Source organism: Tachyglossus aculeatus, chromosome 9, assembly GCF_015852505.1.
Source record: "Tachyglossus aculeatus isolate mTacAcu1 chromosome 9, mTacAcu1.pri, whole genome shotgun sequence".
NCBI classification, from domain to species: Eukaryota; Metazoa; Chordata; class Mammalia; order Monotremata; family Tachyglossidae; genus Tachyglossus; species Tachyglossus aculeatus.
The window spans coordinates 51,669,347-51,898,730 of NC_052074.1; the positions used below are offsets into that span (position 1 = coordinate 51,669,347).

Here is a 229,384-nt window from a genome sequence, read left to right on the forward strand (position 1 = left end):
CACTAAAATCCTCCTTTCTTCTCCACCCAAACTATCACATTAATCCAGATATTTATCCTATCCTGCCTTGATTACTTCATCAGGCTCTTTGATGACCTGCTTCCCATCTCCCCCAACTTTGGCCCGTATTTTGCTCTATTGCCTAGATTATTTTTCTACAAAACCATTCAGTCCATGTTTCTCTACTCGGCAAGAAACTCCAGTGGTTGCCCATCCACCTCCTCTAACAGAAACTCCTGACCATTAGCTAACAATGCTTGGCACATAAGTGCTTAACAAATACCACCATTATTGTTATTATCATTATTTAAAGCTCTCTCCTACTTTCCCTCTCTGATTTCCTATCACAACCCAGCCCACACACTTCACTCCTCAAATGCCAGCTTAGTAACTGTACCTTGATTTTGCTGCCAACCCTTGCCCACATCCTGTTTCTGTCCTGGTACTCCCTCTCCCTTCAAATCTGACAGACAATTACTCTCTCCATCTTCAAAGCCTCATTAAAACCACATCTCCTGCAAGAGCCCTTCCCCAACTAAGCTCTCATATTCATTCGGTTGCCCAATCCTATTGGTTCTTATTCCACAACATTTCCAAAACCTACCTGTCCTCCCCATCCAAACGACCATCACGCTGGTCTAGACACTGGTCATTTCCCAGCTTGACTACTGGCATCGGCACCTCCTCTAGTCCCCCTTGCCTCCAGCCTCTCCAGACTCCAGTCCACATTTAACTCTGCTGTCCAGATCATCTTGCTTTTATTTGAGGAGTTTACGTAGCACCTTTCTTCTCCTTGTATGAATATTTAAATTCAGAGTGTTCCAAGCTGCTTTCTCAGTGTGATGTATGGCATTTTCTATTATGCATGCTCTTCCAGTCCAATAGCATTTTCAAGTGGTTTGGAGCACTGAACTGAACATGTGCTTTGGAAGCTGATTTAACAATCCTGTAAAGCAGAGCTGCTCTTCCTTTAATAAAACATCTTATGAAAATTGTTCTGTACTCCACTTATGCCACCAGCATTCTCCAACAGTGTGAAGATTTTATTTGGCCTCACAGCCCAAAGAGAATTGCTTCCAAACATAAGCTTTCCTCCTCTAGGCTTCACACTAATGGACTTTCACCCTCTGCATTTACCTAAAGCACATCACGGGGGCAGTTTGTTTTATAAACAGTATATCCTGAGTATTCCCTCTGAGCAGAGAGCACTGTATAAAGAGCTGAGGTGAATTATAAAAGAAATTCAATAGAGCAAGGGAGTCCTTGCTCTTGAGGGGTATACAACATTAAACAGAATCTTACCTTGAATGTAACTTCTGGTCTCTGAGGACCTTCGCTCAAGTTCTTAAGGGCAAGGAAGGGGTCTATCTCTTACGTTGGTTGTAATGCTCAGCTCCATCATGAATACATGATGATATCTACGGGTATTTGCATCCAATATAATAAAATCGGCCATCAGACTGCGGTCCCAGCAAGAATGAAAGGAAGAAGGCAGAGTGGTATCCTGCCCTGCATAGGCTGGCATCCTGAAATGAAGATTTTAGGTACAGGTTCAACATGAAGTAAGGCTTTGCTGTAGTTCCACACCAGCCCTCTCTTAGTTCCCACCTGATGAGATTCTCCTTGCTTGCTGTTTCTGTCCCTTTTCTCACTGAAGACTCTGTTGGTTGGATGGACGGGTGGTTAGAGGGACAGTGTTGGAAAACTTAGGACCTGAAGGAGAACGCTGACATAGAGAAGAGGGCTAGAGGGAAAGAGTAGGGAGAGGAGGAGACAGGGGAGATGGAGAGCAATGAGGAATGTGGGAATGGGCCAGAGAGGACACCACAAGAATGTTATGGTGCTCTTGATCAGAAGGATAGCAGTAAGCTATTCTAGCCTTGTTGTCCACTTCTGGCCAGACAAGTCTGCTGCTTTTTTTTTAGGGTATTTGTTCAGCACTTATTTTCTGCCAGGCACGGTACAAAGCGCTGGGTTACATACAAGGTGGTCAGGTTGAACACAGTCCCCATCCCACTTGGGGCTCACAATCTTAATAGTCAATCAATCAATCAATCAATCGTATTTATTGAGCGCTTACTGTGTGCAGAGCACTGTACTAAGCGCTTGGGAAGTACAAATTGGCAACATATAGAGACAGTCCCTACCCAACAGTGGGCTCACAGTCTAAAAGGGACTTTTACAGATCAGATAACTGAGGCACAGAGAAGTTAAATTATTTGCCCAAGGTCACACAGCAGACAAGTGGCAGAGCCAGTATTAGTGCCCAGATCATTTTAATTCCCAGGCCCATGCTCTATCTGCTAGGCCACGCCCTGTCATCATCATGATATTTTTATGTGCCTGCTATGTGTCTAGCCCTGGGGTAGATACAATAATCACATCAGGCTCAATCCATGTTCCTTGTCCCACATGGAGCTCATCATCTAAGGAGGGGGGACAATAGGAACTGAATTCTCATTATATAGATGAGAAACTGAGGCACAGAACAGTTAAGTGAGTTCACTCAGGTTCTTGCTCCCAGCCTGCGCTTTAAGGGTTGGCCACTTTCCCACTGTTGTACTCTCCCAAGCACATGGTACAGCTCTACACATGGTAAGTACTCCATAAATGCTATTTATGGATTGAAAATTAAGATGAATAACTTGTCTGTTGTGCATGCAGGAAGATGAGAATGTCCTTTTTAAAGCAAAAAATATATAGCATATGAAAATGAGTTCCAATTTCCTTCCAAATATCCAGAGTTCAAATTTTCCCTAACTTGACTATCCTTCCAAAAGCAACTGCCTCATTGGTGTTTTCCATAATTTACCCTCCCAACCCCAACTCAAATTTTATTTCTAAATATTTACGGTTTAACAAGATTGCACAAGAAATGAGAGATTGTCTGGAGGTCTCCTTATAATAATATTTAATGTTTATGCTGTCGTTTTGAGTATCTTACAGTGCTTTTTCCCTTTGCTGTGAGATAAGCAGAAAACATTTTATATTCCAGTTTACAGATGGAGTCATGGAAGACCACAGACTGTTATAATGAAAAGTCAATGGAATAGCTCATATTAGATTTAGTGTTCTGAACTCTCAGTCCTGGACTGTGAGGGAAGAGAGTTCAGATAGGGAATTTATCATGCTTAAGGCTCTGTGTTCTCCAGCGACTCATAGGACCTTTTTCAATGTTGCTATGCACAATGAATCCAATGAGCACTCAGTCAATGTTAATTTATCTTAGTGCCACCAGTGATGATTCTAAGGAGTGGAGACTCAAAGGAAGGGAGGTTCACGAATAAAGCATTTCAGACATGCTGTTGGATAAAGCATTATCCAAGTGATATATCCCATGTGGGGAGGTAGAGGTGGCCTTGTCGAAAGAATAAAGGACAGGGCGGGGTCAAGAGATCTGGGTTCTAATCTCGACTTTGTCACTTGTCTACTATGCAATATTAGGCAAATTGCTCAACTTCTGTGTGCCTCAGCTTCCTCATCTGTGCAATGGGAGTAAAATACTTATTCTCCCTCCCTCTTAGGCTGGAGCGCCAATGTAGGGTAGGGACTATATTCAATCTGTATATCTTGTATTCATCCCAGTGCTTAGTACCGTGTTTGGCACATAATAAACATTTACTAATTACCACCAGTAATTATCATAACAAAGAGTCAAGTACAGCTGCTTCAAGGAAAATTCCCATTTCTTGCAGACTCATAATTAGGTAGTCTCACCGCCTCCCTTTCCCTAACCCCAAATGATATACCTTTGCCCAACTCAAAGATATGCCCACAATTTATATTAATGTCTGTCTCCACCTCCTCTAGACACTAAACTCATTGTGGGCAGGGAATGTGTCTGTTTATTCTTGTATTGTACTCTCCCAAGCGCTTACTACAGTGCTGTGCACACAGTAAGTGCTCAATAAATACGACTGAGAGGGGGGATGAATGGCTGGAAGCTTTTGTCTGTAAACTGGTGGTTAACTCCCTACAGAGTTTCTATCTTCCTCTTTGGTTCACTGCCCGTCAAGTCAAACAAATAACCATTATGTAATGTATGAAATTGGCTTGTTAAATAAACAATGATTTTAGTTGGCTTGGCTCAGAAATAAACCTAATAAACTGACACAGGAATTGATACTGAACCAAGATAACTACCTAACAGAATTCCACAGAAAGTAGTTGCTGAATCCGGGTTTCTGAAAAGAGTTCCTGCCAGGTAACTTCATATATCTTGGCAGAAAAAGGGAAGCTTACCACGTGGCAGGAAATGTCCTACAGTTCTCCAAATGCGTGGGATAGCCAAGCCAAACCTCAAGCATGGGGTGTCCCAGGAGGATACCATTCCCGGCTCCTTAAGGTTACGTGTACTTCAGAATGGCTCTTTACCGGTTTGGTGCTTGAAGCAAACAAGGTGCTAGAAGCCAACGAGGTCCTTGGAAACCAAAGTGGTGCTTGAGACAAAAAATGAGTTTGATGTGAAGAACCAATTCATGTGTATAAAGAAATGGCTTCTACTGTCCAAATGCCCCTCCTCGTCTACTCTTTAGCATTTAGGCAAAATTTACCAGTAATGAATTCAGAGTCAGATCAGCCCTGGTGAGCCCAGTGCTAAATGTCATTGCCTTACCCAATCAAAGGAAATGAAGCAACTGGGTAAGGACCTCCACCATTTGGTAGGTCTGCCTCAGCCAAGCTCATGCCCCATGATAAATTTCCGGCTCTGCCACTTGTCTGCTGTGTGACCTTAGGCAAATCACTTAACTTCTCTGTGCCTCAGCTACCTTATCTGTTAAATGGGGATCGAGACTGTGAGCCCCACGTTGGACAGGGACTATGTCCAACCCGATTTGCTTGTATCCATTCCGGGGCTTAGTACAGTGCCTGGCATATAGTAAGCGCTTAACAAATAGCATTATTATTATTACTTCCATAAAAAGGTCCTTTTTCCCGTGCATGAAATATTCAAGAACTGAAGGAGGAAACTGCAGGATGTCTTGTAAAATGCTGGTATTTGCCTAATACTTGACATAATATCAGTAAACCCAATATCACTTCCTCTTTTCTTCCCAATAATAGAATGGCTGCTTTGTGGTCAGTGAAGGGTAGTCAATTTAACTTAACTGCATTGATCATCCTTTCTTTGAACTTTGCCACAGTCTGATTATTTCAAATGACCCCTTACCAGCCCGAATCAGCTGAGGTGAGATCTGTATCTGAGTCTCTACCTAGGGAACTGCTGCGCTTTGTGAGGGGGGTAGAGGCACAGTGTCTAATCCGGAGATTAGACACTGGGTTAAAGTGAAACCTTGACACCGGAAGGGTACAGTTTCTAAGAAAAGAGGAAAACCCGGTCAAATTGCTAACGTGCTTTGCACTCTGCCCTCTGACTGCTTGTGAATAACTAGCCCAATATTAGTGCCCCTGCTCCTTTAAGCTTTTCGGTGTGTGCACACGGCAACTCAGTCCTGTTAGCAATGTCCCTGCTGCATTTATTGTTCAGAAATTTTCATGGACAGCAGCGGCGTAATGAACGAAATGGCTTTGGAAAGACGCTTCCGGCTTTAGAGGGGTCTATGGTTTTTGCTTTTTTTTGAAGTCAAACCAGTAAGATCCCGGAACGGTTTGCTTAGAAAAAACCCTGGCATCTCTTCTCTAAGCAGCATGCCTTGGGAGTCAGAGGATGTGGGTTCTAATCCCCACTCTGCCACTTATCAGCTGTGTGACCTTGGGCAAGTCACTTAACTTTTCTGTGCCTGAGTTATCTCATCAGTAAAATGGAGATTAAGACTGTGAGCCCCACGAGGGACGTGCTAATCTTGTATCTACCCCAGTGCTTAGAACGGTGCTTGGCACGTAGTAAGCGCTTAGCAAATGCCATCATCATTATTATTATTATATTGGAAGTTATACAACCAGGTTATATCCTAACATCTGGCCTGGTGTCCCTAATGGCTTATTCAAGCAGTAGTCATGGCTTGTTCAAGCAATAGTCTTGAGTATCATAAAAAGCTTCAGGGAAGATGGGGATCAATCAAATGAAGGTATTTATTGAATACTTACTCTGTGTGGTGCACTGTATGCTTGGGAGAGTTCAGTACAGAGTACAGAGTCAGACATGTTTTCTGCCCACCAGGAGGTCTGGGCTTATGGCCTGAAATAGCTGGACTGACCCTGCTTTGCAGCAGGGAATGAATAGCTAATAACAGTTAATAACTGCCTAGTTAGTAGTTAACTGTCCAGTCTAGTTAATAACAATAAATGAGGTATTTGGTAAGCACTTAACATGTGTCAAGCATTGTGCTATGTACTAGGGGAGATACCAAATAATCAGATCGGACACCATCCCTGTGCCCCACGGGTCTCTCAGTCTACAAGGGAAAGAGAACAGGTAATGAATCCCCATCTTACAGATGAGGAAACTGAAGCCCAGAGAAGTTAAGTGATTGGCTCAAGGTCACACAGCACTCAAGTGGTGAAGTCAGGATTAGAACTAATAATAATAATGGCATTTATTAAGCGCTTACTATGTGCAAAGCACTGTTCTTATTATTATTATTAGAATTCAGGCCCTTTGACTCCCAAGCCCATCCTTTTTTCCATGAGCCCAAGCTAGTTCTACCTTAAAACTCGAGGCTTCCAACTGAGACACTGCTGTCTGAGTCAAAGCAAACCCTCTTTTACCTTGACTTAGCCCTTCACATTGAGAGGCAGAGGGGAACTGTGGAAAAGTTTCAAGGGCTTGACAATTGAGACTATTCCTTAGAAAACCACCTCAAGCTATGCTTCTGTACAAACACTCTTGACAAAACCCCGGGGATGGTAGACAAGACATACTGAAAAAAAATCCATTTTGGCTGACAACATTTTAAATGTAGTTTACTGACAAAGTTGGCCACCTGTGTACTGAAAAACCCATGGCAATCCACCACTAATAGCCAGCTGAGTAAACGAGGCTCACTGTTAACCATTTAAGCAGTAATACAATTTAATTTAAAAAAAAATAGTGGCAGCAAATATGCACCAGCGATGTACCCTTGAGACACAGCATAAATCATCAGATACATATAAGGATAATTGTTGAAAAATGAGTCAGTGTTCAATTTTTGACAATCAAATTATCAATAAAACAAATCATCACCTCTCCTAACCTTGGCTGTAATTCATTACAGTACTAACATTTACAATACTAGCACCTATGGATGTAATTCTTTAGTGTAGCATGGTATACACAAAGAAGATATGAATTGAAGAGAGCCGCTGCCCATAGGGGATTTATAATTTAGGGGAGATAGGAAAGAAGGAGACAAATACAGAAACAATTAACAAAGTGATAACAGGCAGTGCTTCTGAGGAGTGTGAGGTCTCGAACCTCTGTGCAGCCCAAAGCAGCTGAGGACAACTTGGCACTGATCAGCACTTAGTACAGTGCTCTGCACACAGTAAGTGCTCAATAAATATGATTTAATGAATGATTGGCTGCTTCACCTACGCTCTGCTGCAGCTGGGCTTGGGAGCTAAAATGGCTGGTGGTCTTCTTGGGAGATGGGGACAAGGTTTTGTGGAAAAAATACCAGCCAGGGAGTTAGAGAGTTTGGGTTCTAATTCCAGCTCTGCCAATAATACTTAACACACAGCAAGTGCTTACTAAATACCACTTAATAGAAAAAAAAAAAAAAAGGCCTCTAGTGACAGGAGACAGGACCTGTTGGTTCTTCACAAACTTTTCAATAAAACTGAGGTTGTTGATAGGTTGATTTTGTTTTTTTGGCACGGACAACAACGGATTTAGAATGATTAGACTTTGGGCATTTATTGGACTCCGGGCATTTTATCCATATTGCATCTGAAATACACCACTTTCTCTAGGAAAGCAGCAACATTGTTGGGGGTGATCAGAAACATCTGCACGTGTCAGAAATCCCTAACCAACATCTGTCTTGTCTTTCACTATGAAGAGCATTGTCATCTTCACTACTGTTCTATACTTAGCCCAGTAGCATGAGCAGTGTGTCGTACTAAAAACAGCAGGCTCGGTTCCTATCCTAAAGGAATTCACAACCTAAATTTTTGGAGGTTGCAGAAGAATCACATACACACACAAAACCCCCCTGAGCTCTGAAGGATTATTGGGAACATGTATGATAACAGTAGTAACTAAAGCAACGGTGGAAACAATTTGGGCCAGCCTCAGCCCAAAGCCCACAAGGTTCCAATTTGCCTGAAAAAAAGGCCTCTGAAAATGCTGGTGCAGGGAAGCTTAATGGGAATTGGGCAGATCTAGAATCTGGGAGTCAAGAGATAGATTCTAGTGCCAGCTCTGCCACAGGCCTGCCTCTGAACCAATTTGGGGCTTTTTGTTTGTTTTTTAATGGTATTTGTTAAGCTGTTAGTGGGTCCTGGGGTACAAACAAGCGAATCAGGTTGGACACACATATGTCCCACGTGGCCTCATAGTCTTAATCCCCATCTTAAAGATGAGGTAATTGAGGCCCAGAGAAGTTAAGTGATTTGCCTAAGGTCACACAGCAGACACGTGGCAGAGCAGGCATTAGAACCCAGGTGCTCTTTCTCATAGGCCATAATGCTGCACGATGGATGCTAGGGCACTATATAAACAAGCATTAAGGTGTGCCAGTGGACACCTCAACTACCGGGTTCCCTCTTGCTCCCAGGATCAGGCCTAGTGAGTTTTGATTAGTCAGCTAAAATACCTAATAGACGTCTTGGTACATTTAGAAATCAGCTCATTTCCCTTCCGGTTCTCATCAGTCCATTAAACCACCTCCCAAATAGTGGCTAAAGAGTTCACCCTCATCTCTTATTCAGAACCTCAAGGCAAAGGTATTACTGAGGAACCTCATAATGGTACTGTACTTCAAAATAACAAAATGGAGGTGAGCGAGAGGAGGCAAGAAAACAGCAAGGGACAGGAGCCACGGACATCAAAGTCTGACTTTTGAAACTCAAAAAACGCAGTGCAAAATGATCTATGAACTGTGTGCAATTTGCTAGGTTGTACGATGCTCGTTACACATAGAGTGGGATGGAACATTATTATTTTTAACATGTTTTCCAAACAAACTTAACAGTGATCCTGCATTATAAACGTATTTACACTTATTCCAAATAATAGATATGACTTACATTCCTCTACTTCTTTCTTTGGTTTGGCGTTCAAAGTCGTGCAAAAGTTCCTACTACAAGAAAGAATGTACTCAACAGGACAACAGAATAGTTAATGGGTTCGTAGTGGTAAACAATGACCTTAAATCTAAACATCAAAATAGGTTCGAGCAAGATTTTCACTAAAAACAGTGGCTTCCAATTATAATTACTCTGATTTACAGGTCTCTTATCCCTGATAAAAGTATATTTTCATTTCCTAGTTATTTATGGATAATGCTGGATCTGAAGCAAAGATTCCAACAGTTTTTATGTTAAATATGAGGGTTTAACACTCAGAGCCCCTTTTCCTATAATTCCTATTGCTAAGGTACTACCTATCAAAGAGTCAAATACAAGTGTATGGTAATCTTTAATTCAGGGGAACAATTCCTTCATTTTAACAAGTAAACATTTCAAAAGTCTGTATTTCTATAAACAGAATCCAGTTTCCATACTGAATGTGGTTTCATCCTTTTGCCAAAACAATTTCAGTGCTATGTTTTCTCATTAATTTTTTTTTTCAGAAAATGATATACAGAACAGTGATATGGATACAGTGACTTGGTCAATGGGGGAAGCCCCATATTGTTCCATCCATGTGCAAGGAAATGACTTCACGCTGCTTTCTGGTGGTGTTTAATCAGAAAAAAGGATCAGTCAGTAGGCTCTGCCTTAGTGGCTCTGGTTCAACTTCAGCAACTGAGCTCCACAGGGCTAGCAGTTGTTCATTCATCGGACCATACCTCTCACCCAATCACACTTCCTCCAGGAAGTCTTGCCTGATTAATTTCTTAACGAACTCACTCACCTGAATATCCACTTTCCTATCCAATCCCACTAGATTGCACATTTTTTACAAATGGTAGGTTGGTTCTCTTCCTATTTAGACTGTGAGCCCCATGTGAGACAGGGTCTGTTTTCAACCTGATTGTCTTGGATCTTTCCCAGTGCTTAACAGCTACTTTTAAAAAAAACAAAAAAACAACAGGGCCATTAACACTAGTCTTTTCTCCCAAGCACTTAGTACAGTACTCTGCACCCAGAAGGTGCTCAATAAATACTATTGATTGTTAATACCAAAAGTTAGGACAAGTGCCATATATTCTCTTACTGAGAGGTTTTGGATGTTTTGCAGAACCTCATGTACAACAGCGGGAGCCACATTGAGGAGGATAGTAAAATATTTTGGCCAATATTCCTTGTCTGTGATGAGAGTGGAGTCATCTTCCCTCGTCAGAAGTACTGGGAAGGCCTGTGTAGTACCCTGTAGTATCTGTACAGAAGTGTAGAAGGTTTTGGTTTCATGGTGATCCACACATCCCTGGATCTCTTCTGCTTTGGCACCCTATAAATGTCGCACATGTTCCCTAATATCGTTTGCAAATCATGTGGCAGATTTTTGAACGCCTCCCTTTTGTCTGAGATCTCAGAGGCTGCAAGATGCTCTGGGGCGATCAATGCTTTGCAGCAAGAAGGCCTTTTGTTTCTGAATCATTTGCATCGAACCAGTCTTGGTGCCTTCCTTTGGCTGGACCCAATGTATTGACAGCTGCCTGGAATACAGCATCACGGAGAGAAGCCCCGTCATTGTGTTTGCTAGTAATTGTGGTTTGATTTTCTTTTTCCAACTGGGCTGCTCTGATGTTGCTGCTGAATATTAATAAGATGATCTGGTTGAATACTAATAACAACTAGATCATCTCCCCTATAAGTAATAATAGTGAAACAATCTGAGGCTGCTGCTGCATGCAACAACGTCTGTTCTGAGAAGGAATGAGACACATAGGAGGCCTTTTCAGACTGAGCCCCCTCCTTCCTCTCCCCCTCCCCATCCCCCGACCCTACCTCCTTTCCCTCCCCACACCACCTGTATATACGTTTGTACAGATTTATTATTCTATTTTACTTGTACATATTTACTATTCTTTTTATTTTGTTAACACGTTTTGTTTTGTTGTCTGTCTCCCCCTTCTAGACTGTGAGCCCGCTGTTGGGTAGGTACCGTCTCTCTATGTTGCCAACTTGTACTTCCCAAGTGCTTAGTACAGTGCTCTGCACACAATAAGCGCTCAATAAATACGATTGAATGAATGAGTGAATGAATGAATATTCCGGAATTTATGGGATTAAAAAATGGTATTTGTTAAGTGCTATGTGCCACACACTGTACTAAAGGCTGGGATAGATATAAACTAATCAGTTGGACACAGTCCATGTCCCATGTGGGCTCACAGTATTAATCCCCGCTCCTCCACTGGCTTTTTTTTTGGCTTTTACATATGAGGTAACTGAAGCACAGAGAAGTTAAATGAATTGCCCAAGACCACACACCAGACTGGGATTGCCACATTACTGGAGCTCAAGATTTCACTTTAAAATTGTTTACAATGATAATGAGCCCTATCTAGGCAAAACTGGATACAAAGCTGGCAACATAAGCCATAACAATCACAAACGCCCTTGTGGTTTTTTTTTTTTTTTACCTAATTAAAGAACATACAGTGAAAAGGCAGCTTTAAAGCAGATAAACTTAAATAATCACTTATTAATAGATGAAGTTTCTCAACTTCTGGAAATTCTCTAAAAAGTATTTATTATCTGTCTTCAACTTGATTTTATAAAAATGAATTTTATATTTTTTTTAAGATCACTCTGTATTTTGTAGAAGTTACAAGGTTTACTTACCACCACCTTCTATGAAATAAAATTCTTTCTCATAGGAAAAAGAGTAAAGATTCTTTTCAGGTTTGGGAAAAAAACATCAATTTCATTTTCTTTGCTTGATCTACAGGAAGAATTGCTTCAGAAAACTGTATTAAAGTGTGAGGATTCAGTTACACACTATCTTCTGTTGCAGCCAGAGGGGATGGGAAAAACACTTTTGAAAACATCAGTCAGAATCTCAAATTAGCTGATATCCACCCCCAATCTCCCACCTTTTTTCCGCTAATAAAATAAAACAGTCTAGTACCCAAGTGAGTTACTCCGAAGATAAGTCAGTCACATTGTTGGGATATATGTTCATATATTTAACAGAATTGTAATAAAGTGAGTAAATAAGGATGTAAAATAAATAAGCAGAAAAGCCTGGGGTTTCTTTAAGGTTTATGTTCATCATGACTAGGGCAGTCCCCAGCTGAGCATCAAGAACTTGTGCCTAAACAATGATGAAGATACTCTGTTTATCACTTCAGATTACTAGATGGAATATAGTGGTTTCCATCCACTTCGGAAACAAAATGAGTATAAACAAGTCACTCTTTTCACGAGGTAAATGGATTGATGGTTGGATTTCCAGGGCAAAAAAACAAAACAAGGAAATAACTCTCAAAAGCATTCCCAGGATAGCAAAATCATACAGCCTGGAATGGAAACTTTCCACAGGGAACGTAACGAACAATTAGTAGACCAGGAATATAGTCAAGTTGTTTGTAGAAGCACCCTTTGGGACCTATTAAAATTAAAAGACAAAACCGATTCACTGTTGGGGTACTCAACAGAAGGGTAAATACTGTCCGGTAATTCTATTACTTTATTCATCTGGAACCTGGTCAGTCTTGAATTAGTGAGGATAATATAGTTATTAAAAACACACTAGAGAACTCAGCGGGTGAGCCAAGTTAAAGAAGGAATTGTCAACAACGTTTTCTTCCGTATGTGGGCAGGATTTAGTGGTCTATAATAATATAATAACCCTTCAGCCAGCACACATGAATCAAAAATGTATAAATCATTTTTTTAGAAAGTTACTTGTAGGAATGATCGCTGGTGTTAACTATCACTCAATTTGCAAAATTAGTACAAATCCATGTTCCCAGGGCCTCTGAGAAATTAGTCATGGCTTAAAGACATAGAGACAGACTTGGAAATGGCAGGTTGCTGGGACGAATAACTCATGACAGACCCAGGAAATTGGGTTTGCCATGAAAATGGAGGGATGGGGATTGAATCAATCAATCAATCGTATTTATTGAGCGCTTACTATGTGCAGAGCACTGTACTAAGCGCTTGGGAAGTACAAATTGGCAACATATAGAGACAGTCCCTACCCAACAGTGGGCTCACAGTCTAAAAGGGGGAGAAAGAGAACAAAACCAAACATACTAACAAAGTAAAATAAATAGAATAGATATGTACAAGTAAAATAAATAAATAAATAAATAGAGTAATAAATATGTACAAACATATATACATATATACAGGTGCTGTGGGGAAGGGAAGGAGGTAAGATGGGGGGGATGGAGAGGGGGACGAGGGGGAGTAATTGAAGAGTAATCACTGCCTGCCTTCAGTTGCCTCTTACTTTCACATTTAAACATTAAGCTTAATTGGTTCTGATGCTGGAAATCAGGAGCAAAGCTACAGGGACAGAGCCCAGTCTTTAGACTTTAGACTAGCCGATGGGTGGAGAGACATGTGTTCCCGGCCTCTGCTGAGGGACCTCAGTCTTATGGGCCTCTGTAGGTAACAGGAACTCAAAGCAGCATGGTGTAATGGATAGAGGATGGCCCTGGGAGTCGGAATGCCATGAGTTCTAATCCCAGCTCCGCCACTTGTCTGCTGTGTGACCTTGAGCAAGTCACTTAACCTCTCTGGGCCCCAGTCACCTCATCTATTAAACGGGGACTAAGATTGTGAGCCCCACGTGGGACAGGGACGATGTCCAACCTGATAAGCTTGGCTCTACCCCAGCACTTAAAGCAATGCTTGACACATAGTGAGCGCTTAACAGATACCATCATTATTATGACAAACCCTAGGGATGGGAGAACAGTAGAGACGACTCAGCTCTCCCACGCCTCCCTTATCTCACTGATCTCTCAATCCAATCCCCAGACTTCACTCCTCTAACAGCAACCTACTATCTGTACCCCAATCTCATCAATCCCACCACCAATCCAATGTCCAAACCTTCCCTCTGGTCTGCATATCCAACAGGCCACCAATCTCCCAACCTTCAAAGCCCCACTAAAATCCCTTCTCCTCCAGGAAGGCTTTCCCTGACTGAGCACTCATTTTCCCTGTTAGGACTGCCTATGCACTTGGATCTATACACCTTAGGCACTTTGATACTCAGACCGCTCCCAGAATCACAGCACTTATGCACATATCCTTATACTCTACCACTTGAAGCAGTTTGGCCTAGTGGATAGAGAATGGGCCTAAGAGTCAGAAGGTCATGAGTTCTAATCCCGGATCTGCCACTTATCTGCTGGGTGATCTGGGGCAAGTCGCCAACTTTTCTGGGCCTCAGTTACCTCATCTATGAAACAGGGGTTAAGACTGTGAGTCCCATGTGCGACAGGGACTGTATCCAACCTGATTAGCTTGTATCCACCACCGAGCTTAGATAGTGCTTGACACAGTAAGCACTTAAATACCATAATTGTTACAATTATTATTTTAATGTCTGCATAACCCACTATACTGTAAGTTCCTTGTGGGCAGGAATCATGTCTACCACTGTATTGTATTACCTCAAGTGCTTAGTACAGTGCTCTGCACACAGTAAGCACTCAAATATTATTAATTGAAGCAGGGTGTGTGTTTAGGAAGGGGAGTGTGAGGCATTCACAGATTCAAGTGCATAGATGATGCAGAAAGGAGAAAGAGTAAGGGAACTGACGGTTGAGTGGGAGAAGGCCTCTTGGAGGAGATGTGATTTTAATAGGGCTGTGAAGGTCGGAAGAGTGGTGGTCTCTTGTATATGAAGGGGCAGGGAGTTCTAGCTTCAGGGAGGATCAGCTAATCAATCAATCATATTTACTGAGCCCTTACTGTGCATAGAGTACTAAATACTTGGTAGAATACAATATAACAGAGTTGGTAGATATATCTCCTGCTGTAGGTCTACAGCAGGAGGACAAGGGCAAGGCGTCGATGGTGAGACCCCTCCTACTTCACCTTGCAACTCTCCGACTACAATCCAGACCGGGCACTTTGCTCCTCTAGTAATAACCTCACTGTGCCTTGATGTCATCTATCTTGCTGCCAATCCCTTGCCCACGTCCTGCCTCTGGAACGTCTTCCCTCCTCAGAGACAGACAACTACTCTCCCCACTTTCAAAGCCTTAGTGAAGGCACATCTCCTCCAAGAGGCCTTCCCTGGCTAAGCCCTCCATTCCTCTTCTCCCACTCCTTTCTGCGTCACCCTTTCTCCCTCTGTTCTTTCCCCCACCCCCAGCCCCACAGCACTTACCTGTAATTTACTTATTTATGTCACTGTCTCCCCCATTCTAAACTGTAAACTCATTGTGGGCAGGGAATGTGTCTTTATTGCTGTATTGTAGTTTTAGTTTCCCAAGTGCTTAGTACAGTGCTTTGTACACAATAAGTGCTCAATAAATATGACAATATATGAGATTGAGGTACGGTGAGCAGGTTGGTGTCGGAATAATGAAACCTGTGGGCTGGGTTATAGTAGGAAATCATTGAGTCAGGTTAGGAGGGGGCAAGCTAACAGTGCTTTAAAGTCAATGGTAAGCAGTTTTTGTTGGATGTGGATGGGCACCGCTGGAGGTTTTTGAAGAATGGGGAGATATAGACAATGGTTTTTCAGAAAAATGACCTTGGCAGCAGAGTGAAGTGTGGAATAGAAAAGGGAGAGATAGGTGACTGGGAGATCACGGAGGAGGATGATGCAGTAGTCAAGGTGAGATATGACAAATGCTTAAGTCAGAGTAGTAGCAGTTTGGATGGAGGAAAGGGCAGATTTTAGTGACAGGAATTGGTGACAGATTGAATATATGGGCTGAATAACAGACAAATAGAGGATGATGCCAAGGTTACAGGCTTGAGAGGGAGGATAGTGGTGTTGTCTAGTGATGGGAAAGACAGAGATTAAGGACAAAGGTTTTAGTGTTGTGTATGTGATAGCAAACATATTTTATTTCAGATTATATTATCCCTTGTCTTATTTTTCAATGTGTTCCATGACATTATGTCCATTGTATCTTTCCTTCCAACAGCATGATTGCATAGCAGAAAAGGTATTGTAACATACGTTTCGGTGGGTTTATGTCCTTATTAGGAATATCTGACTGTTGCTTGCTCCTACTTTTGTGACATCATTCCATAATCTTCAATTTAGAAGTATTTCTAAAGAATGTTTTTTTTTATTTATTTTTTGGTTAAGGGGTAGTGCGTTAGTCAGCATGCAGTTCAAGTACTCAGCCTCAAAAAAAATTCAGCTACCCAGAATACAGGGAAAAGTGCATGCACATTCTAGCACACACACGACACACACATCTCTCTTCATAGCTCATGTTGCTATAGTAACTAATGCTTAGATCTGTTTTAGTTTCATTGAACTAGGGCCTTTGGAAATTGAGGTGAGGAGGACAGAAACAAGGAGAGAGAAGAGGGACCAATTTGATCTACACTCTCACATTTAAAAGGGGCAGGGAAGGAGGATTGTTTACAGGTGATGTCTACTGTTGGACTATATTAATGTTTGCTCTTTTCCTTATCTGGGCCTAAATTAAGGCACAGGAGGACTGTAATTTTTGTGTGTGGGCAGGGAAGAGGGGAGCGAAGAGACAAGCAGGGCCAGAGAAGTGCTGTCGTTTCATAGGGGCCCTGGCCAAAGGCTACTCGTATTATGAAACCATCTCAGCATGTGGGTGAATAGAGCAGGGAATCCGTTCCACTCTCCTCACCCACAAAGAGGAAAGACGGAGAGATGGGTTGCTAAGCAACATCAACTGAAGATTGGAGCGCTTTGAAATTAACATAGCTGACCTCCCTCGTCATCTCTGGGGCCCTCCTATTCAAAATCATTTTATAAGCTAGTAGGATGAAAGAAAACTCACATGGTATAAGTATAATAATCAGAAACATAAAAAAAGCATCTAGCATTTTCAAGTGAAAGGGTGAGCATCACTCAATGAAGAAAAAAGCAGTTGGAAAAATGTAAGGCAGTGAAGCATACACAAGAAATTCGTTTTCGATGATTTGGGATGAAATAGCTCAATACATTAACTCTTGAAGATGGCTGGTAAACAGCCATGCAAATTAGCACAGTCCCAAAGGATCAGAGCTTGATAAAGACGATGAGACCACAAATAAATTACGCTGCAGTCCATAAGGAATTTTAATAGAAATCAGGCCCCAGTACTGATGTCCTTGAGGCTACTGATTCTCAATGCCAGCAGCTACAGCCCCAATGCAGCATTGGAAAGTGTGAGAAAGGCTGGTGAAAATAGTGCAGGCTGGTTATTTGGGGCGGTTTCTGAACCAATCCTAAAAGGTTAGTTTATCTGGCACAAAAGCCTTAACCTCAGGTCATTTAAAAAAATGGGTTTTTCTCTGTTACACATTTTGTGGTTCTGTTACATTGGGTTGCTCATCTTTCTTTGAAAATACATAGCATATTTCTTCCAACTACTGGAAACTTTTCCAAGAATTATGTTGTATACATGCATAAGCATTTGCGTGTGTGTGTGTGTGTGTCTGTATATGCATAGTGCTTCAAGCTATGGAGAGAGTTAAAACAGCACTGACGCTTCCAGTTCCAAAAACGCTTAAGTAAAACAGTAAAAAAAAAAAAAAAAAGCCACAAAGATTTTTGAATTTTCCAAAAGGAATGCAATTAAATCAATTTAAATATAACCCATTTTAAAATAAGGATGTCACTCATCAACTAGACCTTATGTCTTTAAATATTTCATAAGGCCTTATATAATTTAAACACTAAAAATAAAACCAGATAGCCCCAGGAAGTGATCGAAATAGCAATTAACTTCTTAAAACAAACTTTTTTTTTAAGGCTTTTCCATTGCCCAAATCATTTGTTTTTGGAATGATAAATATCACTTGCTATTTGAAGTTAGAATGGTATAAAGACTGCCCTGGAATCTAAGGTTATACCACTTAGAAGAGGACATTTAGAACCTACTCATTACTCAGCTTTCCTCATTTATGGGATGAAATTGCTTTTTTGGGCATCTTGCCAGTACCATTTAGGCAGTATGTAAGGCAGATGCTGTAGTGAAGAACTTGTCAAGGAAACATCTGTTTCATAGACTGTAGGCTAGAACAAGGAGAGTATGTTATTCTGCCTAGGTCCATGATGTACATACTATCCTTTTTATCCCCAAGAATTAATTTATTTCCACCAGCACTCCATGAAGCAGATGTCATACACAAGTTCCTTGAAATGCTCAGGTTAATCATTATCTCCCCTTCTCCCTCATGCCTGACCATGTTTCTTCAAGATCCTCAGTATGTTTTATAATACCTTTCTTTAGACTCACTGTTTTCAGGCACTCATCTTTTTTCCCCCCCCATTAAAAATATGCTGGTCAGTCAACAGGTCAGAGTCCACCTGCAAAGGTATAACAAGAGGAGTTCTTCAGGGATGAGACTTGAGCCTAACATTTTCATGATCCAGAACAGAAAACAAACTTATTAACATTTGTGGCTGGCACTAAGAGAGTGGGGTGGAGAGAGAGTGGAGGAGGAACAATACTTGCACAGGGAATGGGTCTACCAACTCTGCTCGATAAATATCAAATGAATACTTGGAGGGTAGGATTAAAATATAAAAATAACTGGCAAGGTAAAGAAATTCTCAGAATCAAAATAAAATGAAGTTCAATAGGGATAATCAGGAATACATGGTGGGGGAGGAGAGAAACCAGTCAACCCCATCTTTTACTTGTACTGCATGCAAACACAGCCACCTTCGATGATCTAAAATAGCTCTAACAGTTTGATCACACCACTTCACTTCCCTGAAAAGCTGACCTGTTCTTATTACAGTAGTAAGGTGAACCAACAACTAGTTGGATCCAGACCAGACTCATTGGGTTCAATGTGTTAGAACCAGGCTAGTAGGTCCTTAAAAATGGACCCCCTTGACTGATAGCAGTTATCCATTATTACTTAAGAATCTGGAAATACTATTACACTGTACTGACGAATGGATCCATGGCTTTAAGAGTTAGTGAAAACGAATGGAGGAGGTAGTGGAGTTTGCATTACCAGCGTTGGAAAACAGTCGGTTTCCACTCCCTTGCCCACACGCAAAAATCAGTAACTACAAAATAAGTTAGAGGAATGTGTGCTAAGACAAAATGGAAACAAAATCTTGTACAAATATCTTCATTAAAACATCTCACAAGCTATTTACAATGTCATCTAGATTTATGAGAAGCAGCGTGGCTCAGTGGAAAGAGCACGGGCTTCGGAGTCGGGGGTCATGGGTTCAAATCCCGGCTCCGCCAATTGTCAGCTGTGTGACTTTGGGCAAGTCACTTAACTTCTCTGGGCCTCAGTTACCTCATCTGTAAAATGGGAATTAAGACTGTGAGCCCCACGTGTGACAACCTGATCACCTTGTAACCTCCCCAGCGTTAGAACAGTGCTTTGCACATAGTAAGCGCTTAATAAATGCCATTATTATTATATATAAAATATGATGGAATATTTTCAGTAAACCCATTTGAAAAACAGAGATATTATACTCTAGCAGTACATCAATCAATGGTATTTATTGAGTGCTTACTGGGTGCAGAGCAATGTACTAAGCGCTTGGGAGAGTACAATATAACAAAGTTGGTAGACATGGTCCCTGCCCACAATGAGCTTACACTCTAGAGCTTACAGTCTAATATATACCATTGTGTAATTTACTAGGTTTTTATTACAAAATATTTTCCTTTATACGGTATGACTATTTCTTAAAGGTGCAACAGTTTAGAATTTTTGTAACAATTTCAAAGTTGTCTCTAAGTACAGAGATTCCCTAAAACAAGCCACTTTGCTTTAAGCTTTCCTTCTAATTCTTAACACCAAATATATGCCAGTATTTTTCTTCAACTACAACAGCAGCCCCTGCTGGAAGATATCAATTTTGAAAATGGCTTTTCTCTTACAGAATATGTTCATACTGACTCTAATAGAGGAAAGCATCTTTAGAGCTCAATGCCCTTTTCGTCTCTTGAACACAGAAAACCCAAATATAAAAAGTTCAAGTTCTTAAAGATGCACGGGCTTTATCAAGTATATCCTTTCGGATTTTTGGATAACTTGGATGTGCTTCCAGAATCTGTCAAATAGAAAAAAAAAATAGCAGTTGAAAATACGTAACAATTAGAGCTAAATGAATACTTTGGGTACTTAGGAGTTATTCAATTTTTTAAAAAAGGCAATCAAGTTCATTCTCGTATTAAAGATTTACCTTGTGACATATATCAATTGCATCAACATATCTTTTCCCTTTCAAGTAGTTAAATGCCAGCTTGTACCCTGTAAAAAAATGGTGATAGTGATATAAAGCACAATTATAATAGACACATTATTCACAGATCTTTTCCACTGTAATCATTCCCCCTTCCTTGGTCTATTTCAATCTTCTAAGAAGCAGCTCCATAACAAATGTTGGCTATGGCATATGATTAATCAGCATGCTTTAAATTGGCAATACTAAGTTAATTTGTTAATTCTGACTTTTCACACTAGTGCAGGCTTTGATCTAAAGCTTTAGAAATACTAAGAGTCATGCAATAGTTAGCTTTTAGGCACATTCACAGGTCAGAACAACGAGATTGGGTGCAATCCAGAGCAACATTTTTCTTACCTGAAAAAAATATATTGCAGCAACACTAGTTCTTAAACAACATATTTAACTAAGGAACAGCAGTGTGCTTTTGTATTAATACTGTCCAACACCACCAATGGAAAAAGAAGTCAGAACACAATCAACTGTATTTTCCTTTTAAATTCACTAAGGTAGGAGAAAACCACTATCATTAAATGAGTTACAACCTAAAAACAGCCATTTCTACACTTGTTTTGATAGATTTTCTCCAATCCTGTAATTCAGTCATGGTTTACTACTATTCATTCTTTTTTCAGATGATTTCTCACCTTTCGGCAAGACGTCAACCTCTGCTGTAGGTTGGGCTTTGATGATGACTACTTGGCTGTTCTTTCAATTTTACACGCATTATGATATTAAGCCAATTTTAAATACCTGTCTTCTTTATATTTAAGACTGTTTTAGTGTGAAAATGATGCAAGGATTATCCAAAACAAAGCACAGTAAAAATAGGGCATCCAAAATTGTGAAATGCCAATGGTAGACACTCACATTTTGCAAGTAATATACTTTTAACTCCCTATTGCTCGTGAAAGTTGGTCCTATTTCTATTGCTATTGTATTTCTTTACTCAGATATTTCTCTGAACCTTCACGGTAGTTTTTCTCTTCTCCCGGCTTTAGCAGGGTGTATTTACTGAGCCCTTATTACTGAACCCCTAGAATGTGCAGATCACTGTACTACACACTTGGAAAGTACACCAGAAAAGACTTGCTCCCTCCACTGAGGCACATTACAATCTACTGGGGGAGGCTAGCAGTCATAAATTATTTGTATATGGGGGAGCAGGATGAACAAATCAAACAGGGTTATAACATTTAGTAGCATTAATATGCCAGGATGAAATATCTGAATAATTGAATAGTAATTGGACACTCTCAGACACAAGTGCTGAGGCTGGATGCAAGTATATGTAAATGTTAAAGCATAGTTGTTGGGTTGACAACTTGGGGTGTTTGGAACTGATTTTGCAAGGCTTTTTGGACAAAGTGGGATTTTGGAGGGTTTAGAAGATTGGAGAGGGGCGGGTTGGTGGATCTGAGGTCAGAGGGAGTCAGGAGAGCATTAAGGGGCAAGGTAACAGCACAAGCAGAAGTATCTGTGGTGGAGAGTCAAGAATGAATTATCATTAATATTATCAGCAGATACATTTGAGCAGCAGAGGTCTGAGTAGAGGAGCAGGGAGAAATGTCAACTGGGCAAAGACCAAAGAGACACTCACAAGAGATGTCGATTGGATGAGGACCCAAGAGAGGTGCGCAGAACCACAATGCGAGCCCCAGGAAAGTCCACTACCAAGTGAACTCTGGTTGGCCACAAGAGCTCCAGCACTTGCGTATCCTGGTGGGGTGTGAGTGCAATGGCTCAAGAACAGATGACCCCAAAATGGATGCAGGGAGAACAAGAATGGAAAGGGTAAAGGGGGAGAGTTACGTTTATTAAAGGGAGGAGTTGGGATGTACCTTGTAGGGACAGAAGGGGTTATTAAGTTATAAAAGGCAATGCCCTCATTGAGATGAAGGTCTTTCTGCTTCAGCACTGCTGGGATGGTGGTCCCTGGCAAGAGGGGCCAGAGGGATGTGTAATAAAGAGGGCCACTGTGAAAAACAGTCCTGGTTGGAGTCTCCTTGAAGACAATCTATCCACCATGGGGCAGGAACAGAAATCTTGCATGACAGAATAGCAAGTTGTTGACCAGCAGGGGAATAGAGCCAACTGGAAGATGGAGAGCCTCGAAGCTATTGGTAAGGAGTTTCTGCTTGCTAATGTAAGTCACTTAACTATCCTTTACATTTTGAATTATTTTAGACATTAAAATTGCCATAAGTTGTGACCCAGGACTTGAAGGAAGTTTATACTGGACCTCTTCAGTAGGCAAGAAAGAAATCCAAATATAAAAATGCAGCACTTATGCCATACTTTAGTCTACTGACTTTCATAATCAGTCTATGGCAGATAAATGATGTCAAGAAGGACTGGGGAAATTCTTATCCATCAAGAAAAAAATAATACTACTGTTCCAAGGAAAGCTTCAAGTTTAACAAGTTGATTGATGATATATGTGTATGTATGTGTGTGTGTGTGTGTGTGTGTGTATATAATGTGTATGCATACATATACACACATAAATAAAAATCCATATATATATATATATATATATATACATATATAATGTAGAAATTTACAAAGAGACATAAAAAAACAAAAACAAAAACAAAAACAATGAAAAAAAACCCCACAAAAACTTTAGGGCTAGTATTAGGCCAAAAATCTGAATGGAATGACACTGACTTAAATCAGAGCTGCAAGGATTTCTATTATGAATGTGGAGAAAACTACACTGCAAAATCTACAAGAGGTTGGTCCTCTTAAATGGAATAATTTTGTTTGTATTTTAAGTGAAGTCACATGAATTACAAACCCCCCCCCCAACACACACACAAAAAAAACCTTTAGAAATAGTGAATGATGAAGGTTCCAAAGTTGAACCTGGTGGAAATTATCCCTCTGAAGCCAGAAATATATAAGAGTTTTGTCAAATATTTTTCTCTTGGCAGGAAGGCTCTCTATTTAGGCAGCTGTTCAGAGCCTCTTGTGGATTTTACTCTGGAGACACCTGGCAAATAACATGTTCCTTCTCTGATGTAATAATTACCTATAAATACAATCCAATGTTAAATTTTCACAGAACATAATGCCCATCGGTTAAACCTACCAACGGCTGGATTTGTTTGATTGCCATATTTCCATGCCATCTCATAATTTACTGCAGCATCCTTATAAGCTTGCTCCTTTTCCATTATGTATCCCATATATTCATAGGCTTTGCAGCAAGACTGATGAAAAATAAAAAATGGCTGAATATAGACAGAGCTGAAAATACTCAATTTTATCCAGAAAGTTTAGCCAAGTAACAAGCAAATAGGACAAAGAAGCAACAAGACATGATGTTAATAACACTGCAGAATTAGCATTTTCACAGGAATCAATGGTATTCATTGAGCATTTATTGTGTGCAGGGCACTGTACTAAGCGCTTGGGAAAGTACAAAACAACAGAGTTGGTAGATGAGGCCTTTTCCCACATGGAGCTTACAGTCTAGGGGAAAATATCACAAAACCCTAGGATACTTTTACTCAGCATAAGCAACTACGCAAAAAGACAGTTTTTCCTGATATTAAGTTAGGCACTTTGGGAAGAGTGTGATAATAATAATAATAATAGTATTTGTTAAGCACTTACTATGTGCCAAGCACTGTTCTAAGTGCTGAAAGCAAGGCATTAAATAACACCTAGTGTGAGGAGTCTTACCTCTTCAGACCAAGGGCCTAATTTGTTACAAAACTCCAAAGCAATCACTCAAAAAATTGGTTTCAGATAATAATAATAATAATAATAATAATAATAATAATAATTATGGCATTTGCTGTTAAGCGCTTACTGTGTGCCAGGCGCCGTACTAAGCGCTGGGATGGATACAAGCAAATTGGGTTGGATACAGTCCCTGCCCCACGTGGTGCTCAGAGTCTCAATCTCCATTTTACAGGTGAGGTAACTGAAGCACAGAGAAGTAAAGAGACTTACTCAAGGCAACACAGCAGGCAAGTGGCAAAGCCGGGATTAGAATCCAAGACCTTCTGACTCCCAAGCCCATGCTTTATTTATTATGCCAGCTACACTTCACACACAATACCCAGAATACACAGAACTACCATAGCTTATCTACCTTATTCTTCTCATCTCTCGACCATTCATTTTCAGTCTCCTTCACAGCCTCCTCCTCTGCCTCCCACCCCCTAACTGTGGGTGTCCCTCAAGGTTCAGTTCTGGGTCTCCTTCTGTTCTCCCTTGGAGAACTCATCTGCTCCCATGGCTTCTTCTACCACCTCTAGGCGGATGATACCTTAATCTGCATCATCTCCAGCCCTTATCTCTCTCCCTTTCTGCAGTGTCACATTTCTTCTTGCCTTCAAGTCATGGATCTCCTCCTGTCACCTCAAGCTTTACACGTTCAAAACAGAACTCCTTATATTTCCACTCAAACCCTGTCCTCTGCCTCACTTTCCCATCACTGTAGACAGCACCACTATCCTTCCTGTCTCACAAGCTCGTAACCTTGGTATTATCCTTGACTCCTCTCTCCCATTCAACCCACATATTCAATCCATCATTCAATCCTGTCTGTTCCACCTTTGCAACATCACTAAAATACACCCTTCCCTCTCCATCCAGACTGTAACCATGCTAATACACTCATCCTATTCCGCCTGGATCAGCCTCCTGGCTCACCTCCCAGGCTCCTGTCTCTCCCCACTTCAGTCCATATTTCACTCTGCTGTTTGAATCATTTGTCTGCAAAAAAGTTCAGGGCATGTTACCCTGCTCCTCAAAATACTCCAGCAGTTGCCCATCCTCCTCCACATCAAATACTCCTCACTTTAAAATGCTTTAAAGCACTCGACCACCTTGCCCCCTCCTACCTCACCTCACTACTTCTACAACCCAGCTCACCCACTTCACTCCTCCAGTGCTAACCTTCTCTCTGTGCCTCAATCTCGCCAACGACCTCTCACTCACGTTCTGTCTCTGGCCTGGAAAAACCTCCCTCCTCAAATCCGACAGACAATTATTTTCTCCCCTTCAAAGTCTTACTGAAGGCACATCTCCAAGAGGCCTTCCCAGACTAAGCCCCCTCTTTCCTCTTCTCCCATTCCCTTCTGCGTCACCCAGACTTGCTCCCTTTGTTCTTCCCCTTCTCCAAGCCCCTCAGCACTTATATCCTATCCAGAACTTATTTCTACTAATGTCTGTCTCCCCCTCTAGACTGTAAGCTCATTGTGGGCAGGGAATGCGTCTGTTTATTGTTGTATTGTACTCTCCCAAGTGCGTAGTAGTGTTCTGCACACATTAAGTGCTCAATAAATTTGCCTGAATGAATACCTTCAGTTTCATGCCTAAGTGGAAATTTCCCAATTTCCAGTAAGTGTGACCAAAACCTATGAAATCCCACCAATATACCCCAATGTTCCAAGTTCCTGACAATGTCCACTGTTGGGTAGGGACTGTCTCTATATGTTGCCAACTTGTACTCCCCAAGCGCTTAGTACAGTGCTCTGCACACAGTAAGCGCTCAATAAATACGATTGATTGATTGATTGACACTCCTTAGCTAGGTTCTCCTTTTTTGTAGTCAGGGAGAGGAATGGTAGGCCATTATTTCTACTTTTCCAGAACTTCATTAAACTTAACTTAGAGTCCACTTTCCCAAATTTTAAAATGATAGTGAGATATTCCATCATCATGGTAAAGTGGGTTATTGAAATGTGACTGTAAAAAGGGACTAGTCCTATGACAGTAAACAAACTACTTAATAAAATTCTGACCCAAGTCGAGGAATAAAAAACCTGTAGACAAACGGTGTTCAAAGTATTGCCGAAGTGCCTGAAATTATGCTCCAAAGCTTCCTTCAAGATTTTCTGCCTGCGCTCTCGCAGCTGCTCTATTTTACCTTAATTAAATACTGATGTCTATTCAGCTCGGCTAAAACAAGCTCTTTTTAATAACTAAGAAAGATGCATTTAAAATGAGGAATTCCAATAAATAAGCCAAATTAAAACCCGGAAATACTACATGTAAAACGTTTCACACGGCATGTTTTACTACATGGGAATAGTAAGCAGCTGCAGTAATTTTAGTGTTCTTTCCCTTAAGTAGAGCTGCAATTGATATTTTTCAGCAATTTTCATTAACTCTGAGATAGGTTGGATAATGAGATGCAGACACTTGACATTCCACAAACATCTTCAGTAACTACTTTATCCCCACAGCTGAAACTAGAAAATGCATAAATTAGTTCCTAAATGAAAATACTACACTGCACCTGTAGTTGCATTTCTTTTTTACTCTCAAAGGTAAATGACTAAATCTCTAATTTTCCAGCAGCACGGTCTAGTGGATAGAATACGGGCTGAGGAGTCAGAAGGACCTGGGATCTAATCCTAGCTCTGCCACTTGTCTGTTCTGTGACCTTAGGCAAGTCACTTAACTTCCCTCTGATTGTTACCTCAGCTGTAAAATGGGGATTAAGACTGTGAGCCCCGTGTGGGATAATAATAATGATAATGGTATTTGTTAAACGCTTACTATGTGCAAAGCACTGTTCTAAGCGCTGGGGAGGTTACAAGGTGATCAGGTTGCCCCATGGGGGGCTCACAGTTTTCATCCCCATTTTACAGATGAGGTAACTGAGGCACAGAGAAGTTAAGTGACTTGCCCAAAGTCACACAGCTGACAGTTGGAGGAGCCAGGATTTGAACCCATGACCTTTGACTCCAAAGCCCGTGCTCTTTTATCCAACCTGATCAGCCGGTATCTGCCCCAGCTTGGCACATTGTAAGCACTAACAAATAGCATCATTATTTATTATTATTATTATTCCTGTTTGTGAGAAGGACCTTTAGAAACAAAACAAGGACATGTAACCGAAAGAAAACTCAACCAAAACCTTGAAAGGAATCATAAATTTTTCCAGGCAACTCTAACGTACAACTTCTTATGAAAGGGTCTGTCATGGACCCCCAACTGTTTTTCAACATTTTTTCCAGCTCTAGGCAGGTTCTGAGGTGCCGAGGAACAATGTAAACAGTACTGTTCTGGGATATCCACCAATGAAGTGCATTAGAGCAGAGGCTATAAGTATATCCATAAATTTATGCACATATCCATACATTATTTATTTATAGTACTGTCTGTCTCCCCCTCTAGACTGTAAGCTCACTGTGGGCAGGGCATATGTCTAACAATTCTGTTGCACTGGTACTGTCCCAAGTGTTTAGTACAATGCTCTGTACACAGTAAGCGCTCAATGAATTAATTCCACTGACTAACTTTAGTAGACAAGAGAAATGATCACTTACCCTATTATGACGTAGACACCTTTTTAATAGTTCACCTGCCATGTCATATTTTGCAGATTGAATATAAATGTCAGCAAGAAGCAACCAACTCTTTTCAAATTCCTCCGCATCGATAGGATTCCAGTTCATTTTTGAAATGCGCTTCAACTGGTTTCTGGCTCTTGGAGTCTGCTTCAAGATCATGAATGCTGTGGCCATTCCCAAAAGTGCGGGGATGTGATCCTTCTGAAATGAACATTTCATATGTAGATTCAGGATTAGAAAATTTGATTTTCTAAGCAGGAAAGGGAGAACCTCAGACAAAACATAGCAAAAAAGCCTCCCGTGCTACAGAATACTAGAGTGAACAAACAAGAAGTTCATTCAATTGTATTTATTAAACGCTTACTGTGTGCAGAAGACTGTACTTTCTGGCTCCATCACTAACGTTTGAGTGTTGCAATCTGTTAATATTAAATATCATTGTAAATGCCCTCATATACATAACCCTGCGCTAGGAACTATTCAAAGCAACTAAAATACCAGACATTCTAAGAGTTACGGTTGTAACAAACAGATTATAATAACACTAGGCATGTGGTTATAAGCTTTCTGAGTCCCCCAAACCTGTTCAACTTTCCCTTTACAAAGCTGTCCTTCCTCTGGGGGCCATCTTCAGAATATCACGCACCCCAGGGCAAGAATCATAAGTGCTGCCAATCTCGCCATGTGACACACGACCCAACATTTTCAAGACAGTGGCCAACACGGACTTAGAGCTGCTTCTGGGCAGGGGGCCTGGGGTCACCCACAGTGGCCCAAAGGGGAGCCCAGGGTTAAATGGGAAGAGGATTAGGTGTGATGCAGGTAGCAGAAGCACAGATCGAGTCACAGAGGGTCTGGGTGGGAGGATGTAAAGCTGGAATAGCTGGCTACCTTAAGAACTGGAGGGAGTTTGTGTGCAGAAAGAGAAGGGGCTAGTAGGCTGCAGGTGATAAGTAAGCATAGCACCCAAAGTGGCTACTTTCCAGGGACGAGGCCAGTGGATTCCACTCTGCAGTTTGTCCAGCACAAGATGTCATCCTCTACGTCCCCCAGACTCCTGGATCCTCTATGCCATCCTCCAACCCTCCTTCCCTTGAGGAGGGAGAACTGAGCCCAGATCCCTGGCCAACCACCCACCCACTCACGCATCATTCCCCAGAGGGGAGAGCCAAGACCAGATCCTTCAGGTCCGGTCCCTGAATTAAGTGGCTCCCTGAGGCTTAAAAAACAATCCCCAAACCTTGTTAGATTATTTCTTGCAGAAGGAGTAAATGTTGTAAAGGACTGTTGAGGTGTTGACAGAGTAGAGTGGGAAGCAGGGACCTTGCATATGCGTGGCAGCCATCTCTATTAGGTCTCCATGTAAGGGTGCCACCTTTGAAGTGCCAAGGGGTGCCATCTTGGGAGGGGAAACTACTGCTAGTACCAAAGTTCAACACTGTTGGGCTGAAAAACATTATTAGATGGAACAGATGTTTCCCTTCACCATGAGTTTACCATCTCCTGTGTGGCTCCTAACTGACCCAGGACTACAGCCTCAGGCTTACCCTGCCAACACTCTACCTTAAGGCAAACCATAGGAAAGTCCAACAGGCTAACAGGCTAAAGTGGAGTTGGGGAAGAACACAGGCTTCTTCATTCATGGTCAGGAGGATGGGAGGAAGGAGGCAGTTGTGCCAAATACCGATTTGGTTTACACAGACAAATCTCCACTAACCGTGGGGGTGGGGGCACAAGAGTGCTTCACTTTTGGGTTATCCAAATTGATTTAGGCCGACGAAATGATTTTCAGAACCCCCATTTTTCTCAAAAGACCCAGATGAGTCTATTATAGTAGAACTAAATTATGGGCTAGGAGCCTGAAGTGAGGAATGTTACTTGTTAAGGAGTCAACTCAGCTACTGGAGAGAATCTGGCTCATTAAATAAGATCCAATCAGAGAACGAGTCCTACTGCCATTTTTGGGTGAGAAAATAATTTCAGGATTACGGTAGTACATACATCCAAAATAAACCAAGAAAATCAAATGTTCAAGCTTATTTAGCCAGCTCTTACTGACTTTTGTGTGCTAGAGCTGTCCACTAGATGGGAAGGGAGACAGAGCTGAAGCAGCAGTGATTATTGGGAACTCTGGATGGCAATGGGGGATAAAGGCCATGTGCTGGTCTAGTTAATGCACCTATATGGAAGAGGGAAGTTGGAGTAGTATATTGTGGTGCTTCCTGGGAAAGCCTAGGCAGCAACGGTAGCCAAGAACAAAGCGAGGTAGTGGCAGGTGGGAGACTTGATGTGTCACTGACATGTCTGAGAGATGGCTGGAAATCTGAGGTGGAGGACTAAAATTTACTTTCCAAATGAACAGGAAATAGATTGGGGTGGTGGCAGTGGTCTTAGTGGTGGCAGGTTCATTTTCTAAAACTTGTATTCAGATCAATGTCAACGCGATATTAACACTGTCTCTTTAAAGATGTGGTACAGCTTTATATATTTTTCACAAATGACCAAACAATTTTGGCTGACTTCAAAAATATTTCTAGTTTGCTTTATAAAGAAAATCTTCAAAAGCACAAGTTAATGAAATGAAAGAAAGCCACTAACCTCAGAGGTTGCTATTTCAGTAAAGGTGTTTAAGGCTCGCTCAACATTAGACTTTTGTTTGGTTGCCATTAGACAATAATTTTCCATTATGCGAAGCTGGACGTGTCCTTGAATGGTCTGAGGTTTCAATTCCTTAAGGAGTTTTTCTGCTGTTCTCACTGCTAACTGCACTGATTCCTGCTTTTCTGAAGAATTACTAGATGCAACCCCCCCAACAAAAACCACAAATTTAATTCCTTTTATTAAATATGGTTGAATAATAATAACGATGATAGTATACCACAAATTTAATTCCTTTTATTAAATATGGTTGAATAATAATAATAATAATGATGGTATTTGTTAAGTGCTTACTATGTGCAAAGCACTGTTCTAAGCACTGGGGAGGTTACAAGGTGATCAGGTTGTCCCACGGGGGGCTCACAGTTTTAATCCCCATTTGACAGATGAGGGAACTGAGGCACAGAGAAGTTAAGTGACTTGCCCAAAGTCACACATCAGACAGTTGGTGGAGCCGGAATTTGAACCCATGACCTCTGACTCCTTAGCCCGTGCTCTTTCCACTGAGCCACGCTGCTTCTATGAGGTTGATGTGGGGCCCCCAAATGCTACCTGGTTTTTATATTACAATAATCATTTGAAAGAGTACTTTTTAAATATGCAAATCTTTATTTCTATATAAAGCTATATTAAAGATGATCAGACTTGCTCTTAAATCAGTTTTTTTAAACTAAAACCAACCCTGAAGCCATGTGAGATCTGATATGCTTAAATTAACAGTTCAATTTAAACTTCTCCCATTCTGTGGAAATGTTACATTAATTTCACATCTTGAGCTGTTAGATGATATCTTCAGTCAGAAGACAGGTAAAGGTAAAAATTTTAGTAAAAGGATTTTAAATGACCAGTGACATGAAGTCAATCAGTTGTATTGAGCGTCTACTGAGTACAAAGTACTGCACTAACAGCAGTTACAAAGCACTTGGGGGAAAGAACTGCAGCAGTAAGGCATGTTACTTGTTACCTTCAAATACAAAAGAAGAAACTAAAATTTGCAAATACAACAGGACAAAAGAACAAAGGTATACTATAAACAGGTGTGGCAATCACCATCCCTAAACTGAAGTAGCACTGTAAACTTCAGATACACTAAACAAGCATTGATCATGAGAAAGTCTGGAAACATCAAGGAGAACAATATTTCAAATACCCACAATCAATTATCAGTGTACTGAATGCTTATCTATGCAGAGCACTCTAGTAGCCATAGGAAGAGAAGAACACAGTAGAGTTGATAGGTGACTCTTTAGCAATATTTACAAAAGCAAACCTCAAGTTTTAAAACTCAGGTAGGATAAAACAAATGCTAAGTGAGGACAATGAATGCCCCTTTTACAAAATAAACAGCCATGATATGGTTCATGATTGCTAAGCACTATCAAACAAAGGCATGGTAGGTTTCGTCTAAAAAAACCCTCAAAAAATTAAGCACTCCAGAGATTATTTTGGAGATAACCAAAAGGAAGCACATTATATTACGAGAATCAAAAAATGTCTTTATTTCCGTAAGGCTAAACAGGGCTAAACTATTTTGACATAACAGAGAAACTACATTTCCATTATATGGCTATTTCAGTGATTATCCTAAATGGTTCTGACCTCTAAAATATTTAAGACCAACAGTTAGTTTATTCAGCTTAATGTGTACAAGGAAATCGAAAGAGTTCTTTGAAATTAGAACAGCCTAGTAGTTGTTTCCTGGTATACTGAGAACATCAGTTCAGATGTTCTGTTTTACTGTAAATCGACATCTTTCCTAACCAAAGTTTCTTTGAATTATGAAAAATGATCTTTTCCCAGAAATTTCCTCCAGTGGGTTTGAACGGTAGTATGTGCAGCTCTCATATTAGATTTTATGATCTTGGCTCAAATTGGGCTTCCGTTTTATTACAAGACCAAAGGACTGGACATGTTTAGTACACTCAATTCTGCTGGAACATGTTTCTGCTATGTATTCCGGATGCTACTTTCCTGCCGAGTTTTGAACATTTTTCCAATAATGCACATTTGTCTGAATACAGCACAATTTGGTGGGAGAAGAAACAGTTGCACACACTCAAAATGAGGATTATAACACAAGTTTTCCTTAGCATGGGACTGTGCCAGAATGCAATCCATTGTTATCAGAGAACTGGGTAGATTAGCAAAAAGGTGGAATAGATAACTAATTGGTCAATTTTCTCCCAAATGCTGGCTAAATTAATGTCCAAAAGGTTGTCAGTGGTAAAACGACCACTAACAATATTGAATTAAAAACGTGGTACAAGTTTTCATGGCAGGGACCATGTCTTCTCACTCTATTGTACTGTACTCTCCCAAGTGCTCAGTTCAGTGCTCTGCACAAAGCAAGTGCTCAAATACCGCTGACTTGATTAATTCAATCTTTGGTGACAGTGAGTCGCTTTCCATCTTATTTCAATGCTGTTATTTTAAGCTTATTCAATTTCCTGGAAGAGATCATAAAAGTTTTTCTATTCTGCGATCATTTGTATAAATTGTATTCCCATTCATACACAGAATGAGCTTGGCTTAGCTGAAAGAGCACGGGCTTGGGAGTCAGAAGTCATGGTTCTAATCCCACCTCTGCCACTTGTCAGCTGTGTGACTTTGGGCAAGTCACTTAAGTTCTCTGTGCCTCAGTTACCTCATCCGTAAAATGGGAATTTAAACTGTGAGCCCCATGTGGGACAACCTGATTACCTTGAATCTCCCCCAGAGCTTAGAACAATGCTTGCCACATAGTAAGCACTTAACAAATATCATTATTATTATTATTTATTATTAAGCACTTAGTACAGTGCTCTGCACACAGTAAGCACTCAATATGACTGAATCAATTATTACAGTTATTAATGCCATGCACTAATAGTTTATTGACAAGAAAATACTTTCTAGGCTGCTGTTAATTGTGTAAGTTTTACAGAGTCAGGTCATCCGGATACTACAGTTTGCCCTGTCCTTTCTCTAGACTGAAGGCCAGTTTTCTAAATCAGGAAATACTTTCACCAGTGATCTAAAATTCAAATCAATCTTTGCTGGTGTTTCAGACAGACAACAAAGTCCAACTAGTCTAACACTCTGCTCTCTCTAAAGCTATACCTTCCCCTGAAAAAGGACATGATGATTCTATAATTACTCACCCCAGGTCCCCATCCAGATTTTCAAAGACCTCACCCCCAATCGTTTCATTGTCCGGGTTCAAACAGATTTCTATCATGTTATAAATGGCATTTTGGCCCCAGTCACTGTCTTTCCTGGCTTTATTAAAATGGCGAAGAGCATCATTAGGTTCTCCAGTATACCTTTTGGATTTAAAAACAATTTCAAAAAAGTTAGTGAATTGAATGAACTTTAAAATTAACTTCTGTATCATGATTCTGGGATGATCATAAATATCTGATAACATACCCATATTACCACACAAAAAATGGAACTGTAATAAAAAAGTTTCTAAAACACACGCTTTACCCAATTAAACTTACCAAAGATACAGTCCTTTACAGTAGTGAAATCCTGGCTCCAGTTTTGCTCTAGAAGAGTGTTTCTCAGCCATTGCAAGAAATCTTGGAACTTCTTCAAGTTTTCCAGCTCTTCTTAACAGATCAATTAAGCGAGAGAGTATTGTATAATTATCTAAGAACATAAGGGACTATTCAGGAGTTGAACAGAATTAGATCTTATGTACTAACAGGTTTAATAGTCCAGTTTAACCTCACACAACCTATTTGGAATTCACAGTGGGAAGAAGTTTGATTTGGCTAGTGAGCACTCTTTGCTTCTCTTAAGATAACCCCAGGGGCTAGATAGCATGACTGAAGTTTCACTCCCTTCTTTCAGGGATCAGCCCCTCCTTTTTCAGTAATTAACTCTACCTTGCCACTTGCAAATTGCTTTTTAAAGAGTCAAATACCTGGGGAGGCTAATAATAAAAATGTCTCCCTCTATTGGGTCTCTATCTTAACGGAATATTCCATGAACAAGGCTGAATCTCCTTCCTCAATCTCTGGCTCTCAAAAGTAAACAAAACACAGCTCTTCTTGAAGTGGGGGCAAAGCCAGGGGTTCAGAGCTGTGAACAAGGAAGAAGGGGTTTGAGAGAAGAGGGGGATTATTGGAGGCAAAGGATTAAGACTGCTCTGGTACCTCATACAGTCAGCCCTTTAATTGAGTGGTGGGGATAGGGGGGAGATGGAGGAAGCAGCAGCTGCTTGATAATTAGTTACTCCCCCAATGGGAGAACAAGTTTTGGACAAGTCAAGGGATTTAAAAAATTCTAGACAAGATAAGAAAATATCTACTCAGACTGTATTTCTGATACAAAATATATTTGGAAGTAATCAGCTGCACTTTAAAAAGACAAACTTTTCGGGTATCTAGACTGAACAGCCTCTCCTTTAACTTGAATGAACCTACTTTAAATTCAGGCTCGGAAATTTCAGCTCAGCGGCTGACACCTAATATTAACGCAGGGACAAACCCCATAGGGTTGGAGGCTAGTTCGGATCTCTTGGAAATGCTCAAAGCAATTGCCAAGTTGGAGCACCTGGCCTCTGAAGTGCCTGCCAGAGCCAAGCACCTCACCCCAGCTTTGGCTTGAGAATCTGTCATGTGACCTCAGAAATCACATGACTAGGTGCAAGTATACCTCTCACATATAATAATTACTGTTTTAGGATGTTTTATTCAGGGTCATGGCATGACAGTTTCAGGATGCTTTATTCAGGGTCATGGCTTACCATTTGGATTCTTTTCCTTTTTGAAAAAAAAAAAAAATGGTATTTGTTAAACACTTACTGTGTGCCAGGCACCTTACTAAGTTCCAGGATGGGTACGAGTTAATCAGGTTGGATACAGTCCCTGTCCTACATCGGGCTCACAGACTTAATCCACACTTTACAGATTAGGTAACAGGCATAGAGAGGTTTAAGTGACTTCCCCAAGGTCACACAGCAAACAAGTGATGGAGCTGGGAATTGAACACAGATCCTTCTGACTCCCAGGCAGTACTTAACTGACTCTAGGAAAACCCATCCAACCTCCACTGAAATGGGGAGGTTCAGCTCTTGCCATCTTTCTCTCTGATAAAGGGAAGGATGAGGGTGCATTATTACCAAGACAGAGGTTAGGGAGACACACTGGAGTTAACACAGGCTGTTTGGGTCTTGGGTTCAGTACAAATTGATTTGGGGCTCTATTTCAACAGGAGAGATGAGAAAATCCATCACCGCGGCATCTCAAACTCTCCTTACATTATTGAAGATTTTTGGAGGGGTTTTATCTGTCTTCCCTACTTCTTCATCTTTCCCTAGGAAGCTACGGTAACTGGAAGCAACTCTGGTTCTCTGGACCGGAAGTTTTGAATGGAGAGGGAAAAGGACACAGGTGCTACACTGGGGCTAAGATTAATGGCACACATCTACCTTCTGCTGTTACCCTGGAAGTATCTGCTATGCCACCTCCTACCTCAAGGCCTGCTCTTTTTGCAAATCCCGCTAAGGATTTGGGAACAGCACTGAAGGAGTGGCCAAGCAATCAGACTGTCAATGGCAGTCCTCAGAGCTTTCCCTTTTTCAGCGTTATCTGAAATAAATTATACTTGAAGTCCAATTTTTCCCTGGGAAGTGATGCATTCCGGGGTGGATTATTTAATTGATAATTCAAAGACATAATAATATTTGTTAAGCACGTACTAACTGCCAACCACTGTACTAAGCCCTGGGGTAGACACACATCCTGTCCCACATGGGACTCGCAGTCCTAAGTAGGAATTAAACTTCCACCTTACAGATGAGGAAACTGAGGAACAGAGAGCCAAGAGACTTGCCCAAGCTCATGCAGCAGGCAAGTGCTGCTGTCGGGGATAGAACTCAGGTTCTCTAAGAACCCATTGGGATTGAAGAGACACACAATGGTGGCTTTCTGGCCTGTTAGTTCTTTGCAGCCTGTCCCTCCCAGACGTCATTCTTCCACCAGACCCCTAAGTTCTGTCCCTCTTTCACCCCCATGTTCACAATGAAAACTTGGTTCCTTGGTTACCAGTGAACACAACATACCTGGTTGGCGTTCCAAAAGCTGCTGAAAATGAAACACTGCTTGTTCGTAGTCTTGTTTCCTGAACATGAGATCAGCCATCATCTATAGGGGAAATAATTATTGTCCAGTTGTTAAAAAGCATTTCCTTCATGGATTCAATATGGTGTAAACCCACCGCAAATATGAAGTAAGAGTCAAGTCCTATAAATAGAAACCACTTTACCATCTTGAAACATACAGTGCAAAGTTGATTGTAAGCTCGTTACGGGCAGGGAGTGTTTGCTAATTCTCTCGTATGAGACTCTTCTACACACTTAGTACAGTGCTCTGCACATAGGACGTGCTCAATAAATACCACTGATTTGTTGATTTGAGCTCCCTTTCAAAGAATTGATGCTCTGAGCTGAGAGCAGAATAGTAGGATGTGGAGTGAGATGATAAAACGACTCAATGTAAAATTGTATGCTACCTAGAAAAATTGGCTTAGAGGTAAAAGCAGGAACCAGTGTCTGAAACAGAATTCTAAACAGCAAGTTGTATCATTCATTCATTCATTCAATTGTATTTATTGAGCACTTACTATGTGCAGAGCACTGTACTAAGCACTTGGGAAGTATCATTTCAGAGCCATCACAAAGAGTGACCGCCTGCTCAATTTAGCCCCTTCCCCAAAATGATGGTGGAGTTTGAAAGACTTCCAAGAGTTTAGAAGGCCAAGAAAGGTTTTGAATGTAGTTGGAATTTAAACATAATATGGTCATGGGTTTTAAAAAGTTCCTTCCACACCAATTGGGAAATTAACCCTTGATCTGCTCATTGGCATTTTGAAAAGTTCATATATACAGAGTTATTCTACCTGATCTACTTCAAAGTTTACAACAAAAAGCAATATTTTTGTAAAAATATTCAGTAAAAGATTCACTAACCATTGTAGCAGCTTCATTATCTTGGTCATTTTTTAGCAGCAATGCACACTGTCGTTGGCAAGCATCAGGATCATCTTGTGCTAAATATAAACGTGCAAGTTCCAGCATTACCTGAAAGAGAAATATGAATAAAATAACATTCATAAGATGAAATATGTAAATTTCCTCTATATTATCATCCGTTTATTTTAAGAATTGCCAAAAACATGGTGAAAATGAATTACAAACCAGGTATATAATATGGAAGAGGTAAACTGAGGAAAACAATATGAGGTGCATTTCCAGGGATCAAAACTAATGTTTGATTCAGGAAAGCAATTATCAGGGTTTCAATATGAGTTTCTCTATATTCAACTAAGATTTTGTGGAAAAAAGGGAGGTAGTTTTCTGTTTATATCTGCTTATAACTGCCTTTATTTTATCCTGAAAGTCTTTGGTTAACTATGATTTGAAACATTAAAATAAACACTTCTAAAATTTAGTAAAGTATCATGTCTCTTTTTCAGTTCTTGTAGTCAACTTCATTTGTTTCAACCCAGTTCCATATTGCTGAACCAAGAAAGGATACCCATAGCCATACTTCTAGATTTTGGAATACTTGCATGGGTGCCCAGAAAGATTAACTTCTGATTAAGATACTAACAGAACAGAGGAAACATGCTTAAAATCAAGGACTAGAAACACAACTGCAATAAACTTCTGAATATTTCCACTCAGATCTATTTTCTGAGATTGAGCTTCGTGCCTTTTAATCAAAAAATTTGAGTTTCGCTGCCAATATTTTTAATACGAGGACAGCTCTACAAATTCATCTTTTAAGAATATTTGCTTTTCTTTCTCAAGGATGTACTTTGGCTGGATTTCATCTAAATTGATAAACAAGATGGTAGGAATTTAACATTTGCAGTCATTACGATGATATTTAGAATGAGGTTATTCCTAAAATAACTGACCTTGTTATCTGTATCCCAATAAACAAGAGCCTCTTTGTAAAACTTAATTGCTTTCTCATAGTCTCGTTGAGCAGCAGAATGCTTTGCAAGCTCTGCACAAATTTCAGAAGCTAACTGTTTCTGGGTGGGCACTGCATCTGGCTGCTCCATCTGAACCCGCTTCAATACCCTGGCTTGTAAGTCCCGAGCCTGGGAAAAATAGTGACAAGTATGAGGGTGTTGAAAAGTCAAAAGGCAAGGCAAATAATACCCAGAAATATTTTTTGAGATATAAATGATAAAATAGATCATTTAAAACCATCAGCTGATATTTTACAATAATACTGTATAAAGAGTCTTACAAGTTACTTCAGTCCTAATGTCAACATATTTGAAATTATTTAGTTTTATGTTTTAAAAAGGGCAGGAGGTTTAGAAGTATTACATGACAGGAGAAGAAACAATGTAGAATTTACGCTTCACTTTACAATATTCCTTAGAGCATCAGTCCTAGCCCTGCCTGGGTAACTATAAAAGTTGTACTCTTCCACCACCCATAATGAATTCCATTTCCTTATGATGTCATTTAAGTCCTTCCTTTCAAATTCACAACAACTAAACTAGAAAAACATAAGTTCGATCTTTTAAAAATGCGACTAGTGGGTAATGATTTCTCTTTTCAGAGTCCCATCTGACAGATCAGGGCCCTCAATGACAAGATGGGATTTGAATTACTTTTCTTTGCGCATAATCTTATGTTTGTTTATACTGATGCTCACTGGCACCTACTCTGATCTGTGGTTTCAATGATATAGTTCCCTTTGAACTTCTCCTATTCCTCTGGTTGCTTCACATATCCACCTGCAGTACTTTTATATACTACATCAATCGTATTTATTGAAGGCTTACTATGTGCAGAGCACTGTACTAAGCGCTTGCACTGTACTAAGCGCTTAAGCATTAAACATCCACTTTCCTTCTTCCAATCTGTAAATTATTTCGGTGCCCGGCCCTCGACTAGATTTGAAATTCCCAGTGGGTTGTTAATGCTTCTACTCTCTTGCACTCTCCCAGGTGTTTAGCACAGTGTTTCTACACACATTTCTCCCTCCTACTTGTCTGCCCCCATACAGGGCAGAAACTGTATCTGCTCTAATTTGTATCTGCCCCAGCACTTAGAACCATCCTTGACACTCAGTAAGTGATTAAATACCATTTAAAAAAATTAGTTAATACTATTTATTGATTGAAGTATGTTTACTTTTCTGTAAACAGCAAAGCAGGTACTGGCAAGCCTGCACAACTACTACATTATTTTTCATTTACCTTCTGTAATGAAGTGATGGCTTCATCTGCCTTTTCCATTTTGCTATAAATTTTGGCTAGCAGAACTTGATAACGTCCATCCTCCATTAGGGCTGATAGGTCATTTACTATACAATAGTTAAAAATATGGTGAGCAAAATAAATGATTACTTTAAAGTAAAAATTTTGAAGACACCAGAAAAATACATACCAAAAGATTTCTTAAAAGTTAACTTTGACAATACTGAGGGAGGATGTACAATCTCCCTCTCTTAAAAACAAATGGGCATCGGTGTGGCCTAATCGAAAATGCAATGGCGTGGGAGTCAAAGGACCTGGATTCTAATTCCGGCTTGACAACTTGCCTACTGTGTGCCCTGGGCAAGTCACTTAGCTCCTCTTGTGCCTCAGTTACCTCATCTATAGAAGTGGGGATTAATACCTGTTCTCCCTCTTACTTAGGCTGTGAGCCCCATGTGGGACAGGGACTTTGTTCTAACTGATTATCCTGTATCTAACCCAGGGCTTAGCACATATTAAGAAATTAACAAATACCACTAAAAAATTTCCAGACAGCCAAATACAGAAAATAATTTAGTCCTGTCTGGAGTTACGGAGATGAATACATGATTTTAGAAGATTTCTTTCTAATTTCAAGAATACAAAAATTATTCATAACATCTTTTCTATAAAATGGGTCTTAAGACTTATCCATTAAGAATGTTAAGGAAATACTGTTCACACCTAAGCGAAACAAATCATGCAAAAAAATTCCATTTGCATTTCAAGCTTTAATATGCTTAATAATCTCATTTTATATTAGGACTGGAATAAACTAATTCTTTGGAATGCATGAACAGTTTCATGCATTCACATCAATAATCATGATGCCAGAAAAAGGGAAATTAAATGATGCTATGGACTTGACTAGCAGTGAAGTAGTCAAGAAGGGAAGACTTATGACTATCAAATATAGTAAGCCCAATATTCTCTGCAGTTCTATGACATAATAAAGATCTAGACCTCAGGACGTGGACACTTTTTCTGGGTAAACCAGACACTTGGTCTTGGTTAGAATTTGGATTTTTTTTTTCTTGAGGATTTTTTGAATGGCTGAAGTTAGGAGTTCTCTGTTTGGGGCTTCCCCTTGGTATATGAGTATACAACAGGACTGAAATGCTTAATAGGAAAATACAGCCTATAAGTAGGACTCAGATTTTCTGCAGCAAAAGCAGCAGTTCACACAGTCAGATGCCAAGGATGTTAATTTTTGCACTTATTGATGAAAACTACGTCCTCCAAAACCAGAACCTTAGTTTTTCAAATCAAATTCTGTTAGTGCATGTATGTGGTTTTTATGGGTTACTACATGAAAATCTTTGATTTGAGTGAAAATAATATATAAAAATATAAACTATGCAAATATTTATTTACCTGGCTTTTTAAAAACAAATCAAGAAAAGAATGTATACCAGGCTCATGATCCAAAGCATGCTGAAGAACTTTCTCTGCTTTTTCATACTGCCTCAGTTTCAGCAGGAGCTCAGCAAGGTCATGGCAAAGGAAACTCTGCTGACCATTTTCCAGGGCAGCTTCATAATAACCGATAGCCTAAAAACAGAGGACAACTTATGGAAGAAGCTACTTTTTATTCAACATAATGTACAAGCAAAAAGCAAATATAACTACTGATAATACAGCTGAACACTTCTTGGAGCCTATATCACCAATTCAGAATTGTGAATTAGTTTATACAAATATTCTGTTTTAAGTCTACAGAAGTTCAAACAAATATTTCCTCAAATAAAAATGTACTCTAATGTAAAGGCAACTGGATTGTGACATAAGACTGTTAAGTATTTTCCTGAGCTTTAATACTAAAGGTGTAAGTCTACAGTGCAAAAGCCAAAACTAAAGAAAAAGAATATATGCAAGACAATCCTCTCAGAATGTATCTGCACCACCCTGCACACAGGGAATGGAAAAGTTGTGAGAATAAATGAGTATTTCTTTTGAGACAGCTGCATAACCTTAGGAGCCCATTTCCATTTGTGAATGTGGAGGCAGAATTTTGCCAGCATCAAGAATGCTTGAGTGATCCACAGGGCTCAGTAAATCTCATCCAGTAGGTTTATTCTATGTTATTTACCTTCGAGTAGCTGTGAGTTTTGATTAAGGCTTTTCCAATTTTACTGGCCAGAGTCCCATCTTTTGGGTTTTTTTTCAGGGCCTGTTCATATACCTCTATGGCTTCTTCAGGCTAAGATTGTTACAACAAAGACAGGCAGTGAGTTTGTGATTTCAGTGGGTAACCAAAATAACTAAAATTTTATTATTGAGACCTCTGAGTTTTGACTGTTTATAAAGGTAATCTGGCAAAAAGCAAAATTTTAGAGCAACTTTTCTGAATGTGACATCTTTCCCAGAGTCCCACCTGACCCCCAATCACCAGGTCTTAAATTTATCACATATGAAAAAGTCAAGTCATTCTGAATCCCCTCAGGGAAGTGTGGGGAATGGGTAACATTAGATAGGGAAATCACAGGACAATTTGCAAAGAACTTAAGAGTAAGTCTTCTTAGTGACAGACAAAAAGTCATACTCAAAGCTTTAATTAGCTTTAGAGATTGTGACTCTAAAAGTAATTTCTGAGGAAGCTCCATTTCATGCTTCTGACATCTTTTCAATTTAAGATTTTCAACTGTGAGAATTTTGAAACTCTGGTCTTCATTAGTGTACTTGTCACCCACTTTTTTTCAACATTACATTCAGTGTGATAACACATCTGAACAATTATCAGGCCAGCACTGAATACCTGGAGCAAAGCCACCAAAAAGGGGGAGCCGGGAGGTATGGCAGCCTCTGGCCTGGTTGAGAATTGGTGTTTGTGTGTTTCTAAATTCACATTGCCACCGCTGAGGTTTACATAGCAATTCCACATCCTTCAATTTTCTAAAGCTGGGGAAGCTGGGGAGGCAGCAGGGAATAGGATGAACTCTTAATCAGCCTCCATAAATAGTGACCACCACAGCCGGCTCTGGGCCCAAAGACCCAATACATAGTCTTGGGTGGTGGATGCTGTTACTACTTTTCAGAGGTGGGAAGGATGTCCCTAGATGGCAAGCCTGATGTGGGCAGGGAAAAATGCCTACCAACTCTGCTTATATTGTATTCCCTTAGTACAGTGCTCTGCACACAGAATGAGCTCAATAATCACCACTGATTAACTGGGAACCCATGACTACCAAATAGATGTTGTCACTGGGGAACTGAACTTGGCAGTGACTGTAATACTGCTCTGGAAGCCCAGCTCACATCCAGCCCCCTTCACCTAGACTCTCTGGGTGAACATGAGAAGCAGTGTGGCCTAGTGGATAGAGCACAGGCCTGGAAGTTAGAAGAACTTGGGTTCGAATTCTGGCTCCGCCACTTGTCTGCTGTGTGACTTTGGGCCAGTCACTTAACTTCTCTGGGCCTCAGTTACCTGATCTGTAAAATATAGGGATTAAGAGCCCATGTGGGACTTGGACTGCGTTCAACCTGATTTGCTTGTATCTACCCCAAACTTTAGTATAGTGCCTGGCACATAGCAAATCTTTAACGAATATCAAAAAAAAAAAAAATGCAGCAACAACTTTTGGTTACCAATGCCTGGTAATTACTCTGCGGGTAATTATAACTTCCCAAATGAATTTTAATTTTATTGCTCATACAACTGCCGCAACATAGTTATGACTACAACATGCTTAGGTTATTTGAAATTCAATACTGCTGAATATTCTTACCTCTTGAATGTTCATGTATGCATCACCAAGAAGAAGAAAGGTATGGGAGCTAGGCAATTTGTCCACCAGGTCTCTGGAAACAAAGACAAATCGTGGCTGAGCTACTAATTTGTTAAGTAAGATCCCCCCAAAATCAAACCCCTTTAACCCCAAATATAAAAGGCAATTGACTGGATATCAAGTTTCCAATTGATATGGTGGAAAAAACCCCCAAATGTGCCCTTTAAGCAGTGATACTGGAAATTTTCCATTAAAAAAAGAATATGGTTGGTTGGTTGGAATGATAACCAACCATTTATCAATGCCACATTAAATTGCAATGGGAATTGAAATCTATCACTGGGCCAAGGTTCTAGGTTGTTTCGAAATGTAGGTAACAATGGATGGAAGCCTAAAAAGTTTAATAATATGTGAATTTCAAATGTATCTATTCATTCAGGGTCATGTGGAGCCAGCCACGGTCCCCAGAGTTTGGAGGATGCAATTTATTTGAAATAATGGGTAATTTGACACAAGGTCACTTTCCTTCTGTTAAGTTAAATTTAAAAATCCATTCCACTAATGAGGTTACAAGTGTACCTGCTGAGCTATCCCAAAATTTAAGGGACTTCCATTTTGAAGACTAATATTTTAGGCTGAAATATTTACATTCTAAAGTTTTATTATAGCTTTAAGATTGAAATGGAATGCAATGAATTTACTTACACTTACTCCTTTACATATTACTATTTATATAGATATTATACTTTAATACCGATACAATTATCTACTGAATGGGGTGTGGAGCTAGGGAAGCAGAAGTACAGTAGAGGAAAAAGAAAAGAAAGGAAATTGCAAAAATAGGAGTGGGGTTAGGGATTTTAAAGTACATTGTAGTTACTCCAGAGAAAAGGCAGGACTAAGAGAAAGGTAAAGTAACAAATGGGGAAACAAAGGGACACAGTGTAAGGGTGGGGAGAGTGGAGAGCTAAAGTGATCTGAGAATTGAGGTAAGGATAAACTGAAATGGGTCAAGAAGGAGTGATCATAAAATTGATGAGTGAACTGACTCATCATGGAATTAAATGAGGCAGGGCTAAATGGGGAAAAGGGGAGTATAAGGACACACAGGTGGAGAATAGGCAAGTAAAAGTTGGAATGGGCAGCAGTTAAAGGGAAGTAGGAGTGTGGTTGAATGAGTAGCCAAGGAGCCTTAAGAAACTGGGAGTGGTGGCTGCAGTATGGAGGAGGGAAGGTGAAGTGCGGAACTGAGGGAAGGAAAGAAATAGTGAAGTGAAACGAGGCCTAAGTAGCACAAAAGGTCTTGTATGAATTGTAGCTAGGGGAATGGATGTGATGATATGGTTGCTGCTTTTCACAATCTCTTTAATATAACTCCTCCAGTTAAGTATTGCCCTATCAGTTTAAACTCATTCACAGAAGCCCTTGGGAAGGGCAGCTGAGAGTTTGGGGTGAACCATAGGAAATGGTATAAATTCCAGGAGAAACACAGGGAAGGAGAAATACCTGGAATTTATCTGCTAGAAGCATTTACTTAGGTGGCTTACCAAGGGTGGCTTATTGTGACTGGGTTTATCCTATGCAGGTCTGAAAAACTAACCTGTAACAGCTAGCATAGAGCTTCTTTTCTTTTCTGTGCTGAAGATAAATGTGTGCCATCTTCTCTTTGGCTTCTACAAAATAAGGCTGATCTGGTGAAACATTTCGGAGCATGGTTAAGGCCTGTTCAATTTCCCCTTGAGCAAGTGCTAGGTCTGCGTTAGCAATTGTAACACGGAGTTCCTCGGGTGTACCCGAAAATTCATTGATGGCATCTTGCAAAACTTTGGCCGCTTCGTGCTGTGAAAATGAAATAAAATTATTTTCTCTAATAAAAATGTTTCCTAATATTTAAGCAAATGCCTTAAAGATTTAATTACCGAAAATACCTAGTTTACTATGTAAATAATACTTTACCAGTGCCTCGCAAGCATAAAAGTTACGATGAAAGTTTCTTGAAAGGGATGGCCAATTTTTTTTTCAGAATGATGCAAAAATTCTGAGAGTAGGTCAGATATACAGAACTCTCTCTTTTCAATATTTATTTTCATACAAGCACGAGTTCTCCTCCACACTGCGGAGAAGACACCAACCTGGCATTTTCCACCCTGAAAAGCACACCCTCGGCATCTCCCCCTTGACCAACCGGCAGCCCAACCAAGCCAAGCTGCTTCCCCAGAGGCTGGCACCAGCTCTCCTCCATGCCACTAAGGAGACTCCATACCTCATCCTGTCTTCCACCACCCCGGTGGAAAAGAGAAAACCACCCCACGCATAAAGGTTCCACAAAAACCTGGGAAGAGTGCTGGCTGCTGGGGTGGTTTGTGTGGCTACGGGGTTGTTTTCAACTCTGAGCCCCGAGGAAACAAATTCCACTTCTCTAGTCACAGCACTCTACTGATTTCGTTTTAATTTTGCACATTTGTCTGTGTTGTGCTTTACTGTTTCAGCATTCCTGATGTGTCATCTCCAGTTCCTTTTCCCCACTTATACTCTTAGACTGTGAGCACCCTGAGAGATGGGGTCTACATCATTCCCAACTGGGCATTCTCTCCCAGCACTTAGAACGGTACTCTGCATCCAGAAAGTGCTTATAAATTCTATTTACTACTACAACACTCACCACCTACCTCCGCTGGGTCCCACTGAAACTGCAAGTTCTGCCCTTACCACACAACCTTCTTTTTTCTGGGATCAATCCATACGAGTGGAATCTCCTAGCTTCTCATACAAATCGTTTTGAATATGCCTGCATCACATCTGTCATTTTCAAACACTTTAAAATACAAGTGGCAGTAAAATAACCATCTTGCACATATCAACTTCCTAGCTATATTAACCTTAGTACTAAATCCAGAACGCTTATCCTTACTACCTCCTAAGTATCTTTCTTACTGAAACAGTCAACCACTTCCCTGCTCTTTCAACATACCTGTTCTCCATTTAGGCGATGGACATCTACCAATTCAAGAAAGATTGACAAACGATTACTTGCATCAATTTCAGGCGATCTGTATTTAGATTTTGAGGACATTCCAATTCTTCTCATCCCAGGTAAACTCATTGCTATATGTAAAGTTTTAATAGCTTCTGATATTTCTCCCATTTTCTTTTGGGATTGAGCTTTTATTAAATGATATAAAGGGTGTTCCCGTATCTGAAAGAGTAATTTTTATACTGAATTGGAGAAAGTGAAAATATCAGCAAAAATTACATTCAAGGATAAAGAGTTCATTAGAAATGACTAGATTCAAAAGCCATTGCTTGCTCAAGAAGTTCCTTATCTTCCTTTTTTTCTGATTATGTTATTTATTAAGCACTAGTAGGGACGGGGGTCCAAATCTATGAGGGAGAGACAGCAGGTATCTTGTCTCTCTTTTACAGATGAAGAAATGGAGACAGGGAGACTGTGACTTGCTCAGGTCACACAGCTGGCCCAAGGGTTTCCTAGCTCACATCCTGCCTCTGGCCAGAAAGACCTCCCTCCTCTAATCTGACAGAAAATTACTCTCTCCCGCTTTCAAAGCCTTACTGAAGGCACATCTCCTCTAAGAGGGCTTCCCAGACTAAGCCCCACTCTTCCTCATCTCCCACTCCCTTCTGCATCTCCCTGACTTGCTCACTTTGCTCTTCCCCCACTCAGTCCCTCTGCACTTATGTACGTATCTATCATTTCATTTATTTGCATTGATGTCTGTATCCCCACCTCTAGAGTGTAAGCTCGTTGTGGGCAGTGAATGTCACTGTTTAATATACTGCTCTGCACACATTAAGCACTCAATACATCTGACTGAATAAATGAGCAAATTAATTTGAGGTCCCATGCTTTTTCCACTGTCACGCTTCTTCCTACCCTGCCTTGGCAGTTTTTTCAAGATCATTTTCAGACCTCATTACTTCCACAGATGGACAACATTTGAGAAAAGGCTGCTAAAGAAACCCAGGACTATTTAAACATCATCTATCATCATTTCAGAACTTGGGAATGCTAACTCCGCTGCAAAAAGCACAGACTTTAAAAGCTCAGAATACCTCAAGTTGTATCCTCATTGTAAAGGAGGACTAGGTGAATATCACATATATTATATAAGATTTGGGATAATTTCATTACACCCCAGTCCTTCATTTCTAAAAATCATACCATTGGTTGTCCCAATACATCAGCCTCCAACAATCATAGAATGAGATATTATGGTCAGGCTTTCAAGATGGTAATGAAGTAAGTTCCCATTGTGAGCTTTTGGGGAAATTTGACAGTTGAGACACATGCTCAATTAATATCTGGTAGATTATGGTTCCCCTATCCCCAGACAGGAAACAGTACAAATTTTCAAACTCTGCACATTAGTATGTTTTAATCTTGACTTATCAAAAGCCTTGGATACACTGTTCTACCTCAGGTAACATTCTTTTTCTGCCTGAAATTGCAGCACACATTTCTCACTTTCACTCTAATTTTATCCCTTGATCCTGTGTTCAATACATATAGAAAGTGGGATTCAGTTTATACATCAGAGTCAGCAAGAGGCCCTGCAAGAGCAGAGACAAAAAGGCATTCATAAGAGAAACAAGAAGAAAATTAGGGAGGGAAAGGAGTCTAGTCTGAAGACTCCCATACAGAAGGTAAGGAAAAAAGAAGGGCAAATTTAAAAATTCCTAAGTCCTGACATAATACGGACCTAGTTTTATTTATTTAATAAACATTTTAACAATTTATCAGAACTAGTCTAAAGCTTATCAGGTTTAAGTGATAGGTCTTATACTCACCTCAAAATTATAGCTCAGGCAGAGTTCTAGGGATTGAGAACACAATTTAAAATTATTTTGAGACAAATGAAGCTGAGCCATCAGGAGATGTGCATCTGCATGAGAAGGACTATGTTCCAGGCAGTGTTTCAAGTTACTACTAGCTGCTGCAGTGTCACCTAATTCAAACAAAATTACAAAATAAAAAAAAATACAAAATTCATTTCACATATTCTTTTCAATTACTCAATGAATATGCTCTTTCACTTCAGCTTTCAATTATTTTTCTCCTCAAGGTAAGGGGCAACCTGCTACATTATTTAAAACACGGGGAGTAACAATATATGTTTCAGAGCATAATAGTTTCTATGTTGATTAATTCATATTAGGATAAAGTGTACTAACAATATAAAGAAAAAAAAAGAATCGGTTAAAAGAACCCAAGATCTCAGTTTAATCATTTAAAAGAAACCAAAATTGCATTGTATTGTGCTCTCCCAAGTGCTTAGTACAGTGCTCTGCACACAGTAAGTGCTCAATACGATTGATTTATAAAAAACTAAGAGTTGTTCTCTTCATATCACCAAATGGGTTTAATCATGATTTGAAGAAGTAAAATTGATCCGACTTGGTACTTTTAAACAAACTCCCAAGAATGCATGAACTACACATTTTTAACTTGGTTGTTCCACATCTCAGTATAATCTGTATATGGAACTCAAATGATGTCTGACATGCATGTGCCCATTTATTCTTTTCTGGTTTTCATCTTTTCTAAGTGGGCTAATCACCAGAAACAAGAGTAAGACTACTCAACACACACCATGAAGACCAAATATTCTGTAGACATTACTTTTGGCCTCAACTGATATGGATTTGAAGTTTTGACCTGAGGGTGAAAGCCTCCCTGATGGATTCCAACTCATGTAATTGTTAACAGGATACGTTAAATTCTGTTAAAACCCATTTGATTAGCATAGTGTGATACGCCAAAAGACCGTTTCGATTTAGCATTGTATCTCCAAAAGTGGCAACAGAGATACTTAATGGCTGACCTCCTTAATATATCTAACACGGATGGGCACTGTATAATAGTTCTATGTCTTCCTTCACACTCTTCACTCACGGGGTTCAAGTAATTTATAATCTACAGATATAAAAACCTCTGCTAGTCAGCTCTGCCATAAAAAACTCAGGCTTGTTAAAACTTGTATTATAGCTTCCATGCTGGGCATAACACTGTGTACCTAGTCAAATCTGCTCACCACATCATGCTACACTCAGACAGAAACACAATGTCAGAAGAACATTCCCTAATTCCACTACAGCATTCAGCTGAAAATGTGACATGACAACACATCTTCTGGGACAGGAGTACTTATTTGGCATTAAAATGATCATAAATATAAACTGATGTGAAGAAAACAATCTTGTAATTTGAACATTTTATCCATGCCTCTCTAATATTTTCTTCTGCTTAAGATACACTGGATTACTTAATTTTTTTTTAATAAACCTATATTGAAAGGCTTCAGCTTTATAGATAGAAATTACCTGAAAAGTATTTCACTTTTGCCATTAGGAAGACAGCTTGCAGAAGACCTGGTACAATTTTTACCACAGCCTCCAGGACTGAGGCACAGTGACTGATTAGAGGAGAAGGTGGTTGGCCAGCACTTGCAGGCTAGGAGTATAAACAGATTAGTTGATCGACTTCTCAGAAAAAAAAGCTAAGAGTCAGGGAGGTTTAAGTGACTATTCTCCCCTATTCTGTCCTGAATCTCCAATTCCATGGGATATATGGGACCTGAAGAAGCTCCTCCTCCAGACTGTAAGCTCCTTGTGGGCAAAGAACAAGTCTATTACCTTTACTGCTTTGTATAAAACAATCATATTTATTGAGCACTTACTGTATGCAGAGCACTGTACTAAACGCTTGGGAGACTATATGTTCCCTGCCCACAGTGAGCTAGAGGGGGATACAGGCATTAAAATAAATAAATTATGATGCACACATAAGTGCTGTGGGCGAGGAAAGGGAGAATAAGGGGTGCAAACTTTACTCTCCCTAACACACAGTACAGTGCTCCATATGCAGTAAATGCTCAATAAATACAACTGATTGACGGATTTGAGGGTCTGCAAAATCTGTGTGCCCATCAGTGGATAATTTCAAGTGCAAATTATACAGTATTTAAGAGTGAAAAGTCAGAAAATCTATTAGGGCACTATAAATTTATCAATTCATTGTATTGCTATACACCAGCTGGCATGTTTAATTGGTTCCATGAAAACTGAATGGTAAGCAAAAGAGCATTAAATGAAGTGCAGCTTCCAATAGGAAATTGGGGCAGTCCTCTGATGATCATGATTGGTTCCATAAAACTATGTCTGTACTCTATACATATGATGGAATCAATTTTATCATATCCTAAATGAGGAATTGATTTCTGAACCTTTATTGACAAAAATACGCAAACTTGTGAACTTAAACAATTATAGGTCAAAAATAAAAATTATGTTAATGCAGCATGGCTTAGTGGAAAGAATACAGGCCTGGGAGTCAGAGGACTTGGGTTCTAATTCTGGCTTCACCAATTACTTTCTGTGTGAACTTGGGCAAGTCACCTAACCACTCTGTCCCTCAGTTTCCTCAACTGTAAAATGGGGATTAAACCCTACTCCCTCCTACAGAAACTGTGAACCCAGTGTGGACAGGGACTGTATCCAAACTGATTTGCTTGCTTCTACCCCAGTGCTTAGAACAATTCTTGACACAAAATAAGTGATTAACAAATACCAATAAAAATACCATAAAAAAAGAACATCAGCAATGTTCCATCATAGGGTGGCTGACCAACAGAAGTAAAGCGCTTAGTACAGTGCTCTGCACATAGCGCTCAATAAATACAATTGATTGATAAAATGAATATGTCGAACCACATTGGTAGATTTCTTTCCCACTCCCCTTAAATTTCTCTCAAAACTGTATCCCCATTTTCCTATGACTACCATATATTACTAAAAAGACCTGAAGCATAAATTAGTACAAATTAAATATTTTAAAAATTCAATTACTTAAGTGCTACTTAATTTTCCACATGTTATTCAGCAAAAAGTCACCTTCTGCTAACATACTTAGGGACTTGTCATCACTTATGCTCAATAAATCTGCCATTATCTAATGCTAAATTGAAATGAGCTTTGATCACTAAGTCAGTGAAAATTCTTCAATGGTTGAGAAGGAAAGGAAGAAATTTTAACTTTGCAGTCTCATCTATGAAACACTGGCATAAAGCTATTTTAAAAGACTGCTAATAGAACAGCATTAAAATAGAGAGGTTCGTACATGAAATACATGTATTTCAAAATACCAATTCTTATCCATAAGAAACCATTAAGCTTTCAGACATGAGGCAACTTGTTAGAAATGACTGAAAAGATGAATTTAAAAGCAAATTTCCAGACCTGAAATGAAGTGATATTATTTACCTGAGTTGGGCAGAAGTGCAAATATTCCCTGATTACTTCTAATAAGAAATCAGGATTTAATTTTTCAAAGTACTGCACACTAAGTGGTACCCCTTGCAAGTTAGAGAAATGAGTGTCCAGGACATCATTTAATAAGCTGATAACTTCTTCTTGTCTTTTGTGTTTCTTCATGGCTAGAACTGCATGCAAATAGGACAGAACCTAGAAAATAAAGTTTTTGACAAAGATTCTATTTGAAATGCAAATTTTTTAAATCACTAGTAGTAAATTTACTTTTTATTAAGAATTTAGATATATTCTAAATTATAAGGATGTGTGAAGGGAAGCAGCATAGCCTAGTGGAAAGTGCATGAGCCTGGCAGACAGAGGATTTGGGTTCTAATCCTGGCCCATTCCCTTGTGTGATCTGTGACAGATAAATTACTTAACTTCTCTGCGCCGTAATTACCTTATCTGTAAAATGGGAATTAAATCTTTCTCCTTCCTACTTAGACAGTTAGCTCCATGTAGAGGGAAAAAAAAAAGTATAGTAAACCCCATTCACTTGGATTCCAAAAGCCAGTTTGCTATAATTTGGACAGGATTATTTTGGCTTGTAAAAGAAGACTTTCCATATTCCACATTTGCTGACAGCCTCTCAGCTAACGTTTTATTTTTCAAATTTTAATCTCCTCATTTCAAAGTTTTTGTCCCCATTGCAGGAGCCCTACAACTGTTTCTCCCAGTAATGAGGAAGATAGTTGGAGATTCATGTCATCTTTCTCTAGGATCCTCTATTTCCTCAGAGATCTTGACAAAAGCCATTCTTAGCCCTTGTCTTGTCTTGGGAATCCACCCCCTTGAGGCCCCAAATCGCTGCACTTGTCAATTTTTATATCTCAACTGCCTGTCTCTGAAGCAAACAAATGATAAACTCCTAGCACAGACCTCTTTGCTGATAACAATAATCAAACACATTCTTGGTTCAGAGTGGGGACATAACACGATTTTTTCCAGCCCCCATTACCACTTTCTTTCACTTCTTTGCACCTTGGATTTGGCCAGTGTTTATAAGAGAGCAACAGTGGTTTAGTCAGCCAAACTGACTCTCCAGAAGCAGCAGGTTATAAGTCCTCCTTGAGGTACTAGGTAAGACACTGAAACTGGAGATTTAAGTGTATATAAAGCTTTAGAGGACAGAATGCATTTGCAACTAATAAAGTTGCATTTAAAAATAATCTACAGCTTGGATTTTGCCAATTTGGACTGGATTTATTCCCCCTCGGAATGAATTAATGAGATTTTATTGTGCCAGACTTGCCTATATAAAAAAATCCATAATTATAAAGCATAAAGACTGAAATTAAAATACGTATTTTAGCAGCGGACAAAGATACCTCACTGAACTCAAATGCATCCTACCTCACATTTTCCAATAGATGGTTGAATTTCATTAAGGAATTCCAACTGTTGATCAGCATCCTGTAACTGTCCTTCTAATAGCTGGCATCGGATGATTCCTACAAAAGAGGAAATGCTCTCACAACCTCAGTTTAGGAAAGGCTAAAAAATGGAGTTTTTTCTAAACAGCCCTCATGAATTAGAGGGTTGATCAATTATCTAGTTGATTTTTTTAGACAGCTCAAGGGGAAAAATTTGGGCTAGAAAACTGACTCTGGGAGTATGTCGACTATTCAATCCTTTGCTTAGCTTGGGCTGCACAGGTGAGTCATTTAAAAAGTTTCCTTTTGTATTAAACATAATGAACCCATCCAAGGAAAAAATAAAAATGAGGCAATACATTGAAAATTGTTAAAACTAATCTTCTCTCGGCAAATGGAATAATGGGAAAAAGAGTGAGATGCAGCATTTATATTCTAACTTATAAAACATCATTCCCCTTTCATTATTATGCCAGGGAAAATTTTCCCTTAAAGTTTTCACGTAAATGTAATGATCCAAATATTAATTAAGTTCAAATAAAGATTTACGTTTCCAAGGCAGACACCAATGGGGTTTGGACACCTATCTGAAATATTTAAAAATGTTAAGAAGGAGAAAAGATGCAGTTGTAATAAAAGATTCTTAAAGACTTTTATCTTTAAAACTGTTCAGCAACTGAGACTTATTTCTTCACTTTCAAAAAGAGAACAATACCATAAATTAAAGAGCCAACTATTCAGGTGATAGGTTGAAAAACAAAAGCAAAAAACATAAAAGTCATAATGACATACCAATTAGAGCAGAAACACTTGTCTCATCAAGTGTCATAGCAGTTTCATACCATTTCAGGGCTTCTTTCACTTTTCCTTGTAAAATCATTTGATATCCCAATTCTGTAGCAATTTCTGAATTCTGGGGAGCTAAATCAAATGCTCTTTCTATTAATGTTTGAGTCTGTTGAAGGATCACTTGATTACGACCACACTAAAAGGAAAATCAGAGCTAAGGCTAAAACACAAGTAACTTGACTTATAGATGAGTGCTCGTCTACAAAACCTGCAAATATAAAGCATATTTCAATACGTTTTAAACAGTATTTCACAAGGAATTATTAATCTGGCAGCATTTCCCCAATTAAAATGGGTTGTGGAAAAAAACAAGAGCAAGGGAAGAATGGAATTATTCATCATTTTCCGTATTCCAAGTTAACTTAAAATATTATCCTAAAGTCAACCACTGCAAAGTCACCGATTCCCTCAGCAGCCACCTACACCTAAATTTTCAAGGGTCTGGCCTATGGGGATCCGTATTCTCAAATGAGAATCTATTCCCTACTGAGAAAGGAACTAATCTTAGGAAATAAAAAAGCACAAACACTTTTCCTATGCCAAAGGATTCTCAGCAAGCTTTGGCTCCACACTGCCCTGGTATCTAAAGGCAGCACAAGGTGAATTTTGCTTCAGAATGTAAGCAGTGCCAAATGCTTACCGTTCTGCTGAAGGCTAAGGCTATCTTGTAATAAAGTTGAGCGTTCCTCGGCTCCACTGCATTCAAGGCACCAAGTAAATCTCCCAGCTTGCCTGTAGCCTAGAATATAGATTTTTTAAAAAGCAAAATATCAAAAGATTATTGATTTTATGTGGGGTGCTAATACTGGATGTACATGGAGTTAACTTTAATATTTAGCTAAGCAGCTACAGTAAGAGTACTTCCCAATTTAATCTTATCATTTCTGTACATTACATTTGGAATATAAACATTCACATGCTACTACTTCTGAAAGACTCTTACCCTTCAGAGAGTACTCAAAGTAGCTGATATATTTTGCATCACATTAAAAACTGCCACATAATGAAACAGCAATGATTTACAATTTAAGAATATTAAGAAACAAGAGGCAACCTACCTCTTGTATATTCCCCTCCCTACACAAGTGGTGAAGAGCCAGCATTCTTAGGGCTTCCACATTTTGATTATTTTTCTGTATTATCCTGTAGAATAACAGTTCATTTAATGTAAATCTAGGCATTAATATTAATTAGTAGGACTTATTGAGAACTTACTGTGTGGAGCTCTTCCTTTAAGTACTTGGGAGATAGTACTTTAAAGACCTTGAGCTTACAATCTAATGTGTGAGATAAGTAGACAATTTGGCAAACACCAACTGGTGAAAGAGGATTAGATACAAATGACCAAAAAAAAGCCCACCAGTAAACAAAAAAATGAAAACTATTCAAATCAGTGTAAGGGAACTGATGAGATGGCATGACCAGGAAGATGGGCCATTAATCACGTAATGTCTTTTGAGGAAATGGCATTTTAGGAGTGTTTTGAAGGTGGGAAAAGGATAGCATTCCTGGAAGAAAGAAACATTCCACGCCTATTAAATACAGGAATTACTAGCATAATTTAGTTAAAAGGTCATCTTGGGAAGTACAAAGAACTTTAGATGGGATGTAGCTTAAGTGACCTACTGGGAAACAGCATGGACCTGGAGTCAAAGGACAGGGGTTCCACTACCATTCAATTCATTTAATCGTATTTATTGAGCGCTTACTGAGTGCAGAGCACTGTACTAAGCGCTTGTACTACCAGCTTATCACTGAGCTACATATGAAGAAGTCAGCTAGTGAAGAGCTATTGAAGGGCACTGTGGATAGCTTTTATTTTAGTTAAAAAGAAATGGGTAGCCAATGGAGGCAAGTGCTGGGAAATTTTATAAAAAGGAAAATACTTTTGGCTGCATGTAAAATAAGTGGCTGTGTCAGTAAACCAGCCAGAAAGGAATGAAGGTTTGAACAAGGGTGATGGTATGGGTAAAGAGGAAAGGATGGATCCAAAGGAAGAACCTGCAGGATTTACAAACCAACTAAATGTTGGAGAAAAATCACAGAGAATAATCAAAGCTATCACTAAGTTGACAATGGTGGAAGAGAAAAAGGTTTTGGTAGAAGGTGAGGAGTTCAATTAAGTAACTCCTTTTTACTTTGGTCTGGTGAAGTTCCCTGGCTTTGTGCTACTGCCAAATAAACCAAATAAATCAAATTGGAGAAATTGATAATGCCTGATGGTCTTTATCATGCAACTCTAGAGCTTAAAGAACTAATTTTTCTACAGCCATTCTATGACAACACTGTACAAAAATCTTTATCATGAGCCTATTAATATATAGTGTAATAATTGAGTAATTCCTATCGGTGAGGGAAAAAACAAAGCTTTTAATGCAGATTATAGTTTACAAAAATAAATTTATATTTAGAAAAATTATAACTACTTGCTTCAGTTTTCTCTCAATTAAATCATACGAGCAAAAGACATACATACCCTTTTCTTCTCCCCTAAAACTGCAAACCATCTAAACAAGGCAAGATATTCAGATTCTTTTTTTACTCCACCTGTGTGCTGTCTCAATTGTCTGTTCCCAATCTTGCAAGGCTAATTGTAGCTTCATTTTCTTTTCAAAAGCAGGAAGAAAGTTAGGGAAGTTTACTATTATCTGGTTCACAGTTTCCAGAGCTCCTGAATAATTCTGGCGCATCTCAAAATACTGTGCCTGTCAGAGAAAAATGCCACATGAAATAATGATACTACTAACTCTCAGAGGTACTGTTACATAGAATAAGTGAGCATTTTAAAATGGCATTTATTTTAAAATATCATTAAAGAAATCTCTACTATAAAGTGCAAAGAAGTCGTGCTTAGAAGCTGAAGCAAAATAAAAATTTTCCTACTAATTTATAACTATAATCTCTAGGCTGTGTTGGCAGTGGTTTCTAGATTTGGGAAAGATCTTTTTCTATTTGATTTCATTTTAAAATGTCTTTTGCTTTAAAGTGCCATGTGCAGTACTTTAATATTTTAAACTGAGAGGCAGTTAACACAAGTTAGATCGACTTCTGCGGCCTACTTAGGCACATTTTCCTGCAGTCAACTAACCATTTATGCTGAACTAGTAATTAACTCCTAAATCCCTGAAGTCATTTAAAAAGTAGCCCTCCATACCCAAAAATAATGCTATTTATTAACACTATGAGAACTGCTCTAGAATTTGGTTAATAATGAATTACTAAATATCTAAAAGAAGTCCCCACAAACTAGCAAAATGCAAAACACTGAGGTTGTGTGAGTAACTAATTTCTAAATCTTTTGGATCCTTTGGACTAAGCCCAGAGGCAACTAAGCAGATCAGCAAAATGAGTTTTCAAATTCAACTGTGGGAGAGACTGGGTGAAGCGAAACTGTAAGCTCCTTGAAGGCAGGGAAGCAGCATGGCCTAGGTGATACAGCACGGTCTATGCAGTCAGAAAGATCTAGGTTCTAATCCATTCTGCCACTTCTCTGCTGTGTGACGTTGGTATGTCACTTCACTATGCCTCAATTTCTCATCTGCAAAAAGCAGGTAGAGGCTGTAAACCCTATGTGGGATATGGACTGCATCCAACCTGATTAGACATTATCTAGCCCAGCGCTTAGCACAGTGCCTGGCAAATAGTAAGCACTTAAATACAGAGCAGATTAGAATTTAGGTCCCCTGACTCCCATGCCTGGGTTCTTTCTTCTAGGCTGCTTCTCTGTAAATAAACATACTGTAGGTGGTCAATTGATTTCACAGGAAGTTATCTAAAGCTTTAACACACATAAAAAAAATCAGCAACAAGGGAAAAATAAAAGTCTTGAAGAGAAGCGGCATGGCTAGAGAAGCTGCACTTTCTTTTCTGCCTCTGTGAGAGTGATTTTTTACTGATTTTTGTTCATTATATTTGACAGAAACATCTACTTAGAAGTGATGAAACAATGCAGCAACTGGAAAAAAATATGCTGACAAACATAAAAATTACATGATAATTAGTCTTCCTGAGTAGAGATGCCTTTACTAATAAATCCACAATAATTCAATTCCATTTCTCATTAACGAACTTACCTTACCCAACTGAGCAAAGATATCATTTACATCTTGCATACCTTCCTCAAAATACTTCAGAGATTTTTTGGCATAAGCTTCTTTTCCACAAGTTAGATCAAGCCATGCTCTCAAAACCAGTCCCTGCAAATGTAATATTTATAAATCAGGCTTGTGTTTTAGTAAAAACTAATAAATTCCAGTAAGATAGTTAGGAAATGTGTACTTCACAACTATTTAGGAAATATTCACTTGAGCAGCTGAAAAAGAATAACATCCATGAGCCTACAGTTCAAAGGCCAATCCAACATAAAGAAGCTAAAAAGTCCATTAGGTGCTAAAGGTGATAAACTGTTTTCTATTGATCTTTCGGCATGACATAATAGAAAGAACACGGTTTAGGAATCAGATAATCTTGAGTTCTAATCCCTGCTCCACCATCTGCCTTCTACAGGCAAGATGCTTTAACTTTTTTTCTCTCTCAGTTTCCTCATCTGTAAAATGGAGACTACTTGTTTTCCCTTCCCTTTAGATTGTGAGCCTCATAAGGGACAGGGATCCCAGCTCTGAATACAGTTATTGGCACATTTCACTGCTTAACAAATACCACAACTATTATTTCCAGCATACTAAAATCACATGATCATAGTCACGAGTTCATGGTGATGAATAAATAACTGGGCAGGAGAGTTTAGAAGGTACAAGACAAACTGCCTCTCCTAGCTTTATTCATTTTAGTTTAATAGATAATCTGGCACCTATTTCCCTGGCTACACAGGTGATTATAATGACGGTACTGTCTGGATATTTAGTAATTTGCTTCAAAATTGCCTTTTTTCACCCCTATTTCCCCTGGCTACACAGGAGATAATAACGATGGTATTTACTAGGCACTTTCTAGGTGACCAAGTGTTGTGCTAAATGCTGTGACAATCAATCAATGGAATTTGAGCACTTACTGAGTGCCACTGTACTAAGCACTTGGGAGAGTATAATACAACAGAGTTGGAAGAAACAGTTCCTGTCTACAGGGAGCTTACAGTCTAAGGATAGATAAGAGACACAGATTAAATGCAGTCCCCCTCCAAACATGAAGGTCACAGTTTAAGAGGGAGGGAAAGCCACTATTTTATCCCCATTTTATAGAATCACATGCACGGCCCTATCAACTGGAGAAGGCAGAAGGAATAAGACAGAGAAAAGAGGACTGGACAGACTAAATTGTGGTAATATTGGTCGTAGGCTTCATGAATCTAGCTACACCACAAATATATTTCTGAGAAGAGAAATGTCCTTGAGGATAATATCAGTCAATGAGCTTTAGAAAGAAATCAGGAATTAAAACAGGGGGACATGAACTGCAGTTACTGAAAATCCCTACCCTGCTCCAGGAAATCCAATGCCCTTCCACGGAGTTCAACTGGGTTGAGGGTTTAAGATGGGGGCTGGGGAGAGGGGAGAAAGAAGGGGCCAGGGACCAGTAATGGCATTTTTAAAGCCACAAGAGTAAAAGACACTTTTCAGTCAATAAGTAACCAATTCAACTACACTATTTTTAAAGAATTTCTTACAAAGAAAAAGCATGAGTTTGACCACTAAGAGTGGATGGATTCGACAGAGGCCAGTAATTCAGTTAATTGAAAACATTTAATTAGTAAATACTTGATTAAAAAGTGTTTTTTCTGTTCAATATGGGTGTAACTATAATTTAAATTTCTGCTCTTGGAAGTAATTATTTAGGTATGGTAGACTAGAGGTAGAAAAATATACGTAGATTGACAGAATTAAATGGTTATTTATGTTGACTGAGTGTTTTTCATTTATTAATAAAGGCAATTTTAAAGTAAATGACTAAATATGCAGACAATCCACAATGGAGTGAAATTTAAGTAAAAGCAAATTAAAAGTATTATTAGAACACATTACACCCAAATAGCATGTTAGAGAGTGTAGATTTTACAGTTAACATTTGCAAACCACAAAAGGGCTTATTTCAAATAACTGCATGGCCCATTCAGAAAATTAGCTACCTCTCTGCAACCATTTGAAATTTTGATCATTCTGTCAACATATTCACGCGCTTTATCGTGACGACCAAGATGCCACAAAAGTAGGCCTGCATAGTACAGAGCTTTCTGTCCCGCTGCTCTTCGAATTTCCTTCATTTTAACATCAAGGTCCAGGATAGCATCTCGATCTATAAAAAGAAGAATGGTAACAATGTCAAAATTTTTCCACAAAGACACTACTGCACCCTTCTCCTCTTCCCTCTCCTTCTCTCCCCTCAGAGATGATTCTGACTCCCATTTAGGTTCCAATGGCATTTGTGTGTACATTTCAGTCCCGAAAATATTTTCAGAAGTAATCAGGGCTGAAAAAAGTCCAAAAGTACATTTCATAAAAGTAGATTTGAGCCCAGTTAATTTTACTCCACTCCTTCCCAGGTGTATTAACTTCTTTCGCCCTTCTTTTTATCATTTTTAACAGTAATAAAAATAATAATTTCAGCATTTATTAACTGCTTACTATGTGCCAGACATGATTCTAAGCGCTGGTGTAGACACACTTAAATCAAGTTGGACACAGTCCCTGTCCCACAGGGACTCAGTCTTAACCCCCATTTTATAGCACAGTGAAGCACAGAGAAATTAAGTGATTTGCCAAAGGTCACAGCAGATGTGCATCAGAGCCAGGATTAGATCTCAGGTTCGTGCTCTTACCCACTTGGTCACACTACTTCTCGTAGTTTTTAATACACTAAGAATACCCAAGCATTGGCTCAAAGCAAACACAGTATTTCCTCTATGGAGAAATTCTAACAAAAGCCAAAAATGAAATAAAAGGTCTTTTAAATCTCTTTTTAGGGCCCTGGCTTCATTTTCATTAGGTTCAACCTGCTTTATTTTTAGCTTTAGGCCAATACTTATTTTCATGGATGATTCAAAACACACAGACAATGTAGGGTTTGCAGTCTGAGCCGGAGATATGATAGGTGGCTGCCCACACCATACACACAGGTGAGTTTAAGGCAGTGTGTAGCCATAAATACCATGTATAAGCATACATACCCCATTTTTGTGGTACTGTTTGCATTTTATTGTATGGTTTAATATAGCGTATTTTATTAAGAGGAAATTCAGATCTGAATTAGTCGACAAAAGAAACAGACAAAATATATTAGTACTTGCATCTAGGTTTCTATTCCTCGAGACCTAATATTACTCTTCTACCTCCTACCCCAAGATGATGGTGGAAGGGACATCACTGACAGGACTAAGGGACAAAGAGCAGAAACCCAGAGTTGGAGCTGTGAATCAATGACCTCTCTTCTCCAGAAAGAGCTGGGGAGGCAGAGAGTGGTACTTGGCAACAACTGCTTTGGGCAAATGAAGTTCTTTCCTTCCCTATCTTAATGCATAGTAAAAACTCATTTTTTCCTCAGAATATCTAGAACTGAACCTATTTCAATAGTCAAAAAGTAGAGAGAGAGGAAGTTTGGTCACCTGGGATTTTTGAACAAGTGTACTTTTGTCCACTATTCCCCAACTGGGGTTGCCAACAATCCTTAAATTCATGTAGCTGTGCCTGCTATCATTAAAAGGGCTGGTACAGTGACCCCACCATCCATAAATTCACAATTAGTCCATAAAAATGAGCTAAAATTGGTTGTGTCCACAAAGACCATAGAAATATTCTGATGTGTGGAAATAATGCAGTGATGGGCTCCAATATGGCCCCCCCAGGCATTTTGAGTAGCAGCTTTAGCTGTAACCACACCCAGACCAGTTTTCTTTTCAATTAACCAATGTTATTTACTGAGTGCTTACTATTTGCAGTGCACTATACTGAGCATGTGAGAAGAGTACAATAATAATAATGGCATTTGTTAAGCACTTACTATGTACCAGGCACAGTACTAAGAACTGGGGAAGATGTAAGACAACCGGGTTAGACACAATAGAGGAGGTTGACAATATCCCTGCCCTCAAGGATCTTACAATCTAACAAATCTTCAAATTCTGGCAGCCTTCTATCCATAAAGATTGCTCGAGATAATTATGGGATATACATAAAAGTCATATGCACATCTGTATATATGTATCATCTGTATATAGGTATATATGTTTGATTTATTACTCTATTTATTTATTTATTTTACTTGTACCTATCTATTCTATTTATTTTATTTTGTTAATATGTTTGGTTTTGTTCTCTGTCTCCCCCTTATAGACTGTGAGCCCACTGTTGGCTAGGGACTGTCTCTACATGTTGCCAAATTGTACTTCCCAAGCACTTAGTACAGTGCTCTGCACACAGTAAGCGCTCAATAAATACGACTGATTGATTGAACACTCCCCTCTAGACTGCAAGCTTGCTGTGGGCAGGGAACACGTCTGTAAACTCTGTTACATGAACTCTCCCAAGTGCTTAGTACAGTGCTCTGCACACAGTAAGCACTTAATAAAGACACCTGATTGAACATGTACCCAACCCTATATTTGCAGACCCGATGGTGACTGTGTACGTATAAACTCATATGCCTCTTATGGCTGTTCTTCCACTTTTTACTACTGCAATTAAATTCATGGGATAGGCTTAATCAATCAATCGTATTTATTGAGCGCTTACTGTGTGCACAGCACTGGACTATGCGCTTGGGAAGTACAAGTTGGCAACAATGTTTTTGACGCACTATTATAAATACAAAGTTTTAAAAAATCAAAGGTGGAGTGATAATAACTGTGTCAGGGGCAGGTTAGGGATGGTGGGGGCCAGAAGGGAAGTCTCAAAAGCATCCCAGAAATTCTAATGGCCAGCATCCAGTCTGTTAAATATGGCAGAGCTAATAATAATAATAATAATGATGGCATTTATTAAGCGCTTACTATGTGCAAAGCACTGTTCTAAGCGCTGGAGATCATGTCGTTAGCCCAGTACCTGGATCAGCGCTCCTTTTATGGGCGTACAGAAGTGCAATCAAGGAACACAGTGATATATCCTGTTTGTTTTTAATATCCTCCAATTCCCGGATGGCTTCTTGAATTCCACCTGAAAAAAAAAAGTAAGCAGTATACTGGAGTCTCTCCATTTCCACGACAGAATTTTAAACTAGAAAAAAAACCTATTTAGTCCATTAGCACATACCTTCCATCAACACGCCGAAAGCATGGTAAAACATGAAGACTGGGTCACTGCCATGCCTCTTAAGGCCCTCATTGGCAACAGTTTGCACATGATGGAAATATCTCTCTTGACAGTAATAGTACATTAAAGTCTGAAAGAAAATTGTTTTGGTGAATGTAAAAGGCAAAAATTTCCCAGCTTTCTGACACGCATATGGAAATACATATTCTTTGATGAAAGAGTCTCAAGCAAGGTAAAATATGGGTCTATTTTTCCACATTCAAGTGATATCTACATATACTACAGAATATTTACTTTTAAGTATTCACTTATAATGTCCCTATTTGCAAACAGTAATACTTCACCAGCTTAGACCATTGGGGAAAGCAGCGTTAACAGGTATGAATTCAATCCATAGATTATACAAAATTCCCATTTTAGACGATCTCCACCTCCTTTGAGGTCAAATCTTTTGTTTCCAAGTAGCAAAAACTAATAGATTTCAATTTTAGTTTTTCAACCTTTGCTTCCCTTCTTATTCTAACAGAGAAATTTCCAGAAGACATATAACAGGAGGGGGAAGAATAAACAAGAAGCCTTGAAATCCACAGACAAGATCGTCAGCTCCTAAACAAATTCATATTGACTGAAGATTACTGGTCAAGAAATAAAGGGCAAATTGCAAGTAAAAAAAGTACCACATGTGGCTCACAAGCCGTAAGTCCGGCCACCCCTGTTTCATTATTTAAAATAGAATAAATTATTGACTTTAATTCTCTTCTTAAGACCTCTACACTCATATAATTCATGGGGCTGAATAAGGGAAAGTGGGCACACTAGAACATAACTGCAGTCTGAGTGTTTACAATTACTTTACCCCATATACCCCTAAAAAGTTAAATTTACATACTCTTCAGATTAGAGTTCCAGTGAGTGCAAAATGATTTTGAATGTATACATTTTTAATATCTATAAATGTGTACCCCAGATTACACACTCCCCACAATAAGGATAACTCAGAGATACGTCCAACACTAATTGCTGAACCATTCCAGAAACTACAAGCTCTACCTCTGAAGTTACAACCACCCATGGCCAGTAAATTAATTCACTGCTAGCCACAAGCTACCTAAAGCCACTGCTGCTGGCACAGCCAGAATGAGGAAGCTTTCCCTTACTTCTTTCACTGCAATCCTACCCCCAGCAACAACCACCTTCCCCTCTTGGCTTATTGCCCCACCTCCCTTTCCCTCTTCCCAGTTTTATTTTCGAGAAGTGGGAAGGAAGATGGAGTTAAACAACGGAGCCATATAGTCATCGCTATGAGTGAAGTTACCCGAAAGAACTCAACACAGGAGCTCATTGGAGAGATGCAAAGAGGAGGCTGATTTTGAGGCAAGGGAAAGCCCGAGGAACAGGTATAATGGATGGAGGGGGAGATTTACATTTTAATTTGTGGCTGGTTCTGGAAAGGATGCGTTTATGTTACATTGTACTCTCCCAAGAGCTTCGTATAGTGCTCTGCACACCGTAAGAGCTCGATAAATACAACAAATAGGAACCTAGAGCACTGATGTAAACCTATGGAAAAACAGGTTCTATGATGTAACCATACAGTCGGCCGTATTTTAAAAGAAAAGAAACACTAGCTGATTATCGGTTACTACTGCCTATGTCTGTCTCCTTGGTGACATTTTTCAAAAACAAAAGCAAGGCTTAAAACCCTGTGCCTAGTGTAGAGTGTTTGCTGTCATGACAACTATTTTAAGCAATCAATAAGTGTTTACTTTTCTGCTTTGCCACTGTTTCTGCAGAAAGCAAAGAAGGCACTATGGTAGAATGGAATTGATCCAATCCAAGCATTCTTCTTTAATAGCTGCTCTCTGCCTCCTTTTCTCCCCGAGCAAACCACATTTCTTTCTCCCTCTGATCAACGCAGCGGGCCAAACCTTCGGGGCCTCCTCTGTGATTCGTTCCCCTTGGTCCTCTGCCATAATAATTATTAGAGTACTTGTTAAGTGCTTACAATGTGCCAAACACTGTTCTATAAGAGTTAATCAGGTTGGACACAGTCTCGGTCCCACATGGGACTCACACTCTTAACCCCCATTTTGCAGATGAGAAAACTGAGGTCCAGAGTAGGGAAGTGACTTACCCAAGGTCACACAGCAGACCAGTGGCAGATCTAGGATTAGAACCCAGGTCCTTTGGACTCCCAGGCTCTAACCACTTAATCCATGTTGATCTCCGGTCTGGGCACCCGGATGCCTGGCTCCCTCGCTCTAATTACCTATTTCTTTGCCCCCCATGGAGGGGGAGGTTCGGATGCTGCCCGGATGTCTGAATGGCATGGAATAGTGAATAGAACACAGGCCTGAGAGTCAGAAGGTCATGGGTTCTAATCCCGACTCTGCCACTTGTCTGCTGTGTGACCCTGGAAAAGTCACGTCACTTCTCTGGGCCTCAGTTCCCTCATCTGTAAAATGGGGATCGAGACTGCGAGCCCCGCGTGGGACAGGGAACGTGCCCAACCGGATTTGCTTGAATCCACCCCAGTGCTTAGTACAGTGCTTCGCACATAGTAAACACTCAACAAATAGCCTGACTTAGTGGCAAGTGCACGGGCCTAGGAGTCGGAGGACATGGGTTCTAATCCTGGCTCCATCACTAGTCTGCTGTGGGACCTTGGGCAAGTCACTTCGCTTCCCTGTGCCCCAGGTACTTCATCTGTAAAATGGGGATTAAGACTGTGAGCCCCACGGGGGATAACCTGATTACCTTGTAGCTCCCCCAGTGCTTAGAACAGTGTTTGGCACGTAGTAAGCGCTTAACAAATGCCATCATTATTATTAGAGAAGCAGCGTGGCTTAGTGGAAAGAGCCCGGGCTTGGGAGTCAGAGGTCGTGGGTTCTAATCCCAGCTCCACCGCTTGTCAGATCTTTTAGACTGTGAGCCCACTGTTGGGTAGGGACTGTCTCTATATGTTGCCAATTTGTACTTCCCAAGCGCTTAGTACAGTGCTCTGCACACAGTAAGCGCTCAATACGATTGATGATGATGATGATGTGTGACCTTGGGCAAGTCACATAACTTCACTTCTCTGTGCCTCAGTTACCTCATCTGTAAATGGGGATGAAGCCTGTGAGCCTTACGTGGGACAACCTGATTACCTTGTAGCTCCCCCAACGCTTAGAACAGTGCTTGGCACATATAATACCCTAATAATAATAATCATTATTACTACTACAACTACTTTTACAGCCAGTCCTTCCTGTCTGGCCTTGCGTGGCTTATTGGAAAGAGCACGGGCTTTGGAGTCAGAGGTCATGGGTTCAAATCCCGACTCCGCTAATTGTCAGCTGTGTGACTTTGGGCAAGTCACTTCCCTTCTCTGGGCCTCAGTTCCCTCCTCTGTAAAATGGGGATTAAGACTGTGAGCCCCACGTGGGACAACCTGATCACCTCGTAACCCAGCGCTTAGAACAGTGCATTGTTCCGCAGCTGGTTATCTTTTGTCCCCCTCCGGCTAATTTAGGGTGCCTTGTTCTCGCTTGGCATAGCTCTCACTTCTGCACCTAGGAAGAGCTCAGCAAGTGCCATCGTCTCCCCTGCCACCTATCTGTGCTCACTCCCGCAATGCCGGGGCACCTGGGATCATTCATTCATATTTATTGGGCGCCTACTGCGTGCGGAGCACTGTACTAAGCGCTTCGGAAAGGCACGTCAGCGACAGATGGAGACGGTCCCTACCCAGCAACAGGCTGGCAGGCCCTCTCTGCCGTCCTTCTCTTACCCGAGGCTGCCGCGCCCCGCTGTCAATCGGACGTACTGAGCGCTCCCGGTGTGCAGAGCACTGTGCTAAGCGCTCGGGAATGAACAGAGACATTCCCGGCTCTCAGCGGGCCCGTGCAGCGCCTACCTTTAGCCCCGGAGGGTCCATGGCTCTGCCCGCAACTTGGTCCGGTCCGGTCCGATCCAGTCCGGCACCTCCCGCCTACCCATCGCCCCGCCTCCCGAGAGCCGCCATTGGTCCGCCGGGTACAATGGGCGGGGCACCGGGGCTCGACTCCCGTTCTGATTGGCTCCTACGGAAGGGGGCGGGGCCCGGAGGAAAGAGGGGGCGTGGCCCCCTAGAAGAGGCCTTCCCAGACTGAGACCCCCCTTAAATTCATTCATTCATTCAATCGTATTTATTGAGCGCTTACTGTGTGCTTATTTACTTATTGAACGCTTACTGTATAGATGTATGTACATATTTATTAATTTTACTTGTACATATCTATTCTATTTATTTTATTTTGTTAGTATGTTTGGTTTTGTCTCCCCCTTTCAGACTGTGAGCCCACTGTTGGGTAGGGACTGTCTCTATATGTTGCCAATTTGTACTTCCCAAGCGCTCAGTACGGTGCTCCGCACACAGTAAGCGCTCAATAAATACGATTGATGATGATCGCCTGGAATGCCCTTCCTCTGCCCCTCCGCCAAGCTAGCTCTCTTCCTCCCTTCAAGGCCCTGCTGAGAGCTCACCTCCTCCAGGAGGCCTTCCCAGACTGAGCCCCTTCCTTCCTCTCCCCCTCGTCCCCCTCTCCATCCCCCCCATCTTACCTCCTTCCCTTCCCCACAGCACCTGGATATATGTATATATGTTCGTACATATTTATTACTCTATTTTACTTGTACATATCTATAACATTTATTTTATTTTGTTACTATGTTTGGTTTTGTTCTCTGTCTCCCCCTTTTAGACTGTGAGCCCACTGTTGGGTAGGGACTGTCTCTATATGTTGCCAATTTGTACTTCCCAAGCGCTTAGTACAGTGCTCTGCACTTAGTAATTGCTCAATAAATACGATTGATGATAATGATGATGCAGAGCACTGTACTAAGCGCTTCGGAAGGGCACGTCGGCCACAGGTAGAGACGGTCCCGGGCCCGGCTGCCCCGCCCGGCCCCTCTTTGCCGTCCTTCTCTTACCCGAGAGTGCTGCCCTACCCGCCCCCCCCCGCGTCAATCGAACGTACTGAGCGCTTCCGGAGTGCAGAGCACTGTGCTAAGCGCTCGGGAGAGGACAATAATAAACAGAGACATTCCTGGCGCTCAGCGGGCCCGTGCAACGCCTACCTTTAGCCCCGGAGGGCCCATGGCTCTGCCCGCGCTGCGGTCCGGTCCGTTCTAATCCAGTCCGGCACCGCCCGCCGCCCTCCAGGCCCCGCCCCCCGAGAGCCGCCATTGGTCCATCGGAGGGACAGTGGGCGGGGCTCCGGGGCCAGACTCCCGTTCTGATTGGCTCCTGCTGAAAGGGGCGGGGCCTGCCGGAGGGAGGGGCGGGGCTTGGAGGAAAGAGGGGCCCGCCTCTTCCATTCATTCATTCAATCGTATTAATTGAGCGCTTACAGCACGCAGAGCACTGTACTAAACGCTTCGGAAGGGCAAGTCGGCGGCAGATAGAGACGGTCCCTACCCACCAACGGGCTCCCAGGCCCCTCTCTGCCGTCCTCTTACCCGAGACTGCCGCGCCCCGCTGTCAAATCGGACGTACTGAGCGCTTCCGGTGTGCACAGCACTGTGCTAAGCGCTCGGGAATAAACAGAGACATTCCCGGCGCTCAGCGGGCCCGTGCAATGCTTACCTTTAGCCCCGGAGGGTCCATGGCTCCGTCCGCGCCGCGGTCCGGTCCGATCCGATCATGATCCGGTCCGGCACCGCCTGCCGCCCTCCAGGGCCCGCCTGCCTACCCAGCGCCCCGCCCACCGAGGGCCGCCATTGGTCCACCGGAGGGCCAATGGGCGGGGCGCCGGGGCTAGACTCCCGTTCCGATTGGTTCCTGCGGAAGGGGGCGGGGCCTCCTGGAGGAGACCTTCCTGAGCCCCTCCCTCTAAAATTCATTCATTTATTCAATCGTATTTATTGAGCGCTTATTGCGTGCAGAACACTGTACTAAGCGCTTCGGAAGGGCACGTCGGCGACAGATACAGACGGTCCCTACTCACCAACAGGCTGGCAGGCCCGGCTGCCCCGCCCGGCCCCTCTCTGCCGTCCTCTTACCCGAAAGCACCACCCAACCCGCACCCCCCCATCAATCGGACGTACTGAGCGCTTCCGGTGTGCAGAGCACTGTGCTAAGCGTTCGGGAGAGGACAACAAGAAACAGAGACATTCCTGGCGCTCAGCGGGCCCGTGCAACGCCTACCTTTAGCTCCGGTGGGTCCATAGCTCTGCCCGCGCCGCGGTCCGCTCCGATCCGCTCTAATCCAGTCCGGCACCTCCCGCCGCCCTCCAGGGCCCGCCTGCCCAGCGCCCCGCCCACCGAGAGCCGCCATTGGTCCGACGGAGGGCCAATGGGAGGGGGGCTCCTGGGCTAGACTCCCGTTCTGATTGGTTCCTACGGAAGGGGCGGGGCTTGGAGGAAAGAGGGGCGTGGCCTCCTCCAGGAGGCCTTCATTCATTCATTCATTCATTCTTTCATTCATTCATTCATTCGTGTTGATTGAGCGCTGTGTGCAGAGCACTGTACTAAGCGCTTGGGAAGTACAAGTTGGCAACACATAGAGGCGGTCCCTACCCAACAGCGGGCTCACAGTCTAGAAGGGGGAGACAGACAACAAACCAAAGCATATTAACAAAATAAAATAAATAGAATACTATGTACAAATAAAATAAATAAATAAATAAATAATTCCCAGACTGAGCCCCCCCTTTCATTCATTCATTCACTCAATCGTATTTATTGAGCGCTTACTATGTGCAGAGCACTGTATGTAGTGCTCTATAGTATATAGAGACTCTATATAGAATGTCAAACAAATGTCAAGACTCTATATACACAAGATGTAGAGTCTTGTGTAGAGAATGTCAAACTTCAGGCCTGAGAACCTTTGAAAGAGCTAATAATGGTTTCACCCTCCCCGTTGCCGGTTGTGTTCCCTCTGGTTCACGGAGTACAGTGAGGCAGACTCTTAGCACAATGCATTGCACCCACTGGGTGCTCTAATCCTACTGCTCTGGCTCAGTGGAAAAAGCACGAGCTTTGGAGTCAGAGGTCATGGGTTCAAATCCCGGCTCTGCCAATTGTCAGCTGAGTGACTTTGGGCAATTCACTTAACTTCTCTGTGCCTCAGTTCCCTCATCTGTAAAATGGGGATTAAGACTGTGAGGCTCCTGCGGGACAACCTGATCACGATGTAACCTTCCCAGCGCTTTGAACAGTGCTTTGCACATAGTAAGTGCTTAATAAATGCCATTATTATTATTATTATTATGAGTGGGCAGGAGTGCAGCATATTGCAAAGGGCATTCAAAGGCTTTTTTACATGCAAGACCCATTTATGGCTAAAGTGGACTATGGCTATATAGAGCTATAACACAGCATTTGGTTGTCTTGGTAACCGTTGCACTCTTGGCCACCTATACTAAATTGTGAGTCCTGTGATGAATGGGGACCATACCTAATTTCCACCTGTGAATTCCCTCCAAGCCCTTAGTAAGCATTTAATTACTATTATTATTATTCCCTAATTACTACTATTACTATCCAGCTCCTATTTTCCCCTGGTATTTCCTCTGGTCCTGTTCACCTCATGGAATTTCTAGGAATTTCTTCATTCAGAAACTCCAGCCCTGATGGCACAGCCCCAGCAGAAATGTTCATATTTGCAGATCTGGAATAGAACTGGAATAGAACCCAATTCTTAATTCCCAGGGCTGTGCTCTTTCCATTGGACATTGCTCTTCCAAAGGTCCCAGGACAAATTCAATATGACCATACTTGGTGCAAGAATGAGATTTGTGTGGGGAAATTATATATTATAAACTACTTATTGATTCGTATTATTCTAGACTGTAAACTCATGGGCCGGGAATGTGTCTGCTAATTCTGTTGTTTTGTACTCCGAAACGCTTAGTTCGGTGCCCTGCACGTAGTAAGTGCTCAGTAAATACCATGGATCGATTGATTGCTCAAGAGCTGCAATATGTACTGAACTACTCGTGTTCTCTCCTAAATATTTTTCACTTTTTACTTTCTGGTCACGGTCTACTGATAAGTCAGGTTTGGGTGAAGTAGGCAATTTTTAACTTCTCTTTTCCCCTTCCTCTTTGTTGGTGAGCATTGAATTCATAAATGGAGTTGCTCCGATATTTGGGGGTGTTGAATGGGGGGCTGCCTTTTCAGCAACCAATTTCCTGGACTGCCTACTTGTGTAGGACTTGAGTGCTGGTATGAGGTATTCCACTGACAATAGGACTTGGGTTTTTCATTAGTGGTGATGGTTTTGTACCTATCCATTCATATCCTAGTTGTTTAAAGAAGTTCCAGGCACATGTACAGGTCTAGGGGCCCCTCTGCAGTTGGTTAATGGGCACACACACACACATTCTCTCCCTCTCTCCCTCTCTTCCTCTCCCCCTTCCTCTCCCTTTCTCCCTCCCTCTCCTCACCCCCTCAGCCCCCAAAGCATTTTTAATAATGTCAACTCCTTTTCCTTTGGCAACTCCTCTCATCCTACTTTCATCTTTTAGAAGGGCAAGAATGTGGAGAGACCGAGGAGGGAGGTGTGCAATAACCATTAAGGTAGTCTTGTAAGTAAATTCTGTTTTTTTCCAGTTCACATTTCATTTTTGGTCAGCATTCTCCTCAGGAGGTGTACTTGGCAGCTTCTCCTGGATTGCTGGCTTTTTGAAAAAATGGATTAAAATGAGTAACCTGTGTATAAGGTGTAAATGCCATGAGCATTCTGCTTAACGTGAGTTTGAATCAGGTTCAGTTAGTATTTCAAGTAACCCAGCTAGAGTCGTAGAGGTTAACAGTGATGGGAGGAAATAGAAATGGAAAAAAAGTTTTTTCAATCAAGTTTTGGTCAATGGACTGGTAACTTGAATGTGATATTTGAAGTAATGGATCTAATGAGGTATTTTTAGTGCTGTTTAAACTCCTAATATTAAATCAGTTTTAAGTAAGAGAGAGACTGACCAAATACAATAAAAAAGTAATCTTTATTATTTTGGTGCATTGTAATGTTTGTTAGCATCATTTAGGGTAATAGTAGCATTTTCCTGCATGCAGTTCACCAATACAGTTTAAGTAGTTTTAAGAAAAGGAGTCTACAGCTTGCTTGGGTAAGAAACCAAAATGGCCTGATGTGGTTGATTATAGAATTTTATTACTCTGTTTCTGTGAAAAAATATTGTGGACCCCATATTATATTTATAATAGTTCTAGTGCAGCCTGACTCCAAACTAATGTCAACATAAAATGGAAATACTAAGGATAGAACAAAACATGACAGCTTTGAAATTGTTGATACAGATAATCAAAAAAAACTTCCACCCCTTTCCAATTGCAAAGTAGAATTTAGAAGCGACTTGTGAACTTCCTTTAAAAATCATTAAGCCACTTAACAGTTATAATAAAAAAGCAGAAATCTACAACTACCCATTCTGTTTTTCATTTCTTGTTTAGTGAAGTTCTCCCATGAATAAGTGCTATGGGCAGAAAGGAACCAAAATGACTATGACATCAACCTGAAGATAATTTTCATTTCTTGTTTTATGTACATAATGCTGAAAAATAAAATAATGATTTTTTTTTTACAGTATTTATATTTGCTTATAAAATTTCTAAACACATTTTTTTAACAGGTTAAGCAGTTAGTAACATGTCTGTACAGTCTGGCTATACACCATATTCACACTTAAAATTTTAAAATACGAACAGAAACAGCTTTTAAGTTGCCGCAAACTATTGCCTAATGACTTAAAGGAGTGAGATTTGTTGGACAATTTCCTTGACTTTACCACTGAAAGATGGTTTCCCGTCTTTATGAATTCTGGACAGTAGAAGAAACAGGATACAGCAGCTTAGGCAATATAAACATGCATGGATAGCATCCAGACTATCTATAAATGGTACGGAGTACATTATATTACCTGTTGAAAGCTTGCACTCTACAATTCTCGTGGTACATATTTGATGCAATAAATACTGTGCTCAGGTCATTATTTGTTTGCCCAAACATGCACCACAGGGAACAATTACTATTTACACAACAAGAGGGTATTTCATTAACACATACAATGTCCACCTTGCTGAGAGTTGAAGATGGCTAAACCAAGTGCAGGATTAAGCAGAATAAGTTTTGTATAGGGTTTCTGTTTTGTCATTTCATCTTCCGGGGCAGATCAATTATTCATTTTTAAACATTTTTGACAGTAAACGTTAGACAAAAACAAAACATTTGTGACTCCAGATCTTGAAATGAAGTTTGCACCTGCTGAGTTTTAATGACCTGTGTAAAAACAATCTGCTTTTTTCTGTTCTTAGGGGGAGCTTTACAGGTATAAAAAGATTTATCTGGATTTGACAAAATAAGATAAGCACCTCCAATTTATTACCCAATCCCCATCCCAGAACACTGAAATAGTTTAAAAACCCATTGCTTTCCTGTGACTTAATTTTTTTTTCATGCATGGTCTTTTACTGCAACATGCCTTCATGCAAACCCTTTCTTTTGTATATTATTGGAGAGTCTTATGGTGCAACTCTCAGGTGTCATACCTGTAAAGTAGTATACTTAGCCCCCTTCCCCAACACAAAACCCATTTACAAAAATAGTCACATATAATAGTCACATAATAAACAACATATGAATTAAAAAAAAATGAATCCAACAGATTTGTAAAAATGTGATAAATGTGGCAGTTGAAATGCAAATAGTGGATACAATTAGTGTACTAAAGTGTTTCATGTTCAACACCCCAAAATTATAGGTTTGCACCCCATTTCGACTGGTCCCACCGTCTGAGTAGCCATTTTGTCTTTCCTCTTCAGCAGTGTCAGCTGGTAGTGAAAACAGTAACCTCCTGTCAAGGTTGTCTCCCCTTTTATACGGAGTTACGGTTTGCTGACGAGGGGTCACTGTCTCCTTATAGGCACTGACCTTTTGTATATGTTTGTAAAAACAGTCAGTTTGGCATAGACCTCCCAGAGGAGCCCCGTTGTCAAAAAAATCCATCACCTTCACAGGCTGTAAACAATTTGTCACCCAGTAATTTTTATTGGCTCTCACTTTATTTTCTCTTTGCCTTATCATCTTTGTCTTCTTTTTCATGCTTCTCCAGGACTGGCTTGGTTACCCGGTCGTAGGAAGGCGGACACACTGCTGTTGACATGGTCAGGTCTGTTTTTTCTGTAATTGAGTTTTCATTTAGCCTGTCGATAAGACCGTCCTCTCTCACCCGCAGGCTAGCCCCGCCTTTGCTCTTATTTTTGTTGTGGGTAAAGGAAACTTGTGATATGGTTCGCTTTAAAAGGTGACGCCTGTAAGCCCTCTGGATGATCACTGCAGATACTTCCTCTTGTTTGCGTTTCAGGGTAGTTGTAATTGGCTCATAGGATTGTTTAGAAGGATTGGATTGCATAAAGCGGTCTTCCATCTGTATGCGGAGGGCATCCATTTCTCCACTCTCCCCCAAAACGCGCTTGGTGAAAGCAAATAAGATGTCGAGGCAGTGAATTCTGTCCCCGCTGACCATGGGCAGGTCCATGGCGATGAGTTGGAGCCTGTTTGGTTGTGGTAAATTAAGTGGGGGTTCCAGGGCAGCTGCAAACTGAGATAACTTTTGAAATTCCATGAATTGGGTTGCATCTGGGTCAAACTTCTCCCACACCTCATAGAACATCTCAAAGTCATCCTCACTCAGGGGATCGGCGCTCTCTTCGGTGGCCACGCTGAAGTTCTCCAGGATGACGGCGATGTACATGTTCACCACCACCAGAAACGATATGATGATGTAACTGACAAAAAAGCAGATCCCAACAGAGGGGTTGCCACAATCTCCTTTAACTTGACTTCCAGGGTTTGCTTTATTTGGGTCACAGTCTGGGGGTCCGCTGTTCAGGATTGGCGCGAGCAAACCGTCCCATCCGGCGGAGGTGGTGATTTGGAACAGGCAGATCATGCTGTTGCCGAAGGTTTCAAAGTTGAACATGTCGTCGATACCAACTTCCCTCTTGACGTAGGCGAAGTTGGACATGCCAAAGATCGCGTAGATGAACATGACCAGGAAGAGCAGGAGGCCGATGTTGAACAAGGCAGGCAGTGACATCATCAGGGCAAAGAGAAGCGTGCGGATCCCCTTGGCTCCTTTAATGAGCCGCAGGATCCGGCCGATCCTGGCCAGACGGATCACTCGGAACAGGGTCGGGGACACAAAGTATTTTTCTATCAGCTCGGCTAAAAACATGCCTGTGGAAACAAAAATCGGTTGACTGAGTGAAGAAAATAATGAGTTACTTTTTAACTGTTCTCAAGTGTTTCGGGTAAAACGCCCCCAAATTGTAGATTTATTCTTTCCATGTCCCAAAAAATGGATTCAGTCAGTCTTGGTTAAGTTTATCATTTTAAGTCCATTTATGCCAATCCAAGTTTTTTTTTTGTGGTATTAAGCACCTACTATGAGAGAGACATTGGGGCAGATACAAGAGAATCAGATCGGAAACAGTCCATGTCCACCTGGGGCTTACAGTCTTAATCCCCATTTTACAGATGAGGTAATGGAGACACACAACAGACAAGTGGCAGAGCTGGGATTAGAACCCAGGTCCCGTGACTCCCAACTCCCTGCTCTTTCCAGTAGGCCAAGCTGCTTCTCAGTTTTGCCTAATTTTCATGAATGAATGGACCTCAGAATAAACAAAGCTTGGGTTTATGGTCTAATAAGGATAGCTCAACTATCAGTTGAGCTCGTGACAGCTATTTTGCACCCATGGTTCTGATATTAACATTTAAAATTAATCCAGGTGCACTGTTCAGGAATCTCCATAATAATAATAATGATGGCATTTGTTAAGTGCTTACTATGTGCAGAGGACTGTTCTAAGCGCTGGGGGGAATACCAGGTGATCAAGTTGTCCCATGTGGGGCTCACAGTCTTAATCCCCATTTTACAGATGAGGTAACTGAGGCTCAGAGAAGTTAAGTGACTTGCTCAAGGTCACAGCAGACATGTGGCGGAGTCGGGATTCAAACCCATGACCTCTGACTCCAAAGCCCATGCTGTTTCCACTGAGCCACGCTGCTTCCCTATGCCCGCAATCTAGTGGGGAAGACTGACAATAAAATCACATACAGGAGGAAGTAATGGAGTATAAAGATATAAAAATCAGGGCAACAGGGCCTTTTGAGTACTGAAATGTAGAGGCACTAAAATGGCAACTGGGAGATTAGAAATAAATTGGGAAGGATGGGGAGACCAGGGATCTGTTGGATGTGAAGAGGGAGAATGTTCCAGTCAGGAGGAGAGTGTGAGCAAGGTCAGCAGCAGGACAGATGAGAAGGCACTTTGTTCCTCTCAAAGCAACCTACTCAGTGTGCAAATTGGGGTATAGTGCAAAAAGACAGAGAATAGGTAAGAGGGAGAGAGCTGATGGAGTGCCTTATAGCTAATGGTCAGGAGTTTCTGCTTGATGCACAGAGGAAGGGACAACCATTGGAGATTTTTTAAAAGTGGGGTTATGTGTGCAGAATGACCTTGGAAGAAAATGAAATTAGTTACAGAGTGAAGCATGGGTTGGAGAGGGGAAGAGACTGGAAGCAGGGAACTCATGAGGAGGCTGATACAGTAGTCAAGTCAGAATATGACAAGTGCCTTAACCTGTGTGGTGGCTGTTTAGTTGGAAAAGAAGCAGATCCTGGAAATAGGGGAAGAACCAATGGGATAGTCTAAGCAGATTGCAAACAAAAAAGTATTAAAGATACAAAATCTCTATAGACAACATTTGAGTGCGTTCTGTATTAGCCCACTGTACTAGGTACATATCAAGTGAGGATGAAAGAAGGTTTTTCCCCTTAACAACCATGAAACACAGGTTTGAAACAAAAGGAATCCAGGTTTTACATTAAAAAGCTAGCACTCATACTCCTGAGCTAATTCTGCTTTTTAAGTGCTCTGGCAGGAATTTTCAACTAATATAAATTCCTCTTCTGTAGTTTAAGCCCATTTTCTCTTGTTGGCCTTGGAGAAGAGTGAAATAATTATTCCCTTTATATTAGTCCTCTGTGTAACATGAAGAACATTATTTGTAGTCCATCTAGTTCTTAGTACCAGGCTTTCTGTCTCCAGACACATAGCCATTTTATATTTTCTTAGATTAGGGGAAATAAAAATCCTATTAGGTCTTAGTAGTTGACAGTGTAATGCCTGAGGTCAAATAGAGGGCTTATGCAATTTTTCTCTATTTTTTGCCATTTATTAGCTTTCGCTCTTCGTAGATTGACATTAATATAATCTAAATATTTCTTACCTACAATGGAGAGAATGACAACCACAAAGTCAAAGATATTCCAGCCAATGGTGAAATAATAATAGCGGAGGGAGATCAACTTCAGCACACATTCTCCCGTGAACATAACTATGAATACCAGGTTAATCCGGGACAGAGTTTCAGTCATGTCTTTACTCTGATCATCTGTTTCCACCATCATGGTTACCATGTTGAGGCAGATGAGGATCATAATGCTGATATCAAAAACTTGTTTGGTTACAAAGTCGAAGACCATTCCTTGGAATTTGTTCTGAAAGGAAACATGTTTGTTAGTGACCGTATCCAGTGGGGGAGCCGGCAAAGTTTGCAGCTGAAGTGAAAGGTCTATTTTTTCTGCCTCCCATCCCTGTTCCATTTGAGGCTTCTTTGGGGATGGAGGAAAGGAGTGCTGAATGTTGGGCTGTCCCAACTCTCTCACCCTGGAGCTGCCTCAGAGATTGGACAGGGGGGAAATAAAAGGCGGGAGGGCAAAGAAAGACGCAAATGCTTTGCCCTCATACTCGGGAAAAGAATTAGCCCATGAGCACTCTAAATGGCATAGTGTGAGCTTCAGTGCTAACTGTGCTCTCGGATCCATTGCTGCAGTTGTCACCGGAGTGATTTAAAGTTATCACATACCAGTTGTTTTTTCCAATGAGTTGTGATTCATTCATTCAATTGTATTTATTGAGCGCTTACTGTGTGCAGAGCACTGTACCGAGCGCTTGGAAAGTTCAAGTCGGCAACATATAGAGACAGTCCCTGGGGCCGCCACTGGGCACTTATTATTAGTCATATTTATTGAGCGCTTACTGTATGCAAAGCACTGTACTAAGCGCTTGGGAGATTACAATATAACGCATTTCCTGCTCACAATGAGATGACAGTCTAGAGCTCACTTTCCAGAGTTCAGGCATGGGCCTGTACTATTCCATCTGCTTAGGTGGAGTGTGTTGTTCCTATGCACCCTCCTCTGCCATATTTCCCTCTCTCCCTCTCTCCTGTCTCTGACCACATCAATTTGACTCATACCTATACCAGGTTTTGCATGTATTTATTTATATAAGCTGGTGGCAGGGAACATAGCGAATTCTGTTGTACTCTCCCAAGTGTTTAGTTCAGTGCTGTACACATAGGAATAAATATCTTTGATTGATCAAAAGATTGATAACTCACTATTACCACTGGCCCTGACTTTGGGGCAGGCAGGCAGTGACCCATCTATGCTTATTTCATATCAGGTGTATAACACTCATACATTTGTCTGAATCTCTCAGGCCACTCTTTTTGTCCCTCTTTCCTGGCCCTGGTCCCTAATCCTGTCTCTTCAAATCACTACATACCCCTGTCCCCATGACTTTGTTGGGGTGTGGGGAATCCAAGGACTAATTTGTACTCAACCAGGACTCCCACTATTGCTGATAGCTCTGATCACTTCCCCATTTGCAAATTTGGTGTATAAGTAGTCGGGTGACCAGACGATCATATGTTTTGAGAAGCAGCATGGCATAGCGCCTAGAGCACGGGCCTGGGAATCAGAAGGTCATGGGTTCTAATTCCAGCTCTGCCACCTGCCTGCTATCTGACCTTGGGCAAGTCACTTCACTTTTCTGGGCCTCAGTTCCCTCATCTGTAAAATGGGGATTGAGACTGTGAGCCCAACATGGGACAGGGACTGTGTCCGGTTTGCTTGTATCCACCCAGCGCTTAATACAGTGATAGCACGTAGTAAGCGCTTAAATACCAGAATTATTATTATTATTACTTAGATGTAAGGCTGCACTAAAGTGAGTGTCTAGTCTCTCTAGGAGCAAACTGGACTTCAACATGTTGAATGAATCCAGGTATCATTTTGTAATGTACTTCTACTTAACTGTGTATCTCTGTACTGTAGAAATTATTTTGTCACATTATTTTTTTGTGCAGTGTTTACTATGTGTCAAGTACCATCTACGCACTGGGGTAGATACAAGTTACACCATCCCTGTCCCACATGGGACCCACAGTGTAAGTAGGAAGGAGGACAGGTATTTAATTCCCATTCTGCAGTTAAATGAGGATTCTTGATAATTGGGGGGGGGGGGAATCCTCTTTTAGGATTCAATAATTCAGACAGAACATCTCAAGACAATATAGGGCCATCTCCCAAGGTGGGATAAAGCGCTTAGTACAGTGCCCTGCACACAGTAAGCGCTCAATACATACAATTGAATGAATGAATAAAGGCTGCAAATATGTTTTGAAGAAGTGGCTTGAAATACAGTGGTGTCTTGCAAGGAAGTAGGCCCCTGGGTTTCAACATCAATAGGGACCCAACTCGGTGGCTTAAACATAAATATTATGAATTTATTTCGAGAGCAATAAAATTACTATGGACAATTGTTATCAATTCTAACAATAATTATAGCATTGGAAGAAAGTAACAATTGATACTAGGAATTCTTCTACTCTCTGTATGGAAATTTCAAGACCCAGATTAGTGTGGGGTTCCAAATATTATATGATGCAGAGAAAAAACTGCAGAAAATATTTAATGCGTAAAAGTAAATAGCTAGTCACTCTCGTTGCAATTTCAAGCAGATTTTTCTTTTAGTTCCAGTATTTTTCATATTCCATGTTCACTTAGACAAATTAAATGCCAAAGCAGTTCCTACCCCTGGTCGAGGAATGGGCTTTTGTGGTTTCTTGGATCCCAGTTTTTTCATTGCATTGTAGTATTTCTTCTGTTCTTCTGTCATAAAGATGTCTTGACCTCCAAAGTATAGGAATGAAAGAGACTGGTGAAAACTGTGCCTTTATGCCTATTATAAATAGTTACACATTTTAACAGTTGGGAAGAAAGCACAATGTTTGTCTCAACCCTGAGGATTAAATATAGGGACATAATTCTTCCCTCTGGGACTAGGAAATTACCTGATTATTTTCATCAGTCTGTATCTAGAGAGATTCAATGGTCAGATGGTTGAAAGCCAAGGCAGTATTTTTACTTTTATGGAGCATTCGGCAGACTGTAAGCTCCTTGTGAGCAAGGATCACATCTACGAATTCTATTATATTTTGTACTTTCCCAAGCGCTTAGTACAGTGTCTGCACAGAGTGCTCAATAAATACCACTGATTGACTACACAGCACTAAGATATGATACCTGCCACTCTTGTCAGCTGAGCTAGAAGCATTGGCTGTGGGACCTGCATTATCCTACCCTTTCTCACTACAGCATAAGCCCTTAGGACTTTGATCTGTGACGTCTGGTACATAGTTGAATGTGGGCAGTCTGGGGAGACAGAAAGATACGTGTTTGCTGATGATGCCAAGCTCAGGGAAGCTTGGAAACTAATGTTGGCATCATCTCATTGTGGGTCACCGTGTTTTGCAGCTCCCTTCTTTTGGGAGCGATAATTGGGAAAGACCCCTTCTATTGTGAATAATTGTTCTGTTGCTGTCCTTTCAGGTCAGCGATAGCAGGTCAAGGGACCCTAGAGGTTAGAAAAGTTTCCCTTGCCATCAGCTGAAGCCCCACTCGTTGTTCCTGATGGCAGTCAGGAATCAAGTACAAGACTGGCTCCAAATGTGTAGATTATGGTTGTGGGGCACTGATGTATACTCAAGATAGGACTGGAGTCAAAAAAGACACTACGGTAGGCCACTGCTGCATTGTAACGGTTGAAGAATTTGTAGTCGCTGTGGGCAGGGAACATGTCTGCCAACTGTCTTGTATCGTACTCTCCCAAGGGATTAGAACAACAGTGCTCTCAGTGCTCAGTAAATACCATTGGTTGATAAAGTAAGACAACTGGAGAAGTGATGGGGAGGAATCCTCAGAAAAACCACTGCATGGTCACTCTCAAGTTCTTTTCAGCAATTTGATATTTCACCGTATCCCGATGGCAGTTACGTACCTATCCATCTGTAATTAATGTCGGTCTCACCCTTGAGTCTGTAGGCTCTTTGTGGGCAGGGAACGTGTCTTCCTGCTCTATTGTATTATACTCTCCCAAGCCCTTAATATAGTGCTCCACACACAGTACATGCTCAGTCAGTACCATAGTTTGAGTTCCTCCCTCTTTTTTCCCCACATGCCACCTCCCTTTGTAGCTCTAGACAAGTAGAGTGCCACTAAGCAACACTGGACCTGTATACTGGGAATTATATGTTCTCCTCTGGTATTGAAAAACGAGTAAAGACTCCGACAGTGTTCTCATGTTTGTTTCCTTGACCCTCTCCAAGAATGATGCCTAGGAGCAGCCCAATGTCATTTTAGTTGCTTTTTTTCTTCTTTGTAACTTTACATATACATGTTGGTTCCCATTGGGAACCAGCCATCAGGAACAACCCAGTCAGAAGTGCATTTTTTGTCTCAATGTGTGATAAAATGCAGAGAATACTTATCTTTTTTTTCTGCTGGTTGAAATTATCTATGATGACACCAATGAATAGGTTCAGGGTGAAGAATGACCCAAAGATGATAAAGATGACAAAGTATAGGTACATGTACAGGTTATCTTCATAGTTAGGCTGGAGTTCCACCTACAAATTAGGGGAAAAGTTTCATAAATGCAACAGCAGAATTTTATATCGCACTCTTCATTGAATGTCTTATCAAGGGATGAGGTGTGCCCGGTAGGACCTGAGAGTTTTTGTTTTTGCTGATAAAACAACTTTTAGTACACCTCAATTATTTGTAGTGTATTAATGTTCCAAGGATAGAGTAACATGCTTTTGTGAGAAGATTCAATACTTGCTCTAACTTTCTAGGATCTATGAGAAATAGCATCTGTGCTGATTTTCAGTAATTAACGTATTGTCTAACAGCTACCTTCCCAATTGGTGCCGTCTTGTCTTACGCTGTCGAGTCATTTCTGACCCAAAACAATTCCATGGACACATCTCTCCCAAAACACCCCACCTTATATCTGCAGCTGTTTTGGTAGTGGATCCAATACTCCTTCGTAATGTTTTTTTAGTAATAAGCTGCTAACTTTTGCCAATTTATTATAAATTACACATTTTAAATTTTCAGGTGGCATGAATTGAAACTGGCTAAGTGTTTGGGAGAAATTTCCTGGAAACAATCTAATATATAAACAGTATTTACAGCTTATTTTTAATTTTCCTACTTCTGCTCCTTTATACTCCTTTATTAATACTGTTCTCCTTTAGTACTCTACTAGCATTTAAAGACCAATATTATTTATTACCTTTACATGCCCTTATTTGTATTTTTTACCTTAGGTATTAGTTTTAGTACTTTCTTCTCAATGGTATCACAAAAAAGAAACTTTGAATCTCAGGTTATACTTACATTTCTTGAATCAACTGCTGCATACATAATATCCATCCATCCTTTAAATGTGGCCTATAAACAGGATACATATATATGTTTATTGTCCATGTAAAAACAGTGTGTATCTATAAGGCATAGTATGGTAGTTAACAAACGTCTTAATGGCACAGAGTCAAAAGTTTTGATATTCAAATATCAAAACACTGGTGTGAGATGAAGGTTCTTTTTGAGATCAAGATAATCTAGGATTAGAATTTTTAATGCAGTTTATGAATCAAGTGCTACATGGTAATCAAGATGGGTTTTCTATGAAAAATAATCGTAAATAAGTACAATGCAACAAAATTGTGACTTCATTGCTTTTAAAGCAAGCTATTTGCTAATCCCCACCTAAATGGTGGCAATTAAAGAGTACCCTAAATTTTTTACTCTTGGTGGGATTATTTCTCCTGACTGCTGTTCCTTTCACATTTCTAGTTCGGTTCCTGATTCCCCACATTGCACTCGGGTTCAATCTTTCCAGATTGTTTTCATAATATCTTAGTAGCTTTTATTTTTGGTAGTTTTTTCTCAGTCTGATAACCAATCAGTGGTATTTTGGCAATTAAGAGTATCCTAAATTTTTTACTTTTGGTAGGATTATTTCTCCTGACTGCTGTTCCTTTCACATTTCTAGTTCGGTTCCTGACTCCCCACATTGCACTTGGGTTCAATCTTTCCAGATTGTTTTCGTAATATCTTAATAGCTTTTATTTTTGGTAGTGTTTTTCTCAGTCTGATAACCAATCAGTTGTATTTCTCGAGTGCTTACTATTTGCAGAGCACTGTACTAAGAGCTCTACAATATAACAGATTTGTTAGAAACGTTCCCTGCCTAGATTATTCACTCTGTTCTATTTGCTCCTCTTCCAAGAGTCTAGAATCGTGTCTACCAACTATTACTGTAGGGCTGTACACACAGTAAGCACTCAATAAATGCCATCAGTTGAGCAAATTATAGTCTAAATAAAGAAAAAATGTACATGGAAGCAATAACTAATGACGAGACTTCTGATACATAGTTGAATAAGTACCCAAATTAGGTCAGAAATTTCAAAAGGAAAGAAACAAGTGTTTTCACGAAATTTGAATATAACAGAATGGAAGAATTAGGGAACAATCTTACCAGAACTTAACTATTCTGGTATAAGATCCAAAAATTGGAGCTACCAGATTTGGTATAAAAAACCACTTTACATGTAGATATGATATCCTCCAGATCATTGAAGATAGGGATCATCACTTTCTACTATTTTATTGTACTCGCTCAAGTGGTTAGAATGGGGTTCTGCATACACAGTAGACACTCAGTAAATACTATTATTGACTGGTGGTATCAGCTGGAGCAGGATGTTATTACACTCCCTGGCTTCTGTCTCAGCCTTACTATACTTGGGATCTTTTTGTATTTTGCAACTTTACAATAGTAATATAGTTAAATAACAATGAGTGATGTGGCATAAAGCATTCCACTAGGGCATAATAATACAGGAATATGTTAGCTGATAAATGTTCGGGTGGTATCTTTGAACCATCTAGCCCATAATCCATTAATTACCATTGAGTTAATGGTCATTAAAATACACTTTTCCCATAACAAGAGATAATTCAAGAACCCTGCATTATAGGAGAATTTCCTGTGTTCCAAATGAATCAGCCAGTCCTTCACTGGGGCTTCCTCAGACTAGAAAGGATATGCCTGAGTAGGGACCGGAAGATAAACTGTAATAAAAACATGGCTGGAAAAAAAAGAACCTTGAAGGCTTTATACTAATTTGTACTCTTTGTATTCGCTTGGTCTCAGTGTGCCAATAGTTCAGCATATTTTTGAAAAATCCTCAAAGGTGCATTTCTTCCCAAATGACAAACTTTGACCACAGTCATGGAAATCTTGAGCTTCCCCCATCCCTATGACCACTCTTTCCTGTGACTTTCTAAGTCTAGATTTAGTTTGTAACCTAAACAAATCTGGGCCAAAGTGTGGGTCTCAACTGTACATTTGTATCTACCAACATTTTGTTCAGTGCTCAACAAATAGTAAGCACTTGAAGCAAAGCCACCATACTCAATTTATCCCTCATGCCGTCTTGCTTCTCATAGAGATGAGAAAATGTCCCCTGCATCTAAATCAGGGTCATACTGGAGAAGGAAAATTGATTGCTATACCATTGGTTGATATACCTTATACCATTCACTCTGTGAGTCCTTTGTAGGACAGGGACTCTGTCTGACCTAATTAGGTCTTGGGAAAGTCACTTCACTTTTCTGGGCCTCAGTTACCTCTTCTATAATATGGGGCTTAAGACTGTGAGCCCTGTGTGGGATAGGGATATGTCCGACCTGATTACCTTATATCAACCCCAGCGCTTACTGCCGTGCTTGGCACACAGTAGATGCTTAACAAATACCACAATTATTATTATTACTGTTAATTAGTTTATCTCTATCCCAGTACTTAGAATAAGGCTTATCACATGGTAAGTATTTTCACATAGTAAGCACTTGCCCCACAAGACCCAAACATAATTTGGGGAAGTGGAATGGGGAGGAGAGGAATGGGTAAAAGGACAGCATGACAGTTTCTGATACTGTGAGGACTTGATACTTTCTGAAAGCTGTGACATTCTTTAGTATTGGTAACTGGCCAGAGTTGCCTTCTGCGACAAATACTTAGGCTTACAGGTATCATTACCTTACTCTGATAAGGTACTCCTATATTTTTCTCCTATTAAACCCCTCCCTCATCTTTTTTTCCTCTCAGCCTATTCCTCCTACCACACCACAGAATGTACAAACATAAACCCAGATTTTATTAAAGTGAAAGACGAGGGAAGAGGTTGAAGGTGAGGAGAAGTCGGAAGGCAGAGGCAGTAAGAGGACTGCTCTGCTCTCTCTCTTCAGGTGCCATTTATACGACAACCAGCACATTGGCCTAGTCTACCAAGCAAGGCAACAGGTCCTGATTCCACACTGGCTGGTCACTCTGTACTGAACTAAGGGAATTGGCCTTCCTCTGCTCTGCTTTAATGTCCCAAACAAGTGGTGCCAGTGGGTTGGCTGCACCACCGAAATATGGTGGGAGTGGCAGTAGCCTAGACAGTTGGACCACGTGGAGGATGAGATGGGAGATTGGGCTGTAGGGCTTTTGGGGGTTTGTAGTAGCCCCAGAACTTGACTTGTGAAGGATCTTTGCAGGCCTGGGAATGGCTTGGTTTTCAACTCGGGTAGAGAGATCTCTGTCAGGACGCTGCACCCCTAACCAAAGAATGTGACTCCAAGGGCAACAACGGAATTTCTAGGGAACCAAGTGGACATGAGTTTATTTGTTGTCAGAAACTCTAGGAAGGAGTTAGGAGGGGTACATTTTTGTGCTTAGTCCCAGAGGGATGAATCAAGCAAAAGATATTTCAATAGTAATCCAACAAATTCAATTTATAAAAATGTGGAAAGCTATCTCAGATGTTCCATGAGCAATTACTCATAATATAGGATTATTATTATTACAACACACACCCATCGATCTGTATTCACACAGGGGAGGAAAGAAGTTAGGAATAAGGGGGCATCATAAAAGGAAAAGTGGAGGAAACTTGGACAGGGAGGGTGGGAATGAAAGATGAGCAGAAAGACTAAAAGATGGTAAGGGGGACAAGGAGAGTGGGGAAGCCCCAGAAAAAGACAAAGGAAATCAGGAAACATCCAAATCTCATGAATAAGGTATGGTTCCTATCTTAGTCCTCAATAGTACTTTGAGATTTTATAGAACTGGCATAGGGTCTTCATACAGTCACATAATAGAATACTCTGTTTATATACAGTATTTAGAGAGCAAAATAAAAAAAATTAGTTTTACGCTTTCCATTAGGAGGCATGTTTCTTATAAGTCTGTATTCTGTTCTTATATTCCTAATATATATGTCTAAGCCTTTTAAAACTGTCCTTTTCTGAAATCAGTTGCCCTAGCTAATATTTAGGCCTACTAACAAAGCAAGGAAGTGGTTACTTTGGAACTATTTTTTTTTTCTAATTCAAGCTAGTTCTATATCAGTCCAGTTTGGAGACCATTTTTTGGTTGTTGGTTTTTTTTCCTCCACCTTTTCTAATGTAATAATGCCTGCAGCCCCACAAAACACAGACCTCAAAATGTTTGTAGCGGAACACAATCTAGAAATTTAGGGCTTAAATCTTGAATTTTTATCAATCATTGCAATGTTTTGGAAAATATTAATCCAAAAGTTAGTTTCTAGGGTGTATTCATGTGCTAAAATAGTCTCCTTTATTTTAATTTCACAGAAAGCATAAATTTTTAAAAGATATCCTCTCACCAATCATACTTTCAGAGGAAGTGAAATTTAGCAGCAGTTTATTAAAGGGTGGTAGCAGCTCAATTATGAAAAATTATCTTTACCTGATCAATCATTTTGGGCCTGGCAGAAAAAAACATACACATTTCCTTCAGCAAAATAAACATTCAAATGACTTATAAAAATAAAAAAAGAGTTAGCAATCCACAAATCAAAGTTCTCACATGGGGAGAAAGGGAAACAGGAAAAGAAAGTACAGGCTGAGATAGAAAAGGTCTCCCTTCCTGAGACTGCAGTAATCTCTGCCCACCATGCCTGTGACCCAATTTGTACTAGTGTAATTATATCAGAAAAAAAAAATGAAGTGTGACTTGTGACTGACAAAATCTGCGTATAGTCTCACCATTTGTATTTATATAAACACTGTAAAACTATTCACTCATGCATCCCACCCATCTAAATATACTTGGGCACACACACACACACACACACACACACACACATATATATTCACAAAGAGAGATCACTTACTACTTGAAGTAAAGAAAGATACCCAAATCCTACATTATCAAAGTTTACTTTCACATTTTTCCATCGGGCAGTCTCATTTCTTGCCACAAGATCATCGCAGTCAGAATGATTATTGACTTGAGTGATGTCAAACATCTCACCAGTTGTAGTGTTAACACAGTGGTAAAACTTGCCAGCAAACAGATTTACTCCCATGATGCTGAAAATTAGCCAGAATATAAGACAAACGAGAAGCACGTTCATGATGGATGGAATTGCTCCTAAAAGGGCATTCACAACCACCTAGTACACAAATGAAAGGAAAGAAACAATGTCAGAATACTCATTAGTGATAGAAAAAGGCTACCAATAATTCTAACGATCTTGATTTAGTCTTTCTAACTTTCTCTCTCAAGGCTATTTTAACACAAAATGAATGTTAAAAACAAGGTTTACCCTCTCCTTTGAACTTACAACAAAGCAAGCACATTTAGTGAAACAAATACAAGGAAACAAACCAATCCAAAAAAAGGAAAAACTAAAGTTCTAAATGGAAAGCAAAACCAGAAAAAACCTGCTGGCCGTAAGATGAAGTCAGAACATTGTTCTTCTCTAGAAAAAAGAGAAATGGGAAATCGTAATACAGAAACTTAAACATTAAAGAAGGGAAGCAAAAAAAATTGACAACAGGTAGATTAGAACAACATAGTCTTTCCAAATAAAACCAAAAGTACATATGCCTTAATCTCATAGCTAGATACTTGTTTAGAAATGTTTTGAGGAGATTTAAATACCTAGCATAATTTTCACCTTAATTATTCATGCATCACTATATGGCTAATAATTTTTTGCATAAAAAGCAAGACAATTTTGCATCATGTGTTTAATAGGATCATCACATAGTTTATTTCAAGCTCCAGTCATGTCATTTGTTTCATTTACTGAGTTTAATTCAATAAACTTATTTTAAATGAAACATAAAAAATAATGTATATTGTGGAAAGGATGATAGGCAAATACATATAATGCTCTCTTTATGTATATCTATAAAATATTAGGCAAAGAGCTGGGGCTCCATGAAGCCTATGAACCATGAATTTTGTTTCTGATTCTGGAAGTAATTTAACTAAATTCTTGTTTTCCGTAATGTGGATAAGAGAAGATCCTATTGACAGTGAGATCCCAGCACTAGGAAAGGAAAGATTTCAGGTGTAGGTGTTAACGATGGGACTGTTTGTCTTAGACTCTGCAGCCACTCTGGTATCTGGACACGGTTACCTTTACTGTCATCTTTGAACACAAAACGCAATATAGATTCTGTGTTAAAATGTAGTTTTTCTCCAGAAAATAATGTTTGGAAGATTTTTTTCAAAAATCTAAGGTTTCATATGTTATGCCTTGTGGATCACACAGTAGGTCAAATCCTGCTCTGAGCTTATTAGACTCAGTCTCCACTAAACCTGCACTAAATAGCTGAGAGAAGAATCATTCTGATAACCTGACAAAGAACGATTAAAAACCAGTATGTAGTTCTGGACTTGCATGCAATATATACAAAGTTAAGGGTATAATCTTTAGTTTATTTTTGTGTCTCAATTATAGGAGCCAGTCTCTTCAATATTAACTTTCAGCTGTTGACTGCCCTTTGAACTTCAGTCACGACAATATTTCTCACATTATCTGGATAGTATTCTTTTTAAGTAACAGTTTCTCATTTAGTACCCTTCCAAGGGATCTCTTGAAATCTGCTAAAACTTCTGTGCCGGTATCAGTCTTGCTCCAATGGGAGAATGGACTTCTAGACACGGTAAAACTATCAAAACTTGGGCAGTGAAAGCAGTCAAGGGTGAAATTTGATCTCTTTCTTCAAGAACCCCAAGTTTAACAATTCATTTTTGGCATTTGGCTAGAATATACGTCCTCATCCACGGTGCACCTACACATTTTTAATTTCCCTATGGATTACTTTTTTGATGTGAACAAATTCAAAATAAATTTAGGCGCTTCCTGCAGATTTGTGACAGGTAACAAGTCTGCTGACTTTGTTGTACTGTCCTCTCCCAAGCATTTTGTTCACTGCTCAGCACACAGTAAGTGCTCAATACCATTGATTTGCATTAGCTTTCCAATGTGCAATTATTTTGCATCACAGAAGTTCAGCACTGATTGAATATGAACTGAAATTCTCTTTTAGGGATGCCTAATGCAAATGTTCCCTCTCAACAGTATCCTGGATCATTTAATTGCTACTGGAAAAAACAACAACTTAAAATTGCCCTTCATCTTTTGGCATCCTTGGTTTTTGATGTTAATTTTAAATTAAACTGACTTCTATTTGAGAGCATACATTTTGGTAGACATGTCCCCTGCTCACAACGAGCATGCGGTCTAGAGTCTTACAGTCTTAAATGTCACAAAGCAGAAGCTTTTCATCTATGTATTTTGTAGAAGAGATTTTCCCATTGTTGTGCTGAAAAATATTCGAGTGAGACATTGGCTCCAATGAGAAAGCCCTAATGTTTTAGGCAGACTGCACTATGAGCCCTGGTTAAGCTTATTCTAGCAAGGCCATTTTCAGACCTTATCCTACATTTTGTGGGATTTTTTTTTTTATCTTTTCTAGTGTCTTGTAAAAGTTAGGAAGCACTTAATAGGAAGAATAGTGGGCAGTTAAAATATCCATCATTTGACCTATATGAACATAATTCATTTGTCCCACCAAGGCAAGCATAGAACATAAGGAATTCATATACATTTTAACTTTAACACTCTGTATCACTCAACCTACTGCCAAATCCTGCTGCTGCTTCCTGCACAGTCTCTCAGATCCACCCGTTCCTCTCCATTTAAGCTGCCATCATTTTGGTGAAAAGTCTGGTCATATTGCAGCATTTCTATTGCATCAGCCTTCTTGCTGGTGGTCTTGTTTCCTGCCCCCAACCTTTCTCTCTTCCAAACTATATTTCACATGGATCATCTTTATATGAAGCATTTTTCAGGCCATTTCTGAAAATGGGTGGGTGTGTGTGGGGGGGGTGGGGGGATTTTTATACTGTATACAGTTTTCATGTGAACATTATATCTGCAAGCCACATTAAAATGACAGTAAAGCAGGACTATTAATTGGAGATCCTCTTTGGGATCCTTATGAGTTGAACCTAAATTAATGTATGTGAATAATTTTAGTCTGTGTGTGCCCTGCCGCCCCCCCACCTCCCACTGCTGGCTGTCATCACTCTCTGGTATAACTACGTGAGGTCTCCCAGGCAAAAAAAACATAGGGGTTGAGCTTGTTGGAAATTTCCATTTCCAGCCGGAAACTTTATGAGGCCAAGTCAGCCTTTAGGGGGATAGCACATGGAGTTCAAATGAGTGGTTTTGAGGTCATACACTAGAACCAAGCCTAGAACCTGCTTAGGGAACCAAGATGGGAGCCCAGCCTTCCAGTGGACAGTCAGCATGTCAGGATTTTCCAGGCCCCACATCCCACTGCCACCTCTGGCACAAAGCCAATTACCCTCTGGCAGCAGCTGTAAGACACACAGTCTGTTCCCATCTTTGGGGCAAGAAGGGCACATCCTCTTGGATGTGAAGGGGAGAAAGACTAGCCTCTCTTCCCTTTGTTCATCTTTTCATTCAGGCACATGCATGGCAAAGGGGATGAGGGCGAAACAAGACTCCCTCTCCGTGGCTGCATGGCTTCCAAATCCCTTCTGGGAGAGGGGTGGCTTCTGCTGCCCCTTGGAAGAACCTCCAAAGCTGCTTGTCCCTCCCCCAAATGCTTTGACCACATTCCATTTCAGGGGTGCACAGGTTTTTGCAGACCTGGCTCCGAGGGAGGATAGACTGAATCCCCAAAATCATACAGTAAGAAATCTCTCTGGGCTTCATGAGATTGGAATAGATTTCATATTTCATCCATTATGTCACACATTCGATTTTGTTGACCAGTCTAATATTTAGCTGTCATTTAGTGAAATTCCACAGACTAATTTAGTCTTTTATTCTTTTGCAATAAAAATCAATCAGTGGTACTTATTGAGTGTTTACTGTGTGCAGAACACTGTACTAAGCACTTGGGTGGATACAACAGTTGGTAGATTTGTTCTCTGCCCACAACAAGCCTACAATCAGGGGGAGTAGCTTTAATTTTATATTAACTGGACGTTTATTCTATATTTATTTTTTATTTCCAGAAAGCTCTAAGTTTTTCCTAATTTTAGAAATTTAAGGAACAACAAAACAACCAAATGGTTCTTTTTCTTTTAAAACTTTATTTTAAAAGCCACTCTCTGCATGACAAGTTCCTCAATTACACATACACAAAGATCCAAACCCTAAGTAAAGATTTTTGAAAGTTTTCAAGGAGCAGCATCTCTACCATAGAAACTGTAGTCCTCTAGAGTGTAAGCCCATTGTGGGCAGGGAATGTGTCTGTATTATTGTACTCCACCAAGCACTTAGTACAGTGCTCTGCACACAGTAAGTGCTCAATAAATACAATTGATTGATACAGGCCGCTGGGGAAATTTCCCAAGGCCTTGCATTTTAGGGGCTCCCTCTCCTCCTGGTGAGGACTCCCCAAAGTTGTTGTTGCACAGGGCGCTGTGGGGGTTAAGTTATCCTGGACTTTGTACACAGTAAATGCTCAGTAAATACCAGTGATTGACTCTTTAGTCCATAGGGACCTCTTGGATTCGCAAGTTAAGATAGCGGTTGTGACTACTAAAATATTTATTTTACATTCTAAAAACTCAGAGTTAATCAAGAGTGTTTTATATTTAGGCAGTCTATTTCTCTTTTAAAATCTAGGCTATTAGGACACCATTTCAGGTTTGCAGGCCTTTCCCTTTCCATGCGGTGACTGGTAGAGTAGGAAGATGGAGATGTCTACACATATCTGCCAACATTCTGGGCTGCCCATATTACAAATCCTTGAATTCTTGAATTCATTCCTTGAATGAATGATCACTTATAAAGACTATTTTCTGTCTCCTCTTTTGTAATGTGGAAATTAAGCGGTGTATAACATGCTTTTTGTCTATGGGACAAAAACTAAATATTCCAAGTGTGCTCAAGGGGGGATGCAGTAGCATAAATATTTAAGGGGTGTAAGGGCATCTTAGGAGTGAGTGAAAGATGGAATAGCTAGTTTAGGCAGAATAGTCCCAAAGCTGGAAAACTTGGGATGAGTCAGAATAGTCCCAAAACTGGAAAACTTGGGATTTTTTTTTTTTTCAAGGTGTCCAAGGCATTCTACAAAGACTATGCCCTCTAAACTGGGACTCATGGAAATCTCATGCATCTCCCTAGTAAGAAAAGACTAACTGGATGCCAAAAGCTTTCAGGATGCATATTGCTTTATTTAAAAAGCAGGGCCTCCGTTTGTTCTCTAACTTTTAATTTATAGTTTTCCTCCTTCTCAGATGTCCCAAAAGGAATATATTTTTTTTTCTTATTTAATGCGTTTGCTTTCTCAACATACAGTCTGCATATGCTCACAATGACCTGTCTATATTGTCTTACCTGCTTGGTGAATTTTACAAACAGACTTCCAGAAAAGACACATACTTAACAAAGAATGAAAACAATTACAGATTCATTACTGGTTCCAGTGAAATCTGGAACAATGCACATGGGTGTCACAAACTAGCAAGGCCCCAAATCCATTGCTTATACTAAGTATTCAATCTTCAATACTTCAAATCCACCATCTTAATTCGGTGTAGGCAAATTTGAATTTTAAAATCTCCAAATGAACTGTGTAAATACATCCCCACCCTTAAAGGTTATCAGAACATATTTTTAAAAATATGGCAAAATAGGTTTTGATTAGATTATCCATTAAAAAGACTATCCATTGGGCCTGAGAAAAGTCAAGCCCACAGGGTAGGGTTTTGAGAAAAGTGGGAATTAGAATGGAAATGCTATAGTGTTGCTACCATGACACTATAATTATAACACTTCCCACTCCCAGCCTCCCCCCTCCAACCCCACTAGACATTAACAGTGAAAGGATTAAAGGTAGCAAAAGGGGAAATACAGTACCCATAATAAAGGGCTGAGGGGAGGAACCAGCGCTCCACCCTATCCAAGTTGGAGAAAGATTATCCTATATAAAATAGAAATATATAGTTTGTTATTAGGAATCTGGTATGACAGAACATTTGGTGTTATTTGTATATGATGCTCTCAGTTTTCCCTATTAATATAGTCCAGATTATTTTTGAAAATCAAGGCATTTATTTTTAACAGATTTCCTGGATTAGGAAATTAAATAAACACAAATTGTTCACTTTTACATGTTGAAAAGTTTGGACTGGAAATTTGAAATACAGTAAATGTTTAAAGCTGTCAGCCAGAAATGTGCATAAAACATGCAAAACTCAAAGGGCAGTGTGAATGATCACTTATAAAGACTATTTTCTGTCTCCTCTTTTGTAATGTGGAAATTAAGCAGTGTATAACATGCTTTATTCAGTAATGTAATGTACAAACACATGCTTTGATATGACCAAACTATCTCAGCGATAGAGTATGACTGAATTCTTACATTTGGTGTACAATTTCACAGTTAGTGCAGTTGTTTGCTTTTAAGGACAGATGTACAAATGGAATTGAACATCCTCAACTCTCAATTTTCTAGGAAGATATGTTTTAATCTAGATTGTGATTGTGATGTAAACTGCCAATTATTTGCCAGTTTAAAGTGAAAATCTATTATCTTACTTCCTATCTGTATTTATTGGTAGTTTGGGATATCACTACTTAAAACATCGAAACACTGGATACGAAAAGGCAGGCTCTTTTTTTTTTTACATTTAATGGCAATGAATGTATATTGTGGCATTATGCTATAAAAGTAAAAATGCAAATTGTAGAAGATTGCAATGCCCGTACAATCAAATTGTAATGCCTGTTGGTATTTTATTTTCAATGTATTAAAATACATTTGCTTTTCCAATTCAAAAGAAGGATCTAAATGTGGGTATATGTTGGGTAACAAGCTTTAGCTGTGATTAACTTGAGTCATTTTACAGTACGTAAAAAATATCAAGAAAAAATATTTTTTAAGCTTGATAATTTGGTTTACTTCATTAAAAAGTCAACTAACAAAATGAGTTTATGGAAGCACAAATTCTGAACTGGTGTTTAGGGAAATCATTTTCAGATTGTTGCTATAAAGAATCAAGTGAAAATTAGAAAGTCACATTTTAATTAAAATAGACTTCCTGTTTAATTCATTATTGACAAAGTGATAAAAGTGATTAAACTAATATGTTCGGAAAAACTCCTGAGTGGCTAAGAGCATAGGGTCCCTAAATAAGGCCAGGGTATATGTGATATTGTATTGGTATGTAAGCTGAGGTGATATGGTCTCTTGCATATCTCTTGGTGAATATGCAATCAGGAAGAGTATAGCATTTTTGCAAAGATTTGCCATTCCTTTTGGCATGCATAGTTTCTTTCCGTTGCATGCACTATTTAGGGTTCTTTCATTTTGTCTTACCCTCATCCCTTCAAATCGTGATAAGGCTCGTAGTGGTCTCAGGGCTCTCAGAGTTCTTAGAGATTTAATGGCACCAAGTTCTGAATAGCCCAAGGCGTTTGCTGTTAAACTAACCAAGGACACCTACACAAGAAAAGAAAAGCGACACTTCTCATCATTCAAGTGGAATCATGAGTGAATATCTTCAGGAATCTTCAAAGTTTAGGAAAGGCATTTCAGGGAAACAAAATCTATCTCCATTCTTGAAAATATAATTTCCCATACCTTTCAGATAAAATAATTGTATGTTAGTCATGAGAAGCAATAAGCCGTTATGAAAACAATTTTCCTAACAATAAAAAATACATTATAAAAATAAAGATCCTATATAGAACTAATAATCAACTGTAAAGATAACCATGGATATTTTCATCTACTGCTGTTTAAAAACAAACTCTGAATGAACTCTGTTGAAATCAGAATAACCTAAAAGTTGGGCAGATGGCCCTCAACTTTAGAAATTTTATGATCTGCTAATGCTACATTTGGGCCAGGATATTGCTGAATTAATAGCATCTTCCAAGGGTTTATTTCCATTATCATCAAGCATATACAATGTTAATGTCTCTTTACCCTCGTACTCTGTGGGAGCCACTGTAATAAGCTCTGGGGAAGAGTCAAGCTAAATCAGGTTGGACACAGTCCATGCCCCACAGTCTTAATCCTCATTTTACAAATGTGGTAAGAGTCACAGAGAAGTTAAGTGATTTGCCCAATGTCCCACAGCAAACAACTGGCGGAGCAGGGATTAGAATCCAGGCCCCATGAGGGACATGGACTGTGTCCAACCAGATTAGCTTGTCCCTCCAACTGCATTTAGTATTAGTATCTGGCACGGAGTAAGTGCTTAACAAATACCATTAAACCCCCCTCACTTCAAAACCTATGTATTATACTAGGCTAGACTAGTCAACTTCTTCCAAAAGTTATCCTTGATCAGATAATTCCCATCTTATTTAGCATGCCCTCCACCTCCTCCTGTAACAGCAATTCTCCAATCCTTATAATCAAAAGTTTTTAAATGACCAACAAATATACTGTTGATGACTGACGATTAATGACTTTGCAGATACTTACATCAACAATCAGGAAGTCTAACCAACACCAAGCATTTGTAAAATAGGCCTGATAGCCATATGCCACCCATTTAAGAAGCATCTCCAGAATAAAGATGTAAGTGAAAACTTTATCAGCATATTCAAGCATAGTTTTGATGGTTTTTCGTTGCTCAATATATATATCTTCAAAAGCCTGTAAATTAAATGACTTGATTATTGTCCAAGAAATCTTAATGTATGACTTCCAACCTATTAGTAGTTAGCATTAGATTGTGCAGCGTGGCTCAATGGAAAGAGCCCGGGCTTGGGAGCCAGAGGTCGTGGGTTCTAATCCCGGCTCTGCCACTTAGCTGTGTGACTTTGGGCAAGTCACTTAACTTCTCTGGGCTTCAGTTACTTCATCTGTAAAATGGAGATTTAGACTGTGATCCCCACTAGGGATAACCTTATCACCTTGTATCCCCCACCCAGCACTTAGAACTGTGCTTTGCACATAGTAAGCGCTTAACAAATGCCATCATCATCATCATCATATGAGAAAGCAGCATGGCCTAGGCGAAAAGAGCACGGGCCTGGGAATCAGAAGGACCTGGTTCTGATTCTGCCCACTCGTCTTCTGTGTGAACCTAGGCAAGTCACTTAACTTCTCCGGGCCCCTGTTTTTTCTTTATTTTGTTTTTTATTTTCTTTAATGGTATTTGTTTATGATTACATAACATGATTATGTAATGTATGTTTATGATTACATAAACATACATTACATATGTGTCAGGCACTTTAAGCACTGGGATGGATACAAGACAATCTGGTAGAATGGTCTTAATTCCCATTTTACAGATGAGGTAACAGGCACAGGGAAGTTAAGTGACTGGCCCAAGGTCCCACAGCAGACAAGTGGTGGAACTAAGATTAGAACTCTGATCCTCCTTAATTCCAGGCTCATGCTCTACCATTAAACCAGGCAATGTTTTCAATGTTTTCAGTTACCTCATTAGTAAAATGGGGATAAAGATGGTGAGCCTCATTTGAAAATGGACTTTGTCCAACCTGATTAGCTCGTATCTACCCCAGCACTTAGTACAGAGCCTGGCACAGAGGAAGTGCTTAAATAACAAGGTGACATAGCAGGCAGTTGGCAGAGCTGGGGTCAGATCCAAGGTCCTCTGCTATTTGGGCCCATGCTCTTTCCATTAGGCCATTTTGCTTTTACTTATAGTGTTCCTGAATCTTGCTCTCATCCCTTCTGTAAGATAACTAAAACAAAATGCACTGCGATCTCATCGAACCAATTCACTACCATGCTCAATACTGTTTCCTAATTTTCAAGTTCTGGGGCTGCCAACCTTCCAGAAAAACTCAAAGGTGAGAACGAGTTTGATGGACCAGTTCGTGGTTTGGCCACTTAATTGGTCATCAGCACAATCCCCATAATAAAATGGAGAAGAAATTTGAATAGGTTCTATTTGATCTTTATTTTTTAATCTACGGCTGATGAAGTTGCAATTACTACTAATTTAAGGCTTGGGATGACCTGGGAATGTCAGTGATCCTGGAGGAGGAGCTATGGTATTGAGGTCTTTGGTCTCCATACAGAGCAGGTCCTCCTCTTCCATGAGCGTCCACTCTGCTAAAGCTTAGCCTGCAAGGTCTTCCACTGCGGGTGCTGAAGGATGGGGCTTGTGCCCCACTTAGTATGAATATGTATTGCTTTTGTGGGGCATTGCAGGGAGAAACAGGCAAGTGGGAGATCCCAGTCAGCAGCAAACAGCTGCCACAGACTCTGGCTCGCTCTCAAATTTGTCTTGCTTCAACCCTAAAGCAGTGTTTTGAATTATATTTTGGACCTTCATATGCCATGCTACTTTGCAGCCTGGCTTAGTGGAGAGAGCACAGGCTTGGGAGTCAGAGATGGTGGGTTCTGATCCTGGCTCCGCCACTTGTCAGTTGTGTGATTTGGGGCAAGTCACTTAATTTCTGTGTGCGTCAGTTACCTCATCTGTAAAATAGCAATTAAAACTGTGAGCCCCACGTGGGACAACCTCATAACCTTGTATCTATTCCAGCGTTTCGAATAGTGCTTGGCACATAGTAAGTGCTAAACAAGTACCGTCATTATTATTATTATCAATTGTTATTTGTGTATGCATTCAATTATTAAAAAAACTATTTACATCTTGAAGAATGGTATTTGGGTTTTTCTAATTAGCTTTCACAACCCCCACAGAGATTTTTATTAAATTTGTACATGCAAGGTAGTTGTGTGTAATGAAATGGTGATTCTTTTGATGTTACACTTATTCAATAGGTGTGTCCCTAATTCCAGCATGTTGAAGAGAATCAACATATTTTCAAATAGAATATGAAGAACTAGGACCAGAGAAAATACTTTTATGAAGCAGTTATTGACTAAAATATTAGGTTTTTTTCTTAAGAACTGTAACTGTGGCTAAATGCTTCACTCACCAGAGCACCACTACTGAGGAGAATCATGAAGACAATGAAGGTCTCAAACCAGTTATGTTCAACTATTTTGAAGCATGTTTTCCTCAAATTCCACCATTGCTTTCCTTTTCCTGATTCCACACTGACTTGACAGCATTTGAATCTTCTTACACAGCCTATAAGTCAAATGTCAGGTAAGTAAAAATTGTTTTATTTCAAGACACTAAGACATCATGGGCAGGGACTATGTCTACCAACTCTGTTATATTGTCCTCTTCCAAGTGCTTAAAACTAGTGCTGTACACACAGGAAGTGCTCAATAAATATGATTTTGATTTACATTTGCAAGCAGATAAAACCTCAAAAGCTATGCTGGGGTGGCCCTCGTGGGATTAGTACACTTGTACTATCCCACTATACCCCAGTTATCACCCTGTATTTTTGGTTTTCCACTTTGATAAATATTCATAATTTTTTTACAGTACTTTTAAATTAATTTGAAATCATTCAAACCTCTGCCATTTTTGCAATATGTTGTATAAATAGCATAAAATGAACATAAATTAATTTGTACTACTGAACACCTACTGTGTGCAGAGCACCACACCAAGTGCTTAGAACTTCATTTCCTTTGAATTTTCACAGACTAGAAAGCTTTTAATCATTTACCTTCAGTAAAACAGGCCTCGGGTTCGTCAGCATCTTCAGGTTCAGCCACAGGTTGTTCTTCTTCAGGGAGACCAATATCTATAGTGCTGCCTTCTGATGAGCTACTGTCATTAAGCTTCTGTATACATGCAAAAAATATTCCAGAAAAACACTAAAGCACTGCATTTTTGATAGTTACAAAATGTTTCTGTTAGGAAGAATAAGAACATGTTTAGCTCTGTTTTGCTGCAGCATAAAAATAAATAAGAGCGTCTGTGTGCCAGCCATACAGCAATGGAAGGAGAGCTACTTTTGACCACTTCTGGTTTGTATTCAAGCAGAGATCTGTGCCTATATGTAGTCTTGACATGTGGCTTGAAATACTCATGCTCTTTGTAGGCAGAGACCAGGGTCATTTGAACAAACTACATTAGCCAAAAAAACATTTTGGGCCCCCAATAAATGTAGTGGTCTAAACTCATTCTGTTCAGTCTGCAGTCTAGTAGTAATTTGCTAATCTAATTTGCTAATTCCTGTGATAGAGGCAGGAATTTCCTGGGCCAAACTCTATGTTCATTTCTATCCTATGTGAGAGAGGCAGCAACAAGGAAGCAGATGGCTGTTATTCCACACCCCCTCACTTCTATAGTTGCTGTTGCTTCACATACAACTGTCCCCATTGCATTGCTCTGTTTTAGGGGATCCAAAGTTATCCAGCTTTCTTCTGTGGCAGTTGCCATCATTTCTACCTCTTCTTCCTCTTTTCTTCCCCCCTCCCTCAACTAAGCATGCGGGGTCAATGGAGGTAGACAGAACTATCAGGTTTATTGTATTTTAAAAGCTGCTCTGACTCTGAATATGCAGGGACTTAGCAGAAATTGTCTTTTCTAATTACATGAATGTACATTGACTTGAACATATAAATATGCACCTTAGGAACAAAGAGAGAAACTAATCTTGTTTAAGGCAAAGAAAGTGTCTGTTACATTGTTGTAGTCTTCCCAAGTGCTTAGTACAGTGCTCTGCACACACTAAGCCCTCAATAAATACAACTGACTGATTGAAAGGACTGAGTCATTCTCTCTTCATTGACCTTTACGTGTGTGTGTGTGTGTGTGTGTGTGTGTGTCAGCCTTTGTCTTAGTCTCTGTGCTCTTCCATCCCTACTGATAATAGTGGTATTGGTTGAGTGCTTTTTTTTTAAAAAAAAAAGGTATTTCATTCAATCGTATTTATTGAGCCCTTACTGTGTGCAGAGCACTGTACTAAGCACTTGGGAAGTACAAGTCGATTTGTTAAGTACTTACTTTTATGTACCACGCACTCTACTAAGCACTGGGTTAGATACAAGCAAATCAAGTTGGACACAGTCCCTGTCGCACCTGAGGCTCACAGGTTTAATCCCCCTTTTACAGATAACTGAGGCACAGAGGAGTTTAAGGGACTTGCCCAAGGTCACACAGCAGACAAGTGGTGGAGCTGGGATTAGAACCTATGCTCTATCCACTAGGCCATGCTGCTTCTCTATAGGAGAGTGCTTACTATGTGCCAAGCACTCTACTAAGCACCGGGAAATGTACAAGATAATCAGATCAGACACAGTCCTGTCCCGCATGTGGCTCATAGTCTAAGTATAATCCTGTCCCTTCCCCTTTATGTACCCACCTATACCTGGGAAACCCTTCCCGGCTTTCAGAATTTTAAGTGCTTTTGCCAAATTCTGCTGATTCCTGATCTCTCTCCTGCTTAAACTGTGAGCCCATTTGAGCTAGGGCCTTTTGTTTGACTGATTAACTTCTACCTCCCCCAGAACTTAAAATGGGGCTTAACGCATAGTAAGCATTTAGCAAATACCATAATTATTATTACATGATCTAAAAATGCAAGAATGAGACAGAGGTAGAAAACAGAATAAGAAAGGTTAGCGTGACTCTTTGGCTGGTTCACAGAGTATGGCAACGATAGTGAATTAAGCCCCGTACTAAGTTGAAAGTCTTTAAAGCTCGTGTAAAAATGTGACAACACATTTTGGGTTGAGTGCTTTTTTTAAAAAAAATTGTATTTGTTAAGTACTTACTATGTACCAAACACTGGGGTAGATACAAACAAATCAGGTTGGACACAGTGCATGTCGCACCTGAGGCTCTCAGGCTTAATCCCCATTTTACAGATGAGATAACTGAGACACAGGGAAGTTGAAGTGACTTGAACTTCACTCAATGTCAAATGCTAAGGCAAGATTACCAACAACACAGTATTAGGAAACAATCAACTCTCAAACAACACAGCTTTCTGGGTTCTAGTCTTGGCTGTGCAAGGAATGGAATAGCTGCTGGGATTAGCTATTGGTGATGGACTTTTATATTCAAAAACTACACAGGGCATTTGGAATCCTGAAAAATGCTAGCTAGAGTGTTCAGCAGACCATGTTGGCCACCAAAGCAACACCTTGGAACCACATCACAGTAGTAGCACTATGTTGTAGGCAGTGGGGTTGTTGTGGTTTTTTTTTTTAAAAAACCCCTTTGTGTGCCCTTAGCAATGTACCTTTCCTCATTCATATGATAGTAAATATATTTTTGGTGAAAGTATAACACCACATTTCTGCAGATCTCTATAAAGTCTTACCTCTTTGCTTTCTTCCAGATCCGATTCACTACTGAAATCTTCGGTGTTTAAATTTTCGAAGTCAGATTCACCAACAGCAATTGGAACCGTCACAGTGAGACTGGGGTTGTTTATAAATGACATATAATCACTTTCATCAATTATGTACTTTTCCACACTGCTTCCTATTCCACTGGTAGTTCCGTTCCCATTTCTGAGGTACTCGTATTCTTTTCCTATTTCTCCCGTGTGATTGGCCATGCAGCCGTCTCTTTTGTTTAGATCATCAAGTGGTTTGATCTCATCTAAAGCCTTTTGTTTTTTAACAAAAGCTTTTTGGAAAAATTCTCGTATCATTTTTTTGGCAATATCTATTCCATAATGCATTCTTCCCATAGCGATCTGGAGATTATTCATTTCATTATCATCATCAGAAGCAGCAAGGTTGTCTGCACTAAATGAGCTCAGCAGCAAAGCCAGGAATAGATTCAGTACCTTTAATAGATTATAGAGAAATAGTTCACAAATTCATCTTAACATAAAGGAAAAACATAATTGGGTCTCCAAGTTAAATATTATGCCAGGTTTATATAAAACAGTTCCCCCCTTTCCTTTACCTCCTCCCCATATGTTACCATTTGTCTATCCAGAGTTGCAGTGTTAAAAAGGCGGCAGGTGGGAACTCCCTGACAGGCCTATGCCTTTGAACTTAACTAGAAATTGTTCCTTAATAGGAGCTTTTTGTTGGGTCAACTCCCCCAAGTAGTCTAGAGACAAACAGATGGAAAGAAAGCTGGAAATCTGGGAAAAATAAAAAGTCAAGCCTATTTTCACTGTAAGACTGCAATCTTTGCGATGCTTCGTTCCCATGCCAAAAAGTCTGTTTTTTTGTAGCCTCAGACCCTCCCTTCTAAAGTTTAAGGTGCCAAAATCAAGTAGGGTTAAAAAAAAAAATCAGTCATTCATATGTTGTTTAAATGCACACAAGCTGCTCATTATTATTATATGATTACTGTTATCGAGCAGCTTGTGTGCACTGCAGAACCATAGAAAAGATATTAATTTTTCATTTAATTATGCTTATTATTATTACTGGTTCTACATCCAACCAAATAAAGGTAGAAAGAATGGGATGGACTTAATCCTCTTATTTCAACAATGAAGTGAAAGGTCTAATCAGGTAAGGTTAGATTTTTCATCAGAATAGTGTGTGTTAGCAATAAGTATTAAAAACAATTCTCAAATCTTGTTGCACCAAACCTTGAGTTCAAGTGAGATATTTTTGCTGCATACATACCACTAAGTTTCCAATCACCATGACCATCATGAAGACAGTAAGGCACATGGCTTGACCTGCAACTTCCATACAGTCCCACATGGTCTCTATCCACTCTCCACACAGAACACGGAACACAATCAGGAAAGAGTGGAAGAAGTCATACATGTGCCAGCGTGGAAGCACACAGTTTTCGTTGATCTTGCAGACACATTCTTTGTAGTTCTTCCCAAAGAGTTGCATCCCGACCACGGCGAAGATGAAGACAATGATGGCCAAAACCACGGTCAAGTTTCCCAGAGCCCCCACTGAGTTGCCAATGATCTTTATCAGCATGTTCAATGTGGGCCAAGATTTTGCCAATTTAAAAACTCGAAGCTGGAAAAAGATTTGGAATTAGTATAAATGCCGATGTTAGGGAAACACTTTACTCCTAAATTTACAGTAGGGCAATCACATGGTATTTTCATAATGTTAGAAGTGACTAATGCTTTCTGTCTTTCAAGGATAAATGTTCTCTTTCAGAGGGCTTTCACTGGTATGTTTAGACTGGGTTGCATGTGCTTTTCCGCCCCAAAAGCAATTTTTAGGAATTCTTCTTTTTTCTGTTTTTTCAGGATTCAGCCCGTGACAAGCCACTTTTTTTTTTTTGGTCAAACACTGTTCTAAGTTCTGGGATAGATACAGGTGCATTAGGATGGACTCAGTCCCTGTCCTGAATTAGGCTCACAGTCTAAGTAGGAGAAACACAACTCTTATAAAATACTTACCAGTCGGAAAGATCGGAGAACTGATAATCCTTCTACATTAGCAAGACCGAGTTCGACTAAACTAAGGGTCACAATAAAGCTATCGAAGATATTCCATCCTTCTTGAAAATAATAATAAGGATCTTTGGCAATTATCTTTAGAAACATTTCTGCTGCAAAGATGCCAGTAAATACCTGAAGGGAAAAAAGGAAAAGGGTGCCTTCTATCACCAAGAAATGTTAAAGATTGAAAACTCCATAACTGTGCCCTTGGATTGTGGCAGCCAAATTACTTATTTTCCTGACAAAAACAAATATATCCACTCAATCATATTTATTGAGCACTTACTGTGTGCAGAGCACTGTACTAAGTGCTTGGAAAGTACAATTCAGCAATAGAGACAATCCTTGCCCACACCGGGCTTATCTCTATCTTTAAATACCTCTGTTTTCCATAAACGAATAATTATATACTGTATTGGTTTTTATTGTGTGGGCAATCCCATTAATATTAATTGGCATCATTCATCAGAATGAGGAAAAATCAGTTTCCTGTGAAAGTACAAAATTATAGTTTTGTACAAGATATAGCGTAAGGAAGAATTATGTTTCCCTCCCCCAAACACCACAAATGAAAATGCACAAATTCTTTTAGTTGATTGCCTTAATGTTTTTTTAAACAAATGAGTTATCCAAAACCAAACAGTCCTAATGGACAGACAAACATCTTAATAATTTATCTTTTTGAATAGGAGAGGAAAGAAAGTGGTAAAGTTGCCAAACAGGGAGTTGCTAATTATCCACAGTAAGCTAAGTGTACAAATGGTTATTAATATTTTATGGCATTAATATAAAAGAATAAAGCAACACGCATATCCAACCCCTGGAAGCAGAAAAATTAGAGGCATTTTAAGAGCTAAAGAATTCCTATTTGTCCTTGAGGAAGCAGGAGGCAATTTTGACTAGCTATTCAGCAATGGGACAGTGTTTTCTGAAAAGCTTGTTTATGAAAGAAGTGGAAAGGAATGTGTTTCTAAACTGGGACCCCCCGATGCCGATTTGTGCATCCATCCCTATGAAGTCGAAAGGATAAAAGATATAACTATATTGGCATTGGATGGATTTGCCAAGAAGTCATTCAATGCCATATGCATATTTTGACACTAATCCCAATGCCTGAGCTTGCTGTTTTAATTTTTTATTTTTTCTAAGAGAATGATGGTTCTTTCCGGAAAATTCTTAAGGAAGCAGGGTTCTATGGACACTGCACACAGCAAAACGTTTTACTGTTGACACTGTAAGTCTGCTGGGGGCCATGATTAAGCTTTGCAATATTCACATAGGCTTCCTAATTTTTTTTTGTTCTAATCTGCCTAAAAAAAAAAAAAATGGTCCAGAAAGCCCGGTTATCGATTCTGTGGTAATACTATTCCTTAAAACAATTTGGAGGCAGAAAACATTTACCTTTCAACATACTTACCAAATTTCCTACTGAAAGGACTTCATTGAAATGGGTTGTCATAGGGTAGTGTTCCATGGCCATGAATAGGGTGTTTAAGACAATGCAAATGGTGATTGCAAGATCGACAAATGGATCCATAACAAATATATTGACAATATTCTTGATTTTTATCCAATATGGTGAGCAGTCCCAGATTAAGAAAATGTTGGAAAATTTATACCAGCATGGAGGGCATTTCTGCCTGGATTCTTCAAGTTCTGCAGATGAAAATCAAAACAGTTATACTTAGGCTCCCCTAGTTTATTCCTAATCACTAATTTACACAAGTGAGCTATATTTTCTATTGATTCTTAATTTGAACAAGTTAACAGTTTAGTAGGTGCACACTCCCTAAAACTTTGGGAGCTCAAAGCCTGCTTTCTTCCTTCTCCCTGTCCACCCCTGCATTGATGCCCACCACTCATCTGAACCCTGCCCCAGCAGGAATGGAGGGAAGGTGAAGGAATGAATGCTTTAGTAAAATTTACTGGACTTGGGAGGGGAAGTGAAGGAGGGGGAAGAGAGAGAGATAACAAGAGGCTGCTTTGGTTAATTTTACCAAACAGCTTTCGTTTCCACATTGATATGTCTTCTTTGAGTGGTTTAATTGATGTATGTTCATCTTTGTGAGTAGACACTGTGTCCAACTTAGATCTTCTTCGGATGTTTCTGAGAATGTAGCACCTACTTCTCTAAGTGCCTTTGAGGTACTCAAATGTTTGTGGTGATGATGAGCTAATAGGTCTTGTCTTCTCGTGTCTAAAGTAAAAATGTTAATAATTATGGTATTTTTTAAGCATTTACTAGGTGCCAGGCCCTGTACTAAGTGCTGGGGTGAATAACAATTAAATGGAGTTGGATACAATCCCTGTCCCACATGGAGCTCACAGCTTCTTACATATGGGGTGGGGGATGAGGGAATGAATCTTCCCCTCATCCAAACACACAGAAAATGAATAACTGTGTATAAGCAGAAGCTGAGGCTCTTAGGTATTCAGACTACAGTGGGTTTAGGGACAAGTGAGTATAGTGAAGTTCTTTGGAATACTCCTTGCAAATAGAAGAAGAGAGGGATTTCCTTAGAGTGCAGGGCTTAAGGATGTCTAGAATCCTACTCAGATGAGAGGCAGAGTCGTGGTCCAGAATGGGTGGGAGATTTAAGATCAGAAATGCCTCTTCCCACCTTAGCCCCTACTCTGCAGAATGACGACTAATTTGGGGCTCTGCCAACCCCTTGAAAGAGGCACCTGCCTACAACTAAAGGATAAAGTGCCGCAGGTGTTTCTCTGATTCACCTAGACACCTGAGAGAATAGAGGGGAGAAAGTGGAGTGGAGGGAAGCTTTGTTAACAGAACTGAACCCCAGTATTTCTATAAAACACCTTACAAACTGATAGCTTGTACAAAATATTTTTATATGTGTAATCAAAATAAATGAGCCTTTTTCCTGAGTTTTACCATTCCACAGAGATCCATTTCAAACAGGTGCTTGCTCCATCTCAAAGAAATATGATAACTTAATTTTGGAACCCCAGGGATTGATAGGAACTGGCCGATTTGAGTTCTGAAATTTTGATTTTTTGAGCTTCTTCGTGGCTTTGTAGCAATGAAGTGACTATATTAGATAGGTTACAAGTGATATTTTACTATTGAAGGAGATGTCCTAAGATCATAAATAATTTCATCTTGGTCAGAGTAATGATTGATCCAATCCATTAGTATTCCCCTGACAGTGACAAGCAAGAGTGCAGCCCAGTGAAAAGAGCATAGGCCCGAGAGTCAGAGGACATGAGTTCTAGTCCTGAGCTCTGCCACTTTTCTGCTGTGTGATCATGGGCAAAATGATCTGTGCTTTGGTTATTTCATCTATAAAATCAGGATTCAACACTTGTCCTTGCTCTCCCTTGGACTGTGAGCTCCACATGGGACAAGGATGGTGTCCAACCTGATTATCATGTATCTATCCCAGTGCCTAGAACTGTTCTTGGCATACAGGAAGCACCAAATACCCAGTGCTTAAACAGTGCTTGGCACATAGTAAGCACCTAACATTATTATTATTTTTGCCACAATTATTGCTATTAATTGCATGGTTAGGATTGAAACATCTAGCATCCATAACTTTGATACACTTTTTCTGATTAGTACTTCTAGCATAAACAAGAACAAGTTTTCCCATACAAAAAAAAAATGTGTATCATAAAAAAGGGCATTTAAAGCATAAACCACAAGTTTTGTGCTAATGCTGTAGTCAGAAAGGAAACTAATTACAAACCTTCCAAGGTATTTGTTAGAATACTGGCCACACTCATTGCTCTCTGCCGTTGGGTAGGATCCTCCAGAAAATCCATGGAAACATGTATAGAACTTGACCGCCTCTTTTTCACTTCAGTTTCAGTAGTTGTGCCCTGAAAAGAAAATACTAATGTAGTAAATTATCATCTTGGGCAATGTGATAATCCAATACCCTAAAGTTGAGTTAGTTGAATTTTAAAAAATACATGCACCATGCAAGTTGATGATGCCAGACCTTTTTCCACTTATCATAGTATTAACTTGAGCAACGCAAGCTACTTCCAAACTGTTTTTCTTTTAGTATTACAATTAGAGAATTTTTTTCCCATCATACAAAATTTCATTTTAAATAGAGTAGTGTACGTATAATCCTGGAAATGTGATTGTTTTAGTGAACCCACAGTGGGTAATTATTATTACAAATAATTTTCTGCAAATAGAAAATAGTATCAGAGAAATAAAAGATTATGTAAAAATATTTCCTCATGCTATCTGTTGGGTGTATCCAAATTTGAGGATACTAAAGCCTCTTGACACGGGCAAATGATCGCTAACAACTTAGCTAGCCTTCGTTTTTCAGAACAGAATGCTGGGTATCAGAGTACATGTAGAAAAAGAGGGCTATGTTTTCAACAGTTTGGAAGGCAATAATTTCAGCAACTAGAAAACAGTACTGGACAAATAAAAGATTATGTAAAAATATTTCCTCGTGCAGCCTGTTTGGGGCATCCAAATTTGAGCATTCTAAAGCTTCTTGACATAGGCAAATGATCACTAACACTCTTAGCTAGCCTTCTGTTTTCAGAACAGGATGCCGGGTATAAGAGTACGTTTTCAACAATTTGGAAAGCAATAATATAAGTCTAACTTAGTCATGCTTCAACATGCTGATATATTTCCAAGTAAGTGGGTACTTCGGAAAGCCAAAACTATTTTAGAAATAATCCATCTGTATATTTGTAAGCCAACAGAACAAACATATTTGTACAGACGCTTTTTCATATTGTCTGAACAAATGTGTTATTCGAGTCCCCAGGCCCTCTTCATTTCGTTTGCTTTTCTTTCTCAAGAGACCTATATCAGCATTTTCAGTAAAGAGAAATGAATTTATGCACTAAAAAACTGGTATCAATGTAGCTTTCTACTTAAGCACAGTGTTCTCTAAAATATCTAAGACCACAACTAGGTCATATTCACAGAATTCAAAGGGTAGGGTTGATTATATACCCTTTGCACTAACGCTGAAACAATCTGAAAAGCAGACAGCGCTTTCTTTTAACTAATAACAATAATAATAATTATGGTATTTAAGTGCTTGCTATGTGCCAAACACTATTCTAAGCACTGGGATAGACACAAGGTAATCAGGTTGTCCCACGAGGGGCTCACAGTTTTAATCCCCATTTTACAGATGAGGTAACTGAGCCACAGAGAAGTTAAGCGGCTTGCCCAAGCTCACAAAGCAGACAAGTGGCAGAGTTGGGATTAGAACCCATGTCTCCTGATTCCCAAGCCCGTGCACTTTCCACTAAGCCACACTACTTCCTAAGTTTCAGCAGGTACAAATGGGTATGCAACACACACTTATTCAGGGAAATCACTTAATGGTGGTGCCTCATTCGTCCTGAGAACAGTTTCCAGGAAACACATTCAGTTGCAGTTTAAGGGATAAATTCGGGTTTTCAATCTCTGTTAATACATTAAAGGTCACAAGATGCAAGTGCATTCACAGCTTGACCAACCAGGGATCATTCCGAAGGGGTTCGTTCCATTGTGTAGAAACACTGGCCGGTGCGGGAAAAATGGGCCAGCCATGCCTAAACTATTTGAAACTTCCTTACATTGTCATCAGTAGCTGGCTTATCTATTATCACCTCTGGCAGAAGCTGTCCAATGGGCGACGTAGGGACGGAAGGTCCACCAACCAAGGACACCACCCCATTGCAGTCCACGGTGCTGTGCATCTTCCCGTTCACTGGAAACACGGCCAGCATTCGGGATGACCTGCTGGCCTGACTGATGTTACTGTTGCGCCGTTCTCTGCGGGGCACGAAGAGGGAGTCCCTCCGGCTCTCGTTGTCCTCAAAGGTGCTGTGCTCGTCATCGGCAAAATCATTCTCTGAGCCTATATCCTTCGCCCGCCCCCTAAAGCTGAAGAGACTCGTTCTGCTGTTACGTCGTGGAGAGAACAGGGAGCCGCGAATGCTCAGCAAAGACTAGAAAATTGACACAAGAAGCAAATGTTAGATCAAACTTCCCTCCGGAGAAAAATCACATTTAGAACACCCAGTCAGGATTGGAGGAGAGTGTGATTCGCATTCCACGTTGCTTGACTGGATGTCTCTTCCACCCCAAATTGTGACAGGGCAGGCTTTGGGTTGGGGGCTCAGAAAGAGATGACACAGGTGGGATTATCTAGGTCCTGCAAGGGTGATAATGCCCTTTCTTTCCCATCTCTCTATTTGTGGCTGTTTTCCTCTTTTCTCTTTCTGACTTTCTTATAGCCCTTTTCTCCCCTTTGTATTTACTTGCAATTATTTCTTTATTGGCTGATTGTCATTTGACTTTTTTTTTCCTACCTGTACTATTTTAACATTGTATGATGGTGAGGGATTTGTCAGTTAGGCAATAGTTTTAACAGTCACACTAGCACCTTCAAATTCCAATCAACAGAATTATCTCTGAACTCCAGAGGTCATCTATGCACATATAGTACACCTGATTAACTAGAACAGTAAATGCAAATATTTGAATGTATCCACACCTCTCTTTTTATTCAATTTGCTTATTTTTGTACCTAAGCTAAAATAAAGCTGAATGATTGAAATGAAGCAACCCATCTTCTTTCTTTTTCACTCTGCTGTGTGCCTGTGTCCTTATGCCTTTTGCTATGCTATACTCATGTTTGCATTTCCTATTCCCTAGAGAAAATTACCATTATTAGTACTTATATTGTACTCTAAGTGCTTAGAATAGTGCTCCATAAATACAACTGATAGATGATCTGTGAGTCTAGGACATAAGTAATCCAGAAAAGTAGTGTACCTGATGAGGGGAAGAATATCTCTTTTCATAAGTCAACCGGTTCCCTTCAATGGAGAAACGGAAGCCTTTTCTCCGGATGCTGTCTTCGGATTCAGATTTCTGAAATTCATCCTCGTCTTTCTCTTCTCCGCCAGACTGCTCTTTCTGTTTTCTCTTTTTTCTCCTGTTCCTTCTCTCTTTGGCGCTCTTTGAGCTCAACTTGGAGGCTTCAGAAGAGCTCTCCGAGAGTGCCCCCACTGCACTGGGTTCTCGGGATTGCTCCGATGCTGCAGCTGCTGTTGCCTACCATGTTGAAGTGAAGAACACGTTACCATTTCACAGCAGAACGCTTTCATTTTTAAAACTAATCCTTAAGCAGTTTTCATTTGGTACCCATGTAAGGTGGAGGATGCTCTGTAAATCTAAGAGGGGGAAAAAGTGTTTCTTCCCACTTCTTGCCTATTTCCAGATTAATTTACATGCCTACATTTTTAGTTCTTAAGCCAAAACATGTTCAAAGAATCGGATAGTAGTCATCAGCAAAGAACACAAATGTAGGTCTAAGTGATTGGTGATATGGCTTAAAGTGACTCAGCGAGCTGAGGGATTCATTAATCCGTGTCAAAATCCGCAAAAGAAATCTGAAACAGAGAGATTAATTAAAAGCGTTATACCAGAACAGTGGGAGACCTGTATGCAGAAAAATGTCTTACTAGCAAATAGCCTACATTTAGGTAATGAAGGCTGGATGGAAACAATCACAAGTCTAATCCGGCTCTGCTACTTGCCTGCTGTGGGACCTTGGGCAACTCGCTTTTCTCTTCTGTAAAATGGGAATTAAATCCTACTCCCTTCTACTTAGTCCCTGACCTCTAAGGTACTCGTAATCTGTGTCCACCTCGATTATCTTGAATCTACCAAAAGCATTTAGTACAGTTCTTGGCATATAGTAAGTGCTTAAGTATTATTATACTATTATGATGATTATTAACAATAATAATGATAATAATAATTATTAATTATTAAGAGGAAGTTGCAGGACAGTCCACTAACAACCAATTAATGAACCTTCAAGGAATTATTGTAGGTGTCTGCTGCCTTGCATCTAGGCTACCCATGTTCTGTTTTGACCTAGTTTGGCTCGCCAATAAAAGATAGCATCATTTGCATTCTTCTAATTAAAGAAGTAAATTTACGTCATCTAAATATAGTGCAATGATACAATTTCCACTTTCTTCTGGGGTTTTCAATATATTTACAAATCTTTATTCACCTTCCCAATATTCCGGTGAGAAAGGTTCATGGCAAGTAGTTGTGAATCACATTAATGCGGCAAAGGTGTTGGCTGATCAGTTCATCACCGATCAATCAACATTGGTCCATTGCTGGGAGGAGGAGTGCCAGTGAGTAGGGTAAAGCCAAGCAGTCACAGAACTGGTATTCTCTCATACGTTCTGCTGTTACTAATCCCCCTCTACTAGCTCCAGTCACCTCAAACCCCCATCCTCTCCTTCCACTGTTGAAGTTCCACCTGGTACTTGACAGGATCTTTAGATTAGAGTCTAACCTTTATTTTTATTTTGCAAGTAAGCAACTAGAACAATGAAACCAAGCAAGCAGTAGCAGCTACACCAGATTCCCAGAACCTCCTATCTCTCTGAGGTATAACCTTTTCCCATGTCGGATAACTGGAAAACACTGAAGGAAGGAATATTTGCTATGTGAAATTGACCTGAGCGGATTCCTGTTGCTTTTTTATCTGCTCCAGCATCTGTTGAAATTCAGCCTCCTTCTGCTCGGCTTCTTCCAGTGTAGCTTGATTTTGTTCCTCGTAAGCCATGGCGACCACAGCCAGGATCAGGTTTATCAGATAAAAAGAGCCGAGGAAAATCACCAGGACAAAAAATATCATGTATGTTTTGCCAGCAGCACGGAGTGTCTGGAAATAGGAATAGTGAAGATTTAATACTTTCATAAAAACGGAAAACCTATATCATCATCACCATAAATTATTTATCCCCCACCCTTGCAGAGTACAAGATGCTAAATGAAGACAATCCAGAAGCAACATGTTCCATCACTTCATTTCTCTTTTGCAGACCTGATGGAGCTAAGTGTTCTTTTGGTGGCTTAATTTGTAATATTTACAACAACTGAGAAGTAGTATGTCCTAGTAGATGGAGCACAGGCCTGGAAGTCAGAAAGACCTGGGTTCTAATTTTGGCTCCGCCATTTGTCTGCTGTGTGGCCTTGGGCAAATCTCTTAACTTCTCTGTGCCTCATCTGCAAAATGGGGATTAAGACTGTGAGCCCTAAGTGGGATACAATCCCTCTAGACTGTAAACTCCTTATGGGCAGGGAACGGGTCTGCTCATTCTGTTCTATTGTACTCTCCCAAGTGCTTAGTACAGTGCTCTGTACATAGTAAGCGCTCAATAGATACAACTGGATTGATATAAACCGTGTCCAACCTGATTAGCTTGTATCTACCCCAGCGCTTAGAATACTATAAAAAAAAATTGATCCTGAATATATTTAGTATTTCATTTTTCTAGGTCCTCACCAGTTGATAAAGGTTTTCCCAGAAGTCCTGCGTCATCAGCCGAAAGAGGGACAAGAAGGCCCAGCTGAAAGTGTCAAAGCTTGTGTAGCCATAGTTAGGGTTCCTACCGGCTTTCACACACACATATCCTTCTGGGCACTGGCTGCAGATGGAGAAGCAAAGAGGCATTACTGGGTTTTCTGCTATCACTCCATGCTGGTAATAGAGTGATACTAATCAGTTTAGTGTTCCTAGTTTAGATGTTTCCATCCTTATAGGTTTCAGTGGAAAATTTATTCTATAAGATATGATCATTTTCCCTTTCCTGCATCATTCCTACAGCACTTAGTATGTGCTTCGCATGTAGTAACTGCTTAATAAGTATCTTTGAATGATTACTATAGTCGAGAAGAGCACAGAAATGTGCTGATGCCATGTCCGAAATGTCTGAGGACACAGCACAACACCCTCAGGAGCGGCAAGGGAATTGGCATCCTTTCCCTGTTCTCCGCCCGTAACCCCAGCAATAAAAGGTTGGTCCACTTCAACAAACAGTGACAACCCAAGATATCATCTCCTCATCAAAGAGGAGTATAAAATCATATTTTGTTCCTGCTTTTATTGATGAAAAATTTTGAAACTACTCAGAATATGTGCTCTGAATCTGGGTTTGAATTTACACCTGAAATACATCCAATGACTTGAAAAATGATTATGGATTTTTTTGCAGGGATGTTGTTATGTTGGGCAGGGACATTTTGGAAAAAACTGCCTCTGGATCCAGTACTTTCAGCCAACAGCAGGAGAGATCATCACTCCCAGGACAACAGTTGCTTGTGGTCCTTCCTGCCACAGATCACCCCAATGTAGCATTCAGAGGCGGTCTGAAGAGAGGGGTTGCAGCAAAGGTTTTCATGACAAAATCTAGTATCTGGGTCCCCAGGGAAGTTTTGTCCAGCAGAATGACGTAGCATATCATGCTTGGTGCTGTTTGTAAGGAGCAGGGAAACATTCTTCCCCTCTCCCTTCCAACTTAACCTCCTATAGGAGTCCTTCCGCAAAGTTAAGACCCTCCATTTGTCCCCGATATGGAAGGGGAGAATTAGTCTCCCAAGCATTTCTTGTTCCCTTGAATTCAAACTCTGTAACATCCAAATTGTAGAAAATTGTGTTCATTTTACTAGTTTTACTCCAATATTTTCCTTAAATATTAGCACAGTATTTTTTTCATCTTTATTACGCATCACCTCCATTGTGTATCACCACACAACCACTCTTAGTTTCCTGATTTCTACCCAAAATGAGCAACGTGTTTGAGTGAAGGGAAGAAAAGTGAAATATCGGTCAGGATTAACAATGCTGTTTCTTGACCATTCAGCAATAAGTGCTGTTTTAGCACTGTGATAGATTTCCTTTTAGAAATAACTGCAGAGAATGCAAAGTCAAACTTAGATGTCCACTGTAACAAATTGCTAGAGTGAAGAGGGCATGAAGACATAGTGTCATTCCAAGATCTGCAATGCTTCAGCATCAGGGAGACAGGACGATTAGTTCGGGAAGGTGCTCCAGCTTTTAAAGCTCCTGAGAGAATGCGAGATGTCTTCCCGGTAAATTCCACTGCCACCATGAATATCTCCAGCTCCCTTTCTGACCCACATCAGCTCTGGGATAGCAAAGCCCTCAACTAGCTACTGTTGTCACTTCTTAAATGGCAGCCAATATTACTTGTAAAAGCTGTCTTGGATCTGCGAAAGGTTAAGTGATGGATTGCCACTGGCAGGTGCTTTCTTTGGTTTCTATTACCCCATTGCCACAAAGAAGATTATTACAAGAAGCATTAGACAACCTTGACTTACCCTGCATCTGAACTATTACCACAAAGAAGAGCATCGAGAAATCCCTCCAGGAAGTAATGGTATCCTGTTTAGAAAAACATTAGAAGAAAACGATGAAATCCTACATTGCTCTCAACTTGTTCCAGTGAAAATAGGAGGGACAGATTCATTCTCAAAGCCTCAGTGACGATCAACATTAACGATGAACAAATTCGAAATACTGCAGTAAAAGGATTGAGGGAATTTAAAAATAGGTTCTTAAATGAATGTAGGCTGCCCATGTCTGCATGGGCCAAAATAAAAACAGCAAGTTGAAACATTTATGCAGAATCCACAATTTTCTTTGTCTTAAGGGCCCAACTGATCTCTGCTGTTTCCCTGGGATGCTGGACTCTGAATTATTCCCAGAGACATATTTCACTCCATGGATATTTCACTGGCTGACTACCAAGAGGTGTGGAGTGTCATCCCAGCAATATACCTGAGCCTTATGGCCTTACACAGATTCAGTCCTCTTAATATGCATGGATGATGTTCTTGGGAAAACCGGCATTAGGTGAAACTAGCACTGTAGTATTTATTCTGTGCACGCAGGCATAACAGACTGTTTGATAACCAGAATACTGAGCCCAAATAAGGTTATGTTGTTAGAGCAACCCTTAATTCCTAACTGTAAGCTAATAATAATAATAATAATGATGATGATGGTATTTGTTAAGCTCTCACTATGTGCAAAGCACTGTTCTAAGTGTTGGGGGAGATACAAGGTGATCAGGTTGTCCCACGTGGGAACAACTGGAAACCCCAGTTACCAGGAGCACATTCACTACACCCAAGTTTATGCCCCTTTTTTGAACTGATGCCTAAACTCACAGACTTGGCCATCCTACCTGCCCTTTTACCTCTATCCTGAATGAATTTCCATGCATCACCCTTGCACTTAGATTTACACCCTTTATTTATCCCACCCACAACCACACAGCCCTTTGGTACATATCCATAATTTATTTATTTATATTAAATAAATAATATTTATTTAGACAGTCTTATTCTTAGTCTTAGACTTAGTCTTATTCCCCATTTTACAGATGAGGGAACTGAGGCACAGAGAAGTTAAGTGACTTGCCCAAAGTCACACAGCTGACAATTGGCAGAGCTGGGATTTGAACCCATGACCTCTGACTCCAAAGCCTGTACTCTTCCCACTGAGCCACGCTGCTTCTCAAAGTGCATAAGCTAAGCGAAGTGCATACTGAACATACGTTATGAGAAAACTGAATATAACATAACATCAAAGAACGTCAGAACTCATGGGTGCTGGAAATGTATTTAATCTTTTCTGGCAGGTCCTAAACCCCATCTGGGTGACAGAAGATTGTTTTATTTTACTTTACTTTAATTTTGTTTTATAGCTATATACCCATCATACAGATAAACTGAGTGTGGCAGGCATGTCTCAAATATTGATTCCGCTGGTACACCACAACTGTGATAATTCCAAGTTGGCTCCCAATGTTAGATTTGCACCACAGAAATTTTGTCCCAAATCTTCCACCAGAAAATACTTTCAAAATATATAAATCTGCCCTTTTGCAGACATGGACACTGTTTCTCGAGCTTGAACCTAAAAAGTACAAAAAATAATTATACTTACATCCAGTTGTCCTGTAATGTGAGAGTTGCGTTCTTGCAAAACCTCGAATTACAAAATACTCCCACTCCGGCACTCACCTTTTCTGATGCTGCATATATGCACACGAGTAGCATCTTCTAGTTATGCAGTACGCCGAGCCCAAACAGGCTGGCACATTCAGGACAAGGTCCCTAATTCCCTACCAGGCTGCTAACCAAAGCACAAACTCTGAGAGAACCGAGGGAATTATTTGCAAAAGGCAATATATTATCTGATTTCCCAATACCTCCTGCGAAATAAAAAAAGCAACTCTATCAAGGTTTGAGAGAAGAACAAATGTCCAGGAAAGGGGTAGCCCCGGCCATTCCCCTTCATCAGCGAAATAATTTTATCAGCAATAATAATAATGATGATGATATTTGTTACGCACTTATAATGTATTAAAGAGTGTATTAAGCACTGGAATAGTTACAAGATAATCAAGATAATCAGTCCCTGTGTCCTACAAGAGACTCTCATGGTTTAGGGGATACAGCGTGAGCCAGGGAGCCAGAAGGATCTGGGTTCTAATCCCAGCTCCTTCACATGTTTGCTGTGTGGCCTTGGGCAAGTAACTTAACTTCTCTGGGCTGCAGTTACCTCGTCTGTAAAATGGGGATTAAGACTGTGAGCCCCATGTAGGACAGGGATTGTGTCCAACCTGATTAACTTATATCTACCCCAGTACTTAGAAGAGTGTTTGTTACCTAATAAGTGCTTACCAAGTACCGTAATTATGAATTATTATCAACAGCTCTGTATAGATGGCAAGGAACATGAAACTGTAACTCCTATGATATTTATTCTAGTCTATATTCTTTTGGATAGTTTTTCAATTTTTCATTGGTTCACTTTCCTTGAGTGCTTTTCCAACCCTATCCCTGTTATTCTTAGCTTGGAGTCCTATGAAGGCCAAGATCTGCATCTACTTCTCATCTGTGTATGCTTTATCCCTGTGCTTAGTACAGCATTTTGCACATAGTAGTTGCTTACTAAATATTATCATTACTACTAGTGCATAAAATTAAAATAATTAGACTATTCCTCGGAGTAAAGAGTTCAAGAATGCATAATGGCTATGTCTGATTTGGAAAGCTTTATATTCTTCTGCACTGAGAGGGACTGTAATCCCGTTTTATCCTGTAATTTTCTGCATGCAAATCCACTATTCTATAAGATCCATTGTTTTTAATGGAAAAGCACACATACCTACAAAGTATCTTTTTTATTCCCATTTATACCTGATATTAAGGTTTTTTGGGTTTCAGTTCATTTAGCAAAAACTACCGTCATGATGAAATTTATCTTTCTAGCATTATCTCTCTTTATTATGTTGTTCTTCATGAGAGTAAGATGACATTGACTTGTCTGGTTTGGGAAAGTAAATTCAACTGTATGGGGATTACATAGATTAGTTTTGTAAAGACAGATAGGACCTGCATGTTCTATTTTATTACATTTCTTCTTTCCAGAGTCTAACATTTCTCCTGCTAATGTATCTGAGCTTTCACACCCTTCACAACACTGGAAAATTAAGCTAATTACATTTGTGACTATGATAGCTGCAAAAATATGCAATAGTAACAGTCCTTTCCACCTTCTGAACACTTAAAAAACTGTTGGCTGTTTAATAATAATAATGTTGGTATTTATTAGGCGCTTACTATGTGCCAAGCACTGTTTTAAGCATTGGGGTAGGTACAAGATAATCAGGATGTCCCACGTGGGGTTCACAGTCTTAATCCCCATTTTACAGATGAGGTAACTGAGGCACAGAGAAGTTAAGTGACTTGCCCAAGGTCACACAGCTGACAAATGACAGAGCTGGGATTAGAACCCATGACCTCTGACTCCCAAGCCCGTGCTCTTTCCATTAAGCCATGCTGCTTCTCTAGATTTGGAGAACTGGCTGCTGTTAGTATCTCTTCACTTCGGTTGCAAACTGAAATCTTTGCTTCAAAGTGGGTTATACTAATAACAATAACTTTGGTATTTGTTAAGTGCTTACTACCGACCAAGCACTGTACTAAGCACTGGGTTAGAGACAAAATATCGGGTCAGACATAGTCCCTTGTCCATCACTAATTTCGCTGTGTAAGATTGAGAACAGGTATTTAATCCCCACTTTACAAATGGGGAAACTGAGGTACAGAGAAGTTAAGTGACTTGCCCAAGGTCACCCAACAGGCAAATGGCAGAACTGGGATTAGAACGAAGTCCTCTGACTCCCAGGACAGTGCTCTTTTCCTTAGGCCACTCTTATGACATTTTTGATTACTTCACACTAAATTATGGCCTTTTCTCAGCATTCCACCCAATTAAGCTAATTGCTTCTGTTTAACCATATGACTTGTTTTTGTCTAGCCTATTTGTGATTGTTCCACTTCAATTCTCCATGCAGCAGATTTCGTCTAAAAGTTTTATAATGGAGACGGCTAAAACAAAAATGATGCACAATGCTATTGTCGAAGCACCATGGCCTAGTGGAAAGAACATGGGCCTGAGAGTAAGGGATCTGTGTTCTAATCCTGGTTCTGCCACTTGTCTGCTGTGTGGCCTTGGCCAAGTCACTTAACTTATCTGTGCCTCAGTCCCCTCATCTCCAAATGTGGATGTACTACCTGTTCTCCCTCCTACTTAGACTATGAACTGCAAGTGGGACCTGATCTTGCTCGGCACATAGTAAGCGGTCAAGAACCGTAATTATTACTGTGGGATGATAAACTCAATATCAGTAGCCCAGTTACGTTGAAAGAATCCACCAAACCCCAACTTTCGCATGCTAAAGAAAAACATTTTGGATGCCTCCACAGTTTAAACAATGGGATCTTATTGACTATAGTACAGCAGATGGCCTTCAGGATGTACAGATCACATGCAACCCAAACGTGGAGCAGACTGGCGAACCTACCAGCATCTGATACACTTCAAGCTCACAGGATATACAATTATTACATCAAAAAGTGATCTCTCACTCCCAAGACAGTTGTTCATTAAGCCCTGGAGAAAGATGCATCTGCAGGGAGCTCAGCAGTAACATCACAACAGTCCTGTTGAAACAGGAATCCCAAACTACAATCCCTAATATCAACAATTGGGCATTTCTCCGTGATAGAGAAATGTGATTTATCATGCAGCTCTCTAGACGTCACCAAGAGCAGTTTAACGTAAATGACTTGAACATAAAAAGTCTACATGCAGCAAAAACAGACTTCACTGATTGCATCTTGTGCAATCCCAAGTCTCAGAAATCAGGGAATGTGTCTACCACCTCTGTTGTGTTGTACTCTTCCATGTGCTTAGTACAGTACTCTGCACACATTAAGTGCTCAATAAATACCACTGATTGATTGATTGTCCATATACTGGCTCGAAGATGTCACAAGTGTCATAGATGCAAGTGCTAAGCTATGCTTCTGCGACACTCTTCCATCACAAAAGAGAGTGAGCGTCTCACAAGGGCATGGAGAAGGTAATTCATTTGACTGCTTTAGAGGCTTAAACCCTAGAAGATGTGCAGTTGATTTGCCAAATTAGACACAACAGGCTAGCAAACTCAAAAACATATATATATGGCCTGCATCATGAAACTCATACAAACAACCAAAAAACTATAATGGCAACACAGACTTAAACACTGCTTCAGAATTCTCTATTTGGGTAGCAAACGAATGATGCAGTGTGTTAGTCAAGGAAGTAGTAGAAAACCAGAAAACCCAATCAAGACCAACACATCCCTTGCGAAAATTGACCAATCAGTAGTATTTTTTGAGGTTTCACTCCAAGCAAAACACTGTTCAATGCATTTAGGAGAATACAGTAGAACTTCCCTCAAGGATCTTTCAATCTGGTGGAGGAGCCAGACACTAAAATAAATTACTGGTAGGGGAAGCAACTGAACCCAAAAATGTATGTGTAAGTGCTGTGATTAATTGTTCCAAGTGTATACAACCCATGAACATAGATGGTGTATCGGCATTCTACCATAATTGAAAATATCAGAATACTCTGACTATTCTGGATAAATTGACTAAACCTCTCTATTCCGTTACCAAATTATGAAATGTTCACCTATCAATTAAAAGCTCAGTCTGGCCACACAACGGGAAGATTTTTGTGTGTGTGTGCACAATCTGGTCAGGACTGTGAGACTGCCTTGGTGTTTTCAGTCCCTCCTCGCCCCCCCCCCCCAAAACACACACACAAGTATAGGTGAATTTCACCATCAATGGTATCCTTTTTGAGTACACATGTAACTTTATAAAAGTTCCGCCATCAGATATGTGATGCTGAATGAGTGATAAGAACAAAACGTAAAAATGTTTCACTATAGATATGGCCCATTTGCTATGATGATCCCAAAGCCCTTAATCAAGCAGCTATAAATCCTTCTTTCTCCAAGTTTTTTCACTATTTGTTTTCTTGGAATCCATGTATTAACACTTCCAATCCAAACAGCTAGACTTTTACTTTGAGTTAGTTTACCACCATCTGCTTTAGCATATGGTTCATTTATTTGAAAGCTGGCCTGTGCATTCTCAACAGTGCATACAAATAGGAAAATCCATATACACATATTGCTATTGGCTGGAACTCATGTTTTCATCATAATGACTTCCCAGAGAACAGGTTCCAGAATATCAATAACAATTCCTTTAGCTCTTTTCTTCTCAAAGAATCAAATAGCATTCAAATTTTTAATGTAGCACCGGGTGACATTTACCTACAAAATCCTGTACAGATCTCACTGGCTTCTCTCCCCTCCCACCCCAAAACTTGACTATGAGAAGATGCCAGCTACGTTTATATTTTGTGTATTTTTCTATTCCTTTCAAATAGTTCAACCTCAGCAACACTCTCCACTCACTTGCATTAGACACCTGTGCTGGGTGAGCCATCTTTTCAATCATATTCATTGAGCACTTACTGTGTGCAGAGCATTGTACTAAGCAGTTTGAGGAGTACAATACAACAGAGTTGGTAGACATGTTCGCTGCCCACAAGGACCTTCCTAAACATTACTCATCATCCCAGATGATATTTCAAAACCAAGACTCAACAGTAGTTCACATCTCTACATCTTAGACACATTCCTCACTTTTCTTAAAAGTGATTCTGAATTCAAGGATGAAGTCCTGAATCGTCTTTCCTGTCCAAGGATTATTATTAGAATGTAGAAAAGACAAAATAAGTTTAAATTCTATTCCCAGCCTCAAAAAGCTTGTCAATTAAGAAAATGGAAAAGGTCTTTAGCTTGCCAGTTTGGTTTTGTTGCTTTGACCTTGGAACTTAAGGAAAAACCTTGAGCAAATTCAACTACAGTACTCTCCTGAATAAAACAAAAGAAATGATACTTGATTCCAGTAACTTCTTTAGTCCATTTGAAACTTCTCTTTTGGCAGGAGCTGTACTGACTTTATACTTTCTGTGACCTTCTTTCACATTCCTAAATTTCAAACTGAAGGATGAATTGCTTTTTCCATCAGATTTCTCATGATGTCTGCCAAACACATGATCCTAGGAGGGGACATGGATCCAGAGACTCCAGAACAGAAATCCAAGGTTACTGCTGAAGTTATTGTCCTTCCACATTCCTTCAGTCTCTAAATCCTGTCAGTGCTTCCTTTTGTCTTATGGTATTTGTTAAGCACTTACTATGTGCCATGCACTGCTCTAAGCGATGGGGTAGATACAAGCTAATCGGATTGGACACAGTCCCTGTCCCACATGGGGCTCCCAGTCTTAATCCCCATTTTACAGATGAGGTAACTGAGGCACGAAGTGAAGTGACTTGTCCAAGGTCACACAGCAGATAAGTGGCAGAGCCGGGACTAGAACCCAGGTCCTTCTAACTCCCAGGCCTGTGGTCTATCCACTAGGCCATACCACTTAGTAATATTTGCAATAGCTAATATTTCACAAAAGTAGAACCCCTTCTCTTGCTCCCACCACCCTGCTTCCTGGTGCAGTTACTTTAACAGCCTCCTTATTAATCCAAAGCGTCTATCACTCATAACACACCAATCCCCTCTTCAAAAACCTCAAACAGCAACCCATTTCTTCCCACACAGAAGAAAGGCTTGAAGGCTTTCTACCAGCTATCTCCCTTTCTCCACACAACTCTCTTCTGCTTCCTCCCAGTTCACTCATTCATTCAATGGTATTTACTGAGCACTTACTGTGCAAAAACACTGTACTAAGCACTTGGGAGAGTACATCAACAGACACATCTCCTGCCCACAGTGACCACCCAGTTCACATTCTTTGCTCTTCCTTAATCAACTCAACTGTACCTTCTTTGCAGATCTCCTGCTTCCAACCCATTTCTCATGGCTTTCCCTCTAGAAAAGACTTTTACCCCTTAAATCCATAAAACCCTGACTCTTCCCACCTTCAAACCTCCTAGGATCACTTCTTTCAAGAAACATTCCTTGACATTCCTATCATTTGGGGTCACAAATCCTCCTCAGATTAATCCTTGCCAATTTGTACTTCCCAAGTGCTTAATACAGTGCTCTGCACACTGTAAGCGCTCAATAAATATGATTGAATGAATGAATGAATGAATCCTTGCCATGCACTTGAGATCCTTTGGGTCCAGATTCTAAAACTCTTAATTCCATCCAAGGGCATCGTAATCTATACTACGCACCACAGGGTTTCCATGACTTCACTATGAAACACTAGGAGGCAAGGTGGTGGTAAAATATTCCGGTAACAGTATAAAATAATTTGAAATGATCTTAGAAGCCAGTCAACTGAACTGCCAATGCATCTCTCGTGGCTCAGTGGAAAGAACGTGGACTTTAGGGTCAGAGGTCATGGGTTCAAATCCCGGCTCCACCAGTTGTCAGCTGTGTGACTTTGGACAAGTCACTTCACTTCTCCGTGCCTCAGTTACCACATCTGTAAAATGGGGATTAAGACCGTGAGCCCCCCGTGGGACAACCTGATCACCTTGTGACCTCCCCAGTGCTTAGAACAGTGCTTTGCACATAGTAAGCGCTTAATAAATGCCATTATTATTATTATCTCTCCCTAGCACATCTCGGGCTGTCTTTGACTTTGAGACCCAGCTGGATGGAACCCGAGGATCCATCTGACTGTAGGATATTAGTGCATACAAATTCCTCCTCTAATTCAGCAAATTGTGAGATTTGTACTGCACCCCAAATCTTCAAAGTTATGCTGACCTGGGGATTAGTTCCAAACCACTAGGTTCCACAGAAGGGTGATTAGGTGATTTTATAAAAAATCCCCCCTGCCGAGTAGAGAAAACATCCTGTCTGGAGACTTTATGGATAGTGGATTCTGCCTGCTGTTAGTCCCCTCTCTCTTCCTTCCCTCCCCCCATCCCCTCACCCTGTTTAAATCCATCACCAGGGGAAATTAGTCACAAAGGGAGGAGCACTTGCTAACTGGAGTGCTTGATGACTCTTTAGTAATGCACTGAATGGTGCCTATTGACTTAGAGTAAAACCCACCCTTCATCTCCGGGTTCACTGTGGCTAACTGTGTAGAGGAGAATAAAGTCCAAAAGACTAAGTTTTGCTAGTAGCAGTAGCATCTTGGAATTCCAAATAACTTCACTGATACTGTGATACCACAATTATTGATGGAGACCAAAAAAAACCCCCTACCTTTTCACTAATTATTCATGCCATAGACTTGGATTACAAAGCCCAGGCTTTGGCCTGACAAAATTGGAACAAACTTTTCTCCACTAGAGCTGAAATTCCTTTCTACGTTGCTTTCTCCATTTCACATCTTGACCCATGAGGAAGATAATGATAGAAATTCCAGCATTATATGCCTAAATGGATTGCGGGGAGATATTAATGGCTAAACAGACAGCAAGGAGGCCCAGCATTAATGGCTGTAAAGACAGCAGGGAATTCCAAAGTCCAGTTTCACAAATACATACAATGCCTTCCAAAAGAGAGTTCTGGGATTTCAGAGGGCAGATCCATTGGTGTCCTTAGGGAGAAACTGAGAAAAAGATCCCCATTCTGCAATGCCCAGAGCAACCCTGAGAGGAGAGAGTTTATTTAAACCAGAAGGAAAAAATATGATGATCACTGTAAAGTTACGTCCATGCCTATGTAAATTCATATTTCCTGTATGCCACACCTGAGCTGCTTCTTGTAGGACTACTTTGGTCAAAGTTTTGTCTTATTTACCAGGATCCCTGTACTTAACTTTCCAGCCTGAAAATGGAATGCTGACCAAAGCAACTTAGTAAGGAGCAGGCATCATCTGAATGTCCCTAATAATGGTATTTGTTCAATAATGGTATTTGTTTAAGCGCTTACAAAATACCATGCACTGTACTAAGCACTGTGGTAAATATGTGGTACATAGGGTAGGACAGGTAGTCCTTGTCCTCCATGGGCTTACTTTCTAAGAAGGCCGATGATCAGGTATTGAATCTCCATTTGCAGATGAGGAAGCTGAGGCACAGAGACACGGCATAGCCTAGTGGAAAGAGTATGGGCTTGGGATTCAGAGGTCCTGTGTTCTAATCCCAATCCTGCCACTTGAATGCTCTGTAACTCTGGGCACGTCGCTTCACTTTTCTGTGCCTCAGTTCCCTCATCTGCAAAAATGGGGATTCAATACCTGTTTTCCCTCCTACTTAGATTGTAAGCCCCGCCTACCCCAGTACTTAATGAATACAATTATCATTATTATTAATAAATGACTTGCCCAAGGTTGCACAGCAGGCCAGTGGCAGAGCCGGGATTAAAACCCAGGTACTTGACTCCCAGGCCATTGGTCATTCTACTAGACCACACTGCTTCTTATTAGGCCCTAACCAATCAATTTCATTTATTGAGGACCTTCTGGGTGCAGAGCACTGTACAAAGAGCTTATTACAATAGAACTCGTATTCTAACCCTCAAGGAACTTTCAGTCTCATATAACTTGGCCATGGGAGGCAACGTAGAGGGAAGCATACATTTTTCAGAATAAAATATATAAATAAATCTAAAAACTTTTATAATTAATAATTCAGTTTTCCTATTTGTATTTTTTTTTCATTTGCAATTTGCACCCAACAAATTGTATAATTCTATTACTACAGTGTAAAGAATTTAGCAGAAGCAGCAGGGCATAGGGGATAGAGCACGGGCCTGGGAATCAGGTCAAGAGTTCTAATCCCGGCTCCACCACTTGTCCACTGTGTAGTCTTGGATAAGTCACTTCACTTCTCTGTGCATCTCAGTTACCTCTTCTGTAAAATGGGGATTAAGACTGACATGCGGGACAGGGACTGTGTCCAAACCAATTTACTTGTATCCACCCCAGCACTTAGTACAGTGTCTGCCACATAGTAAGAACTTAATAAAAACCACAATTATTATTATTATTATTATTATTATTATTATTATTATTATGTGGGACATGGGTTTTGTCCAATCTGATTAGCTTGTATCTACCCTAGAGCTTAGTATACCATCTGGTACATAGTAAGCACTTCACAAATACCATAAAAAATGTGGTGATCTTGGTGAGGGTGAGCCTTTGTACAAGTTTCAGAATAAAATAGTTTATGGGTAATTTAGTTTAAAAACTGAAGTAAAAAGCAATGGAGGGAATTGTTTGGTCATGAATTATTGTCTTCAGGCTCCTACAGCATCATCAACCTTTGCTGAAAGGCCAGTTATTGTGCTGTGTCAGTTATCATACAACGGGCGTGCTTCTAAAATAAATGACAATTTTATCATCGTGCCCAGTTTCATAACTTAAAAAATAAAGTGTAACAATAAGCCTAGTGCTCATGGGTGGCAAAACATTAAATCTGCCCACGTACATGTTAAAAATAAGATGTCTCTCTATCTGCTCCAGGCCAGGAAAGCCTTTGAAGTGTCATGCGCTTGTGTTTGTTTGGGTGGACATACACACACAACCAACACTGAAGAGCCTATGGCATCATAACCCTAGAATGGAGTTGGTTCGAGGGGCCCCTGAGGTGATAATCCCAAGGGTATGTGCCAGGCCTGGTGTGGACTGGGGTCAGTTCAAAGCTACTCTGGAGGGAGGAATGGGATAATGAGCCATAATGATACACATTTCAAATATCTGATCATTTTGTGGAAAAGAAATTAAAGCAGCTCATTTAACCTATTCGTTATTAGGGTAATTTTATTAAAAGTCGGCCTTTTCTCCGACTGACTAGAGATCACCTCACCAAAACTGATCTTGTAATCTGTATTGGGCCCATAATTTACGGGCCATTATTGAGAAGTATTTCTAAAAATCTAAATGACGAAGCCCCAAATTGAACAGGTGCTCAAAATTTTTTTTTAAGGGATCAGTTCATTTTTCCCCAAGAAAATTCATTTCATGAGGTCCCCAATACTTTGCATATGCTTAAATGGCTAAGCAAATTCAGTCAGTTTCAAAAAATAAAAATAGGCACAATTAGAGCAGTAATTCTTACTTTCATCTTGGATGTAGGAATTCCAGTCAAATTCACGGATAGTTTCGTTTACTAGTATTCCATTGTACTCCCAGGTGCGGTTAGTCTCTATAGTGTGCTCCTCCAAGGAAGCGTTAGATGGAGGCCACTGAACACATTTATTCCTCAGGTTACCCATGAATAGCTGAAGTCCTATTAGAGCAAATACACTCAGACAAAACACAGTCAGGATCATTACATCGGAAAGCTTCTTCACTGACTGGATCAGGGCCCCCACGATGGTCTTCAGGCCTGTAAACAGAGAAGAATATCAATATGAAAACGAGAAGCCTTATGTCTTTCACATGACGCAGGTTTCATGCAGAAGCCCAAATACGTGGTTGGAACGCCGGTGGAAATAACACTTCATGGGGAGATTAGGCGCTCGTGAGGATGAATTGCTCATATTTTATAGTCACTTGAAACGATGGATGGGAATAAGCAGGCCTTATTCTATTTTCATTGAACAAGAAATCATGGGATTCTTGTTCCACATGAACCCCAAAGAAAGTAATCTCCCTGTAGTTTTATGTGCCCCAAACCTTGACAATAACAGTTTTATAACATATCTCATTGACAGAAAACATCAAATATCTAGTCAGGCGATGTAAAAGCTTCTGCTATAAAACTGGAGATGGTTTGGAGAACAACAACATTTTAAGATAATAAATCCCCCATGCAAGGCCCATGCTATTTTTATTATCTTATTCCTTTATCTTTGCTAGCAAATTCAAGTTATCAATGGATTATAGTTTTCAATCAATCGCAAGAGTCTTCCATAAATATGAAGATAGAGCATGTTGGCATAGTTCACAGTAATACCCAAACCTTTTGAGAACTCATCATTTTTTTGTTGCTGAATGTGGAGGAGAAAGCTTGACATCATAAGATGCAAACCACCCAGTCTAAATATTGCAATGTCTCATGCAAGAATCTGTTAAACTCCAAGGCTGATTAATATAAAGAAAAAAGCTTATGTCCAAAAGCAAAGAATCATATTTCAATGAAATATTGTCTTATGATCCCTGCCTTTTAGAAACATTGAGTGTAAGCAACGAGGCTTATGTTGAAAAGATGTGAATTCAACGATGGAACTAATTCAGCCTCAGTGTTTAACCTAGCTCTCACCTGGAATGACCGAAATAGTTTTCAACGCTCGGAGAACTCTGAACGTTCTCAATGCTGAGACATTGCCCAGGTCCACAAACTCTGTCACATATCTGTAATAGGGGAGTTCACACACAAACACAATGACAGCACACAAGAAACAGTTGGAGAGACAGGGGGAGCCTACTGCTTTACACTAATCACTTCTCCTTACCTGGAATTACAGAAATAGTTTTCAAAGCTCTCAAGACTCTGAAAGTTCGAAGAGCTGAAACATTGCCTAGGTTTACAAATTCTGTTACATACCTGTAGAATTAAATCAGAGTTATTCAGAATTTGGACAGAACTCATAACACTTACCTGGGCCTTTCATCAAGACCTCTACATTTAGGTCATGCAATTAAAAAAAAGTCAAGATATATATATATATATATATATATATATATATATATATATATATATATATATATATATATAACATGCACTAATATTTGTCCTTCTTTCATCAAAACATACATTTCACTTAAACCGCATAGATTTCATCATTAAGGTATATGTCATGTACATAATAGCCATTTAGAATCTCCAACAGTTTGCTATTAAAGCTGCCTAGAATTAGGTCTGGGATATGTACATATACAAGTGGGGAAACAGAATAGCTATTGCTTTAGTTTTAATTAGTCCATTTCATTTCCAGTATTCCAGGTTCTAATGTGTATTTAAAAATAGTTTTAATAGAAGATTGGAAATAAATCTGGAAACATTCAAATTCTTCAATATACCCATGGAATTAATCAGAATTATTTAGAATTTGAGCAAATTATGTCACATACCTAAGACCAGTAAAACTGCCATACTGGTTCAGAAAAATGATTCAAACAGCCCAATATGCTGCTTCCATCTGTGGGTCGAAAGGCTCTTGGAAGAAAGTGTGATGGTTTCCCTTTGAGTTCCAGCCTCAAGGTTAGGACACTTTCTAAAAGCCCCAACTTTTCTCTCTAATAATCTGTCACAAATCCATTGTAGTTGAATTTATCTAAACATTTAATTAGCCCTCTATTGCCCCTAATTTTTCCCTCTCTTAACTTACTGGATCGAACATCCATAAATTTGTCAAAGTGCTTCTCAAACTTAGTGGTATGCAATCCTCAAAATAGAGCAAAGCCTTGTAAATGCAACAGTATAGTTTGGAACTATCCCCCCAAACATGCATGTATAAGCGCTCACACATGCATGCACACGTGTGTGCGTGCACACACACACACACAAACACACAATATTAAGATAGAAGTGGCTGTCATGCATTAATAATTTTGGTCACACACACAGACTGCATCTCACTGTCAGTAGCATCACTCTGGAAAAGAAAGCAGTTATGCCATATGTATTACATACACCGTTTTTTTCTTCCCGTACAACTTCCCAAGGCAACAAATTCACTTTTTACTACTATCTGTGTGTAAAAAGTGATTTATTTTTCATCTCCAACTTACTTCAAGCTTCAACTGGTACTCCCTAATTCTGGAACTGTGGAAACGAGTCTTTTTCCAAGATCCAATGTGAAAATGGGAAAACTGGGATCCAAGAGGGGCTTGACTCTTCTCTCTTTGGCCGTTAGAAAGCTAATTGATTGTCACTATAATCTTCCTCACATAACTTCATTTTTAATGCTATCAGCTCATTTTAAAATGAACAGATCACTGAGTTCATTTGGGAAAACAAAATCATGAATGTTTTGTATAGCTTTGTAGAACAAATTAAAAAGGAAATTAGTGCGGGAGTAGGACGTGGAATCAGGTCTAATTACAGTAACTCAATGGTAGAAAAGAGAGGTGAGCCAACTTGACCGGGAGTTCAAACCTGAGGTAACTGGAAAGTTATCAAAAATAAAAAATTGCCAGTGCACTTAGTGTTGTGACTCTCTCCTTTGCCTACTCTTTCTCCAGAAAGAGGAATCCCTCATCTATCTTCTCATTTTCTTTAACCAGAGGCCTGCTGCTGTGAAATTGCTGTGATTCTTATGTCCTAGTGGCACCCCTACTGTCTTTAAAGCCTCCCAGTCATCAATCAATCAATTGTATTTATTGAGTGCTTACTTTGTGCAGAGCACTGTACTAAGTTCTTGGGAGAGTACAATATAATGGAGGTTACAGACATTTTCCCTGCCTACAGTGAGCTTACAGTTTAGAGGAGGAGACAGATATTAATATAAATTAATAAATTATGGATATGTACATAAGTGCTGTGAGGCTGAGGGAAGAGTGCATAAAGAATGCAAGTCCAAATGCAGGGGCGATGCAGAAGGGAGTTGGAAAAGAGGAAATGAGGGCTTAGTCGGGAAAGGCCTCTTTGGGGAGATGTGGTTTTAATAAGGATTTGGAGGTGGGGACAGTGATCACCTGTCAGAGGGAGGGTATTCCAGGCCAGAAGCATGATGTCGACAAAGGGTCTGCAGTGAGATATATGAGAGAGGTACAGTGAGCAGGTTGGCATTAGAATTTGCCATTAATATTCTACAGAGAAATGGGGACACAACATAATCTTGCATTAGCTTCAGACAGCAAGGATCTAAAATGCCCTTTGGTCCCAACAGTGTGCAGGCTGGGTTGTAATAGGAAATCAGAGAGGTAAAATAGGAAGGGGCAAGGGGATTGAGTGCTTTAAAGCCTATGGCAAGGAGTTTCTGTTTGATGTAGAGTTTGACGGGCAATGATTGGAGGTTCTTGAGGAGTGAGGAAACATGGACTGAACAGTTTTGTAGAAAAATGATCTGGGCAGCAGAGTAAAGTATGGACTGGATTGGGGAGAGACAGGAGGCAAGGAGGTCAGTGAAGAGGCTGATGCAGTAATCAAAGCAGGATAGGATAAGTGCTTGGATAAATGGGGTAGCAGTGTGGATGAATAGGAAAAGCAGGTTTTAGCGATTGTTGTGAAGGTTAAACCAACAGGATTTGGCGACAGGTTGGATATGTGGGTTGAATGAGAGAAATGAGTTGAGGACAATGCCAAGGTTCAGGGCTTGTGAGACCATTTTCAGGCTACCTCCATGGATTCCCACTCTTTCAGAACCCTTCTTTCTTGGCATTGTGGAGCTTGTGCAGAGAGTTCAGGTGTGGCCCTGGGGGCAGCTCCCCTGCTACCTAAAAAGCCACAATAGCAAGTGAGTGTGTATGTTTGTCGAGGCTGGAAGTTGGCACTTCAGTAATGAAATAAGCACTGGTCCCATGTCTGAAGACTAAAAGAAATAAACGCAGCCCTAATAAAAATGTTTCAGTGGGACTAAAGGAATACAATAGGCTCTTCTTTCTTTTTCTCTTCTTTCATTTTTGTTGGATTCTGATTGGGATGATATCAAAGGAACTCTTCAGTAGGGAGATATTTGTATTCTCTTATGTGGGAACATGGGCTGGAAGAGCGAGCATGATAATCAAATAACAATAATAGTAATTGTGGTATTTGTTAGTTGCTTACCAGGTGCCCAGGACTTTGCTAAAAGCTGTTGTAGACACAGGATAATTTGATTGGACACAGCCTTATTGCTAAGAGGGCTCATAATGGCACAAAAGGTCAGAATACCTGAGTTCCAGCATCAACCTAACCACTAGATTGCTTTTTGAATTTGAGCAAGTCACTTATCTGTGCCTCAGGTTGCCCATTTGTAAAATGGGAGTGATGTTACTTCATTCTCTTTACCCCTTGGGGTAACTGAAGACAAAATTACCTAAATGAAGTAAAAATGCTTGGAAAAGTGAGTAAGAGGGTGTGGTAGTAAGGGGCTGGTTTTAAGGATTTGTTTAGTCAGGAAAGTAGCTTTACTCAGGAATTTATGGACAGGCAAAAAGTGATATTAGCAAAATGCTTTATGGGAAAGTGTATGTTTAAAATTATTAAATATTTAGTAATAAATTCTGGTTTACCAGTGGGTAGGACTGCATGTTTTTAAGTTAACCTAAAATAGACTAAGGCTAAAATGTAAGTTTACATAAGTTTACACTCTGATTTTTTTTTAATGACATTAAGAGAAAACATGGAATGTCCTTCCGAAGTATTACATGTCCTTATTACAGGGTTAAAAACAATACTTACGCAAATGTGATGACAGTGAAATCCAACCAGTTCCATGGATCTCGGAGGAAAGTAAAATCATCTATACAGAAGCCCCTAGCAAAAATTTTTATAAGTGATTCAAAAGTATATATTCCAGTAAAAGTGTACCTAAAGGAAAGTATTTAAAAGGAGAGTCAAGAACTATTTTTTTTTCATGGTGAAAATCACTTTTTCATCAAAGATACAGTAAAACAAATGAACTACAAGTAAAGGAAGACATGGATGAAAGTGGATGGAAATGTTCAATTATAAGAAAATGTGGTGAGGGCTACTTTTTTTTGATGGCATTTATTAAGCGCTTACTATATGCAAAGCACTGTTCTAGGCGCTGGGGAGGTTACAAGGTGATCATGTGTCCCACGTGGGGCTCACAGTCTTAATCTCCATTTTATAGATGAGGTAATTGAGGCACAGAGAAGTTAAGTGACTTGCCCAAAGTCACACAGCTGACAATTGGTGGAGCCGAGGTTTGAACCCATGACCTCTGACTCCAAAGCCTCTTCCTCTTTTCCTGACTCCTCTTTTCCACTGAGCCATGCTGCTTACTGCATATTGACTACAAACTACTTTCCAAAACATTGGTAATAAAAGATAGAGGCACTTGGGAACTGTTCAAGGCACTCAATTGGTAGTTTGGCCAGTCAATAATATTTTGGAAGCATAAGAAGCTTTCCCAACCTTCAGTCATAATGATACCTCTTAAAAGAACTGAAGAACCCCAACAAATTAGTAGGGGAAATGTCCTCCTTTCTTAATGAGCCCACTCCCAGCCAAATAAGGTCAGAAAATAGAGAGAGAGCATGAATCCCGCATTACAATTGAAACTGCTTTTCTTGCTGACTCTAGAGAATTAGCAGGCCATGGCTTTATTTAGAAGAAATGGAAGTGGCTTCAGAGCCCTATTTTGCCATTAACATTCTACAGAAAAATGGTGACACAGCATAATCTTGCATTAGCTTGAGACAGCAAAGATCTAAAATGCCCTTTGGTCCCAACAGAACAGATTTCCTTAGCACTTCATCCAACTTCCTTTAAAAATCCTAAACAACAGGATCCACAAAAACATTTCACTTATAAAGATACAACTTAAAATCAGAGTTTTTTCCACTTACTCTACATTCTTTGTCCAGTCTGGAGGGTTACTCATTGTCATAAATACGCAGTTCGTCAAAATAGTGCACATGATAAGCATGCTGAATAATGTAGATTGTAGTTAAGAAATATAAAAAAAGAAAACCTGAATATCATTTCCCATAGCTAAGAAATTAAAGTCCCCATTTTGGCATTTGTGGAGAGTTCAAAATGCAGCATTAAGCTGGATAACATTCCAACTGAACTAAATGCCCTAAACTTTAACAGAATACTGAGAAGCAATGGTATAACAGCCAAAATAATACTGCCTTAAGTTTATAGAGCATTTTTTATTTCCCCAAAGGTTTTTTTCATAGCAATTATTTCATCTTATCCTCACAACATCCCTATGAGGTAGGGATGAAAGAATACAAAATTTCTGAAGCATTAGTTCTCTCATTTGAATGAATGAGCATAAATGACCATGGTCAAATACATGATGCTACATTTTTGAAGGCTCAACATGAACTATAGGGTTGTACCTAAAATTCAATTATCACTTATCAAAAATTTTACATCAAATGAACACATGGTGGCACTAAGAAACAGAAAATACCAAAAGGATCCTTTCCAAGTGACCATAAATCCTGAAAAACATAATTTACATCACTTTAAAAATCCCTTATTATTTAAGCACATATTTTTGAAATAGCAATAAGCAAAAAAATTGCAAGAAAATATCTTATCACAACTGTAAAAATAAAGCTTCACATAGCTTAGCGACTTGAAAATCTGACGCCATAATAGTTTTAGACTTCAAAATGTGTTTTTTTAAAGTTATATATGGAAGTTTTGCAGTTTAATTGAAAGAAAGGAGCATTGAATACTGACATGGCTGCCTTGTAAGTGGTTATAAATGTAAGAGACTCTAGAATATAGGTTTTCCCTCAGGAATACAAAGGCAGAGATCCCATCATCTCCAATGTGAATGTCATAACCTAATCCCTAAACACTAGTTTAGAAATATATTTAGTGTTGCTGAATAGCTTCTTCATTACTTTTTGGGCACTGCCACATTTCAAGGCACTGCTACATTTCAAAGCCACAGTTCAGTGGCTTCTAATATGAATTTTAGCCATAAATGGGGATACCTGCTACTCACGCTATCTATATAAGCAGTGCCAAGGCCTTCTTTGTTGTTTTGCATTGCATATGAGGTAAACATACTTCAACTAAAATAAAAAATGTGAAGTTACTTAGACCCAGGAGATGTTTACATTTAACCTTACAAGAGGGTGCTTTCTATTCTAAAAGGCTATAGAAAGTAGAAAACCTAATTGAAGAAATATACATTTTGCACAAAGGTAGTGCAGACAGCTTATCCTTGTGAGCCAGAATATATAGTTATAATAATAATGGTATTTGTTTACTATGTGCCAAGCACTGTTGTAAGCACTGGGTAGATACAGGGTGCCATATGGGGCTCCCAGTCTCAATCCCCATTTTGCAGATGAGGAAACTAAGGAACAGATAAGTTAAGTGGCTTCCCAAGCTCACACAGCAGACAAGCGGTGGAACCAGGATTAGAACCCACATCCTCTGTCTCCCAAGCCCTCTGACTCCCTCTCTTGCCACTAAGCCATGCTGCTTCAACAGTAGCTTCTGATCCACATTCTGTATTGGGTTTATATCTTCATATAATACGATTTTAGGTGCTCAGTATCTAAGAATATTCTGAGGTTCATCTGAATATATTTTTACAGAGTTTATCTATCACAAAAAGTTAAGAATCTACTACCATATGGGAAAAATAGATACAAAATGAAACCGATGAAGTGAAAAGATATGAACTCTTCCCAACTTATTTCCACATTGAAAGTAAAAAGATAAACATAATTCAATTATCTGAAAATAGCTAACGTTAGAAACAACCACTTGAAAAAGGATATGAATGTACCAAAATCTTAATAGCTAATCTCCTAAAAGGATTGAAGGGAGCTAAAAGGTACAGGGCAGAGGTGGCACTGAATCGGAAGATTGTCTTTCCTCTGTTCAATACTATAAAAGTCTGCAAGAAAGGAACACAACATAAAAAAAGAAAAACAGTTTAAATCTCTGACAAACACCTATTTCTTCAGCACTAAACATGTCCCCTTTTAATGGCATACCATACCACATTTCTCCATGGGCTCAAGAAAGACATGGCATCCCTCTCCTAGGGATTTGAACAAAGACTCTGCTACCATTTCCAGTAGCTACCGGATGTCACTGACCACTCAAGCATTTCAATAAAAAAGTGAACATTTCACTTTTGCACATTTTAAACTGGAAAAAGAGTTATACAAGTATATTTAATTTAAAAAGATGATTTAAACATAGATAGTAAAGCAATTGTCTTAAGGATTATAAATGGTTTCAATAATCCTGTGCTATTCCTATATTAATTCTATCAATATATCCTTTATACATTATTTTCTTATATGAATGGTAGATGCCATTGATGCCTGTCTACTTGTTTTGTTGTCTGTCTCCCCCTTCTAGACTGTGAGTCTATTGTTGGGAAGGGATTGTCTCTATCTGTTGCTGAACTATACTTTCCAAGCACTTAATATAGCGCTCTGCACAAAGCAAGCGCTCAGTAAATACGATTGAATGAATTCCACAAATGTGTTTGTAATATGCTGCACTCTTTTGCTCTATAATTTCTTAGGAGAGGGACTCCTCACTTAAAATAATGATATTAATGATACATATTGATTTAAGCACTTTTGTATAGTATAGCAAAATCTATTCTGGAGAATCAACATATATGTATGATCCCATTGAGCCCAGTTCAGCCTCCTATATTAGGAAAAACTCTGTTATGATTATACAGTATATCTTTAAGGTTTAGGAAAGTTTAAGAACCAAAGAAATTAGTACAGGGCAATGCACCCCAGTGACTGCTTAAAAACACCATTACTATCTGAGATCCAGCATAGATAGGAACAAATCAGGTATTTTGTTGCTTTATAATATCCCTACACTGATTTCTCAGAGAAGATACACAATATGGCACCTAAAGTGAACTGAATTCAGCCAGTAGATCAGTGGATGAAGAAAGAGCCCTAGCCAGATTGGACCATTAAAAGGATTTAGCAATTTGACACAGGTAGTGAATGTTGCAAAGGGCAGAAAACATTCTCTCAAGTAGTTTTACTTGTTCCTGTGAGCAAGTGGGCAATAATACTTACTCCAAGCAATATACCTTAGCTCTAAGGGAAAACTAAAAACAACTTAGTAAGTTAATCTCTTTTTGCAAGATACAATATGTAGTCTAAGTTTACAAAAGATAATGGGTCATAAATTTGTAGAACTGAATTTAAGAAATTTGCATTGGTGTATGACTTCCTACCTGTCACTAAGCTTGGAGTACTCACCTCCAAGAGGATTGGCAGGAGACAGAGTCAAAATAATTTAGAGTATCTTTGTAAAAGCAAAGGTTTAGGGGAGAATCCCTACTTGGCACTATTTATCTACCAAACCACTCTTTTGGCTATGAGATGGCCACCAGCAGAGCTATTTTTTTGTGGGGTAAACTAGTGGTTGTAGTGTTATTTATTGAGTGCCCACAGGTGCAGTGTACTGAACTAGATGAGCCAGAAAATATTTACAAAATATTTACAAACTAGCAAAGGAGAACAGGCAAAAGTCAAGCTTTCAGGTAAAACTAAGCCTGGAGGATAAGTGAGTTGGAGTATGGTAGAAAACATGAGAAATAATGACAATATTAAGGATGAAGAAAAGAGGAAAAATCAAGTCACATTAAGAAGGTCAACTCAAGTGATAAGGTTTCCCTTCTCCTGGAAACATCCAATCTTGGTTTCACTGACACCGTCCTTCCTGGTTCTCCTCCTATCTCTCTGGCCACTCAATCTTAGTCTCTTTAGTGGGCTCCTCCTTTGCCCCCCACCTCCTAAATATGGGTGTCCCTCAAGGTTCAGTTCTGAGTCCCCTCTATTCTCCATCTACACCCACTCCCTTAGAGAACTCGTTTGCTCACATGGCTTCAACTACCACCGCAGTGCAGATGATTCCCAAATCTACATCTCTAGCCCTGATCTCTCCCCCTCTCTTCAGTCTCACATTTCCTTCTGCCTTCAAAACAACTCTACTTGGATGTCCTGACATCACCTCAAACCTTGTATGCCCAAAACAGAACTTCTTAAAATCCTCTTCTTCCCCTGACATTCTCATCACTGTAGACAGCACCATGTACCTTCCTAGCTCACAACCCCATTATCCTTGTCTCCTCTTTCTCAATCTACATATTCCATCTATCACTAAATCCTGCTGGTTCAACCTTCACAACATTGCTAAAACCTGCCCTTTCCCCTCCAGCAATTGCTAGCAAGTTAATTCAAGCACTTATATCAGCCTCCTGTCTCTCCCCACTCCAGTCCATACTTCACACTGCTGTCTGCAAAAATGTTCAGTTTGTTTCCCCATCCCTCAAGAACATCCAAGTGGTTGCCCATCCACCTCCATATCAAACAAAATCTCCTTACCGTTGGCTTTAAAGCACTCAATGACCTTTAAAGCACTCAGTCAATCTGCCTCATCTCGCTGCTCTCCTACTGCAACCCAGCCCACATACTTCACTCCTCTAATCCCAGCCTATTAACTGTATCTCAATCTCATCTATCTCACCACTGACATCTCACCCACATCATGCCCCTGGCCTGAAATGCCCTTCCTTTTCATATCAGACAGACAATTTCTTTCCCCACCTTCAAAGTCTCATTGAAGGCCCATCTCTTCCAAGAGGCCTTCCCTGACTAAGCCCTCATTTCCTCTTCTCCCACTTTCTTCTGCATCAACCTGATTTGTTCCTTTACTCATCTCTCCCTCAGCCCCACAGCACTTATATACATATCTGTGATCTATTTACATTAAAGTCCGTCTCCCTCTCTATACTGCTTGCCGTAGACAAGGAATGTGTCTGTGATATTGTTGCACTGTACTCTCCCAATTACTTAGTACAATGCTCTGCACACAGTACTTGCTCAATAAATACAATTGATTAATTGGGAGAAGGTGGCTGAAAAGGCACTGACAGTTTAAGATGTTAAAATTTTAGCACTGAAATTTGGAAACGAATGAGTTCATATTATTTTTACCACATGCTATAGAATATTTATTTTCAGTAAGATGACGTTAGGATAGTACAGTACCCTTTTAAGACCAGCAGCAGACCTGAAGGGCTGGCCAGAGATAGAAGAAGAGCTGAGAGCAAGGAGCTACTGCAGGAGCAGCTATTCTGTAAATAGTTTATAAACCAGTTGTTACCTAAAATGTTCATTGCCTGACTTTATTAATACCACATATTCTCCAAATGCTAATAGTAGCTGTGATTTCAGAATCAGCAATATTAGTCTCAATGACATTTCCTGAGTTTAAACCCTTTAGAGGAATCAGGCTGTACTGACCCAGCCTTCTACGTTGCTCTAATGAAGTGCACACTGTTCAGTTTAGAACCCAAGTAACCAAAACTCCATTGCTCATTACAAAATGCAAATACATTCTTTTTAAAACAATGGTTCCAACTTTAACAACTTTTCCCAAAAGAAAGAGTTGGAGTTTAAGACTGCTTCTTCAACTTCAAATAATCCCATTTTGAATGATAGACATTAGATCAGGGAACAATTTTTTAAAAAGCCAGAAAACTTACCTAGAGACCCAAAGATAAGAAATATAAATTCTGAGTTCTTCTACCAACATTAAATAGTCCACATAGGCAATAACAATATTATTTCCAGTAATATTAAAAGCTCATAAAACTGCTAATGATGAAAGGTACCACCTAGACTAGTTAGGTAAGCTCATAGTATTACAATACATACTCTCTACATTTAATACATTGATTTTCATGGAAATTAAAGAGCTTTAAAGTTCACTTTGTACTTGGTATGATTTAAATGGGAAATGACGAATCTTTCTATGACATCAAATTTGAGCTGAAACAGTATGCGTTCTCCAGCAGTGGTTCACTTAAACTAAGTTTGGTTTGTTTTACTCTGTCCAAAGCAATTTATTTCCTTGTAACTATTGATATACATTGGTTAATGCAATTTTTCAAATAATAAACTGTACACCACTGAAGCAGTGTTTTGGGAAACAGCAACTGTTCCACCTATCAAAAATGACTTCATAAATGAATCATAAATTCACAATACTATTAGTCCAAGTCTCCCAGGCTCTGAATGAAATGCACAAAAGTACCTCAAGAAATATTCTCACAAATGAATCCTGGCTTGCCAGGTGCTATTTTCTAGTCACTGTTAGATAATTAAATTTAATTATAAAATGTGGTAAATATATGTACTTAATTGAAACTGCAGAATTGTGAAACTACTCAACTCTTGGAGAGAACAGTAAAATTAGCAAAGTATTCAAGCAGAGAAATTAAAATACAAGGAAAATGCATATTGATAATTTTTATGTCTTTCACTTAATGTATCTATTCAAACCAGGAGGAAAAATAAAAGGCAAACCTGAGCTATTGAACTACCTGTTCAGACCATCGTTTGGCCAATAAGTAAATTACAATCATGGAGTAGCTTGGGTATTTCAGAAGGTAAAGCTAGTAGGGTGAATCTGTCCTAATTTGCCAAATGACGTCCTCAGGGTACCCTAAGGAGTAAAGTGAAATTCCCAGATATAATCCCTAGCACAATCTAGTTAACTTTCCTATGCATTTTAAACATGTGGGAATTGCAGTGGAAATATCTTACTTGTCATATTTACATCCCTCCTCCTAGACCGTAAACTCCTCGAGGGCAGAGATGGTGCCTCAGTAGACACTCAATAATTGTTATTCATGATGATCTTATTTTGATATCTTACACTCATAGCACTCAAACACACTTCGAAAAATCTGGCAAATTCACCAAGACTCAGTTGACACATAGTGCGTCGACACATTTTGAGGAACGTCTATCTGCCACCACAGCCCTTTGCTTGACACACCAAATTTAAACTAAAGTCCTAAAGAAGCTGACTCAGGGGGAGAAGGAAACAAAGGGGGAGAATAAGAACCAGGCACCTTTTCAGCAAATCCTCTAGAGAGTTAACGTGCGATTAACTCCTTCAGAAGGCAAGCCAGCTCTGGTTGGGAAAGCCACGAGAGCAAAACAACCGAGAGGGGGAAAAAGTGCAGGGAATGACGGACTTTTGGGTGCAACTGACACTTTCGGGGGCAATCCAAACATGGTTTTGCCTCGGTCTTGGACTCCAGGAGCTGGCCTGGATTCCAGGCCGACTTGGAGGCCAATTCCAGGAAGCTGGGAAGTGGTGTCAGGAGCCTGCTCTCTCCTCGGACTGGTGGCCTGAGAAATCAGTCAGTGCATTTCCCCAGCAGGTCGACATTCAAAACCCCAATGGCATTTCCAGGAGTAGCAGCCAGTACTAATGGGACAGGATGGGTCAGGAAGGAGTCTGTGGAATCCTACTAGGTAGAGATGAGGGTCAAAGGGAGAGAGACAGGTATTGATGAAGCGTACGCTGTAGAATGCTCTCAACCTCTCCTCTCTCATGTACATTTTAAGTACTAGGCTTTTAAATATTTATCCAAAAATTATCTTTTAAAAATTTATGAAAAAGACAAGACCTTGAGAACCAAAACCCCTAATTTTCCACTGACTCAGTGATTCAGAAGAAGTGATTTCATAAGTCATGGTGTTTTCCAAGAAAATACCACTGTGCTGTAGAGGCTTGATGGGACTATGCTTTGTTTTGTCCTGTGCGATAAAGGCATGTAATGGGGGCCCACCTGCCTCTAACAAATTTTCTAGAAAATTATGGCACACCTTTAATAAGCCCGCTTAATGAAGAGAGAAGATAGTCACTTTTAGCTGGCTTTCAATAGAGCTGTCCTTAAAAACTCAATTCTGGAAATTTACTCTTGAATTTGGTACATTATAGTAATTACAATCAAGGCTTGTTTTAAAAAATTGAAAAGACAGACACGGGGAAGTGCTTGTATGCAAGGAATTTCATTCAATTCTGAGGATTAAAGTATTATCAATTTCATAGCCTCACCAAATAGTGATAAAATGAATAATTTCATAAATCATAAGTTGAATTAACTTTTATATTTTCTCCCTATTTAAAACCTACAGTAGGACCAACCAATATTTTGCTTTTCAGTGTATTTATATTATCCTCTAGCACAAAGGAAATAATTACAAATTTTCCCTTTGGGATTTGATGCTATTAAAAAAAAATGAGGCCTCAGAGTATATTCAATGGAAATAATTGAAGTGTATTCAATTAACCATTTCACAGATTTTCAAAGAATTCAAGTTCCTTTCAGCACTCTCTACATGAAGGCCCCAAAGTGCACGACCACCTTTCTTTTATGGGTCTCTACCAAAAGCTCTCAGAGGAGGCTTGAGATCATTTTGGCGTGAGGAACCAAACAGCTCAAAACAGCTCAAATGGTAAAATTCTAAAGATCTCCTAGTAGATGCAGTTTGAGTGGAGGTCCAGTTTTCCAAGTTACACAGTTCGCCAAAGGTGGAAGGACACAACTGATACTGAACACTCACTTTTTTATTGACGTAGTATGGGTCCAGATCTTCCAACGGGGTCGCCACCATTCCTGGAGGAATGTCTCCATAGATAAATGGGAGGGATTTCCCTGCTTCCAAGTCACTGTTGGGTTTGGGACCATTGTCATTTGTCTTGTCGGGTTTGGGATTCTTGGCTTTCTCTTCTGCGATGCGGTTTTCAATAGTTGCGAGAGATTCTCTGGTGAAGTAGCTGAAGCTGTCAGGTCCTGGGGGTACAAGCACTGACGGCTCCATCTTGTCATCCTGCACATTTTAATTACCATTTATTTGGCATAGGAAAGTGCTGAGAAAAATGAGAGAACACAAACATCTTAGAAGACTGGAAAAAAATACCATCAGTGTCAAGAAATGACTTTTGGATGGGTATTAGGGTAACTTCATTATGCTAAAAGATGGCATTGAAGCAATATTTAAAATATCAATTTTCTATTTGATGTTAAAATTGCCTAGTGAAATGCAATTTGGGTCAAAGTTTAAGTTTCTGATTTTATTTCCCACTGTCATAGACGAAAGAAACTGCCTATAAAAGGAGATGCTCTAATTATACCTCTAAAGTGTCCAAAGATGATTAAAGCTGCAAGTTACTGTAGCTTTTCCTTAGTATTCACTCTCTGATCAGCTTCTGACACTTCTAAGCCACACAGTAAGTGGGGATTGGAGAAGATGAAAAGGGGGAGGGAAGGAAGGGAGGGAAGGAAGGGAGGGAAGAAAGGGAGGGGAGGGAAGGGAGGGAAGGGAGGGAAGGGAGGGAAGGGAAGGAAGGGAAGGAAGGGAAGGAAGGGAAGGAAGGGAAGGAAAGGAAGGAAAGGAGCTGCCTCGAGAAGAGACAAAGACTGGCAAAAGGATTCCCAAAGAGAAAAAAAGAAGATAAAGAAAGGAAACAGCTGGGTGCAGAATAAATACATAACTTTGGTATTTGTTAAGCACTTACTACGTGCCAGGCACTGTACTAAATGATAAGACAAATACAAGATAATTGGTTGGAAACAGTCCCTGTTCCACATGGCACCCACAGTTGAAGAATGAGGGAGAGCAAGTGTTTAATCCCCATTTTACAGACGAGGAAATGGAGGCACAGAGGTAAGACAGCAAGTAAATTGGAGAGCTGGGATTACAAACGAGGCCCATGCTTTTTCCACCAGACCACACTTTGGAGGAGAACAATTCCCACAAGCAAATGAGAGTGCTAAGTCCAGAAGCTCTGCATGAACAATGATTGTTTTTGTTTTCTCCAGATGGATAAAGCTGTTCGGCTGTTACTGTATTACTTAAGAATGTCAAAGACACCCACGGGAAGAGAACTGGGTTCCACGCTGCAGAATTAGATCAGCAGGAATGGCAGCTACGGAATCCCAAGAGTACGATCTAGAGGACATTTCATGTTTCTCGGGGACTAGTAAAAACAGGTACCCCCTGGCCTCAACTACTACCTGGTTATAAATTAGGCAACTTGGAAGCTGCAATAAACTTTCCAAAATGAATTTATGTAATTGGGTAAGTTGTGCTGGTTGACAAATTTTTATTAGGATACAATGTAGTAAAGCTGTTCATGCTTGAAGATGGCTTTGTCACTGGGGTGAGCTTTGAATCCTTAAGTAGTTCCTCTTGAATGGTACAGTAGACCTCTGTAAACTGTAAGTTTCTTGAGGGCAGGGATAACATCTACCGACTCTGTTGGATTGAATTTACCAACATAATAATAATAATAATAATAACGATAGCATTTATTAAGCACTTACTATGTGCAAAACACTGTTCTAAGAGCTGGGGAGGTTATGAGATGATCAGGTTGTCCCACTGGGGGCTCACAGTCTTAATCCCCACTTTACAAATGAGGTAAATGAGGCACAGATAAGTTAAGTGACTTGGCCAAAGTCACACAGCTGGCACTTGGTGGAGCAGGGATTTGAACCCATGACCTCTGACTCCAAAGCCCATGCTCTTTCCACTGAGTCACGCTGCTTCTCTACATGTTCTCACATGTTCAGAAGGCTGCTCTGTACAAACTAAGCATTCAACACTTAGTAGAGTGCCTGGCACATAGTAAGTGCTTAATAAATACCAACCAAAAAAAAGTAAGCGCTCAATAATTAGCACTGATTGATTGGAACTGCTGTTTCTACTTCACTAAGAGATCAGTCTGTGGTGTCCTTTATCCAAAAGACTTTAGTTCAGGCTTTTCGTAGCAATGATGACGGTTTACGTGGAGTCTTCCATTTCAGTAACCCAATATCCTTGTACCTAGTGGTCCATGTTGTGAAATGCCTGACATGGGAGGTGGTTCCTGTGAGACCTTCTTACAGGGGGCCCTCATCCATTTCATAACCCACTGTTGAATGTGTTAATTAAGATGGCTTCAGGTCTTTTTCACTTCCTTTGTGCAATCAGGGGAAAAGTATGAACAAAAGCGCTGTATTGGGACGTTATGCAAGGCACTGTACATTGCCCTGACAGAGTTGTTGATTGAATGTACTGAGAATTTAGAATGCCTCTTGGCTCGGTAGATGTCAACCAACGTTTCCAGTAGTTGAATACCTCCATCTATAATCTCAGGAACCCAGGCTAGTTCCAGTCATCCCCCACAGAGGACCCAGTGGCTTTCAAACCTTGCCCAGGAAGCATCAGGGATGCTGGAGCGCATTAACTATGCCTGTAAACACTCTGACACTGATCTTTGTGAGGCTGATGAAATCAGTATGGGATCAAAGGCTCATTCAACCACACACACAAAAATGAACCGTTTTGTCAGGATTGTCGTTCGGAGATCCTGGAGCTCTTTCTGTTTTTTGTCTGTCGCACTGTCTTCTCAAAGCTTCAAATCAATGGTCCACATTAACTTCTTAAAGTGTGTAGCGCACTATACTAAGCCCTTGGGCGAGTACAGCCGAGTTGGTATACGTGATCCCTAACCAGAAGGAGCACATGGAGATGCACCTTTCTTGAAGCAGTGTAGCATGATAGGCTGCCATAATTTTCTCCCAGTTTTCATTTGCGAAGACATGTTACCTACTGCTTTACTGCACTTGAAAATGCTTCCTCCTATCATCGTGCTTCCAGCTGTTTCATTTTGGCTCCCCATGAAGTAGTTGTTTGGGTATACCACTGTCATCTTCTCGCCTCATAAGTCCCAACCAGGGACGTTGCAGTAAGATGAGTACAAGCGATTACACTGACTTCATTCCAGGGCTCTGTTATCTGTAATTCTGTCTTGCACCAAAGTAAGGCCTGGAAGTGATGCTGATGGTCCCTCTCAAGAGGTCTGATGTGATGTTTGTGCTGGATTTAAGTCCCTCTGCCACATGGAAATCTGGACAGCACTACAGAGTCTGGGCTGAAGACTGATGCCACATCACTCCGTCGTTGTCATCTGCAGCAGCAGCGTTTACTGAGCATCTGTGAGCCAAGTATTGTGCTAAGTGCTTGTAAATATACAACAGAAGGAAGAGATACTGATTTAGCCCTCAAAGAATGGGACAGCTTCAGATGGTAAGCATTCAGAAAGGCAATTGCTTCAGGGCACAGCGTCAGGGAGGTGGCCTTGGGGAGCAGAGGCTGTGGTTAAAAGTTAGACAGCCCTCAGCCCTTCAGAAGGTGTTCCTGGGCCAGTTGGAGCCTGGGAGAGGAATGCAAGGACTCTAGACCAAAGTGAAAAGGTAAGGGATTCCCCTGGAGAAATGCTCTGGGTTTGGACATTCCCAAAGATTTCTGTAGACAGTGAGAGGGGTAGCAAATGTTTCCTGCATAAGGGAGGCCAAGCTTCTGAAGCTGGGTCATCTAGGACCTGTCAATCCAGTGGGAAAGGCATGTGGAACATAAAAGCATTAAATAGGTCTAACTAAGCTTCTTGTTTTGATTTTCTAACTCTGTGTCCATTGTTGCTGTGCAAGATAACAGAATTCTGCAAGGACATTTTGACCCGTGCTGCTACTGAAGATTTTTGGTTGCGTGGAAGCTGGTTGCGCACAGGGAATACGTCTGCTCATTGTTATATTGTACTCTCCCAAGTGCTTAGTACAGTGCTCTGCACAGAGTAAGCACTCAGTAAATACAATTGAGTGAATGAGGGTTTGCCTGTGAAGACTGATGCCTTACTTGAGCCCGTAGATTTGAACTGGTAGCCAAGTGATTTACAATCAGCTGCATATCTTATTGGGTGTGCCCCTTTAGGAGGCAGTCATTCATATATAAGCTGCACATTATAAGACTCTAGGCTGTAAGTTCATAATGACCAGGAAATATATCTACCAACTCTGTTGTATTAGGCTCTCCCAAATGGTCAGTACAGTATTCTGCACACAGTAAGCATTCAATAAATACCATTAATGATGAAGATTCACAAGTACTAACTCCTGAATGGCCATCTCTAGGATCTTTGATGATGCTCATTGCCTGTTAAGCAGCAAAAGTTTCCCAGAGGTTTGGTATCATATTTAAATTCCAGCCACTAGATTCCGTGTTGTATCCTCCACAAAGTTGCACTGAATCAGTTGAACTCATCTCTGCTTTCCTCCATTGTTGGTGGGCTGGACTGAGCTCTTCTTCCCCTATCGACGATGAGGCCTGGATCACACTGGGCACTCCCAGCTATAACTTGCCCAGCCATGCTGTCACTGTCATGGAGAAGTCTCAGAATCCTGGCAAACTTCAGAGAAGACATATTTACTAAGCAATTGCTAGGACCTCAAGGCACTCAGTGATTTTGCAATGTCTAAGGAAAGCATGTATAGGCCTTGATGTTTCTCCTTGCACTTCTCCTGTTTCTGACATGTCTTGAAGATCACGTTTGCCTATAGCTAAATTTTGATTCTGGGTGCATTTGGTCGACAGTCTTTGGTGACTGGTTCAGAATGATTCTGACTGGGATCTTGACAGTTGCATCTATCACTGTGTAAACTTTCACCTTTCTTCTGGAAGATGAAAATGATGGTAACATCTCTGAGATTCTGTGGCATCTTCTCTGCATCCCACATGCTGAGGAAAAGCTTGTGTAAGGGTTTAAGCCATGTGTCTCCACCATCCTTTTACATTTCAACAGTTGTGCCAACAGGCCTGGTTCTTTGCCATTTTTTTTTTATGATACATTATGGGCTTACTATGTGCCAGACACTTTACTAAGCACTGGAGTAGATATAGGATTATCACTTTGGGCACAGTTCCTGTCCCACATAGGGTTCAGAGTCTTAATCCATGTTTTGCAGATGAGGTAGCTGAGGCACAGAGAAGTTAAGTGACTTGCCACAGGTCACACAGCAGACAAGTGGAGGAGCCAGGATTAGAACCAAGATCTTCTGACTCCCAGGCTCCAATGCTTTTTCCATTAGTCCACGCTGCTTCTTTCCTGTCTCATACTCAGTGGAGACTTTCACAGAGATTGAGAGTAGAACTGGGTTAACACAAATGTCATGGGTTTTCCGTTTGCCAGGTCTTCATATTTGACAGGGGTAGATGTGTTCCAGATGACACTGACGGACAGCTACCATGTCCTCAGGATTTCCTGCTGGACCGGGATGAACGAGAGACATCTTCATTCTTTGGGAGACTGAGTTGGAGTGCACAGGTCCAGAGAGTTTTCTTGGCCTTTCTTGAGAAAAATTCTGAAAGCAGAGTCTGAAGAACTTAACATAATCAAGGATTGCCTAGATGCAGGGAGAATTTGGCTTATCTAAATAAAACTTTCTGAATTTTTCTCATTTTTGTATTCGTATAAGCCACTGGGTAAGAAAACTATCCTTCAACCAATCAATCAATAGTATTTACTGAGTGTTTATTCTGTGCATCACACTATACTAAGCACTTGAGAGCTGTGGAAAGGGAACTGGGAAACAGATGTAACACACTCTATTCTCTGACTGGGACGTGCTTTGTTTTCTCAAGAGAACATTAAATATGTAAAAATATTAAAGTCTTTAAATCTCCCTTTTTAATATGCAAAAAGATTAAAGTCTGTAAATCTCCCTTTTTTAAGACACTACTGTATCACCTTTTGGGAATATGTTATTTATTGTTATTGTTATTCAGATACTGTGGGCTGTGGCTTAGTGGAAAGAGCCCCAGCTTGGGAGTCAGAGGTCATGGGTTCTAATCCGGCTCCGCCACTTGTCAACTGTGTGACTTTAGGCAAGTCACTTAACATATCTGTGCCTCAGTTTCCTCATCTGTAAAATTGGGATTAAGACTGTGAGCCCTACGTGGGACAACCTTATTACCTTGTATCTACTCCAGCACTTAGAACAGTGCCTGGCACATAATAAGTGCTTAACAAATACCATTATTATTATTATTATTACTGTCCTCTTGTCCTCGAGAGTGAAGGTAGGTACCAGAAGTACCTGCCCTCCTTTCATGTTAGCCAGGCTTTGGAAAATGTCTGTCCCAGAGAAAGGAGAGCTCTCCCTCTGATGTTCTCAAAGTGGCAGCCAAATGTTTCAGGAGTTGCCGCATACCTCCTTATTCATTTCTGCAAAATTGCAAAAATGGGAAACTTGTTTAGATGCCAAACTACATCCATAAGGAGCAAACTGGCCTTTACATAAAATCTTTCCCTATTACATTTTAAATGTTAGGTGAAGTGTTACCTCAGAGCTAAGCAGGATATGCAAAATATTTTATCTGAGGGGATCCAGACATCCCTTTAAATGAGTCTGATCTATTATTAATTACAAAAATGAAAGGGACTCTAATGCAAGTTCCTTATGGAATATATTATTAGCTATGATACAGATAAGGGAATTCAAATCAGGACAATCTGTAGCTAAATTAGCTAAATTAGCATTAGCTAAATAAAAGGTCCCTAAAATATTTCAATGCCACATTCTTTCAGCTAATGATGTTTTAATAAAGAATGGTGAACTTCCCTATTTCCACATTCTCTGTAAGAGAAACTTATTTTATTAACTAGAAATTTATAAGTGAAGGTTTCAAATGACAAGACGAAATATAGAAAATAGTCCTCTTATGAAGGAACTCTGATTCCACTAGAAAACTAGATTCTGTGCTTTTAAATGTGTCCTGTAGAATTTACGTAAGTGAACAGGAAGGCTTCCTATTTAAATAAATTTTGCTTACTTCACCCTTATGATGGCAAGATTTCAAGTAGCAATGATTAGGTCTTTGGGGGAATTACAGGGTGCTAGTTAGAACACATTTTAAAAGAAATAAAGGGCAGGATACACAAGAGAAATTCAAAGCCTGAAGAAGGAATTAAGGTACATGGCTTAGTGGAAAGAGCACAGGCTTGGGAGTCAGAGGATGTGGGTTCTAATCCCGGTTCCTCCACTTGTCTGCTGTCTGACCTTGGGCAAGCCACTTAACTTCTCTGTGCCTCAGCTACCTCATCTATAACATGGGGATTAAGACTTGAGCCCCAAGTGGGACAACCTGATTTCCTTGTATCTACCCCAGCGCTTAGAACAGTGCTTAACACATAGTAAGCACTTAAATACCATTCTTATCATCATCATTATTATTAGGAAAGTATTTAGACCCAGCCGGAAAGAGGACCAAAGATGAAAGCAAAATTTACAGGAGAGAGGGAGCAATGAGAAGTAGTAAGTGTAGGGGTGTGAGGGGGGCTGTCTTGATAATCATCAGGATGAAGGGAAAAGAAAGAGACAGAGAGAGATACAGAGAGAGATAGAGAAATAGCAGATTCTGGGTAATGAAGAGCAAAGCAGATAAATGAAAGACAAAGTAGGAAAAAGCAGCCAAATAAGAAACAGAGAAGTGAGAGGACCACAAAATGAAAAGAATGAAAGTAATGAAAGCGAGGAAGGTGCCTCACACAGGGCTGACCATTCACAAATTTTAGACCTGTGTCCCACCTGCTTAAAGATGGCTGGTTGGACTCTCAAAACCCCCATTTGAGGCCAAGTGGTGGCAAAAGGAGGTGAAAGGCATTGGCAGGGAATTCAGCAACCAAGAGTAGCACGGGGTGGCACCAACAAGCAAAGGGAAGCAGCGGTAATACAATAAACCAGTTCCATGCTCACGTCTACTGCTTCCACTGCCAATTCCACAACAACTGCAGTCTGAGCGATGAAACTGGTAGCAGAGGCATGTCTGTTGTGGTGACAGAATCACTGAAACCTGTACTCGTTGTTGCCTTTCTCCGCTGCTTTTTGCCTGACTTCAGGACATTTTACCTGTGCATAGTTTAAAGTGAGTTGTCTTTGGGTCTGAGTGAGTTATTCAGTGCACTGGTGCATTTCTTTCTCTGTCTCTAGTCTTTTCTTGCATTTTGGACCTTGTCCTATAGCATTCCTACTTCCTGACCCACTCTGAATTCTGGAAAATACAGTCCTCTTAAGTTTTAGGGTGAAAAGAAATAGCCAAAGTAGAGAGGAATGAGTGCATTTAGAAGGAGGGGAAAAGGGCAGCTGGGAAAAGACTAGAGAAGGGTAAAGAAAGTAAAAAGGAAAGACATGCTCTCAGAGAAAGAACAGTACTTCATAAATCATTGCAACACATATAACATCAACATCTTAACCATTCCAGTTTCCTCAAACCGCCAAGAAGATAAAGTGGTATGGCAAGAATGGGCTATTTGTTTCATATCATTTCTGAGTCCCTTCACTTAAAATGCTTAAAATGCTTAAAATGCTTATGCTTAAAATGCTTTGAATTCACTTCTTAAATAATTGAAGAGATAAAATACTGGTAATTCATCTTTTGACTCTGGATCAATCCTGGGTATGGGATTGGGTGGGAGATTTCAAATTTTGCGTATTGCCTTTTGAGTGGCATTGGTGCCTTCTGTAGTCCAAAGACGATTTGCGATTTTTGCTGCTGAATCTCTACACAAAATGGATCTGTCTCTGTTTAGCTGGTAGGCCGATCACATCCTAAGGAAAAAGGAAAAAAAATCCAAGCATCAGTGAGTGACATCATCAAGGTTCAGGATATAGAAGGAGTCACAGCAAGCAACCAAAAGTCTCAATCCGTGACACAAAGTGGTATGCAGTCCTGTCCTGCTGAATAAAGTTCCTAAATACATTTCTCTCCTCGGGAAAGCTGTTAACACCAAGAAACATTTGTTGAAACCAAAATGTTTCTAAAATGAGAAAAATAAATAGCCACATATGGTAAGGGTTTCTTAGTACTGTACCCAACACACCTTCATCTAAGGTAATGGAGAAGACTGGAGTTTTCACTCTTTGGCTTTATTAGATTTACCTAATCCAAACTCAAGCTAACTCAGTTATATTGCCGAGATTAGACCAAAGGATTTGAAACCTGTTGATAAAGTTGTTCCCTCCAAATGAATATCTTGGGGATATGGACCTTCTGAGTTTTAAGAGGCGGGTATCTCAGAAATTGCCCCTTAACCAAACAGCCAATTACCCATCATATTTTACATCAACAAGCAGGAAGGAGGTTTTCCAGGAGGAAGTATGATGTACCTGACAGTGTGTACAATGCCCCAGAACACACTCCAGTTTACGGACACGGCTGCCTTCCTGAGCAATTCTATCAACAATTACCTAAATGCAGAAAGTCACTGAAAGCTGGCTGGCTAGAGCTGTGTTCTGAAACAGATCCTGAAGCATATTTGTAGCTGTGCCAATATACTTTCTGCTTAATATATAAAATGCCAAAATGGGTGAGTGGTCCTCACCTTTAATACTACTACTACTACTACTACTACTACTAATAATAATAAATAATAATGGTATTTGTTAAGCACTTACTATGTGCAAAGCACTGTTCTAAGCACTGTAGCACTGTTCCAAGTGCTGAGCTGACACTGCTTTCATGGTGCATTATTATTATTATTATTATTATTATTAATTGTACTTATTGAGCGCTTACTGTGTGCCAAGCACTGTACTAAGTGCTTGGGAGAGTACAGTATAACATCACACACATTCTCTGCCCAAAACGAGCTCACATGAAAGCATGGAGTGTGGGAAGCAGCATGGCTCAGTGGAAAGGGCATGGGCTTTGGAGGCAGAGGTCATGGGTCCAAATCCCGGCTCTGCCAATTGTCAGCTGTGTGACTTTGGGTAAGTCACTTAACTTCTCTGGGCCTCAGTTACCTCATCTCTAAAATGTGGATTAAGACTGTGAGCCCCCCCCATGGGACAACCTGATCACCTTGTAACCTCCCCAGCGCTTAGAACAGTGCTTTGCACATGGTAAGCGCATAATAAACACCATTATTATTATGGAGATCTTTTTGAAAGAAAACCCTATTTTTATGAGCCATCTGAAAAGATTGGTTGGACTCAACCAACTGTACACACTTCTTTTTTTCTATAAACAACTATTTATCAGTATAGTACATAAAATTACCCAGATAGATATGGTTTACTGACAGTAGAGGAAGTGAAGAATGGAATTTCAGACCACACCAACATGTGGGGGTGATGTCAGGTCTTTTAAGAAGCAGTGAGAGGGGTTAAACACATGAAAGCAGTGTACATGTGTTGTCAGCAAAGGCATTGTGCAGCCTGTACAATGATGGCATTTGTTAAGGGCTTACTATGTGCAAAGCACCGTGCTAAGCGCTAGGGAGGATACAAGGTGATCAGGTTGTCCCACGTGTGGCTCACCGTCTTAATCCCCACTTTACAGATGAGGTAACTGAGGCACAGAGAAGTGACTTGCCCAAGGTCACACAGCTGACATTTGGTGGAGCCGGGATTTGAACCCATGACCTCTGATTCCCAAGCCCATGCTCTTTCCATTGAGCCACACTGCTTCTCTGGTGTTACTAGTTACTAGTACAAGTGTTACTACTTCGGGAAGCTTTGATTGGGACTGGACTCTCGATGATCTGAGCGGCCACGCCACGAGACCCCTGCAGATCCTCTTACTGTCAAGGCTTGCAGACTGTGACTTTGTCTTTCATGTTGCTTTGTATTTATATCACTTCATATTTAGGAATAGGAATATGCTACCTCCTGTTCATAATAGGAAAGTTTTCCACTTCTTATTTTTCTTTTGCAAATGCCTGAAGGCAGTCCTCTAGACTGTAAATTTCTTATGGGCAGGGAATGTGTCTACCAACTCTGTTGTTTTGTACTCTCCCAACAGCTTAGTAAAGAACTCTGCACACAGTAAGCATTGAATAAAGATCACTGATTGAGTTATTGGAGAGTCAGGGACCAAACAGCCTAGTGGCAAGAGCACGGGCTTGGCACATGGGTTCTAATTCCAGCTCCACTACTTGTCTTCTGTGGGACCCTGGGCAAGTCACTTCACTTCTCTGTGCCTCAATTGCCTCATCTGTAAAATGGAGATTAAGACTGTGAGCCTACGACGGATAACCTGATTGCTTTGTATCTACCTCAGTGCTCAGACCAGTGCTTGGCACATAGTAAGCACTTAAATACCATAATTCTTCTTCTTATAATTAACTATCTCTCACCTGTGTACTCTCCCCCAGAAGTTAGTACAGAGCTCTGCAGATTAAGTGCTTAATAAATGTTATTACAAAAAAAGAGAATGGGAAACATATACCCTGTTTAGTAGACTAGAAAACACATTTTATAAACACTGGCACACAGTAAGCACTTAAATACCATTACTATTATTTTTTTTTTCTAAAGGATATCAGCACCTAAGATAGTCCAATCATGCTACCTCTAAGGTGGCAGGTAAGACTCTTTGACTGCTGTCTTGGAGAGCAGAGGTGTTTGTTTAGTAGACTAGAAAACACATTTTATAAACACTGGCACACAGTAAGCACTTAAATACCATTACTATTATTTTTTTCTAAAGGATATCTGCCCCTAAGATAGTCCAATCATGCTACTTCTAAGGTGGCAGGTGAGACTCTTTGCTGTCTTGGAGGGCAGAGGTGTTTGCAGAGTGAAGGCAGAAGGAAAGAGGTTAATAAGCAGGTTATGCAAACAGACAGAAAAGACTCTGATCTCAGTGCTGTTTGAGCAGATGTACCAAGACACAGCCAAGTTGTGAAAGGGAAAACACGGGAAAACATTTTTTTCCCTTCAAAATCGATCACTCACTAGGGAAGGGGATACGAGGACTCTGGTCCATTCTTCCCCATGCCTCTACCCAGACCCTGGTGTTGGAATATTTACAAGCATGTTGGTCACCTGACATGTTATCAGACAGCATAATCCTAGCAAAGAGCCTGGAATACAGTAATCCCCCAATATAAGGCCCTTCTTTTAGGGCTCTTTCATCATAGCACTACTAAACTTTAATGACCATGTTACCGACCAGTCTCTCTGACCTCTAGATGACAAGAGAAGGTGGCAAAGTTTATTTTGGCTCCAGCTCTTCCCTTCCCTTTGTATTATCACTGGACACTAGACACACTTTCACTGAACTGAGTGCTATCTGGCATAGGGCAGTATTGATGGTAGTATTGAATAACTGTAATATCAAAGTCTGGGAAGGTCAGTCAATCATATTTACTGAGCACCTTCTGTCTGCAGAGCACTGTACTAAAAGCTTGGGAGAGCACAATAAAACAATAAACAGACACATTCCCTACCCTCAACAAGCTTACCGTCGAAAGGGATGGTTTGGGATGGAGAAGAATAGGCAAGGAGACTAAAAAATGTTTTAGGAATTTTTCTTGGTGCTAAATTCCATCCAGATAGTACACGAGAACAGTACATGAGTCCGTTTGGGTAGGGGCAACCCCTAGTCATTTGCAGCTGGCATGTGCCATGCATGGTTTCAAATCTTTGCAAAAGCTTAAGAGCTATACCACATATAGTCCAAAATCAGGCTAGAGAAAGTTCAGAAGAGAGCAACTAAAATGACTGAAAGGTCAGGAGCCAGGCAGATAAGATTAGGACTCTGAAATCTGGAATGAAAACTGGAAAGGACTTCATGGATGGATGTTTAGGGTGAAAGCAAAACCAGAACTAGAGGGACACCAGAAAGGCTTGAGACCAACACCGGAAAACAATTCATTACTACAGAAAGTTAAGCAGGTAAAAAATATCAATAAATCCAAGAAGGGCTTCGGTAGCTTCATTGATGACGACAAAGCTCACTATGGGCAGGGAATGTGTCTACCAACTCTGCCATATTGTACTCCCCTGACTGTTTAGTACAGTTCCCTGTACACGGTAAGTGCTCAATAAATATGATTGATTGATTGATGAGAAGGTACATCCAGGATCTGGAGGATGAACATCAAAGAGGGCAGCCATCATGCTGTTCCTCTAAGGACCCTCTGCCTTTATCAGAGACAGAATATGGGAATACTGATGATGATGATAATAATTAGTATTGGTTATGCATTTACTATATGCCAAGTGCTGTTCTAAGCTCTGGGGTAGATATGCTATAATCAGGTCAGATGCTGTCCCTGGCCCACATTGGACTCGCCATCTAAGTATGAGGGGGAACAGACATTAGAGCCCCATTTTACATATGAGGAAACGTAGAAACAGAAAAGTGACTTGTTCAAGGTCACACAGCAGGCAAGGGGCAGAACTGGGATCAGGACCAAGGTCCTCTGACTTCTAAGGCCATGCTCTTAAAACTAGGTAACACAACTTCTCCAGGGTTAGATGGTTCTTTGGTATGTGTGACTTAGGTAAGGCCATTCTTTGGTTCCAGTTGCTGCTTAATCGAAGCAAAAGGTAATGCCCATTCTTTTTAGCTCTCTTCTTCACTCAATGCTAACATACTCACTGATTGATGTCAGAAACACTTTCAGAAATGCAACTTTCTGTAAATATTTCACAAATGAAAAGACATCAATTTGTCCTGAAATCATTCACATCTGGGAAATCTCTTGTGGTTCTCTTACCAAACTTTCAAAACCCACTTCAGATTTTACTTGTGACCATACTTATCTTCTGATTAATTAAGTCACCTCAAGAGTCTTCAAGGCTTTTCCAGAAGTCCTCTGGGCTTCCCACTGTTGCCTTTTTATTCAAACAAAAAGGCTAGGAGGGATTGTAATAAGACTTGATCCTTAAGACCACGACTACGTAAGTAGCACTCAACTCTCATCCTGTTTCTCATCTTTCCTGTGCTTCTGGATGAAACCCAGCTCATTAAAATTAAATTTATTTAAGGCCATAATGATTTTGGAAGTCAATGAGAAAAGGATTTTGAAAGTGTTCTGCTGTATTGGCAGAGAGCAGCACAATCATTGAGTGCTGCGATAAGCCAGTTATATATCATCTGTACCATACTAATGTTAGGGGGCTGAAGAAGTGATAGATGGCTTGGTGTTACTCTAGGGGATGGATGGAGGAGTGGATAAAGGACAGACTGAGTTGTGCCCTAAAGAATCCAAATTATTTCATATTTTTATCAATGGGTTTGGATGATGGATTTGACCAAGTGAGGACGATGATGGATTTGAAAAGTTTAGTATCAGTCAGTGATATTTATTGAGCACTTACTGCATTCAGAGCATGGGTGACAAGTTGGTTAGGATTGGTAACCCCTTCGAAAACTGACACTAAATTCAGTCATCTCAATGAAATCAGAGGAATGACCTTTTAAGAGCGAGATGCTGCTCAACAGGTACGGAAATGACCACATGGTGATCAGAAGCCAAGTACTCATGTATACAAATGGATGAAAGATTGTTTATCTGCACGTCCTGGGTTTTCACAGTCAGAAAAGTCTGGAGGGAATCATATCTGTGGTCCTATTAAAAAGCGAACATCCAAGTTAGATCCTAGTTTATACTCTTCAAGGTTCGGATTTCCAACTGACTATGCCTCTCCTTGTCTCAGGACTCCAGCTCTATCACCTGCTGCTCAGGCCAGTGTAACACCAGGCTACAGTTAATAATAATAATAATGATGGCATTTATTAAGCGCTTACTATGTGCGAAGCACTGTTCTAAGCGCTGGGGAGGTTACAAGGTGATCAGGTTGTTCCACATGGGGCTCACAGTCGTAATCCCCATTTTACAGATGAGGGAACTGAGGCATAGAGAAGTTAAGTGACTTGCCCAAAGTCACACAGCTGACAATCGGCAGAGCCGGTATTACCAGTTTCCTCTCAGGCCTCACCAAAATCCATATCCCCCAACCACCACTGTAATTGGGTTCAGGTTAATCCCCAACCACTAGTAATAATAATACTAATAATAATGATAACTGTGGTATTTGTTAATCACTTACCATGTGCCAGGCATTGTACTAAGCAGTGGGGCAGATACAAGGTAACTGAGTTGGACACAGTCCCTGTCCCACACAGAGCTCCCAGTCTCAAACACATTTTACAGATGCAGTAGCTTGAGGCACAGAGAAGTTAAGTGATTTGCCCAAGGTCACACAGCAGACAAGCGGCAGAGCAGGAATTAGAACCCAGGTCCTTCTGATTCCCAGGCCCATGCTCTCTCCAATAAGCCACGCCAGATTCCAGTTTCTCTGGCTAGTTTCTGGCATCACTTTTCCAGTTTAGAAGATCCTCTTTCTCATTCCCCCATTGTCTCTCATTTTTCCCTGGCTCTTCCCCTCCACCTCTGCCCCAGCTCACTGCAGTCATTGAGTCACTCTAGACTATATGCTCCTAGTGGGCAGGGAGCAGCTTTACCAACTCCGTTATATTGTAGTCTCCTAAGCACTTAGTACAGTGCTCTGCACAAAAATAAGTGTTCAGTAAATACAAATGATCAATTGAGTTCCAATTCTTCTCTTCCTGCCAGGCTTTAGTTCTTCCCCCTGCCTGGTCTTGTGTTCCGTTCCCGCTCCCACCCAACACACATCCACCTCCCAACCCTAGGGACTGGTTAGTCTTCGCTGGAAGCCCAGAAGCTGTACCAGCCTGAATGGAAAAGATGGACTATCCAGAGACCATGGATGTACTTCTTGTGCCAGCCTCAGGCCTTTACTGCAATAGCGTGACTAATTTTTCTTCTTCATTTTAAAAGGATTAGTGAGAAACAAGAGAAAAGTGCCCTTCTCCAGGGATTCCTGAGTGTGGGAGCCTCTGTGAGGGGCAGCTGGCTGGGGGAGCAAGGCGCCTACATCAATCAGTCATTCATTCAATCCTATTTACTGATCGCAGAGCACTGGACTAAGAGCTTGGGAAGTACAATTCGGCGGCAGATAGAGACAGTCCCTACCCAACAACTGGCTCACAGTCTAGAAGCAGCATGGCTCAGTGGAAAAAGCCCGGGCTTGGGAGTCGGAGGTTATGGGTTCGAATCCCAGCTCCGCCAGTTGTCAGCTGTGTGACCCTGGCAAGTCATTTCACTTCTCTGGGCCTCAGTTCCCTCATCTGTAGAATGGGGATTGGGACTGTGAGCCCCACGTGGGACAACCTGGTCACCTTGTAGCCTCCCCAGCACTTAGAACAGTGTTTTGCACACAGTAAGCACTTAACAAATACCATTATTATTATTATCCACACTTAGCATGTATGTACCCATCTGCAGCACACACACACACACACACACACACTCGTGCACATTATCAATTCTATATTCAAATATTCTGATATTTCATCATGACAGTCACACTACTAGCTGTTTTATCCTTGTTCTTCCTTATGATCTCACTCCTGATTAAAAAATGTCACTAAAGCTCTCATTTATTGGACAATTAAGTGCAAAAAAACCCCCCACCAAAAATCCTATTGGATATTAGAATAGGCAGAATAGGGCATGTACATTTGTTGTGAAATAATTTTACAAAGTTGGTGAAGAGCAGGAAAAGGCAGTACTTTTGCTCATTATTTTGACTATCAAAGTGCCAAACTGGATAGTTTTAGACATTTTTATAGGCCTTGTTGTCAAGCAAGTGTTAATAAGGACAATCTGGTTGCCTTTAAGCTATATTCTTCATCAGAATGGCAAACACAAGTCTTACCTTAAAAATGTAATCTAATCCATTGACAGAACTTAATTTATCTAACATAACATTCATTAAGAAGGAATATGATCTCCAGGGAGTGAGTTGTTTTGGATGCCACCTGAGTCAACAACCAGAACATAACCCTAAGGCACATTTCTCACAACAGCAGGCAACCCGCCAGCATGACACTGAATGCAGAGATAGAGCACTGCTGTTTGTGTAGCGTCCTATGTGGCTGCTGCTGCCAGGCTTCTGGTTCCCAGTACAGATGGGGCACAGGGCATCACGTCTGCTCAGCTCTGCCTCTTTGCCCTCTCAGGAAAACAATAAGCCTGCTCATTCTGGGCCATGCCAGGCTGCCTGATGGATGGTGGACCAGGAGGAAGCAGGAAACTGCAATCTGGACAACTGCCCTGGGCCATTTGCAATTCGGGCATTGTGGGAGTTTCGGAAAACATTATTTAAAATGCTACACTTTTTAAACGGTAAAATTTGATGTATTCTGTAATCTAGAAATGCAATCCACAACATCTGTGCCTTGACTGACCACTTCTGATCTTGGAAAGTCTCAAACAATCACTAGGCAACGAATGAATCAATCAATCCATCAATGGCATTTATTGAGCGCTTACTATGTGCGGAGCATTGTACTAAGCACTTAAGGGAGTGCCTCAGAATTAGCTGACATGTTTCCTTCCCATAACGAGTTTACAGTCTAGAGGGGGAGGCAGACATTAATGTAAATAAATAATTTATAAGATATTGTTTAAAAAGCCAGAGTTAGGGACTCATATGTCTCACCCCACAGCACTTATGTACGTATCTGTAATTGATTTATACTAATGCCTGTCTCCTCCTCTAGCCTGTTAGATAGGCACTGAACTAAGCACTGGGGTAGATATAAACTAATCATGTTGGACACAATCCATCCCACAGGGGGCTCACAGTCTTAACCCCCATTTTATAGATGGGATAACTGAGGCATAGATAAGTGAAGTGACTTCCTCAAGGTCACAGGAGACAAGTGGCAGGGCTGGGATTATAATCCAGATCCTCTGAGTCCCAGGCCCATGCTCTTTTTACAAAGTCATGCCGCTTCTCAGTTCAGCCCACTACTTGAACAGCTCCAATCGTTGCCCATCCACCCCTGTATCATATAAAATCTCCTTACCATTGACCTTAAGGCACTCAATCAGCTCACTCCCTCCTCACTGATTTCCCACTGCAATCCAATCCACACTCTCCTCTTTTAATGCCAACCCTATTCTCCATGTACTTCAACCTTTTCTATCCTGTGGTTGACTCTACTACTTCCCTATCTGTAGTTATATTAATGTTCATTCAATCATATTTATTGAGCACCTACTGTGTGTAGAGCACTGTATTAAGCGCTTGGGAGAATACAATAAAACAAGAAATAGGCACATTCCCTGCCCACAACGAGCCTGCAGTCTAGAGGGAGTTTACACTCAGTCTACCTCGCCCTTTAAACTGTAAATTCCTCGTGGGCAGGGATCACATCTACCACCTCTAGTATATTGAACTCTCCTAAATACATAGTACAGTGTTCTGCACACAGAGAGCATTCCCTAAATGCCACTGATTATTTAATCAACTTCCACAGTCTCTGAAAAGAAAGGAAGACATACGAAAGCTTACTGTGATGTCCCAAAATGCCGGCTTTCAACAAAGGTCAATCTACCAGTTTATCTAAACTAGTCACAGCTGACAAAAATCACTCTTCTAGCTATTCTACAATCTACATGGAAAGTCTAGCTTCCACTTCAATTTTCTTCTCTGAGGAAACGAAAAAAAATATTTTCAATCTTTAATCTTTTATATATGTATCCTACAGGTTTGCAAGGGATGATTTGATTGCCCGAACAAGAATAAAAAGTTCCCCAACAGGCAGAGCCAATAACTGTCTAAAGTTTGGCAAGGGGCCAAGCCTATAGGTTCTTTCACAATCACTTGCAGTAAATCCTGACCTGGGACACAGTCAGTTTTAATCTGCTGTTTCTCAACAGGTGGAAAGGTGTGGTTTAAGAGTGAGTCCTTTCTTGCTTAGAGAAGCAGCATGACCTAGTGGGAAGAACACAGGCTTGGAAATCAGAGGAGCTGAGTTCTAATCCTGACTCTGCCGCTTGTTGTGTGACCTTGAGCAAATCACTTTTCTGGGCTTCAGTGTCCTCATCTGTTAAATGAGACTTCAACACCTCTTCTCCCTCCTACTTATAATTTGAACCCCATGAGGGAGAGGGGCTGTGTCTGACCTGATAATCTCGATTCTACTCTGGCACTTAGTACACTGTCTAATGATTGCTATCATTATTATTATTATTATTACTGAGGGTATTTGGGAACTCGGGGACTATTTCTGGCTTGCCTCAAGAACCACTATGCCACCACAACATCTGATTCTTCACAGTACTATAAAATAACCAAGGGTCTATTTCCTATGAAGGAGTAGCCTTCAGGCACTGTAACATTCCCCCTTTATATCAGGAATCTTGATCTGTAATGAGCTGATAAACACGAAGACAGAACTTGAACAAGTGCTTTAAAGCAATCAATTTCCCCTAAACGCAGTAACCTCCTTTACAGGATGTTTAGTACAGCATCATATTTTACTAGAAAACAGAGGCACACTCTATGAAGTATCCAACACGCCCTGCGGTTTATCTGTTTTCTCTCAAGCCTTTATGTTGAATAGGCAAGAACTGCTGAACTACTGAGCCTCTGGTGTACTCGTTCCACAATGCACAGTTTTGCTGCAGTGCACCCAATGCAGCAAAAGGATGCAGGCAAAAAAAAACGGAATTCAAATCCCTTCTTTTGAGAGATTCATTTCTCTCTCTAAGCTGAGGCAGAGAGAGATACTTCCTTTCCCGTGGAAGATGTCCTTATCTATCCACTATCTATTCCCTGAAGCTGGGGTTCAAAGAAATGGGTTTGCTTCAGGAAACTGGGTACTGATTCTGGAAGCCATAGATATGTAGTTTTCAGTTTCCGGATAAACAGAGGGAGGGGGTTCCCCAGAGGCATTAAACATACTAATGAATTTGTTAAATAGGTTGCTGACTGAATCCAAGGCAGGAAACGTGCTTGTTTTGAGAAGTGAAATCGTCGGGTCAAAAGTGACACAGGTCATGGGATCAGATGAAGGTCTGTGAACAAAAGGAAGAACTCAGCTTTACATTCACAGGTTTTACTTACTGGGCATTAGGAACTGCTAATTCCTGCTCTCGGTGTGGGCTAGTCAATTCCCTTTTGACCACTGTTCTGGTTGTTTCTGCGACTGTTCCCAACAGTACCAGTCATCAGGGAAAAGAGGCAACAGCCATTTCCAGTACTGGATTAAACTACAAGTCACCCGTTCATTCAGTAACAACACACATTTAGCATTTACCAAAATTCAATTTTCCCTCATTGCCCCTTGCATTCACCCCAAGGAAGATAAGGCAGCGTATGAGAAGCATTGCCCTAATATTTCAGGCCAAAGCACAAAAAGAAATGGACACATTCACGGCCATTTGCTCGGAGCAATCAGACAGAGCATGAATAGTGCTCCCAATTAAGTGATTCTTAGACCATTTTCCCATCATTTCAATTCCTAGTCTAACCTCACATTGAGAGATTAGGCTAAATGTAGGACTGGTATTTTATTGTAGCACCAAACTTCATATTTTAGTTTCTATTCAAACACTCGTAGAGAGGATGAATCCCCAAACCTTGTTTTGTAACTCCACTGCTGAAACCCTGGCTGATTTTAGGCAGGTCACATATTGTTACTATTTTCAGCTCCCTCAAAACCTAAGGTGGGAATAATACAATCTTGCCCTCTCCTGATCTTCTTCTTGAAAATGTTGTGAGCGTGAATTTGATATTTTAGGTGTTCCTTTACATTTTACAATATGTGGGTAAGGTAAATATAAAACATGGCTCTTTTACACTCTGTAGTACTGAAAATGGGCAAACATAAAATAACAATGGCATTTGTTAAGTGCTTACTACATGCCAATCACTGTTCTAAGCGCTGGGGGGGATACAAGGATATCAGGTTGTCCCACATGGGGCTCACAGTTTTAATCCCCATTTTACAGATGAGGTAACTGAGGCACAGAGAAGTTAAGTGACTTGCCCAAAGTCACACAGCTGACAAGTAGTGTAACCGGGATCAGAACCCACAACCTCTGACTCTCAAGCCCGTGCTCTTGCCACTAAGCCACTCTGAAGTATGTGACTTTGGTAAATACACTCGCCATGTCCCCTAATACCTATGAAATCAAGCAGAGGAAACAGAAATGAGATGAGAAGTATTTCACATTTCTTTTAGGCCTGCTGCTTGACATTCATTAGGCCCACCTAGATTCAGTTTAGGACCTGGTCCCATGGGCCAGTGGTGATTTTCATAGCTGTATTATTAGTGTAAAATAATTTTAGAATTGATTTTAAAACATCTTTAGGGTTATATGTGGCTTAACAGGGAACAACAAAAGCATGAGTTGAGGAAAGGATGGGTGGAGACAAAAAGACAGGAAAAAATAAAGCAATTTTTAGAGGCCAGAAAGTGGGCACAAGTTATAAACGTCTACCAGAAAATTCAAGTCAAGATGCTTGGCATGAGACAAAAACACCAAGGAGCTGAAAGAAACCCTGGGTCTTTTCCTCCAACCATCGTTTGGCCATCTTGGCTCTGCCACTTGTCTGCTGTGTGACCTTGGGCAAGTCACTTCTCTGTGCCTCAGTTACCTCATCTGTAAAATGGGGATTGAGACTGTGGGCCCCACGTGGGCCAGGGACTGTGTCCTACTTGATTTGCTTGTACCCACTTAAGTGCTTATTACAGTGCTTGGCACGTGGTAAGTGTTTAATAAATACAATAATTATTATTACATTCTCTAATTCCCTCACATCGTGGTTTTTAGAAACCCAAACTGAATACACTAGTCTAATAAGATCCTTTTCAGAGCCAATGTCATTTACGGCTATAAGTTTTGCTATTCCAGGCCCTGGGGTAACTGGGCAACGCTACTGGTTCAAGTGGGGGTGATGGTACAAGCTTGGTTAGGCTGAGGAAGGACAGGTGGAAAAGGAGGTAGAGAAAAGAAAAAGAGAGGAATAGAGATAGAGATGGAGCTAGGAGGCATAGGCAGAAGCAGAGAGGTAGAGAGAAGCCGAGTGACATCACACAATGGAGATACACACAGCCATCTTACCACTCAGGTGGATCTTTGTTTATTGATCTGTTTACTTTTGTTTTCACCATTTGTACCTACGTTCTTTCTCTTTTTCTATTGACTATTTGGTGACTTATCTCTGCTTCTTTCCCTCCTTAAATTGTAAGTTCCTCATGTGCAGGGGGTATCCTCAACTTGTGTGTGAGGATTCCCCAGGTTCCAGTACAGTGTTGTGTATTCAGATATCCAACAAAGACTGCTGATACTGCTGCTGTTACAGACAGGCAAGGTGAGTACACACACACACACACACACGAGAGATTTGCCTAGGATGGGAGACAAACTACAAGACACACACAAGGATAGGGAGAGACAAATGGGAAAAATGAACAGGGGAGATGCCTGGACGCCCATGTAGGCAAGGGAACTGCATTAATCAATGGTATTTATTGAGCACTTACTGAGAGCAGAGTACTGTACTAAGCACTTGTGAGAGTACAACAGAGTTGGAAGACACAGGCTCTACCCACAGGGAGCTTGCAGTCTAGAGGGGGACTCCTTTAATTTTCTTTTAATGCCTCACAGTCATTGTGGCCAAAAGCAGGATAGCTGCCTCTCTTACTAGTGTTCAGGTGGCAGGGAACCATCAAGAGCAGGGCATCTTGTCCCCATTATCCTTGCGTGCCATACCTAGGAATAAATATCCCAGGCCTGTATCAGCTAAGCTTTGTACACTGCTGACTCAGTTTCAGCTGTGTTTCACTGGGAGAGGTTTTACTGCTGAGATTGCAGTCAGCCAAGACGCCTTTTTCTAGCTGTGTGTGAGTACGCTCTTCGATCTGAGTCGGGGGTTGCTTTTAAATTACCCTGTAGAAATTTATTCTGGTTTTGAAATAGCACATCCCTGATTTCACGAGGATCTCTTTGAACACCACTCCTGCCTTCTGAGGTGTGGGCAACCCTCGTCAAGCCCTGCAGACTTAATGAACATGCTCTATTTCTGTCATGCAGGTCACTGGCAGAGCCAGGTTGGGATTCTGATGGGCCTGAGGTTGTGATAGCCTAGCTGGCCTTCTCCAGGCCAAATTGTGTTGCTTCACCTCCTCTCCGGGCACCCTTCCCACTCCCACTCCCTTCTCTGCTGGGCTATTTATGTGCTCTGCACATAGCAAATGCTCAGTAAGTGCCACTCATTAATAGAGAGGTAAGAGCTGGGGAGGGTGAAGGAGAGGAGCTTATGGAATGGTTTCAGGGACCTTAGCTGAGAAAGAGAGGCTACGGCAATTTCTCTTCAGCCCATTAAAAATTTCCCCTACACTAACCTCTAACGGGACATGACTGGGTAATAGCCTTTAAGATAACGCTGAGCCAATGTAGCTAACTTTTGGGTTTGGCCTTGCATCTAGTGTTGCATCCAGCGATGGTCTAGTATTATTGAACCAATGCTTATTCCATCAAGACTGCCGAACCACCAATGCAGATTGACCGGTTTGTACCATTACAAGCCCCTTTGGAGTATTTGTTTTATTTAGAGAGGATGGGGGTGATATATTTGTTTGCTTTAAATAAAGGGCCTTTTAAAATGTTAGTTTTCTCCTTTCCTATAGATACCATTTTCATCTGGGACTAATAGCACTCCCTCCGCCACAAAGAAGGGCTCCAGCAAAGCTAAGTACTCTTTATGTGAAACTCTCAAAAGTCGTTGAAATGGACTGGCTTAGACCAGATGATCTTCCTAGTTTGCTGACCAGATGATCTTCCTAGTTTGCTGATGAACATGGTACATGGGAAAGGAGCATATCCTTTGTGAAGTCTCACTGTATTACAGCTGTTTCACCATGGACAATGATAAATATCTCACTATCAGCAGAGTTATCTAAACACCCAATGGACAACTCTCTCTCTAATATATAACATTATATAATATATACACACATATATAACTCTACATTTTAAGGAAATTAAATTGGTCTGAATTATTCACATCACACAGTCATATTAGTTACAAACTTGGGCTTTCTGAGGACTTCAAGTTGTTTGCTAGATTAATTTTCAAATCATTCTAGGTGTTTATATGAGTGGAGCACACTAATCTATAATTTTTAGACTCTCTTGTTTTCTGATGTTTAAACAATGAGCACTGTATTTGTCCTTTACCAGTCTTTGGGGACTTCCCTTATCCACTATATTATTCAAAAATAACAATCATCAGCAGGAATATCCACCATTTAACTCTCTTATGATCTGAATTAGCCAGCATTTAATGTCCTCTTGAACCCAATCAACAAAGGATCGCCACTTTGTTGACCACATCATCTTTTTTATCTAAGAACACCAATTTTTAAGGTTGTGTAAATTGATATCCTCATATGGTTTGGATGAAATAATTTTCTCCTCCACTGCAGTCGTCAGTGAAAAGGATATGAGTACAAAAATCAGGGCTGGTTTCTGTGGTTTAATTATCACGGTGAATGAAATCTGATCAGCCCTAATCATTAGTTCTTACAGTCAATATTAGATGGATTAAAATGACTACATGGGAAATAATGCCTTTTTTTTAGTAAGAGTTAGAAGAGCTAAGGAGATAAAATAAAGTAGGTCCAACAAAAAAGCATTGCTGATATGAATGTTGTGTTTTTCCCCAATTTCAAATATCATTAATTCATTAATTAAATTCAATCATATTTATTGAGCACTTACTGTGTGCAGAGCACTGTACTAAATGCTTGGGAAATACAATCAAACACTATTTACTGAGAACCTACTGTACAAGGAACACTGTACTGATCAATCAGATCGAGTACAATAGAAGGAAAAGAGTCAATCCCTATTTCTAAGGAACCTACAGTCTAATGGAGGAGACAAACACAAAATAGGAGGAAAGAGAGAATTGAACTATGCAACTGAGTTGGTGCTTAAATAGTAGGGTAAATAAGTCAATATATACAAAATTACTACAGGGTGGGCTGTAATCTGAAGGAGCTGGTGAAATAGGATGAAATAGAAGAAGAGACTTGATGGTGGTATTGTTAGCTGAGATATGAGAAGTTGGAGGATTTGGGAAGGAAGATGATGAGATCGGATTTGGAAATACTGAGCTTGAGGTGCCAGCAGGACATCCCTGTGGAGATGTCCCGTAAGCAAGAGGAAATGTGGTGAGACAGAGAAGGTAGGAGGTTGAGTCATCCACATAGATATGGTACACAAGTGTGGGAGTAAAAAGTGAGAAGTAGAAGGATGTCAGAACAGAGTCTTGAGGAACATCTACAGTTAGGAGTTGGAAGGCCCAGAAAAGGAGACTAAGAGAGCGGCCAGACAGGAAGATGAAAATCTAGGATAAAAATGGGTTAGTATAATCCAGGGTTTCCCATAGTCATGAGTGTCAATTGAGGCTGAGGGGGCAAGAAAGATTAGGATAGAGAAGAGCCCATCCAATTAGCCAAGATGCCACTGGATGTCCTTAGTGTAGTAAAGGGGGCAGAAATGAGATTGAAATGGGTCAAGAAGGGAATTAGAGAAGATGAAATGAAGGCATTGGATATTTACAAGCTGTTTAAAGAGTCTAGGCAGGAACAAACGGTGTCAAGAAGATGTGGATGCTATTGCAACTGGAGGGTGCAATGGAATGCAGACAAGGTTTAATTAATCAATCAGTGGCATCTATTGAGCACTTACTGTTGCACAGTACTGAACTAAACATTTAGGAGAGTACAGTACAGTTGGAAGACTGCCCCAAGGAGTTTACAATCTAGTCAAATGGGAGGAACCATCAGAGGGTGAATGGTTGAAGATGACAGTTAAGGAGGGAAGAAAGATTGGAGCAATTATTTTTATTAGGTGTGAAGGGATGGGAACAGAGGCCCAGGTAGAGTGGGTAGGTCTTGAAATCAGGTGGGAGTCTTGCCCTTGAGAAAGAGCTGGGAAAAACATGAGTGAATGTAGGGATAGAAGGGAGTTTGGGAGGCAAACGTCATGTTTCCAAATTTATCTACAAAGCTGTTCATTCTTTCATCCAATCGTATTTATTAAGCACTTACTGTGTGCAGAGCACTGTACTAAGTGCTTGATAATAATGTTGCTATTTGTTAAGCACTTACTATGTGCTGAGCACTGTTCTAAGTGCTGGGGTAGATACCGAGTAATCAGGTTGTCCCACGTAGGGCTCACAGTCTCAATCTCCATTTTACAGATGAGGTAACTGAGGCACTGAGAAGTTAAGTGACTTGCCCAAAGTCACAAAGCTGACAAGTGGCGGAGGTAGGATTAGAACCCACGACCTCTGACTCCTAAACCCGGGCTCTTTCCACTAAACCACACTGTTTATCAGTTGCCAAGGTCACTGGGGGAAAGAGATGGGGGAGGTGAGAAAACTGGGGAAGGGAGTGGTTCAGGAGAGATTTAAAGGTCTGGAGTAACTAGTGTCTCCCAAAGATTCCCACATTGAAAATAACAACGAAAGTCTTAAAAAATTTGGAATTTTCCAATGAGCTCTAAGTTGGACAGTATCAGTACTGGCTTAACTGCAATAACAACAAAGGTATTAAAATATTTGGAATTTTCCTATGAGCTCTAAGTTGGGCAGTATCAGTACTGGGTTAACTGCAGGCTGCCGCACTATCAATTGGCCTTCCCCCAACCTCTGGGCTTTTGGAAAAGCTTTAGATCTACCTGGAGAAAGGACATACCGTTCCAAGAGCCCGTTATTGCTCCGAAGTAGCTGTTGGAAAATTGCTGCATGGAGACTTCTGTTCTTTGAAATGTTCCTTAGTAATTATACAAGCATCATCTTATGTTTCATTACAGGAATCAGGTGAATATTTTAGAAACATGTGAATATATACATATATATGTATATCTATTTATATACATACATGCACAAAAAATAAAATGAGGGTTGGTATAACTGCTGAAATTAGAATTTAAGGAATAGAACAAGAGTTCACTGCAGTTCAGACTCATTATACCATATTTGCAGGCTGTCAAATTGGACAGCAGTATATTTTTCATGCTAGTGGGTAGTCTGGAAGATTCCTTTAGTTAGTAGAGCACTGAAGTACTCCCCAATCAGCAGCATTCCAGATCAGGAGGCAGTTGCTATAGATGGGGTTCAGTTGAGTTTATTTCCTAGTAGAGACCCAAGCTTTAGGAAGCTGCAGACTTCATTAACTGGCTTTCCCCCTACCCAGATGACATTAAGCTTCTAAAATGACAAGCTCCCTGTGACTGCCAAACAATTTACACACACACACACACACACGACCGCCCCCCCCCCCCCCCAATACCCAGGTCCTCCCTTTGTCACGCTCACTATACTGACCAGAAGCACCCAGATATTTTCAACTTCCCACGGGGCAGCTGAGGTCTGTTCTTTTCTCAAAAATTTCCCAGGCTAGATATTCCATTGATGTCCATTCCAATTTTTAAATCATTTGAGTCAGGAAGTTTTCCCTTTGGCCCAACCAAAACCTCTCCTGCTCTAATTTAAGCTCTTCTACTCATGGCTGGTCCTCTGTGGACTAGGAGAACCACCATCCAACATCCTTCCAATATATTGGAACATAGTTATCAAATTGCCTTGAACTGTCTCTTCTGTGGGCTATCTAGTCATTCATTCATTCGATCGTATTTATTAAGCACTTACTGTGTGCAGAGTACTATACTAAGCACTTGGAAAATACAATTCAGCACTAAAGATAGACAATCCCTGCCCACACCGGGCAATTCCTAAAGCCTTCCTTCTACACCCATATTCTGACCCTTTAATCATTTTTATTACTTTTCTAAAGAGAATGAAAGAAGCACAAAAGGGGAAAATATCAACAATGATGACTTTCCTGACTTTACAGGTGTCTGTTAAAACGATCCTTAATAATAATAAGGATCCTTAATAATAATAAGGATTAATTAATAATAATAATAATAATAATAATAATAATATGTCCTTGTAAATGTACTGACAGAAGAAATCTTCCTTTTTATGAGGTCCTGATTACTATTACTAATAATAATAATGGAATTTATTAAGCATTTCCTATGTGCAAAACACTGTTCTAAGCACTGGGGAGGTTACAAGGTGAACAGTTTGTCCCATGGGGGGCTCACAGACTTAATCCCCATTTTACAGACGAGGTAACTGAGGCACAGAGAAGTTAAGTTCATTCATTCAATCGTATTTATTGAGCGCTTTCTGTGTGCAGAGCACTGTACTAAGCTCTTGGGAAGTACAAGTTGGCAACATATAAGTGACTTTCCCAAAGTCACACAGCTGACAATTGGAGGATCCAGGGTTTGAACCCATGATCTCTGACTCCAAAACCCATGTCTTTCCACCAAGCCACGCTGCTTCTAAACCCTATTTGTGTTGATGACCTACGTAATAGGGCATAAGATGAGTCATTTCATCAAATTGGAGGTGAAGCTACAGCCACCTGTTTTCTGAAATAGACTCTGATTAGTCTAATGATGCTTATGGGATAGCTAGATGAAGCATTTGGCTGGAAACAAAACCTCCTTAGCAAACTAAAAAAAGGACAGACACTCTTTGGAAAAAATGGCGGTGGATTTATCAGTAAATCACTTAAAGTAAACTTTCATGGTATCTCCCTGTCAGATGTGTTATTTAAGCACACAGCATGGCAGACACAGTGTGGCTCAGTGGAAAGAGCCCAGGCTTGGGGGTCAGAGGTCATGGGTTCTAATTATGGCTCTGCCACTTGTCAGCTGTGTGACTTTGGGCAACTCACTTCACTTCTCTGTGCCTCATCTGTAAAAAGGGGATTAAGACTGTGAGCCCCACGTGGGACAACCTGATCACTTTTATCCACCCCAGCGCTTAGAACAGTGCTTTGCACATAGAAAGTGCTTAACAAATGCCATTATTATTATTTTTATTATTAAGACTATTATTTGTTTCTTATAATCTTCCTCTACAGTTTTGTTTTTCCTTGCACAAAATAAGGAGCCTCTAAGCTCTTAGAATAGTGGTCCCACAAGATAATTGTCCAGTCCATCACATTCATTTTGGTTTAACAAGAATGTCTCTCTGAAAATACTATGGTAGCCCAGCATCTGTCTTTAAAGGAGAACTCTTTCAACTTTTATGAATCAAGAAAGCCTTTAGACAAGCCAAAACCCAAAACCCTCACCAAATACATATTATTTCTATATGTTTCACCACCGACTGCAGTAGGATTAATCAGTAGCTTATATTTGATGAAGATATCAGGACTATACAACAACGTCACCTATGGATAATTTTAAGATTTATGCTGTACTTTTCTGTTGATAAATACTTCCCAGAATTTTATGACCTACATACAGTCATTGAAGAATCAAAATATACACAGACTAAATATACCAGCTACCAACAGTGTGATATAACTGCCACCCTTTGCCATTTTGCGATTCACCTGAAATGGTAATAATAATAATAATAATAATAATAATAATGGCATTTATTAAGTGCTTACTATGTGCAAAGCACTGTTCTAAGTGCTGGGGAGGTTACGAGGTGATCAGGTTGTCCCACAGGGGGCTCACAGTCTTAATCCCCATTTTACAGATGAGGTAACAGGCACAGAGAAGTTAAGTGACTTGCCCAAAGTCACACAGCTGACAATTGGCGGAGCTGGGATTTGAACCCCTGAGCTCTGACTCCAAAGCCTGGGCTCTTTCCACTGAGCCACGCTGCTTCAAGAATAGATTTCCAGCCCCCAAAGCTGGCAATAATAAGGAACATGAGTAGCCTGTGGATAGCAAGTTAGTAAATAGTTTTCTTAATAATAATGATGATGGTATTTGTTAAGCGCTTACTATGTGCAAAGCACTGTTCTAAGCGCAGGGTGGGGGGGGTTACATGGTGATCAGGTTGTCCCACGTGGGACTCACAGTCTTCAATATTTAAGTCTTAATATTTAAGTAGATAGCCACTGGGGAATGTAAACAGAGGTTGTCTTGCCCTTGTTCCCTTTTCACATACACACAGAGACATGGCCACAACTTTCATTAATTCTGAAATTGAATATGACCCTAGAAGCCTCAATGTTAACAATGTGTCATTAGTAATGATTACTGGATCTTTAACCATTGAATTGTTTTCACAGTATATCAGAGATCCAATGCCTTAATTCTCTGAAGGAAATCTTGAAGACCTGCTGGTAGTTGGCACTAAAGAGATACCATTCCAATATAAGTTTTCCCACATCCAGAAAACACTATCCTAATCAGTGGTAGCCGCAACTATGCTGAGAATTTCTATTCTTCTTTCCTTGAAAATTTTAAGCTCTATTCTTCCCAGCAAATTAGTAATGGAGAGCCTGCTCATGAGCTCCTGTTCAACCATTAGACCCGCTTCCTTCATAAACCTAAAATGATTTTGCTCTGCTAGTCCCAAGAAGGTCACTGGCTCAAAGTATAGATTCGGGGTTTTTTTGCCGTTCTGTATTGGTTCAATGTTTTCGTTACACCTGTGTTTCATAGTCTAGCAAATGGCACGTTTGTAAGGGTAACAACAGATGAGTGCAATTTTAAAACTGTTTCAAACAGCATTATGTTTAACAGGATGTTTAACCATGAATAACTGGGTTTGCCAAATTCAGAGCTGGAATGATTTTTTTCCCCATATTTCTTTTCCCCAGAATAAGCATATTAGGAGTTTTCCACTGTTACCCTGAATTGAACCCTGATGGATTTCTGGGACACTTAGGTCTCTCTGCTGTTGCTTGACCTTTAGGGAACCTTCTATGCCATTCTTTCATTAGTACTTATTTAGTACCTCCTATATACAAAGCACCATACTGAGCTCTATATCTCCAGTGAGATCTCTATCTCCAATGAGAGGTCTAACTCCCATGAGAGCTCTATTTCTAAAGAGAGCTCTATTTCCAAAGAGAGCTCATGTGTGCTAAATCAGCATTATCGAATAACCAACAAGAAAGCAGACAAGGGGAGAGAGATGAAACTCAAAATCTGCTTTACTATAGTTTTGGTAAAATAATGAATGGGGAAAATTGTTCAAACAGATTAAATGAGTATTCTGGGGCAGTTAGGCATTTAAATTTTACATTAGCTTTATTTTCATGGATAGTGCACATTTAGATACACATATAAAATATGTATGTATATATATATATGCACACTTACATTCATTTAATCACATTGAGCGCTTACTGTGTGCAGAGCACTGTACTAAGTGCTTGGAAAGTACAGTCATAAGAACCATCCTCAGTCTAATAATAACAATTATGGTATTTATTGTTTACTATGTGCCAAGCTCTGTTCTGGGGTAACTACAAGTTCTGGGGTAGATACAAGTTAATAAGACTGGACACAATCTCTGCCCCACGTGGGTCTCACAATGTGTTATATAACCTATCCAGCCTATTGTAGGAAATGAATTAGACCGGTGGGTGTGGAATATAAGTAACAAAATGAATGAATATAATGCAAAGACCTTGGTAAAAATATCAAGTTAATAAAAGGCATTAGACTGTAAGCTCATTGTGGGCAGGGAATGTGTCTATTTATTGTTGTAGTGTATCTCCCAAGCTCTTCAGTACAGTGCTCTGCATACAGTAGGTGATAAAAGAATACATTTGACTGCTTGACTGACTGACACTTCAGTGACATCAGTCTACTTCATGAATGAGAATGGTGTGTTAGTGATCAGTGCTAAGTCTAGAGACGCAAAAAACAACATTTTTTTTCCTTTGGCAAGAACAATGAGAGAGGTTTTGACCATGAAAGGCTGATAAATAAAATAATAAATTACAAATTTAGTGGGGTTGAAGTTGGAAAATATAAAGCCCTTCATGTTAGGATGGCTGATGACATGTACTTTATGATGAAATGAATCAACTGACGTAGGTAATCACAACTGTTATTTCTGAAAAGTTATATGTGAATACTACAGTATTAGAGAGGGGTGAGTTAAAAAGTGCTTTTGTGACAATTAAGTGGATGTTTAGTTAAATATTTTCCCTAAGTTTGATGTAGCATTAAGAAATCCAGAAATATCTGTGAATCTTTAATCACTGTCAAGGCTATAAACTGTAACAGATTTATAAGCAAATTAGCTTGATGTCCAACAAACTGGGTAGCTTCTTGAAATCAAATTATTAGATTGGAAAATTAAGCGACTATAGGAGATGCAATATAGATTCATTTTCTTATAAAGTACATTTTTATTAGCCTTGGTAAATCTATTCCAATAACCATAAACAAGTTGGAAACCTTTCCAGATCACCAAAATAAGACACGCCTGAATAATATTGTTGACCAGTCAGAAGAAAGTGAAATGAAGCAGATTGCTGATGGACTACCTTAAAGTCAGTGGTGAAGAGTTTCCAATACACTCCATTTTATTCAATCAGCCATACTTCTTTATGTTGTGCAAATTAATTCTCCCTTTTGAATTACATAGACTGTAAGCTCATTATGGACAGGGAATGTGCTGCTAATTCTGCTGCACTGTACTCTCCCAAGAGCTATACGTAGGAAGCGGTCAATAAGTACAATTGATTTAAATTACATGTTATAAATGACTTTTTTACATTAATGTCTGTCTCCCCCTCTAGATTATAAACTCACTGTGGGCAGGGAATGTACCTCCTAAATCTGTTGTGTAGTACTCCCCCAAGCACTTAGTACAGTGCTGTGCAAATAGTAAGTGCAATATCATTGACTGATTGAATTTATATTCCACAAGAGTATGATAGACTCTGGCAGTATGATTTGACATTTATTAAAGAAGGGATGAGAAGGGACAGGAAGAGGCAAAAAATAGTTTATGATGTAAGACAGAAAAAGAGGACCTGGAAAGCTGGAATTTCCAAATACATTTACCACCTAGTTATCTCTTACAAGCTACTACATGTATCTCTGCCAAAGCCACTAACTCTGTACACTATAGTTAAAAGTAACCATTTACTGGCTGCACGGAAACACGTCTAAAAAAGATGAGAAAGCACTTTTGAGAATCCTATGATGTAACTGACTTTTGAAAGACACACTCTTCAAATAGTTAATAGTGCTTTGGCTGTTCATTATTCTTCATTAGCTTCAACTTCACCTCTGCTTTCTCCAGAGCACATGTTATGTGATTGCTCTTTGGTGCCAAAATATCCAGTTTCTGCTCATTGATCTGCCTTAATTTTACTAATATTATTATGATGTTTATATAGCATTTCCTAATTACGAAAGCACCTCACAGTTATTTTAATCATCACAATATACCGTGTGAGGGGAGAAAAATAAATACCATTATTCTCTTTCACTGAGGCCCAGGGCAGTTCAGTATCTTCTCTGTCATTCATTCATTCAATCGTATTTATTGAGCACTTACTGTGTGCAGAGCACTGTACTAAGTGCTTGGGAAGTACAAGTTGGCACATAAGCAGTCACAACAGAACCAGTCAAGGAACACAGAAATGTTGACTCTGAATTTGTTCCATTTGAGTATTATCCTCCCATTATTAGTTTCTCTTTTCCTCCTTCTTGTCTGTTTTAGAATAAAGCCTTTTTTTTAAAAAAAAAAAGAGTAATGTAATAACTGGAGTTCCATGGTTCAATCTTCTTCTAGTTGTGTTGCTCAGAAAATGTCCTTCTGTGCTAGTCTATTAATAATCTGTCAGGTTTTTCATTGAAGAAATATCTAGCTAGAAGTTGTTGCCCTACCCTTTTCTTTTATTATACTATGACTTAGTAATGATGATCTTCCATGTATTCTTTCCTAGTCTTTTGCACTCCGTTAGCACTTAAATACTATGACTACTACTAGTAACAATATCCAAACATTTATAGTCTCTTGTTCAGAAAATTGAACACAGCACCTTGTAGCTTCCCTGATCCAAAGAGTCCCCAGGGGATTAAAAACAACTCACTGCAATTTTTTATTCATACTACACTATTTGAATATCTTTTTTTCCTCTCTAAAAACTGGTTGCTCATCTCCATTTCCCATTTCCCCTTTTAGATTATAGACTCCTTGATGGGATCTTGTCTACTAATTCTATTGCACTCTCCTAAGGACTTAGTATAGTACTCTGCACAGGATAAATACCCAGTAAATACCACTGATTGACCATATGCAAATATTGAGAATGGGCATAAGTTCTCTTGGTAATAGAAATGGCTGGTGGGTTTGCACAATTTGGGATTTAGGGAATTAAATGGGAAAGGATTTTAGAAGGCCTGAAAATGGCAAGAGTTGTGGTCTGACAACTTCATTACAGGGGAATAATAGGAGTGAGGCTAGAGAATAACGAGCAAGTTACATGTAGAAGGTTAGCTTGGGAAGAACTAGCAGAGCTGGAGAGTAGCAGATGAAGAGAGGAGATGTGTCAGTTGGGGAGAACTGGTCCTGGGAAGCACCACCATGTTTTCTCTAAAATGAAATATTCCCTGATATCAGGCTCCCTGAAGACTCTCCATCTTTATTAGCAGTTTAGAGTCTAAAGAGAGAGGCTTATGTCTTTTTCATGGTGTAGTAGAATTCTATGGAATGTGTGATTTCACTGTCATGACATCCCAATAGGGGAATCTTTTAAGTAACTTTTTAAAAGAAAATTGGATTCCACCAGAGAGATTAAGCAGGAATAGAGATAGAAAGTTGAATGTCTCGACTGTCACAGTTGTTTGATGATAATAATAATAATAATAGTAGTATGGCATTTGTTAAGCATTTACTATATGTCAAGCACTGTTCCAAAGTGTTGGGGTAGATACAAGCTAATCAGGTTGGACCCAATCCCTGTCCCACGTAGGGCTCACAGTCTTCATCCCCATTTTACAGATGAGAAAACTGAGGCACAGAGAAGTGACTCACCCAAGGTCATGCAGCAGACAAGTGGAAGAGTTGGAGTTAGAACCCAGGTCCTTCTTACTCTCAAGCCCATGCTCTATCCACTGGACCTCGCTGCTTCTCCCTCAAAAGGGCTGTAGAAAATGATTTTACACTCTGCTCCTTCATTATGTGAACAGACTAGGTCACCACCTGCCTGGGAGAGTTTAAGAATGTACAACTTGGACTAATACAGGCAGAAAGAATAAGTGGCTTCTAGACTGTGAGCCCATTGTGGGCAGGGATTGTCTCTATTTGTTGCTGAACTGTACTTTCCAAGCTCTTAGTACAGTGCTCAATAAACACGACTGAAAGGGTGAATGAAGTGACTTAAAATTAGTAATGCAACTGAAGTCCCTATTTCTGACCTTTCCTCTCTGTTCATGTTCATCGTCAAGACTTTCTTCCTGAAATAGTAAGCAGCTACTTATCTCAGTCAGATTTCACAGCAATGAAATATGACCACTTTTGGTACATTTACTTTTTCTTAACAGGTTTTCTGGGTTTCAGTGCCTGCTCCCTAGCAAATTCAGTTCTCATTAAGGCAGTCCACACTGATGAAAAGAAATGTTCCTATCCCTGGCTCAGATATCAAACTGTTGATCTGATATACTATGTCTTATTTTTTTAATCCTCATTATTCAACCCCTTAGCCTGATAATCCTACCTTACAAAAATTTTAATCAGCAAAATGAAATATTCAAATATCGGGGTAATCTCTTGAGACATGCTTTCAGTCTTTTGAACTGCGTTTGTATTGACATAAAATCACCTGGGCATAACAGTCACTGCCAGGTGCAAAATCACAAATGGGTATCATAAAACACTCTTATGCATGTAGGGGCAAGCCTAATTAAAAAGTCATTTTCACTGAGGAAATATATAGTATAGTATATATAACAATGTGAACGTGAATCTTGTGGCACATCAACATGAGCAGATTTTAGAGGTAATTACATTCATTTAGTCGGAGTTAAAAGAGCGATTTCTCTTTTTCTTCTCTCCTCATCTTTTGGCTTTTCACCCTTACCGGGAAAGGAGACCCTTTTCTAAAGGCTCTCCTTGGTCTTTGTGACACCTAAAGCAAATACAAAATCAATGCTAAAAATACACACAGTCATTAAAAATGACCTGGTTGGACTACAGAAAGCATTTAGAAGCAGAAAGAGCTGATTCTAAAGCAAACACCATTAGAAGTAAGGGAAAGATGGTGTCCAGGGATGTCAGAATGCATTCGAGTACATTTAGAATGGGTTCGAGTTTCACTGTTTTTAAAATGCACTCAAATTACCAAACTTTGAAAGGTTGCATGACATAGCTCCTTTGTAGCTTAGTCATGCCATCTTTGGGCCAGAAGAGAACTGAAAATCATCCCGATCTATTCCTGAATGCAGCCAGATAAGGTTTTCTCTCTCTGCCCTTCCTGAGTCTCGCCAGAGGTTATAGCTGGCGCTGCCAACCTAGCGATGCCCATGTTCTCCCTCCCCTCCCCATGACACGTTTACATTTCTGGTATGATGAAAGAGACCACAGTAATAAAAACTTTGAAGCACTTAAAACGTGATTGAGTGCCTTCAAAACGATGGTAAGGAGTTCCTGTTTGATGAAGGTGGACGTTCAACAACTGGAGGTTTCTGAGGAGTGGGAAAATATTGACTCACCCTATTTTTAGGAAAATAATGGACTAAATGTTGTTTTTCTTATAGTAGTTAAGGGCTTATTATAAGTGGTGGAGTCTATACAAGCTCCTCTCAGGGTCACAGCTGGAGAGTTTCCAGCACTCTACCAGTCTCGACTACAGAAGGAAGAGCCAGGCAGAGGCACGTCCACTCCATTTCTAGCTTGGGCAGTGTCTAGCAAGTGGAATGCCATCTGCTACAAGTCAAAACTCACCTGTGCTGGGCAGCAGAGGCATGCAGAGAATCAAGGGCAGAGACTCAGGTTTACTGTGCGGAAGGAGACCATGGTAAACCACTTCTGTATTTTTACCAAGAAAACTCTATGGATACACTACCAGAACGACTGCAGTTGGAGATGGGGCGTTCTGGGAGAGATGTGGCCATGGTGTCGCTATGGGTCGAAGACGACTTGATAGCACAAGACAAGATACAAGCTAAGCAGTATGCCTCAGTGGAAAGAGCCCGGGCTTGGGAGTCAGAGGTCATGGGTTCAAATCCCGACTCCACCACTTGTCAGCTGTGTGAGTTTGGGCAAGTCACTTCACTTCTCTGTGCCTCAGTTACCTCATCTGGAAAATGGGGATTAAGACTGTGAGCCCCAAGTGGGACAACCTGATCACCTTACATCCTCCCCAGTACTTAGAACAGTGCTTTGCACATAGCAAGCGCTTAACAAATGCCATCATCATCAGACATTGTTCATGACCCACAGAGGGCTCACAGTCTTAAACTCCATTTTACAGATGAAGTAACCAAGGGACGGAGAAGTTCAGTGACTTGTCCAATGTCACACAGCAGGTAAGTGGTGGAGCTGAAATTAGAATTCAGGTCCTCCAACTCCCAGGCCTGTGCTCTATCCATTAAGCCAAAGGGCTTCCCTTGTTGGGGTAGATACAAAATAATCAGGTGAAAAGAAATGGAAGTAACACAGGAAATAAGGAGAGGGGTAACTGATGAGGCAGGACAGAGTCACAGTCAGAGGAAAATAATAAGCACTTAGTAATAATAATAATAATAATGGTATTCGTTAAGTGCTTACTATGTGCCAAGCACTGTCCTAAGCTCTGGGGGGAGGAGGAATACAAGGAAATCAGGTTGTCCCACGTGGGGCTCACAGTCTTAATCCCCATTCTATGGATGACAGAACTGAGGCATAGAGAAGTTAAGCGACTTGCCCAAAGTCACACAGCTGACAAGTGGTGGAGACAGAATTGGAACCCATGCCATCTGATTCCCAAGCCCGGGCTCTTTCCACTGAGCCGTGCTGCTTCTCTAACTGCACATAGCAAGCACTCAATAATCATTGAAATAAATATCCTAGAATATGTGGCAATGGTACTATTGACTGGTTACTGTGTAAAGAACATTCATTCAATCAATCACATTTATTGAGCACTTACTGCGTGCAGAACACTGTACTAAGCGCTTGGGAAGTACAAGTTGGTTACGTATAAAGACGGTCTCTACCCAACAACGGGTACTAAGTGCTTAGGAAAGCACAGTGCACCCAAATTCCTCCTCTTCCGGGCCTCCAGACAACCTGCTGCAACTCTACAACAAGACCAGACTCTTTCACCATCTCCTGAGCCATCAAAGGGCCTGAATTCGGCTTTCACAGAGAAGTGAGATACAAAAGTCTAGAGCTACAGAATGACTGGCCCTTGATTTGGGAATAATACAACCAAGGACCCAAGTTGAGAACAGAAAATTTAATTCATGGGGTGATGGGAGGGGAGCATGACAAAGGATGACAAAAAAAGTTGAGGTGAAATGAAGCCTGTAGTAATCTGATCTGAGGTGGATGGATGAACTGTATTGAGAAAGACGTGAGAGAAATCCACCCTTATGAATGGTATTGAAAAAGGTATGAGAGAAATCCACCCTTAACCAAGAAGAGCATAATAATATTCCAAAGCTTATTAAAAAACACTTTTATGAGAGAGAGAGGGAAAAGAAAATCCTTAAGGAAGGAGGAAAAAAAAATGGAGAATGCTTGTGAAATTCTGTCAACTTCTAAAAAAAATAAAAAGAACAATTTCTGAGTCAAATGTTAAGAAAATGATTTCCACAGCTTAAGCTATGGTCAAAAAAGAAATAATGATCATGTAAGGTCATGAGTAATAGTAATAATTGCAGCATTTGTTAAGCACATTACTATGTTCTGAGTGCTGTATTATGCACTAGGAGAGTTACCAAACAATCAGGTTGGACCCAGTCCCTGTTTCCCATGTGGTGGAAAGTGTTTTGAAATACAATATTCCCTCAAAATTATCATCAGAAATGGCTTATAATAAGAGCCCATGGTATGCAGAGGACTTGTAATGTGTTCAGGGAACATGCAACAGAAACCTAGAGAAGCAGTGTGGTTCATTGGAAAGAGCACGGGCTTTGGAGTCAGAGGTCATGGGTTCAAATCCCTGCTCTGCCAATTGTCAGCTGTGTGAACTTGAGCAAGTCACAACTTCTCTGTGCCTCAGTTACCTCATATGTAAAATGGGGATTAAGACTGTGAGCCCCATGGGACAACCTGATCACCTTGGAACCTCCCCAGCAATTAGAACAGTGCTTTGCACATAGTAAGTGCTTAATAAATGCTTAATAAAAAAACCCTTTCCATCTGAACAGTTAACAGATTAATACAATCACTCATCCTATCCCACCTGGATTCCTGCATCAGCCTTCTTGCTGATCTCCCAGCCTCCTGTTCCTCCCGACTCCAGTCCATACTTCCTTCTGCTGCCCAAATCATTTTTCTTCAGAAATGCTCAGGACATGTTTATGCACTCCTCGAGAAACGTCTAGTACTGCCCATCCACCTCTGCACCAAACGAAAACTCTTCACCATTGGTTTTAATGCACTCAATCACCTTGCCCCCTCCTACCTCACTACTCTCTCACTCCAACCCAGCCCGCAGCACACTTTGCTTCTCTAATGGTAACCTTCTCACTGTACCTCGATCTCATCTATCTCACCGTCGGCCCCTCATCCACATCCTGCCTCTGGCCTGGAACACCCTCCCTCCTCAAATCTGACGTACAATTATTCTGCCCCCCCCCCACCGCCCCCCGCCCCCCGCCATCATAACCTTATTGAAGGCACATCTCCTCCAAAACGCCTTCCCTGACTAAGCTTCCCTTTCCTCTTCTCCCACTCCCTTCTGCGTTGCCCGCTTTGTTCACAGCTCCTCCAGGCCCCATGGTACTTATGTACATATCTGTAATTTATTTATATTAATGCTTGTTTCTCCATCCAGACTGTAAACTCATTGTGGGCAGGGGATGTGTCTGTTTATTGTTGCACTGCACTCTCCCAAATGCATAGTACAGTGCTCTGCACACAGTCAGTGCTCAATACGATTGATTGAATGAATGAAATAAAAAATAAAATAAAAATCTTACCCTCAAGGAGTTTATAATCTAAGAGGGAGAAACAATTCCTAGGGATGACCATATATCATGGCTTCAGAACACTCCTAATAATGATGTCTACAGCACATCCATCCTGGTATGCTAGTGGTGAACCAGGATCTCAACCTGAACTTTCAAGTGGCTCAAGTCTCACTTCTACCCGTGTTCCATTAAGCTGAGCCTTTGGGACCTAACCTGGCACCTCAGGAAAATCAGAATGTCTTCATTTTTATAGTTTGGCCTAACTTACAATATGGCAGTTCCCAATTAGTACACCATATTTAAAACACCAGAACCTAGGGAGAAGAGATAGAGGGTTGTTTTCCTCTCCCATTTTCAAGGTAATGGTGGGTTGAGTGTTTCTGAACCGACTCTGCAGTGTTCTAGGAGTGGCATTCCAAAACACTCAATTTAGAAGTTGACACACTGATTTTTTAAGGGTATTTGTTAAGCGCTTATCATGCGTCAAACCATTGTTATTATTAAGTACCACTATTTTTAGCAGGAGAGCTAAGAAACTAAAATGAATTACAGTTAGGGAAAATGGCAGAGTGTAAGAATATGTACATAAGTACTTGGGGGCTGAGAAAGGGTGAATATCAAGTGTTTGAGGGGTACAGATTCAAATGCATAGGAAATCCAGAGGGAGAACAAGTAGGGTAAATGAGGGCTTAGTCAGGGAAGGACTCTGGAGGAGGTGCCATTTTAGAAGGCTTTGAAAATGGAGAGAGCAGTGGTTTGTCAAGGGAGCATATTCCAGGAGAGAGGGAAGACATGGGCAAGGAGTCAGAGGTGAGATAGATGAGATCGAGGTAGAGTGGGTACCTATACCATCGACGATGATGATAAGTAGGCTGGCGTTAGAGGAGTGAAATGTGTGTGTTGGGTTGTAGGGGGAGAACAGCGAGGAAAGGTAGTGAGGTAACGTAGCAGGGAGAGAGAGTTGATTGAGTGCCTTAAAACCGATGGTAAGGAGTTTCTGTTTGATGAAGATGGATATTCAACAACTGGAGGTTTTTGAGGAGTGGGGAAATATTGACTGATCTTTTTTGTAGGAAAATAATCCAGGCAGCAGAATAAAGTATGGACTGGAGAGGAGAGAGACAGATGGTAGGGAGGTCAATGGAGAAGCTGATGCAGTAGTCAAGATGGGATACGCTTAGCGCTCAGATCAGCGTGGTAGCAGTTTGGATGGAGCGGAAGAGCGGATTCTAGCAATATTGTAAAAGCAGAGGCCACGGCATTTGGTGACAGATTGAACATTTAGGTTGAATGAGAGAGATGGTTGAGGGAAATGCCAAGGTTATGGGCTTAGGAGACAGGAATGATGGTGGTGTGGTCCACACTGATAGGAAATACAGGGGGAGGAAAGGGTTTGGGTCAGAAGATGAGCAGGTAAAGCCTAGTGGGTAATGCCTTGAATTTAGAATCAGACGTCTTGGGTTCAGAACTGGCTCTGCCAGTGGCTTGCTAAGGGGCCTTCAGTAAGTCCATGGGGTTCAGTGCTTAGCTTTTTCCCAGTTGTAAATTGAGGAGAACAATAATTAGATTCAGCCGGTTTCCCTGGGGACAAATGGGCTGGACATTATGACTGTGCAAAAAAGATACCTTTTTTTCCTTAATATCCCTGAATCCCACACCAGAACAAAATGGTTTCAATAATCCCGTATGTTTCTCCAAGGAGTCTCTAGCTGGGGAAAGAGGTCTGACTCAGGATCTTGCTCATTAATGCTAACCTCTCTTGCTGGCAAAGGTTAAAATCTTCCTCCCTTTGTTATTTTCTCTCCGTTTTCCAGTTCCCAAAGGGCTCTCTTGCTAAGAGAGTTGTCTGGACATTGCCTTTGTCACTGGCCCCAATTCCCTGGCTCCTCAGTGCAATAATAAGGAGTTTCCTGTCTTCATGCTATGAAAATATCCTGCTCCACCTTCACCTCTTGCTGCGTCCCACTGGTCTCTACTGGGGTTTCCTTCTGTAGTGTGGCAGGGAAGTGTGCATAATTAATTAGGCCACCTCTTGTAGTGTTTCTCCCCCCCTCCCCCCACCCGAGGGGACAGAATCTTCATTCAGGTCCCCAACTTCAAAGAAATGTGAAGATGAGAGTGAGAACAGATGTGAAAGTGCTCTGAGATCTTAGGGATAAAGGTGAATCCAAAACATTACATCGGCAGCAAATTGGATATGTGGTTTTTAATTGTTTCCAGCTGCTGTAGCCCTGGGAGTATTTAAAAAACAACAACTACCATTTGAATAAAAATAATGTGAAAACAAAAATGACCCACAAATGGATCGCAGTGAGTTATCTGAAACTAATTCCATCCCTGGCTGCACGTGACATAACAAGCCATTTGGACTCTGCTCTCGTGGTTTATGATGTCACCAGACTCTCTCATCTAAATTGTTTTCCCGTAAATCTCTGTAGCTAGCCATTCCTCTCTACACAAGATGTTCCTAAAATAGACACTGTCAGAAATTCTCTTCTATTCTTTAAGGAGCTTGGCTGAGGAAGACCCAAATGCCCCATATATTGCAAACAGAGGAGCTACAATGTCATCAATGTTTCTACAAACTCAAGAGCAACGGGGAGATTTTAAACATGTTTTCATCTTTCACTCTGCCACTAGCACAAAAATAACTGTGAAAACAGTGTTGGATGCTTATAAATGTGAACCTCACGAAATTAGGGTTGCATCACCATGGTATGCCTAGGTATTGCAGCAAAGATAAGCTGACTCTGCTCTGAAATGCAGAAACTGCTTAAGCACAAAGGGACAAAACAAAACTACAGAAGGAGTTTTAGTCAGTTTTAAACCAGGAATTTTCCTACTCTGGATCCCTTGTGATTTTAAAGTACCTATTTGACAAATATTTTCTGTTGCTACATCAGTATCTCAGAAAGCTCTGTATGAACTGAAAATCCACAGACTAGGGAGCAAACGTTTTACAGGAAACGTGTCAACAGCGTTACCATTCCAAGTTTATCTCTGCACCACGGAAAGGAGCAAAAAATTCACCACCACACACACACACACACACACACACACACACACACACACACAGTTTTGTCTTTACAACTTTTAAACTGATATGACAATAATACACTACCTCTCTAGTTGAAACCATTTTCTCAGAGGAGGAAACCTCCTTTTTGCTGAGAGAGAAAATAAAAACCAATACCTGGAAAAATTAAACCGGAATGGAATCTATTAAGCACATACCTCAGACAGGTAGAAGAGAAGGAATCCATATTCGAAACTATGTTGAAATAGCTTGCTGTTCACCTGGCAAAATTTCTTCTGCTGTTTGGAAAAGCAAGACGGTTCAGCTTAGGAACCGGGTAGCATCTGCAGTCTCATTGCTGCCTGTGACCTCTGTCAAATTAAAAGTAAGTCAGTATCTCCCATTTGGTACTTCACGAGAGACGGTGCTTAATACGCTCTCTCTCAGACACACATACTAGCTTAGCTCAGAATACGCTGACCCCAAATTACCCTGATTCCTTCTTCCCCAAACCCTTCCTCAACCTCAGCATGAGACATTTTTAGCCTCTAAAGCAGAACATAGGCCGGAGGATGGTAAAGTGAAGCAGAGCGCCCCTGCAATGCTAGATTCCAGCAGCCCCCACTGCTTCCTTCCTATGCATTAAAAATTGGACTCCAATTTATGCTCCAAATTTAAGCCTCAACACCACTTCGACTAACTAGCTATAAGGATTATAAATCGACACAAAAGGAGAAAAAAAAAAGACCTTGTACATAACAGAAAGAAAACAAAACACAAGAACTGGCAAACATCCAAGATGTAGCAGGCCAATGAAACCCATCTTGTATCAAAATGCTGAGCTGCAAAACATAATTGGGATCTGCTTGAGGAAGATAAAAGCAAGCTAATTAGAATTCACAAATGAAATGGATTTCTGCATGTGGAAATACCATTTCTCAGAGAATCTTTTTAAAAGGCAGCTGGCACAAATGAACTAAAGACTGTGCTGAAATGATTAGTTGCCTTACCTGGTAGAAAGGGGATTTACTCATCTGCAATAAGAAAGATCAGCACCTCCAAATGATTAGATGGCCTCAACTGGGGTAGTTCAGAGTTCTTGTTGCAAAAGATCACCAAATATTTAAAACTGCTGCATTCTTATTGGGAGAAAAAAAAATAACCCAGGGACCTCTGCAGTAGCCCTTCTGCTTCATCCTCGGCTTCCTGTTCTAAAGCTCAATCTACGGCACCTAATACAAATCAGACACAGCTCGTTTAAAAAAAAATAAAAAAAAATCAAAACCACGGGAGCAGTTCCTTATTTGTCGGCTCCATCTCCTGGCCAAACAGCAAATACCGCGTAACAAACCATTTTCTAAATCACGCTCCTAAAAGCAACTCTTTCATCTTCTCTCCACCCACCTCTTATTTACCTTTCTGTCTCCCTTTTCTTCCTAAATGTGTGTGTGTCTGTCTAACTTCATTCTCTTAAAATCAAAAGTCTTCCTTCAAATGTTTGACAGGGTCTAGACCAATGAAAAATACCAAATAATGAGGAAGGAAAAAAAAAAAAACCTGTGTTGATCTATCGAGTCTCTTTGAATCCCATCAGATAAAGTCATAGTTCATAATGGTCTGACAATTCTCTATCTCCACTGTATTATAATATGTTCTGAATTTCCATATAAGTAGTCAAAGCAACGGTTCTTTATCCAGAGGGCTCACACCTTTTTACCCCAGGTGGAGGTGATCTCACATCTAGTTATAACAAATCTCATCAAGCTTACATTGTGGTGTTCACCAGAATAATGTGAGGACCCCAAAGACCTCGGCAGTATGTTTACTGAGAAAATTGAGAAATCAAAAACACGAAGAAAACTTGCTATTTAAACCCCCAGACTGCAACAGTTTCATAATTTAAAGCTTTTGAATTGGTGCATAATTTGGCATAATTTATGAATTCTAACGATAGTGATAACTGCGGTATTTGTTAAGTGCTTACTATCTGCTTACTAAGCATCGGGGTTGATTAAAGATAATCACAGGAAGTGCTCAATAAATACAATTGAATGAATAATCAGATCAGACACAGTCCCTGCCCCATATGGAGCTTGCAGTATAAAGGGGAGGAAGAACAGGTATTTTATCCCCATTTTACAGATGAGGAAAATGAGGAAAAGCAAGGTTAAGTGACTTTCCCAAGGTCACACAGGAGGCAAGTATCAGAGCAGGGATTAGAAGCCAAGCCTCTTGACTCCCAATCCTGTACTTTCTCCTCAGGCCACCCTCATCATTAAGAACTTTAGAAAATCAGATCAGTGCAATAGAAAATTGTTCTGATGCCATTGTGACATAGAATTTACCTGACACCAATATATCAAAGGATGATGATTTTTAATCTGTGGCAAAGAAGGATAAAATCAATTTGAGAAGGATATTATAGACAGTGAAAACTAGTATTATATAGAAATAATTTAATTTGCTAATGTCTCTTTCCCAGTAAATAACTTTTTATAGTAAAATAAATCTGAAAAAGGTTTTGTTTTTACACTTCAAAGGGGTTATTATAGACAGTGAAAAACAGTACTATATAGAAATTATTTAATGTGCTATTTTATGGGATTTGCTAAATGCTATGTGCCAAGCACTTGGGTAGATATGAGTAAATCAGGTTGGATACAGTCTCTGTCCCACATAGGGCTCACAGTCTTAATCCCCATTTTACAGATGAGGTAACTGAAGCACAATTCAAGGTTAAGTGATTTGCCTAAAGTCACCTGGCAGACGAATGGTGGAGCTGAGATTAGAACCCTGTCTTTCCCATCACTGTAGATGTCACCACCGTTCTTCCTGGCTCACAAGCCCATAACCTTGGCATTATCCTTGACTCCTCTTGATCATTCAACCTACATATTTAATCCATCACTAAATGTTGTAGGTACCACCTTCACAACATCCCTAAAATCCACCCTTCCCTCTCCATCCAAACTGCTACCACGTTATTACAATCAGTCATCCTATCCCACTTGGATTCCTGAACCAGTTTCCTTGCTGATGTCCCAGTCTCCTGCCTCTCCCCGGTCCAGTCCATACTTCACTCTCCTTTCCATACTTCACTCTCACTTTCAATAAAAACATTCAGGACATGTCACCCCACTCCTCAAAAAAACTCCAGTGGTTGCCCATCCACCTCTGCATCAAAAAAAAACTCCTCACGATTGGCTTTAAAGCAGTTCATCACCTTGCCCCTTCCTACCTCACCTCACTACCCTCATACTACAACTCAGCCCGCACGCTTCTCTCTAATACTAACCTTCTCACTGTGCCTCGACCTTGCCTATCTCACTGCCGACCCCTTGCCCACGTCCTGCCTCTGGCCTGGAATGCCCTTCTTCCTCAAATCCGACAGACAATTACTTTCTCTCCCTTCAAAGCCTTAATTAAGGCACATCTCCTCCAGAATGTCTTCCCTGATAAAGCACCCATTTCTTCTACTCCCAGTCCCTTCTGCTTTGCCATGACTTTGCTCCCTTTGTTCTTCCCCCCCCTCCCAGTTCCTCAGCACTTATGTACATATCTGTAATTTATTTATTTATATTAATGTCCATCTCCCCCCCACCCCACAAGGCTGTAAGCTCATTGTGGGCAGGGAATGTGTCTGCTTATTGTTTTATTACACTCTCCCAAGTGCTTAGTACAGTGCTCTGCACAGAATAATCACTCAATACCACTGATTGAATGAATGAATAAATGACTCCAAGGCCCATCCTCTAGCCACTAGGCACACTGCTTCTCTTCCCAGTACACATCTTTTAATTGCCTTTTATGGTACTTTTAAAGAATTTATTATATGTCAAACACTGTTCTAAGTTCCAGGGTAGAGACAAGATAATCGGGTTAGAAACAATCCCTGTCCCACACAGGACTTCACCATCTAAATTTGGAGGGAGGATGGTTTAATGCCCATTTTACAGATGAGTAACTAAGGCACAGAGAAGATAAGTGACTTGTTCAAGGTCACACAGCAGACAAGTGGTGAAGTGGGATTAGAACCCAGATCCTTTAACTCCCTGGCCCGGGCTCTTTCCACTAAGCCACATTTTTTCTAGCTTTGATTAGTGCTGATCTTATAACCTATAAGCATGTATAACCCATCATTAAAACAAAACCACCTTAGTAAAAGGGATGTAATAATCAGCTAGAAGAGCTAAAGAAAAGTTTAGGTTTCAAACCAACTCAAATAGAACTTTAGAAAAGTAGAGTTTTTTCTAAGCCATCAACCAACAACTATTGTCAATTATGTGATGACTACTTATCAACCCTAAACTGAACTCACTAAAATGAACAAGTGATGTACATTATGAGAAGCAGTGTGGCCCAGTGGAAAGAGCAGGGTCCTGAGAATCAGAGAACCTGGATTCTAATCCTGGCTCCGACACATGTCTACTGTATGACCTTGGGTAAGTCACTTAACTTCTCTGTGCCTCGGTTTCCTCATCTGTATGCAAAATTTTGAATCCCACCAAAATTCATTCTAATATAAAGCAGTAAGATATCATCTTAAACCATTAGGTTTTTCTAGCTATCATAATTATGTGGAGATGGTTAAATTGATCAGTTTTGCAGTGTAGCAAATGATAATTTAAGTTTTCTATGTTGTCCTCATGCCAGATAAAATTAGCAGTAGGTAGTTGCAGTAGTAAATTCAAAACACAAGGCAAAGTGTGTAGAATGTCTCTAGAAAAGCACCGATTGATTTTCATTCAGAATTTGACATAGAGATTAATATGCTGGCATTTGTGAGGAAATCATTCTTTATGGAGGTGCTGGCCTAAGCAACACTCACATTAGCAAAGTTATTTTGATCTCCTGCATGATTATAGTTAGCTTGCAGTGAGGCCATTTCTATGTCCAAAGCCAAATTCACAGTTTGTCCAAGGTAGAACGTACTACTCAGAGGTGAAAAGAGAAATTCAGATCAGTGTTATCAGATATTTCACTTGGGACAACATACATGTTCCTCAAAATTATGCTCTGGCAGAACTTGAAATTCCCATTAACACTTGTGGAAATTAAACAGAGTGCAAATGTGGTCAACAGGAGAGGTTGAAGGGAAAGAGTAATATCTGACAAGTGATATTCTGGGAGAAAGACAAGAAAATCCTTGAGACTACAGCCATATTTGACTTCTTGTTCCATCTACATCACTATTCATCTTTGGCCTTTATTCAGCAGATGCTATCTGAATAACTAGACATTTCACATTCAAAGATGAAATTTTTGGTGAAACTGATGAATTTGTGACTACCTGAACCTAACAGCTGGGTTCAGGTTTCAAACCCTAAATATAGAAGTCTTGAAATATAATCTGTATTGCTCAGGACAGCAAACTCTACAGACTCATTTACCAGCCCATGATACCATCAGAGGCGGTAGGAGAATTTTCACTTGACTACCGGTCTGCTTCATTGGTGAGCCCCTGGAATGAGAAAGACCTAAGAGGGAACCCCCTTCCTCCCCCAGCCCTGCACCATTCAAAACATGATGGGGTAGGAAAAAGAGAGGAAGGGGAATGAGGGAAACAAGAATGACAAGGAAAGCTCCACCTTGGACTAGATAATCCTCCTTCATGTTTAACCGGATTTCTTCCCATTCTTCCTAATTAAAACCGATTTCAGACATCATCAAGCAGGAATAAATTTCACTGTGAGATAACAGTATTTTTGGTAGGGCAAGGCAGATCAGTTGTTATAGGCAAAAGATTTCTTACAGGTAACACAATACAGCCTTGCCATTTAAACTCAGCTGTTTTAGCTGACTGCAAATGAAAGGGCTACTGTGCAGTTGGCAGATCTTCAGAAATATGAGTCTCACAACCTCGATAGCCAGTCCTTACCAAGCCTCTCATCTACCAATTCATTCATTCAATCGTATTTATTGAGCACTTACTGTGCTGAGCACTATACTAAGCGCTTGGGAAGTACAAATTGGCAACATATAGAGACGGTTCCTACCCAACCGGGGAAGACAGACAACAAAACAAAACATGTAGACAGGTGTCAATAACATCAGAATAAATAGAATTATAATTATATTCACATTATTAAGAAAATAGAGTAATAAATATGTACAAATATATACAAGTGCTGTGGGGAGGGAAAGGGGGTAAGGTAGAGGGAGGGAGGGGGGTGATGGGGAGGGGAGGGGAGGAAGGAGAAGGAGAGGAAAAAGCAGGGGCTCAGTCTGGGAAGGCCTGTTTTACCAATGAGGAAACAGGTATAGCTACATATGAAAGCAGCAATTTTTAGTCCTTCATATAGTAAAAGGTTGCTGGCAACCCTTAGCTGACATTTGTAGAAACATGGCCTTGATCTGAAGATCGCTAGGTCCACTGAGTTTCCCTTCACAATGTTCCTAAACCCATGAAAGTGTAGTAGGTCAGTGATGAATAGATTACTGGAAATATGCATTTTTCCCTTTGCTGCCTAAGACTCAGTTTTCTCTATGTGCTTTTTCCCTCTGTACCAACTATACACTTGGCTGTGTACCCCTTAAGTAGTTTAAAGCTGGGCCCCACAGCACGTACATAAATATCTTCTAGTCCGTAAGCTCCTGTAACAGGAAACATGTCTACCAACTCTGTTATCTGTACTCTCCAAGCTCTTAGTACTGTCTTCTGCACACTGTAAGGGCTCAATAAATAGTAATGAATGAATTTTCCCCCATCTTTAATGCCTGTCTCCCCTTGCAGGCTGTAAGTTCCTCCTAGGTAGGGATCACATCTACTAACTCTATTATATTGATAATAATAATTGTAATAATAATAATGATGACATTTATTAAGCGCTAACTATGTGCAAAGCACTGTTCTAAGTTCTGGGGAGGTTACAAGGTGATCAGGTCCCACGGGGGGCTCACAGTCTCAATTCCCATTTCACAGATGAGGGAACTGAGGCATAGAGAAGTTAAGTGACTTGCCCAAAGTCACCCAGCTGACAATTGGCAGAGCTGGGATTTGAACCCATGACCTCTGACTCCAAAGCCCCTGCTCTTTCCACAGAGCCACACTGCTTCTCTGAATATTGTATTTTCCCAAGGGCTTAGTTCAATCTTCTGGACTCAGAGGTGCTCAATAAATACCATTGATTTGTTGATTTCTTATTATATCTTTTTGACGGTTCCAATATCTTGTGCCTCTTTATTGATGTTCTAGAAACACATGAGGTCCTATTAGTCTCCCATATGTGAGAGTTCAAGTTGTCATACAGGAAAGGAACAAGGTCTTCTGTGTTTTTTAAAGAGAGCAGAGGAAGTAGCACACCCTTCTCTTGCTCAGGAATGGTGACTGCTACACTTGAAATAGGAGCAGGAGGAAAAGAGTAGAGAAGCAGTGTGGCCTAATGGATAGAGCACAGGCCTGAATAATAGTAATAATGATCATAATTGTGGTATTTGTTAGGTGCTTACTATGTGCCAGACACAGTACCACACAGCACTGGGAGCGGATACAAGCAAATCAGGTTGGACACGGTCCCTGTCCCACCTGGGGAACACAGTCTCAATCCCCATTTTATGAGGTACCCGAGGCACAAAGAAGTAAAGTGACTTGCCCAAGGTCATACACAGCAGACAAGTGATGCAGTCAGAATTAGAACCTGTTACCTTCTGATGCAATCCCAGCTTGCATCTCCTCCAACACTTAGTACAGTGCCTGCCACATAATAAGTGAGCCTTTTAGACTGTGAGCCCACTGTTGGGTAGGGACTGTCTCTATATGTTGCCAACTTGTACTTCCCAAGTGCTTAGTACAGTGCTCTGCACACAGTAAGTGCTCAATAAATACGATTGATTGATTGATAATAAGTGCTTAACAAATACCATTAAAAAAAAATAACAACTTCCCAGACTAGTTCAACACTGGCTATTACATTTCACTCAATCTAAGGGGAAAGTTTTGCTCTGGCTGTAGGTGGGACTATCTTTTCCACCTTCCTAAATAGCTGCAGAGCTAGCTGCCAAGACTTTCTCCTCTTCAGTCATGGCTAAAGGGGAGGCCACTGAGGAGATGAAACATTGACAGAGGAAAGCAAAGGTCAAGCAGCCCATCTCTGCTCCAGGAGGGTACAGAAAAGTTAGTGGTTAGTTAGTATGACCCCACACAACAAACTACAGTTTGGGAAAGAGTACAGTTGCTTTGACGGTCATTTTCTGAGGAACGGCCCAAATACGATCATTCTCCATGAAGTTGGACTGGCTTCATGGTATTCATTCGTTCATTCAATTGTATTTATTGAGCACTTACTCTGTGCAGAGCACTGTACTAAGCGCTCAGAAGCTACATTTCAACAATAAAATAATAATAATGATGGCATTGATTAAGCGCTTACTACGTGCAAAGCACTTTTCTAAGTGCTGGGGAGGTTACAAGGTGATCAGCTTGTCCCACAGGGGGCTCACAGTCTTAATCCCCACTTTACAGATGAGGGAACTGAGGCCCAGAGTAGTTAAGTGACTTGTCCAAAGTCACCCAGCTGACAATTGGCAGAGCCAGGATTTGAATCCATGACCTCTGACTCCAAAGCCCGGACTCTTTCCACTGAGCCACGCTGCTTCTCAATAAAGAGATACAATCCCTGCCCACAATGGGCTTACAGTAAAGAAGGGGGGAGACAGACATCAAAACAAGTAAACAGGCATCAGTATAAATAGAACTCTAGATATGTACATATATACACAGGTGTGCTGTGGGGTGGGGAGGGGGAGTAGAGCCAAAGGAGTGAGTCGGGGTTATGGGGAGGAGAGGGGGCCAAAGTCACACAGCAGACAGATTAGATCCCAGGTCCTCTGATTCCCAGGGCTGTGCTCTTTCCACTAAGCATGCTACTTCCAAACCTCCATTTAATAAAGGAGTTTACCTCACCTCTGTAGAGGATGGATTTTACCAATCGTATTTATTGAGCGCTTACTGTGTGCAGAGCACTGTACTAAGCGCTTGGGAAGTACAAGTTGGCAACATATAGAGACAGTCCCTACCCAACAGTGGGCTCACAGTCTAGAAGGGGGAGACAGAGAACAAAACTAAACACACTAACAAAATAGAATAGATATGTACAAGCAAAATAGAGTAATAAATACATACAAACATATATACATATATACAGGTGCTGTGAGGAAGGGAAGGAGGTAAGATGGGGGGATGGAGAGGGGGACGAGGGAGAGAGGAAGGAAAGGGCTCAGTCTGGGAAGGCCTCCTGGAGGAGGTGAGCTCTCAGTAGGGCCTTGCAGGGAGGAAGAGAGCTAGCTTGGCGGATGGGCAAAGGGAGGGCATTCCAGGCCCGGGGGTCAATGGCGGATCAGGCGAGAACAAGGCACAGTGAGGAGATTAGCGGCAGAGGAGTGGAGGGTGCGGGGTGGGCTGTAGAAGGAGAGAAGGGAGGTGAGGTAGGAGGGGGCAAGTTGATGGAGAGCCCACACATATATTCTCAAATATAATTCAAATCCTGAGAGAAGAATGTGCTTTCGGAAAGGATCATCTATTTAAATATATAGCATTGAAAATCAATTAAATTCTTGTAATATTTAAATTTTTAGGATCCAACCTATAGAACGAGGAAATATTTTGAAAACTTGCTGTCAGGGTTGAAAGTTCAAGAAAAGGAGCTCGGCAAGTTCATCACCATCCTCATGTTGCACTTGTTTGAGAACATCAGCATTTTTGTGTTTGGGACAGACAAAAGCTTAAGGATCAAGTTTGAAGTCAAGCCCAAACAAGCAACAAAATGTGGGCACTCTCAGGAACCACTTAATCACCTCCTGGAGAAGCAACATGGCCTTCTATCAGGAGCCTAGGCCTGAAAGTTAGGGGACCAAGGTTCTAAGCCCAGTTCTGCCACTTTGCCTGTTGTGTGACCTTGGGAAAGTCATTTAACTTCTCTGTGTCTCACTTTCCTCAACTCTCAAATGGAAATTCAATATCTGTTCTCCATCCTATAGACTGAGTTCCAAATAGGATGGAGACTGTGTCTAACCTGATTAACTTTTATCTACTCCAGCGCACAACCATCATTATTAAAAGAATAGTTTTGCCTTACATACCACCACGGTAAGGCCACACCTGGAATACTAGGTGCAATTTGAATCACTACATTTTAAGAAGTATGAACAGCACTGTATGAGTTGCAAAACAAGGGAGCTAAAAGCCACCAGGTGGATAAGACTACTATCATGTGGGGTTAAACGGAAAAGATTAGCAATCCAGTCTGGAAGGGAAAAACTTGGTGTGGGACTTGAATAAGAATATGGATTGAATGAATATAGAATTCCTGTTCATTATATCCCATGAAATTTTAAATTTCACTTTTTTCCAAGACCTCATTTAAAAATGTCTGAAGGATAGCAATGAGCTTAGTAGTGTCTTTCATATATGAAGGTGCATTGGCTAGGTAGTGGGTGGTAAGATGTTCTCCATTTACAGTGAGGACAGGGCAGAGAAAAAACAGAACTTTAATGGACACAGAAGGACTTAAAAGTCAATCATTCAGATTGTAGTCTCCCAAGTGATTAGTAAAGTGCTTGGCACACAGTAAGTGCTCATTAAATACCACTGGTTGATTGACTGGCTGTAAGAATTGGGAGAGATCAGAAGGCATAATTAATAATGTCTGGGGAATCTCCTTCCCCCTAAGATAGGCTAAAGCACAGTTATGCTTTAAAGGACAGATTAAATAATCTTTCCAAGGCCCTTTCAGCTTTCTGATTCTATATGACCTATTAATACAACTCCATCCAAATTTATTTAAAGGGCTTGAATCTTGCACTTTGGCAAAAGTGGGGTCACACCATGTCTTGGGAGGGGTAACTACTAAATGGGGATGCCTTTGCTCAGCAAAGACAGAAGAGAAAGGGGGCACCCCTTTGATACCTCCAGGATTCCTTAAGGGACAGAAAATGGCCTGGTTGTTTCAGTTACAATACTGGCTTTAAGACCACTGTGAAAACAACACATCCCTGTGCGAAACTACTCAGGTTTCATGTGGCACTTATAGTTTAATTCACATTGCAATCCATTTCCAGGATCTGCCCCCTTTCCCACCCTGGCCTAGCCTAAAGATGTTCCTCTCTGGAGCTGTGTGAGCAGGTTGGAACACATGAAAAGTCATCACATAGAGGAATCCTGTCCGCATGGGCAGGGAGATAGGGTGGGAGCAATTCTCCATTTTCTACTCTCTCAACCTCAAATAAACCTACTTGATCCATCGCAATATGGGCTACGCTCCTCATCCACAAAATGAGCTAGGCCTCATTTATAACATTTCAGAAAACAAAAAGCCTCCATACAATGGAATCTGATTAGGTCAAATTTATCAAAAGCTCAATGAAACTTCACAGTGTAAGTTTCCTGCTTAAGAATAGCTGGTTAATGACACATCATAAACTTGAGTAAATTGAAATTTTCTTGGCAGTAAATTCAGGATAGTTGGTTCTTTTTTTTTTAATAATTTTACTCTTTTAAAGAGTAGTTAAAATGTGTTAGTCTGTCACGTTTATTAAATTAACCAATATGGTACAATTGCTTATGTATCATCTGAAGGAAGTCTTCTTCAGAGAATGGCAAAAATGAGCAGAGGATATTTATAAATAGAAAATTCTAAATGCTAGAAAAGGCAATCCCAAGGGGAAAGAAGCTATTAAATCTCATAAAAGAACAATAAGTAAGCCACTTTACTTCAGCTTCAACCAAACAATTAAGATGATAATATTAAGTGCTTAACGCATTAAAAGATACTTAGCAAGAGACCCTATGCCAGGTTCCTATGGATACAATTTCTGGATACATGAAAGATAATTTTGGGTAGCAATGAGACTAGAATCAGCCACATATGGATTTTGATTGATGCCCCTTTATTTTTTTTATATTCCATCTAGGTATTAAATTATATCTTTGTGAATAATTAACACTTCCTGACCCACCTAAAATACTTTAAATGTAACCTATACTTTCCATAAATTTCAGTAATGTTCATATTTAGCAACTTTCCTTAACGAAATAATTTCATGTGTCAACATTTCAAAAGTTTGAATATTAAAACAAGTTTTCAGTTGCCTGGGATAGGTTTGCTTTATTTAGCAAAGCTTGAGATAAGCCATATTTTTCAGAGTACTGGAGGGATAAGTGTGACCATATTTTTTTCATTCGCATATTTGCATTCTACACCTGCTCCTTAACTATGCCACATCTCACTTCCCAGACTCATTGCATTTATTTCAATGAGTTAGCAGCATCCCAGGTACTGAATACTAGCTTTAACTGCAATGGATACTGGACAAACCGAATAGTTTCAGAGGCATTGGCCCTACCTATTTACAGTTAGTAACACAAACCCTCATTTCTTTCCTTCAGTTCTGAACCGATATTATTTAATGCCAGGCAGTATGAAATTGCTACATCAATATCACCCTGGTAGTTCCCAGGGCGATTCTACTTCAAGGGTACACCATTTCTGCATTCAATCAAGGATTTTTTTTTGTTTTTCCATAAAACAATATAGACCCGTAACAAGATCAGTCACACACTACTTTATCCTAACTGCTCAAAGTAAATGCAAGTTTACAAACTACCTTTGAGTCTCTCCCCCAAACCAAAAGGTGAGAGCAAGTTCTCAGTCAATGCAGCTGAGCCAGGATTGCTCTACTGCAGTACTCACCCTAAAATCATCAGGCAAAAAAGTGGATAGATTTACGCAGTAGCAAAATTAGCCATACTTCCTTTAGCATCCAGTCCTTCATCCTTCAGTTGTTGCCACTTACAAGATAACGATTAAAGGCAAGAATTTTCAAACAAAGGAGTTGTAGGACGGTAGCACATTTGTAACGGCCAAGAACTGCAGTAAATCTCTCCGAGCTAATAGCTTCATCTATTAAAGCTCTCCCACAACACCTCCAAGCAAATGGATTAATCAGTCAAATCAACAATAATCCCAGTTGGTTAGCGAAGATGTTTGTTAAGCAAAGTCTAATTTATGATTTATTTATTCGGTAAGTGTCTTAAAGCTGAGTGCTAAAAGAATTACTACAGTTATTGAAGCATGCTGACAGAGCTGTTTTTCCCCCTCAACATCTCCCTGAACCTCTCAGCATGGCTGACAATAATCTATCCAGATCATAGCATTTTAATCAACAAATCATGCAAAAATATTTACCCCAAAAGACATAGCAAAGGGTGAGTCTCCTGTTTCCTTAGCCCCTGAAGCATTATGTGAAGGAGCAGTCCCATTAGCTCACACAGGCCAGCAGTGTGTCTCCTACACTTGACCTCGACTGCCTTACATAATGAGAAATTGGTGCTGTATTCTGTGCAGTAGTGCTAGCTGAATGTCATCACCGGCAAGATTAAGGAGTATTGGCAGCAGCCTGGCTGGTAGTTTGCATGGAGATCACGAAGTCTTTTTTCCTTTTTTTCCTGACTTCTCGGCGGAGAGGCAAGAATAGCTCAGAAAAACTGGTCTCATTCTTCTAGAATGAATGACTGGAAGCAGTTAAATGTATAGCCGTCAGCAAACGCAAAAATCCTACTTCTGTGCTTACGGTACACATCCTATACAATTTTTTTTTAAAATCACATTGTTTCTAAAGGACTGCTGCACCGACACCTAAGCAGTGAGAAACTGTAAAGCAAAGTAATGACAGAAAGGCACAGATTGCTTTTAATACACCATTTAACTCATCGTGGTGAGTAGAGGGAAATGGTGGGGTGGAGGAGGAGGGAAGAAAATGCTGCAGACAGACTTTTCAGGGGATACTTTACTGAATAGAAGATTGTAGTGTTTCTGAATACACGTGTGAAGAGATTTGGAAGATGATCAGGTAAACTGGATGCTCTCGATTGATTTGGATTTTTTAATACTTCCATGCAGATAATGCAGCAGCCGTTGTGCACCTGTCTCTGGTCATTTGCAGATTATTGACCCAAGTATTGCCTATTTCACTACTACTTACTGAGAAGCATAGCAAGTTCAGGATTCAAGTTTGGAATACATTAGCATATTTCTTGCTTTCATAATTCTTCTCTGGAAAGTGTGGAGGGTGGGGAAAGGAGAAACCTGATGGTTTGGAAAGTTTAACTGCTTGATTGCAAGAGACCTTATTTTTGGAGGAGGAAATTCAACGGCAGATTAAGTGCCCTCAGCTGCTAATATTTCAAGTCATATCAAATTTTTCAATTTCAGGCTATTCTTGGGGAAAAAAAAGCATTTATGAACATGAACTTGCAGTCTCAATACAGAAGCATAAGGGTCTGGTTGTGGCATTATATGCCAAGGTCTTCATATGGTTCAATTATACCTCAAAATATGTTGTATATAATAATTATATTGCCAATATAATTATAAGAAGTCTATAAAGTAAGATTCATACAATGGAGTTATGCATTATTTAAATACGATTGTAATGGTTGATGTCAATTGTGTAAGCTTCTCTGAGTTTGTTGGAAATAATTGCCCTTTGATAGTGGACAATGAATTTTTTCAGTTTTAAAGAGTTAAGGGACAGCTTAAATGTGGTCTTTGATCTCGTCTGTCTTCAGATACAATTTTGAAAACAGAGGATAGTAGTCCACTGAACTAGACAGTATATTATTGGCTATGATAAGGTTCAAACTGGGAGAACTTTTTTATCATATTGTACTGAACTACAAAGATGAATTTCCAAACATTAGGCTAAATCAATTTTGCAAATCTTTTCATGTCATTGATCATATGGCGTGATATGACATGACATGTGACATGACGTGTGTGTGTGAGTGTGTGCATGTGTGCATGCATCACATCATCACAAATTTATCTATCTGCATTTCAGTCTAGAATGCCTGGACAAACTCCAAAGCATAAAATTGGTATCTGAAATGATGACTTGTTTATATGAATCTTCCCATTGATCAGTATTCTAAACAGAAACACTTGTATTTATTGTCTAAACAATGACATTGTCAGGTATTTACATCAATAGACTTTTCAAAATATGTCATCTCACAACTGAACTCCACAGAAGCCCCCAGGACAGCGAGAACCCATGAGGAAACACCTGATGTGTCCCCTGAAAATGGGACCTAGTTCACTTCTACTTTAGCAGTCCCTCAGCCACTAGTTAGAAAAGCCCCAAACAATGTGAATTCTGAGATAACTGGAGGGCTGCCTGAACCTGATCTGAGTTTGGCTTTTTACATGCTTCACCCTGCTACTTGAATATAAGACTATGGGCTAAAGATGCCAGCCCTGATCATTGTCCATCTCCACCATGCAGTAAACAAGTATTTCTGTCTTACCAACAATATTCTGGCCCAACAGAAGCTATGAATTTGTTTTACAGACCATGACTTTTGGGGTTGTTTTCTGCTTGTAACGACATCGATCTTTCTGGGTGACAGAAGATAGGCAAAATGTGTGGAAAGAAAAACATAATTTGAGGATCAAATGGGAAACAAAAGCAACAGCAGGAGGTTTGGAGATTGCAAGATTCAGGCAACACTGGGAAAAACAAGGCACTTAAGATACAAAGAGATATACTGAGATAGAGACAAACGGTAAAGCCCATAAAAAAAAATGCAACAAGCCAGCCAGGTTGACCCCAAAACTGTAGTGAAGAGAAAACTAGTTGGTCAGCTTGGAAGATGAAGTACAGATCAGATGATAATATCTGGAAGATGAAGTACAGATCAGATAATGATAATAATAATAAGTACAGATCTAGACTGTGAGCCCACTGTTGGGTAGGGACCGTCTCTATATGTTGCCAACTTGTACTTCCCAAGCACTTAGTACAGTGCTCTGCACAGAGTAAGCGCTCAATAAATACAATTGAATGAGTGAATAATCCATGGAACATATCACCATATGTCCATAAAGAGAGTGCTGAGGACAGAGATGACAATGGGGAGATAGCAAGAGTGGCTTCTAAGTATTGACCCTTGAGAGCAAAATAATGGTAATCTGGTGTAAAGTGTGAGCCCGTTGTTCAGTAGGGACAATCTCTATATGTTGCTGACTTCTAATGATAATAATAATAATAATAATGATGGCATTTGCTAAGCGCTTACTCTGTGCAAAGCACTGTTCTAAGCGCTGGGGGGGATACAAGGTGATCACGTTGTCCCACGTGGGGCTCACAGTCTTAATCCCCATTTTACAGATGAGGGAACTGAGGCTCAGAGAAGTTAAGTGACTTTCCCAAGGTCACACAGCAGACGTGTGGTGGAGTCGGGATCAGAACCCAAGACCTCTGACTCCCAAGCCTGGGCTCTTTCCACTGAGCCATGCTGCTTCTCTTGTACTTCTCAAGCACTTAGTACAGTGCTCTGCACACAGTAAGGGCTCAGTAAATGACTGAATGAATACAAACATAAGTGGTCTGTCATAAAACCAATGAAAATGACTGTGTGGGAATATAAGGTGACAATCCCAAACCACGATAAAACTTGCATTTGTTGGTAGAGTTCGGCCTGATTTGGGATGAGCTAGCTCAGTGGAAAAGATCACAGGCTTTGGAGTCAGGGGTCATGGGTTCAAATCCCAGCTCTGTCAACTGACAGCTGTGTGACTTTGGGCAAGTCACTTAACTTCTCTGGGCCTCAGTTACCTCATCTGTAAAATGGGGATGAAGATTGTGAGCCCCCTGTGGGACAGCCTGATCACCTTGCAATCTCCCCAGCTCTTAGAACAGTGCTTTGCACATAGTACGTGTTTAATAAATGCCATTATTATTATCTGATCTCACAAATACTGTTTGTGAGTATTAAATATATGTACATATGTTTGTACGTATTTATTACTCTATTTTGTACATATTTATTCTATTTAGTTAATATGTTTTGTTCTCTGTCTCCCCCTCCTAGACTGTGAGCCTGCTGTTGGGTAGGGACCGTCTCTAGATGTTGCCAACTTGTACTTTTTTTTTTTTTAAATGGCATTTGTTAAGCGCTTACTATGTGCAAAGCACTGTTCTAAGCACTGGAAGTGCTTCCCAAGCTTACTAAGTGCTTGTAGTACAGTGCTCTGCACACAGTAAGCGCTCCATAAATACGATTGAATGAATGAATGAATTAAATTCCTGTACATACACTGTAAAACACTGTAATACACTGTAAATTCCTTATGGACAGGAAATACGTCTACCAACTCTCAGACTGCACTCTTCCAAGCACTTAGTACAGTGCCCGGCATACAGTAAGTGCTCAATAAATAGAACTGACAGATTCTCAGATTGCATTCTTCCAAGCACTTAGTACAGTGCTCTGCATACGTTAAGTGCTCAATATAGAACTGATGGATTCTCAGACTGCACTCTTCAATCACTTAGTACAGTGCTCTGCATACACTAAGTGCTCAATAAATAGAACTGACGGATTCTCAGACTGCACTCTTCCAAGCACTTAGTACAGTGCTCTGCATACAGTAAGTGCTCAATAAATAGAACTGACGGATTCTCAGGCTGCACTCTTCCAAGCACTTAGTACAGTGCTCTGCGTACAGTAAGTGCTCAATAAGTAGAACTGACATTCTCAGGCTGCACTCTTCCAAGCACTTAGTGCAGTGCTCTGCATTCATTCATTCATTCAATTGAGTGCTTTACTGTGTGCAGAGCACTGTACTAAGCGCTTGGGAAGTACAAGTTGGCAACATATAGAGACGGTCCCTACCCAACAGCGGGCTCACAGTCTAGAAGGGGAAGACAGAGAACAAAACATATTAACAAAATAAAATAGACTAAATATGTACAAATAAAGGTGATCAAGTTGTTCCACCTAGGGCTCACAGTCTGAATCCCCATTTTACAGATGAGGGAACTGAGGCTCAGAGAATAATAATAATAATGATAATGATGGCATTTGTTAAGCGCTTACTATGTGCAAAGCACTGTTCTAAGCGCTGGGCATCAGTGCTCTGCAGATGGTAAGTGCTCAATAAATAGAATTGATGGATTGATTTTCTCAACGAGGCCAATCCACCATTCCAACTTACACAAGATGGAGCTCTCATTCATTCAGTCGTATTTACTGAGTGCTGACTGTGTGCAGAGCACTGCACTAAGCGCTTGGGGAAGTACAAACTGGCAATGGATGGAGCCAGCGACCACACATGGCGATCACGTGTGTGACACGAGGCGATCATGTCGGCGGCCCGGGACTATCTCGTGGTGATGACGTGCTCGGCCGTTGAAGTGATGGATATGGTCCCCCTCACTTCTTCCTTACTCCTCTTGCTTCCAGTCCCCTATGGTGCTGGTTCATTAGGTCTAACATGGGAGGGAGGGGAAGGGAAGTTGAACTTCTCCTACCACCTGACCAAACACATCTAGGGCATTAAGACATTTTCTGTTTGGTTGACATCATCATCAATTGTATTTACTGAGCACTTACTGTGTGCAGAGCACTGTACTAAGCGCTTGGGAAGTACAAGTTGGCAACATATAGAGACAGTCCCTACCCATCAGTGGGCTCACAGTCTAAAAGACATCATCCAGTGGTGGAGAGAGATGAAGAAATCTAGTTTCTTGAAGGAAGAATAGAAGTTCAAATCAAGGTTCTTTAAAGCTACTTTGGAGTTCACTACCCTGTGTTAAAGAATCTGAAGCCAGAAGTGGGCTGAGATCCTGATTTTCCCCACCCTTAGGCAGCATTTTGTTTTACTGGTTTGCCTTTTGCCCCAGATGAAGCCGCGAATCTGATCCGTGAGATCACTGCTTTTCACGGACTCCCTTCACTTCATTCCTCCTGAAAAGTTTTCAGTTTATGGAGGATTTCAAAGGCTGCATTGAAAAAACTGTTTTAAAGCCCCCAGTCTCGGCATCCAACTGAAAATCTGGTACTAAACTGTGATTGATGCATTGGGACTCGGAAATAAAGCTGCCTCAGTTCTTTAAATTCATTCAATCGTATTTATTGAGCTCTTACTGTGTGCAGAGCACTGTACTAAGTGCTTGGGAAGTACAAGTTACAAGTACAAGTATATATGCAACTTAAACATCTTTCCCAAATGTCTAACCCACTGTAACAGAAATCAGAGTTCTAGCTTCACCCACAGACTTGATTTAGCTCTAACATAACATTCTTGACCTCTTTAAAATGTCATTTTGTTCCTTTGACCATCTATCATCTTCAGCTTTTAAAAACGGAGCCAAAAGCCAATGATATGGAATGATCTGAAGGAGAATGTGGAGCTTACTTAAATATTAAATAAAGTTAAATTAACTTAAACATGGAAGTAAGCTCGAAGGCAGTTTTAAAGAACCTTGATTTAAACTTTTACTGGCCTTTGAGAACCTAATAATAATAATAATAATAATGTTGGTATTTGTTAAGCGCTTACTATGTGCCAAGCACTGTTCTAAGCCCTGGGGTAGATACAAGGTAATCAGGTTGTCCCACGTGGGGCTCACAGTCTTCATCCTCATTTTTACAGGTGAGGGAATTAGGGCCCAGAGAAGTTAAGTGACTTGCCCAAGGTCACACAGCTGACAAGTGACGGAGCCGGGATTTGAACCAATGACCTCTGACTCCAAAGCCTGGGTTCTTTCCACTGAGCCACGCTGCTTCCCAACCTAGGTTTCTCCATCTCGCTCCACACTAGAGGATTTCAACTATGATTAAGAAAGTGCCTTAATGACATGCCAAAGTCATAAATAACAGAAAAAAACCCAAACAGATCTTTACCCCAGAATCTTATCAAATGTATTGGCTCCACCTGACAGTTGAATTCCTTGGGGGTCCTATCACTGATGAATTTGCATTGATGTTTCCACCAAATTTATACTGAATATGGACTGATTCAAATAGAAGAATGAACAAAAATGTTATCAAACTGAGAAATGTTAAAGCTGAATCATCATCTTGATGCACTTTCTGCTCAGGGTAAGGAATGAAAAGGTTAGCTGAGTCAAAATGCAATGTTGAGAGATACAGCATTTATCTAGTATGTTATTGTAAGTGCATGCAGTGTGGACTTATCTGAAAAGGAAACTATTAGGAAAGAACTAAGAGTTCTAATCCAGATTTGTTAGAACAGCAACTGGTCCAGAATTGGGCTATGAATTAATAAATAATCATCCAGGCCTGGAAATTCAGAGATAAAAGATCACAAATGCAAAGACTTGCTATTATCTTGGGTTGAAATTAGTCCAAAAATTGACTTATTCCAGTGCTGAAAATAACAGAAGTGATTAGTCAACAAGCCAAGCAGCTGCATGTTTCTCAGTGTTAAAGATGTTGTTGTTTTTTATATAGAGGGCAGCCAGAAGGCTCTAAACACAGAATATTTTCCAATAGAACCTGCTTAGTCAGCAGGCATCATTGATCTGTGCCATTTTTATTCTAATCATTTCAGTTTTATGATATTCTACAACTAAAAAATAAACTGAGATTTGAAAAGTCATCTCAGTTTTAGAATACTATACAATAACTGAATAATAAGATGAAATTAGAAAATTTTTGGTCTTTTTTGTTTTAATTCAGGTTTTGAGGAACCCTCCATTAAATGAGAACCACTCGCTATTGACTGAGCTGTGAATCCTTGTGACCTAATTCCCCATCCCCTCACTATTGGGTTTCCAGCACTCTGTCTTTATGTTTTTTGAGGAAATAATCAGCATTCAGATATTGCTTTCATTTGCCATATAAAAATGGCTCCAATGTTTTATTATTCTAAGCAAAAGATGAGATTTCATAATCATTTTTCAGTTTGAGTCTGACTCTGGAATTAGTTGAGATTTCAGTGAGTTGGAATATGAAATAGTTTGAAGTGGTAAAGTCACAATATCCCTTTCAATAAAGTGTGTTAGTTTTTCATAGCTGTTGTTATACAGGCATAAAAATTTGTGAGTTACTCCATAGCAATTACCGTGTGCTTCAATGACTCTTAATTGATGCTGAAAAAGAAAACCAAAATATTTTTCCTTGGCTAGTTGGCTTAATTCTAAAAGCTATTTTATCTCTTCCTTTCCCTTGCTCTCCTGTTGTTGTTTTTTCATAGTGAAAAATATCCAAGGTGGTGTTTAACTGTAAAGCTCTGGGTGGTTTTTCACTACTATTTGAAGGTCATTTAGCCATTGATTTGAATGTGATTGATCCACAGCCACAACTAATTGTGTAGAGTAGCCACTTGCCAAGGTCCTAAAAGAAATCAGAGTTGGTATAAGGGATGTTATACAGTGGGTCCCAAGAGAATCTCTGAGAAAAAGGGAAAATTATTTAACTGTTTCCCCTAGGCAAATTTTGTTTTTTCTAGCTTAATATCTAGTATAAAGGATGAATTCTGTCATTTATAAACCTACCATTTAATATGTAGTAGGGACATACACATAGGTACATAGCTTCATAAAGAATCAGCATATGCCTTTCCTTCAAAATGCATTTACTCCAGTAAGGGAAATAAAGCACACCTACTGCAAGCATAATGCGATCATACTGATATGGTACTTTCAAAAAAAAAAAAGTTTATCATGGATTTATCAAGGATCATGAATTGTGCTGGACGTTTAGAGAGTGAGTAGGATTAGTTGGGGAGAGCTTTCTGGAAGGAGTTCCCATTTAAAAGGATTAATGACAGACAAGTTTGACAGTATAAAAGTCTAAAGAAATAAATTTGAAGGCAGCGTAAAGACTTGAAATGAAAGTAGGGTGGAGAAAAGGCAAATTTTCTTGGACATGATTTATCCGTGAGCTATCTAGAACATTAAAAAATTAAGGCAGTGCTTTTACACTGATCAGCTAACACAGGCTTACATTTAAGTATAATGCAGCTGTAACATGAAAAGCAATACGTGTTTTGTCGTCTGTCTCCCCCTTCTAGACTGTTAGCCTGTTGTTGTCTCTATATGTTGCCAACTTGTACTTCCCAAGCGCTTAGTACAATGCACTGCATACAGTAAGCGCTCAATAAATACAATTGAATGAATGAATGAATATACTTATATTCTGCCATTTACCCTATCTGTAATTTAATATCTATCTCCCCTTCTAGACGGTAAACTCCTTGTAGGCAGGGATCGTTTTGCCCAAATCTATTGTATTGAACTTTAGGGTCAGAATTCTTAAACCAATTCAGAGCCAATTCACAGGGTGCAGTTATGTTTAACATTAAATAGGTATCTAAAACATTTGCTGGAGTTGGAAATGCCTTCCAAAATTTTCCCTCATATATATCACACATCTTTATTGCTAAGTGCATGTGTGGCTGAAAAACGCAATTGCTGTCCCAAAAACGCTAAGCACTCTTTTCACACACAAACTGATCCTTTTTTGTGCTGCCAACTTCATTTTTAGCCTCACAATCCTTCCAAAGCTTCTGCTCAAAAGAGCTATTCCTTTATTGATTGCAGCATGTGAAGCAGGTCTATTTGCTGTATCTCCCAGCAATCAGCTGTCATGCTGTATTGATTGAGGCTGAACTGTATCATGCCCTTAGAGCACTGCCTCTGTTCCCCTTGGTTTCGGTCACCCTATTTTGACTTCCATAAACTGTCTGCTATATTATATTGTACTCTCCCAAGTGCTTAGTACAGTGCTCTGCTCACAGTGAATGCTCAATAAATTAGATGGACTGACAGTGCTATTGGAAGATCCATTCTTCTTACGAGTGGGTGAACATCACTTCAATGCTAGAGGATTGACTAAACTGACTGTCCTAGGACTTAGCTACATGTTATCTCATCTTCCACTTAATGTCACATTTGGCATGTAGGTGACCCTGATAAAACAGCTCAAGGAGCTAGATGTAACAACATTATAGATGGTTAGAAAACCCTAGAGCTCTGAGACCTTCACTTTGGTCTGAAGCCTAATGCCTTGTAGCCACCACAGTTTTTGAATGGGTATTTGTTAAGAAGTTACTATGGGCCTGGAACTCTATTAAGCACTGGGGTAGATGCAAGTTAATCAGGTTGGACAGAATTTAAGTCAAACATAGGGCTCCCAGTCTTAATCCCCATTTTACAGATGCGATAAATGAGGCACAGAGAAGTTAAAAGTGACTTGCCCAAGGTCACACAGCAGACAAGTGGTGAAGATGGGATTATAACTCCGCTCTTCTAATTCTACTTCTTCCAAAGGATACGTTGGTTTTCTGGATTTGGTTGCTTTCTTTGTATCATTGAAAATGATGTTTCCTAGGTTACAGAATTCTATGTCAACAGCATTCAGTTCTGTGTTATTCATGAAGGCTTTTGGGGGGGGGGAGAGAGAGAGAGACAGAGAGAGAGACAGAGAGAGAGAGAGAGAGAGAGAGAGAGAGAGAGAGAGAGAGAGCGCGAGAGCGCGCGAGAGAGCGCATGCGCCCGCCCGCTGTTGGGTAGGGACCATCTCTATATGCTGCCAACTTGTACTTCCCAAGCGCTTAGTACAGTGCTCTGCACACAGTAAGCGCTCAATAAATATGACTGAATGAATGAATGTGTGTGTGTATAGAGTTTCCCTGGTATAAGTCAGTTTTCTTCAGTTTTGTCATCCATCCATTGGATCAGGTTGCTCCTGGAAAGCAGTTCACAATTATCTCCATGCTTCCTTGGGTGTGTACCTTTAGGGACACATCTAGAATTTCTGAATGACTATCTCTAGGACTTTCAATGATGCGCATTGCCTGTTGAGTTAACATATTTCCCAGAAGATCAGAAAGTATTTTAATAACTAGGATCAATTCTTTATTCCATCTTCTAATATGACTGCATAGAATAATTTGAGCTGGACCTCAACCCTCACCCAACTGGCCAAACTATCATGGAACAATCTCTGAATCTTCATCAATTTTTCAGGGCAAGCAAACTATTCAGTATTTGTCATACGTTGTCTGTGTATACTGATGGTGTCAATTACTTTCTAACATCTTTGAACATAAAGATCTCGATCCAACCATTTCCTAAACTTCTCATATAAATGATATGCTGTGAAGGTTATACTCATCTTCCTGCGACATAAAACCACATGGTGAGCCTGGGGGCATTTGAAAGTTGTATTACTCAGTAATTGGCTTCCAAGGTCCAGATTCCTGCATTTTCATTTCTCATACTCTTTAGTTTAGGAGGTAAAGAGTACAAAAAAACCCCAAAACACTTCACTGACAGTTCATCCAAACTTTTCCTAATAAGGATTTTCCTGAATGACTTTTAGCCAAGTGTCATGCACACTTCTGAAAAGATTCTACTCTTGAGAGGTTTTGCACCACTAGATCTGTTCTCCTCAGTTTCAGTTCATTCTGGTAGTGTTAGACCCTTAAGGAGTTGCGTTAGAGTAGTTATTCCTGAGTATGAGTTATACCATAGATCTGTGCTTAATTATTTCTTGTGTCAGATTTTAGAAAAAGATGCCTACCACCTTAATTAGCTTAAGCTAATTGTATATGTGAGAATGAGGGCAGAAATCAGATGAGAAAGGAAGGATGGATAAGACAACAATCATTTCTTATTCTGCTGACACCAGTGGACTATTAGCCTGAAATAGCAGCCCTATTGAAATGCATTACATGAGAAATCTAGCTAGGAACTGTCCAAGTTAGGCTATTTGTCAGAAAAGTGCCAAAAACTAGTGTACATAATCAGAGTAAAACAACAAATTCTATTTGGAAATCTGGAAAATTTCCCTAAAACAACCCTCCCCTTTATAGCCAGTCTTAAATTGTGGAATCCATACAAGAATTTGAGTCAAAGGGAATTAAAAGAGGGAGAGTGTTGCATCTATTGCCAAAATATGAATCTAGAGATATTTTAAGGCTACGGTTGGTATTTTGTCACGCGAGTAGCAGAACACTACTTTCTTTTAAAAAATGTAATCGTTTGAAGAAATTATGGCTAGGCTTAGGCTGAATCCAGTGGAAAGACATAAAAATGAGCAAGTGATGTTTATCTAGTAAACAGCTTAAAGAAAATATCTTCTTCAGGCAACGTGCTCCATCAAACAATTGAATCACATTAGCCTACTTCTCTTGAAAAAAAAGCAGCATCATGAGCATCAGAAAGTTATCTAATGCTTGAATTCACAAATTATGCTTCATTCGTTACTTTAACTCATGTTTCAATCAATTCTGTAATTGTAATTTTCCATGACATCATTAAGTCATTTATTCTAAATACATTTGTTTTAATGTATGGAGGTAATCTTTCAAGTAGAAAAACATTTATCCTATTCTTTGTTAAATTTTTGTTCATATTTTTTGCATGGAAATATTTACTCCTGGCTTTGCTTACTTGCAGAAATTTTCACCCTAAAGCAATTTTGTGGTTGAATTTTCAATGTTGTTGAAGCCCAAGAGATAGTTCTTGTTACAGTACTCTTAACTAGGAGTTTAATGCCATCAGATGCTACAAGACAGTCTCATCAAGTCTTTGTTAAATATTTCACTCAGCCTTGTTTCATTTAAAGCCTAAAAAAACACTGGTTTTTGGCCTACCATCCCATAAAACTTAGCAAACCTCTTGGCAGCCATGAAATATCTCCCCAAGAAGGAGCTGCATTTAAATATCAATGCTATCTACCCCTCCTCCTACCTTAGGAATCTTCTGGAATTGCAACAGAAGCAACTAGAAATAGTGTAAAATATGCCATGTGGTGAATTGTACTCAACGGACAATTTGACTAGGCTCAGGAAGGGCTGTTATTTAAGAAGAGAGACAAAATTAAGAGTGTGATTTAGTTTTAGTACCCACTGGCATCACATCTGTTTGTTCAGTACCTGGTGTTCAGAAAGTCTGTCAGTCGACCGATGGGTAAAATGCAGGGGTACCAGCATCCCAGAAAAACTACTGTCAATCATACCAACACCCTGGCCAAGCAGAAGGAATTAGAATTCCAGAGGAAGCCTTTTAGGAAAATACCCCATCTCCACCAACTCAAGTTTTACAGCCCTACTGGACTTAAAAAGGACAATTTTTTTTTAAAAAAGAGAGTTGCCAAACTTTTTTCGTTAGCTTCATTCAAGACTGCTTGTGATTTTGTCATTAAGAAACGTGTCAGATACATAAACTTCCTACTTTAATACTGCTAGGCTGTTTATCTCTCATGAAAATATTCGACAAGAATTCATTGAGGCTGTGCTGGTTCTGTATAGAGTGTGCTTAAGACTTCCAAACTTCACTCCCCCTCTGTACCCTGCTTCAACCATCATTCTGTAGCCCCTTGTTCATTGTTAGCAAAAGTGGATATGCCAACTCAGCCACTTCTAAGTAAGGTTCTTTCTTTGGGAAAGGAAAAACAAAACACACTCTGCAATTTCTAAAAGTCGGTCCACTCTGAAGATGATCTCCTCTCTTCAGGAAGTCAGCACAAAATTTGATCTTTTTCAAAAATGCCTGGTAACCCTAAATTAGACCTGAGAGCTTCTGACATCAAGTGCTATAAACACAGCAATCTGTAAATCTGACAACTTTGTTTTCATTTCAGTGACCCCTCTGCCCCCAAAGTACTCTTGCTGAAATTTCAACATTTCATTTTCAAAATTGTTAAAAATCAAGTAGCCTCATTTTTTTTCTGGATTTCTGCTTGAGAGAATTCATAGGACTACTTGGTTTGTGAAATATTTTGCCTTATAATTTTTTTTAGAATGAAAATTCCAAATATCTGTCTCCCTTTCTATCCTGAAAGCTCACTAATGAGCAGGGAATGGGTCTAACAAAACTGTTGTATTTTACTCTCTCAAGCACTTTGCAGTGCTCTCCACATAGTAATCACTCAATAAATATTATTGATGCCATTGATGATGATGGCAACATTGATTTTTTTGCCTTTCCTATCCTTCCCGGAAGATGGGGTTGAAAACTTCGTACAAAATGAGAAAAGGGGAAGGGGAAATAACATAAGGATTAGAAAGAAAGTTTGTCCAAAAGAAAGCATCAACTTAGCAGGCTTCCAAATCTACAGAGCATTTCTGCCTCTGCAAGCTCTCAGAGTGATATCTTCCTTTTCACTGACAACTACCCATCTACTCTGAATTCATACCTACTAACCCTCTGCTGATTTTGAATGCTGGAGACAGCTGCTGACTAATAATTGGAATTTTGGACATTAAGATCTTGTTATGTAGAGGAAATGTAGGTTTGTCTCCAAATATAGTACAACAAATTCAACAGGCCTTTGTGGAAAAGTAATATAAATAAATCATTCACATGCTAGAGAGTTTAAGAAGGTGGGTTAACATTCTTTATCTTTCTTCTCTGGTCCACAGAACAGCTTAATATTGTTTGGATTTTGGATTCTTCAGAGGTAGTCCTTTGACTAAGTAGACCATATGTTTGCTTACCTAAACTATCCTCTTGTGTAAAACTTTTAAATTTAGCAATGCTGAGGTATCAGAAAGGGAGCGCTCCTGAAACATACATTCGCAAAATGAAACAGCAACATCATCCTCAGGGTAATTATCTCATATGGATATCAGGGATGATGCCTACTATTTCTGTTTAACATTTTTTATTATTCAGCTTTTCCAATCCTTTATAACGTATCCCAAGAGACATATCGATTATATAATCGATCATCTGATATGCTGAATTATTTCATTTCATTCCAGAAAATACCCCAAATTCATTCCATAAATATATCCAAGTTATTTTATGTTTTTAAAAAAAGATTAATGGTATTTACTGAACACTTCTTGTATGCAGACTACTGCCCAACTACTTGAAAGAGTAAAATAGAGTAAATAAAGAAAATGATCCTTTTCCTCAAGGAGTTTACAATCTAGTGGAGGGAGACAATAAAATAATTACAGCTAGGAGGATGAAGGGAATGGGGAAATGTTCAAAAGTTACCACTTGGGTGATAAGTGTATGTAAGACATGTACTAAGAGTTCAGGGAGGTTGTGACTACTTAAGTGCTTAGGTGGTGTGGGAGTGCTGAAGTGGCTGCTTGGGGATATAAAATAGGAAGGTTAGAGATTAATTGAGGAAGGCTTCTTAGAAGAGATGTGATTTCAGAAGGGCTTTTTATATGCGAAGAGCTGAGGTCTGTAGGATCTGAAATGTGAGGCAGTTCTAAGCAGGAGGTGAGGGGCAATCCATTAGGGCAAGAGAGATGAGAACAAGAAGCAGCGTAGCCTAGTAGAAGCAGTGTGACCTAATGGAAAGAGCATGACCCTGGGAGTCAGAGGACCTGCAGTCTAGTCCCGGCTGCACCACAGACCTGCTGTGTGACCTTGGGCAGGTCACAACTTTCTGTGCCTCAGTTACCTCATCTGTAAAATGGGGATTAAATCCTTGTTCCCTCCAATTTAGCCTGTGAATCTTATGTGGGACAGAGACTCTGTCCACCCTGATTATCTTGTAGCTACTCCAGCACTTAGAACTTTGCTTGACACAGAAATGCTTAATAAAAAATTAAAGAGAGAGAGAGAGAGAGACCAGTGACTAGGTTAGCTTGAATAGAACAATGAATGTGAACCGGAATATGGTGGGAGAAGAAAGGGGGTAGGTAAGAGGGAGAGAGCTGAATGAATTCTTTAAAAGTCAAAAGTCAGGAGTTTGTACTTGATATGGAGAGGAATGTGTAACCACACGAAGTTTTGGAGGAGTGAGAATATATATGCGAATGAGGTTTTAGAAAAATGGTGTGTAAGAATGGACTGTAGAGGTGACAGAGTTGAGATCAGTGAGGAGGTTGATTTATTTGTCGTCAGGATATGGTACATATGCTCGGTAGAGTAACTTTACTTCTCTGTGCCTCAGTTACCTCATCTGTAAAATTAGGTATAAAACTGTATCTACCCCAGCACTTAGTAGATTGTCTGGCATGCACTAAGTGATTACAAATACCATAAAAAACAAAAGCAAAAAAAGTTTGGCATAGAGGAGAGGGAGGAGAGGCAGATACAGAGAGACATGATGAGACCCCATTTTGAGACTCCTTCTAAAGAGGGTCTAGCCCTGAAAGTGATACCCTGATGTGTCCTGCAGGCCTTTAACTTTCATCCATATTTTGCTCCTTGAAACTGAGGCTCCTGAAGCCAAACAATACCATAAAGACCTCCCCAAGGGCTAGCATCCCTGCAGCTTCCATACTAGCCAAGCAGAAGTTTATAGATTCTTGTCATCATCAATAGTGGTGTTCGTTAAGCACTTACTATATGTCAAGCACTGTGCTCAGTGCTAGGATAGATGCAATACAATCAGATCACAGTCTCCAGAATTGATTTAAATTCAAATCTTCCCTTTTCAAGTTCACCCACCCAACCCCAAACTCACGAAGAGACTTGATATCACACAATCATGATCTACCCTATTGTTAAAAATCAGTAAATTCTGGATAAACTCTTTCATCTCTCATTTCTAACCTAACATTGGCCAAATCAGAATCAGTTCATTAGTTTAAAGAAACAGAAGAAAAGCTCCACCCAAAATAATAACAGCATTGCACTGTGTGAGAAGGTGTTCACTTCACAGAGTGGACACTGTATTTGCTTTTGAACTTATGTGTAGAGACTACAGAAAAGTATATTTCAAAAGGGACATCATTAGACAACACAAAAAGTAAATATCTCTTAAGTCTACTCAGTAGCCTCTGATATTAGAGGTTCCTTGTTTCTTTATATATATTCTACTTTCCAAGGATGAATACTTTGCCAAATATTATAAATTTCCCAGTTAAGTTTTGTTAAAATCACATGTACAATCTAGTATTGAGAAGCAGCATAGCCCAGTGGATAGAGCATGGCCCTAGGAGTCAGAACTTGGGTTCTAATCCCGCTTGTCTGCTGTGTGACCTTGGGCAAGTCATTACATGACAGAATAACCTCGATTTCATCTAACGTTTCCTCAAGCTATTCGCTAGGTTGAATTTAATGCAACTATTGGTAGGTAAAAATTATGCAGTCTCTCTTTGTTGAGGCTTAGTAATAGTATTTGATTGCCAACTGCGTGCAACGTGCCTTCTCATATTATACCTTGGATCTGTTGGAATTAGCAAATGGTATAAGCCACTATATAAGTTCCAGAATTGTATCTGGGAGCTAGCAAAAGTAGAGGTGAATTAAAGGTGGTTACTAATCTCTCTAAATGAGTGGGCTTAACCACGATAGCTCTGAAGGAATTTTGGACATATGGAAAATTAAAATGGAGAGATGAAACTCAAGATGAATAAAGAGGGGAGAGAGAGAGGGAGAGAGGGAGAGACACACACACACTTCAAATTTAGCTGCTTGTAGGAGAAATCATCTTAAAGCTTAATTTGAGTTAAAGAAAGGAATCATGTTCAAATGTTTTCCTTAATTTAAACCCAAGTCTCTAAAGGTAAAAATTTAATGCATTTATGGTGCCACCAATTTCTCTGCAGAAATCTTTGTATATGTGTTTTTCCAAGGGAAATTACTCAGGATGCAATAGGGAAATAATGTTTCAGTTAGATTCCTATATAATTAGGGACATATAAAATTAAAAATTTAAGAAAATTCTTAATCTGTGTTTAATGGATTTTCCAAGGTTGCAACCCTTCCTAATGCTTATCTAAGGCCTTTTCTTATTCCTCGAGACTTTTCTAGCTATTTCCTTGGCTCTCTCCCAAAATTCTAAAGCCTTGTTTTGTCTCTTTGTCCTTCTCTGTCACTACTTTTCTGGAGTCCTGGCTCTCACCCATATTTGGGAATTTTCCTCTCAGCCACAAGATGCTTCTCTTCCTTCCATTTTCATTAATGGAACATTTCCTAAAATCATTTAGCATGTCCTAGGAAGCACCATGGTAATTCCCAGGCAATTTGGGGCCAGAAGACACCATAGAGATGAGGGGGTTGGGGGGGAAAAATCAAGGATCCACAGGGAAAGCATATAGGGGAAATGAGAGAGATGACTGGGGGGATTGGTGTCCAGAAGTGGGGAGAAAAGAGGAAGAATAGTGTCTGGAAGAGTTGTATAACAGGAAAAGAACAAAAGAAGACCATGACTTGGGGATGGGATAAATTATATCTGGAAATGACTCCAGGTAAAGAGTGATCACTTGAAGTACAGGAGTCAATGTGTTATTCAGGTAGAGACCTATTTTGCTGACAGGCTCCCCAGAATTCAGTCAGGCACAAAATTTGAACTCCAGAGTGCACTCAGATGGGTATACTCCATAATATAATGGTTCACCCGTCTATTCATTTCTAAAGCTCTAGCTTAACAATCCACTTTAGCAAATATTCTTTCTGTCCTTAAAATTATTTGCACTTTCTCCATAATATTCTGTGTCCTGACTCCCCTGCCAATTGCACTGATGTTACTTGCTTCACCTCCCGAGTTGATCAATTTAGTGTTTATTGAGCACTTACAGCATGCAGAATACTATATTAAGTGCTTGGGAGAGTGCAATGCAAATAGAGTTGGTAGACCAGAGCCTCAGAGAACTTACATTCTAGTGGGGGAAAAAAGATCTTAAAATAAATTACGACTACAGGAAGCATCAGAGTGTAAAGATTTGTACCCAAGTGCTGTGGGGCAAGCATCAAAGTGTTTAAGGAATACAGATCCACGTGCATAGGCAATGCAGAAGAAATGGAGGTTGGGGTGGGGAAATGAGAGATTAGTGGTTAGTCAGGGAAGACTTCCTGGAAGAGATAAGATTTTAGCAGGGTTTAGAAGATGGGAAAGGGGTGGGCTGGAAGGAGGGTGTGAACAAGGGGCCAACAGCAAGTTTGAAGTACAGTAAGGAAGATCAAGGTACAGTAAATTGGTGCTAGAGGGGTGAGGTATGCGGTCTGATCTATAGTGTCAGGTACTTTCCGACAAAGTCTTCATGGTGAAATAAATTGGTGGTTTTGAAGAAAAGAGGGACATCACAATCCTTCAGTTTAATTTGCTTTCTAGTCAGATCCCTGACTCAGGTAAATACACTTGCTTGAAAAAGATTTGCCAGCCCCAAGACCTGTTATATATTTTCTCAGTTCTGTTAGGGCATTAGAAATCAATGCATACATTTTTGAAATAGGTGAGAAGAGTATTGGTGCTTTCAAGTAGATTATAGGGTTATTGTGTGTCTAGTGACATGCCAACAAACCTCCCCATGTTTTATGTTGGCTCCTATAATGATGAATGATGAGGGTCGCCCCACAGTACCCAAACCCTCCCATGCCAATTTCTGTGGCCCAGATGTAATCAAACTGCATCTAGGTCATTCTTAGCCACCAAGTGATGTTCCTTTTCCCCCACTTTGACTGCAAGCTTGGGTTCCATCCCTGAAATTTCATGGTTCTGATTACCTAAGACTCAGAGCTTTCTTTAGATGCTTATTACCCAACCCGTACTTGGGCTGCAAAAAAAATATACTTCAAAAGGGATACCAATGAACACAAAAAAGAAGATATCTCTTTCTTTAAGCCTACTCAATGTCTCTGATGGTAGAGTTACGTTATGGTTCCTAGTTTCTTTACATATATTCCACTTCCTAACTGTGAATACTTTGTCAAATATTGTAAATTTTCCTGTTAAATTTCATTAAAATTGCAGTGTAATCTAATGTGAATCCCCTGTGGAGTTTCATGGGGCTTTTCCCATACTGGAGCCTTGGCTGAAGACAATGCCACTGTTCTGTAGCACTCTTGGGGTCTTAGCAACCCTAGAATGATGGAACACTCTCCTTGATAGGGTGAGAGGTTCAGAGTGGAAGCAATGATCTGTCAGTAGTACTTGGATTAAATCCTAGTTAAAGAACTACAGATATATACAGACCACACAAACCTATGTCCTTCAAGAAGATTTTACAAATGTAGCCCTTCTGGTTGCAGGCGATTTGCTCCCAGAAATAAAATAATAATAATCAATAGTGTCATTTATTAAGCACTTACTAAATGGCCAAAACTGTCCTATCTGGTGCTCACAGCCTAAAAGGGAGGGAAAATAGGTATTTAATCCCCATTTTACAGATGACGATACAGACACGGGGTGGTCAGTGACTTGCCCTCCACAGTCACGCAGCAAAGTGGCAGAGATGAATTAGAACCCAGGTGTCCTGACCCACAGCCCTACGCTCTCCTGTAACCTTTTCACACCACACACAATTTCAAAACATCATCCAGTGGATTATGAACTAGTTAGCCATGTCAACACTGACTGATAAGCCTGTGGTTATCTATTAGCCTGCACCTGAAACCCCTACACACAAACTGCATGCCATTAACTATGAAGGCAGAACATTAACCACTGATTCACAAATAGACAAAGTAGAAGAAAAATAAATGATGAAGGTAAATGTATTCTTTAGAAGTCTGACTTTGGGACTAAGTATGTTTGCATTAAAACTAAGTTTCAAATAAAATTGATTAACTACACATTTGAAGTACTGTCCAGATTTTTATACAGCTGAAAGATTTGGACTTACCATAAGTGACCAATCTGTTTGCATTTTCACACAGTGTCATCTTGGAACCATTATTAAAAATAAAAAACTACAGCATTTATTAAGTGATTCCTATGTGCCAAAACACTGGGTTAAAGATGATCAGTTTGGACACAGTTCCTGTACCACAGTATACAGAGGTGGGGGAGAGCAGGTATCATCCCCATTTTACAGATGAGGAAACTGAGGTTCAGGGAAGATAAGTGCCTTGCCCAAGGTCACACGGGTCAATTTCAGAGTCAGGAGAAGCCAGATCAAGAACAAATCCCGAGATAGAATCACCAGCAATGAGGTCCTCTAATTGTCTGTTTGCCAAACACTGAAGCAAAGCTGAATGCAGTGAAGGGCAGGGAATATAAAGAAAATACAGTAATATCCTATTAAACGTGAAGGTTAGCTTCAGTCAGTATCCACAGAACACATTGGTAAATGATGTATTTTTCATTTGCTTGGAGAGATGTTTAAGCATTTTCTAAATGTTTTCAGGTTTCATCACGTGTTTTCATCATCATCAATTGTATTTATTGAGTGCTTATTATGTGCAGAGCACTGTACTAAGCGCTTGGGAAGTACAAATTGGCAACATATAGAGACAGTCCCTACCCAACAGTGGGCTCACGGTCTAAAAGGGGGAGACAGAGAACAAAACCAAACATACTAACAAAATGAAATAAATAGAATAGATATGTACAAATAAAATAAATAGAGTAAAAAATATGTACAAACATATATACAGGTGCTGTGGGGAAGGGAAGGAGGTAAGATGGGGGATGGAGAGGGGGACGAGGGGGAGAGGAAGGAAGGGGCTCAGTCTGGGAAGGCCTCCTGGAGGAGGTGAGCTCTCAGCAGGGCCTTGAAGGGAGGAAGAGAGCTAGCTTGGCGGATGGGCAGAGGGAGGGCATTCCAGTCCCGGGGGATGACGTGGGCCGGGGGTCGATGGCGGGACAGGTGAGAGCGAGGTACAGTGAGGAGATCAGCGGTGGAGGAGCGGAGGGTGCGGGCTGGGCTGGAGAAGGAGAGAAGGGAGGTGAGGTAGGAGGGGGCGAGGGGATGGACAGCCTTGAAGCCCAGGGTGAGGAGTTTCTGCCTGATGCGCAGATGGAGTGGTAGTCACTGGAGATTTTTGAGGAGGGGAGTGATGTGCCCAGAGCATTTCTGGACAAAGATAATCCGGGCAGCAGCATGAAGTATGGATTGAAGTGGAGTGTTTTGCATTTCCTTTTATGGCTCTGTCTTTGCATTTGTCCTGCCTTTCTCCCTGACTTGTAGGGAAGGCCACTAACAGCCTTTGAGAATACAGGTCACTCTGGGCTGATGCCCTAACCCATCCAGTGACCAACTCAGGGAGGGCACCAACCAGCTGAAGCATAACTGGGCCGCCTGGTCATCCCTACCTCTAGGGCAGAGATTATGGCTTGAAATTTCTCGGGCATTCTGAATCTAACCAGCCCTCAGGCCCTACTGACTTGGTCTAGCAACTGCTACTGAAGCCAGGAGAGCACTCCCAAGTAGCTGGGGAATACTGACATAACCAATAGTATCTTGCATTTTTGGATTTTGTTAGTGACCTCTAAAATCTTTTTCATGCAAAAATGCCATTTGGTCTCTGGCAGTCTCATGATGATGCAAAATATATTGTTATTTTTCCCACTGATTCAACTGGAAATTGACTCTGGAAAAAAAGAACTCATTTTCCATTTGGACATTTTCCATCTCTGTCTGTTACAATACAATAAATACATCAATTTAGCTCCTTCAGTTTCCACTCATCATAACTCCCACCCTGTTGCTTGTTAGCAAATTTAATTTAATGGTCTGTATTTGGAACTTTGAATTTTGCCAATAGACGTTCTCTCATTCACCAATTGGTCTAGAACAGCAGGGAGAATCCTGACTAAATTATACTGGAATCCCACTAAATGTGCTTCTAAGAAAAACAATAGTGAATATGATTGAGTGCCAAGATAATGAGACCACGTGGCCCAATAAAAATGTTGGCGGATGTCTAAGTTGAGCAGAATCTCAGCTCTAGATAGTATTCTTTTTTTGTGGTTGTGGTCAATACGGAATGGAAACTGCCCTTATATGCCCTTAGTAAGCCTGGGGAAAAGGGGATCTCTAACTCAGGTTACAAGCTATCCAGAGCTTTATGGAGCTGGAGATGATAGCCAGAGATCATCTGGAAAATAACATGACATAGTGGATAGAGCATATGCCTGGATCATGGGTTCTAAGGTAGCTCTGCCACATCTCTGCTGTGTGACCTTGGGCAAGTCACTTACCCTCTCTGTGCCTCAGTTCCCTCATCTGTAAAACGGAGATTAAGACTATGAGCCCTATGTGCAACAGGGACTGTGTCCAAACCTGTTACCTTGTATCTACCCCACTGCTTAGAACAGTGCTCGGCACATAGTAAGTGCTTAAGAAATTCTGTATATGTTAATAATTATTATTATCTGGTCCAACCCACTACCCTCCAGGAAGATGACTAAGCCATCCAAGGCTTAGTCTTTTTGATCTTTAAAAATCTCCAGCACTGTAAAGTATGCTACTCTATCTGAACTTCTTTTTAAAGTAGAGATTTTATCTGCAAATAATTATTTCCCTGTTGACCAATATGGATAAAGTCCCAAGATCTCAGCTTTTGGTCAAGAATGGCTTACTACAATTTTTTTTCTATCACTAAAGCTTTCTTTTAGGCTAATATCAGTAATGTTTATGAAGTATCTTCAGTGCACTGTACTAAGAGCTGGGAAAAAATACACAGCTAAGAATTACACCCACTCCCTGGCCCACAAGAAACTCATATTTTAGGAATAAGGGATGGGGAACAGCTAATGATTGATATAAGGACAGATGAAACAATACACACACATGCAAATATACAATACAAAAGACAAGGCCAATAATATGAAGCAATATGGTCCTGCGGTAGAGGAGCTGAATTTCAAACTGCTTGAAAGTCCAATATTCACAACAGTCATAAATTCATTCAAATTTATTGAATGCTTACTGTGTCCAGAGCACTGTTCTAAGCCCTTGGGAGAGTACAGTATAAAGAACACACACATTCCCTGCCCACAACAAGCTGACAGTCCAGTCACAACCAAAGCCGTCACCTCGTTTGTTCTAGGATCAGAGTAAATTAAACTCCTTCCCTGCTTCTAAGCTTGAAGACCCTCTTTTCCTTTTCTTCCACTCCCTTCTGCATAACCCTGACTTGTGGCCTTTATTCAACCTCAGTCGCAATTTATTCATTTATATTAATTATCTGTCTCCCCATCTAGACTGTGAGCTTGCTGTGGGCAGAGGATGTGTCTGTTATATTGTTTTATTGTATTCTGCCAAAAGCCTAGTTCAGTGTTCTGCCCATATTAAGCACTCAATAAATATGATTGAGAACATTTCTGAACTTAATGCTTTTGACACCACTCTCCCCACCTTCAAAGCCTTATTAAAATCCTATCTCTAAGAGACTCAATAAGTGCTCAATAAGATTGATTTCGCCTACTCCCTCTCCATCACCCTTGTACTGAGATTTGTACCCTTTAAGCACTTAATATTCATCCCACCCTCAGCATCATAGCACTTATGTACAAATGTGTAATTTTAATGTCTATCTTCCCCTTTAAACTGTAAGTTCCTTGTGGGCAGGAAATATGTCTATCAACTCTGTCATACTGTAGTCTCCCAAGTGCTTAGTACAGTGCCTGCACACACTACACAATAAATACAACTGATAGATTCAACCCTGACATTGTAGGAAATGCCAAATATGGAGGCAAGCAGAAATGACCCTTACAGGTCACAGTTTACTCTGCTCTCCAGATAACAATAAACCTTTGACAACTCGAAGTACAATCTGCCAATAGTTGTGTGTCCACCTAAATATTGTTCCATCTACACTATATTTCCCTAATTTGGTTTGATTGGATAATTCAGGACAGAAGTTTCTACTTTGTCATTCTGACTTCTTTACCCTGGGTGTCTTGGATTTTTCTGCACCTGGTGGAATTGCTCCTTTGATTAAAAAAAAAAAATAGGCTCTGTGATTCTGGAGTAATTTCAAGAAGTAATGTTCTACATCTAGCAGGGATAAAGTATGTAACAAATGCCTTTTAACCCATACTCCTCCGAAATTAAAAAACAACCTCCCAAACATTCTTCTTAAACTGTTTATCCCCTCTCCATGTTGCTATGTAGAGGCTTGTAAATTTTTTCCAGAGTTTTCCCAGAGTTGGGCATACAGATTGGCTTCTCTTAGGTTGAAAAATCCCAGCTTGTATACTGCATTGTTCCTTTCCACTGTAGATGGCAGCATGAGACATCTATTGCTCAACTGCCCACATTTCTTTATAATAATAATAATTTTGGTATTTGTTAAGCACTTACTATGTGCAAAGCACTATTCTAAGCGCCGGGGAGGATACAAGGTGATCCGGTTGTCCCATGCGGGGTTCACAATTTTAATCCCCATTTTACAGATGAGGTAACTGAGGCACAGAGAAGCGACTTGCCCAAAGTCACACAGCTGATAAGCGGTGGAGCCGGCCTTTGAACTCATAACCTCTGACTCCCAAGCCTGGGCTCTTGCCACTAAGCCATACTGCTTTATGTACCATCCTTTTGTAAAACAGACTGTACCAGGAGCTGTGAGAAGTTTGAGGACTCCACTCTCTAAGCACAGTGTTTAAATTGTGTAATTTATTGTTTTGTTTACCACTGGAATGGATCCTCAGGACATAGCACGAAGCTTGTGCATATTAAATGCATAATGTGTACCATAAATGGTACTTATTGAGTGTTTAGTGTAGGCAGAGCATTATACTAAGCATTTGGGAGAGTGCAACAAAATTAATCATATTGAGCACTTACTGCATGCAGAGCACTATTCTAACCTCTTGGGAAAGTATAATATAACAGAGCTTTCAGGCTATTATAACTACCTTGCGTTTCTAATAAAGGCAAAGAGGTTGGTTTTGTTGTTCACTTTAAATCTAGAGATTAGTGGTCTCAGGAATAGTGGTCTCCCCAAGACAACCTGTTTTATATCTCTTGTTAGGTAAGATACCTAAGTGCACATTCCCCTCTTTCTGACAGCAATAAAACATTTCTCTGCAAGCATTTTACCTTATACTGAAGTAATTTTAGTATATATTTTTGTATAAAATTTTGCTTGGAATTACCACTCTAATACCGCCAACTCCCCATCAGTTTTTCTGGTGGTCTTCCAAAAATATTTCCATAATACTATCCTAAGTGATGTGTTGGCTGTGACCACGGAGAAGAGACTCACTTGTCTTTTTTTTCCTAAATAGACTATCTTCAACCACTTTGGGGATAAACAAACAAACCTTTTTGTTAGTTGTGAAAACTATCAGAATAGATAGTTCAAATCAATTTATCAATCTTCATCCAGGCTGGATAAGGTCAGATTCCATTATTTAACTTTCAACTCTGCCCTTTACCTCTCATGCATTAAGCAGGAAGACAGGATGAGAAGAGGACACTTCTCTGAATTAATGAAGAAGAAAGGATGTATGTGCCAGGAAAGAGGGGATTCTTTTCCTCGTTCCACTCTTTTTCTCTGTCTGCAATGCTTTGCATGCAATAAGCACTCAGTAACTGTGGTTGAATGTATGAGTGGGGAAATCCTCTTTGCATGAAGCAGAAAGTCCTGACCACCTGTTTTAAAGGCATTCTGAATAGTCTTCCCCCAACTACCCTCCCTCCTTCCGAATTACAACCCAGTCAGCACATTTCCTTCCTTGAACGCCAACCCTGTCAATGTGCCTTAGTTGTCAACTTTGCTCAAGGTTTCCCTGCTACTTGAAAACCTCCCCTTCACATCTTCAGACTGGTACCCTCCCCATCGTCAAATCCCCTCTTAAAACAAATTTTAAAAACCCCATTATCTCTAGGATGTCTTCCCTGATTTAATCTCACTCACCTTACTGCCACTTTAACAGTTCCTCATCAGCTCTGTGCTTGAGTCCTCACCCACTAAGTCCTTGGATATTCACACCACTTGTCCCTCCAGTAGCATTTATTTACAAATCTTTAAACTCTGCCTCTACCCATGACTTGGAATTTATTTTAGTCTCTGTCCCCCTCACTAGATTGCAAGTTTCTTGAGAGCAGGAATCATGTACACTTTCATACAGTGTTCTGCACAAAGTATTGATGCAGTCCAGCACTTCTTAAACGAGAGGAAGCCTCAAAATAGATGGATCATTTAGTAGAAAAAGCAGGGTTTAGAGAACTTCAGTTTTTTGTCAGGGCTTCAGAAATAGTATTTTGTTAGTCATCAGTTTTCCAGCTGTGGGCATTGTGTTTAAAAGAAGGTTGTCCTGGCAAAACTTGAAAGCCTTGTTGCTCTGCATGAAGTTGTATTTAGCCAACTCATTTATCCAAGTGGGGAAATAGAGGAAGGTCAAGAAAAAACAGGTAGCGGAAGTTACCGAAACCTATAATTTGCAAACCACAATCTATCAATTTCAGTATCTTTCCTCCTCCATCAAAGCTTATTATGGGCAGGGAGTGGTTCTACTAATTCTGTATTATTGTTGTCTCCCAAGTGCTTAGTACAGTGCTCTGCAGATAGTAAGTGCTCAATAATGATGATGGCATTTGTTAAGTGCTTACAATATGCCAAGCACTGTTCTAAGGGCTGGGGGGGGGGGTGGGGCGGGGAGAATACAAGCTAATCAGGTTGTCCCACACGGGGCTCACAGTCTTAATCCCGATTTTACAGATGAGGTAACTGAGGCACAGAGAAGTTAAGTGATTTACCCAAAGTCACACAGCTGCCTTTGGTGGTGGAACTGGGATTAGAACCCATGACCTTTGACTCCCAAGCCTGTGTTTTTTCCACTGAGGCACACTGCTTCTCGCTCAATAAAATTGATCCAACAAGCCTTTTAGCAGGTCCGCTAACTAAACAGTCTCACCTGGACCAGGCTAATACACTAGGTAAATTGCAACTCATTTTGTTTTTCTCTGCCAAAACTCCAGAAACTCCAAAGTGCAATGAAACAGATAAAAGCAAATGAAGAGGGAAGAAAAGCAATGGTCAGCTATTCCTAAATTCCCCTGAGATCAGAATAAAAAGGAGATGGGCTAAGCAGTGGCTCTGGGATTTAGGTTACATGCAAGGTGTCAGCAGTGAGTGATAACAAATATCTATTCAGGGGTTCTGGACAGGAGAGCATCTAATCTTTCTGGGATGGTTTAGATTGAGTCCTGACTGGAAATAAAGGGTTGGTGTCTCCATAATCCTTGGAAGAGCTACCTTTGAAATGCAGGGAGCAGAGCAAATGGACAAAGAGTTGAGTGTGTATGAAAATAAGATACTCCTCTGAGATTTAACCACCCATTCAGATCCATCTCTTTTCCTGAACAGCTTGCCGATTCTCTGCTGTAAATCATTCCAGACAGAATCATTTTTAATGCTCCTTTCACAACTGAGCTACAATGTATTGTCTTTCACCTCTTATTAGAGCAATTCTGCACTCAGGTTTATCAAGTGTCCTTTCAAGTCCAAGAAAAACAAAAACAAGGATTCTCTTCTTTAAATAGACACAGGAAAGTTCCTACAGATTTTTTTTTTGGCCTAATAGAGAATAATGATAGCATTTATTAAGCGCTTACTATGTGCAAAGCACTGTTCTAAGCGCTGAGAATGCAGGTACCCGTGAGGAATTTGTTCCTGGAAACTCTTCTACTCAGTTTTAAGGCCACTTGAAATAGATACGACATTTTAAGAACCTAAATAAGGCCAAAGAGGGAAAAGATAATACTAAAGAGTAAAAAGTGTCCCTTTAAGACAGCAATCCTCTCACACTGGGATCAGAGCCCTTACTGCCAACTCAGCCTGTTCCCTCCCGCTACTGGAAATGGAAAGAATAGGTGAGTGGAGAATCATGGAAAGGAGTGAACAAAAAATATTTCCTAGGAACCTACTTTAGAGGATCAATATACCTCACGCCTCCAGCTAAACATTTTCAGCCAATCATTTATTGAGCATTTACTATGTGCAGAGTCTGTATTAAGCAGTTGAGAGAGTATATACACTACAACAGAGTTGTTTACGTGTTCCCTTCTTCCCACCCCAACCACTTCCTATAGTGCTTCAAGAGACATACATAAACTTGACAGAAAAAACACTCTCCCCCCACAAATGAAGTCACTATGTAGGAGTTCTATATAGCAGAACTCCTTCGAGTTTCAAGGTGCCCTATTTTCAATCGTTAACACAGCCCCAATTCCCCCACACATATTATCACTTAGCATTTTTGGTCATTGCATTTTTTTTCTGTCAGAGGGATCTCCTCATATGTGAAGCAAAAGAACATTAACAACAAAATAAAAGCGTTCCCCTTTGGGTTACTACTACCTCAGGCTATTCCCTTCAAGTTTTGGACATCCTAAAATTCCCAGTCTTTTTTTTGTTCTTTTTTTACCTGGATGCAGAATGAACATTAGTCCCATTTGCAGCAGGTCTTTCCAACTTTAAACACACAGGAGTAAGCCCCTTATCAAACTTCTCCTCAGGAGAGGATTCAGCCATTTTGTCTGTGCCAACTGATTGCTCCCAGCTGCACACCATTAACCTCATCAATTCACCTGGGGCTTCTTTTTGCAAACACGGCATAGTCCACACCTACTCTCCCACATGTGTTCCCACTAAATCCCTTGAAATTCAGTTTCTCTTCTATGTCTATGTTGATTGTCTTCGGTTTGAATTTGTAAAATTGCAGTCTATTTTAATGGGGACTAAAATAACAAGAATAATAAAGGGTTTTTTGACCCTTGCTAGGCACTAACCATTTTACTGTATTCTCTGCTAGATATGAAATAATCAGATTAGATACAGACCCTGTCCCACAAGGGGTTCATATCCTAAGAAATACCAAGCATATAGCTCTTTGGGTGAGGAAGGGGGGAAAATCAATGAATGCTTATTGACTGATTTACAGTCTTAAAAGTTAATCAAAAAATGGTGTACATCCCATACAAAAAGAGTTTCAATGTCTTTGGCTTGCTTTGGGCAGGAATATCATTTTATGTGGCTGTGTCTGTGTTAAAGAAATTTGGATAGGGCCTATCTAAGTCTGTATCAGACCATGTCTGTGGCCATCACAATATTTGTAATAAAACACATTATGCTGCTTATGCTGCTTTAAGGATAATTGTGACTGGAGGTCCCCAAGATGGATGCAGATACCCCAGCAAAATTTTCTTCTCTCCCTCAGGCTGGTGGTTGTGATCTAGCTCAAAAGGTAGAGATTTGCAGCAGAAGACCCACTTCTTCCTGTTTCAGTCTTCTTCCCTTCCCACTCCCCCTGTTCCAGGCAGCTCTGGAATTGTCCCAGCTTCGAATTCCAGCCCATTTTTCTCACAGCTCAAACTGCTTTTGCTCTCATGAAGCCCCTGAACTTTGCTTATTTTTTTTTTCCATTTTCTGCAGTCTTCATATTCAGTTTCGCAGGAGCCTTGAAACCAACCTACTTTAAATTCCCTGGTGCTGTGGGATATTGATGTAACTTGCACTAAATTGATGAAACCCCCATTTGAACCACTTGATACCTCTGCATTCAAGATATTTTTCAGGGAAGGATTTTTTTTCCCTTCTGTGGAAATGAGCATGAACTGCAAGTTTGCTGTTTCTGAGCTAATAGTGTAAGGCATACCTTTCCCCTCTTGATGTCTGAGCAATGCTTTCCCTGCTAGTCAAGACAGCAGACAAGGTGCCTTGTATTGTCATGGAGAATTTGCAAGTGAACCTCTCTCTGTGACAGTCACACACAGGATGTAATCCCACACTACTAGTTGTGTCAGTGTTTTTATGGTAATGATTAAGCGTTTACTGTGTGTCAAGCACTGTTCTAAGCACTGGGGTTGGTTATCAGGTTGGACACAGCTCCTGTCCCACGTAGGGCACACAGAATAAATCAGAGGGGGAAGGATTTCATTTCCATTTAGCAGATGAGGTAACTGAGGCACAGAGAAGTTAAGTGACCTGTCCAAGGTCACACAGCAGGCAGGTGGCAGAGACAGGATTAGAATCCAGGTCCTCTGACTCTCAGGCCTTTTCTCTTTCCACTAGGCCATGCTGCTTCCAACCAAAGGACAGCTCAATACAGTAATTTGCCTGAAATCATATTGACTGACCAATCTAGAGATGTATTTTCTAATGGTCCATAACTACAGAATTTCTATAGCCCCTTGTTAAAAAAAAGTTCCCATTCAGGCCACAAGCCCAATGCCTTGTGCAGCCCCTAACACTGTAGCCAGCCAACAAACAGCAATCCCCAAGCAGGGATGAAAGTAATTGCATACATTTTACTGGAATGATAAGCAGATATTACATAGTGAGGTGGGTTGTAATTTTTATTTATATTAATGTCTGCCTCCCCTCCTAGCATGTAAGCTTGTTGAGGACAGGGAATGTGTCTGTTATATTGTTATATTGTACTCTCCCAAGTACTTAGTATGGTGCTCTGCATACAGTAAACACTCAATAAATACGATTGATTGACTAAATGGACATGTAACAGCTTAAAACCATGGCGGAATGAGGGCTTTGAGCTGGCACAGAGGGAGGGTGACAACTCTGAGAGAGGGTCACAGCAGGGGATACTGTACTGTAATCAATCAATCGTATTTATTGAGCGCTTACTGTGTGCAGAGCACTGTATTAATCAGTCAATCAATGGTGTTTATTAAAGGCTTACTGTGTGCAGAGCCTTTGGGAGAGTACAGTACAACAGAGTTGGTATCCATGTTACCTGCGCTTACAGACTAGGGGGAATACTGTAAAAGTTATTACATGGGTTATTGTATGAATATTGTCTTACAGTTCATGCATACATTTTACCTAACAATGCATTTGGGTAATGGTTGACCATCTAGTTTCTTTTAAGAAACACTGGAAACATCCTATTATTCACAAATTACTGCAGTACAATCACATCTTTAGTTACTAAACCAAGGGCAGACCACATAGGACTCACATTATCCAAAAGCCTTAGTTTTAGGAGTTATTATTTGTAGTAATGATAGTAACAACAATAATACCACCTACACAACTTATCAATGGGTAAACTAAGGCATAGAGAGGCCCAGTGTATCATCCAATATCACCCAGCAAGTGAGGAATCTACCTTAAAA

At 40.3% G+C, this 229,384-nt stretch overlaps 2 protein-coding genes and 1 long non-coding RNA gene across 6 annotated transcripts; 1 reads left to right on the plus strand and 2 right to left on the minus strand.

Annotated features, from left to right (window-relative positions):
• Window positions 1–19,592: 19,592 nt before the first annotated feature.
• Window positions 19,593–63,204, minus strand: TTC21B (tetratricopeptide repeat domain 21B). The gene is made up of 28 exons (XM_038751117.1): window positions 63,079–63,204; window positions 62,872–62,982; window positions 59,964–60,130; window positions 57,955–58,077; window positions 56,429–56,586; window positions 54,940–55,024; window positions 54,522–54,620; window positions 53,825–54,017; window positions 53,013–53,110; window positions 51,612–51,812; window positions 49,674–49,803; window positions 48,141–48,298; window positions 46,306–46,530; window positions 44,935–45,173; window positions 43,335–43,407; window positions 41,699–41,809; window positions 41,022–41,160; window positions 39,571–39,677; window positions 38,266–38,454; window positions 37,313–37,423; window positions 36,407–36,488; window positions 33,837–33,987; window positions 33,495–33,656; window positions 30,295–30,490; window positions 27,673–27,897; window positions 23,472–23,592; window positions 20,336–20,403; window positions 19,593–20,203 (listed from the first exon to the last, which is right to left on the minus strand). Exons 1-28 carry the CDS (start codon window positions 63,200–63,202, stop codon window positions 20,126–20,128), a joined length of 3,924 nt encoding a protein of 1,307 aa, XP_038607045.1. The 5' UTR covers window positions 63,203–63,204; the 3' UTR covers window positions 19,593–20,125.
• A 5,863-nt stretch (window positions 63,205–69,067) lies between these two features.
• LOC119932177 lies at window positions 69,068–101,933 on the plus strand. Its single transcript, XR_005452288.1, has 5 exons — window positions 69,068–69,258; window positions 71,575–71,634; window positions 74,173–74,229; window positions 98,567–98,736; window positions 101,837–101,933. It is a non-coding gene; the product is annotated as an uncharacterized LOC119932177 (long non-coding RNA).
• On the minus strand, window positions 72,030–198,168 carry SCN1A (sodium voltage-gated channel alpha subunit 1). 4 transcript variants are annotated; one of them, XM_038751114.1, is made up of 29 exons: window positions 198,086–198,119; window positions 185,123–185,275; window positions 150,779–150,890; window positions 142,027–142,333; window positions 135,388–135,506; window positions 133,480–133,569; window positions 132,347–132,475; window positions 128,475–128,566; window positions 127,136–127,405; window positions 115,041–115,104; window positions 113,206–113,347; window positions 112,375–112,581; window positions 110,664–110,945; window positions 109,460–109,834; window positions 107,599–107,731; window positions 105,303–105,541; window positions 103,844–104,017; window positions 103,095–103,451; window positions 101,819–102,292; window positions 99,212–99,329; window positions 98,564–98,718; window positions 96,120–96,293; window positions 95,004–95,126; window positions 87,515–87,796; window positions 82,659–82,712; window positions 81,746–81,883; window positions 80,011–80,115; window positions 77,357–77,627; window positions 72,030–75,299 (listed from the first exon to the last, which is right to left on the minus strand). In XM_038751114.1, exons 4-29 carry the CDS (start codon window positions 142,282–142,284, stop codon window positions 74,122–74,124), a joined length of 6,003 nt encoding a protein of 2,000 aa, XP_038607042.1. In that variant the 5' UTR covers window positions 142,285–142,333; window positions 150,779–150,890; window positions 185,123–185,275; window positions 198,086–198,119; the 3' UTR covers window positions 72,030–74,121. The 4 variants fall into 4 exon arrangements, with proteins under 4 accessions (XP_038607042.1, XP_038607044.1, XP_038607041.1 ...); XM_038751116.1 differs by lacking the exon at window positions 198,086–198,119 and adding an exon at window positions 185,915–186,070 and having other exon boundaries at window positions 109,493–109,834; XM_038751113.1 differs by lacking the exon at window positions 198,086–198,119 and adding an exon at window positions 185,915–186,070.
• Between the last annotated feature and the right edge of the window lie 31,216 nt (window positions 198,169–229,384).

What these genes read in the sequence shown, in the direction of transcription:
- TTC21B (XM_038751117.1), bottom strand. Translation starts at nt 63,202, where the DNA reads ATGTACTATTACTGTCAAGAGAGATATTTCCATCATGTGCAAACTGTT. An exon ending in TGCTTTGGATCATGAGCCTG is followed by an intron (nt 39,678 to 41,021) that starts GTATACATTCTT and finishes ACTATTGTATAG; the next exon opens with TAAATGACCTATCAGCCCTA. An exon ending in CCATCACTTCATTACAGAAG is followed by an intron (nt 38,455 to 39,570) that starts GTAAATGAAAAA and finishes TATTTTTCCCAG; the next exon opens with GCTCGGGACTTACAAGCCAG.
- SCN1A (XM_038751115.1), bottom strand. Translation starts at nt 142,284, where the DNA reads ATGGAGCCGTCAGTGCTTGTACCCCCAGGACCTGACAGCTTCAGCTAC. An exon ending in AACTATTTCTGTAATTCCAG is followed by an intron (nt 127,406 to 128,474) that starts GTAAGGAGAAGT and finishes CTCTGTTTACAG; the next exon opens with GCCTGAAGACCATCGTGGGG. An exon ending in AGCAACAGGAATCCGCTCAG is followed by an intron (nt 110,946 to 112,374) that starts GTCAATTTCACA and finishes TCAACATGGTAG; the next exon opens with GCAACAGCAGCTGCAGCATC.